Here is a 250,003-nt window from a genome sequence, read left to right on the forward strand (position 1 = left end):
GGAATAAGGAAACACACAGTACTTCAGTGTGACCAGAAGTAAGTGTGAAGGCTTTAGAGCCTTCCCAACTCTTGGGAATGTGATCCTGAGATATTTTGACTCTTTTTGAGTGTTGGGGATCAATCCAGGGCCTCAAGCATCCACTGTACTGATGAGCTACACCCCCATCTACTTTTTGTGCGTATGTGTGCCAGGGATTGAACCCCAGGGAAACTTAACCACTGAGCCCAAGCCCCAGCCCTTTTTATTTTTAATTTTGAGACAGGGTCTTGCTAAGTTGCTTGGGGCTAAGTTCAAATTGAGGTTGGCTTTGAACTTACAATCCTCCTGCCTTCGCTCCCAAGTTGCTGTGATTACAAGCATATGCCACCCATGCAAGGGTTTTTTTCTTATAAGAGACAAGTTCTATGTTGCCCAGGCTGGCCTTAAATTTGCCACCCTCTTGTCTCAGCCTCCCATATAGCTGGCATTACAGATGTGTGCTACCACACCTGGATCTTCCCTTATAAAAAACTAATGCGGGGCTGAGATTGTGGCTCAGTGAGTGGTAGAGCACTTGTATAGTATGTGTGAGGCAATGGGTTCAATTCTCAGCACCACATGTAAATAAATGAATAAAATAAAGGTTCATCAACAACTAAAATTAAAAAAGAAAAACACTAATGCTACTGATAGAGCCCCATGCTTGACCTCACAGAATCGTAATTACCTCAAGGCCCAATTTCCAAATGCAGTCATATTGGGGGTTAGGGTTCAATGAGTAGGTTTTGGAGGATACAACTCAGCCCATAACAATATTAATTAAATGAAGATTGGTGCAACAATGAAAAAGAATGAGTCTGATCTAATATACAGACACAAAAATATCTAAGTAGTGTTAAGTCAAAGGCAAGTTCTATGCCCAGTATGTTTATAATCCCAATTGCTTTTTTTAAACAAGATCATGTATTTATATGTATGCTTATGTAAACACAGAATATCCTGAAAGAACCAAGCTTGAATTCATAACTACTCAGGAGGCTGAGGTGGGAGAATAGTAAGTTTGAGGCCAGTCTGAGCAATTAAGCAAGACCCTGTCTCAAAGTTTTAAAAAAGGGCTTGGGATTAACTCAGTGGTAGAGCACTTGCCTAGCATGCACAAATCCTAGGTTCGATTCACAGTAACCTAAAGAAAAAAAAGAAAAAAGAAAAATTCTGAAAGAATATGATACCTTTATTTATTTTTATGTGGTGCTTGCTGGTTACAATGACACACACTTGTAATCCCAGAAAGGTGGCAGGCTGAGACAGAAGGATAATAAATTCAAGGCCAATATCAGTAACTTAAGAGATCCTATCTCAAAATAAAAAACAAAAAGGATGTAGCTCAGTGGTTAAGTACCCCTGGGTTCAATCCCCAGTACCAAAAATAAGTTGTGTGTGTGTATGCACCTCTTACATGGCCAACTGGGTACTCTTCTATGTTATTGGAATTGGATGACCAAAAGTACCTTTTATGATAACACTGAGAATTTTGCTCAGTAGTAGAGCATGTGGTTACCATACATAAGGCTCTAGGTTCAATCCCCAATACTAAAATAATAGTAATGAATGAAGAGCTAGGATATGTGAGGCACTGAGAAAGATTATAATGGGAACCATTAACAAATCTGTTCTAACCATATATGCATTTTTAAATGTATTAAACTTAGATGTACTGTGTGTATGTGAATGCTTGCTTTTTTTTTTTTTTTTTTTTCCCTCTCAGTGCTGGGAATGAAACCCAGGGCCTTGCACACGGTAGGCATGCATTCTACCACAAAGCTACATATTGAGTACTATTTGGTCTTTGTCCCTGTTTCCTGGCATTATAACTCTCACCTTTAAGAAATTTTGAAATGATTGTCCTTTTTTTAAGTCCTTTTGACCAAATCATTTTTTAAAAAAAATTTAACGTAGATGGACACTGTTCCTTTATTTATTTCTATCTGGTGCTGAGGTTTGAACCCGGTGCCTCACTTGTGCTAGGCAAGTGCTCTATCACTGAACTACAACTTCAGCCACCAAATCATTTTTTGATAACCCTTTTTCTTTCTTTTTGCAGTACTGGGGATTGAACTCATGGGTGCTCTACCACTGAGCTACAATCCTAACCCTTTTTAGTTTTTTTTAATTAAAAATTTTTTTTTTTGTAGTTGTAGGTGGATAGCATGCCTTTTTTATGCAGTGCTAAGAATCAAACCTAGTACCCCACATACACTAGGGAGGCTCTCCACCACTCAGCCCCAGCCCCAGCCCCAGCCCTGCTTTTTAGTTTTTGAGAAATTGCTGAGATTGGCTTCAAACTAGGAATCCTCCTGCCTCAGCCTCTCATGTTGCTGAAATTATAGGCAAGTGCCACCATGCTTTGCTTCTTTTTATTTTGTGAGACAGGGGTCTCACCAAGTTGCCTCAGGCTGACCTCAAACTTGTGATTCTCTTGCCTTACCCAAGTGTGTTCCTGGGTTATGCCCCTGCACCCAGCTTGGCACGTTTCTGTAAACTGAACTTTATTTGGAACACAATCATACTCATTTACTTGTATGTGTGTGCGTGTGTACCTGCGCGCCCTGCACAGGCGATTGAACTCAGGGCCTTGCATATACTAGGCAAGCACTCTACCAGTGAGCTACATTCCCCAGCCCTTTTTATTTTGTGACAGTGTCTACAAAAGGGGCTTAGGCTGGCCTTGAACTTGCAGTCCTCCTGCCTCAGCCTTCTGAGTAGCTGTGATTACAGACATGTGTCACCATGCCCAGCAAAATTATTTAATTTTTGATGAAAAAGAATTTTTTTAAACAAAAATGAGGTCATAGAGTTTTTCAAATTATCTCGAGCAAAAAAGTTGGATTCACTCCCTGTAAGAACTAACTTTCCTCTCCACAGCTCCAGGCAGATGAAATAGCTTTTTGAACTCCTCCAGTGGGTTTTCCTTGCTCTCTCAGAAGTTAAATAATAGAAACAATGTACCTGGGGGAACTCCATGATCCAAAAATGCTGACTCATTAGTGAAAATTAACTTTCTGGCAAGTTAGTTAACCTCTCTGTGCCTCAGTTTCCTTTTCTGCAGTAATACAATTGTATTTAGTACAGATCATGGCATATAGTCCCTCATAAATCCAGTAACTATCATTATGTCTAGAGCATAAGTTCTTAGCATGATTTGTAACTTACCTATTTTTTTCTTATCATCTGACCTAGACAGTTTATCAGGTCATCTTTCTCTAGTCTTTTCCCCCTAATCTCCTTCACACTGCAGAGATAATGCTATCTTCCTAATATATAAATCTGATCATGTCATTTCCTCTGTTAAAGCTGGTTTCCCAGTGTTTAAACGTATAGTCAATATTTACTACCACAACCAAATCACATCGCTTGTACCCTCATGGACTTAAGCAGCACTTCACCAAGAATTCTTTCACCATTCAGTGCCTTTGTTTCAATTGTTCTCGATGTCCAGAATGTCCCTTCCTCCCTGATCATATTTTATTCATTTTAAAAAGGTCTGAAAAACTCCTTAGACCTTCTCACAAGCAATTAGTGACTTTCTTCAGGCCATACAGCATCATGTCCAAAATTTGTTAGTAATATAAAACCTTCCTGCCGCTAATGAAAGCCTTTATGTACCAGTTATTTATTAGATAACAGATCTTGGTCCTGGCGGCGAGGATATATTTGTGCACAAGAAAAATACCAGGACGTGGTAAGTGAGATTAGTGTTCAAACCCATACGATCGATTGGAGCTCAAGGGCAAAGCGCCTGCGTGGGGAGACCCTGGGTTCCAGTGCTACCACTGCAAAAAGATAAATAAGAAAAAAGTATTTTGAAGACGTGAGGCGGAGTGCCTTTCACATGCACATGGGAAGGTAGCGCAAGCCGAAGCACCGGCAGCGGGAGCGTGAGAAGGGTCAGCAAGGTCGAGGACGCACCGCAGCGTCCGGAGGGTCACGCAACTCTCGGCGAGGGGTCTGCGGCGCGAAGGCTGCCCAGGCAGCTTTTCGCTGGGTCCATCCTGCCTACGGACATTTCTGGCAGCGGCTCTGGTCACGACGCAGAACCTCGTTGCGACAGTGGACACACTCAGGAAGACCCTGGAGAACCTGCCCTGCTGAGGCCGACCCCAAGCGGTTGCTCTGCCCAGCGGTCACAGGCGAGACGGGAAAACGCATGTGGAGAGTGCTTTCGTGGTTGCGGCGCAGGTACTACGCGTGCGCCTGCGCGCGCTAGCTTCGGTTGCGGCGCCGGTGCTGAGGGGGCGGAGCTTCCGCGCCGGAAGGGGGCGGGGCGGCAGCCGAGCGCGCGGGTGCGGACGGGAAACCGCGAGGGCCGGGGCGGGTGGCGGGGCGACGGACGGCGACGATGGCCGCGGCAGCGGGCAGCGGGCCGGGGGCGGCGGCGGGCGCAGGGGGCGCTGGGGGCGCTGCGGCGGCTGCGGGCCTAGCGGTCTATCGGCGGAAGGACGGGGGCCCTGCCGGCAAGTTCTGGGAGAGCCCGGAGACGGTGTCTCAGCTGGACTCGGTGCGCGTCTGGCTGGGCAAGCACTACAAGAAGGTGGGTGCGCGCGCGGGCCAGGGCCGCTGGGGCCGGGGCGGCGCGGCTCGGGCGTCCTCCGAGCCGCGCGGGACAACAAAGGCGGCGCCGCCCGCCACGCCCCCGCCGCCTCGCGAGGCCTGGTCCCGGCCTGCCGAGAGCCGGCGCCCCCGAGGGCGCGAACCTCCTCTTTTGTTAGCTCCTGGAGTGTGCGGACGGGGTTCGTTAGAGATCGAGCTAGTGTGGTCGAACCAGCTCAAGTTTTACTTAGAGACTGGGTTTCCCAGCCTGAGGTAAGGAAGGATTTGCTACCTCCTGTGGATTTGCTAAGGGATCGTGGACGAGTGTCCACGGAAGTTAATTACGTAGGTTAGTAGCATGAACTACGGACAGTACTAAGTAAGGAGAACCTCAGGACTTAAAAAATGACGGTTTCACTTTATGGCACTTTTGGGTGGTGTGTGGTGTGAGGTAATGATCGGTAGTATGAAATGCGTTCTTCAATGAAGCCTTCCCTGAGGACCCCATTTATACCAGCACACCCCATTTCATATTACCTTTATTTTCTTAATAGTGATTTTAATTTTCTTTCACTTATTTGTTTCTCCTACTTTGGAATGTGAATTTTGCTGAATCAGCGGCTTTCAGTTATGACTTACAAAACTTGTTTATAACGTTTTCAAATTTCCCCACGATGTAAATATGCAGAAATGATTCTCTTAGACTGTGTAATAAAGCAGACAGCCAAAAACACTCCACTCCCAGATTTCAGGAGACTCCTCAGTTCTGTTTTTCCCCTTCCACAGCACTGGGGCAAAGGCTTTGTCAGGACCTTGTTCTGGAAAGGAGTTGGTGCTTGGTGCCTTGTAAGGTATCCCATCAATAAAAAGTGAAGTTAGCAGACATGGTGGCACATGCCTGTAATCCTAGTGACTCGGTAGATCAGGCAGAAGGATCTCAAGTTGAAGGCCAATCCCAGCAGTTTAGTAGGACTCTGTCAAAAAATGAAAAGGTCGGTGGTAATAAAAATAAAATATAAATTAAAAATGAAAAGGTCAGTGATAAATAGTGCCCCTGGGTTCAATTCCCAGTACTGGGGGGACGGGGATGGGGCCAGCTGTGTCACGTTTATTTGAAATAGTTGCTGAGACTTTGAATTGCAGCTGCTCTGAAAATGCAGTATTAAATGCAATAGAAATATTTAGTCAAAGTTCATCAATTTTTATACCAAATAATATATTAATAATTAGTAACTTTGTCTTTAAAGCCTGAGTTGTCATTATCCTAGACCTCTATCCACCCTATAGGACGGATATTGATCAGCCTCATAACCACTTCTTCACCTATCCAAGCAGATCTCAAAAGGATTATCAAAGCCTAAATGTTTACTGAATGAATGAAGAGATAAGCTAGTATAGAAACTTTTTCAATAGGGTCTACAGCTTAGTGACCTGTCGGCTTTTGACAGGTGTTAAGCTTGGGCAGAGATCTTGCATTCCTTTGATATTATGCTGTAGTACTTTCTGAGGGACTGTTCTTTATCTGAAGTTTGAGGAAGTGAGAGACAATAATTATATTTTTAGGCACTTTGATTTTTTTTCCTTTTGAAATCAAATTTGGAACTATAGATTTTCTCATTTACATGTAGGCAGACAAGAATATTAATCTCTTATACAACAGGTTACTTTTTTGGTGTAGCAATAGAGCTTCTAGAATTGGCTAAGGAAATAGAATAATTGAAACTGACCCCCTCTCCTGTGTTGGGGATTGAACCCAGAGGGTGCTCTACCACTAAACGACATGTCCACCCTTTTAATTTTAAGACAGGGTATAGCCAGGAACAGTGGCACTTGCCTGTAATCCCAGCTGCTCTGGAGGCTGAGGCAGAAGGATCTCAAATTGGAGACTAGCCTCAGCAATTTAGGAGGCCCTAAGCAACTCTGTGAGACTCTTGTCTCAAAAAAAGATAAAAGGATCTGGGGATGTAGCACAGTGGTAAAGCACCCCTGGGTTCATTCCCTAGTGCCAAAACAAACAACCCCCCCAAAACAAAAAACTAAAAAGGGGTGGGGATGTAGCTCAGTTGTGAAGGTCCTTGGGTTCAATCCCCAGTACCAAAACAAAAAACACAGGGTTTTACTAAATTGCCTAGGCTGGCCTAGAACGTGTGATCATCCTGCCTCTGCTTCCTGAGTTGCTGGTATTACAGGTATGCTCCACTGTTCCTAGTTTGTTAATTCTTTTAAATTATATAACCTTCAACCAATACTTTTGATTTTAAATTCAGTGAAGCTGTTTTTTGGTGTTTGTTTTGGTTTTAGTGCTGGGGATAGAACCTGGGGCCTTCTACACAGATACATCCTTAACCTACTCTCCCCACCTGTACTGATGCTTTAACAAAACTACTCAGAAGGGCTATTCCTTTGAATATGGAGGAAGAGAGAGGGAAAAAGCAGATAATAGTCATTTCCCTCTCTTCCAATGCTCAGTGCATTGATCTGGGCCCAGTTTCTTAAACTGGGGTAGCTTTAGGCTTGGATGATCTTGAGGTTTGTTTGGATGGTGAAGAAGTGGCTGTGAGGCTAGCTGACACATTTGTCCCACAGTGTTGAGGCCTAGGCTAATGTTGACTCAGCATCCCTGAGGCTTTAAAGTGAAAGTTAAGTTTGACTTGTATTTCTACTTTGTATATACATTGATGGGTTTTGAGTAAACATTGCTGTTGCATTTAACAATGCATTTTCAGAGCAGCTGCAACTCTTAGACATCTCAGCAATTATCTGAAATAAATGTGCCATTGCTAGCTAGCTCCATACCCCCCATGTCTCACCCTGCCCCTACCCCGTACTGGAAATTGAGCTCAGGAGCACTCTACCACTGAGCTATACCACCAGCCCTTTTTATTTTTTATTTTGAGGCAGGGTTTCATTAAAACAGCCAGGCTGGCCTTGAATTTGCAATCAGTCCTGCCTCTGTCTCCTGAGTCACTGGGATTATAGGCATGTACCACCATGCCTGTTAGCCCCAGTTTTATTAATGAATTTACTATTTATTCAGTGAACAGTTGAGGAACTACTATATCTCAGGTATTTAAAACAACTCACCAGAGTCAGGCATGATGGTGCATCCCTGTAAATCCAGTGATCAGGAGGATCACAAGTTTGAGGCCAGCTTGGGCATTTAGTGAGACCTTGTCTCAAAAATAAAAATGAAAAAAAGGGCTGGAAGTGTGACTTAGTGATAGAGGACCTCTGAGTTCAATCCCCAATACCTGTTCCACCCTCTGCCCCTCAGACTCCACAACCCAGACAGGCGTTGTGGTGTATACTCATAATCCACCTGTTCATGATGATGAGGCAGGAGGATTACAAGTTCCAGGCCAGCCTGGGGAATTTAATGAGAACCAGTCTCAAAAATTAAAAAGAAAGAAAAGGAAAAAAGGTTTAGGGATAAGCACTGTGATAGAGTGCTTTTATAGCATGCCTAAAACATTGGCTTCAATCTCAGATTTGCTTAACTTTTTGCTTTTTTTTGGTTCCTGAGGTCCAACCCAGGCTTTACCCATGTGGTGCAGGAGCTCTACCATTGAGCTATACCACCAGTCCTTGACTTCTGTATTATAATAAAATTTATTCATTTTGTTAAAATACGCCCCTGCCTCCCACCCTGTGATGCTGGGGACTCCAACCCCCATGCTTCCTGCATGCTAGGCAAGTGCTCTAGGACTGAGATACAACCACAGTCCCTAAAATTTATTTTTTCACTGAAATATGTAATATCTGAAGTGGATTAAAAAAAAAAAAAATCCAGTGGTTCTTAAAGTGTGATTCCCAGGCCAGTAGTGCCACCTGAGAACTTGTTTGAATGCAGTTTCTTGGGCCTGACCTGTTGAATTAAAAATTCTGGGCATGGGGCTGATAATCAGGAGATTCTGTTCCGTGCTGAAATTTGAGAACTATAGTTATAGACTAACAGTTAACATCATCTCTGCCTAATTAATTATGTAAAACTTGTTTCCACTGTTTTAATTCCTATTTGACATACGTGTATCACTTTGTGACCATAAAGAAATATTTCTACAAAACATCTTATGAGTAATATCAAAGGAAGGAAGTTGGGGTTTTTTTGTTTTGTTTTTTTCTTTTTTGTACTGGGCATTGAACCCAGTGGTACTTCACCACTGAGCTACATACCCACTATAAAATTTTTTTTACTTTGAGACAGGATCTTCCTAAGTTGCTGAAGCTGGCCTGGAACTTGTGATCCTCCTTTCTCCACCTCCCAAGTCACTGGGATTATAGGTGTGCTGTATCACACCCAGCTAAAGGAAGCTTTTTATAATGATAAAAATGAGTGGTCTAGAAAAGGGACAGGCAAAAATTTTCCCTAAAAGGCAGATAAGTTACGTAAGACATTGTGCACCCTGGTGTCTCTCACTTGCAGCTACTCAGCTCTGCTGTTTCCTGAAAACAGAAATTGATTATATGTAAATGAATGTGTTGTATTTCAGTAAAATTTAGGGAAATTTAAATTTGAATTAAATGTACTTCAAAAAAATTTTGTAGTTGTAGATGGACTGCAAGCCTTTATTTGTTTTTTAAATTTTTTTATGTGTTGCTGAGGATCGAACCCAGTGCCTTACACATGCTAGGAAAGAGCTCTGCCACTGAACTACAGCCCTAACCCTTACGTGTATTTTTCACGTGTCAAGAAATGGTATTTAGTTGGGTGTGGTGGTGCATACCTGTAGTCCCAGTAGCTCTGGAGGCTAAGGCAAGAGGATCACAAGTTCAAAGCCAGCTTCAGCAACTTAGTGACCCTGTCTATAAATAAAATATTAAAAAGGGCTGGAGATGTGGCTCAATATTTAAGTGCCCCTGAGTTTAAGAAAGAAAGAAATGGTATTCAAATTTTTTTCCTCTCCAACCATTTAAAAATATAAAAACCATTCTTAGCTTGTGGACACAGAAAATGGGCAGTTGACTGGATTCTGCTCACCTCTGCTAAAATACTTTGTATGAATAAAGCATTTCAAGAAAATGCCAGGTTTCAGGAGATAATTGTCATGCAGCTGTTTCATTTATGATAGAAAGCTAACACAGTCAACAAATAAAAATTTGAATATAAAAAGATTGCCATTTTATATTATGCTGTTTCTTTGGCAGCACAAATTGAGAACTTTCAACTCAATGCCCAGTAATTGTGGACTCAGCAGCTGATGGTATTTTTTAGTATATCTGTTAAACATATTTAAAATAAGATGGTGACTCTCCGACACTAAAAATTTAAAATTTATTTATTTATTTTTTGATACTGGGGATTGAACCCAAAGGCCCTTAACCACTGAGCCACATCCCCAGCCTTTTTTCATATTTTACTTAGAGACATGGTCTTGCTAAGTTGCTTAGGACCTTGCTAAGTTGCCAGGACTGGCTTTGAACTCGAGATCCTCCTGCCTCAGTCTCCTGAGCCGCTGGGATTATAGGTAAAAAAATATATATTTTTAATAATAGAAACATACACATTAACCTTGAGATGTTGTATAGTACTTGGAAAGATGTTTGCTACTAAGAAGAAAAATTAAGTTGTTCCTTATGGAAACACAGCTCTTTTTCCTGCTCAAAATTGGGTACAGTGGTGCATGACTATAATTTTAGACTTGGGAGGCTGAGGCAAGAGGATCACAATTTCGAAGCCAATCTCACCAAATTAGTGAGACCTTAAGTAACTTAGCAAGACCTTGTCTCAAAATAAAAAACAAAATAAAAGGTATAAAATGTATTAAAAAGGAGGTATTAGCTGAAGGCACAAGCCTGTCATCCCACCTGTTGGAGAGACTGAGACAAAGTTTCACAGATTTGAGGCCAGCCTAGGAAACTTTGTGAGACTCTGTCTCAAAATAAAATAAAATAAAATAAAACGGTCTGGAAATTGACTAATGGTGGAGTTCTTACTTAGTATGTACAAGGCCCTGGGTTTAATCCTTAGTACCACCAAAAAGCAAATGAAAAAAAAAAACAACTTTTTTTTTCTCTTTTCCTGTCCCCCTTCCCCCAGTACTGGGGATTGAACTCACTCTACCATTTAGCTATATCCTCACCCCTTTTAATTTTATTTTTTAATAGTATCTAGCTGAGTTTCCAAGGTTGGCCTCAAACTTGGGATTCTTCTGCCTCATCCTCCAGAGTGACTGGGATTTCAGAGAGGGTGGTATCTTGCACCTGCTTTAACTCTTTTTCTGATTTTTTTTTTTTTTTTTTTTTTTTTTTTTTGGTACTGGGGATTGAATCCAGGGACACTTAACCTCTGAGCCACATCCCCAGCCCTTTTTATATTTTATTTTAGAGACAGGGTCTCTCTGAATTCCTTAGGGCCTCACTAAGTTGCTGAGGCTGACTTTGAATTTATGGTCCTCCTGCCTCAGCCTCCCGGAGCTGCTGGGATTAAGGCATGCGTCACCGCCCCCAGCCTCTGTTTTTTTTTTTTTTCTTTTCTTTTTCCCTTCCATTACTGGGGTTCAAATCCAGGGCCTCTAGCATGCTGGGCAAGTGCTCTACCACTGAAGTACACCACCATCTCTCTCTCCCTTTTTTTGGTACCAGGGATTGAACCCTGGGGCACTTAACCAGTGAACCACATCCTCTGCCCTTTTTTATTTTTTTATTTTGATATAGTGTCTCTAATTTGCTTAGGGCCTTGTTGAATTGCTGAGCCTAGTCTCAGACTTTCAGTCCTCCTACCTCAGCCTCCCAAGTTGCTGGGATTATAGGCATGCACCGCCATGCCTGATTTATCCAGTTTTATTTTTCATCTTTTTTTTTGTTGTTGTTGTTTTTGGGAGGGGGGTGTTGGGGATCGAACCCAGGGCCTTGTGCTTACAAGGCAAACACTCTACCAACTGAGCTATCTCCCCAGCCCCCCAGTTTTATTTTTAAGTACACACAGATGTGTTTTCTAAGTCTCTAAAGCAGAGAGCATGTCTTGTATATCTCTAAATTTGCCAGAATGCCAGTGCTTTGGAGGTATTAGAGTAAATTGACTTTATTTTTTGCAACAAATGTACCAGTTTTTTAAACCCTTTCTTTTCCTTGCAGTATGTTCATGCAGATGCTCCTACCAATAAAACTCTGTCTGGATTGGTGGTACAACTTCTTCAGTTCCAGGAAGATGCCTTTGGGAAGCATGTCACTAATCCGGCTTTCACCAAACTCCCTGTAGGTATTTCAACTTACAATGGTGGTATCTTTATTTTTATTTTTTTGCAGTAATGAGGTATTGAAATAGGGGTACTGTACCATTGATCTACATCCCCAGCCCTTTTTCCTTTTGAGACAATGTCTTGCTAAATTGACTAGACTAGTCTTGAACTTGTGATCCTCCTGCCTCGGCCTTCTGTAGCTGGTATTACAGGGTTCCCCACACCTACACTGGTGGCATCTTTGGTTTCTTTGGTTTCCATACCCTTGAGTGTAGCCCACAGCTGATTCCCTTTGTTGTTGTCAGCTTGTAGAATAAAATAAGAACTCTGAACAGAATTGCAGCTGTAGTGTATTTCTGTTTTTTACCTATTGGAAGTTGCTTTTTCCAGAGTCATTTAACTTTTGCATTAAACACTGCAACAATCATTAAAAAGACTTAATATTTTACTATTACAATTTCCTGATGTCTCTGCTATACCATTTAGATCATTCTTTTTCCTGATTGAATTCGTGTGACTAGGGTACTATTTTGTGGGTCTTTTAATTTAAGAGATGGGGTCATACTGTGTTGCCCAGGCTGGCCTCAAACTCCTGGTTTTAAGGGATCCTCCTGCTTCCACTTCCCAAGTAGCTGGGACTACAGGGATATGCTACCTTGCCAGGCTATTTTGTGGAATTTTTATATATTGTCAGTGGGGAATCTTCTAGCTTGTGAAAATACAATTCTTATGTCCTTATAATTGGTTCATTTTTAAATTTTGTCTTGTTCTTAACTCTTTTTTTTTTCTTTTCTTTTTCTTTTTTCCCTTATTGGTTATCTCACCTAGACTCTCTCGGGTGCTGGACAAGTACTGTTACTACTTAGCCCTTTTTTAAAGTTTTTTTTTTTTTTGCGGTGCTGGGAATTGAACCCAGGGCCTCAGGCTTGCAAGGCAAGCACTCTACTGACTGAGGTATCTCCAGAGCCCCCTTTTTTAAACTTTGAGACAGGCTCTTACTAAGTTGCCCAGGCTGGCCTCAAACTTGGAGTCCTTCTTCCTTTAGCCTCCTGAGTATCTCAGATCATAGTCATGCACCCACCAGCAGGTCTTGCACAACTGGTGTTTTGACTGATAGTTTGACTTGGTGTTGAAGTAGTAGGTTATGCTTTATTTCCTTTTAAGATTTGTGGAGTTTGTTGTCTTTTGAGTATTTGATTTTGTAGAGAGAAAAACCTGGCATTACCTATTTTCCTATTTTCTATGCTGATCTTTTATTTAAATTTTTTTAGTTGTAGATGGACACAATACCTTTATTTATTTTTATAGCTTAATGTATCTTAATAGCAAACACAGAAGACAGACAACATTAAAAACAGGTACTTGCATGTAGGACAATTCAGTTAGAAAAAAATAGTGAATGCATGGAATCAACCATATGATAAAAATGTGGAAACACCATTTAGTTGCCAACAATAAGAAATTTACTTGTTTAAAAAAAATCCAAATGCTGGCATTGTTCAACAGTTTTATTTGTAATTGTTATAAAGTTGAACTGCTGAAACTTGTTCACTGAAACATTTTGACTTGCATTAATGCGTTACATTCCTGCATTTATATTAAAAATTCACACACAAATGAAAATGGAAAAACAGCCAATACCTGATTTCTGTCCACGGTTTTTCTACTCACAATCATATACTTAGGTACCTTTTGACCCCATGGAAAAAAATATGTAACGTTCAGAACTACCAATAACAGGAAGAAGAGAAAAAAAAATTTTTTTTGAGAATGAAATGTTTCCCATCGTAGTGAATTCTTAAGCATGTTCTCCACGTATGCGGTGTGCTAGTTGAATGTCTTTTGGCATAATTGTTACACGTTTGGCATGGATAGCACACAGGTTGGTGTCTTCAAAAAGGCCAACCAGATAGGCCTCACTTGCCTCTTGCAAAGCACCAATAGCTGCGCTCTGGAAGCGCAGATCTGTTTTGAAATCCTGAGGAATTTCTTGCACCAGACGCTGGAAGGGGAGTTTGCGAATTAGAAGTTCAGTGGACTTCTAATAATGTCTAATTTCACAAAGCGCCACAGTACCAAGCGCTGTAACCATGAGTTTTCTTCACCCCTCCAGTAGAGGGCGCACTCTGGCTTTTGTAGCCAGTTGTTTTCCTGGGTGCTTTACCACTGGTCGATTTGCGGACAGTCTGCTTTGTACGAGCCATGGTAGAAAGACCTCCTTACTTATCCCCCTTCTCCTTCAGCTGGAGCTCGTCAAGCTAAAGGTGGCACTGGTGTTAGAGAGCCACCTTTATTTTTTTTGTGCTGCTGAGGTTAGAACCCAATGCCTCATATGTGCTATACAAGCACTGTACCACTGAGCCTCAATTCTAGCCCTATACTCATCTTTGAAATTTTTTCTTTTTGTAGTGCTGGGGATCAAACCCAGGGCTTCACACATGCTAGAGAAGCTCTCTACCTCTGAGCTATACCCCCCCTAGTCCTTTTTCTTGATGTTTGAAATTCAGTATTTATTTATAATTCATGATATGAAGACTCAGTTACATTTCTTTTCCTTTTTCTTGTGTGTAGAGGTACATGGGTTTGAACCCAAGGCCTTTTTTTTTTTTTTTTTTTTTTTTTTTTAAATGGGTATTGAACCCAGGGGTGCTCTACCTCTGAGAGACATCCCCAGTTCTCCCAGTTCTTTTTATTTTTTTTTATTTTGAGACAAGGTCTTCCTAAGTTGCTAAGAGTCTTGCTGAGTTGTCTAGGATGGTCTCTAACTTGCAGACCTCTTGACTCAGCTTTCCCAGTTGTTGAGATTACAGGTATGAACCACTAACCCTGGCTGTTCATGGGATATTTAACTCCTGGGAACCAAAACATTTACTTCCAGATTTTAGAGATTAGAAAAGAATATTTTTAAGCATAAGCCATAATTAAAAATAATTCATGGCTTAGTGCCCATGGGACCAGATGTTTTTCTCTTCCTCTTAAAACAGTGTTTAAAAATCTTACTAAATGAAGCAATTTGAGAGGCTGAGGCAGGAAGATTGCAGGGTTGAGGCCAGCTTCAACAATTTATCAAGGCCTCTGGGAACTAGGGTTGTGGTTCAGTGGTAGAGTCCTTGCCTAGCACATGTAGGGCACTGATTTCCATCCTCAGCACCACATATAACGATAAATGAATAAAATAAAGTTATTGTGTCTATCTACAAATACAAATAAAAATATTTTTTAAATAGGGGGCAGAGGCTAGGGATGTACCTCAGTGGTAAAGCGCCTCTGGGTTCAGTCTCCAGTACCAAAAAATAAATAAATAAATAAATAATGAGAGAAGTTGCTAAGGCTTGTTTTTTTTTTTTTTTTGCAGTGCTGGGGATCGAACCCAGGGCCCTGTGCTTGCAAGGCAAACACTTTACCAACTGAGCTATCTCCCCAGTCCCAAAGAGTTGTTTTTTTTCCCCTCCGCTCCCCACCCTCATCTGAGGGTCCGGGGATTCGAACCATAGCCCTTGCGTATGCTAGGCAAGCACTCTCTAATATGAGCTATTTCATCAGCTCTGGCTTGTTTCTATTTTTAAAATTACTTTTATATATATTTTTAGTTGTTCATGAACCTTTATTTTATACATTTAACTTATGAGGTGCTGAGAATCTAACCCTGTGCCTCACACATGCTAGACAAGTGCTCTACCACTGAACCACAACCCCAGCCCCTGAGGCTTGTCTTGAACTTGAAATCCTCATACCTCCTGATTCACTGGGGTTACAGGTGTGTGCCATTGTGCCTGACTGATTATTTATTATTATAAATTTCTGAGCTGACTGTGCTGTTATATACCTATAGTTCCTATTACTTAGACTGAATGAGGAATATACCTTTAGCTCAGGAGTTTGGAACCAGCCAAGACAACATAGCAACACCTTGACTTTTGAAATATGCACATGCACACAAGCATACACAAAACTAATTTTATTAAGTAAAAAAATATTTTAATATTAATTTTTGTAACTTGAGATTGATTATATTGTTAAATCTAACTGTAATTTTCTTTGAATTTATTTTTTAATTCATAGGAGAAACAAATCATATGTATTATTGGGGTATTGTGTGATGTTTTCATACATACATAATGTAATATTTAAATCAGGCTAATTTTTATGTTCTTCCGGTTATTGTTTACTTTTAAGATCTTTTTGTTTTTGCTGTTATGTAATTACATTTCACTGTGTCTGGGTGTGGTTTATTTTATATACTATTAGTGTATTTCTCAGTACTGATGTGTTTCTTGAACATGACAATTTATATCCTTGCTAAGTTTTGAGAAATTTTGACTTTTATTCTATGTATATGTCCAAGATCCTGTATAATACTTGTTTTTTATTTGACTTTAATTTTATTTATTGTGGGAGTTATATGTATATCTCAAATCTTTCTGTTTTGTATTATCTTTAATCATTTTTATACATTATATATTTTGATTTTTGGGGGGATTACTGAGGATTGAACCCTAGGGCACTTTACCACTGAGCTATATCCCCAGTTCTCTTGTTTAATTTTTAGTTTGAGACAGGGTCTTACTAAGTTCCAGAGGTCTTGATCAGTTTCTGAGACTGGCCTTAAACTTGATATCTTCCTGCCTTAGCCTCCTGGGCTGCTGGGATTACAGGCATGCACTACTATGTCTGGTTCATATATTACTAATTTTATAAGCAGTTTTTTCCCATCATCTGAATATTTTGATTATTTTACTCCAACCTTTTTTTTTTTTTTTTTTGTGCCAGGGATTGAACTCAGGGGTGCTTAACCACTGAGTCACATCCCAGCCCTTTTTAATTTTTTATTTTGATACAGGGTCTCACTGAGTTGCCTAGGACCTTGCTAAATTGCTGAGGCTGGTCTTGGACTTGCAATCCTCCTGTCTTAGCCTCCCAAGCTGCTGGGATTACAGGCATGCACCATCGGAACCTGATGATTCTAATTTTATTGTATTTTTCTTTCTTTCTTTCTTTCTTTTTTTTTTTTTTTTTGCGGTGCTGGGGATTGAACCCAAGGCCTCATGCTTTCAAGGCAAGCACTCTACCAACTGAGGTACATCCCCAGCCCCGTATTTTTATCTCTTGATAATCACTTAATCATTTTGTTTCTGGTTGTTTGAAATTTGGTTGAGGACTAGTTCTTATTTTACTTCATTTATTTTTATTTGTTTACTTTCTTTGAAATGGGATCTGTGTTGGCCAGGCTGACTTCAAATGCCTGGACTCAAGCAGTTTTTCTGCTTTAGCCTCCCCAATATTCAGCACACGAGTGTATGTGCCCTGTACTGGACTAAGTAGTTGGTTTCTTAAAGTACTTCAGAGGACCTTTAATTAGGTATGATGTTTCCAGGCTAAGTGATTAGTGTTAAGTTCAAAACACAAATTATCTTGAGATGGAAGCTCTTTTCCTCTTTTGATATTAGAAAGGCAGATTTTTTTTTTTTTTCTTGCTTATCTTTTCCCTAATGATTCCACCTACTAATCTCTTCAATTTATATACTTGTGTGGCGGGCAGTTGTATTAGTTCCATTGTCCTACTTTGTTTTGGTCTAAGTTCTCATTTCTTGTCCTGGCGCAGACATTAAAATCCTCAACCTTACGAAATCAAGGTTGAAGACCAGGCATGGTGATACACTTCTGTAATTCCAGGAGGATCGCAAGTTCAGGCCAGCCTGGGCTATTTAGCATCACCCTGACTTGAAATATTAAAAAGTAAAATGGGACAGGGAAAATAAAGGGCAGCATTACTTAACTATTTAATCTCTTTAGTATTTTCATCCACCATATTACCCTAGGATCACATTTTTTTACCACATAAGATCACTAATTTTACTTTTGAGTTGTTTCATTTTCTTTTTTTCCCCCTCTTTGATTTTTGCACCTAGGGATTTCCTTTGTTTCTAGATTTTTCAGCTGCTCTTTTAAAACATCTGGGCTTGAGATGTGATTCAGTGGTAACATGCTTGCTTGTCTAACATGCATAAAACCCTGGACTTGATTCCTAGTACTGCACACCCCTCAAAGAAAGTTGATTGAAAATCGATTGCATGGTATTCAGCCTTTCTAGTTGTTTGTAGTGGTAAGTTTTTATTGTTACTTAACATGTCATGTGGTTGGAACCATAAACACTTTGTCATACACAAAATGGGATGAAAAAAGTCAACTTTGTAGGATTGTTGTGAGAAGTAAATGAGGTAATGTATTGAAAGATCCTCACAATAAAGTCTCACTAATTGATAGCAATACTGCTTTTTTTTTTTCCCTCACCAAGTATATTCCAAGAATATTATAGGAGTGATTATGATTAGAAGTGCTAATTATAAGACTGACAAAATAGACACCAAAGATGTTATAATACATAATGAAATTTATAGAATATTTGATTATCATCCTACTTTGTGAAGTAAAAGAATTCTGGAATCTGAGTGATACTTTTTTTTGTTTTTCCCTTAGCTCTTTTATGATGTGAAGATGACTAACTTCCCTGAACTTTCTTGGTTCTTGCACACATTGATTCTGTTTTTACTTTTTTTTTTTTTTTGGTGCCAGGGATTGAACCCAGGGGTGCTCTCCATCGAGCCACATCCCCAGCCTTTTTTTATTTTTTATTTTGAGACCGGATCTCACTCAGTTGCTTAGAGCCTGGCTAAATTGCTGAGACTGGCTTTGAACTTGACATCCTCTTGCTTCAATCTCTCAGGCTGCTGGGATTATAGGCATATGCCACCATACCCAGCCTTTATTTACTTCTTTACATTCATTTTCTGGCACAGTCATTTGTTCGTTAATGGACCTACCATGACATTATAAAGGTATATACTCTACCTGAAAAAACACACATCATACTCCTCATTTTCACCAATTTGTTAGCACTACTTTGTCTTCAGTGATAAAGTGTTACCAAAAGAGGACTATTTTGCCCACTTGCTGTACACCTGTCACTGTAATGAGTTTTCCAAAAGAAAAAAGTATTTTTCACAGGACCGTTAAAAGTAAGGAGGCAGGAGTCCCAACGGTTGATTCTGCTTCCTCAAGGATAGGGTTTTGGCACACGTATGAGATGACTAAGGCTGTATAAGGTGTGGGGAAAGGTGATTGATTGGTGGCAGGGAAAAGTGAAGTAATTGTTGGTGTGCACATGTAATCAAATTTCATGGCTCTTTATAGGACACATGTTCAGAAAACAGCAGTGTTAGTGTTGTCTCAGGGTGGAGTTTTCTGTCAAAAGGTCACCCATAACTTATGCAGGCCCAAGTGAGGTGTCTATGGTTTCAACCCATTTGAGATAGACAAAAGCTGCTTCCAAGTTCTTGAAAAGCAACTTAAACAACTGTTAGTAGGTGACTCCTATGTCAGAGATGTTATCTAGAGCAAAGGTAAAGAGTGTATACCACTTAGCTACCTGACTTCTAACATTGGTGATAATCTGAGCACGGTGATGCATGCCTATAATCCCACCAACTCAGGAGGCTGAGGCAGAAGGATTGAGAGTTCAAATTCAGCCTCAGCAATTTACCAAGGCCCTGTGTAATTTAGTGAGACTCTGTCTCAAAATAAAAAATAAATAAATAACTGGAAAATGGCTCAGTGGTTAAGCATCCCTGGGTTCAATCCCTGGTACCAAAAAAATAAAACAGTAAAATTAGTGATAAAAGTAAGTGAAGTCAGATGGTTTATTTAGTTTTCCTGGGTTTCAGAATGAATAAAGAAATAAAGACAATATGGCATAAACTTAAAGCATTTTTAACTATTGTGATAAATTTCATTTTAAGTTTCATTCAGCTCAGCAATTTTGGATAGACTATAAATAGATAGGGAAGAGACCACTTACATACATTCAGAATAAAATTAAACTTCAAATTAAGTTAGCCACAGATACAGCAGTTTATTAAAAGCTGGACACAGTGGCACATACAGTGGAGTTGAGGCAGGAGGATTACAAATTGGGGCCATCCTCAGAAATAAAAAGCTGGGGATATAGATTGTGGTAGAGTGCCCCTGGGTTTAGTCCTCAGTACCAAAACATACTGGGGTCACAGCTGAAGTAGAGGTAGCCTGTTAGAGCTATCCCTGACTCTTAGAGTCTCTAATTGGAGTCTGCAACTGCTAAGATACTCAGGCAAAACAGTGTCTCATTGCCTCTGAAAAGCTTAGTTTTTGTTACCTTATTGCCCTTTTATTCTTCAGGTGTTAAATCAAGAATTTATTGTAACATTCTGTGCTTTGCTTTTAGGGAATGTTCATGAACCTTAGCTCTTTCGTATTTGAATCATACCCAGTGTGAGTTAGGGCAAGACCTCTTCATTTTGGGGATGGTTGCATGGCGAAATACAGTGAGTGCCCAGTGGGTGTCCCTGAAAAATCTTTTGCGTCTGTCTAGTTTTCCATTTTTTGACTCTAGTTTATGTCTTGATTCTGATACTGTGCTTGTTGTGAGGACCATAATCCTAAATTGATTTTTACATAAGCTCTAAAAATTTTATGTGAAATTTCATCTTTTAAAAATATTCTGTCAGCCAGGTGTGATGGCATACACCTGCAATTCAGGAGGCTGGAAGCAGGAGGGTTGCAAGTTTGAGGCCAGTCAGCCTTAGCATTTTAGTGAGACCCTGTCTCAAAAAAATTAAAATTAAAAAAAAAAAAAAAAAGGCTAGAGATGTACTTCAGTGGTAAAGTACTCCTGAATTCAATCCCCAGTACCACAAAAAATAGATAAATTTATCCCATCTCCTTTTATTTAGTGTTGAGTTGGTGGGGGGGGGGGTGTCTTTCAGTGTTGCCCAGACTGGTCTCAAATTCCCAGAATCATCCTCCTGCCTCAACCTCCTAAATAGCTGGCTGGACCTTTAGGTGTATGTTTCTACGCCTGGTTGTCCCATCCTTTTTCTTTTTTTTTTTTTTTTTTTCAGCACACTGGTGGGGATTGAATTCAGCACTTTACAACTCAGCAACCTTTTTTAAACTTTTTTTAGTTTGAAATAGTCTCACTAAGTTGACAATGCCTAGAACTTGTGATCCTTCTGCTTCAGCTTCCCAAGTCTGGAGTTATGGTCCTAGGGTGCCATTGTGCCTTATCTAATTTGCTCCAACTTATAATGTTGTAATGTTGTTTTTCTTTATTTCCTTCATTCCTCTTTTTTTTTTTTTTTAAATTGGGAATTGAATCCAGGTGCACTCTACCACTGAGCTACATCCTCAGTCCTTTTTAATTTTGAATTTTTGTTTTTATTTATTAGTACTAGAGATTGAACCGAGGAGTGCTTAACCACTGAGCCACATCCCTAACCCTTTTCGTTTTTTTGTTTTTTGTTTTTTTTTTTTTTTTTTTGAGATAGGATCTTGCTAAGTTGCCAGGCTGGTCTTGACCTTGAAATCCTCTTGCCTTGGCCTCCCAAGTTTCCGGGATTACAGGCATGCACCATCAAGCCTGGCTTAAAGAGTTTTTCTTGTACTTTATTATTGGAACAAATGCCTTTGACAGATTCATTAGTTTCCTTCTTTACTTTCATTCAGATCTTACTAATGGAAAATTGAAACTCGTATTCTACTTCATTATCATTATCCATCCTCATAGTGATTGAATAGGTTATTTTTATCTGTCTTAAGCATATAAATGGAATGATAAAATTTTTCAGATTTAATATCCATTGAGGAATTGACTTTATAATTGTGTATACGTGTCTTGTTCTGGTCTGCTCAATATACATTTCTCAGTAGCATGGATCTTAGGTTTTGTTTTGTGTTTTTGGTACTGGGGATTGAATTCAGAGGCATTTTACCACTGAGCTATATCCCAAATCTGGTTTTGTAATTTTTAAAAGTTGTTTTTTTTTTTTTTTAAGATCAGCCCTAGAACTTTGTGTGTTTATGTGTGTGGTATTACAGATCAAACAACCCAGGTTTACTTTTACCACTGAGCTACCTCTCCAACCCAGCCCTTTTTTATTTTTTTATCCTTTATTTTGAGACAATGTCTCAATTAGATGCAGAGACTGGGCTTGAATTTTGTTTCCTCAAGTTGGAGTTCTGTACTCATTGAACAATAACTGCCAGTTCTTCCTCCTTCTGACCCTGGCAGCTACCTTTCTGCTTGTTGTCTCTCCTCTTAATGTTGATGTCACTTAGTTCTTCAGAATTCACTTTTTTTGTAATAGTTTTCAAAGAAAAAAAAAACAAAATGTGTTTGTAATGATATTTCATCTTTTTAGCCGATTTGATGCCCAGTTTATATTCAGTTTTTACTTAGTAATGTAGAATTCAGCATTTGATTTGAGCTGTTTTTTTTTTTTGTGTGTGGTGCTGGGGATTGAACCCAGGGCCTTGTGCTTGCAAGGCAAGCAACTACCAACTGAGCTATCTCCCCATCCTTGAGCTGTATTTTTATGATCCATAATATGCAAATCTCAGTCTCTTTCTCTATTGTGGTGGTGCTGGGGATTGAACTCAAGGCCTCACACATGCTTTGCAATTGTTCTAGTACTACTTCCCCAGCCTACAGATCTCTTTAAAATTATTCTACAAGTTTTCACTATAAATTAAATACAGTTTAATAAAAGTTATGCTGTTTTGCTTTCTTTTTTTCTTTTCTCCTCTTTTCTCCCCTTCCTTCTTTTTGATGGAACTCAGGGCCTTGTATGTACTATTCAAGTGCTCTGCCACTGAGCTGCATCTTCAGCCCTCTGGTGTGTTTTAGTGGTCATTAAAATATTCTAATTGAGGAACTAGGGACAGAGCTCAGTGGTAGATGCTTGCTTAGCGTGCACAGGGCCCTGGATTAAATCCCCACTATTTCCAAACAAACTAAAATCTAAATGTGGAAAAATTTATTGATATGCTAATATTTCTTATACAGAAAAATTATTGTTTAAAGTTTTATATAAGTGGAACTTTTCATTAGTACATTACTATTTCCTTTCAAAACACTCCGTATGTGTTTTTGGGGAGAAGGTGTGTTACTGGTAGAATGCTTTGTGTGTGTGTGTGTGTGTGTATGTGTATTTTAACTTGCTTTCACAGCTCTTTATTCAGAGAATAATTTAAAGTTAATATACCTTAAAAGGAGATATTTTATTTTAAAAATATTTTTATTATTCATTGATGAACGAACCTTTATTTATTTGTATGTGGTACTGAACCCAGTGCCTCACATATGCTAGGTGAGTGCTCTACCACTGAACCACAATCCCAGTCCCAATAGGAGATCTTTTAAATTCACTTTCGGAAAAATTTTATAAATCATTTTGTTCAAGAAAGTATTTCAGGGCTGGGGTTGTGGCTTAGTGGTAGCACACTCACCTAGTATTCGGAGGTGGCCCTGGGTTTGATCCTCAGCACCACATAAAAACAAAGGTATTGTGTCCACCTACAACTGAAAAAAAAAATGTTTAAGGATGTTTATTAAATTAACAGCCATTCAGTCATTTATCTTTGAGTTTCTAAAACTTGGAATTCGAACAGGAGTAATTTTGTCAGAACCTTTATTTTTCTCACACGTAATTTGTATCATTTTTAGGCAAAATGTTTCATGGATTTCAAAGCTGGAGGCACCTTGTGTCATATTCTTGGGGCTGCTTACAAGTATAAAAATGAACAGGGATGGTAAGTTTTTGTATTTATATATATGACTTGATGTGATATTTAAGTTATTTAATGTTACATTTTGTTCTTTTGTTTGGTGCTAGAGAATTCTATAAACATTATGATTAAGTGTAAAAGCAAGTTGTGTCTTATCAGGAGCCTTATTTTTTTTTTTTCCTGAATCCTAGAAAAATACCAAACAACTATTAATTTATTAGGCAAACAAATTTTTTTCTCTGTGATTAGGAATCAAACTCAGAGTCTTACGCTTGCTAGGTAGTTTACGACTAAACCCTACCCCCGGCCTAAGTTACTACTCCTCCTTATCCCCCATTTTTTCATTATTGTTGCACATGATGTTGGTATTTGTTGTTACGTATTCATAAATGCATATAACATAACAGCTATGGGGAGATAGCTCAGATAATTGTGAAGAATTATCCATTGTACTAGCATATTTAAAAACTGCTTCCTGCAATCATCTAGCTTTTTAAATTTTTTAAAAATTGTTTTAGTTGTTGATGGACCTTTATGTTTATGCAGTGCTGAGAATCGAACCCAGCCTCACACATGCTGGGCAAGTGCTCTACCACTAAGCCACAACCCCAGCCCAAGCTTTTTAAATTTTTTAAAATAATGTAGTAAAGATTCAAACCAGTTTTCTTATTCCAATATTCTCGCATGTGGCTGCATATAATTTTTTCTATTTAGGTATAATAGATCCCTTTCTTTTTTTACACACATGCCATTGCCAGGCTCTAATTATCTCTGTGCTGTTGGCTGCCCGTTTGGAGTGTGACATACTTGACCATCCTCTGGGGATGATCTCTAGGGTTTTTTAAGCTTGCCATCTTCATACAAAGCTTCTTACTAACTTTGGTCACTTCCTCCACACAAGTGTTCTCCTATATTGTTATCTTACTCCATAGCTCAAGGACATTTTTGTTTGCCTTTTCCCAAGTCCTTACAAGATAACTGACCCAATTCCTGAGATAAGGACTTTAATCATCTCTCATCAGACTCCACCTCCTAATAGTGTTGCACTAGGGTGGTTTCTCATACTTGAGCTTTGGGGGACACAGCAGTTGCCAAATCATCTTCTAATAAAATTGTATTTATTTATAGGCCTAAAAATGTATTGATGGTGTACCTTTTCTCCTGTTACTAGCCACCAGAGTATTTGTTGGCATTTTTTATTTCCTCACCTTTTGATCTTTGCATACCTGAGATAGAATAAAACTATTTATCTCTTGCTTTCTCTCTCCTCCTCGCTTTTCTACTCTCTCTAGCATGCGCCCTTTCTCTTTTCCTCTCATTTTCTCTCTTACCCTGCAGGGAGACACGTGTAATAAACTCCCTTATGTGATTAAAAAAAAAAAAAACAAAAAACCAAAAAACTATTTATTGTGTAATTATAGTCGTCATTAGTATTTCTATGGGCAAGCTTGAACATCTTTTCATATTATAAAAAGAAAAACTTATTTAAAAAAATTTTTTTAAGATTTATTTTTTGGGGTGAGGAGGTGCTAGAGATGGAATCCAGGGCTTTGAATATGCAAGCATTCTACCACTGAGGCAAGCTCAGGGATAGCAGTGAACTAGTTACATCAGAAACCCAGCCCTTAAATATTCTTGGTAATTTAAAAATAAAATCTTTCATATTGACTTGTTTTCTTCATTTAATTTTTTCCTAATGTCCATGCATTTTAAATGCTTCTTTTACTTATATGGTATTCTGATTATTCAGGAAAGCTTAAGTCTATATTATTAAATCTTTTTTAAAATTTATTCATTTTGATTCATTGTACACAAATGGGGTACAACTGTTGTTTCTCTGGTTGTACATGAAGTAGAGTTGCACCATTTGTGTAATCATACATGTACATAGGGTAATGATGTTTGTCTCATTCTGTTATTTTTTCTTCCCCCCATCCCTCCCACCCCTTTTTTCTTCTCTACAATCCATCCTTCCTCCATTCTTGCCTCCCTCCAACCCCCCATTATATATCAGAGAGATCATTCGACCTTTGGTTTTTTGGGATTGGCTTCTCTCACTTAGCATGATATACTCCAACTGCATCCTTTTGCCTGCAAATGCCATAATTTTATTCTTCTTTATGGCTGAGTATATTCCATTGTGTTTATATACCACAGTTTCTTTACCCATTCATCAGTTGAAGGGCATCTAGGTTGGTTCCACAATCTAACTATTGTGAATTGAGCAGCTATGAACATTGATGTGGCTGCATCACTGTAGTATGCTGATTTTAAGACCTTTGGGTACAGGCCGAGGAGTGGGATAGCTGGGTCAAATGATGGTTCCATTCCAAGTCTTCTAAGGAATCTCCACACTGCTTTCCAGAGTGGCTGCACTAATTTGCACCATTTTCCCCACATCCTCGCCAGCACCTATTTTTGTTTGTATTCTTGATAATCACCATTCTAGTTGGGGTGAGATGGAATCTTAGGGGGTAGTTTTGATTTGCATTTCTCTTATTACTAGAGTATGTTATTAAATATTTATTTAGCAAACCATTTTAGTTAATTATTGTGGAAAACATTTAAAAGTAGAATAATACAGTGAATCATCAGTTACCATCATGTCTTCATCTTTACATAATTTTTTTTCCTTTCTTCCTTTCTTTTTGATACTGTGGATTGAACCCACAGGTATTATACCTCTGAGCTATATCACCATCCCATCTCTTTTTTAATTTTGAGTCAGGGTCTTTCTAAATTTTCCAGGCTGGCCTTGATCTTGGATTCTCTTGCCTTAGCCTGCTGCATAGCTGGACTTATAGTCATATACCACAGTGCCTGGCTTATAATTTCATGTTAATATTCTGCTAAGTATTTCTGAAATAGAAATGTTTTAGGAAGCATAATAGTGCTACTGTTGCCACCACTAGGAAAATTAACAATAATATTTGAATATTATTAAATAGTGTTCAAATTTCCCTGATTTTCTCCAGGATGGTTGTTGTCTTAATTTGAATCCGTGTCCATAGTCTATTCATTGCATTTGCTTGCCAGGACTCTTTAAGTCTGTAAGAATCTTTAGCTTTCTTTTGATTCTTTTCCTTGCTAGGTTTTTTTCCCAAAAATATTTAAAGCTTTTCTTTACTGCAACAATAAATTTTTATAGCAAACATGTATTATTGGAGAAAAGTCAGTATTATGATGACTTGCCAATTGCTTCTAATGAACAGAATTTAGAATTAGATATCCATGTTGAAAATAATCTATGCTAGTAAAAGCAAGTTTCAACATAGGGCATGGGAATCTGCAAAGGTGGAACCAGCTGGGAGAATTTTAACACCCATTTCTGAATGCATGAAACACATTATTTTCTTTATAGTATTTATAAATATGTCATACAATACTGTTTCCTGTTATGTCATATACCAATATGGCATTATACAACAAGCATAATGCCATCTGATTCTTACAAAAGCAAATCATTTAAACAAGTCAGTAAAATGAGGGGAGTACCCATTTTTAGGCATACAGATTATAAAACTTAAGTTTACTTTCCTTTGGGCTGTTTTGCGTATCAATAGAGAAGTAAAAATCAAACAGGAATCAAAATGGCTAAATATGCAAGAAATTGTTACTCACTTTGACATGGCTACATAGAATACATTATTCCATGCTTATTCCTTCTTTGAATTTCAAGATAAAAAGCATTCATTTTCTACAGGTTCACAAAACGGTGTAATTACAAGAACAATTAAGGAGAATATATGTAGGCATTAGTTGAGATAAACAAACTATGGCCCAATGCTTCTATCCACTGCAGAATATTTCCAAACCCAAACAATGGTTACAGAAACCATTTCACATCTTTCCTAACACACAGAAAAACAAAACAAAACAAAAACAAAAACCTTGCCTGCCTTCTCAGAATCCAATTCTTTATAGGAACAACCTTTCTTTTCAATTAAAGTCCATATGACTATCACACCTAGTCCATCTTTTATAGTCAAATTTAATGTTACTACAAAAGAAAGCAAATTTGGACGATAGGTGTATTAGCATCTATAAAACTGTAATGGCATGAAGATATCTATATAATTCATGAGTTTAAAAATTTTTTCCTTAATAGTCTCAGGAATCAACCAGATGAAGTTGCTGACAACTCATTTAATGATGATTTTCGAGGTCTGTTGGCAAAGGAAAGATTGGTGGTTACCACTGGGGCTATTGCTGGTTCCATTCATAGTAGTGGAAATGGGAGGAAACTGTGGATGAGGAAACTGCACTGGAGTACTGGGGCTAGGCAGACAAGAAGAGGTAGAGGGAATACCTCCTGCTGGATTGTTGGCCTTGTCACTCCCAGAGTCACTTTCCAGTTCTCCAGCATTTTTAGTCCATCCCTCTGGTGACTGATCTTCATTATTTTACAAGTAGTTGGAACTCTACATTTAAAAGGAAGTGGATCATTCCTTCTCCAGGTATAAATGTATGCAATATCCATTAGTGTATAGTAATCCTTCAAATGTTCCTCTTCATACACAACATCAATCTGCAAAGTATTAGGTATGTCCATTTTACTTCTGAGAAACTTTATTAAGTGCATCACAGTCATTGTTGCTTGGCATCCTAAATATCTTTTATCATTCACATCCTCCTTAGACTTATCTGTGTCTTTGTTTTACTTTCCGATACAATCTATTCTGGTCAAAGAATGCAATAGATAAGCTTATTATCTCATCATCAGTTATAATTCTCTTATCTTCGCCTGCAACTTCTCTATCTTCATTAGAGCCATTGGCAGCATCAGCTGGAGGATGAGCTGCATCAAAATCCCTCTTTCTCTTCATTTTATTTTTGAAAAACCCTGAAACTAATTTGTATGTGATATCTTGAAGTGTTTTATCAGAACTTATATTCAGCATTGGTCTGGTTTTGTGAACTTGGACATCAGAGACAGGACAATACTTGCTGGTCTCCTGGTAACATATAAAATATGTTTTACAGAAGGGATGTAGACATTCTTTTATGGTTGTGGCATCAATGAAGTACCCTCCACAAAGCACACACATTAGGTGGGGATTTAGCTTCATGATCTTAATTCTGGTTGTTAGATGCATTTCTGCTTGATGAAAGATCCCGGAAAAAGCAGCCGGCGAGAGGCGATCGAAGCAGGCAGAAAAGACAGTGATAGTTAAAAGTCCTTCAGCAGAAAATGAGTGTGAGCCAAGCAGCCATCTTAAAGCGAGCTGCAGACGCTGCTGTCAACCGGCAAGGAGCGCAGCCAAGCGGAGTCCAGCCACCGCGCTAGGCTCATGCTGCCTCCCGAACCGGGTCTCCACCTGCTCCTCCGCCTGGGTGGCTGCCTCTTCCGCCTCCGCACTCGGGGGGAGAGCTTTTTTTTTAATACATACACACACACTTTTAAGTTATATAGGATTGTGTATGTTTTGGATTTTGCAGGAAATCATTTAACGTGCCCTTTTAAATTTTAATAAGCTGAGGGTTAGTTAGGTCTAGAGGATTGTCAGATTCAATTGAATTCTTTTTGTAATAGTACTTCATAGATAGTATGGTTTTCCTCCATGAGCGGGTATATAATTTTTGGTTGTTTCTCTTTGTAATGGACACACATGGATGTTTGGTACCTAGTGTGATCACTTCATTACAGCTTTACAAAATGGCATTTTCTTAATTTTGAAAATTGGAATATTCCGTTATATATAGATCCTTATTGTTTTTATAAATTATTCATTGTTAAAGAGTATTACTTTGTTCTTTTCTTGTTCATTGAACTACTTTTATAAAGAGAAACTTATCAACAATTGGAAACAGAAAAATTCTATTTTAATTTTTTTTAGATGTTGATAGACCTTTATTTTACTCATTTATTTATATGTGGTGCTGAGACTTGAACCCAGTGCCTCACACTTGCTAAGCAAGTGCTGTACCAATGAGCCACAACTCCAGCCCCAAGAAAAATTCTTGATTCTTTTTCTATTAACAGATTCATTTAGTTTCTATGTCCATTTGCAGATAAATTCATCCAGTCCTACACTGTTTTTTAAAGGCTACTTTCAGATTATTTCTCAGATTTCTAATGAAGATAATTCTACTCAGCCTATTTGAATCTTGTATTAAGGAAGCAGTTTCTATGAAAATGAGCAAGTTCTTGTTTAAGTAATTCTATAAGTGATGTGCTTCTAGGTATAGTTCTTCTGTTATCAGGACCCTGTGAGTGTCCTCTTCTTTATGAAAGAAAGATACTCACATCTCTCCCTTTTTATTGTGCTGAAGAACCAGTGGGAGGCTGTCAGCTAAAATGGGATTTTCCCTCCTAGTTGCATGATAATCTTTTGTCCTTTCAGAGGAAACTGCTTTGTAAGGCTAACCTACCCTTTCCTTAGAAGTTAGGGAAAGGGGATATTCAACACTAAACAAGTAGTAAAAGCAAAGTTCTGTACAAGATTAAATCAAGATAAGATTACTAAGGACATAGGTCCCTTGTATTTATAAAATCTATTTTTAAAGATATGGTAAGTATATTAAAATTACCTGTTTTGGTGCTTTTTTCTTTTCTTTTTTTTTTTTTATCCTTTGCTTAATTTCTTAGTTGGAATTATTTTAGGAAACATTCAGTCTCACCCTAGCACATCAGTTTTAAAGTTATAATGTATTTTGGTTCTTGATCATAATAAATATTAGTTTATTTAGTAGTTTGTTTATACAGCCATACATTCTGCTAACCCCTAGGGCTACATGGGAAAATTTTTAAAGAACCTGGTTCTTATCCCCAAGGCTTGTAATGAGTTGTTTTGCCAACAGGATTGTTCCGTTATGAGGCTGTTAATAGCATTGTGCTCAGGATGTATTAAGAACATGAAAGAAGAAAAAGGAATAGTTTCATAGAGGAAGTGACTTGTAGAATAAGTCTAGAAGTGATAGTATCGAGTCCATTAAGTGGGTGGTATGGTTTTCTAAGCAATAGAGCTTAGAAAAATTATGTGAGTATTTCTATATGATGTGATCACAGTGGAAAGGGGTGACTGATTTGTCAGTTCAAGCACTCTGTTCACCTTTAATTTTTGATAGCTGTAACTTTCTATTGCATGCCTCTTAGACTTTCTGTGGAAGAAAGATGGGCACTTGAATTTGACCTTACATAGATCACGTTGTCATTACTATGTACCTTTTTTTTTTTTTTTTTTTTTTTTTGTGGTGCTGGGGATTGAACCCAGAACCTTGTGCTTGCAAGGCAAGCACTCTACCAACTGAGCTATATCCCCAGTCCTTACTATGTACCTCTTATTGGTACTTTAAGGGTTTGGGATACTTCTAGCTCTCACATGATCACAGATGATGGGATAATTAATTTTCTACTCTTGAACATTACTGTAGCCAGTTAGAATTCAGAGAAATCTTACTTGTATATACCAGAATATCCAATCTGCTTTCCTTGATTGAAGAGAATATAAGATACTGTTGAATTTGAAAAAGTGAATTTTAAGCGCATGTAAAGTAGATAATTTCCCTTATTGTGTGTGTGTGTTTGTAGTACTGGGGATTGAACAAGGGGTGTTCTACTTCTAAGCTACATTCCTTGCCCTTTTTATTTTATTTTGAGACAAGGTCTTGCTAAGTTGCCCATGCTGGCCTTGAACTTGTGATCCTCCTGCCTTAGGCTCCTGAACAACTGGGATTATAGGCATGCATACTACACCCAGCAAACTTTGGTTTTTTTTTTTTTTTTTTTTTTTTTTTTTAAATAACTTTATTTTTTCTTTTTATGTGGTGCTGAGGATAGAACCCAGTGCCTCACACAGACTAGGTGAGCACTCTACCACTGAACCACAACTCCAGCCCCTTAATATTTTTAGTTGTATCTTGTTTATTTATTTATATGCAGTGCTGAGAATTGAACCCAGTGCTTCACACATGCTAGGCAAGTGCTCTACCACTGAGCCACAACCCCAGCCCAAACTTTCCTTATTCTTAAAGTGTAGTATGGTGATTCCCTGCCTTTAGATTGTGGTGCTAGGGATTGAACCCAGGGCCTTGTGCGTATTAGGCAAGCACTCTACCAACTGAGCTATATCCCCAGCCCCTACTTTTCTTTATGATGTAAATTATCTTTGATTTAAGGAAAATGGAATACTTCTTGGAATTGGTACTTCATTTTGACTATGGTAGTTCTTATGTCATCTCTTCTATTTTCTGAAAAAAATCACAAAGGTTTATTATTTTTTTTAAAGAAGAAATAAATGAAAATATTTTTAAAAATAAAAAGAAAATTCAAAAGAACTATGATCAAGCTACCATAAATGACCCAAAAGGTGCACAGGCTGATTGTCAGATTCAGTATCCATTATGACTCTTCCTGTTGCAAGTTACAGACACTCAAGTTAACGTAGTCAAAGGGTTTGGTTTGGTCTGGTTGAAAAGTCAGGATATTTTTCAGGCCTCACTGGATCCAGGAACCCAAATGATATTATCAGGACTGTTTCGTTCATCTTCCAGCGATTCCTCAATCTGTTGACTTCATTCTCTTCCACCTGGCAATTCTAGGCTGTCAGCCTACAAGGTGGTTTTGGAACAAAGAAGAGGGCTACTTGTCTCTCTGCCTCCTAGATACTTGTATTTATTTATTTTTTTACAGACTGCATTTTGATTCATTGTACACAAATGGGGTACAACTTTTCGTTTGTGTAGTCGTACATGATGTAGATTCACACCATTCGTGTAATCATACATGTACATAGGATAATGATGTCTGTCTCATTCCATCATCTTTTATACCCCCGTGGGGGAGGTCCTCACCCCACCTCCTAGATAGATCCTTGGAACCATTTGGCTTATCTGCCTTCTCCTGATTAGTCAGGCGTTGGTCATATGTGCTGCCTCTGGAGAACAATGAGGAGCTCCCATCCAATCTATAATCCACATGGGTGGAGACATAGAGAAATGGTTCTCAAAAGGAAATTCGGGGTGTTCTGACGTAGCAGAAAAGCAAGTGTGACCAAAATAGTAAATGTTGCCTACTGATGTTGAAGATAAAACTGAAAAAACCTGCATCTTCAATAAATGAGAGCTGGATCCTGAGCAAGTGCAGTTAACAGTATTAAACCCTACCTGTGTAGAAAGCAGAGGATGAGTCTAGATCCCTGGCAAAACAAATGTTTTGGGAACACAAAGTGTGGTTTGTGGTTCCTCCAGAAAATCATCCTAAAACTTTGTTAGTATCTGTTGCCTCTCCATGTTCAGAAATTTAACTATAAACCTGCTTGTCACAGGAACTCTGTATTCAACTTAGTATTTTGTGCCTGAATTAGTGCCCTCAGTTTCCATTGTGCTACCCTTTGGTTTAATGTCATCTCTTTTATGAAAGTATTAGTGCTACTTTCTTACACTATTGAGAGAATACTTTTATTTTTTATTTTTTTATACCTTTACTTTATTTATTTATGTTACAGGAGCACTACCACTGAGCCACAACCGCAGCCTGAGAGAATACTTTTGAACATTTTGTAGAGTCTATTTTGGTTACTAAGTCTAATTTATTTGCATTTTATTCTGAAATCATGTTTTCATTTGTGTTTACGGTCGGAGACAATCTTCTAATGATTTTCTTCTCTTCTAGGCGGAGATTTGATCTACAGAATCCATCCCGAATGGATCGAAATGTTGAAATGTTTATGAACATCGAGAAAACATTGGTGCAGGTAACTTGGAAAGTTAGGTTATTAAAATTTTTTTCTTTAAAGCTGGGCACAGTGACCCATGCCTGTATTCCCTGTGACTGTAGAGGCTGAAACAGGAGGATCACATGTTCAAGGCCAGCCTCAGCAATTTAGTAAAGCCCTAAGTAACTTAGTGAGACCCTATCCCTAAATAAATAAAAGCTCAGTGCTAAAGTGCCCCTGGGTTAAATCTTACCCAGTACCAAAATAAATAGCAGGGGCTGGGGAGATAGCTCAGTAATAGCATAACATTTTTTTTTTCTTAAATATACTTTCAGTTCTACAATTTGTTATATTGGACTTATAAAAGATCAAAAGAATAAATTTTTTCTGAAATATAATGTTTTATTAGATATGTTAATGTTGTCATTTTAAGACTGTCAGTCTTCTTGTGAAATAATCTATGGTTTTTTCCCTTCATTAATGTCACCTTATCCATTATTCATATCACTTTTACTTCATTTGATATAAACCCTCTCTATTGCTAGACACTTGGGTTTATAGTCTTTTTCCTTGGATTTGTTCCATGATTGTGCCATAAATACATATTTCCCTAACTAGATTGTAACCTAGATGAGAATATAACCTAGTTTGTTTTTCTCCATTGCATCTTCTAGTTTTTGTTTTGTGGTGTTGGGGATTGAACCAAAGGCCTCACCCATTCTGGGCATGTGTTCTATCACTGAGCTATATCCCTAGACTGCTCCCATGTTTTTATTGACTACTAGTTTATAGTGTTCATTGAATTAACTTTTCTGGGGAAAAGTACCTGGCAAAAATTAAACAATATTTAATTTTTGTTATTTATCCATTAACTGTTAGCTGGCAGAATAATTGGATGTGTTTGGTTGTGATTTGAGATGTTAATAAACATGATTTATTGCCTTTTTTTTTTTTTTTTTTTTTTTTTGGGTGCTGGGGATCGAACTCAGGGCCTTGTGCTTACAAAGCAAGCACTCTGTCAACTGAGCTATCGCCCCAGCCCTGATTCATTGCCATTTTTAAGATTAGGAATTGGATGGAAGAGCTGTAATTAGTTCCCAAATCAAAGATGTAGTTGTGAAAATCTGACATTTAAGATAAATTCAGGTAAAATTGGCTAGGAGGATTAATCTGGCAATTTGGTATGATACCTTAATGAGTTTAATATGCTGAGTTTCCTTAAGTCATGATTCTTAACAGTTTTTTGTTCAAATACAGCCAGCTGCAGAGAGATTTTTGAAGTGGTCTACTGGGTCACCTGTGTTTTATTCTGAGATAAGACTTTAATTTTACATCAAAGTATATCTTTCTGCTAGGTGGGTTGCATGTACCTATAATCCCAGAGATTTGGGAGTCACAGGAAGATCACAAATTCCAGGCCAGCTTCAGCAGTGTAGGGAACTCTAAGCAACTTAATGAGACTCTATCTCAAAAAATAAAAAGGGGGCTGGGGAGATAGCTCAGTCAGTAGAGTGCTTGCTTTGCAAGCACAAAGCCCTGGGTTCAATCCCCAGCACTGCAAAAAAAATAAATAAATAAAAATAAAAAGGGCTGTGGTTGTAGCTTAGTAGTTAAGTGCCCCAGGGTTCAATCCCCAATACAAATAAAAAAAAAAAAGAAAAGAAAAAAAAAGGACTAAGTATGTAGTGCAGAAATAGAGTGCTTGCCTAGTAAGTACAGCCCTGAGTTCAATCCCTAGTACTGCAAAAAGAATGTATAATGTATTATTTTTAAAAAGCATACCTTCATGCTTTAAGAAGTGGGAATATAAACACCTGTTTTTGCCATTGTGGTAATGGATGAATATTGTTACATTATTTTAAAATGGTACAATTTCAAAGTTTATTCTTTTTTCCTCAGAACAATTGTCTGACCAGACCCAACATCTACCTCATTCCAGACATTGATCTGAAGTTGGCTAACAAATTGAAAGATATCATCAAGCGACATCAGGTAATAGACATAATCACTTCAGAAACATTGTGTAGTGCATGCCTCTTAAGAAATATCAACCATAATATCTTTGGATTTCTGTATATTTCTGCATTAAAAGAAAATTTTCTCTCTTTCAGTATTGAGATTTTTTTCTTTTTTTTTTCCCCCTCTCCTAAATGCCCAGGGAGCATTTAGTAAATCCACTGGTATGGAATCATCATAGTCTTATATCATCATAGTCTTATAGCAGAGTATACTTACATAAGGAAACTAGTATATTCCACATCCCAGAACTCTAAATCACAGAAAACAGCCACAAAGAGAGTTTTTTTGACAGAATTGTTGGTAGTAGGATATGTGTTAGTAGGAGATGAAATATACTTCAAGTAAACTTACCCACCCTACCCTGTTATACGTATTGTATTTAAATATGTGTTTCTTTTAAAATGACTGGGGAAAAAAAATACTGCTTTCTAGTCAGACATTGTGGTGATTGCCTGAAGTCCCAGCTACTCAGAAGGCTGAGGCAGGAGGTTCACCTAGGTCCACGAGTTAGAGACCCACCTGGGTGAGATCCTGTCTCAGAATAAAGCTAAACTACTTTCCCAATAAGTGTATGTGTGTTTTCAGTTCTCAGGAATGAACCCAAGGGCCTTGTACATGCTAGCTAGCCAACTCTATTCCTGAGCTATGTCCTCAGTACAATTGTATATGTTTTTGATTCAAATAATGCTATCTTCTGATATTTTAAACTCCTTTCACTAACTTCATTTTAGGCTGAATCTTTGGTATTTACTGCTAGGTTTTTGGTTATGTATGGTTAAACTGTAACAAAACCCATGGCATGCTAAACTAGCGGAGGACACTCAGGTACAAGATAGTTTTTTGGAACAACATCATTTGTGTTTTATAGTTTTATTGATCTCTAGGATTAGTTGAGAAGCCTCATTAAGTATTTTTTTTCCTTCCCTGATGTACAAAAGATTACCAGGTGAAATATGTTTTAGCATTTAGTAAAATATCTTCCATATTTTGAAATCAGATTTTTCAAATACTGCTTACAATTATAGATTTTTGTATAGCCTTTTTTTTTTGTTTTTTTAAAATACATATTTTTTAGATGTTGATAGACCTTTATTTCATTCATTTATTTATATGCAGTGCTGAGGATCGAACCCAGTGCCTCACACATGCTAGGCAAGCGCTCTTAACACTGAGCCACAACCCCAGCCCCATGTATAGCCTTTTACACGTGACATCTTTGTCAAACACAATGAAAGGTAGTATTATTGTGCTATCAGATGGAGCAGTGTGAAGTCTGTTTATTTTCACTAGCATTATTACTTTAGGGGGTGGGGTACCAGGAATAGAATCCAGGGTGCCTAACCACTGAACCACATCTACAGGCCATTTTTATTTTATTTTCCTTTTTTATTTTGAGACAGGATCTCTCTGAGTTGCTTAGGGCCTTGCTAAGTTACTGCGGCTAGGACTGGAGTTGTAACTTAGGGGTAGAGCACTTGGATAGTACATGGGAGGCCCTGGGTTTGAGCCTCAGCACCACATAATAAATAAATAAAATAAAGGTATTGTGTGCATCTACAAGTAAAAAAAAAAATATTTTAAAAATTGCAACTTCAAAAAAAACAAAAGAGTTGCTAGTTTTGAACTTGTGATCCTCCTGCCTCAGCCTCCCAAGCTGCAGGGATTACTGATGTATGCCACCACTCCCAGCACATTATTACTTTCTGTTTTTTATTTTTATTTTTATTTTTTATTTTATTCTATTTTTTTAAATTTTTTTTTAGTTGTCAGTGGATCTTTTATTTATGTATACATGGTGCTGAGTATCAAACCCAGGGCCTCACGCATGCCAGGCAAATACTTTACCACTGAGCCACACTCCAGCCCCATTTTTTATTTTTTTAAAGTGGATTTTTTAAATAATAACTTTATTTTAATTTTTATATGTGGTGCTGAGGATCGAACCCAATGCCTTGTGTGTGCTAGGCAAGTGCTCCACCACTGAGCCGTAACATAAGCCCACAGAATTACTTTTAATAGATCTTTAGCTACCTTTTTTGTTTTGGAATATTTGTTTATTGGACTGACTGTTAAGTATAGCTTAATTAGGTGTGGACTGTTAAAAGGGCAGAAATAGAATAAATTAACTTGCTGGTTCATTCCTTCAAGCTGAAATTACTCAAGACTACCAGATCATTCTGGGAAAGACTTATTTTTGTACAGTAAACAGTAAAAATTTAGCTGTAATACTTTCTAAAACATACGACTTTGTGAATGTTGCCTAGGCATACTTTTTTTGGGGGACATGGAGTGGGGGAACTGGGGATTGAACCCAGGTGCACTTAATCATTGAGCCACATCCCCAGCCTTTTTTTGTATTTTATTTAGACAGGGCCTGACTAAGCTGCTGAGGTTGGCTTTGAACTCTTGATCCTCCTGCCTCAGCCTCCCAAGCCTCTGGGATTATAGATGTGAGCCACCACACCTGGCTAGCTAGATATACTCTTGAGTGGGTAGAGTGTTGGCTGGTTTTATAGAATCTTTTTTTCTGGTGCGTGGGACTGAACCTTGCACATAGTAGGCTCTACCACTGAATTACACTCCGTCCCTAATTTCTTAAGAGTTTGAGACTCTGAATTACCACTGAATTATATCCCATCCCTAATTTCTTAGAAAAGAGAAACCTCAGGAGGTAAAAATGGTACCATTTTGGAATACTGATAATCAGGGCTTTACTTGAGCATTTCATGTGCATTAACAACTCAAACACTGAGCACTTATGGTATGTTGTCACTATTCTTAGGTAATTGCCTCCATTAATTAGGTCCTAACATAAAATTTATGATATAGGCATTATTATCATTCCATTTACATGATGCCATTGATGTATAAAAATTAATTGTTGCATGTCATGCAAGTAGTATATAAAGCTAAGGCTCAAATCCAGGACTGTCTGATAGGTTGTATAGGCCAGCATGCACTTTTCTGTCTGTTGCCTCTGACTCATTGAATATTGAGATCCCTTTCTCCCCTCTGGTGGCTGTTCAAAAATGTACTCAAAATGTTTCAGTTGGGCTGGGGATATAGCTCAGTTGGTAGAGTGCTTGCCTAGCATGCACAAGGCCTGGGGTTTGATTTCCCAGCACTACCAAAAATCAACCAATCAATTAATTAATTTAAAAAAAAATCAGCGATTGAGAATTCCTTCTTATGAGGCAGCTAACTCAGCTCCAAATTTTTAAATTTTAGAATTCCTGGATGAAGCAATACTGTTTGTCTGATTGTAATAATTAATAAATAGTTATTGTGAAAAAAGAAATATAGCCAAGTACTGTGGCACATGTATTAATCCCAGCTACTTAGGACACTGAAGTTGGAGGATTACAAGTTCCAGGCCAGCCTCAGCAACTTCTGAGATCTGTCTCAAAATAAAAAGGACTGAGGATATGTAGCTTAGTGCTAGAGCAGCCCTGGGTTCAATCCCCATTACTGAGGTAAGGGTGGGGATGAGAAAGAAACACTTCCAAGAATGTATTGAGGTGCTGCTTAACAACTGATTATAAGACTTTCCATTGATCTTATGTCTCTAGAATGAACACATTTTGACCTAAATTGCTTCCAAATATGTTCTATCGACTATATACAGTATTCTGGCTATGACCTAGCTGTAACTTGACTTTAGTTTTTATATCCGTTAGTATTCCAACATTGACTCAAAACTACAACGGTAGCATGTGTGTGTGTGTGTGTGTGCACGCGCGCGTGTGTATATATATGTGTGTGTGTGTGTATACATAGAGGGGTGGGTTGGAGGAATCATTTCACATGTCTCATTATATATCTATGTAGCCCAAACTTATGACTCAGGGCCATAAAACCTGCATTAATTCACATCAGTTAATGATGATAATAGTTTTGGAGCAATTTTAAGAATTAGTTAGAAATACTCACAGAGAGATACATAGAGAAGTACTAAGAAGTAACAGCAGACTATCCTTAATTTGAAACTGTGAATTTCGAAATACTCTGAAGTATGAAACATTTTGAGTGCCAACATAATACTCAAAAAGATTTGGATTTGTGGGCATTTTGGATTTTTAGATCAGTGATGCTCCACTGGTAAGATCTTTGCCAGTATTCCAACATCTGAAAAACTCAGAAATCTGAAACACTTCAGGTCCCAAACATTTGGAATGAGATATACTCAACTTGGATGTCTATAGACTATATCTTCCATTATTGTTACTATCCCTTTTTCTTAATGAAAAATAATATAGTCTTAGAATAGAAATAAATGAATGCTTTTGTAATTCTTAGGGAATTTTTAACTGATATCTCATAGTTCACTTGCTATGTGCTTTTTATGTAATTTTTATGTAATTTCTTCATTTGCTTTCCAGGGAACGTTTACTGAGGAGAAGTCAAAAGCTTCCCACCACATTTATCCATATCCTTCCTCACAAGAGGATGGTAAGTTAGTTTCTGTTTGTGAACTAATAAACTCATACATCACATATATGGCTTTTATTCACATCAGAAGAGGTTTAAATAATATATACGGCTTTTTTGGGGGGGGGGTCTTAGTCCTCTTTTTTTTTTTTTAAATTTTATTGTAAACAAATGGGATACATGTTGTTTCTGTTTGTACATGGAGTAACAGCATACCATTTGCATATATTTACATAGAGTAATGAAGTTTGATTCATTCTGTTATTTTTTTCCTTCCCCCCCCACCCCTCCCACCTCTCTTTTCCCTCTATACAGTCCCTCCTTCCTCCATTCTTGTCTCCCTCCTACCCCCCATTAAATGTCATTATCCGCTTATCAGTGAGATCATTCCTGTTATGGATTTTTGAGATTGGCTTATCTCACTTAACATGATATTCTCCAATTTCATCCATATGCCTGCAAATGCCATAATTTTATTATTCTTTATAGCTGAGTAATATTCCATTGTGTGTGTAATATATATATATATATATACACATCACAGTTTCCTTATCCATTCATCAATTGAAGGGCATCTAGGTTAGTTCCATAGTCTGGCTATTGTGAATTGAGCCGCTGTGAACATTGATGTGGCTGTATCTCTGTAGTATGCTGATTTTAAGTCCTATGGGTATAGGCCGAGGAGTGGGATAGCTGGGTCAAATGGTAGGTCCATTCCAAGTTTTCTAAGGAATCTCCACACTGCTTTCCAGAGTGGCTGCACTAATTTGCAGCCCCACCAGCAATGTATGAGTGTACCTTTTTCCCCACATCCTCTCCAACACCTATTGTTGCTTGTATTCTTGATAATCGCCATTCTAATTGGGGTGAGATGGAATCTTAGTGTAGTTTTGATTTGCATTTCTCTTATTACTAAAGATGGTGAACATTTTTTCATAGGTTTGCTGACTGCTTGTACATCTTCTGTGAAGTGTCTGTTCATTTCCTTAGCCCATTTGTTGATTGGGTTATTTGTATTCTTGGTGTAGAGTTTTTTAAGTTCTTTATATATTCTGGAAATTAGTGCTGTATCTGAAGTATGAGTGGCAAAGATATTCTCCCACTCTGTAGGCTCTCTCTTCACATTGCTGATAGTTTCCTTTGCTGAGAGAAAGCTATTTAGTTTGAATCTATCCCAGTTGTTGATTCTTGCTTTTATTTCTTGTGCTATGGGAGTCCTGTTAAGGAAGTCTGATCCTAAGCCAACAAGGTGAAGATTTGGACCTACTGTTTCTTCTATAAGATGCAGGGTCTCTGGTCTGATTTCAAGGTCCTTGATCCATTGTGAGTTGAGTTTTGTGCAGGGTGAGAGATAGGGGTTTAGTTTCATTCTGCTGCATATGGATTTGCATTTTTGCCAGCACCATTTGTTGAAGAGGCTATCTTTTCTCCATTGCATATTTTTGGCCTCTTTGTCTAGTATGAGAAAATTGTATTTATTTGGGTTTGTGTCCATGTCCTCTATTCTGTACCATTGATCTACCTGTCTATTTTGGTGCCAATACCATGCTGTTTTTGTTACTGTTTCTTTGTAGTATAGTTGAAGTTCTGGTATTGCAATACCCCCTGTTTCATTCTTCCTGCTAAGGATTCCTGTTTCATTCATTCTGCTAAGGATTGCTTTAGCTATTCTGGGTTTCTTATTCTTCCAGATGAATTTCATGATTGCTTGCTCTATTTCTGTAAGGTACATCATTGGGATTTTAATTGGAATTGCATTGAATCTGTATAGCACTTCTGGTAGTATGGCCATTTTGACAATATTAATTCTTCCTATCCAAGAACATGGGAGATCTTTCCATCTTCTAAGGTCTTCCTTAATTTCTTTCTTCAATGTTTTGTATTTTTCATTGTAGAGATCTTTTACCTTTTTGGTTAGATTGATTCCCAAGTTTTTTTTTTTTTTTTGAGGCTATTGCAAATGTAGTTGTTTTCCTCATTTCCCTTTCAGCTGTTTCGTCGCTTGCATATAAAAATGCTTTAGATTTATGCGTATTGATTTTATAGCCTGCTATTTTGCTGAATTCATTGATGAGGTCTAGAAGTTTTCTGGAGGAGGTTTTTGGATCCTCTAAATATAGAATCATGTCATCCGCAAATAGTGACAGCTTAAGTTCCTCTTTTCCTATTCGTATCCCTTTAATTTCTTTAGTCTGCCTAATTGCTCTGGCTAGAGTTTCGAGGACAATGTTGAATAGAAGTGGTGAAAGAGGTCATCCCTGTCTTGTTCCCGTTTTTAAAGGGAATGGTTTCAGTTTTTCTCCATTAAGAATGATGTTGGCCATGGGCTTAGCATAAATAGCCTTTACAATGTTCAGGTATGTTCCTACTATCCCTATTTTTTCCTAGTGTTTTGAGCATGAAGGGGTGTTGTATATTGTCAAATGCTTTTTCTGCGTCAATTGAAATAACTATATGATTCTTATCCTTAAGTCTATTGACATGATGGATTACGTTTATTGATTTACGGATGTTGAACCATCCTTGCATTCCAGGGATGTACCCCACTTGATCGTGGTGCACAATTTTCTTAATATGTTTTTGGATACGGTTTGCGAATATTTTGTTAAGGATCTTTGCATCTATATTCATCAAGGATATTGGTCTAAAATTTTTTTTCCTTGATGTGTCTTTTCCTGGTTTGGGAATGAGGGTGATATTAGCTTCATAGAATGAGTTCGGTAGGGTACCCTCCTTTTCTATTTCCTGGAATACTTTGAGAAGTATTGGAATGAGTTCTTCTTTGAAGGTCTTGTAGAACTCGGCTGAGAATCCGTCTGGTCCTGGGCTTTTCTTGGATGGTAGATTTTTAATGGCTTCTTCTATTTCATTGCTTGATATTGATCTGTTTAAATTGTGTATGCCCTCCTGGTTCAGTTTGGGAGGAGCATGTCTCTAGAAATTTGTCATTGTCTCCAGTACTTTCTATTTTGTTGGAATACAGATTTTCAACGTAGCTTCTCATTATGTTCTGTATCTCAGTGGTGTCTGTCGTGATATTTCCTTTTGCATCATGTATTTTAGTAATTTGAGTCTTCTCTCTCCTTCTCTTTGTTAGTGTGGCTAAGGGTTTATCTATTTTGTTTACTTTCTCAAAGAACCAACTTTTTGTTATGTCAATTTTTTGAATAGTTTCTTTTGTTTCAATTTCATTGATTTTAGCTCTGATTTTAATTATTTCTTGTCTTCTACTACTTTTGCTGTTATTCTGTTCTTCTTTTTCTAGGGCTTTGAGCTGTAATGTTAGGTCATTTAATTTTTGACTTTTCATTCTTTTCTGGAATGTGCTGCATGCAATGAATTTTCTTCTTAGTACCGCTTTCATAGTGTCCCAGAGATTTTGATATGTTGTATCATCATTCTCATTGGCCTCTAAGAATTTTTTAATCTCCTCCCCGATGTTTTTTGTTATCCATGTTTCATTCAATAGCATATTATTTAGTCTCCAAGTGTTGGAGTAATTTCCTTTTTTTATTTTGTCATTGATTTCTACTCTCAGTCCATTATGATCTGATAGAACACAAGGCAGTATCTCTATTTTTTTTGCATTTCCTAAGGGCTGCTTTGTGGCATAACACATGGTCTATTTTCGAGAAGGTTCCATGCTCTCCTGAGAAGAAAGTGTATCCACTCGTTGATGGATGGAATCTTCTATATATGTCTATTAAGTCTAGGTTATTGATTGTGTTATTGAGTTCTATGGTTTCTTTGGTTAGATTTTGTTTGGAAGATCTATTTAGTGGTGACAGCGGTGCGTTAAAGTCGCCCAGAATTATTGTGTTGTGGTCTATGTGATTCTTGAATTTGAGAAGGATTTGTTTGATGTACAGGGATGCACCATTGTTTGGGGCATTAATATTTACTATCGTTATGTCTTCCTGATTTATGGTTCCCTTAAGCAGTATGAAATGTCCTTCTTTATCCCTTCTGACTAACTGTGGCTTGAAGTCCACTTTATCTGATACAAGGATGGAAACCCCCGCTTTTTTACTGGGTCCATGTGCATGGTAGGTTTTTTCCCATCCTTTCACCTTTAGTCTGTGGATGTCTTTTTCTATGAGATGCGTCTCTTAGAGGCAGCATATTGTTGGGTCTTTCTTTTTAATCCATTCTGCCAGTCTATGTCTCTTGATTGAGGAGTTTAGGCCATTAACGTTCAGGGTTATTATTGAGAAATGATTTGTATTCCCAGTCATTTGGCTTATTTTTGGTTTTTAAGTTGGCTTGGTTTCTCCTTTGAGTGGTTTTTCTCTAAGGTAGTTCCTCCCTTTGCTGACCTACATTGTTGTTTTTCATTTCCTCCTCATGGAATATTTTGTTGAGAACATTCTGTAGTGCAGGCTTTCTATTTGTAAATTCTTTTAACTTTTGTTTATCATGGAAGGATTTTATTTCATCTTCAAATCTGAAGGTTAGTTTTGCTGGGTATAGGATTCTTGGTTGGCAACCATGTTCTTTCAGAGTTTGAAATATGTTGGTCCAGGCCCTTCTAGCTTTTAGAGTCTGGGTTGAGAAGTCAGCTGCTATCCGTATTGGTCTCCCCCTATATGTAATCTGATGCTTTTCTCTCGCGGCCTTCAAAATCCTATCTTTATTTTGAATGTTAGGCATTTTCATTATAATGTGCCTTGGTGTAGATCTGTTGTGTTTCTGTGCATTTGGTGTTCTGTAAGCCTCTTATATTTGATTTTCCATTTCATTCTGATTTTATGATATTATTATTATTTTCTGATATTATTTCATTGAATAGGTTGTTCATTCCTTTGGTTTGTATCTCTGTGCCTTCATTAATCCCAATAATTGTTAAATTTGGTCTTTTCATAATGTCCCATAGTTCCTGGAGATTCTGTTCATGATTTCTTACCATCTTCTCTGTTTGGGTTTTGTCTTCATTGTCTGAGGTTCTGTCTTCCAAGTGGTCTAGTCTGTTGGTGATGCTTTCCATTGAGTTTTTTATTTGGTTTATTGTCTCCTTCATTTCAAGGATTTCCATTTGGTTTTTTTTTGAGAATCTCTATCTCTTTTTTGAAATGATCTTTTGCTTCCTGCAGGTGCTCTTTCAGCTTATTGGTATTACCATTTATTGCCTGCATTTGCTCTCTTATCTCATCCTTTGCTTCGCGAATCATCTTAATCATGTATAATCTGAAGTCCTTTTCTGACATTTCTTCTAACAAACTGTCATTGGATTCTATTACTATAGAATCCAGATTTGTTTGGATCATTTTCTTCCCTTGTTTTTTCATGTTCATGTATCTTCCCCTCTAGCAGTGCAGATCTGGGGTATTGCAGATTTCCCCCTATAGGCTTATAGTGGCCCTATAGGTGTCCAAAACCCTTTCTTTAAGGGGAGATCAATATTAACAGTGCCCAAATCAGACACTATGCAATCCTAGACCAAATAGCCCCGATGGGGACAATAACAAAATTGTCATAATAAACAAAATGAGTTCAAATGTTATCTTCGGTAAAACAAACAGGTTTGCAATAAGGTCTGCAGTTTCTAATGGAGGACAAAGAGGATGCAGAGGGATGTAGAATGTGGCTGTTAATGGGATAAGAAAAGAATATACAGAAGTTCTAGAAAATAGAAAGGGTGAGAGTGTAATCAAAAAAATCGGATGTTAGTATGCAAAAAAGGGAGAAAGAGACTGAGGGAACAGGTAAACAAAAGGAAAAGAAAGCAAGAAAAGTAAAGAAATAAAAACTCAAATTATTTTTTTTTTAAAGGAGAAAAAAGAAAATCTACTGTATAACAGTCATATACTAATGAAATCTCCCAGTGTTCAGTAGCCTGATGCATGAGAGGTACCTGACAATGAGCTTCAAGCCTCCAGCAGGCGTCTCAGGAGGGGATTTGCCCCACCTGAAGATTGGAGCTAGGGTTTCCAGGATTATCCAAGATGGCTGCTCTGGCTTCCAAATGTGTTGGCAAATGGGGAGCTGCAGCTCAGGAGTGGATGTGGTCAGCTGGAGGTCCTGGAGACAGGATGCAGTTGGTCCGGCAGGGGTCCTGGAGGTCCGGTGTGTTTGGTGTAGTTGTGGGATCCTGGAGGCCAGGTGCAATCAGTCGGTCTGGGTTCCCGGTGATTGGACACAGTCAGTTCGTCTGGGGGTCCTGGCAGCAGGGAGCAGTCAGTTGATGTGAGGGCCCCAGAGGCAGGGAGTGATTGGTCGGGCTGAGGGATCCTGGAGACGGGGCTCAGTCAGTCCGGCCAGGGATCCTATGGGGCCTGGCTCTTGTCTCAAAATGGCGGCAGCCACGTGTAATCAAACCTGCAGGTACTGTGACGATGAACTTCCAGACGACAGCAGGCAGCTGGTGCTCCACTGGTGGTCTGTGGTCAGTCTGCTGGCAGCTGTCGGACGATCGGGAGGTGAACCTCGAGCGTTGGGTGATGGATAGGGGTAAGGTAGGCGATGGACAGGTGAGAGGCAGGCAAATGGCGGATGATAGACTCCTGACAGTGAGCAATCTGCTCTCAAAAAAGGCGTCGATATGCTGGCAGATTGCAGGTCATCATAGCAGACAAATGGAGTAAACATCAGGGGATCGATAAGCAGCAAAAACTGCCTCACCGAGAAACAGATATCCTCTGCTTGAATCGGCATTACGGAGCGACAAGGAACGCAGCCTCCCTCTAGTCCGCCATCTTGGATCTCCCCATATATACATCTTTTAAAGTGACTTTTAAGTATTAAATTTCACATTCTATTTAAATATGTAGTATTTTGTTTTCTTAAACAAAGAACTGCACTCCTTAACTTTGTTTTGTCCAACTTTTATTTCTTTGTTGACAGTTCTCTTTAAGCATTCTTTATGAATTTACTTTGTTAATATTTGCTGTCTTTTGTGTTCTGAAAACAGAAATAGCAAAATAGAGGAATATCTTGAGGAAGAAAACAGTTGACTGGTTGTCGACAGAGTCCAATAGTAAGATACTAGTTTGGTGAATTTCCATTGGTTTGATTTTTGATGTTTAACTTGGTCTGAAAAATGATTTCAGCAGTGGGCACAGTTTATTAGACCTACAGAAACTTACATGTGCTAGCCATCCTTTCAAAGAACTGAGTTGAAATACATAATAAATTATAATAAGAAATAGGTCTGTAGGGATACCACTATCAAATCTTCTGGTAAACTCGGCACATCCCAGCAGGACTTTTATATGACAAGCCAAATTATATCATATTTGAATGGCTAATAACCCTTATGGAGTGTTTTTTCCCCCCTGATTCTAATATTTATGCTGGATGTGTATTTGAACATTTAAGAAATATATTGCTAAATAATCCATGGGTCAAGAAGAAATTATAGTGAAAACAAAATCTTTTGACTGAGAAATAATAAGAAAGAGCTGAGTATAACAACATTAAATTTTGTAAGATACAGTGTAAGCTAATGCTTAAACCCACCACATGTATCTTTATTTATTTTTTATTTTATTTTATTTTATTTTTTTATTTATTTAATTTAATTTTATTTATTTATTTATTTATTTTTTTTTTTGCGGTGCTGGAGGTTGAACCCAGGGCCTTGTGCTTGCAACGCAAGCGCTCTACCAGCTGAGGTATCTCCCCAGCCCGACATGTATCTTTAAATGCATATGTTAGGAAAGAAAAAAGAGCAAAAAAAGTACATTCAAACATCTTAGAAGAATAATTGAGAATTAAATCTAAAGAAAAAATAATGAAGTAGAAATTAATGAATTAGAAAATATTCAATAATGGGATTCTCAACAATGCCAATGATTCTTTGAACGACTTAGCATAGGTTATAAAAATCCTGCTGTACACACAAGGAAAAAAAAAAGAAAGGACAAATAATAAATACTAAGAATGAAAGGAGGGAACCTAACTGCAGACCATACAGACATTTTATAAATGATCATGAGAATTTAATCTTTTGAGGGGGAAAAGGAGAGTGGATTGATTATATGTTTGATATCAAATCTAAGAAACCATTGCTTAATCTTTTTGTAAAGGGAGAAACATCACTCTGTATCTAGCGGCTTGTAGTTAATTGACGTTTCTTCAGCGTTTATCCTGTTTGGTATTGGCAACTGTTTGCCACTAGGTGGAGATGGTGGATAGCTGTGTATGATACTAATTCTGTTGCTAACACAGTATCTCTAGTGTGGTTGGTATAAAACTTTTTAAGTTATGAATTTTTTCCCCTGAATGGTACTAGGGCATCACACCAAAGATCTTTACATACTAGGCAATTGCTTAACCACTCAGCTATATTCCCAACCATAAGTTATGAACTTTTAAAAAGAATTAGATTTTATGTATGATTTGAATTGTATTTGTTACAGTTTTTCCTTTTTCGTTCCTTTACTATTTATTTATTTTGTACTGGTGATTGAATTCAGAGGTGTTTAACCACTGAGTCATATCCCCAACGATTTTATTTTTTATTTTGAGAGTGTCTCATTCAGTTACTGAGTCTGGTCTCAAACTTGCAACCCTCCTGCCTCAGCCTCCTGATTTACTGAGATTAGACTTGCACCACTGCCTCTGGCTCTGTTTTTTAAATACATCCTAGTTTTGCTATATGTTGGTATTATCAAACAAGTAGGGTAATCATTAGGAGCTAGGATTTGAATTCAACTTCTTTTATATTTGAAGATAATTTTTATATGAGGTTTAATTCTGTATACTGTTGGATTTATCTTAGAGTGACTGTCATTGACTCTGCTAGGCCCTATGCTGGGCTTTTATATGTACATGTTCCAGGTAAGTGTGCAGACGATGATAATACCAACAATATATTATGGGCTGCATTATAAAAACTTTGATAATGGCAATATTTTTTTTTAAACAAGGATTACCTAAAATTAAAAATGAATAGGTGATATTTAATGAACCTTAAATATTAGTGATTTTGAGTATGGCATGGACAGGGTATATAAGCAAAATCATAGATGTAATAAATCACGAAATTTGAGGTAAAGCAGTATGCAGTTTGTTATATCTCTCAGGGTAATGAAAGTTAAGAGTGGGAAAGTATATATTAGGTGAGAGTTCTGGTTAAAAGAACCTTTTATTCATTTGGTGGATGAGAGAGAGAATAGACAATATATATTATTTTGGTGAAATAAATGTACAACCATGGCTATTTTAGGAAAATTTGAGAACTGATCTCTAGGATTTAGGATATAAAAAGAATAAGTCAGGGCTGGGGAGATAGCTCAGTCGGTAGAGTGCTTGCCTTGCAAGAGGCCCTGGGTTCAATTCCCAGTACCGCAAAAAAAAAAAAAAAAAAAAAAAAAAAAGTCAAATATGAAGACCCATTAGAAATCTCTGAACAGATTGCTGTGTGAAAGAGAATTTTGTCATTGAATGAGATAAACTTGCATGCCAAGAAAACAAAGGAGATTAGTTAGGTATCAAACTAAAACAGTCCATTATCTTAAAAGTCATGGGAAAATAAGAACAGGGAAAGCACGTTAAGAAGTAGAAACTAGGGCAGGGGTCGTAGTTCAGTGTAGCCCTTGCCTAGCATGTATGAGGCACTGGGTTCAATTCTCAACACCATATATAAATAAATGAAATAAATGTCCATTGGCAACTAAATATACATATATTTACATATACATTTATATATATATATATATATTTAAAGTTGTAGAAACTACGCAGTAGTGTTGTTCTTTAAAGAAATCAAAATAGGGCTGGGGATGTAACTCAGTTGGTAGAGTGCCTGCGTCACATGCACAAGGCCCTGGGTTCAATTCCCAGCACCACAAAAGAAAGAGGGAGAGAGGTGGGGGGAATAAATCAAAATAAAGAACGACAAAAGGCATTTGAATTTGTTAGCAAACAATCAAGAACCACTGAGAATGAAATTTCAGTACTTAATGCAAGTGAAAAAAGTTCTAAAAGTGGTAGCAAATCATCTATTTTTTTAAGAATGTATGGCAGTGGAAAGAAAGTGGCAGGGGCCTGGGACATATTTTTCTGGTAGTAGCTTTATAGTTTATTGGAGAGGAAGCGCAAAAGTAAACTTCTGCAATATATGGAAAGAATAAAGGAATTGTTTTAAGCACATAGATGGAAGGACTGGTTTTTGCAGAAAGATATACTTCCTCAGACATGAGAATAAGTAATGTAAGAAAAGTACTCATTAGAACAGGAAAGCAGCCTACCTCTAACTCAAAATAAATTGTTTGGATGAAAAGAAATAAAATGTGAAAGGAAATCCTAACACATTATAACATGGGAGAAGAGATTATTTTAAGTGAAATAAACCAATCACAAAAGAACGAACTGTGATTTCTCTTATGTGTGATACTAGAATAGTTCAGTTCATAGAGACAGAAGGTAGAATGGGGATTGCCAGGGACTGAGGGAGGGAGAAGAGACATGGAGAGTTGTTAGTTTTGCAGAATTAAAAGAGCTCTGGACATTGCTTTGCACAATTTTTATATAACACTTGTGAACTGTATACTTTAGAAATGGTTAAGATAGTTGGGCATGGTAGACCATATTACTCGGGGCTGATGCAGGAGGATGGCAAGTTCAAGGTTAGCCTGTGCACCTTAGTAAAACCTTGTCTCCCCCAAAACAGGGTGTTACAATAAAAGCAAAATTAGTAAAAGCAGTGATAATGATAAAACAATTAAACAAAAAAAGAAAAGTCAACATGTTAAATATTCTATAGGTTGCTCATTGCTAAGGCATAGCATTATAGACTTTGGATTTTCAGATTAGGGATGCTTAAATAGTAAAATTTATGCATATGTTCCAAAATCTGAAATACTCTGGACCTAGGCATTTCACGTGAGAAATACTCAGCCTGTACAACTTTTCAACTAATTTATTTCTGTAGTGTTCACTTTTTTGTTCTTTGTGTTTGTACTCATGACAGCCTCCTCATCGAATCATGTTCTTTATATTTTAAGAACAGCTTCATTAAGATGTTATTTAGCTGGGCGTGGTGATGCATGCCTGTGATCCCAGTGGCTCGGGAGGCTGAGGCAGGAGGATTTCGAGTTCCAAGCCAGCCTCAGCAACAGCAAGGTGCTAAGCAACTCAGTGAGACTGTGACTCCAAATAAATAAAAAATTTAAAAAAAAAAGGGGGGGCTGGAGATATGGCTCAGTGGTGGAGTGCCCCTGAGTATAATCCCCAGTACCAAAAAAAAAAAAGAGAGATGTAATACATGTGCCGTAAAATTCTCCCTTTTTAAGGTTTATGATTTATTGGTTTTTAGTGTATTCCCAGAGTTGTGCAACCATTACTTTTCAATCCAGAAGAAAGCACACCCATAAGCAGAGACTCCCTATTTTCCCCCTCACCTTAATTCATGATGACCACTAAAATATTTTCTTACTCCATGAATTTGTCTGTTCAAGACATTTTATATAAGTGAATCATATAATGACCTTTTGTTTCTCCCTTCTTGCATTTAGCATAAATGTTTCAAGGTTCATTCATTTCGTACCAAGTGCAGGTATTTTATTTCTATTGTAAAACAGTTGTGGTAGAAAACATGTAATATAAAATTTATTATTTCAGCCTTTTTTCTTTTTCCTTTTTTTTTTTTTTGGTACCAGATATTGAACCCAAGAGTGCTCTGCCATGAGTGACATACTCATCCCTTTTTAATTTTTTGAGACAGTCTTGCTGAGTTGCTTCGGGCCTTGCTAAGTTGCTGAGGCTGGCTTTGAATTCACAGCCTCCTGAGCTGTTGGGATTATAGCTGTGTGCCACCATGCCCAACTATTTCATACATTTTAAAATGTGTGTCTTTTTTTAAAAATAATTATTTATTTATTTTTATGTGGTGCTAAGGATTGAACCTAGTTCTTCACACATGCTGGGTAAGCACCCTGCCACGGAGCTACAGCCCCAGCTGCTAAATGTGTATCTTTTACCACAGATCTAAAGAACTTTTTCATCTTGCAAAACAGACACTATATAATAACCCATTGAATAATGACTCCCTTTCTCCCTTTTTCCCCATCTCTGACAAACCACCACACTACTTTCTCTAAGTTTGCTTTGTATGGCTTGTGTAAGTGGAATTATGCAGTATTTACTGTTTTGTTGACTGCTTATTTTACTTGGCATAGTATAAAGTTTCATCAGTGTTGTAGCATGTGCCAGGATTTCATTGTTTATATATACCACATTATGTTTATCCATCAACAGTGGTTGCTTCTACCTCTTGGTTATTGTGAATAATGTTGTAAAGGACATGGGTGTGCAAACATTTCTTCCTAGATCCTGTTTTTAATTCTTTTGGGAAGTGTCATCACTGAATTGTTTGTTAATTCTATTTTTAGATCTGGGGATGTAGCTCACTGGTAGACTACTTGTCAAGCATCCTTGAGGTCCTGAGTTTGATTCCCATCACCGCAATAAACAATAGTATAACTTGTAGATTTTTCAGGAACCCTGTATACTGCTTTTTTATAGCTGCCGCACCATGTTACATTCCTGCTAGCAGTGCACAGTTTCCATTTTCTCTGCATCATTTTCAATATTTGTTAATTTGTTTTTTTTGATAGTGACCATTCTTACCAGGTATAAGCTGATATCTCGTGGTTTTGATGTGCATTTCCCTGATAATTAGTGATGTTGAGCATCCATGTACTTGTTGACCATTTGTATAACTTCTTTGAAAAAATATCTATTGAAGTCTGTTGTCTACTTTTTATTTGATCGACAGATTGATAACCAAAGCAGGGATTGAACCCAGGGCTTTGAACCTGCTAGGCAAATGCTTTACTCCCAACCCAGTCCATTTTTAAATCATTTTATTATTATTTTTGTTGTTGAGTTGTAGGTTCTTTTTATATTTTGCATATTATTCCCTTATCTAATATGTTGTAAATATATTTTCCCATTCTGTAGGTTGCTTTGTCAGTTAACTAATTCTTGTGTCTTTACTATTCTGTAATTTCAAGGTGAATTTTATTTATGTATTTTAACAGGACTGTTGGTTTTTACTGTTGTTTGTTTTCTTGGTTTTTTTTTTTTTTTGGTGGAATTGAGTTTTCTACATATAAAATCATGTCATCTGTAACTATAAAGGATTTGTCAATTTTGCTGATCTTTTCTTTTTAATATCTTTTATTCACTGGTGCGTTGTAACTGTGCACAGTAGTGGACTTCATTGTTACATATTTGTTCATGCCACATAATATAATCTTGTCAGTTTCATTCCCTGGTATCTCTCCTTTTCCTTCCCTCCTCCGTCCTCTGGTCCCCCTCCTCTACATGTTTTCTATTTTCATGAAATCCCTGCTTCCTTTTTAAAATTTTTCCTTCTTAGCTTCCATATATGAGAGAAAACACATGACCCTTTACTTTCTGAGCATGACAGTTTGGTTTAATAGCATGATGTCAAGTTCCATCCAATTCCCTGAAAATGACCTAAAAATTTTTTTTTTTTTGCTACTGGAAATTGAACCCAGGAGTGCTTAAACACTGAGCCACATCCCCAACCCTTTTTTTTTTTTTTGTATTTTATTTAGAGACAGGGTCTCACTGAGTTGCTTAGGGCCTCACTACGTTGCTGAGGCTGGCTTTGAACTCACAATCCTCTTGCTTCAGCCTCCTGAGCCGCTGGGATTACAGGCGTGTGCCACCATGCCCAGCCTAATTTCATTCTTTATGGCTGAGTAAAACTTCTTTGTGTATGTATACCATCTTTTTAAAATGAGGTACTGAGTTTTGAATCCAGGGGCAATTCACCACTAAATTGTATTCCCAGTCTCTCTCTTTTTTTTTTTTTTTTTTTTTTTGAGACGTGGTCTTTCCAAGTTGCTGAGGCTTTTCTTGAACTTGTGATCCTCCTGCTTTTTGCCTCTTGAGTCGCTGGGATTATAGGAGTGCACCACTGCTTGTGTCCCATTTTCTTTACCAATTTATCTTCTTTTTGGGGGGATACCAGAGATTGATCTTGGGGACACTCAACCACTGAGCCACATCCCCAGCCTTGTTTTGTATTTTATTTAGAGACAGGGTTTCTTTGAGTTGCTTAGCACCTCTCTTTTGCTGAGGCTGGCTTTGAACTCTCAATCCTCCTGCCTCAGCCTTCCAAGCCACTGGGATAACAGATGTGTGCCACCACACCCAGCCCAATTGGTCTACTGATAGACACCTGGGCTGATCCCATAGTTTGACTATTGTGAATTGCATGACTGTAAACATGGGTATGCATGTATTGCTAAAATATGATGGTTTTAATTCTTCAGGATAAATACCAAGGAGTGGTATAGCTGAGGCATATGGAAGTTCCATTCCTAGTATTTTGAGGAACCTCCACAATGATTTCCATAGTGATTATTCTATTTTACGATTTCACCAACAATATGTAAATGTTTCTTTTACCCCACGTGCTTGCCAGAGTTTATTATTTTTGGTGCTAGGGGTTGAGCCCAGAGGCTGCTTTACCACTGAGCTACATCAGCCCTTTCAGTTCTTTATTTTGAGACAGGGTCTTGCTAGGTTGCTTAGGACCTTGCTAAGTAAGTTGCTGAGATTAGCCTTGAATTTGTGATCTTCCTGCCTTAACCTCCCAAGTTTCTGGGATTACAGGCATGTGCACACTGGCTATTATTTGTATTTTTGATGATTGCTATTCTGACTGTGGAGTGAGATTAGTTTGTTTGCCTATTTATTTATTTTAAATATTTTCAGTTGTAGATGGACACAGTATCTTTATTTTTTTAATGTAGTGCTGAGAATTGAACCCAGTTCCTCACAGATGCTAGGCAAGCACTCTACCACTGAGCCACAACCCCAGCCATTGTTTTGTCCATTTATGAATTGGGTTATACATTTGTGGTAAGATTTTTGAATTCTTCCTTGTCAAAAGAGTAGCTGGCAAGATGTTTTCCCCATTCTCTGTTCACTCTCTTGTTTCCTTTGCTTTTTAATTTGTTGCTATCCCATTTATTATTTCTTGGTATTATTTAAAAGTCACATTGAGGAAGTTGTCACTTGTACGTATGTTGGAATGTTGATCCTGTATTTTTTCCTACCAATTGCAAATTTTCTGGTGTATGTCTTAGGTTTTTTTGTTTTTTTGTTTTTTTTTAAATACTTTTTGGTTGTAGATGAATACAATACCTTTATTTTACTTATTTGTTTTTATGTGGTGCTGAGGATCAAACCCAGTGCCTCACACATGCCAGGCAGGTGCTCTTCCACTGTGCTACAAACCCATTTCCTTCCTAGGTCTATTTGAGGTACATTTTGTGTAGAGTGAAAGGGATCTAATTTCATTCTTCTACATATAAATATCCAGTTTTCCCAGCACCAATTTGTTAAACAGACTATCTTTTCTCCAATACCTTTGTGAAGAATCATATGACTGTATGTATGTTGGTTTGTCTGTATCTTCTGTTTCAATGATCTGTGTGTATGTTTTTATGCCATGCTTATTATTTTTGTTTCTGTAGTTCTGTAGTATAATTTAACACCAGGAACTGTGATGCCTCTAGCATTACTCTTTTTGCTTAGGATTGCTTTGGCTATTCTGGGTCTTTTATTCTTCTGTGTGAAATTTAGGGTTTTTTTTTTTTTTTTTTTTTTTTAAGTTCTGTGAAGAATGTCATTGATATTTTGATGGGGATTGCATTGAATCTGTAGATATCTTTTGGTAATATAGTCATTTTAACAGTATTCATTTGCCTAGCTGTGAACATGGAGTTCTTTCCATCTTTTAGTGTCGTCAGTGTTTTATAATTTTCATCACAAAGGTTTTTTTCTCCTTGGTTAGATTTCTTCTTAGGTTTATGTTTTTATGTTTTAATTATTTTTTAAGCCATTGTGCATGAAATTGTTTTCCTGATTTTTTTTTTCAGTGAATTCTTTTTGGTGTATAGAAAAGCTGTTTTTTTTTTTTTTTTTTTTAATTAAAATCTTTTATATTTTTACAGACTGCATTTTGATTCATTGTACACAAATGGGGTACAACTTTTCATTTCTGTGGTTGTACACAATGTAGATTCACACCATTCATGTAATCATACATGTACATAGGGTAATACTGTCTGTTTCATTCTACTATCTTTCTGTCCCCCACCCTCTCCCACCTCATTTTCCTCTACACCATCCAAAGTTCTTCATTCTTCCGCTTGCCGCCCCTACCCCTTGTTATATATCGTCATGCTCTTACCAGAGAAAACATTCGGCCTTTGGTTTTTTTGGGCTTGGCCTATTTCACTTAGCATATTTTCCAACTTCATCACTTACTAGCAAATGCCATAATTTTTATTCTTCTTTATGGCATGTGGGGTTGTAGTTTTAGGTCATGAAGCTGACTGAGGCTATTTATCCTTGAAACTGGTGTCAAAAAGTCAGTTTTACTTACCTGAAAGATTTGCTTTTTTGCTCTTTCTTAGCTTTCAAGAGGCTGTTTTCAGAACTTCCTCTTATTACTAGAATTAAATTTCTAAGATAAATTCAGACTACCAAAGAAGTACATGATATAACCAGTGCTGAAATGTAGAATTATTCCAACTACAATTAAAATCAGTATAAATAATTTCATTATATAATTTGCACCTATATGAAAAGTGAACACAGTGCTCATACTTTTTTTTTTTTTTTTTAATGGTGCTGCAAGTCAGATCTAGGGCCTTATACACATCACACTAGGCAAGTGCTTTACCACTAAGCTACACTTGCAGAGTTCTTGCACCCTTGTTAGGAATGCTAGATTAACAGATATGAGACAAGTAAAGAATAATAAAATGATAGTGGTAAGATTTTTTTTTTTTTTATTCCTCCTAGGTGCCAACAAACCCAGGATCTCATACGTGCTAGGCAAGCTACATCCTCAGCCTTTAGTGTAGCATTGTAAAGCACTGTAGAACATGAGGAAAAGTGAATTTGTAGGAAGCAGAATAGTTAGTAAAGTGTCTTCATCAAGGAGATGAGGCATGACACCTTGAAGTGTGTAGTTTATGCAGAACCTTATAGAAAAGGGATGAGAGGATCTACATAGGAAATGAATCTGTGGGGATTATGGTGATTGTGACTTGAGTGGAAAAGAGGAATAGATGAAAGGAGGGTCAGTTTACTGCAGTGGATAATTGGTTTTATCAGGAGTGATAGTCTGGTTCAGTGGCACAACCTGTGATCCCAGTGACTCAGGAAACTGAGGCAGGAGGATTATAAATTTAAGACCACCCAGCAACTTATTGAGAGCCTATTCAAAATAAAAGATTAAAAGTGTTGGGGATGTAGCTCAGTGATTAAGCAGCCCTGGGTTCATTCCCCAGTGCAAACAGACAAACAAAAAACCAAAAAGTGATGAATAGTTGACCTAGAATCCAGAAAGTCTGAATATGTAAGCTGGGAAATTTTCCTTTAATTTTTAGGTGGTCTTCAATTAATCCCCTGCTCCCATAGCAAACCTGTTATGGTTTGGATGTGAGGTGTCCCCCATAAGCTCATGTGAGACAGTGCAAGAAGGTTCAGAGGAGAGATGATTGGGTTGTGAGAGTGTTAACCCAATTAGTGAATTAATTCCTGATGGGATTAACTGAGTGGTGATTGAAGTGGTAGGGTTTGGCTGGAGGAGGTGGGAACTGGAGGTGTGGCTATATTTGTATCTGGCAGGTGGAGTATCACTGCTTTCTGATCATGATGTGAGCTGCTTCCCTCCGCCACACTTCCTCCATGATGTTCAGCCTCACCTCAAACCCTGAGGAATGGAGCTAGCGATCTATGGATGGAGACCTCTGAAGCTTTGAGCCCTTAAATAAACTTCCTCCTCTACAGTTGTGCTGCTTGGGTCATTTAGTCACAGTGGCAAAAAAGCTGACTAAAACAAAACCAAAAAGTCTTGATAACAATTAAGGATAAATCGTAGTTTGCTCCCTTATTTCATCAGTTTAACTAATGTTTTTCTTTTTCCCTTTCAGAAGAATGGCTGAGACCAGTGATGAGAAAAGACAAGCAGGTGTTAGTGCACTGGGGCTTTTACCCAGACAGGTAATTTTTAAATTTTTGTTTATTTATTTTAGTGCCAGGTATTGAAACCAGGGGCAATTAACCAGAGTCACATCCCCAACCCTTTTTATATTTTATTTAGAGACAGATCTCACTTAGTTGTTTAAGGCCTTACTAAGTTGCTGAGGCTGGCTTTGAACTGCTGATTCTCCTGCCTTAGCCTTCTGAGTTGCTGGGATTATAGGCATGTGCCACTAGCTTTTTTTTTTTTTTTAATTATTGATGAACTTTTATTTTATTCATTTATTTATATGCAGTGCTGAGAATCAAACCCAGTGCCTCACACATGCTAGGCAAATGCTCTACCACTTAGCCACAACCCCTGCTTTTTTTTTTTTTTTTTTTTTTAATATTAACTATTATTTCAATTGTATGTATTTATAGGGTACAGTGTTATAATTTAGTATATGTATATAGCATATAAAGGTCAAATCAGGGTTAGTGAGCATTTCTGGTCTCCTTAAAATTTTAAAACATTCTTTGTAGCATTTAATAATTGTACATATTTATGAGGTATGTTTTGATGTTTCAGTATAGATGTATAATCTGTACTGGTCGAATCAGGGTAATTAATATTTCCATCTCCTTATCATTACTTTGTGTTTGAACTTTGAGCTCCTCTCTTCAGATAGTTGATAATGATATGTATGCTCTGAGGTCTGGTATATATGTAAGTCAGACTTTTGACTATTATTTAAGTTATGGAATTCTATGAAGTCACATGTTGTGTTTTTTTTATCTCAAAAAACTGGGCTTTTATGCATTTGCCAAGAGACTTTATATGTGGTATTAGGTTGCTAGTTTAGATCTCTTACCTTCAAAAGATTAAATTTTCTTCTTGTTTATGACTGGTTAGTTTTGATTTTTCAGAAACTATTAAGGATGAAATTAAGCCTAAAAAGTTTTTCTTGTCATAAATTTATTTACCTAGTATTGTTCCTACTCTTATGTGTCATACTGTTTCAGTATTTGTAGTATGAATAACATCAATACCTTGATGTTAGTGGCAGTGGGCAGGGTGTTCTTATTCAAAATTATGCTTGTCCAGGGCACATGGAAATAGGTATAGCTTTCATATACTTTATTTTCCTAAATTTACAGGAGAACTGTTTTGGTGTTGATTTTGTTCTGGTACTGCTATGTAGGATGGGCTTTTCAAATCCTTCTGATTCTTGCCTTTCCAAGTTATTTGAAGCAAGTCCTAGTCACTTCATTTTATCACAAATATTTCAGTATGTATTTCTAAAATATAAGAAATCACTTTTGAAAGGAAATAATCCTAACATCATTGTTAATACAAAAGAAAATAATTACTTAATATGAAATATCTCGTCAGTGTTGTCATTTAAGTGGTATGTTTGATTGATGATTGATATTTGTTTGAATAAGAAGTCAGATAAAATTCACATGTTGTGATTAACTGGTATATTTAAGTACTTCCCGTTTATAGATTCTCCCTTGTCTTCTTGACCTCTCTCTGCAGTGTACTTCTTAAGAAACCAGGTTGTTTGTCCTACTGAGTTGACCATAGTGTGGATTTTTTTTGATGGCACTGCTGAGGTTTACTATTTGATGTGCATTCTGTATTCTCTGTATTTCTTTTAAATTGATATTTGGATATAGAGGTTAATCAGATTCCATTTCTACCGGGGAAGAAATGTTCAGTCTTTACCAGAAGACAGAAGAATATTTTGTGTATGAGGTATTTTTGTTTTGTTTTGCTTTGGTATTAGAGATGGAACCCAAGGCCTTGTGTATGCCTAGCAAGTACTTAACCACTGAGCTAAGTCCCCAGCCCTTTCCCCCCCCCCCCTCCCCGCTTTAAAGACAGGGTCTTGCTAAATTGCCCAGGCTAGTCTTGAATTTGTAATCCTTCTGCCTCAACCTCCACAATGGTTGGGATTATCGGCCTGGGCCACTTTGCCTGACTGTATTTATTTTATTTTGTTTTTATTTTTCAAGACTGGATCTTACCATTATACTTAGGCTAGTCTAAAAATTCTGGGCTCACATTGATCCTCCACGTAGCCTCCCTCCTAGCTAGGGCTACAGATAGGTGCTACTGTCTGTGGTACAACTATATTTTTTGTTATACTAGAGATTGAATCCAGGGGCACTGTACCACTGAGCTATATTCCTCGTCCTTTTTACTCTTTAGTTTGAGAAAGGGTGTTGTGACCAGTCGGCAAACTCTGGGTCCAGTGAGGGGCGAAGGGGGATTGGAAAATAAAGATTGACACACAGATCTTGAAGATGAGGCTGGGATCAAGTGGAGCCTGCTCTCTGGAGATGCAGGTCTAAAGAGTTACACTAGCAATCTTTATTTATATGTGTCTCATTATCAGGTTAAAGACTGTGTAACCATTATTCTTCATATTCAGGAAAGTTACAGAAACTAGGACATCCTGTGTAACTTTTCCATAGTTGCAGTCCACAGTTGCAAAGTGAAATGTTAGGAGCTTTTTGTAGCTCTCAAGAAAGTCCATTGTTAAAAGTTGCTATAAGGTGGGCAGGAACCTGGGAAGCAGAGCCGGTGAAACATTGTGGTTGTCTAGCATAGAAGTTGGTAGAGTGCTTGCCTAGCCTGCAAAAGGCCCTGGATTTAATCCCCGGCAACTCAGAGAGAGAGAGAGAGAGAGAGAGAGAGAGAGAGAGAGAGAGAGAGAGAGAGAGACACACACACACACACACACACGAATTCCTTTCTTCCCGGGAGCTATGTGCCTGAGATCAAGGTTAGAACTGATAGGGCTATTGCATAGAGCCTCCTCAAGCAGGGCATTGCTATAGTAGCTTGGCATCCTGTGCCTTGCACAGAAACATTCCCAGGAACTGGGCATGCTGCAGCCATTTGGGCATCAGAGACCCCTGATCTCAGTAACTGCTCTCCTATCCTCCATCACTGCTCTCAACAAAAGGGTTTCACTGATTTGCTAAAGTTTGTCTTGAATTTGTGATCCTTCTGCCTCAGCCTCTCAAGTCACTGGGATTATAGTCATGGGCCACCGCACCTGGCTCATAATCATAGTTTTAAAAGAAGGAAATATGTCTTTAGATATGTTCAGTTTGGGGCGGGGTGCAATACTTTGCATTGAACCCAGGGGAATTTTACCACTGAGCAATATTCTCAGCCCTTTTAATTTTTTATTGTGAGACAGGGTCTCACTAAGTTACTTAGTGAGTGCCTTGCTAAGTTACTGAGACTGTTTGAACTTGGGATCCTTCTGCCTGAGCCACATGAATTGCAGGGATTACAGGTGTGCTCTCCCTGTGCCTAGTAAGATAAATAGACCTGTGCTAACTACTCCCTAATGTTTTCAAACTTTTAGTACTGTCTAAAACAATTGAAAAACTAAAATAAATACATTAATAAATGATATAAAGATAAATCCTTTATATTTGATTAGTATCATTTGGTTTTATAATAATTTATTGTCCTATATATTTGCATTAAGAATTTTATTGGTAAAGTTGTGTTGGAGTATGTGTAGTGATTTAAATCAGTGAGTTGAAGCTTACTGAGAAGAGATCTTTGAGAAAGGAAGTGAACTATATGGATATCAGAGCAGTAAGGAACATTCCAGGCAGTTGGTAACAGCCTGTGTAAAGTTTGGTGGCACAAACTTTAGGCACAAACAGCCTATGTATAGGTTTGGTGGCACATATGAAGAACTAAAACCTGTGTTGCTCAGTTACAACATGAGTGAGGAATAAAAGAAGAGGACTAGGAAATGGCTCACATTGCTGCATAGTGGCAGCCGTGGAACTAGATCTTGAGTCCTTGGAAAGCCACTATTAGGATTTTGACTTCTACTCTAACTAGTTGGGATCCTCTGGCAGATTTTGAGTATGGAGTTTTATGGTCTGGCTGGGATTTGAAGAGGATCATTTTGGTTGTTTTTGTGGAAAACTGACAGGAAAGCGACTAATGAAGCGGGGAAACCAGTGAACGGAGTGGAAGGTTGAGAAGAAGGTAGACTCTGAACATATTTTGAATGCAGAGCAGTAGAATTTGCTGATTGTTTGATTTTTAGTTGTCAGTGGATCTTTTATTTATTTATTTATATGTGCTGCTGAGTATCGAACCCAGGACCTCACACATGCTAGGCAAGCACTCTACCACTGAGCCACAACCCCAGCCCTGATGGTTTGATTTTAGGATGTATTTGAAAGTAAAATACAGAATGTTTCCCAGGATTTTAGCTTGCACAGTTGGAAAGATAGTGTAGTCATTTATTAAGATGAGGTTGATTGACTCTGAAGTGCATTATTGCGGCCTGAATGGGTTTACAAATTGAACTTTGAGTGTGTTAGGTTTGGAACACTTGTTAGACTCAAAAGAGATGTGGAATTGGCTCTTGAATTTATGAGTTCAGAATTCAGAATAGAGGACAGACACAAGATTTTAAGTCATTAGTATTTGTTTGAAGGCACAGGAGTGAATGAGGTCACCAAGTAGAGTTTTGTTCTAAAACTTGAGCCCTGGAGCCTTTAATTATTAGAGGTTTGGGGCAAAGGCTAGGAACTGACAACAGAGGTGGAAGAGTAATGACAAGAAGAACACCAGGTGAAAGTACTGTTCTGAAGGCCAATTGAGGGAAGCACTTTTCAGGAAACAAGACCTTGAGAATTCTGTGAACTGAATTGCTTGTTTCAGGCAGTATGAAGATTTATAATATTGACTAATGCCAAGAAGTTTTCTTGGTACAGTGGTAAAGACAGAACTGATAAGTTACTATAATGGTGTAATCATAGTATTCTAAAATTACATTTTTTCTCTCTCTCTTTTTTTTTGGAAGTCCTAGAAATTGAACGAGGTCTTTGAGCATGCTAGGTCAGTACTCTGTCACTGAGCTACTTCCCCAACTCCTTTAAAAAAAAAAAAAAAATTTTTTTTTCTTTTAATGAATTGGAACAGAATAACAGGATATAAAGTCAGTACCCCAAATCAGTTGCCTTTCTATATGAAAATGAGAACTCTAAAAAGGGAATAAGAGTAACAATTCCATATAGCATCAGAACAATAAAACATTTTGAAGTTAAATGTAACAAAGAAGTGAAATATTTATACAATATAAATGATAAAACCACTCAAAAAAGTTAAAGTATCAACAGAAAATTATCCCATGTTAAAGAGTTGAAAGAATTAATACTGTTAAATTAGCAATAGTATACAAAGTGATTTATAGATTCAATGAAATTTCTATTAAATCCTCTTTCCACATTTTTTATTGATGCAATATAGTTGTACATAATGATGGAGTTTGTTGGTACATATCTGTACATGCACACAATACAATAAAAAAAAAATGTAGCCATTATCACTCCCCAGCATTTCCTCTTTTCCTCCCTTCTTCCCACCCTCTGGAAATTCATATATATTCATTCATATTCTCTCTCTCTCTCTCTCTCCCCCACTCCCCCATTCCCCTCTCTCCCTCCCTCCCTCCCTCTCTCTCTCCCCCTCCCTCTCTCTCTCCCTCTCCTTCTCTTTTTGTATTAGGAATTGAACTCAGGGGTGCTTTATCACTGGGGATATGTCCCTAGCCCTTTGAATTTTTTATTTTGAGATGGGGTTTTGGCAAGTTGCTCAGGCTGACCTTGAACTTGTGATCTTCTGAGTCTCTAGGATTAAATACATGAGCCACTGTGCCTGGGTTTTTTTGTTTTTGTTTTTCTTTTTGCCCCCAAGACAGGGTTTCACTGAATTGTAAAGGCTGGCTTTGAATTTATGATCCTTTTGCCTCAGCCTGTTGGAATCACAGGCACCCACCACTGAGCCTAGCTAAAATGTATTCTTACTACTTGATAAATCTTTAAGAATGAACTCTGATTCTGATTTGTTTTTCCAATTTTTATTTACTTTATAGCTATGATACTTGGATACATAGTAATGATGTTGATGCAGAAATTGAAGATCCACCAATTCCAGAAAAGCCATGGAAGGTAAATGTTTCTTTAAGAAAATCTTTAATGAAATTTAAAAATCAGTGGATGAGCTGTCTTTGTTTAAAATTTAAAGGACAAGAAAATGTTGAACTAAAAAAACCTTTTTTTATGTGGTGGGGGGAATGCTAGAGATTGAACCCAGGAGTGCTTAACCTCTGAGCCACAACCCTAGCTCTCTTTTAATTATTTTGAGACAGGGTCTTGCTAAGTTGCTTAGGGTCTGCCTAATTGCTGAGGCTTGCCTTGAACTTGTGATCCTCCTGCTAGCCTCCCAAGTTGCTGGGATTATAGTCATGTGCCTCTGTGCCCAGGTTTTAAAAAAAAATTACATAATTGAATAACCCATCTTAGCTCTAAAACAGTCTTTTAAGGAGATACAGAAAAATGATTTCCCTTTCTGGTTTTCCTTCTTAATACACATCCATAACCTCATTCTCAGGGTATGGGATGAAATGTCTATAGTGATGATGGAGAAGAATCCCAAACCAAGTCAGATTTTGGTTTGAGAGCCTTCAGAGTGCAGTGGAGTTTGAACATCATTGGTGTGTCATTAGGAAGTCTGGAAGCAGTCCCTACATGACTTTTAGTAGGATACAGATTTGTTTTATTAATCAGTTCTATTATAATGATAAGATTCTGCATTGACCTTTTTCTCCCGAATGTTTTTATTTCTTTTTTTGTTTTGGTGATACTGGGGATTGAACCCATTATTTCACACATTTGTTTCCCTGAACTTTAAATGTAGAAATAATTTTCAAAATTGCAAGAATAGTAAAATCAAAGTACTACTTTATACTCATCTCCAAGATTCTTCTATTATTAATGCTTTCAAGAAATCCTTTTGTTTATTTACTTTTATTTGGTAGTTTCAGGGATTAAGCCCCAGGGCCTAGTATATATTGGCAACTGCTCTATCACTAAGCGATCACCAGTTTAAATAATTGAATATTTTGATTTTTTTCTAATTGTGCTAATTAGCTTTAGAAAAAGCTTTTAACTTTTCATATGTGTAAATGTGATTAACAAAAAATAAACAAACCAAAAAAAAAAAACCACACTTTTTTTTCTCACAATGTTGTTCAGGCTGACCTCCAACTTTTTTTTTTTTTTTTTTCTTTTTGCGGTGCTGGGGATTGAACCCAGGGCCTTGTGTGAGCACTGTACCAACTGAGCTATCTCCCCAGCCCTGACCTCCAACTTTTGATCCTCCTGCCTCAGTCTCCTCTGTGGCTGATTACAGGTGTGCCCTATTGTGCCTGGCTGAAATAAGGTGCTTTTATTCTCCTATTTTTTTCCTCTCTTCTCTTCTTTTTTTTTTTTTTTTTTTTTCTTTTAATTTTTATTGGTATTAGGGATTAAACCCAGGAGTGCTTTGCCACTGAATTACGTCCCCAACCTGTTTTACTTTATTTGGAGGTAGGATCTTGCTATGTTGCCCAGGTTGGCCTCAAACTTGCCATCCTCCTGCCTTTGCTTCCCTGCTCACTAGGATTACAGGTATGAGCCACCTCACCTGGCGTTTTTTTGTGGGTTTTTTTGGTGCTGGGGCTTAAACCCAAGGGTGTGCTACCACTGATCTACATCCCCATCCCTTTTTAATTTTAAGATGGGGTCTCACTGAGTTGTCCAGACTGTCCTTGAATTTGATATCCTTCTGCCTCAGTCTCATGAGCAGCTGCAATTATGCCTGGCTTGTCTTTTTTTTAAAGTATCTTTATTTGCAATAATTTAAAACTCACATAAAAATTATAGGAAAAAGAATAATATATTGCATACTTCTATATTCTTTATTTATTTTTTTATTTATTCAGATTTACCTGTCACTAATATATTGCCCCCCTTTGATTTATCATTTAAAATATGCATGCCTTTTGTTCTAATTTTTTTCCTGAACCTTGTTTTTGTTTTTTTGGTATCAGGGATTGAACCCAGGAGTGCCTACCCACTGAGGAACATCCCCAACCCTTCTTATTTTTTCATTTTGTGACAGGGTCTCCCTAAGTTGCTTAGGGCCTCAGTGAATTGCTGTGATTTTCTTTGAACTTGTGTCCTTCTTCCTCAGCCTCCCAAGTCCCTGAGATTACAGGTGTGTGCCATTGTGCCTGACCTCAACCTTTTTTATTTTTTCATTTTGAAACAGAGTCTTGCTAAGTTGCCTAGGGTATCACCAAGTTGCTGAGGCTGACTTTGAACTTACAGTCCTCCCACCTCAGCCTTCCAAGTCCCTGGGATTATAGGCACATGCCACTATATCCAACTTAAAATTTATTATTTTTATGTGATCAGTTTCTCCATCTTTACTGTTATTGCATCCAGATTTTTAGTTGGTTTATTGTTATTGCATCCAGAATTTTAGTCAGATTTGTTAAGCAAAAACCTGGCTTTTTAGGAATTCACATTGTTCTGTTCTAGTACTTGCATAGTTTAACCTTTTAAATTTAGATCTCTAATCTGTTTTGATTTTATTCTGATACAAAGAATGGATCCCATCATGTCATTTTCAAATGGCTACCCAGTTGTGTATAAATGGATACATAAAGTATTAAAAAGACCACCTCTTCCTCAGTGATTTGACATTCGGCCTTTGCTCTATACTAGGTTTCTATATGTGGTTGAGTTAAACAAACAAACTTTCCTTATTCTTTTTTTTTTTTTTTTTTTAATATTTTTTAGTTGTATCTTATTTATTTATGTGCGGTACTGAGGATCAAACTCAGTGCCTCACATGTGCCACTGAGTCACAACCCCAGCCTGCTTTTATTGTTAGCAGGATTTTTTTACCCATAGTCATTATTGGTGTCCATCTACAACTGTATTTAAAAAAAAAAACAATAAAAGCAATTGTAAATACCTTAAATCAGTGGTTTTTAAACTTTGTTGATCATAGCTTCAAGAAAGCATAATAAAAAACTATTCCCTTTTATTTTCAGTTGACAACATTTTTCATTAAATAGTTGATAAGTATATGGCTTCCATTATATTGTAAATACTATGTTTTGATGTAATACATGAAATCTAAATAACATTAGAATACATATCCTCTGTTACACATTCTAAAAATAAATTGAGCATGCTCTTCTTTAAAATATGTTAAATGTCATTTATTTTCTTTTTCTTCTTGAACCTGTATTTTCATGTTATGTAAGTGGACTGTTACCACAATAGAAAACTATTTGTTTTGTTTTATTTTTTTGAGATTAGGTTCTATGTTGCCCAGGTTAATTTTTGAGCTCCTGGGCTCAAGTGATCCTCCTGCCTCAGCCTGTAGCTGGGACTACAGATGTTCTCCATGGTGCTTTGCTAATAGAATACTATTTAATGCTTGGAATTCTAACCTCTGAATCCTGGGGAAGAGGAGTTAACTGTGTGCCTTTTGTCAGAAAATTTAAAATGGAGTTCTTCCTCTCATTTTCAGTATTATTTTATAAAACAATGCCTGTATATTATTTTGTATTCCTAAAGAAATTTTGGTAGTTTTGATAAAAGTAGCACTTAATTTAAAAATCAAATTATTAAACATAAAGTAGTGATAAGAAGTCATTATAAAAGAAATATAGAAAATTAGTGTTAACTTCGAAGTAGTACTTTTGTTGACCTCTTTCTGGTCCTTTCAGATGTAACTATTTTAACTGTTCCAGTGATCTTTTTTTTAACAATAATTTTAGGATATACACACTGCATAACAGCATACATCCTGTTTTTTTATTTTGCATATCTTAAAACCTTGAATACCAGTGGAATTATATGTTTCTATAACTTTTTTTTTAATTGGGAATTTAACACATGGACATTTTGCCACTGAGCTACATCCCAGCCCTTCCTGAAAAAGATCTCTGCAGAACAACATATGTACTTGATGGAACTAGGATATTGGGCTATACAAATATGCTCATTGTTCATCATCATGTTCAACTTAATTTAGAGTGTTATTGATTGCCCAAACCTAAAGACATTCTTCATGCCTAGAGCAATAATTGTCTTTGGTTCTGTGCTGTTGAATTTTTTTTACCAGTTATTTTTCATGAAGATAATGATGACATGATTATCAGTTTTGACATCTTAGCTATCCAAGCCCCTGTTACTTTCTTGTCCTTTTTATTCAGTGAAAGAAATGCAATAAAAGTCACATCTCATATATCATTTCTAGTAGTATGTTCTTAATGTTTTATGTAATTGAGACTTTGAAAATAATCAGCTTCATTCCTTCTGAATAACTTAAAAGCTCAAGTGATTTTATTATTTATAATAGAGAGTTATGCTTTGATGTGGTTTTAGGTTCATGTGAAATGGATTTTGGATACTGATGTTTTCAATGAATGGATGAATGAGGAGGATTATGAAGTAGATGAGAACAGGAAGCCAGTGAGTTTTCGTCAGCGAATTTCAACAAAGAACGAAGAGGTATTTTGTTTGGCACTGTTTCTCACCAATAAGTGTTTTGTCTTTCTTTCCCTAAATGTTATATCTTCATCAATAAACTCACTTACATCCAAGGTACCTCAGACATTATATACATGCAAAAATTCCTGTATAGCCGTAACAGCTGTCTCAGGAGCTGTCATCCCCCCAGAAAGGCAGGAAAATCTCAAAGGTTAAAAAGTGATCCATGAAGTATAAATGTAGCAAGGGTAAAGCTGATTTTGTCCTATAGATCTGAGTTTCAATTTTTTATTCCAGTTATCATTACAACATAATTTAACCATGGTTTTCCTTTTTCATTTAATATCATTTAATAAGTTTGTTAATGCATAGACAGTATTTCATACAAAGTACATTTCTTAAAGGTCTCAAAGTTCGGTACTTTCTGAGGATGGGGAACTTAACATCTGATATTTGTTACTATTCTTAACAAGTTCATGCACGTAAATATTTACCCCAGATTCCTTATAGGTCACAACTTTTTGGGCAGATTGTTTGTCATTTTAAATAGAATTGAGATGGAGAACAAAATGTGTTACAATTGGGTTTGAGACAATGTAATGAAGAGACCTGTAGTTCTAAAATCATTTTCACTAGGAACAGTTAAATATTTTGTTTTACCTTTATGTTTTAGTTTTTTCAAAAGTCTTTAAAACAGGACTATTTTTTGAACCATTAAAGTAGAAAGTATAGATCTTTCATTCCTATTTTCAGCCCTGTGACTTTCCAACAAAAAATTCTTTATCACACTATGAATGTCCTTTACTTTTAAGAAGAATACTTTAAATTGGATCTCTTGTAATTTTTGTAATATAGGTTTGTTCCGGTTGGTTTAGAATTTAACCCTTAACTCTTAATACATTTTTTAAAAAATTTTAAGTTTCATTGGTAGATATGTTTATATATATGGTGTGTGTGTGTGTTTTTCTGGGAATCAAACCTAGGGCCTCCCATGTGCAAAGCAAGTATTCTACCACTGAGCTGTTTCACCTGCCCAGTGTAGTATCTGTAATAGTACATTTTCATAGGATCATTTGACCTGAGTTTTTCATTATTTTAATAGCTTGTTTCATATATTTCTGGCAGTTATTAAAACTGCTTTTCCCATCTGAAGGTAGAAAATGTGATTGATGACAGTATTTAGTTGTGCATAGTTCAGGCTTGTCCTTGTTACATCAAAGTTTGAATATCTGTGAGATTGTAGAGTTCCAATTGATGATGAAAGATCAGAAAAGTCTCTTCATGGCTAGTGGTCTTGGATGCTTAATGTCATACCTTTCTTTTTTTTTTAAGTAGTGAGTTTGGTGCTGTCTTTTTTTATGAAAACTCACCTTTGAATAAATGTTTATTGAAACTGAGGAGTCAGCAAAGTTTGCTGATATTTATTTTCATTTACTTCTTCCCAGCCAGTCAGAAGTCCAGAGAGAAGAGATAGAAAAGCATCAGCTAATGCTCGGAAGAGGAAACATTCACCTTCACCTCCCCCTCCTACACCTACAGAATCGAGGAAGAAAAGTGGGAAGAAAGGGTAAGAACTACAGCTTAATTCAGAAGGCATTAAAACAAACTCCAAAGGACTTTTCAGATTTTTACATTTACATCGGAAGGTTTGCTGAAAGTAAGTCATACTTTGACTTATTTGGAAACCTTTTGCTTTAATATTTTGTCTTATGAACTGTTATTTTACAGGCATCTTGTGTTTATGCAGAGGCACCCTGAATATAGTGTTTTTTTGTATGTATGTATTGAGAAATGTGGTTGGAAAGGTGTTTAAGAAATCATATTTATTATAGTCAGTATCTTTTTCTCTGATTTTACCACCTGTCACATTAGAGTCAGAAAGATGAGTGTGTGACTGTTCTACAAAGTGCCTTGTTTGTACTTAGTGAAGCTTGCTTGAGTTAGGACTATGATTTTTACTAAATTCACTGTTGCAGGAGTTAGATGAGACTTTAAAGCCCTTGCACATGCCTATTCTGAACTGTATCCTCAATAAATGATAGATAATACCTAATAGCTTTTATTAGGTATTAGATATTTGATAATTGTAGGTTTGCCCATCTTTGGGGAGGTGGTTTGGGGATTTGAACCCAGGGGCACTCTACCACTGAGCCATGCCCCCAGCCCTTTTATTTTTAAATTTTGAGACAGTCTCATTAAATTGCTGAAGCTGACCTTGAATTTGCAGTTTTCCTGTCTTACCTTCATGAGTCACCCAGGTTACAAGTGTGCCCCACCATATCAGAAGCATTTTTTTTTTTGTACCCCAAATCTTTTTTTTTTTTTTTTTTTTTTCATTTTTATTGTAAACAAATGGGATAATCAGAAGCATTCTTAATCATGCATAGAAACTTTTAGGGAAGTTTAAAAATCTCTTATTTCATACATTAATGAGCCAGTCACAATCTTTAAATTTATGATTTTGTAAAGACCACATATCTTTAGGCACAAAAATTAAAACCATAAAAATATGTTTTCTTAAAGGCTTTTTTTGGGGTAAACATTTTAGATTTCTAATCTGACTCTTACTGTGAATGTTCAGATAGCAGAGCTAGCTGAGTTTTTTGCAAGGGCAGGAATTGAACACTGGGATGCTTTACCACTGAGCTACGTCCCTTTTCTTGAGATAGAGTCTCAGTAAGTTGCTGCAACTGACTTCAAACTTGTATTCATCCTGCCTCAGTCTTCTGCGTTTCTGGGATTATAGACGTGCACCATTGTGCCGTTTATGTGAGAGCTTTGTAAGGAAAGCTTTATCAAGTTTTTTAGTGATCCAGAACTGAAGTCAGATATACTACTGTTCCTGCTTATGAACTAAAATGGGATGCCAGCACACTAGAAGTTGTTGAAACAAAATGTGATATCAAGAAAGCTTACAGTTGGGACTGGGGTTGTAGCTCAGTGGTAGAGCACTTGCCTAGCATGTATGAGACATTGGGTCTGATTTTCAGCACCACATATAAACAAAGTAAAGGTCCATTGACAATTCAAAAAATATTTAAAAAAAAAATAAAAGGCTCACAGTGGTAGCATTTACCCTTTACCCTGAGTATAAAGCCATACCAGATTGAGTCCTGTTTATGTATGTATATTAATTGCATATGTTTACCTTCTAATGGCCAGAGACTTTTTCATATTTTAAGTTTTTCATGAGGAGACTAGGGTTGTAACTCAGTGTTTACATGTGTTTAGCATGCAGGAGGCCCTGGGTTCAGTCCCCAAAACAGGAAAAAAATTTTTTTTTCTCTGAAATCCTGTATTTAACCAGAACATTTTGAAATCTATTTTCCTAACCATTTTTTTCTCATCTGTCTTACATCTTTTCTTCCTTTTAAAAGCATTTTATCTCCTGGACACCTTTAAGTTTGTAGGCTTTTAAAATCATCAGGTAATTTTTAATTTGAAAAAAAAATTTTGTCTTACATGCTTTATTCTAACCTATACCAATATACTATCGCTCAAAGAATTGTGAGCATTCTCTCTGCAGTATGGGACTCAGGCTAGTTCGTCATGCTGTCTTAGCTAGCTGTCACTCCATTCACTTTCACTGGCAGGGTACTGTAGATTACTCTCCATTGCACCCAAAACAAATTATTTTATTTTTATGTTTTTGCTTTTGCCTTTAGCTTTTACTCTTACCCTGAAACATTGCCTTATCCTTAGTAAATTACTACACATTCTCAAAGTTCAGCTTACTTATCACTTTTGATCTTTACTCACCTTTACTCTGGGATGTATTTTCTTCATACTTTTATTCATTTCTCTGTATTTCCCTATCCAGAAGTATAGTACTGTTACTGTATTTCTAATGACTTTTTCCCTGTATTCATTGTAATTCCTCAAGATAAGGAAGTCATTCCTATTTTTATTTTTGTTTTAAAAATAAATGATTTGAATTATCACGAAAAGAGCAAAGGCAATTTTTACAAAAAAAGAATGAGCACCATACTAAGTGATTCTACGTGGTAGTTTCTGATATTTGAATGAGATAAGAGCCAGGAAAATAAATATAGCTGTCCTTATCTTTGAGAAAATTTCTTATGTGATTTGTTTATAGTCTGTGAGAGAATATGCCATATTTCCTTAGCAGGAATTCTTTTGTTGTAACAATTGAAGGTTTCTTTAGGATAATGCCCGCAATTTAAAATGGAATAATTTCTGTGCCCATTTTTTACATCCATAACTTTTAATTTTTAATTTCTTTTTTGACTGGTTAAATGTAACTTGAGTAATGTATCTATAATTTGTTTGATTACTACACATCTCAAAGTGATTCATAAATACAAGTTTTAACAATAACGAAGATAGAACCTCAGAAATGATTTGATAAAATTAGCTGTAATTTATCTTTTGTTTATATTTTATATACCTGTATGTTTTAGCCAAGCTAATCTTTATGGGAAGCGCAGAAGTCAGAAAGAGGAAGATGAGCAAGAAGATCTTACCAAGGACATGGAAGACCCAACACCTGTACCCAATATAGAGGAGGTGGTACTCCCCAAAAATGGTTTGTATTCTTCTGATGGACCTAATTTCATCATGGGATATTTCATTTTTCTCTCTGGGTCCATAATTCTCAACTTTCATGAATTAATTCCTACTTTCAGTGTTAACTTTTTTCAAATTTTTCCCAGTCATTTATTATAACTTTCCTATTTGTTTTATGATCCAAGATTTACCTAAATTTAGAAATATTTTTAAACTTTTTTTAATCACAGCAGAATTAATATTCACATTAAAAGCTGGAAAACATTTTTGTACAGTTAAACCTACTTAATCTCTAGGCATTGCTTTATATGAATATGAAATTAAAAACTTTATTGAATTTTGTAAGTTCAATATTGTGAACCTAAGTTATTAGTGATGTAAGTTCTACTCTAACTTTTAAATTCAATGTAATGAAGCTTAAAATATGCTATAAATATTCCTGAATTTTTTTCAAATTGACCCATCACATTTGTGTCCTCCCTGAACCTATGATTAAATTTGTAAAAATAAGGTTCAGCACATTCCAAGGGGAAAAGATATGAATGGCATTTTATTTATTTATTTGTACATCATCATTAGTCACCTTTATGGTGGAGGAAGCTCATAAATTGGAAACCACATATGAAATGATGAATTTTATAGCTCTCATATTACCCATCCAGCTTTACAATGTAAAATTTCATTAGGGACTACAAACAAGGTTTGAAATCTTTGCAAGAAACTAGATAATTAAAGTTGCTAATAGTTTTTGGTTCTATTTTTTAACTACCTCGATATGAACTTTTAGGAGAAATTAAAATTTCATCGGGTTATAATTATTTTTTTCAAATGTAGTATAAGATTAAAGGTGCAAGTCCTCCTATTAAATTATGTAAGATATCTTTTAATGCTTTTTATTTCATTCTATGTGCAATAAAAATAATGAAAAAAGAAAAAGTATAGTCTAGCATTTAGATTAAGAGAGAGAGAAGTATCTCTCCTACTCTAAAGAACAGAAAATTGCCTTCTTAAAAACCTAGGAAAACAAAACACCATTAAACATCTAGAGATTTTTAAGAAATTTCTAAATTTTAGGAATGTGTTTGGATCTGTTTAATATAAAAGTGGCATAAGTTGCAAATCCACAGGAAACCTGAAGTCCAACATAATAGGGGAAGAGGTGGATTTAGAAGGCTTTGAACAAAGAGCAATCGATAAATGAATCAAGATGGGGCTCATATATCTCAGGTATCATATTTCATTTGTAGACATTTGTGTCTCGGGCTGGGGATGTAGCTCAGTGATTGAATGCTTGCTCAGCATTGGGGAGGTCCTTGAATTCAATACTTGGTGCATAAAAAAGTATCCCAGAAAAACAAAAGAAAACTAAATGAGCTAGGAGAACCTAGGCTCCTCAGCTTTTGAGTACTAGGCTCCCTGTGGGTTCTGAGCATATGCAAAGGCGATAGAAAAAGCAATTCTTGTACCTCAAAATGGAGGACAGGAATAGAAAAACAATAAAATAGGAAAAATGAGTACTGGAGGGCAAAAATGTAAAATGAGGAAATCTAAATATGGAAGATAGATCTAAAATTTGTAAATCTAGTAGCAGTTTTAGAAATAGAGAACAAAGAATATAGGAGCAAATAATTTTTAAAATATATTTTAGTTGTATATGGACACCATACCTTTACTTTGTTTTTATGTGGTGCTGAACATGCGAGGCAAGCACTCCACCACTGAGCTACAGCCTCAGCCCTCAAATAATTTTTTAATAAAAGAAGAAACTTTATTAGAATTGAAGTAGAACCTGCATGTTGAGTTCGAAAGGACCCCATGAGCATAATTGAGGAAAAGACTTGCATTTAGTTTCTTTGAGGTCCAGTTTTAGGACTTTGGAGGCATATGAAGCTCACAATTCTTTCTGAAACAAAATAAAAACTACCCTCAAATCATAGAGGAATCTTTATTGTAAAAGATATGGATTTGTTTTATTGAATATTATGTATCTTAAGAAAAACATCTTGTAAGTTCCTTAGGGGAGGAAAATTTAAACCTGGAATTTACTATTTTAACCAAAAATACCATCTATAGATGGAGACAGAAAAAAAAAAGATCGTATGTGTGAAATCATGTTAGGGGTTAGCCCATCCACGGTCCCTAATTTGAAAGGATTACACTAAAATGCAAAGTGAAAATTCAGTTCAAGAAAGAAGATATGTGATACCAAAAAGAGCAATGAGAGAAAAATGCAAATAGTGAAACTTGTGATTCATATAAATAATTATGACTTCAATTTTTAAAACTTAATATATACAACCTTCATCTCAACATCAGTAATGGTAGCCTGGAAGAAGTTGCAAGAGTGGTACCCACCCACCTTTAAAATGTTGACTAACTTTTGCCAGTTTGATGTTATAACCCTTAAGTAGGAAAATATTTTTAAATTCATTAACTTTCTAGTATAATATCTAAACAAATAAAATGTACAACTTTCAGGTCCCAAGTTGAGGGAAAAAAAGAAATTTTGGTGTAGTAAATGAAAGGCAGTCATACAGGGGAGAAGAGGAAATACAGACAAGGTGAACAAAATAAAAATTTTGTTGTTTACTATAGTGGTGAATATTTACAGTTCTCTAGTAATAATAGATTTTGAAATATGCTTTTTTGGAGGGGAGTTATTTTGTGACATTATGTAGTATATCCCTAATGTTCCTTCCATAATACTTTATTGAATAATGCCATATATCTCCTCTCAGGCCAAAGCAAAAATTTCTGTGTACTTTATACGTAATCATGAGATTACTGGGCACAATGAATGTATTTATATAAATGAATTTACCACATTCGTTAGATAAATATGGCAATATTCACACAAAATTTCCATGAGTACAATAAAATAACTAGAATTTCTGCATCTGTTTACATTTCCTGTTTTGTATTTCTACACATCTTCATTTGCACTTGGTAAAAAAAAAAAAATCTGACATTTCATATCTCCCTGATTTCTAACAAATCGGACATTGAAAATATTTTCAAGAATGAAAAATAGGGCTGGGGATATAGCTCAGTTGGTAGAGTGCTTGCCTCGCAAGCACAAGGCCCTGGGTTCAATCCCCAGCACCACAAAAAAAAAAAAAAAAAAAAAAAAAAGAATGAAAAATAATGCCAGGGACCTGGGATTGTAGCTCAGTGGTAGAGTCCTTACCTTGCACATGTGAAGCACTGGGTTCTATCCTCAGCCCCACATAAAAATTAAACAAATAAAAATAAAGTTATTGTGTCCAACTACAACTAAAGTATTAAAAAAGAAAAATAATGCCAGGCTTTCCCCTTGTTTTGCTGTTATTTTCTGCATATGTAGTTACTTTTCATACAAGTATTATTTATATTATAACGTGATGAGTTGTTTTAATGAAATAATGTATAAAATTTCTTTTTTAAAGTTTGACTTTGGAATTCTTGTCATGAATGTTTATTAATATATTTTTAAAAGTTGTACTATTTTATTATGAGTATAGTTGAGTATGTCTACATTACTTACCATTTTCCCCTGTGAATTGCTTGTTTTTATTTATGCCTTGTTGATCCATGATTTTTTGCATTTTCTGCCTTATTTTCAAGTCTCATTAAATTTAGAATTTATAGCTTTATATTTGCTATCCATCTTTTGTCTTTTGGAAAGAAATTTTTAACTTTGATACAATGTAATGGATTAGTTTTCATCCCTAATTTGTGCTCCTTGCATCTCTTATAACATCCAAAAGATATTTTCACCTTTTTCCTAGTTACTTCCATTTATCCTTTCCACCCTGGATCTTAACTCTATTTGGCTTTTATTTCTGTAGATGTGTGGTTTTTTTGTTTTTGTTGTTTGGTACTGGGAATTGAACCTATGGGCAGTTTATCATTGAGATACATCCCAGGTCCTTTTTATTTTTTGAGATAGGGTTTTACGAAGTTGTTAGGGCCTTGATACATTGCTGAGACTGGCTTTGAACTTGGAATCCTCCTGCCTCAGTCTCATGGAGCCACTGAGATTATAGGCATGTGCCACTGTGCCCAACTTCTTTATGTTTTTGGTTGAATAATTTCTCACATATTGAGCACTTTGTCAGATGCATGTAGTATGACTATCTTCTTGCAGTTTACATCTTTATTTTTTTTGGTATGTATTTGTAGTGTGTTTTAAAATCTACTTCTCAACATTCAGGCATTTGATCTTTCTACGTCCATTTATAAACTGTTCAAACCCCCACTCGGTGGCTTGCCTTTTCATTTCCTAACACTTTCTCTATAAGGCATCTTAATTTTGTTGAAGTGGAATCATTAACACTTCCTGTGTTCTAAGATATTTTTACCTAGAGTTGAAAATACGTTTTCCTGTAGGTTTATACTTGTTTTAAACTTTCAGTATTTTTTGAGATAGAGGTCAAAGTTTGTTACTTTCCTGCATGGGTGTTTATTCTTTGCACACCATTTGCTGTAAAGATTCTCCTTTATTAGTTGAATAATCTTTATGCTTTTTTTTTTTTTTTTTTTTAAATCTTTGAGTGGATCTATTTTTAGATTCTGTATTAATCAGATTTCTGTGGCTGTGACAAAATGCCCAAGAAAGACCACTTAAAGGAGGAAAGATTTTTTGGCTTATGGTTTCAGTCCACAGTTCTTTGAAACTATTGCTCTAGGCTTTTGTTGAGGCAGAACATTGTGGTAGGGAGTTAATGTTGGAACAGAGATGCTCATCTCTTGGTGCCAAGCAAGCAGAGAGAGAGAGAGAGAGAGAGAAAGATAAAGGAATCAGAGGTGGTGGGTGTTAAGTTATACCTCTTTAAGGTCATGTTCCTGTTCCTTCCTCTAAGTAGATTTTCTCTAATTCCTAATGGAGCTAATAGCTAGGGACCACTCCTTCAACACGTGAAACTTTGGGGAACATTTCAGATCCACACTGTGATATTTGTATTCTGCCAGTCTATTTTTACTTGACCCAGTACTGCAGTGCTTTATTGCTGTAGCTCTTCACACAAGTGTTGAAATTGGGTAATCCTCCAGTTTTGTGAATCTTATTCTTCAGGATTGTTTTTTCTATTTTTATATTCTTGGCTGATCCACATAAATTTTAGAACCAGCCTTTCAGTTCTATAAAGTCTACTGGGGTTTTGATTCAAATGATACTCGTTTAAAAATGGGGATTTCAGGGAGAATTGACTTAACATTGAATGTGGTACCTCATGAGCATGTCATATGTTTACCTTTACATAATTTACATAATGTTTCTCTTCAATATTTTATATATTTCATTTTAGAGATCTTTCATATCTTTTGTAGAACTTACAAACTCACTATTGATGCTGAAATATTTATATATAATATATATTTGTGTGTGCGTGTACATTACTAGGAATTGAACCCAGACCCTCACACATGGTAGGCAAGCTACTCTACGACAGAATTTCATCCCCAACCCATCACTATGTTTTTTAATATAATTGTTTATGGGAGTTTTAAATTTTATTTTTCACTTTTTTTTTTTTTGCAAGTATGTAGAAATAGAACTAAAATTAAATTTTCCCCTAATAGTATTACCCATTATTTGCCTCATATTCTGTGATGTAGCTAAAATATTCTTTTTGTAGATTGCTTGGATTTTTCTTACATGTGTAGTTATGTGGATAAAGATGATTTAACTACTACTTTTCATTTTATCTGCCTTCTATTTCTTTTCTTTTTGTTTTTCCTCTATTACACCAACCTGCAGTTATAGTATAACACTTCCAGTGCACTTTTAAGTAACGGTGATAAAAGCATTTTTGCTTTTACCTGTTTTGGGGAAAATACCTTTCATTTTTTACCATGAAGGATGATGTTACCAGTTGATACCAAATCAAGAAAGTTCCTTTTATTCCTGGATTACTTTTAAGATTTTTATTATGAATGGTTGTTGGATTTTTACAAATTTTTTAAATATTTTCAAGGATTATATCAGTTTCTGTTTATGAAGGACTTTGGTCTTTAACTTTTCTTGTAATATCCTCGTCAAGTTTTGCCATCAGGATTGTGCGAACTTATAAGTTTGGAATTGTTTCTTGGTTTTGTTTTCTGAAAAACCTCTTACAAGATTGGGAACATATCTTTCTTAAATAATGTAATTTATTAGTGTAGCTACCTCATCTTGAAGATTTCTTTGGTTTTAGTTACATTCAGTTATTCATTCATTCATTCATTCATTTGTGATTTAAAAAACAGCATTTTATTTAAAGACCAAAAGGCTCATCCTATTTCTGAGAGCCTTTGAATGATATTGGACTGGGGAGTGCTATGGAAATATTCACTTGGGAGCTGAAGTGTAACTAGCTTCCAAAGCCAGGGGTGTGTGCCTGGGGAGCAACTCTCAGGCTGATGGTTGGAGAAAGCATACAGAATGGGAGTCTCCTTTGACCCTGACCTCTTGCAGTTCTGTGGTGTTCTTTTCACTGTAGTCCTAGCCACCTTTATGCCAACACATTACCCTCATTGAGAAGCAGTATTCTCGAGCTGCTTCACTACAAGCCATTGGAACAACGGGAAATGCAGGCTTCCTCTTACCCACTGTTAAAAATCCTCAAGATTAAATTTTTAAAACAGATACGGGAATCCTCCCATTTTATTTTCCTTGTTATATAGTGTTTGTTGAGTATCTCTTCCCTTTTGTAAACTGGGCTTTGAATGTTTTTAATGATCTAGTGTGTTTTGTAACATCCCTTATAATATTTTAGTGTTTATTCCCTTTTGTTCCTTCTTGTATTCCTCATAGTTGTGATTGTTTTCTCTGTTTTTTAGTTCTTGATCAGTTTTGCTTAGGAGGTTTTCTAGTTTATTAGCTTTTCTCGATTCTTTTTCCTGGTATTGTCTATACTTTTTGCTCTTATTTTTATTTCATTTCTATCCATAACTTTATTATGTACTTCATTTTAGTAACAGTTTAATTCACTTAATTTATTAAAGACTAAAACCTTGAATATTGATTTTAAGTCTTTTCTGTATAATAGAATGTAATGGTGCACACTTCTGTGCTTACATTTTAAAGCATTTCATGAATTTATGTACGCATATTTGTTTGATATTTTTCACTTGTGATTTCTTCTGTGACACATGGCTTATTTTGAAATTCCAAAATTTGTGGAAATTTCTAGATATATTACTTTTTGTTTAAAATTTGTTGTGAATAGGTAAGATATTCATTATGACATCTTAAAAATTTGTTCACACTTGCTTTATTAACTAATATGTAGTTATCTTGATGAACCTTTTAATTTTGTTGAAAATAACATGTATTCTTGTTGGGTACTGTGGTGCTTGCCTGTAATCCCAACTATTCAGGAGGCTGAGGTAGGAGGATCACAAGTTTGAGGACAGCCTGGGCAACTTAGCATGATCCTGTCCCAAAATAAAAAGGGCTGAGGGTGTAGCTCATTGGTACAGTGCCCCTGAGTTCAATCCCCAATAGAAAAGGAGGGGGGGGGGATAGAAGGCAGATAAAATTGAAAGAAGTACTTAAATCATCATTATCCAGATAACATAACTATACATGGAAAAAAATCAAAGCAATCTAAAGAAATATATTTTAGCTACATCACAGAATACAAGGTAAATAATGGTTAATACTATTGGGGGAAAAGGAAAGGAAGGAGGGGACATGTTTTGTTGAGCATAATAGTTTATGAATATTATGTGAAATTGGTTGATAGTATCATTAAATCTTGTACATTTCTTATCCTTTTGGGGGAGAACTTTAGACCCTCTTAAACATGATTGTGGATTTGACTTTTTTCTTTTTACTTCTGTTTTTTTCTGTGTATATTTTGAAGTTTTGCTAACGTAAGGGTACATAACATTTAGAATTATCTTGATAATTGACTTTGGTGTCTTTCTCTCTATGCTTTAATACTGCTTGTCTTGAGGACTTTTTTTTGGTAACACTACAGCCCATCTAAGCGCATTTTTTCCCCTTATGCTTCATGTTTTAATATTATGTCTTTTCTATTCTTTCTCTTTGAATATCATGTTTTAAAATATTACTTTTAAATGGTATGTTTTGGCTAATTCAGACATTTTCTCTTTTTAAAGACTACAGTCTGCTTCATTAAATGTAACATAATTATTAATATAATTTAGTTTAAGGCTCCCATCTTATTTTTTAGTACCTTTTATTTTTCTTCTTCTTTTAATTCACATCCCCAGTCCTTTTTATTTTACATTTAATTTAACATTCTGTTTCAGTTCCTCTGATTTTTTCATTGAAAATTTTATTATAGAGTTTCTTCATTGATTCAGTATTGTTTTAATTGAGATAATTCATGGAATAAAAAAGTTCATAATCTTAAAATGTATAAACTGCAGTGGTGTTTAGTATAGTCACTGTGTTCTATAACTATTACCGTGCTGTCTTGATTCTACTACTTTTCCATTCCCTCAAACCAACCCCATACCTATTATCAGTATAATTCATCCAAATTATCCCCTCCCCTTAACTGCCAACCAGGATTCCACTTTTTTAGCTCTGAATTTTTAAAATTTGCTTTTGCTATTTTTTTCTTAGTGGTTGATCTAGGGATTATAATATGTGTCTGTTTTGGCCATTTGGACCCCTTACAATAAAGTGTCTTAAACTATGTGGTTTATAAACAATAAATATTTAATAGTACTGAAGACTGGAAGCCTGACATCAAGTGCCATAATGGTGGGGTTCTGGTGAGGGACTTTTAGGCCTATTATATCCTCACATTGCTCTCTGGTCTGCTCAGCACTAATTGCATTCATAAAGGCTGTACATCATGACCTAATTATCTTTCAAAGGCCCCATTTCCAAATATCATTAGATTAGGATTTGGGGTTTCAACAAATTATTTTTTGGGGGACACAAATATTTCAGTCCATTGCTGTATCTTTAGCCTATCAAATACATTTAAAATCATTGTTATTTAGTTGATGTAAAAATATAAGAAATTTTTCACAATGTAATTACTTTCTTGCCCTCCCCTGCCCCCCCCCTTTTTATGATGTTTGATTCGTTCCATTATTTTTTTCCTTCCTCCCCACCCCTCCCACCTCTCTTTTCCCTCTACACAGTTCCTCCCTCCTGCATTCTTGGCCCCCTCCCACCCCCCATTATGTGTCATCATCCGCTTATCAGTGAGATCATTCATCTTTTGGATTTTTGAGATTGGCTTATCTTACTTAACATGATATTCTCCAATTTCGTCCATTTGCCTGCAAATGCCATAATTTTATTATTCTTTATAGCTGAGTAATATTCCATTGTATATATATATATATACCACAGTTTCTTTATCCATTCATCAATTGAAGGGCATCTAGGTTGGTTCCACAGTCTGGCTATTGTGAATTGAGCAGCTATGAACATTGATGTGGCTGTATCTCTGTAGTATGCTGATTTTAAGTCCTTTGGGTATAGGCCGAGGAGTAGGATAGCTGGGTCAAATGGTAGGTCCATTCCAAGTTTTCTGAGGAATCTCCACACTGCTTTCCAGAGTGGCTGCACTAATTTGCAGCCCCACCAGCAATGTATGAGTGTACCTTTTCCCCCACATCCTCTCCAACACCTGTTGTTGCTTGTATTCTTGATAATCACCTTCTAATTGGGGTGAGATGGAATCTTAGTGTAGTTTTGATTTGCATTTCTCTTATTACTAAAGATGGTGAACATTTTTTCATATGTTTGTTGATTGCTTGTAGATCTTCTTCTGTGAAGTGTCTGTTCATTTCCTTAGCCCATTTGTTGATTGGGTTATTTGTATTCTTGGTGTAGAGTTTTTTGAGTTCTTTATATATTCTGGAAATTAGTGCTCTATCTGAAGTATGAGTGGCAAAGATATTCTCCCACTCTGTAGGCTCTCTCTTCACATTGCTGATAGTTTCCTTTGCTGAGAGAAAGCTATTTAGTTTGAATCTATCCCAGTTGTTGATTCTTGCTTTTATTTCTTGTGCTATGGGAGTCCTGTTAAGGAAGTCTGATCCTAAGCCAACAAGATGAAGATTTGGACCTACTTTTTCTTCTATAAGATGCAGGGTCTCTGGTCTGATTTCAAGGTCCTTGATCCATTGTGAGTTGAGTTTTGTGCAGGGTGAGAGATAGGGGTTTAGTTTCATTCTGTTGCATATGGATTTGTATTTTTGCCAGCACCATTTGTTGAAGAGGCTATCTTTTCTCCATTGCATATTTTTGGCCTCTGTCTAGTATGAGAAAATTGTATTTATTTGGGTTTGTGTCCATGTCCTCTATTCTGTACCATTGATCTACCTGTCTATTTTGGTGCCAATACCATGCTGTTTTGTTACTGTTTCTTTGTAGTATAGTTGAAGTTCTGGTATTGCGATACCCCGTTTCATTCTTCCTGCTAAGGATTGCTTTAGCTATTCTGGCTTTCTCATTCTTCCAGATGAATTTTATGATTGCTTGCTCTATTTCTGTAAGGTACATCATTGGGATTTTAATTGGAATTGCATTGAATCTGTATAGCATTTCTGGTAGTATGGCCATTTTGACAATATTAATTCTTCCTATCCAAGAACATGGGAGATCTTTCCATCTTCTAAGGTCTTCCTTAATTTCTTTCTTCAATGTTTTGTATTTTTCATTGTAGAGATCTTTTACCTCTTTGGTTAGATTGATTCCCAAGTTTTTTTTTTTTTTTTTTGAGGCTATTGCAAATGTAGTTGTTTTCCTCATTTCCCTTTCAGCTGTTTCGTCGCTTGCATATAAAAATGCTTTAGATTTATGCGTGTTGATTTTATAGCCTGCTATTTTGCTGAATTCATTGATGAGGTCTAGAAGTTTTCTGGAGGAGGTTTTTGGATCCTCTAAATATAGAATCATGTCATCCGCAAATAGTGACAGCTTAAGTTCCTCTTTTCCTATTCGTATCCCTTTAATTTCTTTAGTCTGCCTAATTGCTCTGGCTAGAGTTTCGAGGACAATGTTGAATAGAAGTGGTGAAAGAGGTCATCCCTGTCTTGTTCCCGTTTTTAAAGGGAATGGTTTCAGTTTTTCTCCATTAAGAATGATGTTGGCCATGGGCTTAGCATAAATAGCCTTTACAATGTTCAGGTATGTTCCTACTATCCCTATTTTTTCCTAGTGTTTTGAGCATGAAGGGGTGTTGTATATTGTCAAATGCTTTTTCTGCGTCAATTGAAATAACTATATGATTCTTATCCTTAAGTCTATTGACATGATGGATTACGTTTATTGATTTACGGATGTTGAACCATCCTTGCATTCCAGGGATGTACCCCACTTGATCGTGGTGCACAATTTTCTTAATATGTTTTTGGATACGGTTTGCGAATATTTTGTTAAGGATCTTTGCATCTATATTCATCAAGGATATTGGTCTAAAATTTTCTTTCCTTGATGTGTCTTTTCCTGGTTTGGGAATGAGGGTGATATTAGCTTCATAGAATGAGTTCAGTAGGGTACCCTCCTTTTCTATTTCCTGGAATACTTTGAGAAGTATTGGAATGAGTTCCTCTTTGAAGGTCTTGTAGAACTCGGCTAAGAATCTGTCTGGTCCTGGGCTTTTCTTGGATGGTAGGTTTTTAATGGCTTCTTCTATTTCATTGCTTGATATTGATCTGTTTAAATTGTGTATGTCCTCCTGGTTCAGTTTGGGAGGAGCATATGTCTAGAAATTTGTCATTGTCTTCGGTAGTTTCTATTTTGTTGGAATACAGATTTTCAAAGTAGCTCCTCATTATGTTCTGTATCTCAGTGGTGTCTGTCGTGATATTTCCTTTTGCATCATGTATTTTAGTAATTTGAGTCTTCTCTCTCCTTCTCTTTGTTAGTGTGGCTAAGGGCTTGTCTATTTTGTTTACTTTCTGAAAGAACCAACTTTTTGTTTTTCCTCCCGTTTTATATGACATTTGTATATATTTTAGTCCATGTTACAATCTTACCATCTTTATTTCCTTTTTTCCTACACATAATCAGCTGGTATTTTAAAGAATTTAAATACAGTCTTATAAAGAACAAATTTTTAAAATTTTGTTAAAAAAGAATTTAAATGCAGGAAAATGTAGCCATTTCTTTATAACATGTTATATATGTTTCTAAAAATTATTGTATTATGCAAAATTGGGCATTTAGAACAACACAAGCCAGGCACAGTGGTGTATGTCCTTATCAGGGTTAAGAGGCTGAGACAGCAGGTTTATGCCAGCCTTGGCAATTTAGCGAGACCTTATCTCAAAATAAAAATAAGAAGGACTTGGGTTGTGGCTCATTGGTTAAGCACTTCTGGATTCAATCCCTGGCACCAAAAAAAAAAAAAAAAAGGAAACTACAATTTTAATGTATTTTTAAATTTATATGGAAGGATAAAGCACAAAGATAACCCCAAACTATTTTAGATAAAAGAATCATGAAAGTGGTGGCACCCTAACAGATAACTATATAAACTATAAATCTATAATAATTAATATAATTTGATTTTGGCTCAGGAATGGCTGAAACAGTATAGTAGAATGACTAGTAGAAAAATGACCCATATTTGTTTATAATAGTCATTTATGGTGAATTTAGAATTGCACATTACTGAGAATAGATCAAACAGTTCCATAAATACTTAATAAATTTAGTATTCCTTTCTGTGTCATACATAAGAATTTAAATTTTGGGTATATTAAACTGCTAAATATAAAAAGCAAAACTAAATACAAGTAAACTTCCAAATACTGATACACTTTAAACAGGTCTTAGCCTGGGAAAAAGATATTGTTTACCCATTTAACAAATAAATGAATAGAATCCCAAATATATGTAAAAATTCTAAACCCTTTCATGTTTGTATACATGAAAGGTGTCAGTTCTCACTGAGCGTGGTGGCACACACCTGTGATCTCTGTGACTCAGGAGACTGAGGCAGGAAGATTGTAAATTTGCGGCTATTCTGGGCAAATTAACAAATGTCTCAGGATATAAAAAGGGACTGGACAACTCAATTCACAATAGCTAAACTATGGAATCAACCTAGGTGCCCTTCCATAGATGAATGCATAAAGAAACTGGTATATGTACACAGCGGAGTATTACTCAGCCTTAAAGAAGAATGACATGGCATTGGCCTGTAAATGGATGGAACTGGAGAATATTATGCTAAGTGAAATAAGCCGATCCCAAAGAACCAAACACTGAATGTTTTCTGTGCTATGTGGATGCTAATTCACAATAAGGGGAGGGGGGAAGAATAGAGATATTTTGGACTAGACAGAGGGAAATGAAGGGAGGGGAGGGAGTATGGGGGTAAGAATGATAGGAGAATGAATCAGACAGTATTACCTGATTTCATATACGATTACATGACCTGTGTAATCCTACACCATGTACAAGCCAATGAATGAGAAGTTATACTCCCATTTATGTATGCTGTGTCAAAAAGCATTGTACTGTCATGTATAACCAATTAGAACAAATAAATACATTTTAAGAAAGGGAACTGGGCGGGTGACTGAGTAGTAGAGCGCTCTCAGGTCCATTCTCCAGTACTAAGGGCTGAAAAGGGTATCATTTTTTCCTTCAGTTTATGTGAGTGAATGAGTGGCACAGAAATGGGAATCCAAATAAATGTGTAAAAATCTTCAAAAAAAAAAAAAACCTGGAAGGGACTGAAAAGTTTTTTTTATGTTTTGCCATGTAAATATTTTTTATTTCTATAAGGAAAAAATATTGCTGCTTGAATAATTATAGTCTGTTATTAAAAAGTTTTAAGGTTTTGCAGCTGGATGTGTGGTTTTTACTTGAGGTGAGTCGTGAATTACATTGGCGTTCTAAAGAGATGTGTGTATGTTTGAATTGTGTACTTTCCTGTTTTATTCTTAAAAGCAAGCAGAACTTTTTCTCTTACACGTGATTCTGATTTTTTTTTTCTTCTTCTTCTAGTAAACCCAAAGAAAGATAGTGAAAATACACCCGTTAAAGGAGGAACTGTAGCAGATCTAGGTAAAACATACCATATATAGCTGTTTCCTCTCTTGACTGTATCAGCTGCTTTAATACTCCTTTATATACCTATAAGTGTTGCTTTCACTTGCTGTGTTTCTTATCTTCAGATATTATCTATGTATTTCCTCAGTACAATCAGGATTTGGTTTGCCACCATGTTATCAATGTTAATTTCTTATCCATTGTTTCTTAATGATCTCTCAGGGCATAGTGTTTTCCTATAAACAAGCAAAGTGGAAGTGTTTTACTCAAATCTGAATATCTGAGTTGTAAAGAAATTATTCTAATTAAGGTACTTTTTTCTATCTCCCTGAATTTTACAACATAGTGTAAAACTAAGTTTCACAACATAGTACAAATTGATTTTGCAGCTTCAGAACAAAAATGTTTTGCCTTCTAAGACTTTATAAGCCAAATTAAAGTTCTTAAGCAGTATGAATTGAGAAAGATATCATTTTTTTATAGTACAGTCATCCATGGGTATCCATACTGTATTGTTCCATGATCCCCATGAATATCAAAATCTGCAGGTGCCCAACTTCCTGATTCAAAATGGCATAGTATTTGCATGTAACCTGTACTTATCTTGCCATGTACTTTAAATCATGCTTAAATAATTAATACACTGTAAATGCTATATATAGATAGTTGTTATACTATATGCTTAGGGAATAATGACAGAAAAAAAAGTCTGTATATGTTTATTATAGACTTTTTTTTTTTCTGACTGTATTCCATCTCTGGTGGGTTGAGTCCACATATGTGGAACTCTCAGGTACAGAAGGCCAACTGCATTTTCAGGTTGTAGAGTAATATTTCACAGGTAAGGTGTAATTATTGGTTAATTTTTTTTTTTTTTTTTTTTTAAGAAGGGTAGAAAAGTCACTTGTTCCAGTTTCTTTTTAAATAGGGGTAGTTTTAAGCATCTTTGTTCCTAAAAATTACAGACAGTATATTAATCTTGATTGTTTTTCTTCAGTTGTAAAACTCAAAAAGGAGAAGCTAATATATTCAGTTTACACTGAATTTTTTTTTTTTTTTTTTTCTTTTTGTGGTGCTGGGGATTGAACCCAGGGCCTTGTGCATGGGAGGCAAGCACTCTACCCATTGAGCAATCCTACACTAAATTTTTGAACTTGTAGTATTTTAGGACTGAAAATTTTTTACAAGATCTCTTTGGGTTGAAAGTGATACTTTCATTTCAGTATCTCGTAGTTGGGAGTAGTCTGCTTTTTAATAAATTGTAGTGATTCCTTTTTTTCTTACAAAATCCATTAAGAAAGAATTATGCTTTCTATGAACCAAATACTAAAGTATCTGAAATGCTTTCAATTTTTAATACACAAATGTCATACAACACAAAGTACAGAATTTATCAGGAAGCTTTTTGATACTCGTCTGAAGGTGACTGAGAGCAGCAGGTAAGATAGGCATGCTGCTAATTCCAAGTATGTTTAGCAAATCAGAAATCATTTTGATATAAAAGAAGAAAGACAACAAAATATACGCAAATTGCAGTGATTCTTGATGGCAAACATTAGTGGGTGTTTCTCAGAATTTTTCTACTTCATGTTATTGAATGCATCCTTACATTTCCAGCATTGCATATTGGTGGATAATTTTTTTTTTTAATTTCACAAGTGGAAATAGAAAATTATCTTGATGACAATATAAGGGGAGGTGTTATGTAAACAAAAATGAAAAAGGAGGTGCTGTCAAAACATCTCTCTTAATTGTTTTAGCATTGCTAATAGAATATAGATCTTGAATAACTGTTGCTTGTTTACATTCTCCATAAATTTATGTTGCCTATTTTGTAATTGATACTTAACTAATCATTGGCCAAGGAAACAAAAACTAATTATAAGCAGTCTTTTATTTTATATTCCCAATACATTGACAGGGTGAAAGATTTAGATTTGTTATTCTTCAGTGGTACTATTAGCTAGAGAGTGTTAATTAATATACTCTAAGTATATATCTTAAAAAGGAACCAGCCTATAACTTTAAAAAGAGTAGAAAATTGTGGGCTGGGGAGATAGCTCAGTTGGTAGAGTGCTTCCCTTGCAAGCACAAGGCCCTGGGTTTGATCCCTAGCACCACAAAAAAAAAAAAAAAAAAAAAAAAAAAGAGTAGAAAATTGTCATTTAGAATGTGTCCATAACAGACTTTTTTAACGAAGTGAAATAGAAGCCAATTTGGGAGAAAAATTAGAGGTTCCAGTAAGCCATGGATTCCTAGTCCTTGTTCTAACCAGTATTTTTTTGTTTTGTTTCATTTTTGGTAATTGCTTTTCAAATAGCAGATAATGGGGAATAGTTTTTGAGGGGACATATGAATGAAAGAATTACTTTCTCATGTTCTTTTTGAACTTCATACTACTGTTATCACTCCCAGGGGTTCATACTACTTATATACATTTTTTAAAAAACCTACAGGCACTGAATATAATTATTTGTGCAGAAACCTTACTACATTGGCACTTTTGCTTTTCACTGTTGGAACCAACTGCCTGTTCTGAATTTTACATGAGCTTTCTCTTATTCTTTTGTAAGACCAGCATTTAGGTCCTGAGTCCTGTATCTATTGAAAGACATTAACACTCTTACTAGGACTTTGTACAGATTCATTTTCTCTTCTTTTTTTACTCATCATTTACCTACTTCCTCTAGAATGGAAAATAATATAGTTTTCACCCGTACTGTTGTTATTATTATTCCTAAAGAAATAAAGGAGTTCTAATCAAGTCCCTTACCCATATTATTATCTAGATCCCCACTGTGATATTAGCTTAAGTAGTAATTAATTATAAACTTTTAATTGTTGGGAATTTTTTCCTATATTTTGGAATTTCTACCACCTCTCTGCTTCTGTGTAAAATTACAATTTACCTAATTATTTAGGGTGATTTTGCTATGCTTAGTTTGATTACTTTTCTCTGTTCTGTATCAGTTTTTAAGCTGTAAAAATTTCAGCTAATCCAAACAGCATTTACCTGTTTTTAAAATAAATTACATATTTTGATTTTTGCAGATGAGCAAGATGAAGAAACAATAACAACAGGAGGAAAGGTAAAAAATTATTTAGGCCTATTGTGAGAGGATTTTCTTTAATTGTCCAATGTACTAAGCAGAAATTCTGAATTGGAAGTGTTCATAGAAATCTTCTATTTTGAGACTCTTTTTTTTTTTTTTTTTTTTCCTTTTCTTTTAATTTCCTTTTATTTTGAGTTGGGGTCTCACTATGGTTCCCATTGCAACTCTCAAGTAATTCTCCTGCCTCAGTCTCCCGAAGTAGCTGGAACTTCAGGTGCATCCACCATACTAATATAAATTCCCTTTTTACTCCCCCAGAATAGTTGTCTTCCTTGGTCCCCAGAATTTTATTGAGAAGAATCTTATGTGTCTTCCTACATAGTGTCCCTTAGTAAAGTTTCTGGTTCTATGCTCCCTTGATTGCAAAGTAATAATCAGAGCAGATCACATTATTTCAGATGTTATCCAACAATGAGGATGAGCAGGGAGGGCCTTACCTTGATTTTTTTTGAGTTTTCTTTTTGTGTGGCTAGTGAAGACTTTGAATTATATACTCTTGGCCTTTCTTGAGCCTCACAGTCACCTACTTCCTATTTCATCAATTCTGCTGTAGAGACACATGAATCATGTTGTTGGATGGTGTTGGATTTAAGGCAAGGCCTTACTTTTTTCTTCTTCAGTAAATGGCCCACTGTTTCAGTCAGGCTGTCATGCTTGACTATTAAAATGTGTAATCAACCACTAATGCTCTTGAAATAACTTAATTTGCTAAAAATACTTCTGTTTTTCCAATTGTCATAGAGATGCCCCATTCTAATGTTTAACATTATTTTATGAACATAAAAGGGAAGAACAGTCATGATAAGACATCTAGTGAAAGTATTTTAACAAATTCTTCACCTGTATTATTGTGATTTTTTTCCTTTAAAATCAAACTTCATTAGTCCAAAGCAACCTTGATAATGAATATTAAATTTTAAAAAGATGTTAATATATAGAATAAATAGGGAAAATATAGAAAGTCAAAGGAACTTACGTATGAGATTTTCTTTTATGCCAGAGGTTGGAGGAGTTTTAAGTCACAGTGCTACATAATGTAAACTTAAGAGTTTCTCTAATACCCTACCCACAGTATAATCTTGCCTGTTGTTTCACGATTGAGATCATTGAAACAAACTGTTGTCCTTTATTACTTGCATTGCCAGCCTCTTCCTAGTTTTTCTGAATAAAGGAAATTTTTTGTGTCCTGATTGATTTATAAAACCTATACCTCAAAAATACATTTAAAACCAACTTGAAACAAAAACACATTAACCCTCACAGTATTTTTGCTAGCTTCCATGATTTCAGTAATGAACTTTGTCGCCAGTAATACCAGATTTTTTTCCCCAGCATCATTTAAGTAACAAGTAGAGTTCTTGGTGTTTTCTTGCCTTTTTTTTTCCCCCCCTCATTGATCTTAAGAGAATTGTCTTAAGTTCATAGGTGGTGACACTACATTTTCCTCTCAAATATTATAACATAGGAAATTAAGATTGAATTAACTTAAAAGTAGAAATTTAACTATGGAACCATCATCAAAGAATACAGATTAAAAATTCGTCTAGTTTCTTTACCTCCTCCTCCCCCTCCTGCACTCAAAATTGACTCCAGGGGCAGTGCTGTTAGAATTGAGCTACACATGCAACCCTTTTTATTTTTTATTTTGAGGCAGGGTCTTAAAATGTCCAGTCTGACCTTGAACTTGCAGTCCCTCCTGTCTCAGACTCCCAAGTTGCTGGGATTATAGGTGTGCACCCCATGCCTACCTATGTAGTTTCTTAATAGAAAAGAATTTCATAAGGTTAAAAATAGTAAAAGTACCACAAATGAAATTTGATAGATTTAACTATACAAAAGTGGATGACTTTATGAATGTCAAAACACTATTTCCTTTAGTTTTCTTGATAAAAATTTTTATTCTGAAGCTAATTATGAAGAATCAATCAGACTTTTAAAAATATTCTATAAAATGTTGATCTGATTTTGTGTGTGTCTGTGTGTGTGTGTGTGTGTGTGTTGCTGGGAATTAAACCCAGGGCCTTATGCATGGGAGGCAAGCACTCTTATCAACTGAGCTATATTCCCAGCCCCGATCTAGATTCTTTAAACATTTTAATAGGTGGGCTGGGGAGATAGCTCAGTTGGTAGAGTGCTTGCCTTGCAAGCACAAGGCCCTGAGTTCAATCCTCAGCACCACAAAAAAAAAAAAAAAAAAAAAAAATTAATAGCATGAAATACCAAAAAAGGGAGGCAGGGATTAAAATAAACTTCAGAGATATGATATATATATATTTTTTATATATATATATATATAAAATATAGAATTTGGTTAGGTTTAGATTTGAAAGAAAAATGTATATAGAAAATTTCTGGGCTAATGGATCCTTTTGGATATAAACAGTATATTAGAAGTGTTATTTTAAAGTAATTATTGTTACTGTTGACTGATATCATCAGACTTTGTGTTTTGACCTAAAGGAATAATTTTGGAATTTCTCTATTTGGAAGTCAGTTTTGGCAGGAAGTTCACTTGCAGTGCCTCTGATAAAAAGTCAGAGCAAATCTTAAGTAGCAATCAAAGTAATTAAGAGTATAAACTTCTATCTAGATGGACTACCTTGACTTCTGTTTATAACTTAATAGCTCTGTGTATCATTTTCTCATTGACAAGAAAGTAGTATCTGCTGTTGTTATTGGCTGGTCATGAGGAATAAGTGAGATAGTTCACATAGGGTTATTCTTAGATATTTAAGTGCTCAGAGTTTGTAGTAGAGGCTATCCTATCATTGTGACTTGTTAATATCCTTTTCCTCCTTATAAGTAATGTCAGAACTAGTAATTTAGATTTGTGGACAGGGATTAAATTAAACTGAACAAATGAAAAAGAAGCTGTTATGAAAAGAGATTTAAGCTTTTGAATTCATTATAGAAACTCCTTTCTTCATTCAACTTGCTAATTGATCTTTTTTTATTATTTTTTTAATTAAAAATCATAAATTTACATAGGGCAATATTGTTTGATTCGTTCTGTTATTTTTTCCCTTCCCCCCACCCCTCCCACCCCTCTTTTCCCTCTATACAGTCCTTCCTTCCTCCATTCTTACTACCCTCCTTATCCCTAACCCTAAACCTAACCCTAACCCTAATGCTAACCCCTCCTACCCCCCATTATACGTCCTCATCTGCTTATCAGTGAGATCATTCGTCCTTTATTTTTTTGAGATTGGCTTATCTCACTTAGCATGATATTCTCCAATTTCATCCATTTGCCTGCAAATGCCATAATTAATCTTGAGATAGTTATTTTATGAGTCTGTTCCCTAATTTGTAAAAAGGAGGACTGAAATCTGCTATGTTGGCTAGCCACTTTGTTCCTTAAAAATAGAATTATTTATACTTGAAATTTGTTTTCCTGGTTTTTAAAAATTTGAACTAATATCAAAAGTAAGCTGTTCATCTCTCTAGTTCTCTTCTTTGAACTTTGACTTCTTTTCTATAGGAAGATGAAGATCCTAGCAAAGGTGATCAGAGTCGGTCAGTTGATCCTGGTGAAGATAATGTGACAGAGCAGACTAATCACATTATTATTCCCAGCTATGCATCATGGTTTGATTATAACTGGTGAGTGGGCCACATCTGTCTGTAAGCATTGTACTAAGGAATGGGAAAGTGTTCCTTGAAATCAGGTTTTGGGCCTCAGTCCCACATCAGGAATTACTGTCATATTGGATGAAGGGGGGTGGAAGGTGATTTTGATCTTTTAGCTGTGTCTTTTAAAACAATTTAGAGGTGAAAATTATAATGTAGGTTGTAAAATTTTGTGGACTTTAATATAAGTCATTTGGATTCAGTTATAATTTACAGAGGAAAAATGTTTATTATGATTTTAGAATGTTAACTATATAAACCAAAAACAGTTCTCATTACCATATAAAGCTTTGTATTAACAGGAAATATTTTAACTATAGAAGTCTTTTTCAGTATAAACCCTGATATGTAAAAAAAAAAAACTTGAGAAAACAGACCTCTTTGGGGGCATGGTTGGAAATAACTATAGTCCTAGATATTTTATTTATTGATTGTTTAAAGGTTATCTCTATTTCATATTGGGTTGTCTGTTTAAATTTTTTATTTCTAAATATTTAAGTACCAGAAATTACCCTTCCAAATAGGGGTAATTAAAAATGTTAATGTTTTTAAGTAGTTATTCATATGACGCTTGTGTACTTACTTCCATGATGCTCAGTTACTCAGATCTTGCAGGGGGTTTAAGATAATTTTTTCCTATTCTTAATGATTATTGTTTTATTCTTTATGGATAGATGCAATTTTAAGTACATCTTTCTAGGTATCTATATATAGACTTTAAAGACAATTTAAAAGAATATAGAGCCAAGGTCATTGGCATACACCTGTAATCCCAGTTACTTGAGAGGCCGAGACCAGATGATTTACAAGTTCAAGTCCAGCCTAGGCAACTTCGAATGAGCCTATCTCAAAAAAAGGGGGAGTGTGACTTAGTGGTAGAGCGCTTGCCTAGCATTTGTGAGGCACTAGGTTCAATTCTCAGCACTGCATATAAATAAAAAATAGAGGTCCACTGATAACTAAAAAAAAATTTTAATAAAAAGGGGGGGGTGAGGGGCTGGGGATTTACCTCAGTGGTGGTGTGCTTGCTTAGGATGTGCAAGGCCCTGGGTTTAATCCCCAGTACCAACATGGGGCGGAAAATACAGTATATGGTTCACTAGAGCTTTGTTATTGTTTTGTCCAAAACCATGGTTGTGCTCAAATATTGAGACCTTTCTGCACGCTTAAAAACCAAGTGAATGCTATTTCAAATATTTTGAATAGTTAGAGGCTATAATGGAATACATATATACCTCTTCTTTGAGAATCAAGCTTCTCTACAAATTGTGTTTAATTATTTTTTGGTATCATTATTTGCAGATTTTTAACATTCAGGAATTTAAAGTCACTCAGGTTTTTTTTGTTTCCTAGTTAAATTATGTTTATGTATTTTTAATGTAACCTTTGTCAACTGACCCATTTTTCCTTCAGTTAACAATTACTAATTAATGTGTGACATATGCTAAATAGTAATTTTTTTTTAAATTGTTGGTACTGGGTATTGAATTTGGGGGTACTTTACCACTAAGCTAAGTCCTTAGCACTTTATTTTGTATTTTGAGACAAATTCTCACTATAAATTGCTTACTGTCTTGCTAAGTTGCTGAGACTTACCTTGATCTTGGGATCCTCCTGCCTCAGCCTCCTGAGTCACTGGAATTATAGATGTGTATCACTGCACCTGGCTCAGAAAATTGTTTTTAAAAAACATAATCTGCCTTTAGGATTTTTGCTAACCAATATTTTTATTCAAAAACTAGTAAGATTTTATTGCATTAAAATTGCTTGACTTTAGAACACACTAGCAGAATGTCTTAAGATGATTAGACTTATGAGTAATGAGTATTCTTTTCCTTTAATATTCAAAAAGGGGAAAGTCACAATAATATGTAAGTATGTAGGGTTTTATAGGTTACGACACACTTAGTTTTTGGTAGTGGGCATTGAATCCAGGGACGCTCAAACACTGATTGACATTTCTACCCCCTTTTTATATTGAGACTGGGTCTTGCTAAGTTGCTTAGGGCCTTGCTAAATTGCTGAGGCTGGCTTTTTTTGGACTTGGAATCCTACTGCCTCAGCCTCCTAAACTGATTATGGGCGTGTACCACCAAGTCCACCACAAAAACACTTGATTTATGTGATCCACCTGTGTGTGTCACAATGTGTATTGTTAGCTGGGTAGTGGAGATTAGGTATATTCCTATTTTATAAATGGGATTAAGGCCACTTCAGATGAAGTGTTCCAAAGTTCCAGAGATGATAATTGGAAGAATTCAGATTCTCCTATTCTTCATTTTTTACTCCTTCCACAATTCATACAGTATGTGACTTATTTTATAACCTAAAGAATCAGCTGCCAACACCTCATACATGGATTTTGAAAAAGAAATTACCTGGCCATAGAAATTTTTATGTATTAGTGTAAATGAATGGAGAAGTGGTTTTTGGTGAACTCTTCCAAACATATACAACAAAAACAATGGGAATTATGTTATAACTGTGTAATTAATTGCTTACAATTATTCTTTTTATTGTAAAACTTAAGAACTGATATATAAACATATATTTGTGTATGTCATTAATTCCTTTTAGAAATCATCTTCCTTGAAGTTTTGCAGTAATTCATTGTATTTTGTAGTGTTTGACAGAATAAGTACAATTTAGTTTAAGTGTTAACCAGATAATGAGAGTGAATAGTTTTAGTTATGCAGTCATTTCTTGATATCTGCAATAGATTGGTTCTGAGGACCACAAGTTTAGCCAAATTCTCAGATTCTCATGTCCGGTATATGAAATAGCATAGTATTTGCATATAACCTGTGCACCTTCTTTCATATAATTTAAATTATATCTAGGTGATTCATAATACCCAACATAATAAAAACATTGTGGAAATAGTTGTTACACTCTATTGTCTAGGAATTAATTATTAGGGAAAAAAGTCTGTGTTTTATTCAGATGTGAATTTTTTTTTCTTCTTTTTTTTTTTTTTTTAATTGTTGTTTGTTTTTAACATTTGGTGGTGATTTGGGAGCCTATGTGTGGTCTTAAGTTCTACCACTGAACTGTACCTTCAGCCTCATAATTTTTTATCCAAATATTTCAACATGTGGTAGATTGAATTCAGGGTTGCAGAACCCAGGGAAAGGGAAGATGAGCTTTGTTCATAGACCTTTTATTTGCTCTTTCCCATCTAACTAATGGGTATCGTGTATCTGGGAAACTCAGATATCATCAGAAAGAAACACTGATTAGTATTAGCATCAAAAACGTCATGTTAGGTATACAGTTTGTTCCTTGGTGTAGTTTGTTATGGCTGCTCATTTTACATGGTGTCTGCAGTACTTGTGACTTTTAACATTTTATAAAATTACCAAGTACTTTTATTTGATGTTGAAAATTAGTTCTATGTCTTACTATAAACAGCAGATCACTGAACTAGAAAATAAATTTCAGTCCTCCACAGTTTCTGTGGACTGAACAAAGGCAAATGGATAAGAGTTTGAGTATCTGATTATTCATAAATTCCATTGTCTTTTGGTTGGTCATTTGTTTAATTGTTCATCATTCTGAATATCATGATTTTGATCATCCAGTTTCCAAAGTCTTTCTAAGGACTCTGTTTAGTCATGGCGTACTATGACAAGAAAATATTTAAAAATGTAGCTTTGGTATGTTGGCAAAAGTTTTTGAGTTTGGTTATGGAAATAAAACTACACTAAGGGCTTGGGGTGGTAGTGTTGTTCAGTGGTAGAGCATTTGCCTAGTTGTGTGAGACTTCAGTTCAATCTCCAGCACCACAATGAAAGAAAAATCACAGTTAAGTATTGATGGTAAGAGAGGGGAAGTTTTTGTTAACTTTGTGGTATTCTGTTAATTCCAAGGTATTTGTTCAGTGTAATTAATTTTGCCAACCAGTGCTCAGTAGTTAGATTTATCAGTTTTACTTTGAAAATTAAGCAACCATAACTCAAATATCAAGATTTCATTCTTTTTGAAGGAACATTCTCAGTCCTCGTTTCCTTTTTTTTCACCTTTCAGTATTCATGTGATTGAACGTCGTGCTCTTCCTGAATTTTTCAATGGAAAAAACAAATCCAAGACTCCAGAAATGTGAGCCAGTGCTTTAGTAAACTTTTTTATTTGGGTCTTCATGGTTGGGATTCTTAAAGTTTGCTGTTTCCATGTTTGCTATTGTTGGTTTTTGGAAGTTTGCTGGTACATCTCAGTCTACTCTGAAATAGTTCATGTCTTACCTGCACAGCATTTTCCTTACCTCAGTGAAAATTTTATTTAATTTTTTTTTTCCTAAACCTTGAACTACATGCACATTACCTCTTGCATTCAAAAGATTGAATTCAGTAGAGTGTTTAGTTCTTGTTCTTATAGTTCCCAACTTTGGTTTGCATGTGTGTTATGGATTATACATATTCATGTATAAAAACCCAGGAGAAAATGGAATCTTTTTTTTAATCCCCCTAATGAATGATTACTAGTTAAAGCATGTTAGCTATGATGATACAGCTACATATGAATTGATCTTAATTGCGTAAAGCATGTTTGTACTTTTTATTGGAACTAGAGGAACTTAATGGCAGAAGAAGGTCTGCCAGGAAGTATTTTTATCTTTTCCTTGCAATCTGTCAACATACACTTCTGGAAATCCTTGTCTCTAAAATAATAATCCATACCTCTCACACTGTAATAACTGTTCACGTATTGTCTTTATGGTATTAATCTGTCAACTGTTACATACATACAACCCCATAAATAGATATTTAGGTTTAAACTATTAAGGAAGAATTGCCTTTTTTCTAACTTGTCACATAAAGCCCATTGTGTAACCCACATAGTTCAATGATAAGCATTTTCTTGTGGTAGTTAATCCATGGTAGTTTAAGATTCCAGTTTTTAATGTTAAATATGGTGTCAGCCTTTCTAAAATACTATTTAAGGTAAATTACTTAAAACCAAAATCACAGGCTCTGCATAAGAAGCCCTGATAGCTTTTTTGCACCTATTCTTTATTCTTTTTTACTTTCTTTCTTTTTTTCTTTTCTTTTTCTGTTTTCTTTTTGGGGGGATTTTGTGTTTTGTTTTTTGGGGGGGTTCTTTTTAGTTATACATAACAATAGAATTCATTTTGACAAAATGTGGTGTACATGATGGTGGTATTCACTTAGGTGTTTTCATATATATCCATAGAAAAATTATTTTAGATTCATTCTACTCTTTCCTCTTTTTGCACCTATTCTGACATGATATTATTCTTCCAGTGAATTTGTCCATTTTCAGAACTTGTGAATGCTTAAAGGGTTTTGGTAGCCTTCTCTTTAAAAGCACTATTTTCCATTTTAGCATATTTCACTTTACAAATTAATCTTAAAAATTGTTTACGTATGTACCTGTATTTATTCAGGAGCCCTTTTGATCAGTGTCCTCTTTTTCTTGTCCAATATAACTGACCTCAGGCTACCAAGGTCTTGTTTTACTTGTGTGCCAAGAGTGATTGTAAGATCTCAAACTCCTTTATACTCAATTTTTAAAATATTTTTGGTGGAAATGTTTGGATACATTGTGGAATCTGCTGTGCCAATGAGTCTTAATTTTTTTTGTGTTTTCATATGTTCTTGTTTTACCTCTGAATTTGGCTCCATAAGTTTTACTCGTTGCCTTCTTAGGTCTGCCTGGAATCGCTGCCATGAGACTGTATATAATCAATGTCATAGCCACATGGACATGTGGCTGTCGGAAGATTGTAGAAATGAGTTGGAGTAGAGGTTAAGAGCATAGATTTCAAAGCCACCATACTGCCTGTGTTCATTCTGGCTTTTATGTTTCACAGCCTTGTAGCCTAACAGTTTTTAACCAGTCTGTGTTTCTTTCTCATCTGTAAGTGGGGTAATAAAAGATCTTACCTCACAGATGGATTTTGAGGATTACTTGAGATACTATATGGATAGTGCTCAGAATAGTGGTTGGCACACAGTAAATGCCAAATATATGGAAGTAAGGTGGATGGCCTAAGAAACCATGTGTTATCTGTGGATTTTGCATCCTACCAAGGATGATTTGCAAATCCCTTCTCCACCATGACCAAGTTTGTGGTTATTTCTTCACTTTAACGTCATCAAATCACTCTATTTTTTTGTTGTACACTAGTAAATAGTTGCTTTGCTTAATAGGAGTTCTGAATTAACTGACAGCTGTAAATACTCAGTATAGTATCACTATTGTTTGTGGCCTGGTGTCTTAATTTTTTGTTATATATAATTGTGACGAATCTGAAGAATTTTGGTTCTTTGAGTTACTGTTTCTGAAAGGATTTCATGTCTACCTTATGAGTTTTGCCCTTGGAGATCAGAAAGATGTAGTTCAGTGGTAGAACACAACCTAGCATAAGAGAAGCCGTGGTTTCCTTTTCTAGTACCACTGGGAAAAAAATCTGAATTTTGCCCATGCTTTTTAGATATTTGGCATATCGAAATTTTATGATTGACACATACCGTCTGAACCCCCAAGAGTATTTAACCAGCACTGCTTGTCGGAGAAACTTGACTGGAGATGTGTGTGCTGTGATGAGGTAAATTATTTTGACTTCTTTTTAGATATTTCACAGCACATGGTTACTGATGCATTGCTTTTTAATATTTGATTAAAGTGGAGTTTTTGATTAATAAAATATCTAAATCTTGATAATATAAATCTAATGTAATAAACATGTGTTCAGCATTTTTAATATTTGGTTTTCTGGATTTTACCATTGATTTTAAATTTTATAATCAAATCATAAAATGAGCAGAGATGGACAGTGAGTTGGGTGGGGAGTGGATAGACTCTGTCTTAAATCTGTCTAAAGACAAAAAGCAAAATGTGGATTTTCTTCTGTGAATTGGATCTGCACGTGAATTCTTTCATCATAGACCTAAGTAACATTTGTTCTCATTACTGTGATTAAAAGTATTAAACTTTATAGTGGGTTTTGAGCTTCTTTATTATCCACAATATTTTAGGTGTGTAGAGGTTATCTCTCCTACAACAGATTGAATTTTTCAGGTACTTTGGTGGTTTACAGCCTGCAGAGAATATATTTGCTTGCTTTTCTGGTTTGTTGTTGTTGTTCTCTAATTGGTTCTTTTTAGTTATTCCTGACAATAGAATATACTATGACATAAGTGTTTTTGTTTTTTAATGACATGATTATGGTTGTAGAAATAAGGTTATTTTCTAGATTTTAATTTCCAGAGTTTTATTCTTTAGGGTTCATGCCTTTTTAGAGCAGTGGGGCCTCGTTAATTATCAAGTTGATCCAGAAAGTCGACCCATGGCAATGGGACCTCCTCCTACTCCTCATTTCAATGTATTAGCCGATACTCCCTCTGGGCTTGTGCCTCTTCATCTTCGATCACCTCAGGTAAATTAATGCTGACTTCTCTTCAGGCCTAGTTGGCAACAACCACTGGAAGCATTCCTGTTCAGGAGTAATTGTTATCCTATTTCTTAGCTGATAGCTTTTGGGTTAATTTGTGTGTCTGTGTTTTGTTTTTTTTTGTTTTGCAATTATAAATGTTTGCATCTGTTAAGAACATAGTGTTTCCTGGGCAGTGACATATACCTATAATTACAGTGACTCAGAAGATTGATGCAGGAGGATTGCAACTTAGTAAGACCCCGTCTCAAAATTTCAAAAAATTAAAAGGACTGGGTATGTTGCTGAGTGATAGACTGTTACTGTGTTCAATCCCCAATACTACCACTACCAGCACCACACACAAAAAAAAAAAAGAAAGAAAGAAAGAAAGAAAAAGAACATTTAGTGTTTAAGGTAATGATGTGTCACCAATTCCAGGACTTTCTGGCTTATCCTTTCAAATTATAGATTTCCACTCATACTTTAACTAGCCCCTTTATAGAACTTCTGCCTTCAGATACTGGTAAGCAGATAACAAAATAATTTCTCTTTCATTCAGCCTGTGTCTCAGTAATGTGAATTTTAAAATGTTCAAAAATTGATCAGATGGACATGTCGGTGCACTCCTATAATCTCAGTGGCTCAGGAGGCTGAGGCAGGAGGATGAAGAGATCAAAACCAGCCTTAGCAAAAGTGAGACGCTAAGCAACCAGTGAGATCCTGTCTCTAAATAAAATACGAAATAACTGGGGATGTGGCTCAGTGGTCGAGTTTAATCCCCAGTCCTCCCCACCAAAAAAAAAAATTGATCAGAGCTTTGAAAAGTGGGCATCCATACACATGTTGAAAATATTATTATGCCAAACAAATTATAAATAGCATTAAGATTGGCTAATATGAACCTAACCTAAAAATTTCCCTCTGATGTGAACTAGAGCATATTTTTTTTAAAAAAATTACAGTCTTTCAGAAACAAAGAAAAAAAAATCAACATTTCTGAGGGTCTTGTTCTAAGTTGTTTAGACTGGCCTTGAACTTGCCATCCCTTTGCCTCATTCTCCTGAGTTGCTAAGATTACGGTGGGCACCACAGAACCCAGTCAAAAATGTCAAAAAATGTTTCTTGCTTGTTGAATTTTTGTTATAAGTGTAATGTGGAGTCTTCAGTGTTTTGGTTGGTTTTGTTTGGTTGGTTGATTGGATGTTTTTGGTTTTGTTGTTGTTCGTTTTTCTTTTTTTATAGAAAATTCACCAGGAGTGATGTAAGTGCCAGTGTTAAAAAACCTTTATTCCCTTCATTTTGAATAGGTTAATACAATAATTTATCATTTATCTGGCTCAAAGGTACCTGCTGCTCAGCAGATGTTAAATTTTCCTGAGAAGAACAAGGAAAAACCAATTGATTTGCAGAACTTTGGTCTCCGTACTGACATCTACTCCAAGAAAACATTAGCAAAGGTAAGAAATTTTTTGTAAACATACACAGACTACAACCCAGGATGTCCTCTTTGTTCTTCTAAGATGCATTGTTTTCCAGGAGAAAGAAAATCTACTGTGGAGGAATGAAGTGAGCTTTCTGTGGAAATCTGATGGCATTTTATAAAACAACAATCATCCTTTTTTCCTCATGGTTAGCAGATAGGTATTTTAAAATAACTATGAACAGTATACTTGGGGAACTGGAGAGTTTGAAAACTGGAATATATTTAAAGAATCATGAATATTCTAGAATTGAAAATTATACCTAAAATAAACTCATTGGAAGACTTTAACAGCAGACTGGATATAGCAAAAGACATGTTAGTGAACTCAGACATGTTCGTAGATATATTAACTGAAATATACTGAAACAGTAAGACAAAAAGGAAGTGTGTGGTGGTGGGGAGAAGACAGGACAAAGAGAGGAGAGTGCAAGAGATATCCAGTCAAAAGAATTAATATATTTCTTTTCTTTTAAATTTAATATCATAACCATTTTTTTTATATTGATGGGCCTGTATTTTATTCATTTATTTATATGTGGTGCTGAGAATCAAACTCACACGTGCATCACACGTGCTAGGCATGCGCTTTACCACTGAGCCATATCCCCGGTCCAAGAATTAATGTATTTCTTTAGGCCCAGAAGAAGAAAAAGAGTGGAGGAGGAGTGATTTCTGAAAATATGATGGCTAAAATTTTCTAGAACTATTGAAAATCAATCAGATACTCACCAAATAGATTGAAATTTGAACAGAGAAAACCATACCCAAACCTATTATTATGATTAATCTCTTAAAAATATTATCTTAAAAGAAGCCAGTTAAGTGAAAGAATGGGGATAGAAAAGAATATATTAAATTCAAAGGAATAATAAAAAAAAATAGCTGAATTTTCAACAAAAAATATTAGAGTTGAGAGAACAAATAGAATAATATTTTAAAGTAATAAAAAAGATTGTCACTTTGGAATTCCATATCCAGTAGAAATACCTTTGAAATGAAAGATAGAGTAAAGCTGTTCGCAGACTTTAAAGAACATGGAGAACTTCAGTAGCTTACACTGAAGGCACTAATGGAATTCTTCAGAATGAAGAGTAATAATCCCACATGACTCTAGGAAAGAATAAGAAGAACAGAAAAGAGTGAACAAAGATAAACATAAAGGAATATAGAATTTTTAAAAGGGGGAGTTTATGGCATGAAGAAATGGCAAAAAGTTGCTTGGAGATTAAATTTAGTTAATTTGATATAAAGCTTGCATTATTTAGAAATGAGGAAAATATTGATACAGGATAAATTATAATTTGACCCAGCATTTTTGGAAATGGAATGCATTGACATGGAAGAAAAGAGTGCTAGAAAAGTCAACATGTGAATCAGTATAAAAGACATTTTTCAATTCTTTTTAAATTTTAAAAACAATAAGGGATTATTTATAGCACAAGTGAAACTGTGTATGTTTAAGACTATAATATAAGGCTGTTAGATTCCAAACATTTAGCTTGAAGGATAGGAGGGAGAATGTAAGTATAGTGTACTAAGGTACTTAACCTTTACATCAAGTGCTAAAATGGTATTTGAAAGTACACTGTGATAGTTAGATATGAGTATTATAAATCTTAACCACAATTACTTACAAAAGTATAATAAGAAAATAATGGAGGTAAAAACACAATAAAAAAAAAAATCTTGCTCCATAAGAAGGAAGGGAGAAGGAACTGATTGGAAGGTTGTACATACAACAAGGTTGTATGTTCACATCTGACCCTAGCAATAGTAATGATAATAAAAATAAATGATTTGGAGCTGGCATTGTGGCTCAGTGGTAGAGTGCTTGCCTGGCACAGGGGCCTGGGTTCAATCCTCAGCACCATTTAAAAAAAAAAAGGTGGTTTTAATACTCGAAGAGCGAAATTACTCAATTGGATTACCAACTCAAGAAAAAGATGTTTTTCATAAGAAATCCACTTCAAATAAAAGGCACAAAGTAACGGAGTAAGAAGTGAGGAAGATATCACCTTGTAAACACTAATCAGAATAAAACTCAAGCCACCCTATACTATTGGAAAATATTTAATATTAGTAAAAGTAGACATCAGAAAAAGTTAACAGTTAAACATATTTCATAATGATGAAGGCATATATGTGCACCTCATTAAAGAGCATTGAAATGCAGAAAGACAACTGAAAGGAGGAAAAGACAAACACAATTATAGTTGAAGATTCCAATAGTCCTTTCTCAGTCATTGATAGAGGCAATAATGTCATTAAGAATATAAAAGGTCTTAGACTAGTACTATCAGCCAGCATGAACTATTTATTTGGTATTTATAAAAAAGACAGCAAAAGAACTGTTCAAGTTCCAGGAAACATTCACCAAATTAGACCCAATTCTGAGCCATAAAGTGAATCTCAGTAAATTTAAGAGGTTTGAAATCATAGTCACATTAATGACATAAAATCATGACAGTCACATTGTATAATTTCATACATGTAAAATAAATATAGTTGACTGATAACAAAATTAAAGTAGAAGCTCAAAACATAATTAATAGAATAAGGAGATGTTCCTGGAACTGATGAATAAATTTGATAAATCTCCATCCAGAGTGATGAGAAAAAGGAAGAAAGAAATAAATTACTGATCATTAATGAAAGTGTATGTAAATACTGATGCTATAGGTTAGAAAGACAATAACTAATACCCCTGAGGGGCCTTTATCTAATATATCAGTATGCAGGTAAATATGTTCCCCAGAACAAACTCTTGGCCCAGATGATGTATCAAACATTTAAGGAAGAAAAAAATACCAACATATATAAATTTTGAGAAATTGAAAGTAGAGTGCACACTAAATTTATAGATATCCAATTACATACATCTGTACACATATATAGATACCCAATTACACACACACACGCACACACACACACACACCCCTACACCCACCTACACCCCTAAGATATGGGTATATTGATAAATGAGTATAACAAAAAATGTACAACTGAATCTGTAAGTATATCCATTTTAATTTTAATCAAAATAGCAAAACAGTATACACAACTAAAATATATGAATAGTAAAATTTGTTTTTTGTTCAGACAGTGTAATACTACATAAACATAACTACTTCTTCACATAAAAACCTGGGTGAATCTCATTGACATAAAATTGAAAAAGAAACCAGACCTTACAGACTACATGTTGTATGATTTCATTAATTTAAAATTCAGTTCCAAGAAATCTAACCTATGATAGAAGTGTTCAAAATAGTGTGTACTCTTGAGGGTGGCTGTTAACTTGAGATTTAAAGAAGTATTTGGGGTTTTGATGTAAGATGTATTAAATGAGTTATAAGTAAAATTGTATCAAGCAGCCCACTAAATATGTATATGTACATTGTGTGTGTGTGTGTGTGTGTGTGTGTGTATCATATCTCAATAAATCAAAAGAAAAAAATAAATCATGCCAAAACCCCAGTAAACATTTCATGGACCCTGATGAGGCTACATGTTCTCTTGCTTGAACCAGTTGATATCAAGAGGAGAAAGATTGACTTAAGCCAGAGAGGATGGACAAAGTCAGTGTTACACATTGTGCCAAAGAAATGGGGAAATGTTTGCTGAAGACTTCATGTATAGATCTTCCCTGTATTCCCTTGACTTTTATTTCTTCAGAATTTACATGAAATGTTAATGAATTTTATTCTTTTGACCTCTAAATTTGATTGGTCACCTCTGATTCTGGTTTATTAGAAAGAACCTTTAGTTATTTTAAAGTAAATCTCGGGGAATCTGAGTAACGTTTTATGAGTTACAGGTACATGTATCTTCTTCCCACCTCCACTCCAAATGAAAAGATATTTCAGACTGATATGAATTGAATATTCCAGTGACTTAACAAATCATAATTTATTACCTGTAGTATATGACCCAAATGCATGGAAAGGTTCAGTCATTTAAATTGGAAAGCTTCATTGACACAAGAAAATCATGGGCTGTGGAAATTTTCTTTTTTCTTATTAAATTATAATCTCACAAATTAGAGTACTGAGACAGGGATAATATCCTAGAACATCTATTTTGAGTTAGTAATATTTACAGCCAAAGAATAAAATTAATCCTACCACAAATTCAGTCCTCTGAGATCTATGAATGGAGCAGGGTCTGTAAATGAGAAAGTATAAATCAATTGATAAACTAACTTTTACACAGCATGAACTCAGTTTTCTTATCATATCTCCATGTTCACAATATTTGTAAGCTATAAAACATTAAAGAGGTAATTTGGAATTTAGGGAATTGGAGACTTTAAATCAAGAATGTTAAAATGAGTTAAGATAAATTTGGTGGAATTAGAATCGTGAACCTGTCAGTGTTTTATATATGTAGAACATCTCATCTTGGAATCTTGAGAAAAGTTCTTTTCAAGTTATATTTGAAAATATTTGTTATATTACAGTCAATTCATGATATGCATTAAAGTACTGTGTCTTTATTGTCTGCCAAAGGTTTTTCCAAGTATCAAAATAATAGAAGTAACATGTCCAGATCGTTCATGAGTCCCTGACAGTTTTGAAATATGATGACTTTTTGTTGGAAATTAAGTTCCTAAAGTATTTTATATTTTGAGGGACTTACTTTGCATATTTGCATATAATAGTTCTGTGAACTTGAAAAGAAATCTTGCTTACCTCCGTCCATATACATCCTTTATGACCAAATAATTGTTGATTTTGCTTCTTTAGAGTAAAGGTGCTAGTGCTGGAAGAGAGTGGACAGAACAGGAGACCCTTCTACTTCTGGAGGTAAGTTGACTGATGGTGGACACCTTTTATCCACATAAGAGATGTGTACCAAGATTCTGACTAGGATTTTTAAATATACCTGAAGTGTTTAATTAAAACAATTACCCTCAAGACTCAAGCAGTTGACACAGTGCTTTTCCTTTAGACAGCCCTCATGCTTTAATAATGGACATTTAATCCTTCCTTATACTTCCCACTTCTTATAACTAATATTAAAAACATATTTATACAAGCAGGTTTAATAAAATAAAAAGTATCAACATTACAGTTTCAGCAAGGAAATGTTTAAGTAAAACTGACTTATTTGTTTTGGGGGTTTGGCAGTGAATGTAGTGGCTACTAAGACAGTTTGATCTTAGCTGTTACCACCTTGATTTGTACTAAGATGCCCCCACTGCTTTTGTACCATCAGTACACATGTCAACATAATGAAAAAGTGATTTTTAGTATTATCATGAAAATTATTTGACTTCACAGTCTTTCTTAAAGAGTTTGATCCTTATTGGTTCCTTGGGCCTCATTTTAAGATGTAATGGGCCTGATGACATCTTGGTTTCTATAGAGCTTTGATTTGGTTTCTCAGGTTTTTCCAACAGTTGAGTTTCTTTTATAAGTTTTAGTGGTGTACTAAAATATTTCTTTTTTAAAACTTGTTCTTTCTCTCTCTCGTTCTCCCTACCTCTATTTCTATATTTTTCTTTCCTTCCCCAACCCCTCTTCATCTTGTGATCAAAATCCAAACACATTTCTTGTTATAAGGGGTTCGCTACTTATTTAAATTTTTTCTCATCTGCAATTGGTATCAGTGATACGAGGAGAGCTTTTCTGACCCACTTTTTTATTTTGGGACTGTTTGGTCTAGATGTATCTACCATGGATGTTAATTTAAAATAACAGTGTTCTTGATACTTGTAAGGGAATATAACTTGCTTTTGTATTACTGTTTTGGAATCTTTGGTCTCTGGGGAGAAATTTAGTTGTACAAATATCGCTGGAAACAACAACATAATTTTTCTCACAGCCCATTGACGCTCAGAATTTTCTTCCGTATTTAAGATTAATGGATAGTAAATACAGAGTGAGGAAAGTATGACTGAGCTACTGTTTATTTTAAACATATCCAAGAAAACCACAATATCCTTTAACAATAGTATGTTTTCTCTCCTGCAGATGGAATCTGTGCTAAGTTTGATTTGTCTTTCACACAAGCAATTGAGTCAACACATGTTATCTGCACATTGAGAAACAAAAGATTTCCCAACAGCATTGTTTACCACTAACATCTTCCATTTATATAATTTATTTATAGCAGTTAATACCTCAAGAATATGAAATGTGAAAAATTTTAAATGGATTCATACCCAAGACACATTGAAATTTTTTCCTAATAAATTGATTAATCTGGGGGGGTTATTTCCCAAAATGTATCATGTCATTCAGTTAGACAAATGTATGATACAGGTAACATTCCAAATATTTTTGATTATTCTTGAGACCACTCTTTTTAAAAAGTTTATTTGATAAGGTCCTTTAACGAAACACTTAATGAATGAATGAATGAATGCTGAAGGTTAATATCTTTTATTATTTTCACTTCATTATCTTATTATAAATATTGAAACCATAATTTCAGTTTTGCATATAACCAGATTTGGAATGTATACATTGGATAAAGGAGCACTTTATCCTCCTTTATCCACTGAAACGTATCCCCAACCTCTTTTTATTTTTATTTTTGAGACAGGGTCTCACGAGTGGCTTAGGGCCTTCCTAACTTGCTGAGATTTGTCTTGAACTTATTATCCTCCTGCCTCAGCCTTTGGAATTGCTGGGATTATAGACATGTCCCCTGCACCTGACTGAAAAAGATCTTTGATTGTTAGAAATGAAGGGTAATATAAGCTTCCATATTAGCTTTAAAAAGTTGTAGGATCAGGGTGATGAAACCTTGCTTGAGTAAAACATGTTTTCACAATTTCTTTTCAGTCCACAACTGATTCTACCTCATCATTTATAATTGTTCCTTGGCTTGACAAGACTTCAATTTGTGGGCTTGTTGGTTCTCCCTTCTTAACTTTAGTCTTTATTCTGGTTTCTAGGTTATGTATTTATTCTTTCTTAGATAATTAGTGAAAATAAAATTCTTTATTTTAAATAAAATTCATAAGGTTTTTTTATTGTGCATATCATGGGAACAGTTTCTCACCTTTTTTTTTTTTTTTTTTTAGTACTAAGAACTTAACCCAGGGACACTTCACCACTAAGCTACATCACCAGCCCTTTTTTTATTTTTTATTTTGAGACAGGGTCTCACTAAGATGCTGAGGCTGATCTCAAACCTGCAATCTTTCTTCCTCAACCTCCTGAGTTGCTGGGATTACTGGTGTGCACCACCGCACTGGGCTTCGTACATTTTTATGCTGACTAAATTATAGAAATGATAGCATTAGAAGATTCTCAGTAAACTGGCTCAAAAGTTTTCTCATGTGTGTACACTTTTTTCTTGTCCCCTCTTTTTTGGGGAGAAGCGGGTGTTTTATCACTGAGTGATATCACAACTTTTTTTTTTTTTTTTTTTTTAAGTTTTGAAATAGGCTTTCCCAAATTTACCAAGACTAGCCTCAAACTTGCAATTCTCCTGCCTCATCTTCCTGAGTCACTGAGATTACAGGCATGCACCACCGCACCCAGCCTTTTGTTAATAGGCAACCAAGGAAATATTTCATCCAGTGCAGTTTTGAACTGCATTACAGATGAATAGGTCTTCGATTTAAAAGGTGTGTATAGGAAAAGGTTTATTTGTTTCAATGCTGGGTATTAAACTGAGGGCCTCACACATGCTAAGACTCTACCACTGAGCTATACCCCCCAGTACAAGAAAAGCAGTTTGTTTGTTTGTTTGTTTGTTTTAATAAGATGCCTTTTTTTGGTGAGTATCCATGCTGGGAGTATAGCTCAGTTCACCTACCTACGTTGTGTAAGGCCAAGTTCAATCCCCAGTACTGCCAAAACAAAAAAACAGTGCTACTATGAAAATAATGCTGTTAATGTTCAAGTATCAGGAAAGTTAAATCCCTTTTCCTTGTTTATTCCAATTTCATGTGACTAAATTCAGTAAGTTTTATTAGGTTCTGTGTTTCAGGCAATGTGACAGACACTACAGATTGGGATGACATTGCCTACCATCAGAGTTCTTTTTTTTTTTGTGGTGCTGGGGATTGAACCCAGGGCCTTGTGCATGTGAGACAAGCACTCTACCAATTGGGCTATATCCCCAGCCCCATCAGAGTTCTTAATCTAACAGGTGAAATAGATAAAACATAAAACTCGAATGCAATATTCCCAATTTCATTATGGGAGGTACCCAGAGCATCAGACAAATACAGAAAAGCTGCTGTGCAAATGGGCTGCATATAGAAGATAAAATGAACAGCTTTCTGGTAATGGTATGGACATATTTGTTCTAACAAGGTATCTTTAGTATAGGACAAATTATACATAAGCACAATACATCAGAAATGTTGTGGAGTCTGGGTGTTCCTGGAACTTTAAGAAGAGAGAGTGAGGAAGCAGACTCCTGGTGACATTTGACCTTAACTTCATAAGATAATAATGAGGAGTGAAATTGTTTTAGGCAGGGTAGAAAGTGTTTTTTGTGAGTCATACTTCAGTTTAGCAGTACAAAGAAGGATGAATTGAAGTACAGGAAGAAAAGCAAGTTCCAAGAATCTAAGTATGAAGACTTGATCCTTGAGTAAATATCTGTAAAAATTTTTTTTCTGTATGTCAGTCTACTTCCTTCCTGGCCAGTCTTTCACCTTGTTCCCTATTGAAATCTTCTCTTGAATTTCCCCTTTCATGTAATGCTACGATCAGTCTCTAGGTTATGACATTTCACTCTTTCTGAGCCTTATGCTGTTGTAGATGCTAACTCTTGCTTAGATTTTGCATGTTGAAAGGTCCCCGACTCCAACTTTATTCTGGAGGAAAAAAACCTAAATTTTCACCAGGAATGGTGGTGCATATTTATAATTCTAACTACCTGGGGAGGCTGAGGCAGGAGGATCCCAGGTTCAAAGCCAACCTCCACAACTTTAGTGAAACTGTCTCAAAAATAGAAAGGACTGGGCTGGGGTTGTGGCTCAGTTGGTAGAGCACTTGCCTCACATGCATGGAGCACTGGGTTTGTTCCTTAGCACCACATAAATAAATAAAGACGTTGTGTCCATCTACAACTTAAAAAAAAAAAAAAAAAATAGAAAGGACTGGTAATGTACCCCAAATAAAGAAAGAGAAAAAAAGTTGAACTTTCTTTTTTGGTAGTGGTGTTGGCTGAAGGAAAATGAATGAAGAAAAAAATTAAGTTAACAAGTTCATTGGAAAAGGTTATGATAGAGCATGTTCTACCTGTAATGAGAAATGTGAGACAGACCCATAGGTATGTTTTTGGCTTCAAGGAGCCTGGTAAAAATAGATTTTCTTTTTTCTTACATTCTGGGTCTTTTCTCTAAGTCATGCCCCGTAGAACTACCTGAGAATATCCAGAGGAGACTCATAATTTTCCTAATTTTTCAAGGGATTTAATGAGTAAGAGCATTTGCTAGTTTGGTTTTAGAATTGTCCTCTATCACTCCAGCAAGAATGAAAGCCTAGAGCGACATTAGGAGCCCAGGCTTACAAATTCACTGAGGCAAATAGACATAAAGTGAACTATTGTAGAAAACTCATCTCACAGCAAATTAGGCTTTGAAACGGGTTTTAATTCACAACATTATTAACATTTGAGCCATATGATTGGGGGGGTGAGGTGTTCCTGTGTGCGTTGTAGGATATTTAACAACATCCATGGTCTTCACTCACTAGATACCAGTGTCATCTCCCTACAGAATAATAACAAATGTCTCCAGACCTTTCCATTGTCTCCAAAAAGGTGTAATTGCCCCTGTTTGAGAACCACAGCCTGGGGCTAGTGATATAGCACTTGCCCAACATGTCAAAGGGCCCGTCTGCAACACTACCAAAAAGAAAAAGGAACAGGGCCTGTACATTCTAAGTAAGCACTTTGCCACTGAGCTGCATCCCCAACTCTTTTAAAACTTTTAAAAAAATTTTTGATAGGAACTGGGTTGTAGCTCAGTGGTAGAGCGCTTGCCTAACACTTCTGAGGCATTGGGTTAGAACCTCAGCACCACACAATAAAGAGGTATTGTGTCCATCTACAACTGAAAATATTTAAAAAAAAAAAATTGTGATAGTGTCTTGCTAAGTTACCCAGGCTAGCCTGGTAATCCTCCTGCCTTAGCCTCCCAAGCAGTTGGGATTATAAGTATGCATCAACATGCTATACTAATTCCTTGACCTTTTTTTTTTAACTGAGGATTGAACCCAGATCACTTTATCACTGAGCTACTTCCCCAGCCTTTTTACTTTATTTATTTTTTATTTATTTATTGAGCTAGGGTCTCATTAAATTGCTTAAGGCCTTGCCACATTGCTGAGGCTGGCCTCAAATTTGTGATTTGCTTGCTTTAGGCCTTCTAAGTTGTTCCAGTTACAGGCGAGCACCACTGTGCCTGGCTTGACATTCTTAACACTATATATAGTCCTGTTTTTTACCTTTTTACCTTTACAGATTTATTATTCTTTTATTGGAGTCTTTTAGGAGTCTCTCTGAAAAAATTATTCATTTTAAAGTAAACATTTATATACTTTATAAATTATGTTATCAGTTTATCAATTTCTACCAAATAAAACTTGGGAACCAGGCATAGTGGTGCACACCTGTAATCCCAGCTACTCAGTAGGTTGAGGCAGGAAGATCACAAGAGACAGACCAACCTCTGCAATTTTGTGAGACTTTGTCTCAAAATAAAAAAAAGAGCTAGAGGTGTAGCTCATTAATATAGCATCCTAAGTTCAATTTCTAGTACCAAAGTCCATTGGGAGTTAACAATGATTGCAATGAATCTACAGTTCAATTTGGAAAGAATTGATATCTTAATATTGAGACTTCTGATGAATTAACACTATATATCCCTCATTTATTTAGGTCTTTGATTCACCTGTGATATTGATCTTATACACATTTATTTCTAAATATTTAATTTTTATGCTGTTTTAAATATTTTTAAATTTAAAATTGTTCATTACTATGTATACTATAGTTTTAATTCTTTTTACAACATGTATTCTACTTTTTTTTTTTTTTTTTGGTAGCAGGGATTTAACCGAAGCACACTTTATCACTGAGTTACCTCCCCAGCCCTTTGTATTTTGAAACAGGATCTTGCTAATTGCTTAGGCCTTGCTAATTTGGTTGAGGCTGACCTTGGAACTAGGAATCCTCCTGCCTTAGCCTCCCATGCTGTTGGAATTATAGGCGTGAACCACTGTGTCTGGCTTAAATTCACCCTTTTTATGTATAACAAAAGCCATTTATATATGTGTGTGTGTGTGTGTGTGTGTGTGTGTGTATATATTTAAAAACAGCTATCTAAAGAAGACAGTCTTCTAATTTCGTTACATATTACTTTTTCCTTGTTACACCATTTTAAAGATCCTTTTTTTCTTTCTTTCTTTCTTTCTTTCTTTTTTTTTTTAGGCCCTGGAGATGTATAAGGATGATTGGAACAAAGTGTCAGAACATGTCGGAAGTCGTACTCAGGATGAATGCATCCTCCACTTTTTAAGACTTCCCATTGAGGACCCATACCTGGAAAACTCAGATGCTTCCCTTGGACCCCTGGCCTACCAGCCTGTCCCTTTCAGTCAGTCGGGAAATCCAGTCATGAGTACTGTTGCTTTTTTGGCATCTGTGGTGGACCCTCGTGTGGCATCTGCTGCAGCAAAAGCAGCTTTAGGTATGGACTCCCCTTAATCCATCTGTCTTACAAAAAAACCTTAATTTTTATCAAATTTAAATATTTCTAGCTGTTACATTAATTTCTCTTCTATACGTAATAACAATCAGACCTTACCCTTTAGAGATACTGAGTGCTTTGTAAAAAGTACTAAAACATGTTAAAGTAAGGTACTTTGATATAGCAGTTAGCAAGACTGACATGTAGGATAAAAACCTAGAATTTCATTACTGTTTATCTCATTTTGCTGGTTGTAAGGACTGAGCCCAAAAGAGGTCATTACATCCAAGAGAATATTACTGTGTTAGATATCATAGTGGTTTTAAAATTAAGGCAAATATTTGTACAAAACTAGGTTACTATTGCATTTTTATTCTTGAACCAGAGGAGTTTTCTCGGGTCCGAGAGGAAGTACCACTGGAGTTGGTTGAAGCCCATGTCAAGAAAGTACAAGAGGCTGCCCGTGCCTCTGGGAAAGTGGATCCTACTTATGGCTTGGAGAGCAGCTGTATTGCAGGCACAGGGCCTGAAGAGCCAGAGAAACTTGGTGAGTCACTGCTGAATACAAGGACAGGGTTACTAAATGTTTGTATTCCCCATCAGCTTTCTAAAATAATGTTTCCTAAATAAGCATAACCTTGCCTCTTAAAATTAGTATGTGACTTTTTTTCTCTCTTTTTGTGGTAGCTCAAACTTTTTAAAAAGTCCCATAATTGGTAACAATATCACAGTTGTGAAGCATTTGGTAGCTGTAGATCCAGGATTTGAGCCTATAGACATAAGAATATTGAGGGTACTTTTCATGTTTAGTTTATATGTTGAATTGTTTTAAATTCATTCTTTTTGTTTTTTATAACTTAGATAAAATTTCTGTAACATTCCCCTTTTTAACCACTTAAGGATTTATAATCCAACATATTCACAGTATTCTACATCTTTCACCACTATATAATTCCAGACATTTCATCACCATAAAAGGAAATATCAGATTCTAAATGGTTATTCCCCACTCCTCTTTCTTAGCCTGGTAACCACCAATCTGCTATCTGTCTCTGTGGATTTGCCTATTCTCAATGCATCATGGAAAGGAAATCATATAATTAGTAGCCTCTTATTTCTGGCTTGTTTCATTTAGCATGTTTTCAAGATTCATCAGTATTACAGCATGATTCCTTCTCACCCCCCCCACCCCTCATGGGGTCATGCTGTGTTGCCCAGGCTGACCCTCCTACCAGACTGTCCTCTCACGTCCACCTCCTGACTTGCTGGAATTACAGGCATGCAGCCCCACACCTGGCAGATCTTCATTTTTTGTGTACTAAATACTCTTCTATTGGGTGGATTTACTATATTTTATTTGTTCATCAGTTCATGGACATTTTCATTGTCTTCACTTTTATACTGTTTGTTAATGTGAACATTTATGTGCAAGCTTTTTGTGAGCAGAGGTTGTTCACTTTTCTTGGATATGTACCTGTAACTGAAATTGCTGAGTCAGATGGTAATTCTTCTTAATCTTTTTGAGAAATTGCTATATTATTTTTCCATTCTGGTTTCTTAACATTCTCAGCAATGCTTGTATTCCTTTCTTGTCCTTTTTTTAATAGCCATCCTGACCCTAGCACTGCATTTAGAAAAAAATTTAAAAACAAAAAACTTTTCTGTTGATTTCAAGTAGGATTTCTTTATGATTATCTTCCTTGAAAAATGTCTTTTCAGATCCTTATCCATTTTTTATTTTTTTATTTTTTTAATTAAAATATTTTTAATTTTTACACATTTTGATTCATTGTACACAAATGGGGTACACATTTTCATTTCTATTGTTGTACACAATGTATATTCACACCTTTCATGTAATCAAATATATATATATATATATATATATATATATATATATATATATATATATAGGGTAATACTGTCTATTTCATTGTACTGTTTTTCCATTCCCACCCCCTCCCACCCCTTTTTTCTCTACACTATCCAAAGTTCCTTCATTCTTCTCTTCCCCCCGCCATCCCCCATAGTTACAGATTGTCATGAATTTACCAGAGAAAACATTCGGCCTTTGGTTTTTTGGACTTGACCTATTTCACTTAGCATGATAGTTTCCAGCTTCATCCATTGTCGCTGGCTCTTTGTGGTTCCAAAATCCGTGGATATTTGTCACCGCCTGCAGCAACAACTTGCGCGGGTCTTATGGGTGGTGGAGTGGAAACTGAGGCACTTCTATCTTTCTCTTTAGTGCACTGCTTTCTTGCCTGTTTGTTTATAGAGGATAGAGGAAATGAGGTTTACTTGCTTTGAGAGGAGAGAGAGACTTTGCTTAAGAGAGAAAGAGACTTTGCTTAAGAGAGACTTTGAGAGAAGGACAGGCTTTGCTTAGAGCTTAGAGGAAGAGACTTGCTACGCCTTAAAGTCCTGCATCCTGTGAACTAAGGGTACGTCTACCTAAGGTGCCCTAGTGATGCGTCTCAGTTCTTCGTTCTGCGATCTGCCTTACGCCGCTGCCCCTACTCGCTGCTGCCGTGCATGTTTTTCCTTTCTTCTGGCTGCTGCTGCGCGTGTGTCTTCTTCTACTGCTTTTCTGCTAATGGCTGCTGTCTCTGTCTCGCTCCGCCTACGCTTATATCACCTCCAGGAGGCGGAGAGCAGGGCCATGCCTCTTACGCAAAGATTAGGCGAGATGCTCCGAGCAGGCAATTAGTGCTCAGAACACATGCGCATACATTGTGTGCGTGGACGATAAAATCACGTGAGTGTGCTTATGTCAATTAACCTCCTCGCTGCCGATGTGATCAACATGGCACAGCCCCCAACAATCCATTTACCAGTAAATGCCATAGTTTTACTATTCTTATTCCATTGTGTATATATACCACAGTTTCTTTATCCATTCGTCAGTTGAAGGGCCTCTAGGTTGGTTCCACAATCTAGCTATGGTTGAATTGAGCTCCTATGAACATTGATGTGGCTGCATCACTGTAGTATGTTAATTTTAAGTCCTTTGCCTTACCCGTTTTTTAATAACATTTATTACTGTTACTTTTTTCCATTGGGTTTGAACTCAGGGGCACTTTACCACTGAGGTAAATCCCCAATCCCTTTTTTTTTTATTTTGAGACATGGTTTTGCTAAGTTGCTGAGACTGGCCTCGAACTTGTCATCCTCCTGCCTTAGCCTCCCAAGTAGCTAGGATTTAGAAATTTTTAATCTTTTTTTTTCTTGTCTGGGTACTGGAGATTGAACTCAGGGGTACTGAAGCACTGAGACACTTCTCCAACTCTTTTTTGGATTTTATTTAGAGACAGGGTCTCATTGAGTTGCTTAGGACCTCGCTAAGTTGCTGAGGCTGGCTTTGAATTTGGGATCCTCCTTCCTCAACCTCCTGAGCTGCTGTGAGTACACACATGCCCCACCATGCCCTGCAGAAATTTTTAATTTTGATGAAGCCCAATTCACCTAGTGTTTCTTTTGCTTCATATGCTTCAGGTGTAATGTCTAAAAATCAATCCATTGCTAGATGAAAGGTTATTTTCTATTTTAAGAGTTTTTTAGTTTTAGCATTTACATCTACTTCTTAGGTTCATTTTGAGTTAAGTTTTGCAAATTATATGGTGTTTGTGATCCGACCTTAATCTTCTATGTGTGAATGATCTGTTGTCCCAATATCATTTGTTAAAAATACCATTCTTCCCCCATTTAATGGTCTTGTCATCCTTGTCAAGAATCAGGTTCATTTTTGGATGCTTAATTATATTCCATTGATCTATGTGTCTGTCTGATCTATGTGTCTGTCTGTCTATACTTACATTAATACTCATGGTTTTGATTACTGTAAATTTACATTGAGTTTTAAAATCTGAAAATACCCTCTAGCTTTGTTCTTAAAGATTATTTTAAGCTGTCTAGATCACTTGTAATTTTATATATGAATCTTAGATTTATCTTATCCCTTTCTGCCCACACCCCCCCCCCCCAAAAAAAAAAAAAGAAACACCTGGAATTTTGAGACAGATTGCATTTAAATGATAGTTCAATATGGAGAATATTGCCATTGTAATACTATTAAGGCTTCTAGTCCATAAACATAAGATGTCTGCCCATTTACTCATATTTTATTTAAGGAATATTTTGTTTTGAAGTTTTCAAGTCATATGTTTCCTTGTTTGAATTTCATCGATTGAATTTACACCTGTATATTTTGTATTTTCAGTTGCTGTTGTAAATGAAAATGTTTTCCTCATCTTTGGGGGAAAATTTTAATCCTTCATTGTTAAGTATAATGCTGCCTGTGTGTTTTCCTGTCCTTTATCAAGTTTAGGAAATTCCATTCTATTTCTAGTTTGTTTAATCATGAAAGGGTATTGAATATCGTCAAATTCTTTTTCTTTCTCACTGGAGATGATCTTCTGGTGTTTTACTTTATGGTAGATTCTCACATTTCAAATCATCTTTGATAAATTTCACTTGGTCATAGTGAATAGTCCATTTAATACTGTTGGAATAGGTTTTCTAGTACTTTGCTGAGGATTTTTGCATATATATTCTTAAGGGATATCATTCTCTAGTTTTCTTCCCTTGTGTATCTTTTATAACTTTGGTATCAGGTCAGTACTTACGTCAAACAATGAGTTATGAATTGTATTTTTTGAAGAGTTAGAGTTTTGTGGTTAATTCTTTGTTTAGTAATATTCACTTTTTTTTTTTTTTTTTGGTAACGGGATTGAACTCAGGAGCCACATCCCCAGCCCTGTTTCGTGTTTTATATACATTTAGAGCCAGGGTCTCACTGAGTTGCTTAGCACCTCACTTTGGCTGAGGCTGGCTTTGAACTTTTGATCCTCCTGCCTCAACCTCCTAAACCGCTGGGATTACAGGCCTGTGCCACCACTCTTGGCAATATTCACTTTTTTTTTTTTGGTACTGGGGATTGAACTCAGGGCACTCGACCCCTCAGTCACATCCCTAGCCCAATTTTGTATTTTATTTAGAGATAGATTCTCACTGAGTTGTTTTGCGCCTCAGTTTTGCCGAGGCTGGCTTTGAAATCATGATCTTCCTATCTCATTCTCCTGAGCTGCTGGGATTACAGGCGTGGGCCACCACTCCCGCCTAATATTCACTTTCAAAGTGATTCATCTTGGGCTTTCTTAGTTTCTTGATTATTAATTCAATCTCTGCTTAGGTTCGTTGGGATTTTTTTATTTTGGATTGGTACCATTTTGGTTGGTATCTTTTTAGGAATTTGTCCATTTCCTGTAGATTATTTAATTAGTTGTCAGAAATATTATAATAACCCTAAAGGGGAAACAAATGCCCATCAGCTAGTGAGAATATAAGGAAAACATATTTATACAATTCAGTATTATTTGGCTATAAAAAGGAATGAAGTAGGGCTGGAGTTGTGGCTCTGGTAGAGTAGTTAACTAGCATGTGTGAGGCACTGGCTTTGATTCTCAGCACCACATATAAATAAATGAATAAAATAAAGGTTCATTAACATCTAAAAAAATTGTTTTTAAAAAGGAATGAAGTATTGACATGCCACATCATGAATGTTTCTTAAAAATATATGGCAAGTTTAAAATAGCATATTATATCATTACATTTATATGAGATATCCTGAATAGGCAAATTTATACAGACAGGCTGTAGGTTAATGGTTGTGTAGGGCTAAAAGGGGATGACAGCAAGAGGGTACCTCTTAGAAGTATTGAAAATGTTTTATTACCATGGTGATGGTTGTACACATTTGTGAATATATTAAAACTGATTGTTTTATTCTTCAAATGGTCATATTTTATGTGATGTGAATTATATTTCGGTAAAGATGTTTTCTAAAGTTCAGTGTTCTCTTATGATTGTCAGTAATCATATCTCATTTTTATTGCTATTTTCGGAAATTTGATCCATTCACCATATATATATATATATTAGTTTTTAATGGACCTTTATTTTTTATTTATACTTGGTGCTGAGAATCAAACCCTGTGCCTCACAGTACGCAAGCACTCTACCGTTGAGCCACAACCAGCCCTGATCCACTCACTTTTTAAAATCAGTCTAGATAGAGGTTTGTTCATTTCATTTACCTCCTCAACTCGCCTATTTTTGGTTTCGTTGATTTGCTCTGTTGTATTTCTAGTCTCTAATTCTCCACTCAGATCTTTTTATATTCTTTCTTCTGCTTACATTGGGTTAAGTTTGTTCTTTTTATCTAGTTCCATATAAATTTCCCTCTCAGCACTGCTTTTGCTATATATTTGATAAGTTTTGATATAATTAGCTTTGTTTTCATTCTTTTCAAAGTACTTTGTAATTTCCCTTGTGATTCCTTCTTTGACTTATTGGTTCTTTAAGAGTATGTTATTGTTAATTTCACAAGTTTGTGAATTTTTTTTTTAGATTTTCTTATTACTTGATTTCTAATTGTATTCCATTGTATTCAGAAAAGATATGTGATATTTCTACATTTTATTTTTTTTATTTATTTATTTATTTTTGGTGCTGGGAATTGAAGCCAGGGCCTTGTGCGTGCTAGGCAAGCACTCTACCAACTGAGCCATAACCCCAGCCCATATTTCTACATTTTAAAATTAATTAAGACTTCTTTTGCTGCCTAACACATAGTTTATCCTGGAGAATATTCTCGAAGTACTTGAGAAAATTTTGTAAACTGTTGTTGAAAAGAATTGTTCAGTTGTCTATTTCCTTGTTTGTTTTGTGTAGTACATCTTTTATTAAAAACAAGGTCTTGAAATCTCCAACCATTATTGTTCATTTACTCCTTCAGTTCTGCTATTTTTGCTTTTTACATTTGTAGGCCCAGTTGTTAGTTGCACATGTGTTTATAATTATTGTAATTTTTTGATGGATGGACCCTTTTATCTTTATATAATTTCCCTCTTTTCTCTTGTAGCACTTTTTAACCTTAACAACTTTTTTTTTTTAAATTAGCCTTACCATTTCAGTTGTCTTTTGGTTATCCTTTATGTGGAACTTCTTTTTCCATCTTGTTACTTTCTGTCTAAATTTTGGGGGCTAGAGTGGATCTCTTTGTTGTTGTTGCAATTTATTTATTTAAAATTTTTTTATTTATTCTAATTAGTTTGTACATGACAGCAAAATGTAATACAGCAGCAGACAGTTTTTTGGATTAAAAGAGTCTGGAGATAAGTTTTGCCTTTATTTCTGCCCTTAACAGCCACAAAATTTTAAAAAGCTATTTAGCTTTCATGGCTCTGAATTATCTTGTTTGTAAAATGAAAGGTATGCTTACGTACTCTCTGTATTGTGGTATTTAACCTTTCCCTTCTGTGGTACTGTAGGTTTTTGCTATTAAGGGCTTAATTTTCTGTTTTTGTTTAATCAGTCTTGAAAAGAAGTAAAATGACTCAAATAGCTTTGTATACCCATCACTAGCATGTTAAATGTTCCTATATAAGAGATTTGTTTTCAGATTAATCAAACCTCTCAGTAAAGTTTTTGCCCTAACTTTTCTTAGTATTGGCTGTATATGAAGTATGGGTCTTTAATTTTGAAAACAATTTGAGTTATATACAGTTGTCTATTAGTTTGAAAACTCACATATTTTCCTTTTTTTATGTTCAGACTGCAATTAGCAAGCCAAGTCACATCTCTATTGCTTTTTGTCAATTCTGCATTGCAACACAGTGCACAGTTTAGGCTGGGAAAACCTGAAGCTAATTAATGCCTGAATTTTACTTTCCTCAATTTTTTTTTTTTTTTTTTTTTTTTTGGTGGAAGTATTCTTTGTAGGGTCTTTTGGTTCTCCACGATCATGGGAATGAAAAGTGTTGGCAAAGCCTTCTTATTCATTCATTGAAGTGTCTGTGCTTTGTAAAATGCAGGATATACTTTTACATGCACTGCTTTAAAAATGGGCGGGCTGGGGAGGATGATACCATATAGCATCAGTTGTTAACAAAACAACTTGAAACTAACCATTTCTAGTTCAGTGGAATTTCAAACAAAGACCAAAATATCTAGTAGACTTTGTCTTTGTGGGGCTGGAGTCTCTTGATCAATTCGTGAATGTCTGATTTCTCCAGTGGGTAAACCTTTGCAAAGACTGCCACAGGAAACATTTGAGATTATAGTAACTAGACTTGAATGAGTAGAGCAGTAAAATTAATTCACAGATCTGGAAGTAGCCTATCAGTTAAACTGTTCCAGTGTGATATAATAAACTCACTAGTTGCCACAATAGAATTTGGATACTTTTATAATTTAATAAGGGCTTCAAAAAATACCACTCATATAAATATTTCTGAATGTATTGTGAACCGGTTTCTATAACTAATGCAGATTTGTTATAGTTAACTTGATTTATATTAGGCTTTGACTAATAGATTAAATTAGGAAACAGCAAATATTCCTCTCTTGGGAATTGGCTCAGCAAAATTTGTAGTGGAAAGTCCACAGTGTACCTCTACATGTAACAGAACAAAATAATGACTTACTTCATAGCTCACTGATTTGAAATAGAATGATGTACAATTTTACTTAGATCCTAAGAATGCTCTTGGGTGGTAGGTTTGTGGCAGTATTTATAATGATATTTAATTTTCTGTATAATACATGTTACTTTATTAACCATAGTTAAATTATAAAATGGAAAAAAATATGCTTCCTTGTGAAATATAAGATTTTTTGGTTTCTATGATAAACCTAAGACATACAGTATATAATTGTTATCTATAGTCAGTCTACTTTCCAGTAGCACACCAGAATTTTTCTCGGATCTAATTGTAGTGTAGTACCCATTGACTAACATTCCCTGTCCTTCTCACCCCTTACTTGTCTTAGCCTGTGGTAAGCACCTTTTTGCTTTCAATTTCTGTGACATGAAATTTTTTATATTCCACATGAGTGAAATATTGGGAGTACTTTTCTCTCTGTGCCTGACTTACTTCACAACATATTGGTCTCCAGTTTCACCTATGTGAAAATGACAGAGTCCCTTGTATATATGTACCACATTTTGTTTATAAATTCATCCTTTGTTGGATATTTAGGTTGTTTTCATTTTTTGATAAGGCCTTACCTCTTAACATTACTACATTCCCAACTCATGATCTCTTACGGGACATGCTCAAACCATATCCACATCATAGCAACTTATAAAAAAAGAACTTTTTCAGTCCAACTATATATTCATCAAGATCTTGTTCCTCTAAATTTGTATGGTTCAGGATTTGTTTTTGATAGACCATTCTAAGTATTCAAAAATGTTGAGACTAAAGAAATAGCTCGTGTTGGAGAGTGCGTGCCTAGCATGCACAAGGGCCCCGGTTCGAATCCCCAGCCCCTCAGAGGGGAGGGGAAAAAAATGTTGATATTTGAGACCTTTGTTTGGCTAATTTAAAATGTTAGATTTGTATTTGCCCTGAGGGAAAAGTAGGAGATATTAAGATAAAATGAAAAGAATTTTTTAAAAAAATTCTCAGCTGTATTTAGAAACTCTTTTCATTATAGCAGGCTACCAGAAAATATATAGGTATGCCTGTATAGTTTTCATTTGTTGAACAAAGATCTTTAAGGGCCTAAAAGCTCTAAAGTGCTACACTAGCTTATATACTATGAGAAATATAATGGAAGAAGACCTAGGCCCTTCTGAGAATAGGATCTGCTTATGGAAACACACACACACACAAGGGCACCAGGCAGTGTGACTGTGGTTGATCATTTATATGCCATTAATGCTGATTAAAAACCAACCCCCACCAAGCCAGTCAGTGTGATTCAGTGTATGAGCCTGTTCCAGAGATGCCTTGGATGGAAGGTTGGTCTTGACTGGGCTTTAAAATTTTAACTCATAATGAAATTGTAAATGTGTCACGTTATCATGTAATTTTTTGTGTTCTTGGTGCTGTGGTACTTGTAAATAAAAGAGACCAAAACTCCCTTCCCTGTGGACTTTATATTTTACAGATGTAAGATGGAATATCAGTTTAATCCAATAAATAAAACTTGAATTTATAAATTAAATTTTAATATATAGAAAGAGTGTGTTAGATGACAAATGCCCTGGTGAAAAATAAAGCAGGAATGAGAAGGGTAAGAGTGAAATGTGGGGCATCACGATTTCAAGTGGTCTGAAGGAGGAAGTAGCATTGTTTTTATTCTAAAAACCAGAAATTGAAGCATAAGGGTCACATAAGTGTTGTAAATAATGATCAGATAACGTCTCACTGACAAAGTGACATTCAAACAAAGATGTAAATGAGGCCAGGGAGGGAGCCAAGTAGACATCAAGGTAAGAATTTTCCAGGAGATAGAAGCAGCCTTTGAACGTCCCTGGGCAGAATCTACTCAGCACAGTTGAGGAACAAACAGCAAGGAAGCCCTGGATTGGCAGGGACAGGCATTCCTTTCAGATGATGAGACCCCTGGGGGTCCTTGTAAAGTTTTAATGTTTACCCTAAGCGAGGTAGATCCAGCGGAGGGATTGAGCAAAGGATTGTCAGCATCTGACCATTCTAACTGTTGGGTTGAGAACAGGCCTTTCTTTTACACCTATAATCCCAGTGACTCAGGAGTTTGACACAGGATTACAAATTTGAGGCCAGCCTTAGCAACTTAGTGACTCAAAATGAGCAAGGAATGTCACTCACTGATAGAGTGCCCCAGGTTCAGGACCCAGTACAATTGATTAATTATGTAACATATTTAAATATCAAAATTTTTTCTTTACTGCCTCAGTAATGTTTTTATTAAAAAGCTTTATTAGAGTCTGGGGGTATAAACTCAGTGGTATAATGTTTGTGTGCACGTGCAATGCCCTGGGTTCAATCCCTAGCATTGCAAAAAAAAAAAACAAACCAAGGCTTTGTTAAGGATTTTATTAAATGGCTTCATTAAGTTTTTTCTTTACTTGACCTGTAGGCTAAACAAAGTATTCTTTCTTATAACTTTTTTTTAAACACAATACCTTTATTTGTTTTTTTTTTTTTAATGTGGTGCTGAGGATCAAACCCAGTGCCTCACACTGTGCAAGGCAAGTGCTCTACCACTGAGCTGCAACCCCAGCCCCATAACCTCTTTATTTATAATAAACATATTGAAATTAATAGGGTATTAATTGAAAAATTCCTGTACCTACCAGTTAGATTCAGTTTTACCACATTGACTAGCTATATAGTTGTGTGTGTGCACGAACATACTGGAGTTTAAACACAAGGGTCTTGTACATGCCTAGCACACATTCTTATCATTGGGCTACTCCCTAGCCCAGTGTCTTGCTATCTAAATAAATGGTTATTTGTTATTTTGGGTGACTATTTTAAAGTAAGTTGTGGAAAGAATTATTTTTTGCATCCTAAGCAGTTCCATCACATGTTTATTTTCTAAGGATGAGGATATCTTCCTACATCAACTATTATAGTAAATCTTAGCCCCTTTTTATGATACTCACTTTTCCATGAAGAAAGTTGGAATGAGCATGCACATTCAAGAACCAGTTAGGGTACTGGACTTGGTGGCGCATGTCTGTAATCCTGATGACCCAGGAGGCTGAAGCAGGAGGATCACAAGTTTGAGGCCATCCTGGGCAATTTAACAAGTCGCTAAACAACTTAGTCCCTGTATAAAAACAAAAAGCACTGGGGATGTAGCTTAGTGGTAAAGCACTACTTGGTTAAATCCCAGCACCAAAAAGGAATCAGTAAGGTTCTGTCAGACTTTATCATAACCCCAATTTGTATTTCTTCATCTCAAGTATTGGGGTTCTTTTTTTTGTTGTTGTTACTTTTTGCTACTGAGTAGATTTACTATCTGTATCTTTAGAGAAATTTCAGAGGTGAATCATTGTTTTCCTTATAATTGACCATGCTTTTGGGAAATTGAATTACAAATAGAATGATTATCAATTAGTGTACTGTCCACTGAGCTCCTTAGCCTGAAGAATGAAGGTCTTCAAAGAATTCATCTGAAACCAGTTGTCACAGCTCTTCGAAGAATAGTCCAACTAACCATTCCTAGTTTTCAAGAAGATTTAGATCTGTAGCCTATCATGAGATTCAGAAGACTATCCTATTAATATTGAAAAGGTTACTTTCTAGGAATATAAAATTCAGAAGTGAGTGTTAGAATTCTTGCCTCAGATACTACTCATTAGTTATAAATAGCCTCACTCTTCTCACCATGAGGATTTCCATAACACTATTTATGAAGTCAGGCACTTCTAAAACACCACGTGTAAAAATACATTAGGCCAGTGAACCTAAGAAAACAGTGGAACAGTATTTGATCATCTCGTGGAGTGGGCTTCTCTCTTCTCTTTGTTACTGTTATATGAAAAATGTCCCTTTCAGATCTGTTTTAAAAGACATTGAAATAGAGACTCAAATTTATGAGCACTTCAAGTGACTTCCCAGATTACTCATATTTTCAGGAAGAAATTGGCTTGTCTTATGTAATTGCCTGCCTTTCAGGGACCTTTTTATCAGATCACGCATTTTGTTACTTGATGTATACCTCTTGTTTGAACAATTCAGGTCTTGTGAAACACATTTAATAACATCTAATGATGGAGGTTTGGGCATTAAATTACACATACATGAAAAAATTCTCTGGGGATATAATGAAGCATGCATACTACTAATTATTCAAGGAGCACTATACATAGGAAGTGCTATAATGATTAGTACAAGGGTACACATTATTTTAGACTTATGAAGTCTTCACAGGGAAAGTGGATTTTGAGCTGAACATGGAAAAGAAGTTCAGAATGTCACTGAGCAGAATGGAGCAAGTATTCCTTTCTGTAGAACAAAGCAAACACACAGAAACAGAAGGGAAGGTTATTCAGTGGGTGGGATTTAAACCAGGCTGGCCATTGTACAAAGTTCAGATTGGTACATGGCAGCATGGCCAGAAGGGAAGGTTGTAGCTAAGTTGAAGAGAGCTAGAAGGCTCACAGGTTTGGGCTGTGTGTTGCTGTCTTGTGGAATGCTTAAACTTTAGTAGGGAATAACAGGAATAGTCTCCCAGTATTGAATAACTTTCTGCCAGGTGCCTCATTCTGTTCTTATTTGATAAGACAACATTGATTGTACTACTAATTTTCAAACTTTTGGTCTCAGTTGTCCTTTATGATCTTCAACAATATTGAGGAGACCAAGGTGCTTCAAATTTATGAGGATTACGTCTGTTGATATTTACTACTTTAGAAATCAAAAGACTACTGAAAGCATTCACAAGCATCTTTCTTTAGCTGTTGGAGCTATGACTTCATAAAGCATCATGCAGCTTCTGCAAAGTGAGACTGCATGTTTGTGAGACAAAGTGAAAAGATGGTAACACCTTAGTGTTGTTAGGAAATTTGTTTTTGCTTTGGAGAACCCCCTGCCCTGTACCAGGATTATGCTTTTTAAGTCACTGGATTAAGCAGACACTTTGCCCTTGAAGAATATTCCAAGTATTCAATTTTGGGGAGAGAGTAAATAAAGAAATACAGCTCTAAATAGAGACAATTCAAGGAAACAGTTTTTTTCTCTGGGTCAGTTGGGGAAGATCTGGTAATGGAAACCTTTTAAATAGGAATGAGAAATGAAAATGGATGTCATATTCTAGAGCAAATACCTAGAGTTCCATGAGGAACAGATATTATGACCAGGTACAGGCCTAGAGATGAGAGTGGGTTGGTTTTGAAGGGCTTTTACTTTTCCTATATAAGTCATCAGAGAATAGAAGTAGCCTGCATGATTTAGTTCATTTTAAAAAGTAACTGCTGGCAGTTTATAAATCAGGTACAGAAAATGGAAAGAGTTCCTATTAAATAATCATTCCTTGTCAGGGAGCATCATTACTTTATTTATAACACACTTTTATTAAATGCAGCTATTTTGTAAACTTTTGATTTTTCTTCTCCAATCTAATTTTTTCCAGTTCCTTCAACCAATTAGGAAATGATTTCTAGACCTCACTCTGCAGACTTGGGTCAGACTACCTATCTTTGGGGAAAGATTCTCAGTCTTGTGATTTAAAAACACCAACAAGATGGGGCTGGGGATGTGGCTCAGTGATGAAGTGCTTTTCTTACATGTGTGAGGCCCTAAGTTCAGTCCAGAGCACTATGGGGTGGAGAGAGATACACAAGAGACTGCAGCCTCTTAAAAGTTTATAATTCCGGTAAGGTACAGTGATGCTCACCTGTAATCCCACTGGCTTTGGAGGCTGAAACACGAGAATTTGCAAGTTTGAGGCCAGCCTGAGCAACTTAGCAAGGCCTCGTTTCAAAATTTAAAGAGGGCTGAAGATATAGATCAGTGGTAGAGTGCCCCTGAGTTCAGTCCGAAGAACCATTTTAAAAAAGTTTTTTAGATCAAAAAGAAGCTATTATGTTTTTATTCCCAAAAGATATCTAAAAGGAGTTGTTAAAAAAAAAAAAAAAATGTAGAGTAATAACAACTTTACATACTCTTCTACATAGCATTGTGAGAACACACAACATATAATTAAACTCTTTTTAGACATTTCCTTAAATCTTATTACTGCTAGGTGCGGTGACACATAGTTGTTATCCCAGCAACTGGGGAGGCAGGAGGATCATGAGTTCATGATGAGGCCATGCTCATCAATTTAGTGATCTACTCAATACCTTAGAGAGACCCTGTCCCCAAATATAAAGTAAGAAGCACTAGGGATGTAACTCAATGGTAAAGTTCCCCTGGGTATGATCCCCAGTATCAAAAAGAAAAAAGAATTAGAATCTTAGTTTGAATCACTAATAATTTGCATCACTCCGTTCCTCTTTTATCTCATTCTCTCACCTTCCCACTCCCTAAGAACCCTAAATTTTAAATATCTTTCTAAATACATTTTAAGTGACTTATATCACAAACATAGATATACTTAACAGCATATGTTAGGTAGTTTTGCTTGCTTTTAATCTTTCTAAAACTTGGCATATGTAGACTTTTGAGACTTGATTGTTTCATTTTTACTCAGCAGTGTGTTTTTAAGATTTATCCATGTGATTTTGTAATGTCTGTGTAGCATCTTATTTTCAGTCCTATGAAATACTTTGTTGTGTGATTATAATCCAGTGTAATTATCTGTTCTGACGTTGGATGGACAGTTTATATCATGTCCTGTGTTTTCTACTTCAAACATCTATGCACAGTTTTGTATGTGCTTCACAGTGCACAAACACAAGACTTCTTTTTGGTACAGTAGAATGTGAAGTGTGGCTGATGGACCAGCTGACAAATCAAATTAAGGAGTTAGCATTAGTAAGCTCACTGTTTAGTTTAATTGTCACTTTTTTCATCAGATGAATTTCAGAGATTACTGAACATTGAAAGTTGGGCATTCTTCCTTTAAAGTTCCTTATTTTGGTGTAGTCTCTTCTACAAGTAGCAGTATTTTATGAAACCCCAATTTTCCCCCAAAGCATGTATGTAAGTCAGTTTTCACTTCAACCCAGAAGGCTCCTTTCAACACTTCCTAGTGTTAGATTCTCAGATCCCATGGTTGTAAAATAACAGTTCTGTGGGTTCTTAAAATTTTTTTGTTCAGGGGTCTTTCGAGGGCCTTCTGATGTTGCCCAGGCTAGTCTTTTACTACTTGGACTCAGGTGCTCCTTCTGCCTCAGCCTCCCAAGGGCTGGGATTGCAGCCATGCATCACCAGAACTATATTGCTGTGTGTTCACATCCACTGTGTATCTCTATTTAGATGTATTCAATCCTTACACTATGATATGTATGTTTTTATTTTGTGTCTGACATTTTCAGTTTCACCTTTTAATAGAATGATACTGTTTTATTAATTTCCTAAAAGTACAGAAAATTAATAATTTCCTGGTGAATTAAACTTTTCTCCTATTATGTCATTAATGATGTAATATTCTTAACGCTTAAATTGACCAGTAGTACCATGGAAAGGCCACCTTTCCTTAGATTTATTTTTGCTTGGCATCTTTTTCCACGCTTCCATATTTCCCTTCTTCCTACTCTATATCTTTAGATGGTCGTCCCAAGATAGTGGCAACTGCTGACTACCAGAAACCATTTCTTTAAATGTGTTTTCCAGTTCCATAGTTCTCTTTTGACCTGGTTTCGTCTATTTACTTGACTTTCTGTCCAGAAAAAAAAAATTGATCTTTTGATTATTTCTTAAAAATCTCTGGTCACCCTTAATATTCTGTTATTGATTAATGATCTTTGTGATTCTGTCATTTATTACATGTAGCATCGATGACTATTTAGTACTCCTTGGGTTCTAAATCTGATAATGTTTCTGCTCTCAGTGGCTTCCTCTTTTGGTGTTTGCTTTTTGGGAAGTTATTACTTGGACACCTTCTCTGGTGTAATTGTAGTTAGAAAAACTGGGGATATTCATGTGCTGCTTCTGGTAACCAGGGGTTGCCACTGGCTTAGGACCACACTGACCACCATTGTGGCCATCTGTGTGCAGGAATCCAAGTGTCATCTTCCCTGGACATGGCTAGGACACAACTTAACTTCCTGATAGTGATTATGTCTCTATGGCTGCCTATCCACATTGTCTGATGCTCAGGTCCTGGCCCTAGGTTTTACATACTCTGGTTTCACTTCCAGAATTCCAAAAATGCCATGAGCATCTTCTATTTCAGATGAGATTCAATTCATGATGCTGTAAAATACCATATCTCTTGGAGCATGTACTCAGCCATATTCTGAAAAAAAAGTTTTAAGAGCTCCAGTGCAAGAACTAAAGAATGATTTTTTTCTAGTCAGTGACTTTGTGTGTGTTTTTGGTGTTCAGTGTTTTGGGGTCGCGGGGGGCAGGGAGGAGCATTTTGTTTGTTTGGTTTTATTTTGTTTTGAGACAGGGTCTCACTAATATACCAAGACTGGCCTCAAACTTGCAAACCTCCTGTATCAGCCTCCCAACTCACTGTGATTATAGGCATGTACCACCACCCCAGGCCATTTGTGTATAAAGTTCTAACAACAAAAATATTTGCTTTAAAAATCTTCATTAAGGGGAAGAGTGGGGGCGTAAGAGAAGAATGGAGTAACTTTGGATTGTGTAGAGGGAAATGGGAAGGAGGCAGGCAGGGGAAGGAAAGATAGTGGAATGAGGCAGACATCATTACCCTATGTACATGTATGATTACACAAATGGTGTGAATATATCTTGTACAACCATAGCAATGGAAGGTTGTACCCCACTTGTGTACAGTGAATTAAAATATAGTCTGTAAAAATAAAAATTTTTAATAAGGGGGAAAAAAACTTCATTAAATTCTCATGTGCAGTGGAGGTTGAGCAGCAGGATCCCAAGTTTGAGGAGCCTCAGCAACTTACAAGACAGTCTGAAAAAATTTAATGGGATGAGGAATTTGGCTCAGTGGTTAAGCACCTTTGGGTTTAGTCCCCAGTGTCAAAAAAAGTTCTCATATACAGGGTAAGACCCCCTTTTAGGCACATACCTGTAACCCCAGCAGCCCAGGAAGCTGAGGCAGGAGGATCTCCAGTTCAAAGTGAGCCTCAGCAACTTAGTGAGGCCCTAAGCAACTAAACGAGACCCTGTCTCTAAATACAGTACAAAAAGGGATAGGGGTGTGGCTCAGTGGTTAAGCACTCCTGGGTTCAATCCCCAGTACATCTCCCTGCCAAAAAAAGACCCCCCTTATACAACTTTCAGAGAACACCAACATCATCTCCCTCTTTTCTCGTTGTTTGTATTTCCTCTGTACTTGTATTTTTTTTTTCTCCCTAGAATGCCCTCTGTATGCACGTACTATCACTGCCCAGTACCTTTTTTGCTTAGAAAATACTCATGTAGTTGTCATCGTTCTGTGACAGGTAGTCATGCACCCTTCTGCTTCCCACCACATCTCATAGTGCCTCCTCTGCACTGTAGACTTGCTGGTTTGTATCCTCTCCAGCCAGAATGTGGTGCTCTTGGAGTTTGATGAATATTGGGCTCATCAGTGTTTCTCTAGTACCTGATTAAAAATCTATTAAATATCTGCTAAATAATAATTTTTTCTTTTACTTTTTTTTTTTTTTTTTTTTTTGCCTTAAGGTTTTTACCTTTGTTCATATTTTTCTTACTCTCTTACTTGTAGAAGGAGCTGAAGAGGAAAAAATGGAAACAGACCCTGACGTTCAGCAGCCTGAAAAGGTAAGGTCTGTTCAAAGTGTCTCACAGTAGAAGAGCCACAGAAAGAGCATGCCTTTTGAGTATAAGGGTTTCAAGTTTTTTTGTATTTGTTCAAATCCCTTTCAGGGAACTATGAGTAGTTCTGTCAGCCACTTGGATTTATTGTTTAAGATGTAGTTCTCCCAACACGTATGATAAGAATTTTCTACTTAAGTATTTGCTGAAGATTCATCCACATCTTCTTATCTTACGTATCCCTTTCAGACACAGTTTAGAAATATGAATACAAAAGTTAATGGTTATTGTGAGTATTGAATTTTAGGGTCTATGTCCTATACTTGTGCCAGAAGAGAATTAGATATTACATACTTTCCTAAGAGAGTTAAATGCCAGCAGAATATTTATAAAAGATTTAATGGAAAGCTGACATTTGGGGTAGTTTTTAAAGAGCAGATAGAACTATAACTGCTGAGGTGGGGAGAGACAGAATCAGTGTGTAGATGGCATCAAAGTTTTCAGTGTGTTATTTGGCCTGTTCCCTATTCATAGGAAACTATAAATTCACAGTAGACTAGGTGGAATAAGACCATATAAGCCTCTTCAAGGACAGGGTCTGTGTGTTTATATTCCTCAGACTATTACAGCATATAATGGGCAGTCAGTCACCATTTGAATATGTACAAGCAGAAATTTAAGTCTAGTGCTCTACCATTGAGCTACAACTCCAGCCCACATGTGATATTCTTAAATTATAGTTAGATAAGGAAAATATGAGGATAATAACAAAATGAATTCTAATTCCTACTGTGTCTCATGCTTTTTTTCTTGTTTTTGTTTTTTGTTTTTTTTGTTTGTTTTGTTTTCTATTCTTTTTTCTCTCCTGAATTTTTTTTTTTTTTTTTTGCGGTACTAGGATTTGAACCCAGGGCCTTGTGCTTGCCAGGCAAGCACTCTACCAACTGAGCTATATCCCCATCCCCTCGCCTGATTTTTGAGACAAGGTCTTGCTAAATTGCCCTGGCTGGCCTCAAACTTAGAATCTTCTTGTCCTAGTCTCCAGAGTATTTGGGATTACAGGTTTACACCATTATACCAGGCTTGATATCATTTAATTCTTAAAGCAGCTTCATCAAGTTGTTAATTGTGTCTCCATCTTATAGATAATGTCATATAATTTATCCAGAATCATAGGAATTTCAAAACAGGATATAATACCAAATTTGATCCAAGGAATTCAAGTATTCAGTCCCTAATGCATGAACATTATTACTGTGTTGTGGCTGTCCCTAAAGCCAATAGCAAATGGGTATCTAACTCCTTATTCTCTGTTTTTGTACCTCTTTCAGACAGAAAACAAAGTGGAAAATGAAACAGATGAAGGTGATAAGGCACAAGATGGAGAAAATGAAAAAAATAGTGAGAAGGAACAGGACAGTGAAGTTAGTGAGGATATCAAGTCAGGTAATTTGAAAATCTCTTTAGATTTCATTATTATGTAAAATTGTAAAAGAAACGCTTAAAAATGCGGGTAGAAATATTTCTTCATTTATTTTGTGTTTGTATTCTAATGTAATAATAAATCTGCATTTCAGTTTCATTTAGGTACCAGTGCTGACTCTGGTAGTTCTATTTTGCTTCTTCATTTTCAGCGGTATACAGATGAACAAGTTATTCAACACCATTGAAGCACACCACCCACACCTTCCAATTTATTGTCAATGTCATTGATTGATGTAACCCTTTGTGTCTACCTCAAGGCTTGTAGAAGTACTCTGTTCTCTGTGTCTAATTTCCTTCAGACCCTAGGGGTCCCAGAGCATTCTGCTTACTGATGAATAAATATGTGGGTCTTAGGTTAAGTTCTCCTAAATTTTCCTTTATATTCAAGGAAACTACACAGAGAACTTAAAGAAAAAACAGGAAGATAATGTGTACATCATTTAGAAAGTACATCCCAAATAGTGGCAGACCTAAACACTTGGCATGATTCAACAAAACTCTAAAAAAGAAGAAAAAGGCATTTGTCATGTGGCAGAGGTGAGCGGTAACATGGGTTATAGAAACTGTATACTGGTAATAAAGCTTTCTGATATTTTCAGAAGAAAAGGAGACTGAAGAGAACAAGGAACTCACTGATACATGTAAAGAAAGAGAAAGTGATACTGGGAAGAAGAAAGTGGAACATGAAATTTCTGAAGGAAATGTTGCCACAGCAGCAGCAGCTGCTCTTGCCTCAGCTGCTACCAAAGCCAAGGTCAGCCCCACAGCCCTTCGCAGTGCTCTCTTACACCATGAAAGGCCATATTGTTTTGAGTTAATTGGGAACATTTTCGTATAAAGAGCCTTGCTCCCAATAGGAGATGACTATTTGCTTGAATGGCGTTTCTAGGTTAAGAAATCCACAGGCAGGAGGAAGATGGAAGGAAAAGGAGATCCGGTCCTAAAGGGTGACTTTTTTTCATTCCATTCATTGTGTTATTTAGCCTTGTGAAGACTGCAGAGATTGAAGGCAGATATTGAAGCCCCTTTTAAGGACCAATTGTCTTTTTGTGTTTAATTTGTCAACAGAACTTGTCTTGGACCATTGTTCAAATAATGTCTATCAGACTGAAATATTTATTATTTTTAAGACAAAAATCTTGTTTCCCTGTATAAATATGTCACCCTTATATTACAGACTGAAAGGAGAGAGGGAACCAAAAATAGCTCTTTTTCTTCTTCAATTTGCCAGCTTTTCTGGGGGCGGTTTTTTCTAATTATAACAAAGTATCGGCTGCACAGCATATTTAAGAAGACAAGAAAATGTTAACTTTTCCCCACTTAGTGTTAATTTAGCATTTTAAAGCATTCCAAACATGAATATATGAAGTTTTTAAAAATCTTTTCACTCATTCTACATTCTACCTCAGAAGTATTTTCCTTCCATTATAGGTTACCACATTTCAAAAAGTAATGGTTATAAGTACGTTTCTAATCATTTTTATCTTGAGCTGTTTGTTAGTAAAGGTGTTCTCTCATGCTTTTTAATTTCCTCAAAATATTCAGCTACTATGAACTTCTCTAACTAGAGTATGATTCATAACAGACCCATAGATGAACCAGACCACTGTTTTGAGTACCCACCCATGTGGCCTATGTCCAGGTGGTCTTGGGTGAAAGGGTGTTTAAAGGGTACAGAAATGTTCAGTCAACCCAGTGATATCCCAGCTGATAGTTACTATTAATAGTAGCTTGACGTGCAACATATTCATACTTCCTAGTGTCTTCCAAAGGTACTTCTGATCTGTATGGTTTTTCACTCTCCCCTACTACCACCAACACACCACCTTTGGGGAGTTTTGAGGTATACTCATGCTTAAGTGAGTGCTGATACAGGAACCAGTTTGTGTTTCACATTTTTCTGGTTTTGCTCCTTCTTTGGAAACATCTTTTTGTGTGTCTTTTTCTTTTCCCACATTGGACTTTTTGGTCATCCTTTATCTGAGCTGAATTCTTATTGTTAATGCTGTTACTAGGGTTCTTAGAGACTTTGGATTGTCTTGGGTATATTCTTTCATTTTACAAATGAGGGACTAGATACTTCCAAGGACTTTTCTCTTTCTCATTCTCCAGACTTGCAACTTGAGGTGATCTTCAATTGCTCTGATTCTTTAACATTTCCTGTCTGGTTAGCTATCACATTCTTCCTGGCCCTCTAGGTCCCACTCTCACTTAGGTCAGCTTCCCTTTTTTTTTTTTTTTTTTTTTTTTTTTTAAACCCCTGGTACTAGGGATTGAACCCAGGGACATTCTGTTTCCACCACTGAACTACATACATCTCCAGCACTTTTCACTTTTTACTTTGTTTTTGGAAAGTGTTTTGCTAAGTTGCCCAGACTGGTATCAAACTTGTGAACCTCCTGCCTTAGCCTCCTGAGTTGCTGGAATTATAGGCATACATGACCACACCTAGCCTCCCTTAATTTTTTGGCTACTTCTACCATCTCATTCTCTATTCTGCAGCAAAAGAAATTTTTTTCTTTGAATTTTCTGGAAGTATAACTCACATTTGAATAATTGGACAGAAATGCCTATAGCCCAGTGACTTTTTCCCCAAATGGAGCCCATATATGTAAGCACCATCCACTTCAAGAAACGTAACCTTACCATCTTCCAGAAACTTGACAATATTTAAAAAGGAAAATCTCAAAATATAAATTAACATTTAGGAATTATTTTCTTCAATAACCTGCTTTACTGTTACAAGGTATTAGAGGCTCTAGAGCTAGCTCCTGAACAGATAAGGTGCTTTCTGACTTCTCATCCTTGCTTGCCACCGAGCCACATTCCTAGTCCTTTTTTAATTTTGAGAAAAGGTCTCGATAAGTTAATTAGAACCTTGCTAATTTGTTGAAACTAACCTCAAACTTGAAATCCTCCTGCCTCAGTCTCGCAAGTCACTGGAATTACAGGTATTGACCACTGCGCTTGGCATGGAACATGTCCATTTTTGCATTGCATCTACTGATAAGCTGTGACTTGCCCCACATAAAGGAGGGGTGTGTGATTGTAAGCAGAAGCACCACTGATGAGGTGCACTGGGTCCCTTCCATCTGGGTGTGCAGGCTTAAAGGAAAAGGAAGGACCCAGAACTATACTACTTCAATAACTTCCCTCTCCATCTGTTTAAAATTTCAGAGTCTTCAGTAGAGGTTCAGAATTTCTTTGTGATCAGAATCCTTTTTGCTTTTAAAGCCTCTTTCCTTACCTGTCCCTCCTGTATTATTTTCTTTCTTGTGAATCTACTAAACAGAATTCACATTTTATCTCTAACTTCCCTCAGAGTGTTTTTTTTACTCTTTCCTGTTATTTCCCCACTCTACACCATTGTGCTGTGGCTTAACAGCATGTTGCCTGAGAAGGAATTACATTAGTAGGCTACTTTGAGAAGGTTCACAAATTTCTTGCAGTGTTTTTCTGACATCACAGCTAATAATATGTGCAGCTTTGAGCACAAAAATGCATCTGTTAGGCACTGCTGACCATCTTAACAACTGTTTGACTTTATTACTGCATCAAAATCACCTTTATGGATCATTTGGCCCAGCCCTTCACTATTCGGAAAAGTGTCTACAGAATGTTTTTTTCCCCTTAGATTAATTTTCATTCTATTATCAAAGACTGCTCTTATTTCGCATAACTAGGAGGTTATATTTTTGTTCTTTTTTTTCCCCCTGGTACCAGGGATTGAACTGAGTAACATTCTTTATTTTGAGAGAGGGTCTTGCTAAGTTGCTTAGGGCCTCAGCCTCCCAAGTTGCTGGGATTATAGGCATGCACCACCACACCTGGCTATATTTTCATTTTTATTATGTTTCCCTCTGGTTTGTGAAAGTAACATACATGCTTATGCTATATAGCTTGGCACATATGAGCTATTCTGTACCACTTTCAGCTGCATCTGATATATTTCACAGCACATAATCATTTTTGGTACTACATGGTAATCAGAGGGTAAGGAATTCACTTAAATTACTGTAATTAGTATAAGTTATCTAGCTAATCTAAGTTTTAGTTACTCTCTTTTTTTTTTGTTCTGTGTCTATAAACAGCCTCATTATTATTAAGAGTTTGTCAGCCTCTGACATGAAGTGGTAATTAGTTCTAGATCAAACTCCTGAATAGATGAGGTGGCATGCTTTCTGGTTTCTCCCCATCCTTACTTTAGGAGATAGTCTTCAAGAATATGTCCATTTTTGCATTGCACTGATAAGTTGAGAATTATGCCACCTGAGATAAGGGTGTGTGAATGTAGGAGCTCTGTTACCTAGGTCCCTTCCATCTAAGTGTTTCAATTTAGAGGAAGGGAAGGGCCCAGAACTATTGCTGGAATAAACTAAAAATTTCAGAAACTAGAACATGTTTTCTCTCTTTCTCTCTCTCCTTTTTTTTCTCAGCAGCAGGAGATTCAGTTCTTCCAAGAAAGCAGGAGACTACATTTCCTTTAAATCACATAGATTTCCTTCAGATTTATTCACAAATCACTCTATGTTTACATCCCTAAAATGGTGAAAGTAGGTTTGTGTCCACATAAGTAGGTGTTAGCTAGCTCTGGGGTAATACAAAGACACTTTCTTAATATCATAATTTACTCCTTTACATCTGAAATTCCTTTTTGAGATAGAAAAGACAGCACTGTATATTTGAGTCCCAAGCCTTTAATACGGATATGTTGGTTAAAATTGATTTACAGTAAATAATGTTGAGTGTTGATATCATATCTTTACTTGATAATATTTTGGAAAGGAAATAATTTTCCCTACAGTTAGCCTTGTTCACTTTCATCCTTATATAAAAACTACTTTTGGGGCTGGGGAGATAGCTCAGTCGGTAGAGTGCTTGCCTTGCAAGCATAAGGCCCTGGGTTCGATACCCAGCACCCAAAAAAAAAAAAAACAAAACTACTTTTATTCTTTGGTTACAGTCCATGTGTTATATAAAGATCTCCTTAACCCTTTTCTACCCAAGTTACTATTTTCTTCTCATTAATCATTTCCTGAGGCTATTTCTCCTTTATTTCCCATTTTTTTCTGTGGCACACTTCCAGACCTAATCATTCTTCTCTAAAGCCAGTACATGAAATGTTAGGGCCTTCTCTGTGGTCTTTTTTTATTTTAAGATAGGATCTTGTTAAGTTGCTGAGACTGGCCTCAAACTTGCAGTCCTTTTACCTCAGCCTCCCAGGTCACTGCGTTTACAGGTGTGTGCCACTGCACCTGGCTTCAAAATAAAGTTGTTGTTGTTGTTGTTTTTAATATTTTTTAGTTGTCAGTGGATCTTTTTATTTATTTACATGCAGTGCTGAGGATCGAACCCAGGGCCTCACACCTGCCAGGCAAGTGCTCTGCCATTTAGCCACAACTCCGTCAGGGCTAGGAATGTAGTTCAGTGGTATAGAACACTTGCCACACATGTGCACGGACCTGTATTTGTTGCCCAGAGACTTTCTTTAAAACTTCAGGATTTCTATGTTTAAAATGTACTCTGCATCAGAGGAAAAAAAAAAAAAAAAAAAAAGCCTCACCTATATTATCTTTCTTTTTATTCTTTCTTGTCTAGTTTGAAGGACTTAGGAGTCTCCTGACTCCAGTAACAGTGATGCAAAGAAGCTTAGAGATGACAGAGAAAAAAGTTTATATCTAGGGAGAATTACCAGAAACAAACATGCCAGGACAATGATACCAAAGAGAAGTGATGAGAAAATTGGACTTTTAAAAAAAAAAAAAAAAAAAAAAAAAAAAACTTTTTTTTTAAATCTATTGATTTGAGTGAAAACTGTCCAAATTTGATGAAAAACACAAACTTCAACTCCAAGAAGCTCCAGGAAAGAATATTGGAGGCATTCTTCTTAAAGACACTTGGAGACTTTCCTGTCTTACAGTCTAAGAGGAATGTCTATTAGATTCCTAGAAGCCCTATTATGCACAGTGTTTGAAAGGTACTACTGCTGCACCTTGTGCCGTTACCCAGAGCTCCTGATTTTCTAGTAGTACTTTGTATTTAATCTTCGTCCCAAGCCATTTCTTAGTTTCAGACTCCTACTAGAAGAACTAGCTGTGAGAGTGAATTTTTTTCAAACTCTGATCCTTCCTATTTCCTCTAAATTCTTCCTGAAAACTGGATATTTCCTTCTTTCATTTCTCTCTCTCTCTCTCTCTCTCTCTCTCTCTCTTTCTCAGTTGCTTAACAATAAAATAAGAAACAATTGTTTTCATTCTGTCTGGACATATCCATGAGTTTATTACTGTTTTCCATATCACTAGAAGCAATAGTGTTTGTGCTACTCTATCATGAGTGTCTCCTTCTCATCATTCTCCAGTAGTAGTACCCTCTGTCATCTAAGGTCTTATCAGTGGTTTTTTTGAGGTTCTTCCAGTCATGCCCACTGTTTTACTATTTTATTAAATCTCAGGATTTTTTGAAATTTGAATGCCAACCAGCTAGACAGTTCTTCATGATGAGTCACTTGGTGGTATTTACCTCACAAGTGGATTCATCTGGAAGGTCCAAGAAAGCAACTTCATTGGTGTCCTAGTTCTTGGCAGTCATAGCTAGGTCCTTTTCCTTCTTGTTGTGGTCTCAGGTCTCTCTAGCAGGATGTTCATACTACTTTCATGGCAGCTTGGTACTGTAGAAAGAACCTTCCCAGAGAAAGAGCATGAAAGTTCCCCAGGCTCTACTGTTTTCTATTGTGAAAGCCATTAGAGAGTCTGCCAGACCCTGCCTTTCGATAAAACAAAGGCCAATGAATGTGTGATCATCTTTAATATACCAAAATGTCCCTGCTAAGAATTCTGTAGGAAAATATGCATTGAAGTACCATCTCTTCTAAATAGGCATTGGGCAATAATAACTAAAAGGCCTTTGGATTTGGGATTTAAAATTTTTGTGCCAGTTCCATAATTTACTAGTCTCTAATCCTTAGACAAGTAACATAGCTTTTTTTTTTTTAAATATTTTTATATATTAAGTTGTTGATGGACCTTTATTTTACTTACTTATTTATATGTGGTGCTAAGAATTGAACCCAGTGCCTCACACATGCAAGGCAAGTGCTCTGCCATGGAGGCACAACCCCAGCCCAAGTAACAGCCTGTTTGAGCTTTTATCATTTTGTTTGTATTCATAGATGCTTTCTGGTCTGACTTTCTGACAAAGTAATTACAAGAATTAATTAATGTATTAAAAAAAAAAAAGCATTCTGTAATCTGGAACATGCTATACTTTGCTTTATTAAGATAATATTTAGGTCTTTTATGTGCTAAATACTGCACTAAAAAACTGGGTTTATTTTGATTTCCAGAAATAGTATGGATGGCCCCTGTGTGTGTGTGTGTGTGTGTGTGTGTGTACACACGTGCACCACACACACACACAAAATACTGAAGATGTAGCCTTGGGGAATGGATCTATTAGGTGAAATTTAATTAGGTTTTATGTGCTATTTTAAGTTTTTGTGGAATGAAACACCTTTTCTCTCTCCCATACACAGACTTAAAACACATAAATTTATTCTACTTTTGCACATTTGACTTTCATACAAGATATAAGTGGACTACTGCCTGAATAACTACTTTAAGCCTTCACAACAGATGCTTCATGAATAACATTGCAGTGTGATTCTACAGTTTATTAAACTCCTTCAGTTCTTAGATATAAGAACAGATCCAGAGACTGGGAGTGTAGCTCAGTGGTACAGCACTTGCCTAGCATGTACAAGGCCTTGATTCAATCTCCAGCACCATGCAAACACACACACACACACACACACAAGAACAGATGCGAAGAAGTTACCAGCTACCCTAAAATCACAGGACCAGTAACTGGCAGGATCAAAAACAAAACCCACATCTCCTGGCCTGGAGTCCGGTGATTCCAACCCACCCAGTAGTATCATCTGATAAAATTCTCCAGGCCATTTAAAATATTTTCCAACATTTTTATAGTTGGAAACCATTAGCTAGATAATAAATATTCATCATCTCCCCTCTGTCATCTCTGGTATACCACTTGTGATTTAAGTCCAATTTTTATAAACCAAAAATTAAGGAACAATTTTTAAAACCCCACTGGACAGTACTGTTAACTCCTTCCTGACTCTTAATGTATCAGTTTTCTCATTGCTGTTTCGTTTTCAGTCTCTCAAAAGAATTGACATAGTGTTCTTTTTGTTTTTTTGTTTTTAACTTTATTTAGTTTTTTATGTGAAGCTGAGGATCAAACCCAGTGACACATGCATGCTAGGCAAGCACTCTACCACTGAGCCACAATCTCAGCCCTGACACAGCGTTCTTGACATGGTGAATTCATAGTTCTTGACATGGTGACTTCTAGGCTTTTGCAGTAGACTAACTCTTCTTCCTGTTGTTTCCAATCCTTACATCTTTCTGCTTACTTCCTCTCTAAAATTGCCAAGCAGGCATGAATGTGAGTCTTCCCTAGACCTCCTTGACTTTGGGGACTGGAAGTCATATAAGTAAATAGTACAATAAATGCTGGCTTTAGGAGACAAGAAGCAAGGAAGCCATTGGAGGAAGTGTATTGACATGTTGGAAGTCCTAACATGTCAGTGCTAGCAGAGTAGGCTAACAAAGTACGCCCATAAAGCAAAATAAGCAAGGCTACACCTTATAAGTGTTTGACACCTGTTATGTTCCAGGCACTGTTTTGGGGACATTGTGTCCTCACAGCAAACCTAGTGCAGGTACAATTGATTTTCAGTTTTACAAATGAAGAGACAGACACCCAGAGACAAAGGTACTTTCTAGACCTGAATATACACACGGTAAGCATTCTGCCCTCTGCACTCTTGCTGTTAGCTGCTGTGCTGCTTAAGGAGGGCTGGAATGCCAGGAAACTTAGCATGAAGGGAGACGAGACAAATACATAAAAAACAAAGAACTTTTTAAACCATATTTAAATCTTGTCCTATTTAACTCCTCAACAAAATTAAACTCCCCTTAGAGCATAAAGTAGTAAAATAACTTTTGCCTGGACAGCCAGTTACTACATCTCTTCTTCCTCATACTTTATATATCATGTTTCAGAATCTTCAAACCAGGATTTTAATCCCTTACCTATTGCATGAAAATTGTAGGGCCTAGGACAGACTGTGGTCTGCTTTTTATTTTCTTTCTTTCTTTCTTTTGGTGCTGGGGATCGAACCCAGAGCCTTGTGCTTGCAAGGCAAGCACTCTACTGACTGAAGCCCTTATTTTCTTTCTTTTTGGGATTCTTTTTTTTTGGGGGGGGGGGCATTTTGTTTTTACAGTATGGGGGATTGAACCCAAGGTACTTTACCATGAGCTAAAGCCTGAACTCTTTTTTTTTTAATTTTGAAACGGTCTCAAGTTGTCCAGGCCAGCCTCAAACCTTCTACCTCATCTTCCAAGTTGCTGGGATTACAGGTGTCTACCACTATGCCCAGCTTCTAATTTTTATATAGAAATAACTAGATTTGTGGGAACTGCAAAAATGGCTCAGAGCTTTTTTTTTTTTTTCTTGTACTTTTTGTCCATTCCTTTCAATATCTTCATTGATGACATCTTTTCACTAACCCAGTTTTTTGTTTTTCTTGTGCTGCGGATTATACATACGCACGGTCTAGCACATGCTAAGTATACACTCTACCACTGAACTACATCCTGGGCCCTCAGCATTTTTTAAATTCTGTTTTTCTTCTGTGATCTTATTAGGTAACCCCCCCCCCCCCCCCTTTGGTACTGGTGTTTGAACCCAGGAGTGCTCTACCACTGAGCTACATTCCCAGCCCTTTTTATTTAAGTTTTTAAATTTTGAAACAGGATCTTGCTATGTTGCTCAGCTGGCCTCAAACTTGTGATCCACCTGCCTTGGCCTCCTGAGTAGCTGGAATTACAGGCATGTGCCACTGTGCCCAGCTCATCTTGTTTTTGAAGGGTATTTTAGTGGATATAGAATTAAATGTTAACAGTTATTTCCTTTAATAATTCTTCTTTTTTTTTTTTAATTCTCTACCACTGAACTGATCATCCCCAGCCCCATTAAAATTGTTCTTAATTTTGATGAAGTCCAACTTAATATTTTATCACTTGTGTCTTTGATATCATATCTAATAAATCTTTCATTTAACTCCAGACCATTTAGGTTTACTTCTGTTTTTTAGTCTACGAAATTTTTAGTATAAGCTCTAAGATTGAGATCCGTGATCCACTGAGTTAATTTTTGTGTATGATATAAGGTAATGACCATAATTAATTATTCTGCATTGGTTAACCCATCCAACCTACCTTTAAACTTTATTACAGGAGTATTGGTGTGTTTATATAGAAGTGGACAATAGTATAATGAATCTCTGTATCTATCATCCAACCTTGGTTATCAGTGTCTTGTCAGTCGTTTTATTTGTTTCCATTTGCTTTTGGACTGTTACTATACCTTCCTTAGGTTGGATCTGTGACTTCTAGATGTCATGGTCTTTTAAGTTTTTCAAGTATTACACTGTATTAGCTAGACCATATCCTTTAGTAGCATATGCAAGAAGTAAGCTTTTTGAGTTCTTCATTTCAGAAATGTCTTTTTTCTGTAACTTATTTAATTGATTTAAGCTCCTATACATGAAATTCTAGTTTGAAATTCATTATCTCTCAGAGTTGGGAAGACATTTTGCCATTTTCCTTAAAAACCTGGATTTCCTTTTAAGAAATCTGATCTGGTCCCAGATGTTTTTGTAACCTGTTGGGGTTTTTGTTTTTGTTGTGTTGTTGTTTGTCTCTTTGGATATTTTAGGATGTCTTGTGTTCTTAAATTTCCAGTGATGTTTTTTACTGTGAGTCAATTTCCATTTTATTTGTTTATTTGTGATATTTGTTGCCCCTTTCATTCTGAAAACGTGCTCTGAAGTTTTGAGAAGACAGGTTTTGGCATTTATTTAATAATGCATGGGGAGTTGCCCACATTCCTGAATAAATCTCATGAAATTAGAACCAGTTTATTTTTTTCTTCTTCTTTTGGTAACTTACTTTCTTCTTCTTCTTCCTTTTTTTTTTTTTTTTTTTTTTCAATCAGTGCTTTATAATTACACCTAACAGTGAGACTTGTTTTTATATATTCATACATGCACACACTGGAACAGTGTAGTTTGGTCATTTTCATTCCTCTTTCCCTGAACTATGCCCACTACCACCATCTCCCTTCTATTTTCATGAGATTCCCACCCCTTTTTTTTTCTCTCTAACTTCCACATTCAAGAGAAAACATAATGGCCCTTGATGTTTTGAGTTTGGCTTATTTCACTCAGCATGACGTTCTCCAGTTCCATTCACTTACAGCAGATGACATAATTTCAGTTTTCTTTATGACTAAATAAAACTTCATTGTATATATATATATATATATATATATATATATACTGTATTTTCTTCACAAACCAGCAGGATTCAAGGAGTCATATTCTCATTAAAATAGACCTAGAAATTATAAATATTAGTCCCTTTCAGTCGTTGCTGGTGGTTGGTTGACAGAAATGAGAGGAAGACCTTTTTTTTGGTACCAGGGAATTGAACCCCAGGGTACTTAACCACTGAACCACCTCCCTAGCCCTTTTTTATTTTTTATTCTGAGACAGTCTCAAAAGTTGCTTAGGGCTTCTTCGCTAAGGGCTTCTTCGCTAAGTTGCTGAAGCTGGCTTTGAACTTGCAGTCCTCCTGCCTAAGCCTCCCAAACCACTGAGGAAGACTTTTTTGACACTTCTTTGTAACTTTTCAATTTTATATCATGCATAAACTTATTAAAAATATAAATTATATAACAGTATACAATGAGTTCTGCAATATTTATTTAGACTGGGTGATGTTAGATATAGTTCATGTTAGTTCAGTTAGTTCAGAAAGATAAACATTATAATAATGTTGTAAATCCTCATTGTCATATTTTGCTTACATTTCTGAATCTTCTTGCAAATGGTTCCCCATACCTTGAACATAAACTACATTCTTCTTTTTCCAACTGTAGAAGAATAAAAATCAGGTCTTCCATTATGTGTTACTTGTCAGTTTAGCTCCCCAAAACCTGTGTTAAACTCCTGCATGTTAGCTTCTAGCTGCTGTAGGAAACGGAGATCAGAAAGATAGCCACTCTATACCATTTCTTAAAACCTTATGTAGAAGTAAGGTAAGCACAACAATTCAGCAGGTATTATGAAAGGGGAAATGCAAAGTAGTGTTGGGAGTTGGTGTTAGAATCTGTAGAAGGTAGGATTGATCCTTGCAGGTAGTCCAAGTCCTGCCAAATATGGTTATGTGCATTCTTCTTTGTGCTGCTTAGCTGGCAAGAAGCATGAGTAGGACTCACCATCAGGCTGGAGGCAGCAGGTGGCAGTCTTCCAGAGTAACTTCCTGTCTGCTCCTGTGTTTGCTTTTCCGGCTCTGGATGCCATTCTCATGCTCTGGGCAACACTGTTCTATTCTTTCTCCCCACACACAGTCTGCTCACCATTGGGAAGAGAGCAACTTTGCATCTGGGAGTTAGGTGCTGAGGATGGTGAGGGGAGGTACACAAGAGAGGGTGAGGAAGTACACCACAGGCCACCTGTGTCCTCCTCTTTGCCAGTCTTAGAGGTTAAGTCCTAGCTTAACCTCTCCTCCTTTATAGGCTCTTTGATGGGAGAAGTTTGCCATGAGAGAAATTGCCTTTAATCCTTTGAAAGGGTTGAGTTAGCTGTAAGGACCAGGAATTCAAGGAGAGTTGTTGTTTTACATTGAAATAAGTTTGGAAGACATGTACAAATTGAGCATCTAAGGCACACCCCATTTCAAGGGGTAAGCATATAGGTCAATAGTAGAACACTCTTCTAGCATACATAAAGCTTTGAGTTCCATCCCCAGCCAGCATTGCACAAAAACAAAGCAGAATTCCCACTTCGAATATCAACTTCAGTATTTTTTAATGTTTTTTAAACAAATACTTACCTAAATAATTTGAATGATCTTTTGCCCTTAGCACTTGGCTGCTGTGGAAGAGAGAAAGATCAAGTCCCTCGTAGCTCTCCTGGTTGAGACACAAATGAAGAAACTAGAGATTAAACTTCGACATTTTGAGGAGCTGGAAACTATCATGGACAGAGAGAAAGAGGCTGTAAGTAAGAGGAATTCCATAGTGGTGTTTGACACTTAACCCTGACCACCTTTCAAAAATACAAGTTAGATAATATAAATAGTGACTGACTCCCTTGGTCTCTGTAGCTCTGTCGTGTCATTTTTGTCTGGTTTGATTTTCCTTTCCAAAATATTATCAGCCAGTGATTATAAATAAAAGGAACTCTGTTCACTCTCTAAAACTAATCATCTAAGTCTTAGCTTCTTTTACCTCTTTGCTGTATAGATACATGACATTAAATTATAAAAGTTAGAAGTTGGACTTATTTTCATTACCTGCTTATTATCAGTGAAGTAGAATCCATATAATTCCATTATCTGATTCAGGGATTTTTCTTGATTACCCATCTTTTTCAATATAAATATGAGGAAGTAGACATTAATCTCATCCTAAGAACCTCATTTTCTGTGATTCCCCCTGACATCTGGCCTTGAGCTTTCTCATCTCTCCTTCCCTCTCCTGAATGTTGAGGTAGCTAGAACTAGATCTATGCTGAGCCTCTTACATAGCATTCTCTAGAGCAGAAACTTTTAACATAAGGTCATGACCCAAACAGAAAACTTTATGAAATAGGCCAAAAATGAGAAAGGGTGGCAGGAAAGTAAGAAACTCAGAAGCAGAGGAACATTTGTTTTTTCAGAAATTCCCTTGAGGTAACCAGAGATTGAGCTCTTTGGAGTTATTTTTTTAAATGAGTTGAGAGGGAATTTATGACTTTCTAAACACAGGCTAAATGTGAGAATTTAGTTAGGACTTTTCCCCTCTGTTTTGATTTTTTAAATCTACATATGAGATATTAATTCCCTTCTCTTAATGATAGCATTTTAAGAACAAATTATTCCAGAAGTGTGAACATATTAAGGATCTGTTTGTATTTGTTCTACTTTTTCTTTGTGGTCAATCCACGCAAGTCCTCTGGCAAATTTTTCCTGATGAGTAGTCTAGTAACTCTCTCCATACTCCATTTTCATTTTGTCTTGAGACCAACTAGGACGCTCACAGGACATGTGAGCCTGTGGCGAGGGGAGAATCTACTTCAGTAATTCTCCTACTTCCACCTCCACCACCCACCCCCAGTTCCCTGATGAGCAGTTCCTGACTGACTGTATCTCTCACTCACTGCACTCCCCACATCTGTTGTTGAGTTCTGTTACACTTTGGCCCTCTCCTGCCAGGAGGTGTTGAGACCCCAGACTCTTCTCTGTCACACTCTGTGCACCAGCCATGCCATGACACATAGGCTTCCCTTGCAGCCTTGTTCTTTTGGATATCTGCTTGCATCCTGCTCCTCTGCCAGAAAGATTGTTTTTATCCTACTTTTTGCCTATCCCCTGTGTCCTTCAGCTGTGTGCGACATGCTCTCCCTTTTTACTGCTGTGGCAGTCTCACCAAGCACTTCCTGTATATAAGTGCAAATTATTGTGTCCACATCCTATACCAGAAGTTACGCTCTTAGAGGGCAGGGACTTAGTCAACTGTCTTCATTAACCCAGAATGGAACGTCATAGGCCCTTATTTAAGCTTCTTGAATGAATTCATAGCAGCATTGTTACCAAAACTGAGAAAGTGGAAAGAAAATTGACCCTCAGAGGATTTAGTTCAATATGGAAAAAAGTCAAGGAAAGAACGTGTTCAGTACTATTAGGGAGAAAAGGAGGAATCCCTGGGAAATGCAAAAAGGGAAAGGCTGTCAGAGAAAATTCCTAGAGGTAGAGCTTTGGGGAATGAGTAGTTGGTTTACCCTTAATAAATTTTCCTTTTGTCATTTTATGGAGTCTCTTAGGGGAGTTGGGGCAGTAGGGCTATATAACATAAGTTATTGACACATGCAGAATTCCAGTGGTGCGTAAGTAGTTACCAACAACAACCAGATGCCTTATTGTCATTCATGAAGCCTGAGTGATTTATTAGCCTTGAATGTTGGGGTCACTCTAGCTGAGCTCTTATAGAACAATGTCTAGATTGTCCGGGGGCTCTTCTCTCAGCTCTAAGTTACTTTCTCTTCAGAGAGTGAACTTGCACCCCCAGTCTTTTATACCTGATAGAATTGGTCTGTCCTCTAAAAATAGTAGAACCCTCGCTCTTTTCCACTTCCGTTTATTGGCTTCCAGATAGCCAGCAGCAGTATGTAATGACTTCACTTCTCTTAGCCCATCAGTTTTCCTTCTGTTGTAAATTTTTTTAAAATTTTATTGTTTGTGTATGTATTTATTTATTTATTTGGTAGTGGGGATTAGATTAAGCCCAGGACCTTAAACATGCTAGGCAGGTACTCTACCACGGAGCTACATCCAAGCCCTTTTTTCAGATGTGAGGCTGGCCTTGAAATTGGATCCTCTTGCCGAAGCCTCCAAAGCAGCTGGGATTATAGGCATGTACCACTGCCCTCAGCTTTTTTTATAATTTATCTCAGTCCTCTGTAAACTATTTGAGGTGAGGTGTCATTGTTTTGCTCAGGCTGTTCCTGAACTTCTGGGGCTCAGCAGTCCTCCTGCCTTGTCTTCCCAAGTAACTAGGATAACAATCAAACACTATCATACCTGGTTCTGACTTTGGTTTTGTTTTGTTTGTTTGTTTTTTAATGTTAAATTCTAATCAGATGGTACTGGGGTTGTAGCTCAGGGGCAGAGCACTTGCCTAGCATATGTGAATCACTGGGTTTGATTCTCAGCACCACATATAAGTAAATAAAATAAAGGTTTATCGACAACTAAAAAAATTTTTTTTTAAATTCCAATCAGAGCACACAAATCATTTTTTTACAGTATCGTATCTGAACAAAGCAGCACAACTGAAAATGGGAAAATACTTATTTAACACACAGAGCTGCTCTGCTCAAATTCTTTGGAATGGGCTACATTTATTACAGGAAAATTCTTTGTACAACAGTCCTTAACCCTGCCCAATGAGTGTCAGTAGCTCAACTCCATTAATTACTTACTGCTGCATGAAAAATTACCCCAAAGCTTAGTAACTAAAACCAGAGAATATTTGTTGTCTCACATAGTTTCTGAGAAGTGATTCAAAACAGCAAGAGTGTGAAAAAGCACCCCAAAAGGGAAACCTTTTCATTAAACTTGGAATACATATCACTTCTGTTGTATCCTCTCAGCCACGTAGACCAAGCTTGGTAACATGTTGGGGTGGGGAGGGTTCAGCAGGGATGGTATACGTATTAGAAAGTGGAGTGGTTGGAAGTCAGCTTGGAGACTTGCTCTAACAACAACCAAAATGAGTACTTTGAACTTCAAAAAGTCATCTATTCATTTTGTGCACAGGTGAAACATGAGCTAGCCAGGTACAATGATACACACTTTTAATCCCAGCAACTCAGAAGGCTGAGGCAGGAGAATCGAAACTTTGAGGCCAGCCTGGGCAAATTAGTGAGGCCCTATCTCAAACTAAAAATAAAATAAGACAGGTGTGATGGTTCATGCCTATAATCCCAGTGACACAAGAGGCTGAGGCAGGCAGATCGCAAATTCAAAGTCATTCTTAGCAATTTAGCAAGAATGTAAAATTGTAAAAACAGCCAGGGATATAGCTCATTGGCTAAGGGTTAAATCCCTGGTACCTAAATGAATAAATATAAATAAAATATAAAATAGGGTTTGGGGTATAGCTCAGTGACAGAGCAGCCCTGGGTTAAATCTCCAGTGGGGTGGGAGTGGGGCATGACCCATTTTTCTCTACCTGGCACTAGCATTCTGTCCTGTGAGGAAGTAAAACCTGACTGTTATCCTCCTGGGGATTTCCATGCAGAACTGTTGTAAAGATGAGAGAAGGATGGCATATGCCTGGCACAGTGTTTAGTATGTAGTTAGTGTTCAGTAAATATTTATTTGCCTTCCTTTATGCAAACCAATATGCAGCAATATATGAATTTTAAATATTTATGAGCTGTTTTTGGCTTTATGAACATTAGGTTACTCCGTGTGCTAAAGCACTTTATATAGATTTTCTGATTTAATCTCCAAAAATTATGTGAGGAAACCATAAGCAAGAAAATTCTTATGCTTTGAATCTCCCTGTAATGAGGCTGAATGACATAAGCCATTCCTTCATTAGTTCTTCTTCAAGATGAGATTAGGTAGGTTATGAACCTTCAATCACACAGGTCAATAAATGACATGCCAGGTCACAAACCCATGTTGCTTAGCAATCTGGATTTTTGTAGTACTTTGTAATTTATAAAGGAATGAGTCATTATTATCACATTTTAACTTAGGGACTCTAAGGTAAGCAAGTTCTGTCATCCCCTTGTGAGTCAATAAAGCTGATGCAGTGGAAAGTGAGCAGGTCACCTGGTTGTGGAGCTTCCCAGCTCCCTAATTCCCTTTTGCCTACTGCACTGCTTCAATTCACTATTGTTATTGGGGTGGGAGGGCAGGTGTTAGTAAATTGTTGAGGCTGACCTCAAACTTGGAATCCTCCTACCTTAGTGTACCTAGTCACTGAAATTACAAGCATGTGCTGCCATGCCTTCACCCTCAGTTCACTTTTTAAAGTGCACTCCTACTTGCTTAACCCAATACACGGCAGCTTCAGGATAACTTTTCTTTAATTAAACATTTGGTTTTGTTTAAATAGCAATAGATTTTTTGTTTTTTTGGACTTTCAGAATCCAATATGAAGGGGTTTTTTTTCCCCCTAATATCTTAAAATCAGGTGTTCTCTTGACTCGCCTTTTTTTTTTTTTTTTTTTTTTTAAGACTTTTTTTTTTAGTTGTTGATGGACCTTTATTTTACTTATTTTTATGTGGTGCTGAGAACTGAACCCAGTGCCTCACACATGCTACACAAGCACTCCACATGCTACACAAGCACTGTACCACTGAGCCACAACCCCAGCCCAAGTCTTAAGTATTTAGTAATTAAGAATAAGGATGTAGACCTGGTGTGATAGCACAAACCTGTAATCCCACCAACTTGGGGAGCTGAGGCAAAAGGATCGCAATTTCAAAGCCAGCCTCAGCAGTTTGGAGACCCTAAACAACTTAGTGAGACCCTGTCTCAAAACAAAAAATAAAAAAGCTGGGGATGTGGCTCAGTGTTTAAGCACCCCTGGGTTCAATCTCTGATACAAAAAAGAAAAGAATAAGGATATAAAGATTTTAAATATTTTACAGGTATTATTAGTTTAGCTCTAGTCAGCACTGAGTAGCCATTGTTCTCATAGTGTTAATATGGAGGAGGGTAGTTAAGGAAGTTACAGTCTGTCAGGGAGATGACTGGACTGAGCCACCTTTAGCGCCTTTTAGCTGGTATCTAAGTAAATAAATGTGTTCAGGGCTCACTCAGCAGTCAGAGAAGCAGATTTCAGACAGATTGTGTTGGGAACTACAACAGTCTGGAGAGAACTGGAGTTACCTGGGCCCTGCCTAAAGCATTCACATTTTAATGTTTTGTTGTTTATATTTTTTTTAGTTGTCAATGGACCTTTTTATTTATTTGTTTGTTTGTTTGTTTATATGCAGTGCTGAGAATCAAATCCATTGTTTCTCACGTGCTAGGCAAGCAATCCACCACTATCCCAGAGATCCCAGTCCATCACATTTTAATATTTTTAAAAATATAAAAGGTTTTTTTGTTTGGTTGGTTGGGTTTTTGTCTTGGGGGTTTTTTGTTTTGTTTTGTTTTTGTTTGTTTGGTTGGGTTTTTTTGTTTGTTTTTTGAGGTCATTGAGAATTAGCTTTGGACTAATTATTCTCTTTAGTCTCTGACATTCATTTGGCTAGGAATAAAAATTGTGTTATCTCCAGAAAAAGAAAGAGATTGGAGGAGACTCAAAGCTGTGAGAAACCCAGACCCTGTGCTTAAAGAGGTGAGGGGAATAACGAGGCATTGATACATCAAGAAACCAAATATTGGGCTTGGATTGTGGCTCAGTGGTAGAGCACTTACCCACCACGTGTGAGGTACTGGGTTTGATTGTCAGCACCACATATAAAATGAATAAAATAAAGGTCTATCGACATCTAAAAAATTTAAAAAAAAGAAAAGAAAAGAAAAGAGACCAAATACTGTAAGGTAATGGCTTTGTGAGAATTCAGAGGAGAGAAGGTCAACTCTGATTATCAAGGAAAGCTTCCTGGAGAAGGAAGAATTTATCTGATTGTAGGAACGGCCCAAATCCTGAACTATTAAAAGAGAAGCATGATTGCTTAGGAAATTTAAGAGTGAACTTCCATGGTGGCTTTTGTAGTAGAGATGATGGGTTAAGTCATTTGTTCATTCACTGGATATTTACTTTCCAAGTATATAGGTACTACAGATACAGTTGTATCTAAAACCTGACAAAACTCTGTGCTTTGGTGGAACTTAAGTAATTAGAAATAATGAATGAGTTAATTAGCATAAGGTGTTATGTGCTATGTATGTTTTTGTATACGTGCATTCAAGTATGGAATGGGGTGGGGCAGGGGAGATTAGGAGTAGTGGAGGAAGAACTTCAGATTTAAGTAACATCATCACAGTAAGGTTTTTTCCTTTTTGTTTTTATGTTGTGGAGGTGGGGGTTGAACCCAAGGGTGCTCCTAACCCACTGCTACACCCCCAGCTTTATGTTTTATTAATCTCTTTATTTTTTGAGAGTCCCACTAAGTTACAGAGGCTGGCCTCAAACTTATGATCGATCCTCCTGTCTCAGCCTCTGGAGTCTCTGGGATTACAGGCATGCACCACCAAACCCAGCCTCAGTATTCCATATTAAAAAATGAACAGTTGATAGGTGAGAGCTTGCCTGAGATAATTAGGGAACTAGGGAAGAGATGGATGAACTGGGACATAAATGAATGCATCAGGAGAGTTAGGATAACATCAGGAAGATATTGGCGACCAAATCAAATTACTTATAATAATTCATGCCTGTGCTGTGTATCAAATAATCGAGTCCGTTGTTAAACATGCACCTTATATTATCATTCCAAGATTAAGAAAGGCATTCAGAAGCAGATTCACTTCTGAAGCACAGAGATGGAGAGCCTTTCGAAGCAAGCACATCGTAGTAATGACACGATGACCAGACACAGTAATGGTGCAGGCTCACCTTTTGGGTTTCTGCCACTAGAAGCATATATGGAAGTAGGAAAATGTAGTTGTTTTTCCCACTCTGGTGTAATAAGGAACGGGCCTATCTGTTTTAGACTTGGTTTTTCCTCAGTGAATGTTTCCATCATTGGTACCAAACCCTGAAAAGGAAGGTGTGATTATTTACTTTAGTTCTGAGGACAAAAGCTAATGCCTTCTCAGTCTAGGCTGTTTCAGTCCTTGGCAGTGAGGATGGATTTTTATGGTGCCCACCATCTTTTCCCCTTTCCCACCCCTCCTCCCTGCGTTATGCAAATGGAAGTTGGGAGAAGAGCTTTGTGTGCACTTCAGCTGCAGTTGCAGCTGTGTCTGCGTTTGGTGTCTTGAAAAGTGCTCTGTTGTAAGTTCCACTTGGATACGACTGCTTTATACATACACAGTGTAGGAGCACAGAGAGAGAGGAAGGCAGGGTTTCAATGCCGCGGGGGTTGCCCCAGGAGCTTCAGAGCAGGTTACAGGCAGCCTTGTATGAAAGTGGTTCCCTGAAGCCAGATTGGAGTTCTGAAGAAAGTTAACAGGTTCATTAACACCTTATTTATGTGAGTAATTTACAGTTTAGTTTTTGGGCCTGTATACATAGTCCTAGGAAATGGAGAAGGCAAAGAATGAAATCAAGATGTCTGTAGGACATAACTGGGGGAATGTTTGGTTGTTCATTACAAAAATGTTTTGTGTGATATAAAAAATTCAAATAATAAAATATATTTAAAAGGGTTTTTTTTTTTTTTCCCTTTCAGTGCTGGAGATCAAACCTAGTGCTTCAAACTTGCTAGGCAAGCGCTCTACCCCTGATCTTCACCCCCTATGCCCTATGCTCAGTTTCATTACTAGGGATAATCACTATTAGCTTGGTATTTTCAAAACATTTTCAGTGGGTGTATAAATGTGTTTATACATAATCACTTTTTTTTTTTTTTTTTTTTTTTGCAGTACTGGGAATTGAGCCCAGGGCACTCTACCACTGAGTTACGTTTCTTTCCAACCATTCTTACTTTTTATTTTGGGACAAGGTCTTGCTAAGTTGCCAGGGCTACACTTGAACTTGGTGATCCTCCTGCCTCAGCCTCCTGAGTCACTGCAATTACAGGCATACACCGCTGCATCCAGCACGAAATTTTGTTATACTTGAGATTGTATAATATATAAATTTTTTTTTTGCAACTAGTTTTCTGTCTTGTATCTGATTTAACTAGACATCCGAAATAATGCTTTGTGCTCAGCACAGTGGCACATACCTGTAATCCCAGCAGCTGGGAAGGCTGAGGCAGGAGGATCGAGAGTTCAGAACCAGCCTCAGCAAAAGTGAGGCACTAAGCAACTCAGTGAGACCCTGTCTCTAAATAAAATATAAAGTAGGTCTGGGGATGTGGCTCTGTGGTTGAATGCCCCTGAGTTCAATCCCCAGTAACCCCCCCACCCCCACCAAAAAACATGCTTTGAGTTGAGCACAGTGGCACATGCCTGTAATCTCAGAAACTTGGGGAGGATAAGACAGGAAGATGGCAAGTTCAAGGCCAGCCTCAGCAATTTAGCAAGCTCCTAAACAATTTAGTGAGACCCTGTCTCAAAATAAGAAACAAAAAGGGCTGGGATATACATGCCCAGTGGTAAAGGACCCCTGGATTAAATCTCCAGTACCCTCTCCCCTCAAAAAAATGCTTTAATAACTGTCCTTATGCACACTTACTTAAGTAACAGTTTTTTAGGACAGATTTCCAGATATCCACTCATTGGATCATTAGTTGAATGCATTTAAAATATTACCAGAATTGCCAAATATCACCAAAAAGTCCCTACTTCACATTCTTTCTTATTGCCATGAGATCGAATGCAGTCTTGATTTGGATTCAATAAAAATAAGGTGTCCAGAACAAGACAGGTGTTTCCTTTGCATGCTGAGGCCAGGATGTGGCCATAAGCTTTACTACTTCTTTCCTAGAGTGGGAATGGCCCTCCTGGAGCCAACTGGGAGCCTGCTTTCTGGTCATTGCTTTCACCTCAGGGGACCTATTTGTCCCATATTGGAGCTTTAAGCTTAAACTAGATTCTCTTTCAGGTGTGTATTTAATCACTTACCCTTTTTAATGTTTCTAATTACTTTCTTTTAATTACTCTCTGTGTTTTAAAATGACAAGATGAAGTTCAGAAATAAATAGAATAAAGGTTAGTGCATATTGTAGGTGAGAAAATTGGGCATATTTTTTCCTCCCATCCTCTCAATGATAGATATCCTGTTTCTTTCCAAGGTTAATACTTTTTTTTTTTTTTTTTTTTAATTTTATTGTAAACAAATGGGATACATGTTGTTTCTCTGTTTGTACATGGCATAAAGGCATACCATTTGTGTAATCATAAATTTACATAGAGTAATGTTGTTTGATTCATTCTGTTATTTTTTCCCTTCAAGGTTAATACTTTGATGATAAGGTTAGACTCCAAAAAGAGAGGCTAGTGTGGTACAGAATTCAAAACAAAAACACTGGTCTAGGAATACAGAGCACCAACTTTCTCTTCAGTGACAGAAAAATCTCCAGTAATAATTTAGCTTCTATGTAAAGTAGATGTTGACCTAACCTCTGTAGTTCTTACATAACTGCAGGACATCAGCCAAGTTGTCCAAACTAATAGTGATTCAATAAGAACATAGGTGAAAAGGTCCATTTCTGGCAACCTCTTAAATATGACCTCAGCAAATTATCAGAGTCCTAAATTTCCTAGAAAGAATGGTTAGAAGAAAGCAAAACTGAAAATCTATAATTAGAATCTTTAACATCTATTGCCTCCATTCATCTTTCTCCTCACCTGTGCATGCATGCCTCTTCTCTTCATACTGTGACACATATCATCCATCATGGAATTCCCCTAGTTGCTACTCTTGCTAACCAGTGATGCTTCTCATTTGATTCTACATTGACTTCTCCTTACACAAAGCTCTCTGCTGAGAACCCAGATTCATAGGCTAATTCTCATGCTCATTCCATCTAGTGCTAATTATAGTATGTAGTATTTATCCATAGAACTGGCTGCTCCCAAAACCAAAAATGTTGACATTTCTCTAGCCCATTAAATGCCAGAGAACAGTGCTAGTCAATAGAAATAAAATGAGCCATACATGTACTTAAACTTTTTTAGCATTTAAAATTTTTAAAAACAAATGAAAATGGAATGATTTAATGCAATATATAAAAAATACTCTACAGGCAATCAATATGAAAACTTTTTTTCTTACTAAGTCTTTAAATTGTAGTGTGTACTTTACACTGTTGGTACATCTTTTTTTCTGGGAGTCGAGGATTACTGGGGATTGAACCCAGGGATACTTTGCCACAGAGCTACAGATAGGGCCTCACTAAGTTGCTGAGGCTGGGATCAAACCTTCAATCCTCCTGCCTCAGCCTCTCAAGTCGCTGGGATTACAGACATGTGCCATGGTTGCCCAGCAGTGCATCTCATTTCTTATTAAACACATTTCAGCTGCTCAGAAACTGGATGTGGTGTGTGACTGCTACAAGAGACAATGCAGCACTGGAAAAGACTTGGGGTAACTTAGATCTTATAGTGAAAAATGATGGATTGGGAACATTACTGAAAAGGAACAGGTGTATTAACCTCCTTATTATCATTTTAAATATCCTTGTTATGATTATATCACATACTTCCAGAGATCTAGATTTTTATTATCTTTCATGATCAAATCGAATTTATTTCTGAGCCCCACATGTATGGAATTAGTTTATGATCGGCTCCTTTGCTCAACTATTATTAGGCATATGGTGTCTGAATTTGCTGCACATGTAATTTATTTCTCTTTGAGTTCCAGAACATCTTGAATATTGAAATGCCTATATTCTTCAGGATTCATATACATTTTTATTTAGGCAACTAAAATATTCTGCAAATATATCACCCAACATAATTTTGAGTGCTTTAAAACTATGGTTTGCAATGACACTGCCAGTGTTCCACATAGAGAAATGTCTTTGCAGCTAAGGCCATATCAGTTTATTCAGAGGATTTAACTCTGCTGTTATATTCTAAAATAGATAGATAACCTAAAGGATCACATTCAAAAGAGAGCACCTGGGAATGTTGGCATTGTTAGCATTTGAGGAAACAGTAAAGCAACAGGAAGGAACTGGAGAAGTCTCAGATAGTCATAGGAAGTATTTGAAATCCCGAAGGCCCACAGTGGTGTTCTAGGCCCAGCTCTCTGGAGGCTGAGGCAACAGATCACTTAAGCCCAATATTTCAAGACCAACTTGGGCAATATAGTGAAATCCTATCTAAAAAGAAAAAATCTGAAGGGCCGTTAGACAGTTGATTATCTATATATCCATATCCTGAGTAGACCCAGAGAGTGATAACCCCACTGGCTAAAGATTGCAAGGAAAAGCAGATCTTCAACATAACACAGGGAAGACGCTGGCCACAGTAACAGGTGTCCAAATGGAAATATGCTACTCAAGAACTAATGCCTTTTCTCTTACTATACATTGTGCAGGAGGCAAGGTGGCTGTGATTTTCTGAGGCAGAGGAAATTCATGCATCAGGTAGATGTCCTGTGACATCCTATCCTGAGAGCTTTCCTGTGTCATTTCTTTTCCCCTTCCTTTTCTTACAGTTAGAACAACAGAGGCAACAGTTACTTACTGAACGCCAGAACTTCCACATGGAACAGCTAAAATATGCCGAATTACGAGCCCGGCAGCAAATGGAACAGCAGCAGCATAGCCAGAACCCTCAACAGGCACACCAGCATTCAGGAGGACCTGGCCTGGCCCCTCTTGGAGCAGCAGGACACCCTGGCATGATGCCTCATCAGCAGCCTCCTCCCTACCCTCTGATGCACCACCAGATGCCACCACCTCATCCACCCCAGCCAGGTGAGATGAAAGCGTTGCCCATGGAAAAGACTTCTGGCCATCCCATGTCACAGATTATCAGAGGGATTAATCATGCAGGTGATGTTTTCTGACAAAGCCTGTCCAAAATTTCCCTTGTCATCTAGAAAATGATAGTCAAGTGAGATGTGGTTTTATCATCATGTAAAACCTGCCATGTTCTTTTTCCAATTCTCTTGGTTGGACTCTTTTTTTCTTTGGTAGGTCAAACTCTGTATGGCAGTATATCTTAGGATTTCTGAAAAATTAATCCTTACATTGTCTCTACATTCTTTTTTAATTATAAAAAATTTTGAAGATAAATACAAAATGAAAACTGCAATAGCCAGTTGTGGCAGCACACACCTGTAAACCCAGCTACGAGGCAGGAGGATCACAAGTTCAAGATCAGCCTGAGCAACTTGGTACACCCTGTCTCAAAATGAAAAGGACTAGGAATTTGATTCAGTGGTAGAGCACTCCTGAGTTTGGGGGTGGGGGGAGACAAATAATAATGATAATAAAACTGCAGTGAACTTTCATGACCCTGAGCTTCAGTAATCATTTTTGACTTTTCATGTTTGAAATCTTCAACTATAGACAAAAGGAAAGATTGGAATAATCCCTGTAAACCTGTTAAAACAGAGCTTTAGAATTATTGAAGTTGAGATGAATTTTTTTGTGTTCCTCCTCTGTTTTTCTTTCTTTCTTTCTCTCTTTCTGTGTGGGGGATTGAACCCAGAACCTTGCACACATAGTAGGCAGGTGCTCTACCACTGAGCCACACACCTCCAGCCCCCAGCCTACCTTCCTTTTTAATTTTTTTAAGACCATTTATGTGTTGAAGAAAACCAGGTTTTTCATGCTGTGGCCATACCTGATTCTGCACTCAAGGTGTCATGTCATTTCTCCTCTCTCTCACCTTTCCCTTCCATACATGTCCCATAAACCAAAGAATTAAAGATTTTATTAGGTTCAGGTTCACTTTGGGGGATCAGCCACTCTTCTCATGACAGCTGTTCTTATGACACTATGGTGGATCACTGGTTCTGATGTCAGTCTGATCCATCCATTACGAAGATCCCCATCTGTCTTCACCCTTTGGTTTTAGTTGCCATTAAGAATTGCGCCCTACATTGGTTATTTCATCAGGCATAGTCAATAATGAGATTTCTAAGTTTATTAGCAGTGATTCTTTTATTTAAAAAAAAAAAAAGAAAGAAAGAAAAAGAAAAAAAAAACTTCTTCCTCGATCATTTAGTTATCCTGAAATCAAAAGAAAAGACTGGGACTGGAGTCGTTGCTCAGTGGTAGAGTGCTTGCCTGGTTTGTGTGAGGCACTGGGTTGTATCCTCAACACCACATAAAAAATAAATAAATAAATAAATAAATATGTCCACCTACAACTGAAAAAAAAGGGAAAGTAGATAAATGTTTCATCCATTTCCTTTATCAATTACCTGATTATGTATTGCTACTTGTCATTCTCTAAAGATACTCAATAAGCCCTTTTTGTGTTTTCTGTTTGTGTTTAATATTATGAAATTAAATATGTTTGTGTTTTGATTTATTAACATTATTCTTTTTTTTTTTTTTTTTTTTTTGTGAACTTGTATGCTCACTGCCAAAAATATTACACAAGTCGTCCCACCAGGGTTGAAATTTTCAAACACTCAGTACAAATTTAATATATTGCCCAAAGAAATCATATCTCTACAGCAACATTATTCTTTTTGATACTCAGATTCTTCCATCTTTAACTTGTGGGAGCCCGTTGAAGTTTGCTGCTATTTACCCCACTAAAACTAGCTTGAAAGTTAAACTCAGTTTTTTCAAACTTAACTACCAACATCATTAAAACCTAAAATGCACTTTTAATTTCAGCCCCTTTGCCCTCACATTCCTTCCCTTCTTAGAGGGCAAGTTGTGTGGGTGTGTATTAATTATGTATTATTATATTGCTCTAGTGACAGTTATCCTGTAAGATTTTTATAATTTCATCTTCTATAGTAATATACATGTGCTTTACCCAAAGCCAGAGTTTATGTTTGTTGGAATGGAATGGAAATACTATGGCCACGGCATGTAGAGGCAAGCTAAGATAAATATAGAGTGGCTCTTAGAAGCCTGCAAAGGTCCCAACATGGTAACATCAGATGACCTGATATCCTCGAAAGGACAGATTTTTAAACCCTCATGTGAAAATAATCAGGTATATTTGCCTGTGGAAACCATGACTGAATATAAAATTAAGATCTGACATATTATTAACAATTGTGTGTGTGTGCTTGTGTGTGTGTGTGTGTGTGTGTGTGTGTGTGTTGCTGGGGATCAAAGCCAGGCCTTGTGCATGCAAGGCAAGCACTCTACCAACTGAGTTATATCCCCAGCCCAGTTAACATAAATCTTTTATTTACAACCCAAAACATGTTTTAAATTAGCTGTTTTTATTGGTCTTATCCAAAAACGGAGCAAGGTTGACTTTGATCAGGAAGTGTTCATTTTCTCACACACACTTGTTACATTGTAATTGTGGAATTTACTACCATCATCAAACTTGCCACTTGATCTAAATGGTGTTTGTGGAGACAGTCTTGATATGTTCAAACATAAGACACTTTTTAAAAAAATTTTTTAGTTGGCAATAGGCCTTTATTTTATTTATTTATATATGGTGCTGAGAATCAAATCCAGTGCCTTGCACATGCTAAGCAAGCACTCTGCCACTGAGCCACAACCCCTGCCCAAACATAGGACACTTTCTTCCTCACTTCTCTCTGTCCATGTAAACAGAGGGATCAATGGAGTGCAAATCACCAAGTAACGTTTCAAAAAGTCATGGCTGTAAGTTCCTGGGTGTTCACAGCCAGCCCGGGCAACCTGGCAAGATCCTAATAAAATAACTGAAGAAAAAAAATTCAGAAATTTTTTTCTACATGGCTATGGTGCACATACCTATAATCTCAGCTACTTGGGAGACTGAAGCAGGATTTCTAGATCAAGGCCAGCATGGGCAACTTGGCAAGACCCTGTCTCAAAATAAAGAATAATAAAAAAAGGGCCGGGCACAGTGGTGAATGCCTGTAATCCTAGCAACTCAGGAGGCTAAAACGGGATCGCAAGTTCAAGGCCAGCCTCAGCAATTTGGCAAGGCCCTAAGCAACTTAGTGAGACCCTGTCTCAAAAAGGACTGGGGGTGTAACTCAATAGTAGGGAAAAAAATCCCTTAATTATTGGGAGAGATTAAGGGAAGTTCACTATGGTTCTTGGTGGTATTGAAGCATCATATTCACAGTAGCTATTTAAGAACTTCTTAGAACTTCTAGCATCTGTATTTGGCTTGTGAAAGATGGGATCTTCTTCTTTGCTAAATTACATCCTGGTGATAATAGGTGTTGGTACACCTGACTCTTCACCCACATCATTTCACTTCTTGTTGTCCTCACTGCACAGTTGAAGGCCTGGTGTGTGGCAAGGCCTAATAACCCTGCTGCCCAGCATATTAAGGTTTCACACTGAGCTCCATCTGATTCAGTAGTGAGGCCGGGAAGGAGTGCTGAGAGGGGTTCCAGCAGACGCAGATTCTCCTCAGGAGGTGGTACCAGCAAATGACTTGACAAAAATAGTCTTGAGAAGAGAAATAGGTCATTTTTCCCTTTTCATTTTCTCACCAAAATAGGCATTTCTACAGTGAATTTGTAAGGGAAAGGATCATTCAGTACAAGATGAGAGTTTTAATTTATGACAAGTTATTCTCATAATTACTGAAATATAATGTACATATGGAAAAAGGTATAAATCATAAGTATTTCTTCGAGTATTAACAAAGGGACACCACCTGTGTAACCAATACTCAGAAGCCTCTGTCATGCTCTCCTCAATCACTTCTCCTCCCAAGATAGCTCTCCTGACTTCTAACATTGACTAGTCGGGCTGATTTTTAATGTTAGATAGATGGAATCATTGTGGTTTTTTGTTTGTCTGACTTTTACTCAATATTGAATATGTGAGCCATGCACAGAAGTGCATGCCAGTAATCCCAACTTCTCGGGAGGCTGAGGTAGGAAGATCACAAATCCAAGACTTAGGCAACTTAGCAAGACCCTATCTCAAAATAAAAAGATCTGGAGATGTAGCGGAATGGAGCAAAGCACTCCTGAGTCCACTTCTCTGAGCCACATAATAAAAAATGAGAAATAAAACATTTAGATACATCCACATTCTTGTGACTGATTACATTTGTTCCTTCTGTTTGCTGAAAGGTGTTTCACAATACCACACTTTGTTAGTCCATTCTCCTGTTGATGAACATGTAATTGGTTTCTAGACTTTAGTTATTATGAATAGTTCAGACAACTGTAAACATATATGAGCCAATGTCTTTTGATAGACATATGTATACATTTCCATTATGTTTGTCCTTAAGGAGTAGAATTGGATGTGTTCCAAGGAATAGGTTGTAGGATTTGTGTATTTTCACATCAGTACATGCCACCAAAATGTTTCCAAAATGGCTGTGACTCTTTAATAGTGTGTAAGCATTTTAACAGTTCAAAATTGATATAATTTTATTTTTATGATTACCCCTTTTGTGGGGGAGGTACTTTGGAGTTTGAATTAAGTATGTTAAGAAAATTAAGAGCATTAATAGATTGAGTAGATTATTTTAGGGTTGTCTTCATCTTACCTGCTCAGAAAAAGCTAATTCTAACAAGTAAGTCTGGTACATGATATTCTAGTGTTAATCAGAGGTATTTCAAATCGAGGCATATGAGGTAGTCCATAGTATGTTTTGAGTAAACAGTATCTTCAAGTCTATGTTTTTAGAGCTATGAGCACATTCCACATTAAGAGCTATGAGCAGGTCCTTCCAACTTCTTTTTTCTTAGTTTTAGAAAAGTTAACATATTACAGCATTTACATTAAGAGCTGAGGATAATTACCCAGCTAACTTTTGGGTATTTATCCAGAATTTAACCCTGTGTAAAAGGACAGGAAAAATTGGCCTCTAAGTGACAGCAAAGTTGGGGAAATGGCAGGAAGGAGATTTACTATCAAGTGATTAATTTGTCCATCTCTTAACCTTTTAGAGTTTCTATGAGTATGTACTTGTTCTCTACAAAATTGTCCATCAGTTAATGGTAGAGCCCATTAAAGTATCAGTTCAGTGTTGTAGATCCATTAGACTGTCAAACACTGATGGGCTTGGGCATCAGAGTAGCTGATGTGAATTGGCACCTATATATTCCATTTAGTTTGTCTCTAACTCCTCAGCCCTTCTTCTTGTTTCCCCACCCACTGCCTTTATTTAATTCATTCACATGCTTAGAATTTTTTGTATGGTTTGCCCTGTCTTCATAACTTCTCTTTCTGAGCTTTGTTATTTGGTCCTACTCCTGGGAACTTCCTGTCTCTGATGAAGTGTCCTGAGTTGGTTTGTTCCCACCAAACAAAAAGTCTAGGAATTATACATAGAGTGTTTCTGCTATATGGTTGGCCCACTTTTTTTTTTTTTTTTTTTTTTTTTTCCCCTGAACTTTAAAATATATACCATTGCATTTCATCCATTTTTTTAAGTATAAAATAGTATCAAATGGTTACCAAATTGAAGACTTACTAGTTCTACCTGCAAATCTGCCATTATAAGTGACACAAAACGAATATTTATAATAGCAATCTATTCTTGAGCATGTGTGTTGTGTCCCCAACCATGCCCCGGGCTGTGGTATCCATGAAAGCATATGAAGAACCACAAAGGAGAGTGGCTGAGTGGTGGCTTTTGCTTCTTCAGTTGTCCTTTATTATGTTGCTTATTGAGCAGAGAGGGCACCTCTGACTGGTTGGAATCTTCTTGGAGGTGGTCAGGACTCCAGGGGCTTTGGCACATGTTCAAAGAATGATTACTAGCAGGGGAGGTGGTGCACACCTGTAATTCAGGCTAGTCAGCAGGCTGAGGTAGGAGTATTGCAAGTTTGAGGCCAGCCTGGGCAACTTAGCAAGACCTGTCTTGAGATAAAAATTTAAAAGGACGGGGGATGTTGCTCAGTGGTAAAGTGCTTTTGTAGCAAACATGAGGTCCTAAATTCAATCCCCGATACCTTAAAAACAAAAAGGATAAAGATTTCTTGTCCTTGAGTTCAGTCAAAAGGAAATGACCACAGGATCTATAATCCCAGCTTCTTGAGATTATCAAGTTCAAGGCCAGCCTCGGCAATTTAATTTAGCAAGACCCTCTCTGGAAATTTAAAAAGTTAAAAAAGGACTGGGAATTATATCAATGATAGAACACCCCTGGGTTGTGGGGGTAAAAAGAAAAAAGAAATGACAAAAACCTAGACTGTAGGTACACTGGTGAGCTCTGCCCTCTATACACATTGTAGTAAAAGAGACTCTCAAGTGTTCAAACCTCAAAGGTTTCGTTTGAGCCACCTACATTGGAGAAGCCTTTGTATGAGCTCCTTATGTGAAAAGCAGAGGGGAAAGAGCATACTGGTGTACATCTTCATGATTTCCTCATTATTAATAGTATAAGAAATTTTGGAAGTACCTAGAAAAATCAAATTGGAAGTGGTTCAGTTCAGTGAGAACTCAGACGTAATGTTATTTTAATGATAAAACTAGAACATTTAAGTGAGGCATGGTAGCACATTCCTGTTATCCCAGCCACTTGGTAGGATTGTAAGTTCCAGGCCAGTCTCAGCAACTTAGACCCTAACTCAAAATAAAAAAATTAAAAGGGCTGGGATGTAGTTCAGTGGTACAGTTCTCCTGAATTCAGTTCACAGTACCACAGAAAATGAAAACAAGAAAAAAGTAAAACATTTTATATCAGCCAATAAAATATAGTTTGAGGACATTTCAACCAAGGCATTAAGCACTTGGCACTTTTTTTTTTTTTTTTTTTTTCCCTTCCCCAAATATAACTCAGGGTCTCACTATGTTGCCCAGGCTGGATTCAAACTTCTGACTCAACCTCCCAAATAGCTGGGATTGTAGGCACATGCCACCATGCCCAACTCAGGTACTTGGCTTTTTAAACCCCTTCGTTAGTCCTACTTTAACAGCCCTACCTATGGGAAATAGTACTTAGGAAAGCATTTCAACCTGTTGTGGAAAGCTCAGTCTAGACTCAGTCCTACCCTGAAGAGGAAGAAGGAATAGTTTCTCGGGTCAGCTAATCTTTTCTTACTGAAATGCCTTTGGTCCTCCTTACATCAATGTGATAATAGAGCTGCCATGCCCTTTTGCAGAGTAGCAGGTTACCCTCACAAAGAGAATAGTTAGGGCCCAATTCTTAACAGAGTATGTGGCAGGCACTCCCAGGAAGCTGCTGTGTACTGTGGGGAAGGAGCATCCTGCAAGGAGCCTGGGCTTCCCCTCACTTAACCCTGATTGTGTTATTTTCATTCTCCTGGGGACTCAGCCAAAGGATGTGCTGCGGACAGTTAGAAATGGATTGATGAAATGTGCTTAAGATTAGGTATTCATAGGTTTCCTTTCACAGCTTCTTGTAACACCCCAAGGAATGAAAATAAAATCTTTTAACTAGTATTCCATTAGACATGATGGATATAAGGCTTTAGTGAAGATCAAATAAATCTGCGAGACTGTGAGGGATTTTCTACTAGGTAAACCTAATTTAACAAACCATTCTGTTTCAGGCTGCAGGTGCCTGCTCCGTATTTTGGGGAAGGATTTGTTTTGTTTTGTTTTGTTTTGTTTTGTTTTGTTTTTCTCCCTTAAGCTTGTATTTAGGGCAGACTCCCCACCATCCTATGCTTTGCTATTTCTGTTTTCAAGCCATGTCTCTCTCATCTCCTCCTTCTCCTGTCTACTAGAGAAGAAAATACCTGAGTTCTTTTAAATGGAAAATACATATATAGTCTTCGTTTTGTTTAGTAAGGTTTCCTTAGGCATATCAGGTTTCTGTGGGCCATAAGAATTAGCAGGAATGCCTTGCGTCATTGTCATCTATTTAAAAAATGGTGATACCTGTGTCAGATACCATAAGATCTTTCAGATTTGAGTGGACAATTGTTACTTTATCAGAAATTGGTTTTGTCTTCTCCCAATTCTCTTAAATGCTATCTCATTTCAAATTTGATTCTTAGAATAACTTTTTCCATGCTAGGTGTGTGACTCAGTGGTAGAACACTTGCCTCCTGGTATGTGTGAAACCCTGGGTTTGATCCCCAATTTCTTAAAAAAATAAAAAAAAGAGAGAGAGAGATCACCTTTTCCAAGAAAGAAAAGATACGTGGGACAAAGAAAGAAAATGGATCTCAGGGTCAGACAGTCCTGGGTTTGAATCTCAGCTTAGTCTCATTCATTTTGACTTTGGGCCAAATTACATAGCCTCTCTGAGGTTTTGTTTTCTTGTCTCAACACTGGGCCCTTACTGTCATCTTCCTAATAACAGACTGGAAAATTCATGAGATAACTGTCAGGTGGTAGGTCCTCACTCAAAGGTGTCTTCATCTCCTTCCCTGTCTGTTCTTTAATTTCACTGCCCCAGGTACACCAGCCCCTTGAACTGTGTAGCACACAGTGGCAGTAACAGGGACAGTGCTCACTCTTGGTGCATTCTTTGCTTGTCTGAGATGTTTGTGCATGGTTCCAAAAAGAAAAGTAATTATTTTTCCTGTAGCACCTTTCCTCTTTGCTGCTACCCCTTCCAAAATGCCATTTTTCTCTCATTGCCTGGTTAACCATATCCCAATGGCTTTGTGACCCTGTCTGTGACAGTAAAATAGAGAAACACTTTTTTTAGAAGTCTTCGAAATTTGCAGTGAGTGAAAACAAAGGGTTTTTTGGTTGGTTGATTGGTTTGCTATTGCCTACACCAGCTATTGCCATACAGATGTAGGGAAATAGGTAATTTGGCCATTGGCACTTAGTATGTAACTTCAGAAAGGGCTCCATTTGACCTAAGAGCAAAATCCTTTGGGCTCATCCCAGCACATGATAGACAGGCATTATCTCATGGATCTGTCATTCTACCACAAGTGCTCCTCTCTGCATGATTATTTCTGTTTGTGTTGGAGAGGGATGATCCTAGGAATTGAACCCAGGACCTTGCACATCATAAGCAAGTGCTCTACCATTGAGCTACACGTACCCCAGCTTTTTTTTTTTTTTTTTTTTGGGGGGGGGGGGGAAGTGCAGAGTAGTATGGTGGGGAGAGAATTGGACTTAGAAGATTTACATCTAATTTACAATTCCCCCAATGGTTCTATGACCATAAAGAAGTCTATGGACTTCTCTGAGGTACTTGTATTCTCTACAAAATGAGAATATTTGCTCTGCCTTTGCCAAGTGTGTTGGAGGAGCCTGTGACATAAGGCACTTTAACAAATAAAGCATTCCTCTGATTACACTGAAAACCCTATGGTTAAGGTAGGCAACTATTTAACTTTACTCAGTATAATCTCAGCAAACTGAAGCTGAGGGCATGCTGAATAACTATCCTAGGTTGGAATAAAATCAGATTGAGATTGCAGCTTTTTAGTTTCCAGGCTACTTCATCTGTACTTTCCCTGTCAATGGTACTGGGTGGCTACTGACTGGGATGTCCCATGAACCCAATATTCAGTCAGGGATTTGGGCAAACCATACTTTACTATAGACATCCGAATATAAAACTCTGTCCTGTGAGAAGTGATTGAGACCAAACTGTTGTATATAATGTCACTTATGTGAGGATACACCTGGAGTATTCTTCCTTATTTCTTTCTCCCTTACCCAGTATTGGCTCTGGCTTCTTTGTAAAGGCATTCTTCACAGTTCTACGGTGTTTTCTATAGTGAGAGACTGACAAGATATTCCCTCTAGCTCACATATTACTGTGTCCAATCTGAGTTTGACAGAAGGAGATGTGCCCTCCTAGCATGTACCCAGACTAGAATTCTGTATTTCTGATCTTAAAAGTAAGCCTCTACCTACAACTTACAGTGGCCAAGTTGAACAGCTATGACAGAACCATAAGGCTGGCAGAATCTAAAATATTTACTGTCTCTTTAAAGAAAAGAAAATGTTTGCTGAAAATTCTTAAGGCTCAGTGTGAAACTGAATACAGAAAGTATTTTAGTGTTCTTGTCCCTGGGATCTCCTATCATTACTTTGAAAGCACTTGGAAAAGATGGGGTTCTCTTCCCCCCCTTGTCAGTCTCCCAGGTCGGCAGTTCATGGTAGGCTCGGTAGAGAGAAATTTGTGAATAGGACCTGGGGATTCAAATTAGAGTCCTTTTTTTAATGAATTTCAGTACCCCTTCAGACAGACTTTCCTTCAGAGCCTGTGTATGAAGCACAGTCTGAACTGAGCTGCAGTCCTTGAACTGTGTACTAATTTCCCAGTAGTCTTTCTGTTCATTCCCTGTGGTCTGTGACGGCATGGTGTGTCCTCATGAAGACTCTTGACTGTCCACTATTCCTCCAAATTAGTCAAAATGAGTGTTGTCTTTTAGGTATGCTTTCTTTGTAATTGCTTCTTTACCACTACCTGCCTATGTTGGAGTTTAGAATAGATCTTCCCCATTAGCTGCTCCCAAGTGAATGAATGAATGAATGAATGAATGAATGAATGAATAAAAGTTGATCATAGAGATTGGATTATTGCTGTTATATTTAAGATCCTTTAGAGGTTGGATGTTTGACATTTGTATTTATCAGTTTTATGCATTGTGTTGATCCCTTTCTTCTACCCCTTCCTAGTGTACATAATTATAATACTTAGAATCTCTCTTTACAGGTCAGATACCAGGCCCAGGTTCCATGATGCCTGGGCAGCCCATGCCAGGTCGCATGATTCCCACCGTCGCAGCCAATATCCACCCTGCTGGGAGTGGTCCTGCCCCTCCTGGTATGCCTCCAATACCAGGAAACATCTTGGGACCCCGGGTCCCCCTCACAGCACCGAACGGCATGTGTAAGTAGCACAGTGGGAAGACATGTTACTCCAAGGTCTGCCTTGGGGACTATAAATAGGGGAGGAAGGCTTTGTTTTCTCAGAACAAAGGTCCATGGAGGATCTTGTGGTTTGGCAGGTTCATGGACAATGTCAGTCTGTGTCAGTATGTTCTAGAAAATCCATTTTGGATCACTGCTCTTCAGCACCTCTGATGGGCAGATTTGTAGATGACAAGTGTGAAATGCTTCCATGCAGACTGTCCTCTCAGCACTGAAATCTGTTGAGAAAGCCAATAAGATATTCCTCTCCCACTCTTATATAAACCTGTCTGGGTCAGGTGTGGCGGCACACACCTATAATCCCAGCTACGTGGGAGGCCAAGGCAGGAGGATCACAAGTTTGAGGCCACCCCCAGCATCTTAGCAAGAAAAGAAAGAAAAAGACAGGGGGATGTAGCTCAGTGGTAGAGCAGTTGTCTAACACATATGAGACCCTGGCTTCAATCCTCAGTTCCCGCCCTCCACACACACACACACACACACACACACACACACACACACAACACACCACCCCCCCCCCCCCCCCCCCCGTCTGGGTTGAATCTTAACAGACACATAGAGCTACTGATTGTTACTTTCCCTACATGAACCTTTTAAGCATATGGGATTCAAAATGGTGAGTGTAAAGAAGAAAAATAAAAAACCAGTTTGGAATAGGAATAACAGATAAGTTTCTTGTAGATCTTCTTAATATATTGGTACTGGCTACATAGACTAAGGAAGGAATATTCAGAGGCTGTGTAGAGGAATGTAAGGTTCAGCAGACCCAGTGGAGAAACATTGGTACTGTTCAACACCACCTGTTTGAGTTGTGTGTGCAGAGGTCAAGTAATTTCTCCTATAAGCCCTTGCTCTGCTCCAGCTTTGGCCTCCAGAGGGTCGCTTCCAACACTCCGGCCTGCCCTTTAATCCTGTAGACCTACAGTGAGAATGATCCCACAGTGTATCTACTCTTGATCAGGTACCCCTGTCAAATCCATAGTCATTGATTCATTTAGAAATTCATATATGTGGCAAGGAGTTACCTCCTATTCATAAGACAAAGAATAAGAAACATAAGCTTTTCAGAAACTTTAGTTGGGAAAACAAAAAGTGAAAAGTTGAATCAGATTTTCTGAAGTTATGGGAGACTACAGAGTGCCTTGAATGCACTGTAGTTCTCTGGGACACATCCTAGGGGAGGGAGCCAGGCCTCATGGACAAAGACATGTCTCATTTCTCTCTGAATCCCCATGGGCTAAACAAAGTAGGTTCATGAAGACAGGTTTTAGCTGTTGTATAGGATCATGATAACAGAGGGGAAAGAAATTTCCCCTGAGCTAGTGGTCAGAGATATAATAGAGTGGGTAATCTTCCTTGGCAAGAAAAAGCTTAAAATGCTTGCCAAGCCATCTCCCAAGCAGTTCACAAATGAACTGGCCTTCCAAGGGACTTGACCAGTTTGCCATCTCCTGTGCAAAGATAACATCATTGGTCTTTTATCACTATTGTATACTTCTGGTCTCCCATGGTTTGTGACTTCAGAATTCCATCCTAAAGAGGAAACAGTGGGACACCTTGAGAGTGTGAAGGTTTCAAATGAAGCTCCTGCCATATATGAGTGATTTGGAAATTCTAATTGCTGGCTTCAGGCCACACTGGATTAATTGCTTCCCTTCTCCTGGCCTTAGTTTCCTCCTCTGAAAGATAACAAAAGGGATGGGATTCTTGGTCTTCACAGTACTTTGAAGAGCCTTAGAGGTTTGGTAGAATCCTCTTGTGGGTAGGGTTGGGTGAATTGACTGGTGAGCACAGCTGCACTTTAATTATTTGTTTCATATGTTTTCATTTCTGGCAAGATCTAGAGATTTTAAAAACCCTGGATTAAATGATCTCTAGGGTTTCTTTGTACACTAAAGCAGCTAAAGTTGAAATAGGAAAGAGCCCCAGACACTCTCACTAATTGTTTCCTTCAGGACCTGACCTAGTTTGGGCCCAAAATCCAAGGACTGCAGTTGAGGAGCTGTGAGGGCCTCCCAGGAATATCCAGCTTGTCAGCAACTGCCTCGGTGAAGTTCTCTGGCCCTGGTGGAGACAGTTAATCAGCAAGATGTTATTGATAATCTATTTTGTGCCCAGCTAGACTAGACACTGGGAGAAAGAAGAGTAAAAACGAAAAGATATAGAACTTGCCCAGGAAGGAGCTTATTGTTTAACTGAAGAAATTAAATTAGTAGAGAGAACCATTGAAGTACAATAAAATCAAAATACAATTAAGCTTTGGAATGGTCTGGAGTGATTCTTGGAAGGAAAGGGTTTTGAAGGATAGGGCGATTGAAACACCTCCCACACCCACCATTTGCATTAGGGTAAGCACATGCACAGGTGAGCATTCCTTTGTACCTGGCCACATAGACCATGGTAGCAGCAATGCCTCATAGGCCACATTGCTTGCCTGTCACAAAGAAAATCACTTGCTCTGTCATTTTTTACTGAAAAGGCTCTTTCCCAAGCCCTGTGTTTCCAGGAGTGACGAGTTACCCTTGGATGTGTTTGCAGATCCCCCTCCGCCACAGCAGCAGCCACCACCACCTGCAGATGGGATTCCTCCACCTCCTGCTCCAGGCCCACCAGCCTCGGCCACTCCTTAGCCTGGAAGATAGGAAACCTCTACGCCCACCGCAAGCTGGAGTGGGGATGACAATACTTGTGTTTCTCAGCTTCCTTGGGTTTCTTTCAGGATTTTTCTTCTTACAACCCCAAGCACGTGTCCCACATCTCCCCACTCCTCTTGCCACCCCTCTCTGTGCTCTGTTACCTCTTGTGTCAGGTCCTCAGCTGACACTCAAGGGGAAGCCTGTGGTGACCGTGTGCCCTGGTCATCCTACAAATAACCTGCACCTCCCCTGTCCTGGTGTGGGAGGCATTGTCTGTTCATCTGCAGGTCCTGTCAACAATAGCATTCTATGTCTTTTATCATTTTTGCTCTCCTATAGTGAGTTTTTTGTTTGTTTATTTGTTTTCTTTGGGTTTTTGTTTTTTGGTTTTTTTTATTGTTGTTGTTAGGGATTTTTTGTTTTGTTTGTTTGGGTTTTTTTGGTTTTTGGTTTTTGTCTTATGCTTCAGTGGATAATCCTCTATAATTATTATCTTTTTTTTCCTTGGTTATGGTTGTTTTAAAGGAGAGCATCCTAAGTTAATAGGAACCAAAAAATGGTGATGGGCAGAAGGAGATAGCCACAGGGGACACACCTTAAGGCATTATAAGTGACCTTATTTCTGCTTATCTGAGCTAAGAGTGGTGCTGCTGGTAAAGTTTCCTGAGACTTTTGCCACACATAAATGCACCAGAATTAAAAGAGATGGGAAGTGGGGGTATGATGGAAGTGATGGAAATGAGGGCCTCCACCTTGCCTGGCAGAACACAGCTACTTTAACTAGTATGTAGCAGAGGAGAGCACAGATATTAGAACAAATCCACTCCTTCCCCAGACCCACTGGTTCTGGTTTTCTATGCAGATGATTTGCTAAATTGGGGGTGGGTATTTGTTTTTCTGAGGGCAGTGTGAGCTTTGAGGGTTGGAATTTGGGGAGGCATTCCTTAGTTCCCTAGACTACCCAGGAAAGTTTAAGGAATCTAAAGCAGTGGTCTCCCCATGAACCAAGCCTCCTGTTACTCATTGCTTTGTATGCATTCTTTTTCTCTCTCTTAAAAAAAAAAAAAAAAAAAAAAAAAAAACTTTAAAAGAGAAGGAAAAAAGAAAAAGTAAATAGATAGTGCTAAACATTTTAGCTCATGGAACTTGGTTAGGATGGCTGGGGGTTCAAGTCCCCGAACTACCTCTTGCAGTAGCCAGGGTGAGTGGAATTTCATGAAGTGGTACTTTAGGTTCGGGATAGGATTGGAAGAGTGGGGCAGATCTTCAGCCTCTTGTACCTTCTCCCTTCCCTTTCTGAGATTTCACATTCCATCTGTCACAGGGTTGTCAAGGAGGTACTGAGGGTACCAAGGACCTCACTTGGCTCCAGAGCATCATGCTTTAAGGTTTGGGGTGCTCAGTCTGGGAGGGTGGGTTGCCATTCCAGAGGAAGAGCCACAAAAATGCCTTAATTTGAGCCCATATCTACCCCTGCTGATGAGTGACTTGAGAGTTCTTGGTTTTGTCGTCTTGTCCTTCTCTCCCTTCTGTCCTTCCATGAGTAGCAAAAGGGTGTTTTGGTAGAGCTTGGTTTCAAAGCACCTGGCTTCTTCACTTTATGTTCTCAAGTTTCATTATTTAGAATGCAAATCAGAACATCTTTTGGATATCTTTTTCTATGTATTTTCTAAAGCTTTACATATAAGAGGGTGTAGGGAGGTGTTTATAAAACACCATAGAACTTTTCCCCTTAATATCAGAAAGCAAAAAATAAAACCACAATTGAGATTTGCCTTTCAAACCCTCAGGTTTGCCTCTATCCAGGTGGCCCTGGTCACCATCAGAGGTTGGAATACTAGAACCAAGGAGACCTTGTTCCTTTAGTGTGTTTGTTCTAAACTTTTGGGGTGGAAATGGAAATGAGCTTGTTCCAACTGGAGTTTACTTGCAATGCATTTGCCTCCTGAAAGACCCCAGTGCCTTTTGATAATGGCCAGGGTTTTCCCTACTTCCCTCCAGTTTTCCCAAAGGAAACTCATTCCAAATACTTACCTTTTCCCCTGGAGTCATAGAAAGAAAGTGTAATTCTGGTTCATACTGTGGTCCCTTGTAACCTCAGGTCTCTAATGTGATCACTTTCAAATTTAAAAGATCCAGGTGGAAATATTTTTACTATGCCGGTAATTGACAAATACCTGAATTCAACACTGTTAAGTTTCAGTATAAGTGATGACTTTCTTTTCATGTTTTTATCTGGTTTCATTCCTGTATTACAGCTACCCAATTGTGGGGGGTGGGGGGAGATAATATGTGGTTTTTGTATAAACATGTTTCTCACTGTGTTGTTATTTTGGAAAAATGAGGGGAGGGAGTTTTGAAAGATTGGAAGAAATGAATAAATGAAATACCATTTCTGGATTCTGGTGTCATTCTCTGCATCCATACGCCAACTCATCATGTATCCAAGAAGAACCTAAAGATTTAGTCCCACCTGGTCTTGGTTAGCAGTTAAAATCTATGACTTAGGGCCTCTTCCTTGACTGATCACCTTCATGATGCTTCAGGAGCATGCAGTTGAGTGTGCCTCGCCCTTGGTCAAAGTGAAGAAAGGCGAGTGGAAATTGTCTAGAAGGGGTTGCCAACATCTTGGTGCCTCCACGGGAGGAATTATCTTGCTTTTAGTGAGCTGGAGAATGTTTTTAAGGATACAGATTAGGCAGGCCCTGAGGACAGAAAAAGAAAGCCTTGTTTTCAAGATGCTCATGAATCCAAAAGAAAAGGATTCTGTGTCTGCCATGAGGTGAACACCCAGCTCCTCATGAATGTGTGCCTCTAGAAAGGAGCTATAAAGCCAGCTGGGTCTTGGTTACCAGAGGATGATGGGTAACATTAATCTTTAATGCAAACTAAAGACCAATTTATAAATGAGTATTTTTCCAGCATAACAGGACATGTACAATCAATCAGACTTCCACAGGTTCCTCAGGTCCTTAATATGAAGTAATTCCTCCAAATTAATTAAGACAGTGGTTTTCAACCAAGTGTGGGTCAGGATCACCTGCCTCACAGATAAGCTGATGGACCCTATTGTCAGCTGCTAATTCAGTGGGTCTGGAGTGAGTTCTGCAGCCTTGTGTCCTTAACAAGTTTCCAGGGGATGCTGATGCTGCTCAGGGGATCATCCTTTGAGAACCACTGGTTAAGAAAGTTATGTGCTTGAATGGGATCTCTACAGTTCCCTCTGTGAGACCTTTCATCCAGTAAACATTTAAGCACCTACTATGTGCCAGCTATGGGAACTTACATACAGTGAAGTCTTAGTTGTGAATAAGGTAGGCAAGGCCCAGGCCACTTACTATGGTGGGGTGGGGGATGCCAAACCATAGTTAATAACAAGTACTAGCACTTTACATAATGCAAAGTGTTGATGAGGAAAATGAAACGGCATAATCAAGAGTTTCCTGCAGACAACTGGAGGATAGTGTGTAAGATTAGAACAGGGTAATCTGTGATTTCTCTTATGATGAATATGGTACCCTGAAGAACAGACCTTTGTTCCTTCCAGAAAAATCTCCACCTGAATAATGAGGGCACCCATTTGTCTGGATTCATTATGTCAGCTCCTGAGAACTCTCCACCTCTACTTAAAGCTCTCTGCAGTTCTTTGAGCATATTCTGTTGCTCATGTTTGATGGGGCTTCTTGATCCCTATCAGTGGATGATTTTCATTTAGAGAGATCCTCTTTCAAAATAGGAAGGAAGGTGTATCTCTGAAGAAAGTTCCACCCTCCTCCAAGCCCAGGACCCTCAATGTTGGGACTCCTTGTAGACAGCTCCACTTAAACTATATTTCCTTATGGATCATTTGTAGGCATGCCTCCACCCTGGTAATACTTTGTTCCTGAACTTGGGACAGAGCTAAAATTGCCATACATGAAGAGTGACTAAAAAGAATGATCCAATGATCAATTCAAACAGGTTCCAGAACCAATCACAGCCAACTCCCTGTCCTATTCTGATTGTTGCAGGGACTCTAATAGTTAAGAGGTCCTTATCTGGTGCCTCTCTCCCTATTCCTGGCCTGCCTTGCGAATTGGAGCCATCTTTACTACTACTGCCCCAAGAGGCCTTTCCCTGCTTTTCTAACTTCATGAAGAACAAGCAGCCAGGTGACTGATTTCAAGCAGTAACACTTCCCTTCGAGACAAATACCACCACCCACCTTTAGAGTATAACTTTTCAGGCCTCAGCAAAATAGTTATTTAATACTACTGTACAGTGACTGCCACCTGCATACAACTGACAAAGGAAAGGGGATTCCACTCTAGTTCTGTGGCAATCTAAAGTGCCTTCACTACCAAGTGGGGTGGTAGAGCCATATCCTTTTGCACAGACTGGTTTCTGTGGCTGGTTTAGCCTGCCATTGACAAGTCCCTATGGCCATCTGGATTGTGGCATCCTGAGCTCATTTCTGCAGTGCTGCAGGATCCCTGAGAAGAGCTTAAGTCACCTGCTGAGGCAGCGGGTCTCTTCTGCAGACAATCTAGTTGTTCCACATCTGAGGCTGTGTTGGATGCCCTTATGTGGTTTTCTCCCAGCTGGCTTGACTTTGGGATTAGGGTTAGAAATTCAAGAGGCTTTCCAAATCTAGTGGCAAATGCGTTGCCTGGACAAGGTGACCAGGTTGTGACTTCTTTTCTAAGATGAGAGTACTTGCTTAGCTGAGAATTCAGAGTTCCCTATAGTGAGGAGGTCGTAGCCAGAACAAAGGACTCAGATCCTGGACCCGTTAGCCCTTCCCTTGTTCCTGGGAATGGATGGCATAAGTAGATTTATTCCCAGTAGCCATCACCAAAAGCAATCAGATTTTTCCTGCAGTCTTGAACATGTTCCTTGTTAAGAGATCATAGTGTTAAGTGCCCAGGTAAAAGTGAGGGACTTGGGGAGGGGAGGAGACGAGAAGCACTGATGCCCTATCTCCCTGTCCTGATTCCCATTCTGAGATTAAGATGCAGGAATGAAGAGCCTCCATGTTAAAATGACAGGACTTGAAATCAGAATTTTAGCTTAAGTATTAGCCTTTCCATTTCATCAGCATGATCTTGACAACACTGCTAAATTCAGTGTCAATTTGCAGATAGAACTAATAAGGTATTTTTTAGTATGGTTGTGAAAAGGCAAATTAGAGTACTCAGAAAACTAAAATCTCAATGTGTTAGTGATTAACGCTGGAGATTTAAAATCAAGAACTGGCCAGGCATGGGGCACACACCTGTAATCCCAGTGGCTCAGGAGGTTTAGGCAGGAGGATCCAGGGTTCAAAGCCAGCCTCAGCAATTTAGCAAGGCACTTAGAAACTCAACAAGACCCTGTCTCAATAAAATATAAAAAAAGGGCTGGGAGTGTGGCTCAGTAAACACCCCTGGGTTCAATTTGCAGGAACAAAAACAAAAACAAGAATTGTGCTGCTTTCTGTCCAGACCAAACTGCTCCCTTCATGGCAATGGTCCTTGTGCCTGCCTTGCTCTGCCAAATCCAGTAGAGAACAGAGGCATGAAGAAGCCATTGCCACAAAATCTCTAACACCCAATATAAGAGACATGAGTGGAAGAACACAGGTGAGTGTGAGCTATAAATAGGTCAGTTTTCCTCATTCTCCAGTTCCTACAGCTTTTATGCCTACCACATCCCTTGTCCCCAGGAAAAATATGACATTCATTTGACACTGTGGTTGCCAAATACTTTCACATATGAGAGTCAGGTTCTTGATCTCCCAAGGTCACAGACCTGATGCCAAATCTTGCTCTTTAACCATCACACTACTACTACTGCCTAGAGGAACTTTTCCCATCCATTTTTATGGGTGTCACCCAACCAAGTATGCTGTACTCAGTTCTGAAACTACTGGTGACATCTGCTAGGGAGCTTCAGAATGAAACAGAATGACAATAATTGATTTAAAATCCCAGGTTGAGGCAGAAGGTGTAGTTCAGTGGCGTAGTGTTTGCCTCATATACACAAGGCCCTGGGTTAAATCCGCTGCACTGGGAGGGGGAAAAAAATCCCAAATGAAATGTCTCCAGAGAAGAAAAGATGTCTGAGGAAGGAAACATTTCACATTTTGTATCATGTTTTGCTAATTCAAAAATTGAAAATATATTTAAATAGACACCCATCCCTGAGGCCTTCTTCCCACACAGACTGGCCTCAGTAAATGGAAAAGGTAGGCACAGCCACTAACATCCACTCTGACAACTACCACCGGATACATGCAGAGGAATACAGAGACTGCATAGCATACAAGGTGACAGACAAGGAAAGCAGAGATGGGCCTGGAGATTTAAAAAAAAAAAAAAAGGGTTACAAATCGGGTGCAGTGGTGCACCCTGGTAATCATGGCCACTCCAGAGGCTGAGACAGGAAGATCATAAGTTCAAGGCCAGCCTTAACAACTTAAGCAAGAACCTATCTTGAAATAAAGGGCTGGGATGTAGTTCAGTGGTAGAGCACCTCTGGGTTTAGTCCCCAGTATTGCAAAATTTAATAAGAGTATGTTCCTGCCTCTGAAAAACAGACAAGTATGGAGCCCCCCTGGATCTGCTTAGAGGAGGTTATATTGCAAATGTATTTTACTCAACCTGGAGGCAGCATGAAGCCATGGAAAGAGTCAGGAAGTCAGCCCCTTTTGCAGGAAGCTGGACTCATGATTGGGGGGTGGGACTGCCATATCTTCACTGAGGCCTTCTACAGAGCCCGCCTCCCTGCCTGGCACTGATCAGGGCATAAATCAACTGCCTAAACCAGGCAGAGTTGGTCTCGCAGAATAGGGTAATCCGAACTGAGCTTTTCTGGGATAAGGAAATTGTCAGGCATGGAGGGGAGGGACACTAGGCTGGGCAAACAAGTCACAGCAGTTCTGGTGGGAGAAACTGAGACTGAACCAAAATAGTCCCATCAGGAGACACATGGCACATCGGGATCACTTATTTGACCTCCAGTGACAGGAATGAGAGCATCTCAAACAACCAGCGTTGCCAAGCGGTCAACAGGACCCTCAGAAATGCGTGGACCTATGTCCACGTGCACCTGGTCAGACAGAGCGACCTCTTTTCCACCTGCGGTGTCTTGGTGGCCCAGGACACCTGCGGTATGATGCATCCAGAGTACAAAGATACCGGAACCAAAGGCCGCTCCCCAGGCTGCCCCAAGGGAGGCGGAGAAGTTGAAGCAGTGGCAATCCTAGAGGGTCTCACCCCTTGCCCCAGAGACGTTCGGCAGGCCTGGCTGGGCGGGATCTGGGCTGATGGCTTTGGCTGCGGTCGGATTAGGTCTGATCCGCTTAGAGCCTGGGCCGTCGGATTCGCCCCTTGCCAGGCTCTGCCAACGTCCCCACCTCCCTCGAGGAGAAGCCGAGGCTTCCCAGAGCACCTTCCCACCCAGGGCACGGGTTTGGCACAGAAACCCATGAGAATCTGTGCGCCCCGGGCCGCCTCATTTTCACACCAGGACTGGGGCTCCGGCTCCTGCGGCCCTTCCGAGCTGCGCCCCGAGCTGGCGGTGTCTGGGCCCGCGACGTCCCCGCCTCCTGCTAGCCGTGTGGCCGGTGGGTCCTCCCGGGCCACGGCCCTTGCGGGCTCTTAACTAGAAGGCGGGCGGCAGCCGCGCGCGGCTTCTCCCGCGCGTGCATCTGTCGGCTCGCGCCACGCGCGGCGCTCTGCGCCTGCCCCGCGCTCCGCGTACCCCGCGGGCGCCTGGGGGGCGGTGTCAGCGCTGCGTGCGGCGGGAGGCCGGGGGCGGGGCGCGCGGCGGCGGCGCGGGAGGGCGGGGGGGCGCGGCGGCCGGGACGGCGGCGGACGCGGCATGCGGCTGCTGGCGCTGCCCACCGTGGGCTGAGGCAGCCGCGGCAACCGGCGGGAGGCGCAGCGGCCGGGCGAGCCGAGGGTGCAGCCAGGCGGGCGGACCGCGGACAGCGGCCGGGGCGCCGCGCCATGGGCCGAGCCGGGCGCGGGGGCCCGGGTCGGGGGCCGCCGCCGCTGCTGCTGCTTCTGGGGGCCACGCTGGTCCTTGCCACTGGGGCCGTGCCGGGTAGGTACCGACTGAGGCTGGGGCCCCAGCGGCCCTCGCGCCCCACCCCGGCCTCTAGCTGGCTTTGGGTACAGGTGGAGTCCGCGAGGGGTGGCAGGGGGCGGGGCACCGCCTGGCCTGGGACCCGGGGGTGGGGGAAGGAACGCTGGAGGCGGTGGGGTTCTCGGGGAGGCAGACCAGCTGGGACCACCAGAGCCCGGCACGCAGGCCGCGGGATGGGCGAGCTGGGGGCGCCTTGATGGGGGCGGGGTCTGGGTGAGACCTCGGGGCGGGACCTGAAGGTGGGCGGAGCTTTGAGGCTGGGAGAGGCCTGGAGGTGGGGAGGGGCATGATAGATTCTTTGAGGGGGGTCCGGAAGTGGGCTATCTCTTCTCCCTCTCTCGAGGGTGAGGCTTCTGGGACCACCCAAGTATGGACGTCAAGAAAATAGGGACAGTGTAGTTTCCTACTTAGGAGGCATGCTTTGGCGGGACTGGAGGTGGGTGTGGCCCTTGGAACCCAGGTGGCCTAAGGGAAACCCTGGTTTAGGGTAGATCTTGGCAGGCTACTGGATTTAGGCTCTATATGCCATCCTGACGCCACGTTTCTCTCTCTGCCCATAGCACGTGAGGCAGGAAGCGCGGTTAGGCCGAGGAGCTAATAAGGATTGTACTGTCGTGGGAACCGCATGCTAATGGACACGCGGGAGGAGGCGGGCCTGCCTGGGACTGGTGAAGGCGAGACCTTGTGGACGTCCCCTGGCAGCGAGCTGGCCTCTGTGGGCCCTGGGGTCGGGCCTGAGGAGGCACTAGAGGCATCAGCTGCAGTGACTGGCACCGCCTGGCTAGAGGTCGACAGCCCAGGCCTAGGCGGAGTGACCGCAGAGACTGGTAGCGGTGATGCCCAGGCCCTTCCAGCTACTCTCCAGGCTCCTGACGGGGCCTTTGGGCAGTCGACAGTGCCCCCTGCCACCTCTGAGGCTACTGAAGCCAGTGGGCCACCCTCCCCCACCGCTTTTGATAAGCAGAGCCCAGGTCCTGAACTCCCCAAGGAGAGCCCCTTGGAGGTTTGGCTGAACCTAGGAGGCAGCACACCTGACCCTCAAGGGCCAGAGCCCACTGACCCACTTCAAGGCACACCAGAGCCCCAACCAGCCTCAGATATAATTGACATCGACTACTTTGAAGGATTGGACAGTGAGGGTCGTGGTGCAGACCTAGGGAGCTTCCCCGGGTCACCAGGAACCTCTGAGAACCACCCTGATACCGAAGGAGAGACCCCTTCTTGGAGCCTCCTTGACTTATACGATGACTTCACCCCCTTTGATGAGTCTGATTTCTATCCTACCACATCCTTCTACGATGACTTGGAGGAAGAGGAGGATGACGACGAGGACAAGGATGCAGTGGGAGGAGGAGACCTAGAAGATGACAGTGACCTTTTTGTGCCCACTAATAAGCCTGGTGTGGGGCCCGGGACAGGCCAGCCCACCAGTCGGTGGCACGCTGTCCCTCCACAGCATACTCTGGGGATGGTCCCCAGCAGCAGCATTGCCCTCAGGCCCCGCCCAGGAGAGCCAGGCCGGGACGTGGCCTCAAATGAAAATGGCACTGAGTGCCGTAGTGGCTTCGTGCGGCACAATGGCTCCTGCAGGTCAGTGTGCGACCTCTTCCCAAGTTACTGTCACAATGGCGGCCAGTGCTACCTGGTGGAGAACATAGGGGCCTTCTGCAGGTAAGTGAATGGCAGGCAGGCAATGAGGGCTATAAAAGAGTGTAGGTGGGGCAGACCCAGCAAAAGCAGCAGTGGAAAGAGGGGCACAACTTCCAAGAGGTTGTACATTCACAGGATTCCCAGGTCATTAAAGATCCACTCAGATTTCTTTTACAGAATTACCTCTTAAAATGTACTTCCTGTGGTCTCATCACCAGGAGAGCTTCCTCAGAAATAAGATTTTATAAGTCCTCTACCTGACCCACACCATTCAATTATGAAGGCAAGTGAAGGGACTTCTCTAAGAATTTTGGAAAGAGGCCTTTGCAGGGTTGAAGGGTTTTTGTTGGAGAGTGCTGGCTATTAGTATGGCCAAGCAGGACCGAGGAAAGACAGCCGAGTGCTCCCTCCAAACCCAGTGTCTCATAGATGGGCATGTGAATTCAGTGATGACCTCAGAAGCAGACCCAGAAGAGCAGCCACTCACGGGTGATAATCAAACTGAGAGTGGCAGTTTTTGATTTTGGATAGTGACTCTTTTTCTTTCCCGTGGGTTGATACTTGTCTCCCTTGGGATACCAAGTCTGTGATGGCTTCTGAGATTTAGTTCAGAATATCTATGAGGACATTATCTGCATGCACCATTCCACACCTCTTCAGTAAGTACCCCAGTCACCTCACTCTTGGGAACTGCCCTTGGGGAGGTATTACCTGCTGGAGAACTTGCTGCCTTATTCTGGAAGGATCACAAATCAGGGATGATCTGAGTGGTTCTTTATAGGCCCTAGAGAAGTGAAGTGGAGGGCTCACTCTCCTCTGAGGCTGGTTCCCTTTGGTCTTAGGAGGAACATTTCTGTTATCAGAGTCCCCTTTTGTCAGTGTCGTTCCGATGCTTCTTTTTCTTGTTCTTCGTAGAGGTTTGTGAAGAATCCGGGTTTCTTAAGGGCTAATGTTGTGATAGGAGAATGACAGGGGTGAACACTCAAAGCTCCAGTCCCCGTTCCCTCCTGTGAAAGTTCTTTTCCATAAATGGTCACAACGCTAGGGTCACTTACACATGACGTGACCATGAAGTTCTGGTTGGAGTTGTCCAGCCATTGCCAAGAGAAGGTACTGTGGTTCAGAAGTTAGGAGGAGGAGGTAAGGCTTTGCCAGCTGGTTAAGGACTACCAGAAATATGGGGAACCCTGTGGTTTTGCTCTTCAAACTTTAGTTTGGGGAACCATAATGATGATTTCAGCCTGGGATCTGTGGAATCTGTGCAAAGTCATCCTTTATCATCTTGGAGGCTTGGCATTTCACCCTCAAAATGAGCTTCCCATCAGAGTATGAAATTTAGAGGTCTTGCTGCCTCTGGAGATCTATAATAGTTTCACTGGAGCTCTCAGGGAATTCCTGAGTAGAGGAACAAGGTTGTCCTCCTCACTAAGCTACCTGGATCTGCCGATCAGGGGTTTTACCAGTGGGCCTCAGAAGGACTTCCCCACATGCCCACTCAGCAATCCCAGTTTAGCTTCCACTCTAGGGTCACACTGGGGCCTCCCTGCCAGACTCCTGCTCTGGTTGTGCACACCCAGGCCTGGCCCACAGCTTGAAAACTGCTTTTGCATTCCACTCACAGGAGACTGCTGAGCCTTTAGTTGCAGACTGCAGTATGCCTTTGTCTCTGTCACCCTGACCCACTGCAGGGAAACGATGAGAGCTATGGCTAGACTTCTCTAGAACACGGGGTTAGAGGGCCCCACTTAGAGGGTCTGCATTCCCTGGCAACCTCAAACAGATAGTCCTCCTATGACAGCAGAGGTTCAGTGGGAAAACAAAGAAGAATTGCTTATTAGCCATTTCTCTGCAGCCTATTCTGGTTGTAGAGTAGCCAGTTTTCTGGTGCATGATTTCCCCATTTCTGGGCCCCTTTCTTGTCTGTCATTCACCCTGAGGTTCATGTCCTCCCTCCTTTGCCTGCCTCTATATCCTTCCACATCTTTCCTCTTTGAAGCAGCCTGGTTCCCATGGAAACAGCAATGTCATTGGAAGAGTTGGAGCCTGGGAATGTCCCCAAGGGCAGGAGAAAGTCACTCAACAAAAGGACTAAAACCCACCCAGAAGGTTGATTCTCACTATGCTTATGTGACAGTCTCATAGTATTGGAAAGCTCTAGGGGCAGAAGTTTGGGGGCTGATGGGGTCGGAGGAGAATATACCTCCATCCTTGCATTTGTCCTTGCCTGTCAGTTCCTTATTTTTCAGTGTCTGGTTAACCACATGAACTAGATGAGATGCGAAGCAACAAGATAGGTTTTCATGTTCGGGGAAGGGCCTCGTACTTTGTAGTGATAGCTCCTATTCGTCTTGTGTCTCATCTGTCTTTCACCCAAAGCCAGGGCGGGCAGAGGTCTGAGAGAATCCTGTGATTGTCTTCACTGAGTTGTAGTCACATAACAGGCATGTTACTCAGCTTCATTCACTCGGTTTCTCTGTGCCTTGGTTACCTAATTTATATTATGGACCTCAGAGCAGCCTGGTCCATTTTATTGAAGATTTGGAAAGATAGGGGAGAGGGCTGGGGTTGTGGCTCAGTGGTAGAGTGCTTGCCTAGCATGTATGAGGCACTGGGTTTGATTGTCAGCACTGCATATAAATAAGTAAAATAAAAGTCCATTGACAACTAAAAAAATATTTTTAAAAAAGGGCGGGAGAATACTAGCTTTGAGATCTGTGCACTTGAGGGGTGTTGCAGTTCCTCCAGGTGGTCCTAGGTACAGGCTATTAAAATGAATGTTGGGGTCAGGCCCAGGCCTAGGCTGTGGCTGCAGCTGCCCCTCAGTCGCGGTCTCACTGTCACTACTGCAGGTGCAACACGCAGGACTACATCTGGCACAAGGGGATGCGCTGTGAGTCCATCATCACCGATTTCCAGGTGATGTGCGTGGCTGTAGGCTCTGCAGCCCTTGTGCTGCTCCTGCTCTTCATGATGACAGTCTTCTTTGCCAAGAAACTCTATCTGCTCAAGACTGAGAATACCAAGCTACGGAGGACCAAGTGAGTCTGCGCCACTCAGCCTCTTGGTGGGAGATGCCTGATCCCTGATCCAGGGATGTCGTCATGGGAGTTTCTGGCACCTGCTCTGCATCCATAGCTGTTTAGTTCAGTCTGCCAGGCTTATCCCTTCATAAACAGAATGTGCTGGGATTGCAGCAGAGGTGAAACCCCCATGGCACACTGTAGCTGCCCGGCAACATTCCCAGCACCCCTACTCAGGATAGAGAGTACTTAAAGAAAAGGTGTCCAGCATAGAGCGTGTCCCAGCCCTAGTCTCCAAGCAAGTTATTGGACTCGGTCTGCCCACCCCGCCAGACAGCATCTGCTTCCCTGGTCTTTGACAACCAGTGCCAGTGCAAGGATTTGCTCACAGATCAACCTGGCGTAACTTCATCCCCCTCAAATCTGCTATCACTTAATACCAGCTCCCCCTTGGATGCTGAAGAAAATGGCTTTAGCACCACAATGCACTGCTTCCCACCCCTTCTCACCCCTCCAGCCCCCCATACTAAAGTGCCCTTGAATCCAAGGGCACTTTACCACAGAGCCACACCCCTAACCCTTTCTATTTCTTATTTTGAGATGGGGTCTTGCTAAGTTACCAAGGCTGACCTTAAATTTGAAATCCTCCTGCCTTAGCTTCCCAAATCACTGGGCTTACAGGTGTGTGCCACTGTGCCTGGCTTGCATTGCTTTTTAAAAACTAGTCAACCCCTGGTCCAAACAGAAGTAGTTAAGGAAATTCCCTTTACCTCCCCTGAGTAGAATTTTGTGACTGAGGAGGGGGGTCAGGGTTCACTTTCTCTGCTGCACCCCACCCCCAGGTTCCAGAATGGCTGTCAGCTCTTCTGCAGAGTCACACCTGTGTGTACACATGAGAGCATACATTTGCCATTACACTAGGTCTTGAACTTTCAGATGTGACCCTTTGCACTGTGAGGGGAATTATTCTTATGAAGTAAAATGAATACCTTTCTAAAGGTTCACAGAAGTCAAAAAGAGGACACTGAAGCTCAGCTTTTTTGGGACCCAGAGACATTTGATGCAAAACTGACCCTGATTCCCTTTCAACCTGTCACCCAATTAATCCCTCTGACCTGAGACACCCTCCAGAGAATGTGACTGAAGGACTTCCCTGGCTCCTGAAAAAAGGACAAAACACCATCTGTTGCTCCTGTCTGGGTGGACTCATGCAATGTGCAGATGCCGGCAGCCCCGCGGCATTTCAGTTTAACTGCCATGGGGCCAGAAGGGCCTCTCCATTGTGCCTGTGCATTGAGGCGGGGGGGGGGGGGGGGGGGGGGGGGGGGGGGGGGGGCGTGTATCTGGGCACGTGGTCACTCCACAGAGGCCCGTCGGCTTCTCATGCCTACACCAAAGGGGTGGGTATGTGGGGTGGAGGGGATGGGACCATCTAAATCTGGGCAGCTGCTGATGAGGATATGGGGCAGAAAGGATCAACTTCCAGAGAAGAGGAGAAGCAAGAGCTATAGCAGAATCAGGTTCTCCTTCCAGGTCTCCGTCCCTTGATGGGCCTCTGGGTTTTGCAGAGGCGGTTCCCTTATTTCTCTGCATACCTTCTTTCTTTCCTGAACCCAGTTACTGCTCTGATGATACTTCATGTGCTCAGAGCTCTGCAGATACTGCTGAAATTGATTGATTCTAAGATGCATATTTTTTCTCACATATTAACATCTCTGAAATTGGATTGTGTCTTACAATTGCTGGCATCTTAGAATCACTGTTAACCAGATGGTAGTCTTGATGTAGTTGTAATTGCCTTGCATGCACAACATGGGTCATAGCTGTTCATATCGCTGTCAGTTCTTTATCTGAAGTCCAAATAAGATATTTCAAGTATATTTTTAAAAAAACAACCCAAGGGCTGGGAATATACCTCAGTTGGTAGAGTGCTTGCCTCGTAAGCACAAGGCCCTGGGTTCAATCCCCAGCACTGCAAAAAAAAAAAAAAAAAAAACCCAAGGTGATAACAAAGTATTGGATCATGGTTTAAGTGCAGAAGTTTTTTCTCATGCAACATCAAATAATGGGACATCTTAGTCCAACCCTTGGCATTCAACAAAATGTAGTATTTGACCCATGAGACTGAGATATTAACTTCTATCATTACATTTTGCCATGATTATGTCACTTATGTTTTCCCATCTCTCTTTTTTCCTACCAGCAAATTCCGGACCCCATCTGAGCTCCACAACGATAAACTTCTCCCTCTCCACCAGTGCTGAGGGCTCTCACCCAAATGTAAGGAAATTTTGCGGGACACTCCCCGTATCTCCTCCCCCAATGCCCGTGCCTTGGCTCACTATGATAACGTTATCTGTCAGGTAACTTGTCTTTCCTCACATCTACCCTTATGCATGCCTCAGCCCCAACCCAAGCCTTTGATCTATTTCAGAATGCCAAGTCTGCAGCAGCTTTGGAGGTCAGCTTAGGGCAACCCGGTGGGGCAGTGAAGGTGGAAAGAGATGCTTGACCATGTCTGGCCTCTGACAAGCAGGGTTTCATAGGTAGTAGAGATTTCTTCCAAGGTCGACTTGTGATTTTTAGATTCATCTATACTTTAGAAGTCTGATTGTCTTTTACTTTCCACATCAAGGGAGAAAAGGCTTTGCGTTCATTGCTAGTCTTAATAGGTTCCAATGGTCATCACAGCAAATACTTGTTTTCCTTTGGGACAGGTGGAAAACCCCCTCCGTCCTTGATCCTGTTTGAGGACCCAAACAACTGGCAGGCTTATACACACTGGTTAGGGCCAAGGTACCACAGAATTACTGGTGAAACCTTAAACCTGGAGTAATTCTGTTCTTAGTAGATGAGTTCATACATATCAACTGAATTCAATAAAAGTTCCCAGTAGACCATTTTCCAAAAAGACTATCTTAGGTATATGACCTGGACCAAGCCAGTATTAAAATACTGGGTACTGTTAGAGATTTTTGAAAGCCAAATAGAAGCCATGTCATATCTAAGTCCAAGAATTCTGCACTTAGTGCAGCTCTGTACTTCAAGATATACACATTATTACATCAGTCAAGGAACTAACCTGAGATTCTTCTGACTAAGATAGTGGAGTATACATGGAAATTCGAAGAGGTTCTTGACGTAGTGGGGGTATTGAAGCTTATTGGGACCTGGCCAGTCTAGGGCAGTGCTGTCCAGTGGGGCTTCCTGTGAGACAGGAATGTCCTCTGTCTGCACTGTCCACTTCAACAGCCACGAGTAGCATGTGCTGTAGAGCTCTTGGCACATGAACAGCACAAATCTTTTGTAGGACACTCATCTTTTTGTAGATGGGGAAACTGTAGCCCCAGAACGGAAAAAAAGAGAATGATAGTAAATGTGGCCTTGGTCACAGAAAAGAAAAATGGCCTGGCAGAGGAAGAGAAAAGTCACTCTAAGTAGGAAATGAAAGGATCCTTTTTTTTCTGATATTTTTGATGCAAAGAATAGAAAACAGATGTTTCCACTTGGTGTGCACCAAAAATATTAAGATAAGCGATATAAATAATAACCAAGGAAACAAGATGTCTTAAACAAGAGCTTTAAGTTGGATAAGCACATAACTCACCCACCAGAATGTGGCACCTTGAGGGCAGGACAGGCGTCTCGCTCATCAGGCCACTCCCCTCCCTTCCTATCCAGCCCCCTGCAGTGCTGTGCATTCAGTCAACACTTATTGATCACTAGTGACAGCAGCCCACCACCAGCTCTTTTGGTTCCATGGTTGGACACTGCCATCCTGTACAAGGGGGCAGCAGATTATGGCCAGTCAGGGCACCCCTTGTCCATAGCAGTTGCTCCTACCTGGCAGAGGTCAAGGCTCCCCAGGAAAGGTTCTGACTCTTGTGTTTCTGACAACTACAAACATGGATTGTCTTTGCCCTTCCCAAAAGACAGGAAGGAGATAGCTCCTGCTGGGGGACTTAGCTGCATGAGCCTATGCAGAGACTTCCTGTTTGTGGATTAACCAGCCATGTGGAAGGTGGGGCATCTATACATGAAAGCTTCTACCCATCCTCAGCTCAGACGGTGGCAACCTTGAAAAAGGACCAGATCACAGGTGGACAGCCATAGTGGACTCTGCCTGAGAAGGGGACATGGGGCCAGCTGGAACAGCATTATGGCCATCCCTCAGGGAAAGGGCAGGACCAGTCTCTGGTGGTCCCTGGCCCCTCTTGGATCTTAAGCATCATTTTCAGCTGGTGTCCTTCCCCAGATCATGCCCAGCCTCAGCATCCTCTCCACGCTGTAAAGCACTGTGCGTATGAGGGGATGGCTGTCCGTGCAGCGGGAGTGAGCTGCTGGACCTTTGCATGCTCTCGCTCTCCCCACCCAGCCTACAGACCACACTTGATCACAGTCGCGGTCTCGTGAGTGTGGCCAGTTAGGATGGATGTACTGGAGCCAGGGATGATGCTCAGTGGGGAACACATCTCACACATGGAAGGCCCTGGGTTCCATCCCTAGCAAAAGGAAAAGGAAAAATTGCCAGTCTATTGTGAAATGCAGCCTTGCTTGTTGCTACAGCCACCACACTGTCCACTTCCACATGGTACCAGGAGAGAAGGGCTCAGAGTCTGACCTGCTGGTCAGCCTTCCCCAGCCTCTCCTTTCATCCTCACATTCCTGTTTGATATTGATGTGCCTGAAAGTTTTTGAACATCTATTTCTTTTACTCGAGGGGTTATTTCTAAATAAAGTAGATTGAGCGGGTCATTTTCCTACCCCATCACAATAATCTCTACCAGCTGCACTCAAAAAAACATGTAATTAGCTGGGCACAGTGGTGCACACCTATAGTCCTAGCAGGTTCGGGAGGCTGAGGCAGGAGAATCACAAGTTCAAAGCCAGCCTCAGCAACTTATCAAGACCCTGTCTCAAATATAAAAGGGCTGGGAATATGACTCAGTGGTTAAGCACCGGGGTTCATCCCTGATATAAAAATTAAAAAAAAAAAAACAAAAAACAAAAAAAAAACTTTTATTTAAAAAATCTGCTGCCTTGGTCTTGTGTGTAGGGCCCACTCTGGTTTCTATGTTAGTGGCTTCCTGCCCTCTGCTGCTCCCCTGAGCCCACCGGGCTGAGGCGAGGTGCTGTCAGCATGGGTCACAGGCTGAACCTATGTGAGTCTTTGTGTGGCTGAGCAGCCAGCTTTGGGAGGGGACATCAGGAGGCTGGAGGGAGTGCAGGAAGCTGGACCTGCTCAGGTGCAACATGTGAATGAAGTCACCTGAAACCACGGGCAGACTTGCCCAGGCTGAGCTGCCCTGTTGCTCCTCACCGGCGGTGCTGTCGAGGGAATGTGGCAGATAAATGATCCTCCTGAGACCTGACAGACCCTTCCAGGAGTTTGCTTTATTTCTGGGACTTTGTAGTACCCCTCAGTGATATTTTTCCCTATTCACATTTTTTTTTTCCTTTCCGGACTGCTTTTGCATGTGTACGGTAAGGCAGTGATTGACTGTCCCCTTCTGACAGAGTTTTGCACCTGGACACATGGGAATCCAGGCCTGAATCCTGGGCTGGAGTGTATCCATATGGCTGGGGTGGAACACGAGGAGCTGGGGGCCCTCTGTGGTTTTCAGGATTTATGTCAGATGTCTATCCTGCTCCCCTGTGACTAAGTACATCTGCCACATCAACAGCCTGCTACTACAGAGTTTGGCGACCTTAGGCTTTACAGGAAATAGGGGCACCGTGGTACACTTCTATAATCCCAGCTGCTCAGGAGGCTGAGGCAGGAGGATTGCAAGTTCAAGGCCAGCCTCAGCAACTTAGCAAGACCCTATCTCAAAATTTAAATTTTTTTCCAACATTTTCGTTTTTAGTTGTAGATGGACAGAGTACCTTTATTTTATTATTTTGTGGTGCCGAGGATCAAACCCAGGGCCTCACACATGCTAGGTGAGCGCTCTACCACTGAGCCTCAACCCCAGCCCTTAAAGTTTTTAAGAAGGGCTGGGGATGTATGTAGCTCAATGGTAGAGCACTCCTGGATTCAAACTCCAGTACTGGAAGGTAAAAATAAAAATAAAAAGCAGATCAATTCTGGAGGAAATACTCTGGCTAGAAAGCTCTGTCTTGTTTCAGACACTCCCTCACTTTTTCTTTTTGCGGAAGGCACATGGCTTGCCTAAGAGCCTTGTTTGGATACCTCTGTTCCTTTCTTTCATATATATATATATATTTCTTAAGTTGTTGATGGACCTTTATTTTATTCATTTATTTATATGCAGTGCTAAGAATCGAACCCAGTGCCTCACACATGCTAGGCAAGCGCTCCACCACTGAGCTACAACCCCAGTCCCCTCTGTTCCTTTATTTTAGGATCTGCTTCTCCCACCTCAGCACAGAAGGCAATTTTCTCATCTTTCCAAATGCTGTGAGCCCTGGACGGGCCAAGTCGAATGGGGGCCCCCCCTCTTTGTGACATCACAGTTCTATAAGGAGTCAGTTGATGTACTTTTCTTCACGTTTTGGGAATCTTCCTGTGTCCTATATGCCCAAAAGGCATCTGGTATGAAATGAACGTGGGGGAATTTCTGGAAAAACATGAGAGCAATTTGCATCCTTGTAAGAAGAAAGATGAGCATAGACCCTTATTGTCCTTTTGCAGGCTTTGGTGTGCCTCAAAGTCCATCCTACCCATGATCATTAAGGGCTCAACTCTGAAGCTTCCACATCCAACGTCTTCCCCAAACAGTACAGAAGCACACACAGTAAAAAAATAAATAAATAAATAAATACTGCTCCACTTCACCCCACGTCCCTCTCCAAAAATCATACGCATGGGCTGGGCTCGGGGTGTAACTTGGTGGTAGCACATGTGCTTAGCGTGCATGAAGCCCTGGGTTCAACCAACCCACCCAAAAATAACCGAAATGTATATGCACATATACCATGTTTCTATATTGCCTAGAAATCTTTCCAGTTCAGTGTATATAGATTTTTGTACTGCAGGTTTTTGGGAGATTTTTGTTATAGTTTTACTGGTACTAGGGATTGAACTCTCCCACTGAGCTATATCCCCAGCCCATTTTATTTGTTTATTTTGAGATAGGGTCTAGCTAAGTTTCTGAGGCTGGCCTCAAACTTCCGATCCTCCTGCATCAGGTCTTTGGTGTCACTGGATTATAGGCATGTGCCACTGTGCCCAGCCCACCCCCTGCAATTTTTTTTTTTTTTTAATTCCCTCCAAACAGTGATTGACAAAGTCAGGTGCCAGTGTGTGTCCTATACGCAGCTGCTGCGCCTCTAGTCTGCCTTGGGACTCTAGGAAGTCCTTTTCCTCTTGTCTCATTGGAATGGGGAACTTGTGTCCCCCCATTATCTATAAATTATGTCCAGTCTGGGCCTCTGGAAATGAGAGAACAAGACTATGGCAGAGCTTTCCATACCCACAGTGCTGTATGTGTAGCACCATGAAAGCCCTACTTTTCCCAGCCTGTCACCACCCTAACCTAGCACCGCAGGTGGAATGGACCAGAGTTCCCCAGAGCTGTTTGGAGAATGCCTGGCCATGAAGCATGACAATTATCTTGAATTTCTTAAGTGGTTAAAGAGTAGTCTTGGGAAAAAAAAATAATAGTCTTAGCTAGATGGTCAGATGGGGACATTCTGCACCCTTCATGCATCTGTGAATCCACCTCTGATCAGCTTAGTTCCACATACATAACGATAGCTCTGTGGGGTAACAGACAAAAAACTGAGGCCCACAGAATCTCTCTGGGTATGATCCCTTCTGGGGGTCCTCAAGGGAAAGAGCTAGGCAAGACCTACTGCAGAAGTCCTTTGAGGACCCAGAATATGGAACTAGAGGTCTGTGTGCTAGTGTAGACTCCCTGGAAACTTCACTGGCAAATTCAGGTCAGGTTCAGGAGCTTGTTCTAGGGCTGCGGCTGACACACACAGATGGCAGGAAGGCAGAGGGGTACCTCAGAAGCAGGTGGGGGATCCACAGCTTAGGTAGCATATGAGGCAGTGGCAGGCAGTGGAGGCAGCCGGACTCTGGGGATTGGGTTGAGGAAACATCTTTCCCAGCACAGTTCTGTCTGCTAGAGGCTCACAGGTCTTTGGCCACTAGTTGGGGGACATGTCTGCTTGTCTGAGGAGAGTGTGCATCTGAGCACAGTCCTCTGTGTTCCCCCTTGTGTTCCCTGACCAAGACACTAGTGGGAACAGAGCTCCTTGTGTGAGACTTTAAAGGTCTCTGAGCCAAATGAAAGTGGCTGTTTCTCCCTAATCTCTGTCTAAGAGAAGACCTGAGTGGCCCAGATTACAGGTATTTGAATACCTGTCAACTTCTTATCTGTATCTGTATTGCTTGTAAGCTTATAAGGATGACTTTCCTAAAAAGTAGTAGCTGGTCAGTTACTTCAGTTACGTTTGGTTTATTCAAGTCTTAGAGCTTTTCTCCATATATATATACACACACACACATATATATGTATATATATAATATATATATAAAATTTTTTTAAGCTCTGCTGTCTTCAGCCAGTTAGGAAAAAATTAGGTGATTATTGATTGCTCTGCCCACTGTCTCCTTCCCCTCCCCAACTTTTTTCTTCCTCCAGGATGATCCTAGTGCTCCCCACAAAATCCAGGAAGTTCTCAAGTCCTGCCTGAAAGAGGAGGAGTCATTTAACATCCAGAACTCCATGTCACCCAAACTTGAGGGTGGCAAAGGTGACCAGGCCGACTTGGAGGTGAACTGTCTCCAGAATAACTTAACCTAAAGCAGAGGAAGAAGAGAGGAAGCGGGGGTGGGGGCGGGGAAGAAACATTATCTCCTCTTGTACAGAGTCTGTTCCTCGTAACCATTTGTTAGACTCTTTTCTTTTTCTGATCTCATGGCATGCTTTGATGTATTTTGTACAGGAGGGGAAAGAAACACTTAAAATAAGCAAAGAAACTGAACAGAATTGCATACGTTGGATTGTTTTATCTGTGCTGTCTGTACATTGCTTCTGCCGCTGTGATTTCTAAACCTACACTGTTATTCAACTGACTTTTTTTTTGTACTTTGACCCACCTTTTTTTTGGAATACCAGTAAAAAACAAAGTTCTTGAAATAAACTTTTTAAAAAGCTATCCACTTTCTAAATGTCACGTGCCCACTCCCTACCTATTCTTACCAGTTTGACGTGAATTCTGACTTTCATTGTAGATACGCCATAACAAAACACAACAGGCTTAAACAACAGGAATTTATTTTCTCACAGTTCTGGAGTCTGGAAATCCAAGGTCAGTGTGTCAATAGTGTTGATTTCTGATGAGGCTTCTCCCTCTAGCTTGCAAATGGCCACCATCTTGCTAAGTTGTCACATGGCCTTCCTTCTTTGTGCCGACAGAGATCACCAATGTCTCTTCTTGTTCTAAGAAGGCCTCTTTGATTGCCTCATAATCAGCTTCTTAAAGGCCTGTCTCTAACTATAATCAGGTTGGAGGTTGAGACTTCGATGTATAAATTCAAGGGCAGGGCACAATTCAGACCAGTCTCTCTCATCTACTGTCAAAAATACTACAAAAAAAAAAAAAAAAATCTTAAATTGGGCATGGTGGTGCATGCCTGTAATCCCAGTGGCTTGGGAGTCTAAGACAGGAGGATGGTGAGTTCAAAGCCAGCCTCAGCAATGATGAGACACTAAACAACTACGTGAGACCCTGTCTCTAAGTAAAATACAAAATAGGGCTGGGGATGTGGCTCAGTGATCGAGTGTCCCTGAGTTCAATCCCTGGTACCCCCGCCCCCCCCCCCCCCCGCAATTAAAAAAAAAAAAAAAGAATACTCTTAAACCATGTGTGGTGGCACACACCTCTTACCTCAGTGGCTTGGGAGGCTGAGTCAGGAGGATCACAGGTTCAAAGTCAGCCTCAGCAAATTAACAAGGCCGTAAGCAACTTAGTGAGACCCCGTCTCAACAGAAAAAATAAAAATGGGCTAGGGATTTGGCTCAGTGGTTAAGCGCCTCTGGATTCAATTCCTGGCACCAAGTGTGGGGGCCGGGGGAGAAGAAGAAGAATACTCTTTAAAAAAAAAAATACTCTTTCAGCTGGGCACAGTGGTGCTCACCTATAATCCCAGTGGCTGCAGCAGGAGGATCACAATTTCAAGACCAGCCTCAGCAACATAGTGAGACCCTGGCTCAAAATAAAAAATGGGCTGGGGTTGTGGCTCAGGGGTGGAGCACTTGCCTATTATGGGATCACATGAATACAATTCTCAGCACCGCATATAAATAAATGAATAAAATAAAGGTTCATCAAATAATTTAAAAAGAGGGCTGGGGAGATAGCTCAGTCGGTAGAGTGCTTGCCTTGCAAGCATGAGGCCCTGGGTTCGATCCCCAGCACCGCAAAAAAAAAAAAAAAAATTAAAAAAGATATAAAAATATCATTATGGCCTTTATATCTAAGACCCTAAGCAACTTAGTGAGACCCTGTCTATAAATTAAATAAAATATAAAAAAGGGGTTAGGGATGTGGCTCAGTGTTTAAGCATCCTTGGGTTCAATCCCCAGTATAAAAAAAAATTAAAAATTAAAAGAGCTGAGGATGTGGCTCAGTGATAGAGTACTCCTGGGTTCCATCCCCAGAACCCGAAAAAAATCCAATGCCAGGGATGGAACCCATGACCTTGTGCATACTAGGCAAATGCTGTACCACTGAGCTATATCCCCAACCCTTTTTTCTAAATTTTGTTTTGTGACAGCATTTCACAATTGCTTAGGTTGGCCTTGAATGGGTGATCTTCCTGCCACAGTCCCCTGAGTAGCTGGGATTTCAGGAATGTGCCATTGTGCCTCGCAACTTTTGTCATTTCATTATATGTATTTAGTACTTACTCTGAGCCAGGCATCATGCTACATGCCAGGAATACTGTATGAATAAGGTGGGCCGCAGTCTCAGGAAGTTCATAGTCTACTTAAGAAACAGACTTCAATAATTACAATGCAGTGTGTCAGTATCATAATGGGAGTAGGACAAAAAGTTCAGAGGTTGAAAGCAGATGTTAAAAGATAAGGAGGCATTTTTCAGAATGATACAAGAAAGCAGGAGAAGAGGGTATTCAAGACAAAGAGGAACTACTCAGGAAAGTAGTGCTAGGTGAGCAGAGATTGTGTGAAAGGGGTCCTAGGTGGTGGGCCTGGAAGAAGCCATTGAGGACGGATTTCAAAGGGCCTGGAATGCCTAGTAAGTATGGCTGAGGCAGGACCAGATTTGTTTTCTAGAAAGATAACTGGAGACATTGGTGAAGGCCAACAATCCAGTAAATGCATAGGGATGGATTAGAGAGGACAGTTCAAACCCCCCAGCTGCTGGAGGGTTTTCTAGAATTTTCTACCTGCATTCGGTCTGCAATAATTCTAGCTACTGAAGCCCCCTGCCAAAGTGTGCTTCTGTTGACTAATTTCATGCATGTCTTCCTGACTTACATCATCATGTGTCTTATTATTTTTCATTTCATGCTGGACATTGTATTTGAAAATTTGTTTATTAAACATATCTTGAAGCCTGCGATGATTTCTTCCTATCAGGGTTTTCATTTGCTTCTGTCACGTGCCAGGGGCACTAGAATGGTGGGATCACATGAATAAAAATTCAAGGTTGGTAGTCACAGATCTGTCAGACTGTGCCAGGGTTTATTTGCTGCTGCTTCATCTTTAAACAGTCTTCTGGGGTCACAGCCCAATACAGGCAGTGCTTTACCAGTGTCCCACCTGCACAGCCCTACGAGACTTTCAGAAACACTACTTGTTCTTATTCACCTTATCTGAATGAGCAAATGCCTCCAGGGCACAAAAATGGCCCTGATTACTAGACTTCTCTGTCTAGATTCCTGTCTTCTCTGGATGTCGGCCTAGTAACTCTTTAGTATCTTGTTAGTTCTTTGATGCTTGTCAGATGTTTATACAACTCTTCGGTTGTAGTTAGTGGGAGAGTCGATCCAATTTACCTAGTCTTCTGTTAGCTAACAACAGAAATCCTCTGTTTCCACCTTGGATTCTTGCCCAGACAGCATTCAACGTGGTCTGCTCTTTGCTGTTGGATAGGGCTGCTTATTGGGATACATATTATACTTTCCTAACCATATTTCTTATCCACTTTGGGAGATTTGGCATGGCTCTGTTTAGAACTTCCTGTACTCTCTGAATTAGGGGACCTGTCCTTCAAGGATAGGCACCCCTGGATCCTTTCACAAAGAGGCCCAATCAAGAGGGCTTGTGTGTTAAAGTGCTTTGTAAATTCTAAATCCCATCCAGACAGAAGGGGTTGTTAGTATTGTGCTTTGTTTTGTGTTTCCCATGAGAGTATTATGGAACGTGTATCAAAGCCTTTGGCTTTGTCTCACCTTCACAATACATACAGGATGGATAGGGAAACCCAGATCACAAGGACAGCAGGGGACAACGGAGGCCTATTGAATAGAGTCACCAGATATTACCAAGAGTCTTTGTCCCAAAGAAGGAACTGAAGTGTTGGAGTAGGATATATTGATTCCTGTCTGTGCCTGCCCTCTTTCTTGCCAGACTATGTGTCTTGCACAATGATTGTGATTCACAGGGCTGGCTGGTGCCCTCTCTGGGGAATCTCCAGGTCTGCTGCCACCCCACCCCCCCAATTCCATAGCAATTGCCTAACTCTTGGGACACTGCACTTCACCCTGGTGCTTTCAGATGAACGTGCCCTTCTCTCTGCTCTTTCTACCCCACACCATAGCCTGTCCTGAATCTTCCTTTCTAAAGAAAGTAGAGCCAGGCATGGTGACCCACGCCTGTAATCCCAGCAGTTCAGGAGGCTGAGGCAGGAAGATCAAAAGTTGGAGACCAGCCTCAGCAACTGAATGAGACACTGTTTCAAAATAAAGAGTAAAAAGAGCTAAGGGGCTGTGGCCCGGTAGCAGAGCGCTTCCCTAGCATGTGAGAGGCACTGGGTTCAATCCTTAGCACCACATAAAAAAATAAATAAAGGTATGCTGTCCATCTACAACTACAAAAAAAATTTTTTTAAAGAGCTGAGGGTATAGCTCAGTAGTAGAACACCCCTGGGTTCAGTCCCTCATACTGTAAGCAAAAACAGAAAGAAGAAAGGACAGACTGGAAATGTGGGAGAACTGAATGTCATGGAAGGAAGCTGTGTGTCTCTGGAGACTTCAGCACTGAAGAGGTCATGCCACCGAGGAGGGGCTGTGGGCGGTGTTGAACCCTGTCTGCACACAGCATATCCTCCGTACACCTCAGCTGTATGTTTCCACCTCTGCACAGTCGTAGAGGCAAGAAGCCTGAGGTAAGGTGTAGCCAGGCCCTGCTCCCCCTGACAGCTCCAAAAGGAGGACCCTGCCCTCCCTTTTCCTAGCTTCTGGAGTGTTAGCACAAAAAGACGGGGCAGGACGCAGGCCCCACGAGTCATCTCAGCTGTTTATTCAGGATAAAATGGTGCCCGGGGACCCACTTTCCTGGTGGAAAATGAGTCACTGGAAAAAGAAAAGGACTGGGTTTATTATATAGGTTATTCTGAGGGGTGGTCTAGTGAGCATATCAGTTTCCTTGGGCGCTTAGGAATTTGAACTTTTTGGGGTTGGGGTCTGTGAGGCAGTGTCTGGAGAGGACTTACTTTAAAGGAGATTAACGCCTCCTAGAGATGTTACTTTAAGGGTGATAGAACACCTCCTCCCTGTCTGCAGCTGCCACCTGGAACACCTTTGTCCTGAGAGATGAAGACCGTCAGTGCAGGGCCTTTTTTTTCCCTCCCTTTCCTCAGGCCTCACTATCTTGGGGATTTCTCATTCTCCTTATCTATTATGGAGGGTGCTGGCAGTCCTTGTCATTCTTTGGTTGTACTACATCACTCCAGTTTCTGCCTCTGCCTTCATATGACTGTCTTTCCTATGTGTTTGTTAGCGTCTTCCTGTGACCTTCTTAAAAGGACACCCATCATTGGATTCAAGGCTCACCCTAGTCTTGGCTCACCTTAACTTGGTCACAACTGCAAAGACTCTATTTCCAGTAAGGTCACATTCATAGGTACTGGGGGTCAAGACTTCAATGTCTGTTCAGGGCACACAATACAATCCACGACAGAGCCTCACCACTTACAACACACTTTCATGTCCATGATCTAATCCATCCTCACCAGAGCCCTGGAGCCTGGTTTTAGGACTAAAAAGCATCAGTGACAAGATTAGAAGCTGGACTTTCAACTTCTATTTCAGTATCCTTTCCTCTGCATCACCTCACACCATGGACATCGTACTGCTAGTTCCTCATGCTTTCTCATAGAACAGATAGAAGCAAAAAAATTAGCCTGTGCGCCAAAAAGCAGCACTTAACACTGGACTCGGAGTTGGAAGTTCTCTCCCATCAGGAGACACACACTCTCTGAACCCAAGATTCTTCATCTGTAATATCCTTACCTTTTCACAGAACTGTCTTCGCATCCAGGATGGAGCAATGAATGCCATGGACCAAAAGTGGCTGGTGGAGCTTGCTTACTTCCCAGTGTCATGAAATCCATTCGAGACCATTGTCTTTGTCTGTTTTCTGTTGCTAGAACTTAATGCCACTGACCGGGTATTTTATAAAGAAAATGGGCTTATTTACTGTTAAACCAAAACTCTTGAGATGAGGGGTCTCTGAAATAAAAGGGTTTATGGAGCCATTTGCAGATGCTAGTCAGAAGAAGGCCAAGGGACATAGGACAAGTCCCCACAACTACCAACAGCTGAGCTAGGTAGTCATTGGAAGTGCGTCCACTAAACCAGAGCTAGGAACATCTTTTTCATAATAAAAGATTTGGGGAAGAAAGATGTAAGTTGCTTACATTGACTGTAGATAGGAGCAGGATTACATGAGGTGGTGTGTTTGAGATAGGAGGACAGACCCTAAGGAGAAGAAATCATTTCTTCTGGATTGGTGGGGTGGAAACAAGACGTAGTGTTGGCTATGGAGTCGTGATGGATTTTTTTTTTTTTTTTTTTTTTTTTTTCTGTATTGGGGATTGAACCCAGGGGCACTAAGCCACATCTCTAGTACTTTTTAAATTTTATTTAGAGACAGGTCTCACTGAGTTGCTTAGAGCCTCACTAAGTTGCTGAGGCTGGCTTAGAACTTGCAATCTTCCTGCCTCAGCCTTCCAAGCTGCTGGGATTACAAGTGTGCGCCATTGTGCCCGGAAGTTGTGATGGAATTTGAGTTAACATTTCAACCTACATTCAAGAATGTGGAACAGGGGCTGGGGTTGTAGCTCAGTGGTAGAGCACTTACCTAGCATGTGTGAGGCACTGGGTTCTATTATCAGTACCACATATAAATAAATAAAATAAAGGTTCATTGGCAATTTAAAAAATATAAAAAAAGAATACGAAACAGTCTTTATTCCTTTTGACCTGTGACTTATTAACTGATTTACCTCCCCCATCTCTCTTCCCATCCATCCTCCAGGTCTTGTGATTAAATTTAGGACATCCTGGAATTTTTCTCTAACTGTTAGCTCAGGTTCTGGAAATCCAAGAGCAGGACGTCAGCATCTGCTTGGCGTCTGGTGAGGGCTTGGGCATCACAGGGTGAGACGGGGCAAACGTGCATACTTGGGCCTCTCTTCCTCATCTCATGTAGCCACTAATGCAGTCATGGGGGTCCCACCCTCACAACTCCATTTAACTGTAATTATCTCCTAAAGACCCTAAGTGCCATTAACATATGACTTTGGGGATTAAGATTCCAACATATGAAATTTGAGGGACATATTCCACCATAGCAGTAATATATGGGAGAGTGTTCTGAGAATTGGAAGGGGCTATACAAACCCATCCTCTAGGCCCAAGGGAAAGGGTGAGTGCCAGAGGGGTATAAGGCAGCTTCCTAGTCAAGTGAGCAACCATGGCTGAGCACAGGTACACAAGAGGCCTGGGGGAAGAGAAAGACACTCCAGAAAAACACACTGGCAAACAATATTGCCTCCTGAGTGTCTGACCTTGAGATTACACAAAGGACATGGGAGGAAAGATACCCAAAGGTAGCAGAAGGAATCAGACGGCCAGCCAGAGCAGGCAGTACTCTGACTAATGGTTTATCAAAGCCAAAAAAGAATATGTCAATCAAAGGGATTTACCCCTGGTATCATGTGCATCCAAATCCAAGGTGTCCATCTAGGAGCGGAGTTGCTAGGGTGGAGTCTTCAACTGCATAAGATAATGTCCAAAGTGGTTGTTTTGCCAGGTGCAGCGGCACACACCTGTAATCCCAGAGACATGGGAGGCTGAGAGGCAGGAGGATCTCGAGTTCAAAGCCAGCCTCAGCAACTTAGCAAGTCCCTAAGCAACTTACTAAGACCCTGTCTCTAAATAAAATGTAATACATTTTATTTACAGCTCAGTGGTTGAGTGACCCTGGGTTCATTCCCCAGTACCAAAAAATAAAATAAAATAAAAAATAAAAAGCGCTGGGGGTGTGGCTCAGTGGTAGAGAGCCCCTGGGTTCAATCCTCAGTGCCAAAAGAAAGAGTGATTGAGTCAATGAATAACTAATGGAGATGAGCATTGCCTTTGCTGCATATCCTTACCAGCCCTGGAGAGCACTGGTCTGTAATTATGATTTTAATTTGTGTTCCCTGGTTACTGATGAAATTGCACACTTTTCACATCTTGATTAGTCATCTAGATTTCTGCCATCGTGAAGCACTTACTTACTAACTTGTCATTCTGGTTTTCTATTAGGTTATTTTCTTGTTTGATTCAAGAGCAATCTTTGTCCTCTTTTTTTTTTTTTTTTTTTTTTTTTTTTTTTGGCGGTGTTGGGGATCGAACCCAGAGCCTTGTGCTTGCAAGGCAAGCACTCTACCGACTGAGCTATCTCCCCAGCCCAATCTTTGTCCTCTTTATGAACCCTTTATTGGTCATCTGTGTTGGAAATACCTTTTCCTACTTGGTGGCTTGCAACTTCACTCTCAGTGTTAATATTAAAACTTTTTTATTGTTTTTTAGTGATACCAGGAATTGAACCCAGTGGCATTCCACCACTAAGTAGAGTGGTACATGCTCAGACCTTTTTATTTTTCATTTTGTGACCAGGTCTCATTATGCCCAGGCTGGCCTCAAACTTGAGATTCTCCTGCCTCAGCCTCCTGAGTAGCAGGGATTACAGTTGTGCACTACTGCCCCCAGCTTAAAGTTAATTTTTATGTAGTCAAATGTGCCAATCTTCCTTCATGATTGTGGGATCATTCCCGAAAAGTTGCTTCCACAGAGAATGCTGAAAGCCACACAAGAAAGGTCCCTGGCATTCTAGCCAGCAGAAAAACAGTTAAATATCCTCAGAATCACAAATTCTGAGCCTATCAAAGCTCTGAGGGCCAGGTAAAGTGGTGCACACCTGTAATCCCAGCAGTTCGGGAGGCTGAGGCAGGAGGATTGTGAGTTCAAAACCAGCCTCAGCAACTTAGTGAGCCCCTAAGCAACTCAGTGAGGCCCTAAGAAACTCAGTGAGACCCTGTCTCTAAATAAAATACAAAATAGGACTAGAGATGTGGCTCAGTGGCCAAGTGCCCTGAGTTCAATCCCCAGTACCGCCCCCCCACACACACACAAAAAAAAACCCTTAAGTCACAAGTCAACCAGATACATTGAATTCCAAAGTATGACAAGCCACTTCAAGGACAGACAGAACACATATGCTGCTTTGTGGGTGGCAGAGCCCAGGAGGAACAGCAACAACATTAGAGCAGGAAAGAAGACTGCTAAAATGTGAACTAATCTGTGCAGGTGACTCCTGAGCAACATGGCCACTGGGCTTCCCTGAGAGCTGCAGACACAGGGCAGCCTGCAGCCCTGCGTGAGGTGTCTACCACCGGCCTCCACCAGGTATTCCAGGAAAAACTGCAGCAGGGGACAAACAGAGACCTGCGAGCATCCTGAGAGGTGGTGCACAAGATCGAAACACCACCCCCTCCCCTGACTCTTCCAGCAACAGAGGGACAGGAAGCTGCCCTGTCACCACCACCAGGAAAATCCAGCTGCCTCTGAGAGGGTATAGGAAGCCTCCATCCCCATTCCAAGAATCCTCCTGCTTCAGCCTCCTGAGTTGCTGGGATTACAGGCGTGCATCACTGCACCCAGCTTGAAGGAAAGACATTCTACGCAGAGGGAGTAGCAAGTGTGAAGACTGAGTGAAAATGAGCTCAATATCCAAGCAACATAAGGGAGACCGGAGTAACTATAGAAAGGATTGAACAACAGGAAAGACGATGTAAAACAACAATAATCAGGCACTTTGGAATTTAAAATATATAGAAAATTTAAAAATTTAAGTGTTACATATAGATCAGAAGAGGAACCAATGAATTAGTGTTCTAAGTGTTTTGCATTGGGGACTGGGGTTGTGGCTCAGTGGTGGAGCACTTGCCTGGCATGTGTGAGGCACTGGGTTCAATCCTCAGCACCACATATAAATAAATGAATAAAATAAAGGTCCATCAACAACTAAAAAAATTTTTTTTAAATTTTCTTGCATTATCTGGGAAAAGAATAACAACACTGTCACTATCAGACCTTGACAAGAAAAGATGCATGTTGTAATTTCTAGAGTTATGCTATTCAGTACGGGAGCCACCAGCCACACATGGATGTTTGAATTTAAACTAATTGTTCTTAATTTAAATTCAAACACCCATATTGTCCAGCACAGTGGCATACTCCTGTAATCCCAGCTACTTAGAAGGTTGAGGCGGGAGGATCACAAGTTCAAGGCCAGCCTGGGCAACTTAGTGAGACCCTGTCTCAAAATAAAAAACAAAAGAGTCCGGGGATATAGCTCAGTAAAGTGCCCCTGAGTTCAATCCCCAATACCACACAAATATATAAGTAAGTTTTAAAAATTAACCCTCCAGTTTTGGACCCACAAAAGAGGAAACTTGAAGCAGAAGCTCTGGTCCCTGTGGTGATGGAGGTCAATACTTTGCCAAACCACAAAACTGAGGTGGCTCTGGTGGTTCCAGCAGCAGCAGTAGCTACAGCAGTGGCAGAAGGTCTTAATTACTGCCAGGAAACAATGCTTAGTAGGAGAGGAAGTCAGAGAAGTGACAGGCAAGCTACAGGTCACAACAGATTTGTGAACTCAGCCAAGCAGTGTTGTAGGGCCTCACTGCTACATAACCTTCATGTGCATGGGCATTAAAACTCAAGGTCTCTGGGTGTGACTAATTGCACAAGTTATTTTATTTTCTATTCTGTGTCAAGTATAAGGCATTCCAACAAAGAGTTTCAACGTAGTTTTTTTGTTTTTTTTTTTTAATCCATGACATTGGTTCCTATATGGGATTGGTAGTCTGACCATGATGCTGAATTAATGAGTCTAAAAAGAAAATGCGACTGAGTAAAGCAAAACTTAGAGTAATAAGAGTGTTTCATGCCAGGCCCAGTAGCACACACCTGTAATCCCAGTAGCTTGGGAGGCTGGGGCAGGAGGATGGTGAGTCCAAAGCCAGTTTCAGCAACCTGGAGGTGCTAAGCAATTCAGTGAGACCATGTCTCTAAATAAGGTACAAACTAGGGCTGGGGATGCAGCTCAGTGGTGGAGTGCCCCTGAGTTCAATCCCTAGTACCAAAAAGAAAAAAAAAGAAAAAGAAAAAAAAGGAGTTTCATGCTATGGACTTCCCTCTAACTGCTTTCCACAGTTTTTACCCTGTTGTGTTCCATTTTCATTCAGTGCAAAATATTTTCTCATTTTTCTAATGATTTAGTCTTTGAACCCCAGGTCAAGGTATGTTGTTTAATCTCCAAATGCTTGGAGGTGGGAGTTTTCCAGTTATCTTTGTTACTGATTTCTAGTTGAATTCTATTGTAGTTAGAGGACATGCTCTGTATGATTTAAACACCTTCAATTTTTTAAAAAAATAATTTTTAGTTGTAGATGGACACAATACTTCCATTTTATTTATTTATTTTTTATGTGGTGCCGAGGATCGAACCCAGTGCCTCACACGTGCTAGGCAAGTGCTCTACCACTGAGCCACAACCCCAGCCCAACACCTTCCAATTTTTGAGATTTATCTTACAGCCCTGAATATCTCTATTTTGACTAAGGTTCTTTGTGCACTTGAAAACGGTCTTTTCCTCAGGAGTCTACTTCCTTCCTGTCTGAATTCTCAGGATGTAGGTGTTCAAGATGGGGAGGGGGGTCCTGATTGGCTTGTTCACTTGGTCCCAGGCCGGGACACTTGGTGGCCATCAATGGATAGATGAGTAGGTGGACGAAGGGCAGACTCTGCTTCGTGAGGACAGGGCAGTTGCTTGTTTGCACCCAGGCCCCCTCTTCCTGGAGGAGGGTGGAACCTTCCCCAGGATGTACTGATGGGGGCTGTGGGGTGAGCCCCTTCCTGGATCCCGCATGATATTCTCCTGTAGGCCCTGGGAGGCCAGTGCAGAGGCCTCAGGAGTCCTCGTGGGAGTGGTCCTTTGTTGGATTTTGCCCCCTTGTTGCCGGGTGCTCTTGTAGCGGGCTCTCTCCTCCTTTCCCTGCAGAAGAAAAAGAGCTGGCCTTCTTCCTCCTTGGCAGAACTTGTGCTCATTTAAGGTTCCTGAGGCCAGGCCCAGTAGGCGGCCCAAGCGTCTGTCGTCGTTAACCACACAGCCCGCCGCAGTCTGCCCACGCGGCGGCTTTGAGGGCCCGCCAGAGCCTCTGGTGGGAACCACTCACTGCCCTACTGGGGCCTCTCTGGGGAGGCGGTGGGCCCTGATTCTCACTTGTCTTTACTCTGGCGGCGGCATCACCCTCTCCAGGAAGACAGCATGCTTCCTGGTGCAGCTGGCTCCGCGGCCACCAGGGCAGAAGTTCACCCTTGTTCTACAGATGGAGAAGCAGAAACCCTGGGGCCATCTGGGTCCCTGCCCAAACAAGGCCGAACTAGGTTGCCAGGAGTAACGACCAGAAGGCCGGTGACATGGCTCTGCTCCCCACTCCGCTGGCAAGCAGAATGAGTTCCCACAGGAAAAAGGCCTTCCCGCCAGCTGCCATGGCTGCCCAGACGCTGCCAAATGACAGGCACAGGACTTTGGCTTCTGGTGTTCATGAAGAGGTACCTACGTGAGGACCGACACACACACCCCAGACACCCAGACAAAACCTGCCAAGAGGCAGATGGAAGAATGACCACCAGGAGCAGATGCAGGCCCCTCTGAAACCTGGTAGAGCTGACCCATTGTGGTTGCCGCAGCGACTTTGCCGCCCTGGGCCTGGATGAACGCTTCCTGGAAATTGGAAAGAGTTTCAGATGCATGCCGTCAGGGCCAGGGGAACTTTGTCTGAGGGGCTTCTACGTACCTTTTGTCCATCAGAGTCGGAGTCACTCTCAGGGCAGGGCCGGGCTGATTACCAGCTAGCTGGTCCAGGTGCTCTGTTTGTAGCTGAAATCACCTCCACAACATCCCAATATCATGAGCCTAGAGAGGTCGTGCTTCCTCCGCCAAGAAGGTCCTCATGCCCTCCCACCAAGGTCCACTTCACACCCCACTTTTTTTCCCCCTTCTACCACCTTCCCCACCTTTGTGTTCAATGTGTTATTTTTGGTTGGGACTTCCTGCCTCCCTGAGTCACTCCCTGGTCCTAGTTCTACCCACTGAGCACTCGGAGTGGATTAGTAAATCTCTCCTTTTTTTCTTTCATGGTCTTTTCCAGACCATCAGACAACCAGAAGGCTGTTCCTGAACCTGCTTTTCTGGCTGAATGTCTCCAGTCCCTCAGGGGACAACTCTCTCGGTCCCTCAATGTCCCAGGGAGGTCTTCTTGGATTCTCTGAATTAGTTCAGATAGAGTCGCTGTATTCTAGGTGTTTCGTTAACTCAGAGGGGCACACACAGGCCACCCCAACACTCACAGGACAGGTCTAGAATACAGATGGAGTCTCATGTATGAAAGTTTATAAGAAATGGTTCAAGCTAACAAACCATCAATAAAGAAACCTCTAGTAAAACCTCCATTACAGGTGACGCTCACCTGTAATCCCAGCAGATGGGGAGGCTGAGGCAGGAGGATCACAAGTTCAGAGCCAACCTCAGCAATTTAGTAAGGCCTTAAGCAACTTAGTGAGGCCCTGTCTCTAAATAAAACATAAAAACGGCTGGGGATGTGGCTCAGTGGTTAAGCACCCCTGGGTTCCACCCCTGGTACCAAAACAAAAAACAAAAACAAAAAAAAATCATACATAATGATGTAGAAAACTAACATTGAATTTAGGTTTATTGGCCCCCTTAGAGTTCTGCTCAGGATGTGACGGGGCTGGGAGAGCAGTCCCTCTGACCAAAGCTGGGTTCCCTTCCCTCTCGCCTCCTGCTCCCCCTGCAATACAGGAATCCACACAAGGACACCTGAGTCTACATGTTCTGGCCCTGTTCACTCCCTTGGCCTTCTCTCAGACCCAATCCCCAGGGAAACAGGTTTGGGGCCTTTTGGCCAAAAGATTCTGGGTTCCAGGTGGCAAGTGTGGTTCGCAAGGGGAGGGTATGGCTTCTGTGTGGGTATGTTCCTTGGCCCTGAGGATCCCTTGCTCTGTGAGAAGAGTCAGTGCCCTTACTCCCTGGGTCCCAGGGCCTCCCTGACTTGCCAACCCCATGCATTCCTCTGTCGAGTCACCCATACAGTTCCCAGAGTGACTTTTCTGACAGAAGTACTGCTCTGCTTGTACAGTGGGGTTTGGGGCTGGTACTTGTCCTTTAGAAAAACAGAGTATGGTATTTCTAATCTGTTAATATCCTTTTAAGGATCACCTCCAGAATCACCTCTTAGCTAACCATAAGTGCTCTGGCGTCTGTACCTGTGTTGATGTGCCACTTGCATCCCAAGCCAAGCCCTTCATACGTCTCAGCCCTGTCTGCTTCACCTGGCTTCACAGTTCTTCTGGCTCTGTGGGTCCCAGGGTGCCTGCAGCAGTTAGCTGTGAGAAAAGCAGGCCAATGCTGACAGGGAGGGTGGGACTGAGGAGCGTGAACAGCACTTGGTAAACTGCAGTTTCTGCTCTTCATGAGTCCTGGGTTGCTAGTTTCTGGTTCATTGGCTTAGCAGGGCTCTGGACTGCAGGCTGCCCTGCGCAGCACTTCAACTGTGACAGTGGTCTCACAGTCCCCGCCTCTCCAGCGTCGCTCGAGCTTCAGTTGGCACAGGGTCCAACCACAGGCCAAGCTTCCAGAATCTTTTGCCCAAATGGCTCCAAGCCTTCTTCCCTAGAGATGAAGTTTGAGAGGAGGCTAAGGAGTGTGAACAAGCTGGAGCTGTGGACTCAAGTCCCTGTACGTGGACCCTCGTGCCAGCCCCCTCCAGCCCGGTGCCACCCCAGCCCTGGGTGCTGAGATGCTCCACCCTGACCCCCTCAAAGAAGAGCTGATGGCTCAGCTTCTGGGAGCACAGTCAGCCAACATTCACAGCAGATGGCTCCTTCAGGGACTGCTCCTCTGCAGAGCGGCTGCACCTGAGATCTCCCTTCCCAGGGTGGCCCACATCCAATGCCTGATCCACATGGGGCATGAAAGCCTGGTCATCTTGGCACAGACAACCCTGATGGCCTGCTTTAGCTCCAGGCCTCCCCATGGGGTCAGCTGAGGCTATCTTTGGACTGCTTTATACCTAGGCCTCTCTGGCATGTTTGTGTAGGTGCCAGCAGTTTTGATAGGGAAACTGGAAAGTTTTCTGCTTAACCCTTAGAAGGCCAGGGTATTCCTCCATAGTAAGCCTCCAACCCTCAGGCTTTATTACTGTGATTAATAAACAATAATAGCCCTCAGAGAGTCAGGTACTATGCACAATACTCAACAGCCTTACAGTTATCCTCTGGTATCAGCAGGGTACTGGTTCCAAGATCCCCCCCACCCTGGGATGCCGAAATCAGCAGATGCTCGAGTCCCTCACATAAAATGGTGCAGTGTTTGTACATAGCCTACCCACACCCTCCTGTATACTTTCAGTCATCTCTGGATGACTTGTAATACCTAGTATAATGTAAATGCTATGTATCATTTAGGGAATAATGACAAGGGAAATTTTTGTATACAACTTTATTTTGTGTGTGTGGTGCTTTGTGCATGCTAGGCAAGAGCTCTGTCATTGAGCTACACCCCAGCACCAAGACAAAAAGTCTGTACATGTTCAGTACAGATACACTTTATTTTTGTGCTATTAGGGATTGAACACAGGGGTGCTTTTACCACTGAGCTGTATCTCCAGTCCTTTTTATTTTTTTGAGTCAGGTTCTTACTGAGTTGCCCAGGCTGGCCTCCAACTTGCCACCACACACATCTCAAACACAATTTTTTAAAAATTATTTTCAATCATCTCTGGTTGTTTGAAACTGTGGATATGGAGGGCTGACCAAATTTCATTTAATTCTCATGGAGACCCTTAATTTATGTAGCTGTTATTTTTTTGGTTTTCAAAAGGAACTATCTGAAGCTGTGATGTTCCTCAAGGTTGTTTCACAGAGCTACTCATTCACGACATTATCATACTTCAGACTTTCATTTTTTTCTTTTATCTTGAGACAGGGTCTCACTTGTTGCCCAGGCTGGTCTCAGCAACCCTCCCTCCAGGCATATACCACCATGCTCTGCTCAGACTAATATTTCTTATCATTCAACCATCTTATCTATTCCCTCAAATGTCTTCATCTATGCAGGATCTTTATGCTTTTATTAATCCTTTAAGGAAGGATATGTTTAAAAACCTAATCTTGTGGTGGCACATGACTGTAATCTTAGCTACTCAGGGTCTGAGGCAGGAGGATCAAAATTTGAGGACAGCCTCAGCAACTCAGGGAGAACCTGTCTCAAAATAAAACATGTAAAAAAGGACTGGAGTGGGGCTGGAGTTGTGGCTCAGTGGTGGAGCATTTGCCTGGCATGTGAGAGGCACTGGGTTCGAGTCTCAGCACCACATATAAATAAATAAATAAAATAAAGGTCCATCAACAACTAAGAAAACACACACACACACACACACACACACACACACACACACACATTAGTTTTTTGAAAAAAAAAAAGAAGGACTGGGGTGTAGTTCAGTGATAAATTGTCCCTGCATTCAATTCTCCATTTTGCTTATTTCTGGATTCTCAGTAGTGAAGTCGTCTTCCTCACTGTATTTCAGCGGTCCCCAGAACAGTGAATCCATAGGGCTTGAATGAATAAATGAATGAATGGGATCGTGAAGTGCTGTGAGAGTATATGACAAGTGTCAAGTACAATGAGAAACTTTGAGGGAGCTATTTCAGAAAAAAAATTTTTTTAGTTGTGGATGGACCTTTATTTTATTCATTTATTTACATGTGTTGCTGAGAATCGAACCCAGGGCCTCACACATGCTAGGCACTTGCTCTATCACTGAGCCACAACCCCAGGCCTGGGGAGTTATTTTAACTTTTCAGTTCTGAGCCACATTTTTGCATTGTCAGATATGGCCTGTTTTGTTGCTGTGACCAAAATACCCGACAAGAACAACCTGGATGAGAAAAGCTTATTTGAGGCTCATGGTTTCAGAGGTCTCAGTCCATAGAGAGTTGACTCCATGGCTCCTGGTATTGGCAACAGAGGTGAGAGAGCACATCATGGGAGAAGAGTCCAGCAGAGGAACTCTGCTCAGCTCAGGAAGCAGAGAGAAAGAGAGGAAGAGGCCACAGGGAAGATGCACCCTTCCAGGGCACACCCACAGTGACCCATCTCCTCCAGCCAGGACCCGCCTGCCTACAGCTACCACCCACTCAGACTAGGATGGACTGATTAGGATATAGCTCTCACAATTCAATCACTTCCTCTGAACATTCCTGCATTAATGCAAGAGATTTTGGAGGATCCCTCATATCCAAGCCATAACAGTGTGCCGCATGGCAGTTTGCGTTGAGTAGGATAGAGGTCAGGCAGTGCAGGGTTCCCGGCAGTGGGTCAAGGGTGTGAGGTGTAGGAGGGAGGAGGAGCTGTTCTTCCACCAAGCAGACAGTCCTCAACGCTGGCAATGATTGTATTGGAAGCAGATGTCTATGCCCCTTTGGGCTCCACACCTGAGCCCTGGGGACCATCCCAGTCTGGGTAGGTCTCCCGATGGCGGAGAAACCTACAAAGGATGCAAAGAGAGAAGGGGGAAAGCAAAAGGCAGGTAAGCCCTGAACATACATCGGAGAGTGGTGCATTGTGGGAAATGACATGGTGCTCAAGTAAGATGATAGGGAACGAGAACTGGCCACAGAGTAGCAGCACTGAGGTCATTGGTGACCTTGACAGGAGAAAGTCCAGGGAGCAGTGGGGGCAGTAGCATGATTTGAGTGGGCTCAGGAGAGTGTGAGAGGAGGTGGCCCTGCAGTGTGTGGGCACCACTTGCCTGTGGGGGCTGCGGGGCACCTGGCTCCCAGCACCAGAGCAGCTCGCTTCCAACATGTGGCCTGCCTCAGTTAGCTCAGGGACCAGGCAGGGATGAACCTGCTGCCTCAGTGAGCAGGTACCCTGTAGGCACCCCATCTGGAGTCTCCACCACAGGAAGACCCTGCAGGCCTGGGGTCCACAGTCTGCAAATCTACATGTCAGAACCAGTGGCCTCACCCGCCCTTAACCCACCACTCTGGCTTTGGTCCCAAAAATGTCACTTGCATCTCAGCTCTTCTGGTTTGATGCACAGTCTCTTGTGCCCACAGGCCTATGATGCCTGGACAGGTCTGCCTCTAACAGGGCTTCAAGGACACAAAACACACAAACCCCCTGCCTTGTCCCAAATTGAGGACACACACAGTGTTCTGATTCTGCCTTTATTTTGGCACATCAGAAAACCTGCCTGGATGTGCCTCCTCCCCATACCACACTGCACCCTTTGGGCAGGGGGGACCTTATCTGACTAAGTGGTTGGCAGCCCGTCTACACATGGTCCTAATTATGTCACCACCCTGCTCAACAACAGGACCGGCAGAGTCCAAAGTACCTCCACAAACACAGATCTCTAAAATACTTGTTTCCTTTTTAAAATCTATGTGAACTTTGGCATTTTGCTTTCGAGACTGCATGTTTTCATTTTAAAGCATTGACTTTTACAGTGTTTACTTGTTAGATTCTTAACTTCTTCGTTCATGAATATTCAGGTCGACTGGTGTCTCGATTGCCTGACTTCCTGAAGTTCTGTCTCCTGGGGTATGTGCACCCCATTCCAGATGCCCCGGCCTCCGGTGCAAGTTCCCGGGTACCACTGTAGCTGCCTGCCCCAGAGCCTCAGGCTGTCCCTCCTTCCTCCTGAAACATCCTGGCCCTCCTCCTCTCCCACCCCTAGTCCTTTCCCAGTCCCCTGCCTCTCCTGCCTGCTCTTCAATATCTGGCAGGATCTTGCCTGCTTCCCGGGGGTCTGGCCAGCTGATGTGGCTCTGTGGCCACAACGGAACTGGGCAACTTCCTGCTGCTATGAAGGTTACTCACACCAGTCTCAGTCAGAGCTGGTGTTTTGTCTAAGCTTCCTAAAGGGATGAGTGAGCCAAGGGAGACCCTGTGAATATCCAACCTGGGCCCCCTTATCAGCAGAAGAATCTAGGTTTCAAGCAGAGGGAGGCAGAACCTCAGGCCACGCCAACCTGGGGCTCTGAACCTGCTCTGGCTCTCAGACTTTCCTGAGCCCTCCATGTTCTGTCCAGAGCTCACAGTCTGACCACTTCATCATCAGAGGCAAGTGCATTCAGCTGCTTGGTCACTTGGCGGGAGCAGCAGCCCTTCGTGATGAGATGCAGGTTGGCACCAGAGTGTGGGACGAGGGACAGGCTGGCAAGGAATCAGAGCGGTCTTTCTGCCACCGGCTCCGGCTTTCCGCTCGATGGTGATACGTAAGAGGATTAGGGCTCAGAACTTGGGACAAGGGGCTTTTATTCTCAGGCCTGTGTTTTCATTGGCCTGCAAAGCCCCAGAGACAGGAACAAAGGTGAGAGGGACCTCCAATCTCTCGCCCTCCAAGACTAGTACTTTGGGGGAGCAGAAGGAGCCCTGCCCCACTTCTGATGGGTGACTGACATCCAGCCCCTACCAGATCTGCCTGAGTTCTGACCTCCAGGGCCCAAGGGGGACATCCTCACCCTGTGATGGAGGCCTGAGCCACCCGCAGGCTGGCATGGGGGATTTTCTGAGTCAGCAGTGGCTTAGAAGGGAATCAGAGTCCTGGAATGAAAGGAGAGAAGGCGGTAAGCAGCCCCCTAGCCCAGCCTCTGTAGGAACCTAGGTATAGGGAAACTGAGGCACAGAGAGGCCATGCTGTGCCCAGGGAGCACCTGAGTTGGGACTGAAATGAGGAATGGGAGGCACAGGGGCTGCCTGGCTCTTCATTTTTCTTTAAAGAAGAGAACGGGCTGGGATTGGTGGCACAGGCCCGTAACAGCAGGTCCTTCGGAGGCCAAGGCAGGAGGATTCCAAGTTCCAGGTCAGCCTGGTCAACATAGTGCGACCCCGACTCAAAATAAAAGATGAAGAAAACTGGAGTGTAACACAGTAGCAGAGTGCCCCTGGGTTCAGTCCCCAGTGCTGGTGGGGGAAAAGGAATAGGATCTTAGAAATCACTGATCCTCCAAGTCCTTCAGCAGCTCCAGGTCCCCCTGCTTCCAGAGCGCCTGAGCCCAGCCTTCTCAGTCTGACTCCTGCAGGCCTGTTCACTGCTGTTCCAAGGTCTCATTCCAACCCTGTCGTGCCTGTTCACACAAAGTCACCTTTTTTTCTCAGGGACCCAGGTGCCAGTTGAGATTGTAAATAGTGACTTTTCTTCCTCATGACCTCATAAAGCCCCCAGTAGGCAGCCCGGACAGAAGCCCCGCTTCGTGCTTGGTTTTGAGCAGTCTGACAAGGGCTCCTGCTCTCCCTCCGCTCCAGAGCTGGGCAGGGTAGCAAACTGGGCAGGCCAGGGCCGCAGCTGGGCTCCCAGGGTGTAGTTCGGTGTACATCTCTGTACGTCCTGGGGTAACGGGGGAAGCCCTAAGTGGGCAGGGAGAGACCCTGCATTGCCTGGGTTGTCACATCGAGGGAGCCACTTCAGAGTTCCATCTGGAGTTAAAGAGGTTCTTAAATGTCCCCCAGGAGCCCATGTGTTGAAAGTTAGGGCCCCAGGTGATGGTGCTATTGGACCAACTTTAGAAGGTGGAACAAGTTGGAGGAAGTAGTCACTGGGGAGATGCCCTTGAAGAGGATATTGGGATCCCAGCCTCTTCCTCTCCCTCTTCTTCTGCTTCCTGGCTGCTGTGAGGTGAGCACCTTGGCTCTGCCATGCACTCCTGCCATGATGCTCCACCTCACCACAGACCCAAAGCAACAGAGCCAGCCAACCATTGACCCATCTTTCCTCCTTATTTATTTTTGGTATCAGGGGTGAAGCCCTGGGGCACTCAACCACTGAGCCACATCCTCAGCCCTTTTCATTTTTTATTTTGAGACAAGATTGCTCAGGGCCTCGCCAAGTTGCTGAGGATGGCCTCAAACTTGTGATCCTCCTGCCTCAGCCTCCCAAGTTGCTGGGATTACAGGTGTGTACCACTAAGCCTGGTACTAGATAGCTTTTTAATATTTCTGTCCCTGGCCTCACTGCCAGGCTGGTCCAGCCCCTCCTAACCTCCCATCCTACCCTTTTCTAATGCAGCCAGTACAGTGGCTTCATACCCATCCAAACTTGGTTCCCACTGTGTCACTCCCACCTTGTCAGCAACGTCCTGCCTTTCCTCTTAGAGGACACACCAACCTACACTCTTCCAATCTCGGCCCTGTCTTCCTTGGTGTGCTCAGTCTCTCTCCTGTGAATCTCATAAGCCTTGAGGCTCCTCTAACCCAGAGGCAGGCGAGCAGAGAGCTCGGGGGTCAGGCAATCTGCACTACTGTTGACCATTGACCGGGGGAATGGAAAATGATAATCTTTGCACTCACCTGTCCTGTAGCTTCAGAGTTCTGGGAGACACTTTGCTGTTTTTTTCCAGACCCTGGTAGCCTCTTTCATATTGACAACATACCTCTGCTCTGGCCTCTCCTACTTCTGCCTCATTCTCTGATGAGAGTGACTTACTCTCAATTTTGTCTTTTGGGAAAACTAGGATAAAAACATCCTTTTTGTTTTCTTCAGCTCTCTCAACATCTTCCTCCAGCTATCCCCAAACTAGCCACAGGTCTCATTCATTCGTTTATTACATTTATGTTGCAACTTATGTCACAGATAGTCTTCTAGGTGCTAGCAATACATTAATGAGGAAAAGAGACTCCCTGAGGACCCAGCTTGCATTCTGGCAGGGCAGGGCACTGGGTAAGTGACCTGAACTTGAATCAGGTGGCGATAGGTTCTAGAGAGAAAGATAAAGCAGAGGAGTCATGTGGGTAGTGCTAAGGTGTCACAGGTTGGTTTCTCCAGGAGCAAATGCTGAGATGGAGGCTGGGGTCAACACCTGTGAAAGGAAGGAGAAAAGCAAGATTGAACAGAGAAAGAACTTGAACAGCCTCGGGGGCATTCTGGAATGAGCACAGTGCATTAAAGTGTCCCCCACAGGGTGGAAATGGTCGATCCTTCGAAAGCTACAGTTGCCCGAAGGCAGCAGTGGGAAGGGAGTGCCCTCGGGTGAGGCACTGTGCGGCCAGACCTTGGAGGAACTGAGAGCTGGGGGTTGTCTGGCGACTGCTCTTCCTGCAGGTGCCCTTGGAAAGGCATCTGGGGGTGCAGCCCTGCCATGTCTACCACACGGGTCTGCTCAGGGAAGTCCTCACAGAGTAGACTGAAGGAATTCAAGGAAGCCATCCCTGCTAACACCTGGGGAAGGGCCTTACAGACAGCAGGAGGGGAAGCAGGGACTGTGTGTGTCAGAGGCCTTGGATGGAGAGGATGAGCTCCCAGCAGGCGGGTCCAAGAGCCACCTGGGGACACTGGTTCTTTTTCTACAGGGAGGTGAGCTGCGGAGAACTGAGGGTGGTGGGTACACTCTTGAGGGAGAACCTGATGCAGGGTTGCCCATGAGGAGCCTGCTGCTGAGCTTCCCAAGGGCGGGGCCGGGGCTAAGATGGGATAGGGAGGCTGTGACATGCATCGCAGGTTTTGACCTCTGTGAACTGTTGGCCTGTGGGACTCTGCCCAGACGCTGGCCCAGGAGCTCAGGACCAGGTGACAGAGAGCATTAGTCGGTGTCTGCTGTCCTCTGGTGGGAGTGCAGGAGATGACCCAACTGGCATCCGCCTGTGCTTTCCTTTTGCCAGCAGCCCATGGACTGTGTGGGGCTCACCTTCAACTCCAGGCTATGAAATCTCTCTTGTCACAGATGGCAGAGGTGTCAGGCAGCACTGAGGGAGAAGCAACTCATCCATTTAGAGACAGGAAGGCAGAGAGAACAGATGGTGTTAATGCAGTGGTGATGGTCACGGCATCCAGAAGGGCTGAAGCACGCATCCAGGGCTGGAACCGTGCAGCAGGCGCTGTTCCCAGGAGGTAAAAACATGAAGACACTGCTTGACTAGAGTTCTGAGTTCAAGGGCAGAATCAGGCTCCTAACAGGGAGGTAAGAGAATCGAACTGAGAAGAGCTGACTAATAGAAAGGAAAAGGACATGGAGAGCTGGGGGCATGATAGTGTGAGAGGACAATGGATGAAGGGCAAGCAATGGAAGCTTGCAGGGACTCTGGAGGTGTGGCTGTCGCGTCTGCTGCTGCTGGAACCCAGAAGCTTGCACCACCTCTGCTGCAGCCTGCAGTCACTCACCACGGATGCTGACACTCCCAGAGAAGTCATCAGTGTCAGAAAAAAATGCCTTCTTCCTTCTTCTTGCCTTCCCTCCCTGACTGCCTTCCTGCCACTGTCTCCCTGGCTGAGTTGAATGAGACTCCAGTTGGCAAAGCAGTTGGAAGGTATAGTGTGCAGACTTCCGGGCCCTTCAACAGGGCCGGGCCCTTCAACACTCCAGGCCAGGGGAGATGCCAGCTCCCTCCATGCCACCTAAAAGCCTCTTCACCCTTTTGTCCTTTCAGTCCTTCCAATGCCATTCTACCCGATTGCCTTTGTCAAATCCTTCTGTAATTGAATTTTCCATACTTCACATTGGTTTGTTCAATATATGTATAAACTATAAGTGGAAGTGAATTCAGGTATTTTGGGACCAGAGGCTTGTACAACTGGGGGTAAGGTTTTCTTTAAGAAAAAGAATACAATATTACAAATACTAAATCAGCTTTATTAGGCTTATGGTAAACTCACCTCTGCCTATTGGATGATAACCCAACAATCCACTCCAGATGCATATACTAGAGACTCCTGCACAAGTGCCAGGGGATGCAGTGGTGCTTGCTCAGAGGTATCTTTCCATTCACAGGAAAATGGAACCATTGATACTAGGATGAATAAATATAGGAAGAATCACTGGTTTTTTATTTATTTATTTATTTTTGTAAAGAATTGTTTTATTTCTACTGGGGGAAGGAAAAGGATAAATAGAACTGTTTTTTCCAATTTGCTCTCCACTGTATACACACATACCTACACACATACATATACATACATACATCAAAAATACCCGCCAAGGGGCTGGGAAGATAGCTCAGTCGGTAGAGTGCTTGCCTTGTAAGCACAAGGCCCTGAGTTCGATCCCCAGCACCCAAAAAAAAAAAAAAAAAAAAAAAAAAAAAAACCAAAACAAAACAAAAAAGAAGTAAAAACCAAAACACCCTCAAACTGCACCAATACTTCATATTTTGACCAAAGGAATAGATTCTGAGAAGTGCAAAATGCAAAATCAAATGACTGAAAAATGCTGAACAAACAGCATTATTAATATACAAAATATTTATATCGCTGAACTAGTAACAGGTGATGTTCTCCGTGTCTGTAAAACTTTGGAACCACATAGCTGATTTGTTAAATCTAGTTCATGCCAGCTTCAAAATACCAAAAAGAATTTTAGTTAGCTTCATTCTTTGATGCTTCATCGAAATTTTCTACGAGATCTGGAACATCTTCATCCTCTTCATCAAAGTCTTCTGGTTTTGGTGCTTTACTGTCCAACACTTGCCGTGGGAACTGTTCAGCTATCTTTCTAAGACTTGTTAAGCTGTCGGCACCAAGCTGACTTAATATTCCAGGAAGCATTTCTGTGGTTGGTTTGGCTTCTGCATGACCAGTAGTTGCAAGCTAATTGCATGACCAATATTAGCAGACAGGGAAGCTTGGACTTTGGGATTGTTGAAATGAATAACTCACCCATCACCTTTAATCATGTTCACCTCTTCAATACCAGCTATATTATTCACAGCCAGTTTTTTTAGAGGACTCTGAAGCTTTTTGTCTTCAATTGTAGCTGTTCTATGTACCACCTTCTTCTTTCTATGAGCTGTGTCCTTGCCCCCTATCTGGACCTGAGCCTGAAGTTTGGCTAACTTTTCTTGATTCATGCTGTTGGTAAATCTGAAGCAGGGAGGGTCCTCCAACACCAGCACACGGCAAGAGCAAGAGCAAGAATCTTGCTCTTTGTTTTATATTAGGATACAAATTCTCCGGCTGCAGTTGTAGCTGGGTGAGGCATTGGGTTCAATCCTCAGCACCACATTAAAATAAATAAATAAAATAAAGGTATTGTGTTCATCTACAACTAAATTTTTTTAAAAAAGATACAAATTCTCCTCCAATTGTATCTAAAGATTTAATACAATATAAATAAAATTCCTAACAAGGCTAATTGCAGCATTTGAACCCCAAAATTCATCTATATCCTTTGTCACATCAAAGTCAATTATAGATGGATTAAAAACGTAACTGTGGAAAGAAATACTTTATAACTTTTAGAGAGGATAAAGAAGAATATATTTATGAACTTTAGGATAGAAAGACTTTCTTTTTTGGGGGGTGGGGGTACTGGGGATTGGACTAAGGGGCACTGCACCACTAAGCCACATCCGCAGCCCTATTTTGTATTTTACTTAGAGAGTCAGGGTCTCACTGAGTTGGTTAGGGCCTCTCTTAGTTGCTGAGGCTGTCTTTGAACTTGAAATCCTCCTGCTTCAGCCTCCCAAGCTGCTGGGATTACAGGTGTGTGCCACTGGACCCAGCTAGAAAGAATTTCTAAAGGGAGATTCAGTGTGTTCAAACAGTAAAGAAAATAATTTGCTAAACTTTGACTCATCAAAAGATAATCCAAAGCCAGGCTTGGTGGCACATGCCTGTAATCACAGCAGCTTGGGAGGCTGAGGTAGGAGGATCTCAAGTTCAAAGCCAGCCTCAGCAACTTAGCAAGGCCCTAAGCAATTTAGCGAGCACCTGTCTCAAAATAAAACAAACAGCCATGCATGGTGGTGCATACCTGTAATCCCACCAGCTCCCGGAGGCTGAGGCAGGAGAAACATGAGTTCAAAGACAGCCTCAGCATCTAAGTGAGGCCCTAAGCAACTCAGTGAGACTCTGACACTAAATAAAATACAAAAAAGAGCTAGGGATGTGGCTCAGTAGTTGAGCCACTGAGTTCAATCCCTGGTACCAAATAATTAAAATAAAAAATAATTAAAAAGTAAAACGTAGAAAGTGCTGGGGATGTGGCTCAGTGGCTAAGTGCCCCTGGGTTCAATCCCAGGTACCCCCCCCCAAAAAAAAAATATATATATATATTAGAAAATAATGATAGAATTTGGGTTTCTTAAGTGATTTGGAGTGGGTTTACAGAATAGGAATGAATGCGCTCAGAAAGTGGGTTAATTCTATATTTGGGTATTTTAATAAATCTTATCTGTCAGGGAGGGTACAGTAAGGTTAAAGTTGTGTTTGGTAAAGAAGCAGAAGTTTTATTAGCTGGGAGAAGGATGTTTGGAAGTTTGTAAGTTGGACAATGTACATGTTTTATGTTCAACATGATTATGGGATGGTCTAGTTTTGTTGTGTTCCATTACAATATGCCTGATGCTGATGTTTTGTGAAAATGCTTATGCTCAACAAAACACAAAAGACTTAGCTGTGAGCACCAGGTTGACTCCTGGTTTTCTCTCTTACAGCCCATTTTTGGCTGATGATTTTAAGTCGCTTTGATACAGAAAAGGGGCTTTGATTTCCTTTTCAGGTGCAGAGCTTTGGATAAGTGACTGCATTCCTTGTCTATTTTAAACTTGTCAGTTTTCCACAGAAAGAGGACCCTGGATCCTGCTACTTGTAGTCCAGGCCAGATAGTGATCCCTTTACACACAGCTGTGCTTGGCTTTCAGCCTATGAAAACACCCTTCCTTTAACTTCACCTGAACTCCCCCACTTTCCAAATCCTCAAACAACTCTATGACTCTCTTTCCCTTTAGTGGCAGGCTCTAGAGCCCCACTGGTGTGCAATGAGTCCATAAACTTGACTTTGGTGGAATTACAGGTGTCTCTGATGTTCTGAGGCTGAATGGAATAGAGTATGAGAGATATAAATGGCATCTGAGGAAAGAGCTGAAGGAGGTGGGGATTTTAAAATCAGCTGAATTCCCCCCCCCCCCCCCCCCCCCCCGCCCCCAAATACTGGGGATGAACTTTGGGACACTTTACCACTGAGCTACCGTTCCAGTTTTTTTTTTTTTTTTTGAGACAGGGTCTCGCTGTTACTGGTAGAAATGAGAATCCCTTCGTATTCCAAGGAGGTGAAGAATGAACACGTGAACTCTGAGATAAGCAAACAAGCAAGCAGAAATTAAGGAAGTTAAGGTTCAGAAGTGTAAGAAAGCTCCCAACGGACTGGGGTTGTGGCTCAGTGGTAGAGAGCTTGCCTAGCACGTGTGAGGTACTGGGTTTGATTCTCAGCATCACATATAAATAAATGAATAAAATAAAGATCTAAACATCTTTAAAAAAAAAAAAAAAAAAAGCTCCCAATGGAGAGTATGATTGTATGGTTGGGGCAAGAGTGCCACCAGGGTCTCTTGATATCCCTTCTTTTAAAGGCCCAGGAGGGGAAATTGACTGCCCCCTCGTACCCTGTCCTCGAGATTGTATTAGTCGTATGTGCGTGCTCAGGCTGAATTATGTAGTTGTCTTATTTTTGTAAGAATGGAGTCTTCTGTCCCTTTTAGGAAACTGACGTTGTTTGACGTGCTGGAGCAAACCTCAAACTGTGATCCTGAGGTCGGTTCTCCTTATCCACCCTCATCATTTTTTCCTACTCTGATTACCTGTTTCCCCAACCTCATCGCTAAATTGGCCAAGCTGGCATCGAACTTGGGATCCTTCTATGTCAGCCTCAGGAGTAGCTTGGATTACACACGTGTGCCACCAGACCGGGCAAATCAGCTGAATTTTTGGTAAAACGTTAATTTCGGTGCAAAGACCCCGGGGAGGGGCAAGAGCACGTTTCAATCTCCGTGCTGGCGAAGCCTGCTCTGCACACCTCTTTAACCCTTACTCCACTCATCCTCACGCGGCTTGTGCTTTTCTCCACGGTGCTCTTCGAGGTGAAATTCAGTGAATGGTTTTGTTTTTTGCCTTCCGCGAGGGCGGATTTCTTCTCCCTTCTAGTTCTTAACACAGCCAAGCTTCTGCCAGTGTGAGACGCAGCGGCCTTGACAGCCAAACGCGGAGAGCCAGGGCCAGGCAGGGAGCAAAGACCGTACAGGTGACTGGAGGCCAGAAACCACTAGGGAACCACAGCGCTGCGAGCCGCCGGCCAGCGGCTGAGATGGAGCGCTCCGCCTCCCCAGACACGCATTTTCTGCGCCTGCGCCGGTAGCGGCCGAGGCGCCCGCCTATTGGTTGCGGCAGAGTTCCCAGGAGGGGCGTTGCATATGCGCGCGCATCGTGCAGTAGTGTGATCGCAGGTGTGTGTTGCTCTGCGGCCTCCAGCGCCGCTACAGCACCGGTTTCTCAACCACAACTCCAGTCACCGGAGCTTGGAATGTTCCCGGAACTTAATAGCCTTCTGAACACCACCCCTGCCGGAGTGGAGCAGGTAAGATGTCGCGCGGCCCGGAAGGGGGCGGGTCCTGGGAGCGTGACGGAAGACTGCATCCGGGATGTAGGGCGCATGATAGGGGCGGCACGAGGGCTGTCTGTCCCTGTAGCCTGAGTGTTGTAGTGCGGAGAGGCCTGTTCCCGAGCTTAGGTCCGCGAGAGATGTGCTTCTTGACTGTCTCTCAACCCTCAAAGTCCGTGCATGCCCTTAAAAGACAATTTATCGGACGGTCGGGTTGGCTTAATTTATAGACACGTACTGGGGAGACCTTTGTGTGCCCACTGGGATGGAGCCCCTGGCGCTCAGGAGAGCTTGCAGAATTCTGAGAGGATAGCGAGGCGGATCTTCTCGCTCGAGTCCTGCCTTGTCCCGAAGCGCTCCGCAGGTCCCATTGAACGCGACTGCTCCTGTCTCGTGGTGTCTGGTGGGGTTGCACAAAGCCAGCCTGCGGCGCCACAGCCTGACCGCCGTTTACTCCACCCTTCTCACACTCCGCGACACCTGGGAATTTTTTTTTTTTTTTTTTTTTTTTGCGGTGCTGGGGATTGAACCCAGGGCCTTGTGCTTGCAAGGCAAGCACTCTACCAACTGAGCTATATCCCCAGCCCCACCTCGGAATCTTTTACATTTAATGCAGGGACCTACGTCTTCCAGGATCACATCTGGCTTAATCCATAACCTAATGAAGTGGTGGACTTCTCTAGGTGTTACAGGGCAGAGGCCTTCTGGGCAATTGAGGCAGCGCGAAGCCCCTCGCCCCCTTTCCTTCAACCCCCAATTCTTGTGATCAAGTCAGATTTCAGACATGTTGCTCAGAGTAACAGACATGAGTTTATTAGAAGGGATAAGAAAGGAGAAAGGGGACACACTCAAGGAAGAAAGTGAGCCCTCTCAGGAAAGGGACAACATGCCTCTCCTGCCTTCTAGTTTTATTGCAGGACCCAGGGAATTGTCCAGAGAGTCCCAGCCTAAGACCACCTCTTGAATTTTGTCTGACAGCAGGATGACTTAAGAAATTCAAGTCTGCACTGCCATGCCAAGTTTAGGTCACTTTGGCCATGCTGACTGACTGACTGGAACCTTTCTTAAAGATTATATGGTTAAGCGGGGATCGATGGCTGCACGCCTGTAATCCCCGCAGCTCAGGAGGCTGAGGCCAGAGGATGGAGAGTTCAAAGCCAGCCTCAGCAATAGCAAGGAGCTAAACAAATCTGTGAGATCCTGTCTCTAAATAAAATACAAAATAGGACTGAGGATGTGGCTCAGTGGTTGAGTGTCCCCAGTACCCCCCGCCCCCCAAAAAAGATTTTATGGTTAGGGGGAATTATCTTTCTGAGTTCAGGGAACTGGTCTGTGAAAGGGTCACAAAAATGATCACTTCATGGTAACTTGTGTTTTTCTTATCAGAATTATTTTGGGCCTGCATTTCTCCTGCAGATAACAGGTAGTTTGCTGAGGAATGTAACATATCTTGTCCACGTAAGCAGGCAGGGCTGTAGGTAACGTGCTTTTTAAAAGAAAACATGTGGGCCCAGTTTATAGAATTATTCCTTTAACCTTATGTTCCCACTGTTCACATCTGCCTGTCCCTTATCTCGGGCAACCATGACTCCAATGTGTGTTGAGCCTTTTTAAGATTCCATAGTGTCAGGCAAATTGTAGCTTTCAATAGATGCTTGTGGATTTTGGTCATCCAGCAATTCTCTTGTGTCCAAGCCTCCAGATGGCGCTGGTTACTTTGCCAGTTACTAGGGCACTTCCAAAGTCCTCAGCCTGGACCAGAGTGATGGTTGAAATGGCATCAGGAAATGACAGCACTGGGGGGTAACCCTCAAATAAAGTATGAAATTTATTTTATAAATATTTTATAAGCGAAAAAATGAAAGCCCAGAGAAGTTAGGCACTTTCCTAAAGTCATACAACTTGAAGATGGCATGTGTCATTCACTTCATCCTGATGTTTCCTGTCATTGACAGAACTGGAGTTGGCTGGGGTAGGGCAGCCAGACTCTGCAGAAGCTACCTTAGAGGTATTTCCAAAGACTCTCCATGATTTGAACCCAACTTGAAGCAGGCCATTGGGAGAACTTTGTTATTGCTGGTCTCTGTAAACAACTTTCTTCCCTTCTCCCCCACCTCACAGGACAGAATTGACATTAGAATTAGAAATAGGGAGGAAGTTGTGTCAGAAGACCTTTTTGAAGGTCCTTTCCTATCCTGCAATCTGATTCATTGCCACCTGATGGTCAGCACATCCTTTGCTAAGGATTTTGTTCTCCCCAAGACTGATGCCTGAGTCCCTAAGGTGAGGAGTGGAAAGAGAAGGAATTTTGTTCTGTTTTGCCTTGGGAAAGTGAAGGCTGAGATCTGCTTGCCAATCATGAATAGCCTAATACTCATAACTTTAACCATTGGCGTTTTCCCCCACAATTGTGATTTATTTTCTTTGTTTTGGGGTAAGTTTAGCATATTTATCATTTAAAAATACATTTTCTAGCCAGGCATGGTGGTGCACACCTGTAATCCCAGCAACTCAGGAGGGCAAGGCAGGAGGATTTGCAAGTTCAAGACCAGCCTCAGCCACTTAGCAAGACCCTCAGTAATTCAGCAAGACTGTCTCAAAATAAAAAATTCTAAAAAGGGCTGGGGATGTAGCTCAGTGGTAAAGTGCCCCTGATTTCAATCCCAAGTACCAAAAACCCCCAACATTCTAGTTGTCTAAGTGTAGAAATTTAGGTGATATCCAGTATTTCTATAGTGGGCTAATATCTTTCCAGGGAGTCTAATTCACCTTTTTGTGTCCTCTTAACTTTTAGGGGAAAATGACTCTACTTTGTGATGCCAAGACAGATGGCAGTTTCCTTGTGCACCATTTTCTTTCCTTCTACCTCAAAGGTATGACTCTCATTGATTCTGCAGAAAAACCTAAGGCAAAAAAGAAAAGGAGGGCTGGGGTTGCAGCTCAGTGGTAGAGAACTTGCCTAGCAAGTGTAAGGCACTGAGTTTGATTCTCAGCATCACATATAAATAAAAAATAAACAAGTAAAGGTCCATCAACAACTAAAAAAAGAAAGAAAGAAAAGAAAAGAAAGTAGAGAAAGAAAATCTTTGAGGAAGCAATGGGAGGAGCCTTTACTGACACATGCCTGTAGTCTTAGCTACTCAGAGGCTGAGGCAGGAGGATCAAAAGTGCCAGACCACCCTGGGCAATTTAGCAAGACCCTGCCTCAAAATAAAAGGCTCAGAATATAATTTAGTGGGTGCTGGGGTTGTAGCTCAGTGATAGAGCTCTTAACCTAGTGTGTGTGGGGCACTGGGTTCAATCCTCCGCGCCACATAAAATAAAGGTATTGTGTCCACCTACAACTGAAAAATAAAAATTAAAAAAATTGAAAATAGAAAAGACTATAACTTTGTGGTGGAGCACTTGCCTAGTAAGCATAAGATCCTGGGTTCAATACCCAGTACTGGGGGATTAAAAGGTATTTACTAACCATGGGGCTAGAGCTCCATGGTAGAGTACATACCTTACATGTCTGAGGTCCTAAGTTCAATTCCCAGTACTGCAAAATTAATTAAGTAGTAAAACTAATCAGGGTTTTAGTGTCTTAGTAACCAGGGGGCTATTTTATTAGGAATAGATTATTGGACCATCTTGTTCACTCTTTAAAAGAGTGGCATGTGCTCACTGTATCCATGACCTGCCTTCCCCTTCTCAAGCTGCTGGGCAAACACTACCTCACTGAGGTCCTTCTGTAGCCTCCTGACTTAATTGCTCCCTAGTCCTTGTGTGTTTTTAAGTCTCTGGATTCTTGAACCCACTGACACTTTTCCCTGGCAGGAGTTGCTTCTTCCTAAAGAATATCTGCAATTCACATTTGGAAGTAGATTAGAAAAAGAAAATAACCAAAAATAAAAAGAAAATCATTTATCAATGGATTCTCCTTGAGTATGTACTGTGCCAGGCCAGGATATAAAGTAGACCTTTGACAGTGGAAAAGTGATTTTCTCTTTCAGATGATGGGATTGTCAGTATAGAAAAAGCAATAGAATCTATAGATAAGTTATTAGGATTCTTACAATTAGATAACTGGAGACTTTGTGGTCCTTTTATTTTCTGTTGGATATAAGACTAGTTTAAAAAATGTGCTGGGTGCTGAGGTGCATGATTGTAGTCCCATAGACCTGGGTGGCTGAAGCAGGAGGAGTATAAGTTCAAGGCCAGCCTCAGCAAATTGGTGAAGCCCCAAGCAATTTAGTGAGACCCTGTCTTATAATAAAAAGCACTGAGGATGTAGCCCAAAGGTCAAGCAATCCTGGGCTCAATCCTCCCTACCAAAAACTAAAAAATTAATTGCATTCCTGTATGCCAAGAGTAAACAAAAGAAAAAAGTTGAAAAAGACACAATTTCTAATAGAACAAACAGTAATAATCTTAACAAATGCATGTCAGAATCAATGAAATAAGACACAACTGTTGAATATGAGGAAAAGTACATCTTAGATGCAAATTAGGTATGTCAGGCTGCAAGGCCTCTGGATGTTTAGATCTGCCGCGGTGCTGTTGTTTTCCAGAGTTATGAAGTTTGTGACACAGATTATAAGTAAAGGAATTATTAAAAATCAGCTTGTTTTCTTTTCCAGCTAACTGTAAAGTCTGCTTTGTGGCTCTTGTCCAGTCTTTCAGTCACTACAATATCGTGGGACAGAAGCTGGTAAATATTTCAGACCTCCACGGTGAGGTTCCTGAGTGAGAATGTGTGCCATGCATGAGTGAGTGTAGGCTAAGACTGGGCTTTCCTGTTTGGTTTGTAGAGAATTTAGCAAAGAAGGACGTGGGGGATGGTGGCTTCCTACTGTCTCTCCCTCTTGGACTTGAGACTCAAATGTGGGGAGAGGTACTTTTTATTGCCTGTCCCTCATCTACATCAGATGAAGTCAGATGAATAGCATAGCCAAGACCAGTGAACTTCCTCCCCTAGCTGGAGCCATAACCTATGATCCAGCCTTAGAGAGGGAGGGAACCAGGCCACCTTTTTTTTTTTTTTTTTTTGCAGTGCTATGTGTTGAACCCAGGGCCTTGCACATGCTACACAAGCCCTCTGGCACCGAGCCACAGTCCAAGCCCCACAGTGATTTTTAAAATGTGAGTCTTACTGTTAGGCCAAGTCATTGCCTTTTCTGAGTTCAGGAGAAACAAATGAGGGGTAAGAGAAGGGTGATCTCCTCCCGTCCTCCAGATAAGGAAGAAACTTGTGTTGGAGGTGAGGGCATGAGTTTGGGGAGAGCTGCCCTGTAAGGACCAGTTTTACATTCCAGGTCACCGAGGCATGTTTCCAGGCCCCAGCCTCTGCTTCAGGCTGAGCATGCTGTGTACTCTCACATCCAGATTGACCACTTTTCCTTCTATCTTTGAGTGGTCATTAGCCCAGCAGGAAAGGCATGCTTAGCACCTGGCATGTGGAATGTGAGCTTCCATGCTTGTGGCAGGTTATTGCATTTATTTAAATACATGGGTAATGAGCCAGCCAGAGCAAAGTGAGAATCAGGAGTCTTTTTTTGTTTTGTTTTTTCCCTGTCAAGGGCAGTTCTCTGACCACAAAATGTGGGATGGTGGAAGATACTTGATGTTTGGTGTGTGAATGAGCAGTTGAGACCTGGTCTCGGGCATGGGAAGTCTAAAGAGTTCCATGTGATCTGTTTCTGCACAGGTGGAGCAGGGGGTACATATTTAGAATGCAACACCATTGTCAAATGTTCATTGCAATGCAGGCCCTGCCCTCATTATGGACATCTGAAATCAGGCCTAGGGATCTGCTTTTTTTTTTTTTTTTTTGCAGTGCTAGAAATTCAATGCAGGGGAAGTCCAGGCATGGTAGTGCACACCTGTAATCCCATCAGCTCGGGAGGCTGAGACAGGAGAATCACAAGTTCAAAGCCAGTCTCAACAAAATCAAGAAGCTAAGCAACTCAGTGAGACCCTGTCTCTAAATAAAATACAAAATAGAGCTGGGGATGTGACTCAGTGGTTGAGTGCCCCTGAGTTCTCTCCCCAGTATGCAAAAAATAAATAAATAAAGAAAATAAAGAAAAAAGAAAAAGAAATTAAATGTAGGGGAAGCATCATACCACTGAGCCCCATTCCTCAACTCTCAATAACATTTGTTTTTTTGGTAACAGGGATTGAGCCTTTGTGGTACAAGGGCACTTAACCACTGAGCCACATCCCCAGCCTTTTTTTATATTTTATTTAGAGATAGGGTCTCGCTGAGTTGCTTAGGGCTTCACTAAGTTGCTGGCTGGCTTTGAACTTGTGATCCTCCTGCCTCAGCCTCACAAGCTGCTGGAATTACAGGTATGAGCCACCATGCCTGGTACCCCAGCTCTATTTTTTATTTTGAGACAGGGTCTTGCTAAATTGCTGAGGCTGGCTTTGAACCTGTGATCCTCCTGCCTTAGCCTCCCCAGCCTGGACCACCACACCTGGTTCAATACCAGTTTTTAATTAACCATAGTAATACAAAGTTCTATTTTTGAATGTATGTGTTTATAAAAATAAGCACAATTAAAGTCAGCAATAAGTGAATAAGACAATGAGTGAAAGGTCAAATCTGGAAAATGATGATGCAGGCAAAAGGGCCAGGCCTTTGGTTTCATCTGGCCCTCTTTCCTGCATCAGTGGCATGTGATCTCAAGGTTCTGAGATTTTTAAAAGAACACAACTAAGCCAGGTGAGGTGGCGCACACTTGTAATCCCAGCAATTTGGAGGCTGAGGCAGGAGGGTCACAGCCTCAAGGCCAGCCTCAGCAATTTATCAAGACTGTCTCAAAATAAAAAAAATAAAAAGGGCTAGGACTGTAACTCAGTGGCAAAGTGCCCCTGGATTTGATTCCCAGTACAAAACAAAACAAAAAGGACACAACTCATAGACTGCACCTATTAGTTTCCCTGAAATACAGTAAGAACTCTATGAGTAAGTTCTCCACCTGGCATGGTGGCACATACCTATTATCCCAGCAACTTGGGAAGCTGAGGCAGGAAGACTGCAAGTTCAAGGCTAGCCTGGGCAATCTTAGGAGAAATCTCAAAGAAAAAAGTAGAAAACCAAAAATAGCAATATCGCTTAATCATAAAATTTTCATGTGTGTGTATTTGTGTGTTTAAGAAAAATGATGTAAGTTCTTAAAAATGTGACTATTAAGTGGAAATGCATGTCCGAAAACAGAATGAGGATCGTGAGCTGGGAACACCCAGGAAGAAGGTGTGAACTCGTATGAAGAGTAGACAGGTACACATTTGCAGGGTTCAGAGTCTCTCTTGTACTTTCTTGTGAGCTAGCATCTAGCCTCTCTGATGTGTTCCCTTACAAGGCACAGTAATTCACTGTTCTTTTTGTCATGTTTAGGGTGTCAGTCTGACCATGGCACGGGAACGTGGGCAGCTTATATTCCTTGAGGGTCTCAAGTCTTCAGTGGACGTCTTCTTCCAGGCTCAGGAGGAGCCACATCCCTTGCAGTTTCTCAGGTCAGAGTGCACACCTGACAGGTCTCGACCCAGAAAAGGGTTGCTATGTGATTCCTTCTTGTGTAGGAGGCAGAACTGGCTTCTAGATTGGACACTTCACCTGGTGTTGCAGCATTATTAGAAAACCTATGACTTGCCTGTTATTCCAGTTGCTCAGGAGGCCGAGGCAGAAGGATTGTGAGTTCAAAGCCAGCCTCAGCAGCTTAGTGAGATCCTAAGCAATTCAGCAAGATCCTGTCTAAATTAAATATAAAAAGGGGCTGGGAATGTGACTCGGTAGTTGAGTGACCCTGGGTTCAATCTCAGGTACCAAAAAAAAAAAAGTAAGTAAAAATAAGTGCATGGCACCAAGGTAACACAGTTGCCCCAGAGACCACAGAAAGCATCATTTGCTGGGAGTTGGGCAGAACAACATGCTTTGCTCTTTTTCAAACCCTGGCTCAGAGCCATAGCATGCACAGCTTTGCTTTGCTCTTGCCTTGACACAAGGATCAGCAAACTAAGGGCCTTGGAACAGTGACCTTTTTTTTTGAATTTTGTTTGCATATTTTTTTATTTGCATATTATTTTGCAAATTTTGTTTGCATATTTATTGTCCATGGCTATTTTGATCTATGGCAATAGTGCACAGTTGTGGCAGAGTCCATGTGACCCACAATTCCAAATAGTTACTATCTACTTATTATCTGGCTTTTCTAAGAAAAAATTTGTCATCACCTGTTTTGGTGTTCAGTATCACAGGGTTAGGTAGGTAAAATGGTGTAGGCCTGTAATCCCAGCAACTTGGGAGGCTGAGGCAGGAGGATTGCAATTTGAAGCCAACCTGAGCAACTTAGCAAGACCCTATATCAAAATAAAAAATACAACCAGGGGGCTGGGGAGATAGCTCAGTTGGTAGAGTACTCGCCTTGCAAGCACAAGGCCCAGGGTTTGATCCCCAGCACCGCAAAAAAAAAAAAAAAAAAATACAACCAGATGTGATGGAGTACATCTGTAATCCCAGTGACTTGGGAGGCTGAGGGGAAGATGCAGGTTTGAGGCCAGTCTCAGTGAATTAGCAAGGCCCTTAGCAATTTGACAAGACCCTGTCTCAAAATTAAAAATAAGAAAGGCTTGGGATGACCTGGGGATGTGGCTCAGTGGTAGAGCAATTGCCTAGGATGTATGAGGCACTGGGTTTGATTCTCAGCACCACGTATAAATAAATAAATTAAATAAAGGTATTGTGTTCATCTACGAGAACAAAAATTTTAAAAAGGCAGGGGGGCTAGGGATGTAGCTTAGTGATAGAATGCCCCCAGGTTTAATTCCCAGTTCTACAACAATAATTAATTAATTATTTTTAAAAATCACAGATCTGAGATTGACTTTCCCTACTTCTCATCAGGAGTTCTTATGATCTCTCACTGTTGCCTCCCTCTTTCAGGGACCCCCTTATACAGGTGGACTAAAAGGCTGTATTCCCTACTCTCTATGTGACCTTGAACACATCCCTTAGTACCTCTAACCCTGGGTTCCTTCATCTGATCAGGCTAGTTATACCAAACCCACGGTGTGGGGAGTTGTCCTCATTGTTAGGAAAGATAACCCAATCCCGGGAGCTCATTCCTCTACCCATTGCTGGGATTTGACTGCTGGGGCATTCAGAAGGAGACGGGTCAGCTTGTATCATAAAGAGGTCAGATCTGTTATGCATAGAAGCAGCCCTTAGACCACTGCCCTTTACCACTAAAGCCCCTGAATTGCTGTTAAACAATTTTTTTCTTTCGGTACTAGGGATTGAACCTGAGGACACTATACCACGGAGCTACATCTCCAGCCCCTTTTTAGTTCTTATTTTGAGACAGAGTCTCACTAAGTTACTGAGGCTGGCCTTGAACTTAATGATCCTCCTGCCTCAGCCTCCCAAGTAACTGGTATTATAGGCCTGTGCCACTGTGCCTGACCTATTTAACTTTTTATAGCCACATATGACCTCCTGGGAAGTCTTCTTTTGCCTCCTTAATCCAGTCTAATCTTCTAGATGCCATAAACTCTTTTTTTTTCTTTCTTTCTTTTTTTTTTTTTCCTCCCAGAATTTAACCTTTATTTTTTTATTTATTTGTGTTTATGTAGTGCTGAGAATTCAACCCAGTGCTTCACCTAGGCTAGGCAAGCACTCTACCGCTGAACTACAACCCCGGTCCATAATCTCTTCTTTTCTTTTCTTTTTTTGGTCCCAGGGATGCTTAACCACTGAACCACATCTCCAGCCCTTTTTATATTTTATTTAGAGACAGAGTCTTGTTGAGTTGTTTAGGGCCTCACTGAATTGCTGAGGCTGGCTTTGAACTTACAGTCCTCCTACTTCAGCTTCCCAAGTTGCTGGGATTACAGATATGTACCACTGTGCCTGGCCTGGATGAACAATAAACTCTTGGGTTGAGAAGCTGTATGGTGTGTGTGTGTGCCCCCTGTGCTGCCCCCCTCCCCTGGGCCTTTGGTACTAGGAATTGAATCCCAGGGCACTCTTGTCACTGAGCTCCATCCCCAGCTTTTTATATTTTTATTTTGAGACAAGATCTCACTAGTCACTGAGGCTGGTCTTGAACTTGTAATCCTCTTGTCTCTGCTTCCTGAGTAGCTGGGATTATAGGTGTGCACCACTCTACTTGGCTTGTATGGTGTCTCTTAAGGTGCCCAGCAACTGTTCATTTTTGTGCTCCCCAGTTTCTAGCACAGTGCTTTGTACCTACTAGCTGCAGGAAATATTTGAATTGGAGAAAAACTTATTCATGAGCATGCTTTTTCTTTTCCAGATTGCCAAGAACTGTGATATAGTTCTTTCCCTCTCCTGGTACTTTCCTGGTGCCACTTGGTCCCACATAAACATTTGTAGAAAAAATGAGCTCTGGTGATTTTTGTCTCATGTCTCCAGGGAGGCCAGTGCTGGGAATTTGGAACCATTGTATCAGTTTGTGCGGGAGGCCCTGAGGCCCGTGGATGACGGGGAGGCTACTTGGAAGTGTCCAGTGCTGCTGGTGGATGACCTCAGTGTATTGCTGAGTCTAGGCTTGGGGGCGGTGGCCGTGCTGGACTTCATTCACTACTGCAGAGCCACCGTGTGCCAGGAGCTAAAGGTACTACTGGAACTGTTTGCTGTGCCTCCAGCTGTGACCTCTGAGTCCAGACAGGTCCAGGCTCATTTGCTTGCAGTGACCGTTTATTTGCTTGGGGTTTGACTTACCTTTCCTCTGGCAGGTATAGAATTCATGGTCCACCCACCTGGTTTCCCCTATTGCTGTTACTAAAAAATAAATCCCTTAAAACAAAAGGAATGACCAGCACTGTGTTCAGTGGCACTGCTATAGTCACAGCCCGTGCCCTGGGATGTTATTATTCCTTCATGTATTTTGAAGATCTGCTGAGATAAAGGGTATAGATTACTTTATAGGTAATTTTTTTGTGGGTGAGGTACTGGGGATTGGGCCCAGGGCTTCACACTAAACTGCTTTAGAACTTGTGAAGTGCAGGGCTGGTGTTGTGGCTCAGTGGTAGAGTGCTTGCCTAGCGTGTGTGAGGCACTGGGTTCAATCCTCAGCACCACATATTAAATATTATATATTTAATATATAAATTAAATAAAGGTATTGTGTCCATCTACCACTAATAATATTTTTTAAAAAATAAAAAAATAAAAATAAAAATTGTGAAGTGCAGCCAGGTATGATGACACATGCCGGTAATCCCAGGTACTTGGGAGACTGAGGCTGGAGGTTCATGAATTCAAGAGCAACCTGGGTAATATAATTTAATTTAATAAAAATAAAAAGGGGGGTAGGGGTTGTAGCTTGGTGGTAGAGCACTTGCCTAGCATATGTGAAGCACTGGATTTGATCCTCAGTACCACATAAAAAATTAACAAAATAAAGGTATTAAAAAAAAAAATAAGGGGTCGGGGTTGTAGTTCAGTGGTGGTGCACATGCCTGGTACGTGTGAGGCACTGGGTTCAATCCTTAGCACCACATAAAAATAAGTAAATAAAACAAAGATATTGTGACCTTCGACAACTAAGAAAAAAAATCATAGCCTTTAAAAAAATAAAAAATAAAAATAAAAAGGGCTAGTAAAGTAGCTCAGTAGTAGAGTGCTTGCCTAGCATACATGAGGCCCTGGATTCATTTCTCAGTACAATAACAACAAATTCAAAGTGTAAGAAAGTATAGGAGATAAGATTATCTTGATTGATGAGGCAAAACTAGTGATTTTTGCCTTAATAGAGATTTTTAATCACAGGTACCTGACCGCTGAAGTTGGGTAAGGTGAAGCTTGTGCACACCAGCATGCCATCTAGCACGGCAGCCACTCTTCAGTAGAATTGTGGGAACGCATGGACGTTGGTGTGGGCCCCGTCTGGCTGGGAGTTGGAAGTAGGGGAGAGATGTGCAGAGTGGGTAACTAGCAGAGCACATTGAACCCCACCTGTGTAAAAAAGCCTGCCTGGGAGCTGTTCTAGGAGCTCCCAAGGCTGTCCTGGCTCTGTCATGGAGCTAAGGTTCTGTGGGTGGATGGAAGCAGGAGGGCACGGGGAGGGGGAGGAGGGAGGGAAGGAGGTGGTAAAAGCCACCTTCTGCAGCTCAGCTTGCTCTGTTCTATTACTCTTTTTGTAAAAATACTTCTTTTAGTTGAAAAATTAAAATAGGTTTAGTTTAAAAAAGAAAAAAGAAACTATATAACGAGTACTCCAGCAAAAGGTAATTGTTGTCTTTCTCCCTCCAATGCCTGTGTTCCTAGGGAGTCTATGTAGTTGTGAACATTTTTATATGTAATTTGTCTCCCTGCCACTCACACTCTGGTAGTTCCTGTTTTATTAAATAACATACAATATCGGTATGTTTTGTTATTCAAAAAGTCAATACAACTGGGTAGAATTTCTTTGAGAGAACTTATTATCCAAGCTTTCATTTTTTTTTTTTTTCCTTCTTGTATTGGTGGTACTGAGGATTGAACTCAGGGGCACTCAATCACTGAGCTACATCCCCAGCTCCATTTTGTATTTTATTTAGTGACAGGATCACTGATTACTTAGCGTCTTGCTTTTGCTGAGGCTGGCTTTGAACATGTGATCCTCCTGCCTCAGCCTCCAGAGCCGCTGGGATTACAGGCGTGCACCACCATGCCCGGCTCCTTTTTTTGCAGTGCTGGGGATTAAACCCAGGGCCTTGTGTTTGCAAGGCAAGCACTCTACGAACTGAGCCATCCCTAGCCCTGGCTCCTTTTTATTTTTTGTTTTGAGACAAGGTCTCCCTACGTTGCCTAGGCTGTTCTCGAACTTGTAAACCTCCTGCCTCAGCCTTCAAAATTGCTGGCATTACAGGGGCCTGCCACCACACCCATTCTCCCCACCCCCTGGCCCACTGTTTCTGCTTGGCTAACTCCTACTTGCCCTTGAAAACTCAGGTCTGATGTGCTCACCTCCTGACCCCTCCCCTGGACTAGACAGGATGTGTCTCCTTTGTGCACCCCAGCACCCATTATTCCCTCTCTCCTGGACTTGTCATCCTGTATTTTCAGCATCTGTCTGTCTCCAGAGCCACATCTCTTATCCCTGTTGTGGTGTCTGGTACACAGTAAGTACTCAGGAAACTGTTGAGTGGATGAATTGGGACCTGGCAGAATGGTGGCGCTTGTTATAATATTAAAGAATTGAGGACACTGAGCTGATTTTGAAGACTATAGTGTGAGCTTGGTTTTAGAGGAACTGAGCTGGAATTACAGGTTGGGTTTGCTGGTGACCATGTCCAGTGGATGATTAGAATTAAGGTCCTCCAGCCTAGCAGGAGTCCTTCCTGCTAAGGGGCTGGCTGTCGCCACAGCAGGGAGTATTATCTGCGGGAGGATGTGCAGGGGTGGAGACACTGAGAGCCTGCTGTTCCTTGACCTTCGTGTTCTTTCTTGTGTCTGATGCAGGGAAATGTGGTGGCCCTGGTACATGATAGTGGAGATGCTGAGGATGAGGAGAACAACATCCTGCTGTATGGCCTCAGTCATCAGAGCCACCTAATCCTGAGGGCTGAGGGCCTGGCCACCGGTTTCTGCAAGGATGTGCATGGACAGGTATGTAGGGGCTGGTGCCAGGGGCTCACTTGGCAGTGGGCTGTTTGCCCCATGCTCATGAGTCAGAACTATACAGGGGAGGGTGTCAGGTCTGAGCGGGGAAATCCAGGCCTGGGACATTCTTTCAGATGGAAGGGAAGCCTCAGAAGTTATGTTGGTACAAGTCAGAGACCTGTGCTAGATAGTGCTTACCCTCATGAACCAGGGCACACGTTTCACAGTGGTCCCATTTGTGAACAAAGTAGAGGTCTCCTAAAGAGGAGACAGCTGTGTAGAGTGAATTGCAGGGGCTGTGATATCAAATGAAAGCAAAATTGCTCTGCATATTCTAGTTAATGCTGTTCCTTTGAAAATAAAGACTTAGGGAGTCCATACCCATGGACTGGCATTGCTGCTGCCCCCACTACTGCCTCGGCCAGAGCACAGTACTTCAGCAGAAGCTAGGAGGGGAGCCAGCCTCTGCCCCTGTAAATGGGCTGCTGTGGTTTGCACCTTTCTCAGCTTCTCTTTTGGAATCATCCCTGGGCCTCCACCACAGCTTCCAGTTAACTTCATGTTGACCACTCTTGACCCAGCAGCCATTCTCCTTTTGACCCACAGTCATTCAGAGCCAAATCTGGTAGATTCAGCAAATAAGCAAGTCCAGAAATGCTGCGTTGGTGCCTGTGGCACAGCATGAGAGGGTTCTGTGGGGCACCTGTGGTCCCTTTCAAGCCTGTCACCTGTGCATTTCAGTTCGTGGAATTTTCAGAATTAGTGTCTAGGGCTGCTCAGTGGTTGAGCGCCAGCACAGCCTATATTTGGTCAATCCCAGCACCACAAAACAAAGAATAAATATCTAGTCTTCCTGAGTCTTCCTGAATTGATTGTACAAATTCTCGTATGTTGATTTTCAAAATTAGTCTAGCCAACAAGTACAAAACTATGCATAGAAAAAAAAAATGGAAATGCATAAAAATACTTTTTTCTTTTGCTTTCACATTTTCTGTAACAAGCAAATGTTACTTTTGTAATGGAAGGGAAAGCCTTTAATTTTAGTTGGGAATAAGTTTAATAAAAGTTGGTCCCGGGGAGTGGGGATGGGAATAGGAAAGACAGAATGAATTGGACATAACTTTACCATGTTCTTTTTTTTTTTTTTTTTTTTTTTTGTAAGCATAGGTCTTTAAAAAAATAGTGTGTGTGTATGTATGTATGTATATATATATATATATATATATATATATACATATAACAGCATATATATATGCTGTTAATGAACCTTTATTTTTATTTATATGCAGTGCTGAGAATTGAACCCAGTGCCTTACACATGCTAGGCAAGTGCTTTACCACTGAGCCACAACCTCAGCCCTTTCTTTTTTTTTTTTTTTTTTGCGGTACTGGGGATCGAACTCAGGGCCTTGTGCTTGTGAGGCAAGCACTCTGCCAGCTGAGCTATATCCCCAGCCCCCTTTCTTATGTTTTTATATGAACACACGACCAGTGGAACTCCACTTGATGAATAACCACAAAGGTGGGAAGTATATATGTATGCCATGTCAAAATACATTCTACTGTCATGTATATCTAAAAAGAAAAAAAAAAAGTTGGCCAGGTACCATGGTACTCATCTGTAATCCCAGCAGCTTGGGAGGCTGAGACAGGAGGATCTCGAGTTCAAAGCCAGCCTCAGCAAAAGCAAGGCACTAAGCAATCAGTGAGACCCTGTCTCTAAATAAAATACAAAATAGGGCTGGGAACATGGCTCAGTGGCCAAGTGCCCCTGAATTCAATCTATGGTACCCCCACCCCCCAAAAAAATGTTGGTCCTGCCAGGTGCAATGGTGTACACCTTTAATCCCAGCAGCTCAAGAGGCTGAAGCAGAAGGATCACAAGTTCAAAGCTAGTCTTAGCAACTTAGTGAGGTCCTACACAATTTAGTGACACCCTGTCTCAAAACAAAAAAAATTTAAAAACTTTTAAAAAGGACTGGGGATGTGGCTTACTGGTTAAGCACCCCTGGGTTCACTCCTTGGTACCAAAAAAAAAAAAAAAGTTGTTGGTCCCATTACTGTACGGCACACCTGACTAAGATCTCAAAGGAGCCTCAATAGGTAGTCACAAAGTGGGCTGAGCAGGGTTCACAGTGGTGACTGCCCCTCTTTCATTCTTCTCCCTCTCTGCAGCTGAGGATCCTTTGGAGGAGACCATCGAAGCCCACAGCCCGGCAAGATCAGAGCCTCACCTATCAATACAAGATACAGGACAGGAGTGTGTCCTTTTTTGCCAAAGGAATGTCTCCTGCTGTTCTGTGACCTGATTTAGGGGCAACCGAGGCTCCTTTGGACTGTTTGGGATGTGGAAGACAAAGGAGCCCTGCAGGATGGGTCTTGTGCTTTTGTCATATTGTTTCAGACTGAACTGGCAGCTCCCCTGTCACTCGGGGAGGGGCTGTGATGGTATGTGTGCCTTTGCTCTCTGGGCCCTGTTCAGAAAACATGGTGAAGATCCACAACCCTGAGAGAGGCTGTATGTTCAACCCCAATAGAAGGCACTTTGGAGCTTTCAGTGTAAATACACTGTAGCTCCACCTGCCCATTTTGGGTTGTTATGCCTTTTAGGGCAAGAGTGGATACAGTGTGCCAGCAAGTGATATCCTGAATGGCAGGTGTCCAGAGTGACAACTAGGACAACTGTGGCCGGAGTAAAGTGAGTTCCCAGGTTGGGCCTCCTGGGGGTTGTCTCTTTTAAGTTTTATCTTCATCTTGCAAAGACACCAGCAAGGAAGCAGGCTTAGAGAGGGTTGGGAGCACCTTCAAGGCTTAGAGCAGGCTGTAGATATTGGGGCCTAACTCCAAAGTTCACACTCCCTGACGGTCAAGGAGCCCAGGGGCAGCCCTACACCCAACATTGTGAACCTTCTGCTTCTCCTGTTTTTTGGTGCTTGGCTCATATGCTGGAGTCCTTGACTTCAGGGGCCCTGTGTAGTGCACAGGTGGGTATAACCTTGGGATAAGAGGTAAGGAAAGTTCTTGATACCAGGCAGTATGGGGCCTTGGTGAGGAGCTGGTTCAGATCTCACTTTTGAAGACTGCAACAGGTGAGCTCTTGCCCCAGTATCCTGTAGATGACAACTGGTCCCACTCAGCCCCCTTAGTTAGGGTTACCCCAGAAGGGAGACCAGGAGTATTCTCTTAAAATGGGTGCATTGTTTTGTATGTGAATAATACCACAAGGAATTTTATCTTAAAAATAAATGAAAACCTATTTTGCAGTGTACTAAGGAATTTTCATATCTGTATTTAATTTCTCTAAATTGTTTAGTCTTTGTGAAGGGGAAAAATTTATCACTTTTGCTCCTAAATCAAACTGACTGTTGTGTTGGTTTTCCTTCTGAAATAATAGAGTCCTTTATTTTCAAAATATTGCAGACCTGTTAGAATATTGGAATATTATGTTAATAAATCTATTGATTTTATTATTATTATTATTATTAATACATCAGGTTTTTTTGTTTTGTTATTAGGAATTAAACTCAGTGTGCTCTGTCACTGAGCTACATCCTCAGACCTTAACCTTAATTTTTTAAATTTTAAGATAGGGTCTTGCTAAGTTTTTGAGGCTGGCCTCAAACTTGTGATCTTCCTGCCTTAGCCTCCTGAGTCACTGGGATTACAGGCATGAGACACTATGCTTACTTCAGTATTTATACAAGCTTTATTTGAACTACTGTTCTGGACAGGCAGGGCACTGTTTTTTTACATGAATTGTTGCTATCATGTTTCTTCATTTAGTTTGTAAATGTTTCCATTAATTTTTTATGTTTAATGACTGTTCAGCACTTTATGGTATCATTATATTGTAATTTGCTTATCTATTCTCTCTGCATATAGGGCCCAGTTTTGACAGTTATTCATTATGCTATTAAAAATTTTATGTATTGGGCCAGGCAGGGTGATGCACACCTGTAACCCCAGCTGCTCAGGAGACTGAGGAGGAATGCAGTTTCAAGGCAATTTGACTAGACTCTGTCTCAAACTAAAAAGCAAAACAAAGCTAGGATATCAAAAAATGACATAGCTCAGTGGTAAAGTACCCCTGGGTTCAATCCCCAATACTGGGAGGAAAAAAAAGAAATTTTAGTCTAATCCCTGAAGTGGCTCTTATGCATTACCGGGTTGTTCTTCAAAATGGTGGAGCTGGCAGCTAGGATTATAGGTCAGTGGCAAAGAGCTTGCTCAGGATGCACAAAGTACTATCAAAACAAAACAAAAAACCAAGGAAACCACAGTGATGGAGCCAGTTAACAGTAATACACAGATTTTTCTCCATCACCTTTGGAGAACTTCTTTTTTAACTTCATTTTTGTTAATTTAATAGCGATGCAAAGTTGTGTAAAAATAAACATTTCTTTAATGTCTAGGATATGCTTTTTTCTGTATATTCACATGTACAGAATATGTTCCTCTGTTGCTCATTATCAATTCAAACATGGTATCAATCTGAGTTTATTCTTTATAATATTTTAGAGAGTAATATTTTATCATTGTCTTTTTTATAGATATTTTTCTACATTTTTTAAAATACTTGTATTTAAAAATGTTTGTTTTATATTCAGATGTTTATTCAGAACATCTTTTTTACATAAGAAGGAATGTTTTTTGTAAAGATAAAAACATTCCTAGGGGCTGGGGTTGTAGCTCAGTGGTAGAGCGCTTGCCTAGCATGTGTGAGGCACCAGGTTGGATCCTCAGCACCACATAAAAATAAATAAATAAAGGTATTGTGTCCATCTACAACTAAAACTAAAAAATAAAAGTAAAAAAAAAAAAAAAAAATCCTGAAGGCATCAGCAGTGACACAGGAGGCTGAAGCAGGAGGATCCCAAGTTTGAGGTCAGCCTTGGCAACTTAGCAAGATCCTGTAAAGTAAAAAATAATTAACAAGAAAATAAAAAGGTCTGGGGATGTGGCTCAGTGGATGAGTACTTGCCTAGCATGCCTGAGGCTCTGGGTTCGATTCCCAGTACTCAGGGGAAAGAAGGTATTTTGCTCTCTTTTTAACTAGATGAATCTTACTAGCACTTCATCAAAGTTTGTAAAGAATTCTTTTTTTTTTTTTTTTTTTTTTTTTTTTTGCGGTGCTGGGGATTTGAACTCAGGGCCTTGGGCTTGCAAGGCAAGCACTCTACTGACTGAGCTATATCCCCAGCCCTGTAAAGAATTCTTTTAAGAATTTTTTCTTTTTTAAAAATTGGGCATGGTGGTACATGCCTGTACTCCCAGTGACTTAGGGGGCTGAGGCAGGAGGATCACAATTTTGAGGCCATCCTCAGAAATTTAGTGAGGCTCTAAGCAACTTAGTGAGACCCTGTCTCAAAAAATAAAAAGGGCTGGGGATGTGGCTTGATGGTTAAGCACCCTGTGGTTCAATGCCTGGTACCAAAAAAATAAAAAGGGTAGTTATAGGTTTAGGGTTTTATTTTAAAAACCTAGTCAGTGCCTGGTGTGGTAGTACACACCTGCAATACCAGCATCTTGGAAGGCTGATGAAGGAGGATTGCAAGTTTGGGGCTCTGGGGCTCTTCCTCATGGTTTCTCATTCTGGGACCCAAGCCATTATGAAACTGTGTCCTGGCAGCGGGAAAGAACAAGAGGCTCATCCACTCAAGCATGAGGTCTTAAAACTCCTGGCAGAACTGGTATGGGTCATGCTCACTCACCCTCTGTAGGCCTGGCTGACTGTAGAGAGGAAGTGTGCTCAGCCTGTGGGGAGATACCACAGCCACTTGACACGGGCAGGCGTGTGCATATATATGATCCACTCACGAAAGGGAGCCGTGAAATGACCAACTGTGATGCCCTTGCTTGAGGTCTTTAACCTCTGCAGGCCTGTTTCCTCATCTATAAAATGGGGAGATAATAGTGCCTATTTCATGGTGTTTATGCTGGCATTGGGATCAGTACATGTTAAAATGTAAAACAGGCCTGGTACCTGGTTTAAGTGTTAGCACTGCATCTGTTACCATCTGGCAAAACATTTTAACCTTCGAGGCGTGGCTCAGACAGCGCCCGCTTTATGATTCCTGCTCTGGATTCCCTCAGTAACTCCCTTCCCTCCTAAAACTTGGAAGCTCCGTTGCAGAAGTTCAGGGGTTTAGAGTTCAGGAGGTCAACATATATGATGCTGCCCCTGCCACTTAGAAGCTATGTGCATGCTACAGCTTTAAAACCTTAAACGAGGTTTATCTTACCTGCTTCTAAAGGTTCTACAAGGATTAGATGAAATAGTGTGTTGTAAAGCCTACTTCTGGCAAGAACCAACAATCAATAATTGGTCATTAGGCCAGGTGACGGAAAGCACCTGCAGTTCCAGCTGCTTAGGCTGAGGCGGATATCTCTTGAATCCAGGAGTTTGAGACCAGCCTGGACAATGTAGACCCTGCTTCTGAAAAAGAAAAAATAACAATTGGTCCATTATTATTATGTAATAACACTACATAATAATTGCCTATAAAATGTTGTTTAAAGGTTCACATTAAAGCAGTTAACTTGGAGCAGGGGTTACAGTTCAATTGTAGAGCACTTACCTAGCATGTGTGAAGCACTGGGTCCAATCCTCAGCATCACAAAAATAATAAAAAATAAAGGTTACTTTTATTTTATTTTATTTTATTTTTTGGTACTCTGAGCCACATCCCCAGCCATTCATTATATTTTATTTAGAGACAGGGTCTCACTGAGTTGCTTAGGGCCTTGCTAAATTGCTGAGGCTGGCTTTGAACTCACTATCCTCCTGCCTTGGCCTCCTGAGCCACTGGAATTGGAAAAAAAAAAGAAAGAGCGAGAGAGAAGCAGTTACCTTACACGTGGGAGGCTGAGGCAGAAGGATCCCAACTTTGAGACCAGCCTGAGCAACTTACTGAGACCATGCCTGAAAATAAAAAGGTAGTTCAGTGGTAGAGCACTTGCCTAGCATGTGTGAAGCCCTGGGTTTGAAAGTTACTGCCACACAAAAAAATGAAAAGCTCTCTAGAGAGAGTATTAACTTCTCGTATCCTTGGTCTCCGATACACGATAGGAACTTGAGTATGAATGCAACACTGAGATTTTAAGGATCTTTTTAGTGACTGTATTATGGCTATTACCGTGGCTCCTGTTTATTGGAATGGAGGCATTTTATGTGTTTACCCTGTGATTTAATTTGTTTCAACAGCCACAGAGAATGGTGTTCTTGGTTGTAGCCTGGTCTTGACTTCTAAGTTAATTCCCTGAGGTTAAGTTAATTCTCCCATATACAGAGCTGCTGTTTGTGTCAGAACCAGAATCTGAATCTGAGGAGTCTGAGCCTGCAGCAGCCCCCCTCTCTAAGGGAATGCTTTTTTGGGGCAGGGGGTACTGGGATTGAATTCAGGGGCACTCAACTACTGAGCCACATCCCCAGCCCTATTTCGTGTTTTATTTAGAGACAGTCTCATTGAGTTTTTAAGTGCCTCACTAAATTGCTGAGGCTGGCTTTGAACTTACCATACTCCTGCCTTAGCCTCCCAAGCCACTGGGATTACAGGGGTGCACCACTGTACCCAGCTAGGGGAATGCTTTTGCATCTGTAAAATACACCATTCACTGTTTTTCAAGACTGTCTTTAGGGGGCTGGAGTTGTGGCTCGGTGGTAAAGCACTTGCCTGGTATGTGAAGCCCTGGGTTCAATCCTCAGCATCGCATATAAATAAATAAGTAAATCCATTGACAACTAAAAAATATTTTTAAAAAAGATTGTCTTTAGGAATGAGATTAGATTACATATTTTATTTTATTTTTTGGTGCTGGGATCTAACCCAGTGGTGCTTTACCACTGTGCTACATTCCCAGCCCTTTTTTTTTTTTTTTTTTCTTTTTTTTCTTTTTTTCCCGGGTCTGGGGATCAAACTCAGGGCCTTGTGCTTGCAAGACAAGCACTCTACCAGCTGAGCTATCTCCCCAGCCCCTCCCAGCCCTTTTTATTAAAAAAAAATTGTGTGTGTGTGTTTATTTAGTTGTAGACTGACATAATACCTTCTTTTAATTTTTTTAAATTTTTATGTGGTGCTGAGGATGGAACCCAGGGCCTCACATGTGCTAGGCAAGCGCTCTACCACTGAGCTACAACCCCAGCCCCTTTTTATTTTTTTGAGACAGGATCTCAACAAGTTGCCTCACTAAGTTGCTAAGACTGGTCTTGAACTTGAAATTCTCCCATCTCAGCTGCCAGAGTCACTGCGTTTACAGGTGTGTGCCACCACACCTGGAAAGATTAGATTTAAGAGTAGATACGGAGTAGAAACTGGAGTACTGGAAATTATCATTTCTTGATGACTTCCAGGCTCTTAGTTTTTAAAATTTTTGAATTTATATTTCTTGTGGGGGACACTCTGAAGTAAGGTTGAGCTTGGGCCAGTTGGGACTAAATGGAGCTGTTCTATCTGAATTATTATATATAAAAAGTAAAACTAAGTATCTGCAACTTATTTGAGATGCATAAAAATAAGATGGATTGATAGATGGATAAAGTGATAGATATGAGATACTGACATTTACAGTTGTAGAGTCTGGGTATGTCCTTGGTCACAAAGTGGTTCTCTCAGCTGTTCTGTCTGATTTTATAATAAAACATTGAGAGAGAATCCCTAAAGTCATGGCCATTTCATTCAACTCCACAGGGTGGGAGGTTGGCAGGGTACATTCTATAACAGATTTACCAAGGACGCATAGGCTTCATTTCCCCAGAAGTTCCACAGGGCTCTGATGGGTCCGCCTTGTGCAGTGGGTCATTCCCTATGCTTCAAAGTACAGAGTTACTTAGCCAAGTGCTCACCAGTCTTGGAGGCTCCTGGGTTTTGATTTTGGGTTTTTTTTTGGGGGACAGGTATTGAACCCAGAGGCATTTAACCACTGAACCACATCCTCAACCCTTTTTATTTTTTATTTTGAGACAGGTTCTCACTAAGTTTCTTAGGGCCTTGCTAAGTTGCTGAGGCTGGCCTTAAACTTGTTATCCTCCTGCCTCAGCCTCCAGAGTTGCTGGGATTACAGGCATGTTTCACCACACCAGACTGGGCTCTTTTTTTTTTTTTTTTTTTCACATAAGGGAGTTTATTAAGCAAACAGAGTGTCTCCCTGCAGGGTAAGAGAGAAAATGAGAGGAAAAGAGAAAGGAAAGAGAAAGGGTGCACGCTAGAGAGAGTGGAAAGCGAGGAGGAGAAAGAAAGCAAGTCAGGGAGAGAAAAGTAAGAGAGAAAAATGGCGGTGAAGCTATCTTTAAGAATCCTGCCGGGCTAACAGGGGATCAATAATGGAGAAGGGTACTTGCAAGCTGACTGATGAACCAATAGCTAGCTAGGATGTTCACAGACTGACAGTAGTTGGGGGAGGCAGGGAAAATGGCTGCACCAGAAAGGGCGGGGAGAGCAGCTTTCAGACTGACAAGCTAGGTTGTGATACAACGGAAAGGGCAGGGGAGCAGCTTTGTATTACATTCCCCTGTTTCTGTTTTTATAAGAAAATCTTTTGTTCTCCAGTTCTTTCCTGCCTTATCTCTCCTTCCTGCCTAAGTGACTAGGGCTGGTTTTGCAGGTGAGATGTAAAAAAGTCCATTCTCCCAGGGGCAGTGTTCATCTTCCAGACTTCCAGAGGCAGATGGCTTTCATGGACTTCATTTCCTCGATTTAACTGATCCCCGATTTCTACACTAACTGCCTGTACCCAATTCTGGCTTAACTCCTTTACTGCTTTAGGGAAAGCGGGTGATGACCTATCTGGCTTCTTCGAGCTGGAAGAGGGCAGCGTGGGGCAAGCAGTTTGGAGTTCCATTTTTAGAAATCGTGTCAATCAAGGGGTCCATGGTAGAAGTCTGGTTGGGGAAGAGCAGGTTGTAAAGGCATCTGGGGATGGGTGCTTCTATGAGAGAAGAACAAAAAGACATGAGTACTGAAATGAGATTAACACAATATAATGTTGCAGAATCTGGAACATGCCAATGAGTATCATAAAGATGAGAGAAGTCAATAATTCCTCACCAGGGGGTGAAAGAACTGAGAAGTTGTTCCCATAACAAGGCCTAGCAAAGGCTGGAGATGACAAGGCCTATATTTGAGAACTTTAACATTGTCTAGGTTATCAGGAATGTAAACACAACATTTAGTAGAGATACTAGCAAACATAGATTAAGCCTACCTGTGTCTGTAGGCCTTAAACTGACTAAAACTTCTGACTGGCAGTTTCTCTTGATAGTTATCAGGTACATTTGCCTAAGAATCTCTCTTTTGTAGATTTTAGTCTTTATTCTAGTGGACTAACACAAGTGTACATCTTAAGTTATATTTAACTATTATTTCTTTTAAATGTCCAAGAATGGCTATATTTTGGTTTTAACTGTTTTGCTAGGTGTTTAAAATCAAGCTGGTCAAAGTGACCTGTTCCTGTCTGTTAAAGAGTCAGCTGAGTTCCCACAGGGGTCTGTCATAGAGAACTTAAGAGCAGCTTCTTAGCTCCATTAGTGCCATTGGTTAGGTAGGGTCTCCTCGATGAGGTGGCTTCCTTTGGAAGCATCAAGGGATGTGTCTCCCTTTTTCTATGACCCTCCTCTGCAGCAGGTGCACTGAGTGGCTTCTCATTCTCTAGTGGTCTCATCAATCTCCTTGATCAGGAGATTATGTGATCCACCCAGAGTTGCAAAGCTCCTTAGAGAAGTCCTCTTATTCCCTGGGTTCAGGCTGACTTTGAGGGCAAGACCCAAATATGGACTTTTCTTGACCTCTGTATTTAATCTCAATCTCTAAATTGATCTTAACCATCAAGCAAGCCAAGTCTCACCAGTCATAAAGTAAGAGTACTGGGCTTTAACTTCAATGTCTATGACTTTACAGTTATTTACCCCCTTTTATCTAATTGGGGTTTACATTATCTGTCCTATAGGTACCATTCTGAGTTAATTTACCGTGTACTTCTGCAAAATATCAGGCAACAGAGTTTACGAGGAAATACAAAATGGAATTACCAACAGTAAAACATTCAGTTTGTGCAATAGCTATCTTGAATTTTGGCTGAGTTATTCATTATATCTCCCGTTTGAGATCACAGTAATCTTTACAACAAACATCAAACTTTTGAACACAACTTTAAATGAGTTAAACTCTGGCTTAACTTGGAGCCATTCTAATGTGCAGCAGGGTTGTGAGGCAGAGCCTTATCTCAGGTAAGGTGGGACTTTTCACAAATCTGAGGTAAAATGTTCTAATCTTGAAGCTAATTTTTCCTCTTTTGCCATGACCAGCATGACCAAATTCTCAAGTTCAGTGAGGGGCAAAGAAGTATTAGAAAATAAAGGTTTATAAACACAGATTTTGAAGATTAAGCTGAGATCAGAAGGAGCTCTGTTCTGTGATGGAAATGCAGATCTAAAGAGTTATGTCAGCAATCTTTATATATGTATGTAAGCATTATTCTTTGTTTTTAGGAAAGTTACAGAGACTAGGACATTAACGTAACTTTTTTTTCAGAGCTGCAAAGTGCAGTGTTAGGAGCTCTGTGTAGCTCTCAAGAAAGTCCACTGTCCAAAGTTACTGTAAGGTGGGCAGGAACCAGAGAAGGGAGCCAATGAAACACTGGTTATCTAGCAAAAGAATTCCTTCCTGCCCAAGAGCTGTGTGCCTGAGATCAATGTCAGAGCTGATAGGACTCCTGTACAGAGCCTCCCCAGGGAGGATACTGCCACAGCAGTTAGGCATCTTGTGCCCCTGCACAGGAACACTCCCAGGCACCAGGCATGCCACTGTTGTCCCATTTTTATTACTGTGCATTACACTCTTTCTTAAATGTCATTTTAAGAAGTTTACATATATTGATTCCTGAGTCTATATGAACATTAATTAACACAATTTAACATTATATCTAAAACACAAATCAAAGAAAGGAGGAGAGAGCTTTTAACTTTCCTTTTGTGTGGCAAAGTGGCAAAATGCTTTCATGTTTCACGATATTAACCTTTAAACAAATCAGGCTCTCACTAATTTTTAGAAATATATTTACATTTAAATTCCTTTTATCTCAGTGTAACAAATTTTTCATATACCCTATTGATGACAGGTCCTATAATAGAACATTAAATGATGAGTTTAAAATTACCATTACAGACAAGCTTAATTTGGAGAATAGCAGCTTGATAAATTTTCTGCTTTAAAGGCTTGAATGCCTGGAAAATATGAACACATTTAATATACAAAGAATAATGTTTTTAAGTATGTTATTCCATGGGATAACTTTATAAATTAATCAGATGTCTCTAACAAACACATTTGAGTAATGCCATACATGTCGACCCTAATTCACTCATCTTATTGTAAAAAAAAACAAGATATCAGACAAGTGTACCAACAGTATTTGCCGTCTCTTTCCTGTGGAAGAAAAGTCCTAGAAAAATTGATGTTAGACATTTTATAAACATCGACATTTAATGAGTTTGACCACTAGAGACTTGTGAGTTAATTTTAAAGACATTTTGCTTCAATTAGTTTACGCAATTTAAATTGAACCTTTTTAAACCACGTGAATTAAAAGTATTTGGATCCATTTTTTAAATTTTAATTTTTATACGCGCTTATATTTAACACAAAAGCAAAGGCCTTGTAATGTTTATCTCCATTGCAATGTAACACATGTTCAAAAATAGCTCTAGAGTTGGATAAAAAGAACTGATCAAAAATCATTAACCTAAGTATGTAGGATCAAAATTGTGAGCTCAAAAACATAGCATTTAAGAAAAACAAAAGTCCTAGAAGAAAAATGATGATGGCCATTAATTATAGCATGAGAAAATGGGAAAGAGAAGGGCAGAGAGAAAAGGAAAAGGGAGAGATAAAGTGTTGTGTTGCAGCCCAGGAGAAATTTAAAATGGACACTTTTTTTCCTTGGGTTTGAGACTGGTCTCCCACTGAGCATTCTGGCTTCCTCCATTTACATTTCAATATAAGCCTTGACTGAGATCTGGATCTGAGCTAACAGGTTCTAGCAGAAACTGATGCCTAGGGCATTTTAACCCTTTTTTTCTGGTTAGTAATCAATTCAGGTTTGGACACAGAAAATTGTGAAACATTATCTCCCAATTGTGGGGAATGGGGCTGCTACATCATACTCCTTACTGGGACATGCCACTGATAGTTGGGCTGGTTACTCCCTCCACACCTGCGTATGCGGGATCTCTCGTGGGAGGAGGACTAGGTGGGCTGGGCCGGGGAATGGAAGCAGAAAAGTTGGAGGAGGAGGAGGGATTAAGAGGGGGAGAAGAAGGAGGCGGTCGAGTTTGCAGGAAGAGCATAGAAGCACAAGGAAGAAGAGACTTGAAGATAAGGAATCCCTTTCCATCTGCCCGCTCGCTCACGGAAGCTGTGTGCCATTACACAAATGAATTTTGATGGCTTTAAGCTGGGGGTTGGGCAAAGGGTTCCCAGGGTTGAATATGCCAGATTGGAGGACCCAGGTCCCATGGTGGAGACTGATAACAGCTGAGTCTGTGGCCAGGGTGTATGCAGCCATTTTGGATTGATTATCTAAAGGGTATTGTGGCCAAATATAAACCGGGAGTCAGGCGAGGAGTTCAACCTGCCAGAGTGGAGGACCTAGATCCTATGGTGGAGGCTGATACAGCCGAGTCTGTGCCCTGGCATCCCGAGGCCACAGAGTAGTCGACTGGAGATGAGAAGGCAGCACATAGATGGTGTCATCACACAAACATCAATGTGGGGCCAGGCAAGAGCCGAGAAGAGTTGAGGACCTGATATCAGGGTTTTCGAGTGCAAATCCGAGTGTGAGATGAGCCTCAACCCTGAGAGAGAATCTCCACCATAAAATCAGGAATCCACCAGGCAGATAAGACAGACTGTAGGGGCCAGCTGTAACTATAAGAGTTGTGGCTGGGGGTACCCCCACCCTCAGCCGCCGCAAGGGTCCCGGATAAATCAGCCTAGGGGAACCGGCCCAGAGGACTCACCAATCTGAAGTTCGGTGATGAATGCAGAGCAGAGCGTCTGGGCAGAATGGAAGGTGGGGCTGTGTCTGGGGGGCACTGAGGCTCAGATGGGGTTCCACTCTCCTAAGAGACAGTGGAAGGACCCATCCCAAGTCATGACACCAATGTAAGGAATCCCACAGAAACCATGCTGGACATGGGAAATCACATTAGGGAGTTTATTAAGCAAACAGAGTGTCTCCCTGCAGGGTAAGAGAGAAAATGAGAGGAAAAGAAAGGGAATGAGAAAGGGCGCGCGCTAGAGAGAGTGGAAAGCCAGGAGGAGAAAGCAAGCAAGTCAGGGGGAGAGAAAAGCAAGGGAGCTCTTGATTTTGAAGGAGAGTGTCCAGATGTTTTTGAAGGTCAGTCACCTACAAGCACAGGTTTGGTAGAGTGGTTAGGTGGTGTGTGTGTAACACCGGTGGCAGTTCCCAAAAGGGTCTGGCTAAATCCCTGCCTTGGAGGTTGTTCCAAAGCTCCTGACTCTGGAGACAAGACAGCCCATGAGGGCTGGGGAGATAGCTCAGTTGGTAGAGTGCTTGCCTTGCAAGCACAAGGCCCTGGGTTCAATCCCCAGCACTGCGACAGCCCAGTGCTCAGAAGGACTCTTACTTAATTTTAAATATTCCCTAGGTGATTATGTTGTGAGCTAAGTTTAGAATCACATTCTTTTTAGGAAATTGGCAGTTAAAAAAAAAAAGCTGGT

At 39.6% G+C, this 250,003-nt stretch overlaps 3 protein-coding genes and 3 pseudogenes across 11 annotated transcripts; 3 read left to right on the forward strand and 3 right to left on the reverse strand.

Annotated features, from left to right (window-relative positions):
* Positions 1 to 4,361: 4,361 nt before the first annotated feature.
* On the forward strand, positions 4,362 to 174,340 carry SMARCC1 (SWI/SNF related BAF chromatin remodeling complex subunit C1). Of its 5 annotated transcripts, none has more exons than XM_079116710.1 (28): positions 4,362 to 4,570; positions 11,644 to 11,763; positions 23,284 to 23,369; positions 32,959 to 33,040; positions 34,901 to 34,993; positions 39,400 to 39,469; positions 57,379 to 57,448; positions 63,337 to 63,412; positions 67,691 to 67,816; positions 69,241 to 69,362; positions 72,217 to 72,341; positions 86,241 to 86,300; positions 89,337 to 89,374; positions 92,880 to 93,001; positions 97,055 to 97,126; positions 99,483 to 99,596; positions 100,274 to 100,427; positions 101,768 to 101,881; positions 106,653 to 106,712; positions 113,314 to 113,572; positions 113,958 to 114,119; positions 131,663 to 131,718; positions 133,044 to 133,158; positions 133,800 to 133,951; positions 146,215 to 146,349; positions 158,081 to 158,342; positions 169,087 to 169,263; positions 171,843 to 174,340. In XM_079116710.1, the coding sequence occupies exons 1-28, from the start codon at positions 4,379 to 4,381 to the stop codon at positions 171,932 to 171,934; spliced, it is 3,306 nt and encodes a 1,101-aa protein (XP_078972836.1). In that variant the 5' UTR covers positions 4,362 to 4,378; the 3' UTR covers positions 171,935 to 174,340. The 5 variants fall into 5 exon arrangements, with proteins under 5 accessions (XP_078972836.1, XP_078972837.1, XP_078972835.1 ...); XM_079116711.1 differs by having other exon boundaries at positions 57,382 to 57,448; positions 133,797 to 133,951; XM_079116709.1 differs by having other exon boundaries at positions 4,363 to 4,570; positions 133,797 to 133,951.
* On the reverse strand, positions 13,216 to 14,300 carry LOC306647437 (histone H3.3A-like; annotated as a pseudogene). Its single transcript has one exon. The product of its transcript is annotated as a histone H3.3A-like (transcript).
* On the reverse strand, positions 26,123 to 28,720 carry LOC306647417 (polycomb complex protein BMI-1-like; annotated as a pseudogene). Its single transcript has one exon. The product of its transcript is annotated as a polycomb complex protein BMI-1-like (transcript).
* Positions 174,341 to 179,752: 5,412 nt separating the features above from the next.
* Positions 179,753 to 196,279, forward strand: CSPG5 (chondroitin sulfate proteoglycan 5). The gene is given in 9 exon segments (XM_079114110.1): positions 179,753 to 180,007; positions 180,610 to 180,630; positions 180,633 to 180,682; positions 180,684 to 181,720; positions 184,549 to 184,737; positions 186,923 to 186,956; positions 186,958 to 187,014; positions 187,017 to 187,082; positions 193,335 to 196,279. Coding segments are annotated over 9 exon segments (1,713 nt in total). The 5' UTR covers positions 179,753 to 179,910; the 3' UTR covers positions 193,497 to 196,279.
* Positions 196,280 to 217,440: 21,161 nt separating this feature from the next.
* LOC306646064 (transcription factor BTF3 homolog 4-like) lies at positions 217,441 to 218,201 on the reverse strand (annotated as a pseudogene). Its single transcript has one exon. The product of its transcript is annotated as a transcription factor BTF3 homolog 4-like (transcript).
* Positions 218,202 to 221,476: 3,275 nt separating this feature from the next.
* Positions 221,477 to 238,058, forward strand: ELP6 (elongator acetyltransferase complex subunit 6). 2 transcript variants are annotated; one of them, XM_079116792.1, is made up of 7 exons: positions 221,477 to 221,650; positions 224,469 to 224,547; positions 226,297 to 226,367; positions 229,059 to 229,177; positions 232,095 to 232,296; positions 235,128 to 235,274; positions 237,444 to 238,058. In XM_079116792.1, exons 1-7 carry the CDS (start codon positions 221,597 to 221,599, stop codon positions 237,570 to 237,572), a joined length of 801 nt encoding a protein of 266 aa, XP_078972918.1. In that variant the 5' UTR covers positions 221,477 to 221,596; the 3' UTR covers positions 237,573 to 238,058. The 2 variants fall into 2 exon arrangements, with proteins under 2 accessions (XP_078972918.1, XP_078972917.1); XM_079116791.1 differs by lacking the exon at positions 226,297 to 226,367 and having other exon boundaries at positions 221,515 to 221,650.
* Positions 238,059 to 250,003: the final 11,945 nt, after the last annotated feature.

The sequence above is a fragment of the Sciurus vulgaris genome, assembly GCF_902686455.1.
Source record: "Sciurus vulgaris genome assembly, chromosome: 16".
Classification (NCBI taxonomy): Eukaryota; Metazoa; Chordata; class Mammalia; order Rodentia; family Sciuridae; genus Sciurus; species Sciurus vulgaris.

Excerpts from the sequence above, each read along its gene's own strand:
- SMARCC1 (XM_079116709.1), top strand. The coding sequence starts at position 4,379 with ATGGCCGCGGCAGCGGGCAGCGGGCCGGGGGCGGCGGCGGGCGCAGGG. Across the intron at positions 89,375-92,879 it reads CAATAACAACAGGAGGAAAG|GAAGATGAAGATCCTAGCAA; the intron begins GTAAAAAATTAT and ends TCTTTTCTATAG. Across the intron at positions 93,002-97,054 it reads TCATGGTTTGATTATAACTG|TATTCATGTGATTGAACGTC; the intron begins GTGAGTGGGCCA and ends TTCACCTTTCAG.
- ELP6 (XM_079116792.1), top strand. The coding sequence starts at position 221,597 with ATGTTCCCGGAACTTAATAGCCTTCTGAACACCACCCCTGCCGGAGTG. Across the intron at positions 226,368-229,058 it reads ATATCGTGGGACAGAAGCTG|GGTGTCAGTCTGACCATGGC; the intron begins GTAAATATTTCA and ends TGTCATGTTTAG. Across the intron at positions 232,297-235,127 it reads CCGTGTGCCAGGAGCTAAAG|GGAAATGTGGTGGCCCTGGT; the intron begins GTACTACTGGAA and ends TGTCTGATGCAG.